General features: G+C 34.9%; 3 protein-coding genes and 1 pseudogene across 3 annotated transcripts; 1 reads left to right on the top strand and 3 right to left on the bottom strand.

The window, feature by feature from the left end:
- Nucleotides 1–13,080: 13,080 nt before the first annotated feature.
- Nucleotides 13,081–51,937, bottom strand: LOC149807637 (zinc finger Ran-binding domain-containing protein 2-like). The gene is made up of 7 exons (XM_089943669.1): nucleotides 51,836–51,937; nucleotides 33,755–33,807; nucleotides 23,136–23,220; nucleotides 21,014–21,096; nucleotides 16,247–16,316; nucleotides 14,262–14,409; nucleotides 13,081–13,316 (listed from the first exon to the last, which is right to left on the bottom strand). Exons 1-7 carry the CDS (start codon nucleotides 51,931–51,933, stop codon nucleotides 13,287–13,289), a joined length of 567 nt encoding a protein of 188 aa, XP_089799795.1. The 5' UTR covers nucleotides 51,934–51,937; the 3' UTR covers nucleotides 13,081–13,286.
- Nucleotides 51,938–53,862: 1,925 nt separating this feature from the next.
- LOC149807636 (uncharacterized) lies at nucleotides 53,863–54,570 on the bottom strand. Its single transcript, XM_089958509.1, has 2 exons — nucleotides 54,455–54,570; nucleotides 53,863–54,224 (listed from the first exon to the last, which is right to left on the bottom strand). The coding sequence occupies exons 1-2, from the start codon at nucleotides 54,558–54,560 to the stop codon at nucleotides 53,863–53,865; spliced, it is 468 nt and encodes a 155-aa protein (XP_089814635.1). The 5' UTR covers nucleotides 54,561–54,570.
- Nucleotides 54,571–72,940: 18,370 nt separating this feature from the next.
- LOC149807635 (uncharacterized) lies at nucleotides 72,941–74,693 on the top strand (annotated as a pseudogene).
- Nucleotides 74,694–78,728: 4,035 nt separating this feature from the next.
- Nucleotides 78,729–165,245, bottom strand: LOC149807634 (rho GTPase-activating protein 100F-like). Its single transcript, XM_089969013.1, has 5 exons — nucleotides 163,707–165,245; nucleotides 92,780–93,910; nucleotides 85,457–85,617; nucleotides 84,736–84,940; nucleotides 78,729–84,326 (listed from the first exon to the last, which is right to left on the bottom strand). The coding sequence occupies exons 1-5, from the start codon at nucleotides 165,235–165,237 to the stop codon at nucleotides 84,259–84,261; spliced, it is 3,096 nt and encodes a 1,031-aa protein (XP_089825139.1). The 5' UTR covers nucleotides 165,238–165,245; the 3' UTR covers nucleotides 78,729–84,258.
- Between the last annotated feature and the right edge of the window lie 66,397 nt (nucleotides 165,246–231,642).

The raw sequence follows: 231,642 nt of genomic DNA, 5'->3' as shown, positions 1-231,642 counted from the left end.
AATCACAAGCATATAATTCAACACTAAACATATATGGAAATGTCTTGCCTTTACCCCGAAAGCCACTAACATTATGAAAAGCACTTAGAAATTCATTCTTCGAGTATTGCCTTTAATATCACTACTGTGTCAGGATTGAATATTTCAAGATTTTTCATTACATGTAATATTTATTCTTATAATTCAAATATGCGTTGATTTGTACAAATTGTACAATTAGCTGCCAATGTGACATGCTATGCTGACAAAGAATTACCTTGGTGTACACCTGTGCCTTTAGCTGACAGTCAGGGACAACGGGATGTGTGTGCTGAGCATAGCTTTGAACAAACAAGTTTCCTTGCTGGCATATTGTCACTGGACACTTCAAGCTGACACTTCTAGAAGTGCAACGCCACAAAGTAGAGTTTACGTTATCTCACTGCAATGACAAAAATGCATGCACGTATGTCCTTGAACAGTCTTGTCCAATGAAGAAATGTAATAGAATTAAAGACTTGATATCACACACACACACACACACACACACACACACACACACACACTTGTAAAACCTACCATCAAAATGGGGCCATTTTTATTTTAACAAATTAAGGTCAAGAAAGATGTATTTCATTACGCATTTGATATATACATGTCATTTGTAATTGATTTGTGGTTGATTTCCAAGCAACATGTATCACAATCATTACCATAATCCGAGTCGTCTAAAGCGCTCACCGTTCCGGATCACTGCCATCTCACCTCTGTCTGCATGGGTTCAAGTCCAAGGCTCGGCTAGCGTGGGTACGTGGGAAAGCCTACCAGTAGCTTCTCGTGGGTCGGTGGTTCCTTCCAGGGTTCTTCCTCCACCAGTTATACTGGCTGCCATGTATAACCTATCTTGTGCTGAAAAATGGCATTAAACCCTAGAACAACAACAACCATCAGAACAGGGACACACACATATTCAGTGTTAGAAATTATACAATCAAATATGGAAAATTTAATAAGTATTTTGATTCTAAATAAGGATCAATTCAATCTAAATACTGCAGTAATCTCACCTCATGCACATAGGTCGTATCCATATTAACAAACTAAATTGAAATTATCATGTGGAATGTACGTACATGATTTTGAAGAAATTGAATTGTCAGAAATGTGTGAAAATACAGAAAATGTTTCCCTTTTTCTAAATTGAAATAATCAAAGATCTGCATGCCAATGTTCAGTTAAAATAATTTTATTGGCAAGAATATGGTTTAGAACTTAAAATGTCCCAAAAATTATTGAAAAAAATTTAACTTTGGTGTACTAAAATTTGTGCAATCCCCTTCATTAATAAGCCAGTGCATGGTAAGATCTCATCGACAAGAAACACACCAAAAATGTATTTTTTATGATGGTTTGGTTTAGTTGTAGTGAGTGTCCCTGGAGCCTTATAGTCCCTATTAAAATCTAACTCTGTGGATTGACTCCATGTGCATTATTTAATACCGGCGCAACGTTACGGAAAGGTAATAAGGAGAAACCGTGCAGTTGTGAGGTAGGAAGGCATGCGTGAAGTTGTGAAGTAAATGTAAAGTTGTGATATTGGTGGGCATGCATTAATTAGAGGAAAATTATTAGTTTCTTTCGTTCATTCACTAAAAAGACCCCTTGTACGTAACAGTGTTAATGCTCAGATTTAAAAAGAACATAAAATGTACAAGCACAGATGAACAGCTAGCATCTCTTGCCCATCGTAAAATCCAGGCATAATATCTGCATGAAACCTGTTATTCAGTTTTTTTGTGTTCACGATCTAATTTTGTGAAATGTGTTATGAACATTGGACTACCCATTAATAAACGTGTATATCAATATTGCTCTCTGTGTTAAAAAGAAAATAGATCATATTTATGTGTCTATGTTTACATAAATGATTGAAATACGTTTAGTTCTTCTTGATGCCATCTTTGGTGACTAATTCGGAAGCAAAGTGCGCAAGCCGACAGCAAAACAGGTTCAATTTTTACTGCGTAAACAGGGACACAGGTTTCTGACTGATACACACGAGGTTTTGAGTTGAGTGAGGCATGTGTATTGTTGTATATAGCATGATCTGAACAAATACTGACACAATGGGTGATGTTCAGATACGCTTTTTTAAGGTTTGTATCATTAAGTCTTTGCATTCCATTTAAGCCAACATTGCAAAATGGGGACGTCACAGTTTCGAGGTATGTCCCTAGTCTGTTGGTGTGTATTCACACTGATATCCTGTTTCATGCATTTTACAAAAACACAAACAAACACACGTTTTTGACAAGACATACACAACATTATTATTTATAATTTTGTATTTCTCACACAACTTTACCCCATATGAACAACCAAGACAGGACACCAATAGCCGGGTATGTTTCTGTAAAGATCCATTTAGGATTGTATACGTTACCCCACATAATTTGACCATCATCTCAGTCAAAACACTGTGCACTGACCTGAAGTAAACAATTTTATGCATACAATCATACAAAATTGATGCATTTTTGTTTTAAGGAAGTATAGCGGTTGCACATGTTTCATGTTTGTATATGATTACCAAGGAGTTCAAAATCAATACAAGCCCATTATGGATCCACTTCAATTTCTGTTCACTCAGCCACAGGAATATAATTTGGTAACTCACCAATACTATAGTATGACAATACAAACCCATTTGTTTGTACCCCCCTACCGATTTAAATAATAGAAACCTTTAATCTTTAATGTGATAAAATGTTCAAGGAACTTAGTCAATTCATTCACTGATTTAGTTTCTAATCTGACCATGAGTAGAGTGGCCCTAACACCTTCATCATATGTGCGTTTCATGCTTAGGGGGCATGGGCCAGTTTTTATGTACAAATTTAATGCCACAATCAGCGATCTAGTATAAAAAAATCATAAAAAGGTCCAAATTTTTAGATACCTATATTAAAACAAAGCATAAGAATATTATTCACTTGACCAGAGAAGTCAATGGCAGTTCATAGCAGAAGAAGTTTATCCACCCCATCCCCTATTTTATACATGCATTTTTCACATCTAAAGGCCATTTTTGACAGCATGTGGTGCTAACAGTGCAAACGCAAGCCCTTTCCCTGGATGAAAATTTTGAAAAGCATTGTCTACTAAATAGCTTGATGAAATTCAGAATGTTGTCATCCAAGCCGTTTGTGAAATATTCTACTTGCCTTGAACCCACGTGTCTACTGCTATGGGAGGCTAGCTCTTCCTCCTAGCTGACTATTGGTATGTCACTATCAGCATACTGCAGAGCAACTATGGAAGGTGTAGGACACATGGTACTAATGGTATGGAAAAATGGGAACCAGCCTGGAAGTGGGTGAACCTAAAATAGAGTATATATGGGTTAGGCTGACCAGGATTGGTTAGTAATGTAAGTTATGTTGTAGGAAAAAGAATCTTTTGAGAGCAATTATCCTAGTTGTAAGTGGAAAGAAAATTAGAGACACGGTTTTATTGATGGAATTTCAGTCCTTTAACAGTCTTGAGTTTGGAACACTCATTACTAAAATTAGCACTGACTCTTTGGTGCGGAATTGAAAGCACATGTTTCAAACACATGCTGGTCCAGAAAATGCCACGGCTCATATCCTTTCCTCTACACAGAAGCTGACATCCATGTTTCATCTATACTGATAAATATAGGTTTGATCAAGAGCACTCAAAAATTTAAAGTTATTGAATTTTTAGTATCATGGGGTTTGCATAGGTTTACTATGGGAACTGAATTAGTACCATGAGTCCTATTGACAGCCACAGAAATACACAGTGTCTCCCCATATGAAAGCGCAATTTACTTTACTATATATGCAATCACATGGTTCTATTTGTGGGTAACAAACAAAATTAATTCATTTTGTAAACCAGAGAGTGACTTTAGGTAGGATATTAAATGCGTATTCAGAAAAATCAACTGTTGCCAAGAAGGGGGGAGAGGGAACAGTGTGTAGATCTGACTATGTTAGGTGGAGTGTTTAGCACTTTGGTTTATATCTAAGTGATGCATATATAAAATTTATACAATTTACCATTTATAGAGTAATTACAGTAAGCAATAAGATATTTCCTAGCTGTGTTTTGAAACATAATGATTCAGATATGATCAATGAGCTCTTTTCCACCATGCTTAATGGTGAAAACCTCTCATGACTTTGCATTCCTCTGATTTCTTTCAGTGAATGTTTTGAAAGTTCATATTTTGCATTTTATTGGACTTATGTCTACTTTACTTTAGTTCTAAATTATATGTCTTCTAGGGGGGAATTTTAGTTAATTTTTGTCATTTAAATATTTTTTTCTGTAATAATGTACATATAGATGGTCCCCTTGACCTTTTACTCATCGATTACATAATAGGACAAGGCTGGTAATATATTTCAGCATTAAATTGAAGAGTGATAAATGGTGATATTAAAAAAGATGATCCTTATTAGACAGCTTTATTTGAATATTTTTTCTTACTTTCTTAAATAAAGCTCAAATATTTAAATGTTGCCTGAAATGCACCATTGGTCTTTAGGTGAAGATGAAATTGCAGTATAATATAATATTCACAAATGTAATCTTTGACAAGCAGGACTATGCACATTGCTTACTTATCATTGAACTACTTACTATTCCTAAGGCTGTCAAGAAAATCAAGGGTGAATATATAGGACACGTGGTTCTAATGGTATGGAAAAATGGGAACCAGCCTGGAAATGGGTGAACATAAAATAGATTATATATGGGTTAGGCTGATCAGGATTGGTTAGTAATGTAAGTTATGTTGTAGGAAAAAGAATCTCTTGAGAGCTTATCCTGGTTGTAAGTGAGAGAAAAAATAGAGACATTGTTTTATTGATGGAATTTCAGTCCTTTAACAGTCTTGAGTTTCGAACACTCATTACTAAAATTAGCACCTGACTCTGGTGCGGAATTGAAAGCACATGTTTCAAACACATGCAGGTCCAGAAAATGCCACGGCTCACACCAATTCCTCTACACAGAAGCTGACATCCAGGTTTCATCTGTACTGATAAATATAGGTTTGATCATGAGCACTCAAAAATTGTAAGTTATTGAATTTTTAATATCATGGGATTTGCATAGGTTTACTATGGGAACTGAATTAGTACCACGAGTCCTGTACAGCCTGACATAATTTCAAGAACAACACAAGCCCAAAACACCTTGTTCACAAATATAGCCATATCTTTAAATAGCAAACAATAATAGCTGAAAAAGTCACACCATAGCCGTAAGTTAAGAAATTTGACAGGGGCCAATTTATGAAACTGGACTCTGTCACCTTAACGAAGTTTTCAATGTAATAGACAGACATGCTTGGATCCATTTCCAGTTTCTGGACAAGTCCATTTTTAGCAAAGATGTGTGTCACAACTACAGATGTACATACATAAGTCGTCTGCTTCCGATATTTACAATGTCGAATCAAGCAAAAGAAAATAACAACAGCAAATTTGCTTTTCGTGTGGATTTAACGAGTGGTTTAATTTCTATGTTCATATATGCAAAGGGATATAATAACAAACTCGCAATGTTATGGAATTTATGGAATTATCTGGCAGTTGCCAAACAGGATGATATATGTCATTATGTTGTCTAATGGAAATAAACTAGCCTATAGTGTACGCAATATGGCGCCATGTTAGTATGGAAAGTCTGTTAAGCATGAAAGGGTGCAGGGGATGCCAGCATTAATGCCATTTTGGTCACAGTCAGGTTAGAAATTGTAAATCAATGAGTCAGTTGACTTAGTCCTGTGCACATTTTATCACAACAAACGTTTTCGTTATTGAAATCGGTAGGGGGGTACAAACAAACAGGGATATATAGTCAGACTATAGGGATCTATGAAATAAATCAAACAATAAAAACATACTTTTTTCTTCGCACCAGATAATGATTTTTTTTTATGTTCATCATATCTATAACGACAACTTGTGACATCATATCTATAACGACAACTTGTGACTTACGGTACACAAATATTAAGGCAGTCGATGACTGAGTAGTTTAATTCCTCACCTTAAGAATTCATCTAGCTACGATGTCGTAGCCTCAACTTGATTTGTTGTTTTCCACGAGGTAGGAATAAGGGTTCTAATATTAGTACTAGAATTCATCCAGATAGGTTGAAACTTTGCATGTGAGAAAACTGGCTACTCGCTAAATGTAGGCTGATGGTTGTTGCTGGATGTATCCGTGCTCTTTACCCCCCCCCCCCCAATACTGCCAATAGGCAAATCACGGCACTTTTATATTAAAGATGTCAGCACCATTTCTGGATAACCACCGTGAATTTTATGAGAATTTAATCAATTATATTTTTATTTGTTTATATATACAACATAAATACGCCATGAACATGATTTTATTGATGGTTACCTTATTACAAGTGTCCTTAAAATTCATCGTGTCACCTTATGAAGTTTAAACACTTACACTCCGAAAAAGGCTGGTCTACTGGCTTGTTTTGGTCTTATCTGATACACCTATGGTCACAGGAACCTGTTGTAAACGATTAAGGTATATTTATTAAATGCAAATTTGCCTCGACAAACGCTCATCATGAACAAAATAGTGTTACGACTTGTTAGTAGCACTTCTGGATAACCGCCGTGAATTTTATGAGAAATGAATCAACCATATAGATATAACATCGGAACCACACAAACACCAATTTACTGTTGTTTACCTTATTACAAGTGTCAATAAAATCATCCATTCCTCGTATCGCCTTATGAAGTTTATGAGTATTTTATGAAACATTTGCCTCAGTAAACGCTCATCATTAATAAAAATAGTGTTACGACTTATCAGCAGCCTTTCTGGATAACCGCCGTGAATTATATTTTTACTTGTTTATATATACACCAAAGTTGGGTTCATTTGCTCGTCTTTGTCTTCATCTACCACCGCCATGGTCATACGTGGTAAACATGATTTCTTATATTTTAATTGCTTTATATCATACCTGCTTCAATTCTTTGCATGGCCTGCATGTGAAACTGATTTCCCCTCTATTATTTACAGCCTCCCTGTACGCCAGCAAGGATATACCTAAAATAAATAATTTATTACATATTCTTCTTAGATCATGTATCGGTCCCTAACCCTCCACCTTTATCTGCTACTAAGAGAAACCTCCGTATGATAAATAGAACCAAACTAATGCACGACATCCAAGCTAACCTAACAACTTGCTTACCTCCTACCGCAGAACAACTCGATAACTGTCTGCGTTCATTGCTTGACAAACATGCCCCAGCTACCAAGTGCAGAGTATCAATTCAAAAGTGTTCTCCATGGTATAGCAGTGTTAGGGACCAGCTTCGCACTGCTAAAAGAGACCGCCGTAAGGCTGAGAGGCTCTGGCTTTCCACCAGACCCACTATTCATAAGTAAATCTATGAAGTCGCTAAGAAGAATGTCGCAAATATAGTCCATGCAGCGAAATCAGCCCACTACACTACTAAGATCATGGAAAGTTCCAGCTGCAAAGAGCTCTTCGAGATTACTAACAAGCTAATGTCAAGGAACAAATCAACACCACTTCCGACTACCTTCTCTCCAGTTGACCTTCTGGACATGTTTGCAAATATCTTTCGTGACAAAGTACAAACCATTAGAGATAAGCTTGACACCACAATTTCAATTGACTCGTCGTCACCATACAGTTGGGATACAGGATTTGAGCGGCAACCATTAGCAGCATTTAAACCTGACTCTATGGATTTCGTACGTACAATCGTGATGAAGAGTGCACCAAAGTCATGTGAACTTGATCCAATTCCAACATCACTGCTGCTTGAGTGCTTAGATCCAGTATTGCCTTCACTAACTGATGTTATTAATACCTCTCTCTCATCCGGGGAATTCCCATCATTTTTCAAAAATGCCATTGTAAAGCCTCTGCTGCAGAAACCAACACTAGACCATAACGATTTAAAGAACTACCGCCCAGTTTCTAATCTCCCAATCATATAAAAAATCTTAGAAAAGGTTGTTCTATCCCAGCTTGTACCTCATCTAAATTCAAACGGTCTTTTTAGCAATGTACAATCTGCATATCGCCCTTGCCACAGTACTGAAACTACTCTTCTAAAAGTAGTTAATGACATTCTCTCTGCGTTGGATATTACAGTCCTCACCCTCCTTGATTTGTCTGCAGCATTTGACACAATAGACCATGATATATTACTTCACCGTCTCCAGCATGTATTTGGCATTCATGATACAGCCTTACTGTGGTTCAAATCCTACTTGGTCAACAGGACACAAATTGTATCTGCAAATGGAATACACTCCAGCCCAGTTGATCTATGTTGTGGTGTTCACAGGGGTCTGTTCTTGGACCTGTTCTCTTCATTCTGTACACTCAGTCGCTCTCAAGTGTCATAGATCATCACCCAGTGTCTCACCAATTGTACGCTGATGACACCCAAATATACAAATCTAGCCACCCAACTGAAGTTGATGCTACCATCCAATGTGTAGACAGGTGCATTTCTGATGTGAAATCATGGATGACATGTAACAAGCTGCTGATGAATGATGATAAAATTGAGGCCATTCTGATCACAACACAAAGACTTTCTCATTCACATCCTTTACCTCAAACAATAAATATCAGCAACGCCAACATTAAATTCACACAATAAGTACGAAACCTAGGTGTTACTCTGGACAGTACTCTCATATTGCACCAACATGTCATGAAGATATGCAAGGCTGCATATCTTGAGCTGAGACGCATCAGCTCAGTTCGCAAATATCTTTCAGTTGACGCCACTAAAACACTTGTGTGTTCATTAGTACTTTCAAGACTGGACAATTGTAACTCATTTCTGTCTGGTTCATCTCAATATCTGCTCCAGAAACTTCAGAAAGGTCAAAACACTGCTGCTCAGATCATACTTAGAGTACCACGATCAGAGCACACCTCCCCGCTGCTCTGTACCCTACACTGGCTATCCATTTGATCCAGAATCAAACACAAAATTTGTTCTCTGTGCTACATTTCACAGTCGGACTATAGTCCAACATACCTATCCGACCTCACCCTTGTGTACACACCAGCAAGATACTTACGCTCCTCTTCTGACAATCGTATACTCATTATTCCCACTATGAAAACAAAGTCATATGGACAGTGTTCTTTTGCATACCAGGGCCCAGCAAGGTGGAATGAACAGCCCACTGAACTTAGGCACAAAGACACAGTGATCACGTTCAAGAGGGCTCTCAAAACTCACTTATTTCGACTGCAAGAACAAACTTAAATACCTAATAATGTTTCCTACCTGAAATATTCTCAGCATTTTTTTATTTTTTAATGTTTTTCTAATTTCACGGTGTTTGTTTGTGTAATAATATTATATTTTTTTTTTTTATCTTATAGGTGTTGGCTAATGTTGTAAAGCGGTTAGAGCTTCTAAAGATTAGGCGCTGTACAAAGTCCTCATTATTATTATTATTATTATTATTATAAATGTTTTCAATTGATACTCTGTATGAAGTACAAGTAAAACATGCATGGGCCAAAACATTCATATGAACTTTAATGGAACACATGAAGCTAAATATTGCCATCATTACCAGAGAATTGTCTTGATTGTCTTAAATAAAGAGAATTTACTTAAATAAAGAACAGTTTCTTATTAATTTCTTTTTTCCCTATGTTGTAAAAGTCAGCAATGGGCATAAGTCTCATTTATAATTTTATATGGCCTGCACTGCCATTTTTATATGTTTCATTGTAGTACTTGTGACTTCGAGAATATATCGAGTACGTAAGAATAATAAATGTGTTTGCTCGTGCTCCCCAATTTCCAATTGAATGGTTAAGCCACATAGAAGTGAATGTGAAGATTTCACACATGTAATTTATGTACATATTTTTAAAGCTAGTGCATCAGATTCTGTTTTAAGCATTACGATTGTTTCACATAATATCGCCGACTGTAACCAGTTCTACGGGTAAAATGGATATATATGTTATCAAATATGGTTGATATTGGTGGCAGTATTATATATTACCATTATAGCTTAAGCACAGTCTTATTAATATGAAACTTTATGAATATATTTAAAAGTGTACTTACCAGTGTTGCACGTGCGATGTTGCCGTAACCCACACACGTCACAAGCAATCGCATGCTGTCGTGGCCTAACTTCCCGAACACAATGAATACATTGAACATACGCCATTATAAGGATTGCTTATTTTTTTTTTATAAGTCGTAATAAATTGGCAGACGGGTATGGAAAACAGATTACGGCGAAACAAGATGAAACAATAACTACCAAAGACTTAATAGTGTGTCGTTGACATAAATTGTACACAGCAGGTAATTTGGTAAAACAATGCTGACATTAAAATAAATAGATTGTAATAACATTAACATATAAATAAATCCCTAAACACTAGTAAAGACTTTGCCGTTTAAATAAGTATGACATGTTGTAATTATCTTATTATTTGTTGCTGCTCATGCGCATATACCTTATGGGGGTAGATGTTTTCTCGTCCCATAGGAAGTTTACAGATAATCGCCTGGAGTAGTTCAGTCAGGAGTGTCTCAGTAATCATTATAAAAACTGTTAAAATCATATGACACACCAAGCGTTGTTGAGACTCGAGGCATGGGAAGAGTTGTGACTGTCTAGTCTTTTATTTGCGTCTTAATTGTGTTTATTGAAGTTTCCTAACATGTTAACTAAATCTGAGACAGAAAACAGGTAAAGGAAGTGTGAAAAGTACAATGCGATCTCTGATTTTTTCTTAATATCGGTACCACAATCTGCGTAATCGGTAAAGGTCTGCTGTTTGCTATCCGTGCTTTATTTTTGTCTGGGTGATAATTCTCACTGACCACTGTAACAGATTTTGCAGCTCAGTACTTTAGCAATTTATGTAAAAATGTCATTGACTTAGAAGAGAATAGATATGGGTATTGTAGAAAATCTGTCTTCTCATTCTTCTTCTTCTTCTTCTTCTTCTTATCATTATTATTATTATTATTATTATTAATCAATCTTTTAAACGGCCCTTTGTAACCCGGGCCTTTTCCGTCCAGGTCCTTTCTGACCCGTTACTGGACTTTCTGGACCAGGTATTTTTAACCCGGGCCTTTTCCGTACCGTTCCTTTCTGACCAGTTACGTTCATTTAGAGCGTTGTAAAGAGATTTGTTCATTCAGTACTATGTAAAGAGATTTGTTCATTCAGTGCTGTGTAAAGAGATTGCTTCATTTAGTGCTGTGTAAAGAGATTGTTTAATTTAGTGCTGTATAAAGAGATTGTTTCGTTTAGTTCTGTGTAAAGAGATTTGTTCATCCAATGCTATGTAAAGAGATTGTTTCGTTTAGTGCTGTGTAAAGAGATTGCTTCATTTAGTGCTGTGAAAAGAGATTGTTTCATTTAGTGCTGTGTAAAGAGATTGTTTCGTTTAGTTCTGTGCAAAGAGATTGTTTCATTTAGTGCTGTGTAAAGAGATTGCTTCATTTAGTGCTATGTAAAGAGATTGTTTCATTTAGTGCTATGTAAAGAGATTTGTTCATTCAGTGCTATGTAAAGAGATTGGTTCGTTTAGTGCTGTGTAAAGAGATAGGTTCGTTTAGTGCCGTGTAAAGAGATTGCTTCATTTAGTGCTGTGTAAAGAGATAGGTTCATTTAGTGCTGTGTAAAGAGATTGTTTCGTTTAGTGCTGTGTAAAGAGATTGATTCATTTAATGCTGTGTAAAGATATTCCTTCATTTAGTGCTACGTAAAGAGATTGTTTCATTTAGTGCTATGTAAAGAGATTTGTTCATTCAGTGCTATGTAAAGAGATTTGTTCATTCAGTGCTACGTAAAGAGATTTGTTCATTCAGTGCTATGTAAAGATATTGTTTCGTTTAGTTCTGTGTAAAGAGATTGTTTCGTTATGTGCTGTGTAAAGAGATTTGTTCATTCAGTGCTATGTAAAGAGATTTTTTCATTCAGTGCTATGTAAAGATATTGTTTCGTTTAGTGCTGTATAAAGAGATTGCTTCATTTAGTGCTGTGTAAAGAGATTACTTCATTTAGTGCTGTGTAAAGAGATTGCTTCATTTAGTGCTGTGTAAAGAGATTGCTTCATTTAGTGCTATGTAAAGAGATTGTTTCATTTAGTGCTGTGTAAAGAGATTTGTTCATTCAGTGCTATGTAAAGAGATTTGTTCATTCAGTGCTATGTAAAGATATTGTTTCGTTTAGTGCTGTATAAAGAGATTGCTTCATTTAGTGCTGTGTAAAGAGATTGCTTCCTTTAGCGCTGTTTAAAGAGATAGGTTTGTTTAGTGCTATGTAAAGAGATTGCTTCATTTAGTTCTGTGTAAAAAGATTGTTTCAATTAGTGCTGTATAAAGAGATTGTTTCGTTTAGTTCTGTGTAAAGAGATTTGTTCATTCAGTGCTATGTAAAGAGATTTGTTCATTCAGTGCTATGTAAAGAGATTGTTTCGTTTAGTGCTGTGTAAAGAGATTGCTTCATTTAGTGCTATGTAAAGAGATTGTTTCATTTAGTGTTGTGTAAAGAGATTTGTTCATTCAGTGCTGTGTAACGGTTCATCATCTGCATCTGTCTCATTATTCTTATGGGTGTATGTTTATTATCGATCACTATTTGCCATGTTCATGACTAGTTCATTCAACTAAAGAAAGAAAGAAAGAGGGATATGACTGATTCGGGATGAGGTAGATAATATGTTACAAAACGGGGCGACGGGAATCTTACCAAAGAAAGCTAAAAATTACTTTGGGATTTTATTTCTTTTGAATCAGCTGGAAGTACTACAAAGGGAGGAGGTATGAGGGGATGATTATCATAGACTCTATAATTCGCTTCTCTCTCTCTCCTCTCTCTCTCTCTCTCTCTCTTGGGGTATCTGTAATATTATCATGATTGTATTACATGAGATAATGGTGCCTTATCTCTGCCTCAGGAGTGAAGTAGTGTAACTAAGCACGTTACATATCAATAATCATGCCATCAGGATTCATAAATTACAATGCACAATGTCGTTAGACCATATCATCGAGGTCAAGCTTTTAATAATGAAGCACAAAAAAAGACACAAAACAGAAGAGAATTAAGTGTGAACCCAAAACTTTATATTCAGCAGCTATTCATCACTGGCAGATTTAGCGGGAGGAATTAGGGCACTGATGTCAGTAGCTCCAACCCCCATCTTCTCCCTGGTCATTCCTCCTTGCTACCTTTTTCTACTCGAGCTTCATACCCTGGTAGAATACCTTAAATATTAATGATGTTGGTGATATATTAACAATATTAATAAATTCACCATTTTCTCATGTTTGATATACGACGTACAGTTAATCTTCTGCCAATACTTATACCGAGGAGTACAGAGAAATTAATAAAGTAACATCATCCCTTAAAACTATTTGTTCTTTAAAGGGCGTACGGTGAAAATTTTGCATGCCCGACAATGAAAGTATATTGATAATAATTATCAAACACACTTCCGGGGAACTAGTCTACTGTTCTAATGACAGTCATACCTGGAAATATAGTGAAATGTGAACATGAGAACACAGATACCTCAGTGATTGTTCAAATTATGTCTATCTTAATTTAACTTATTTTGTACTATGCATGGCTGTCACTTGTTACTGAGTCTGATCATATCTTAATAATATAAACACATATTCCAAATTTGACAAAACTGGATAAAACTTTTGACCTCCTGATAAGAAACAAGCTCAGTCAATGAGACGGAAGATGCATGGATCTCTCTCATTATGAAACTTATCTGAGATCTTAATGATGCAAGTGTATATTCCAAGTTTTAGCATAATCAGATCAGAAAGATTGATTCTAGAGTGGTAACAAGATCATATAAACTCATCTTCACATTTTATTCAAAGTGAATCAGAAATATGCACTACAGAATAGCAAGCAACTGTCAATGGATAGATGCACAACGGATGCAGGTCGATACTAAGCTCACTTGGCTTATGGCCAGATAGATAAATAGGAGACATCAAAACCTCTGAAAAGCATTTCTTCTGCTGATGAAATTATTATGATAAGTAAAAACAATTATGTTTGCTAACATATAATAAGCACTACACCACAAGACAAGGAAGGAATGAAATTCCTCCAAATATAATAGGTGGTAAAAGTGATAACAAAATCAAATTTAGAATGAAACTGATTAATGGAGGAATGCTCACCGAATCCAATTTGTATTTTGATACATCCCCATCTTCTGTTTCCTCTTCTTCAACCTTCTCCTCTTCCTCCTTATCCTTTACATCCTTCTGATCTTTATCCTCCACCATTTGATCTTCAGTAGATTTCCCTCTAAACTTTCTCTTCTTTCTCCCAAATTGTCAGAATGAAGTAAATTCAAGATGCTGTATTCATTTGACTTTTAATTACATCAATAATACTATATATAATTGAAGTGTGTAGCTAAGATTTTAGTAGCCTCTTGTTAACAAATGTTATTGTGATTATTAAAATTGTGAATACCACAGCTACAGCTTTTGGTACATGTATTTGTTTTTTATTGTGGGTCAAATAAAGTAGTAAAATTTGTATCAACAGTTCAGTCTAATTAATTTGATTTAAATTGTGCCCATTACAAACTTTTCGTTCAATTTCACTGTTAGATACATGGCTTAAAATTTGCTGGGCATCCTGTAAAATGTTCCCAATCACGACACTGTATCGATGCTGATGTACAGATACATTTTTATCAGCAGGATAAGACTGTGTCAAAGCATGTGATGTCAATTAATATATAAATTATAGGATGTGGAACAGACTCCTGTCATCTGTCTATTACCTACCGATATATATACGTATTGGATTCAAAGGATATCATACATGAAGACTGCAGATCTTTTGCAATTTTAGCCATGTGTTTGTGCAATTCTACGTATGACCATGTTTTCGTTTTGGACCAGTACTTTTCAGTTGGTTGCTATTAAGTGAATTCCCCATTTCATGCCAATTAGCCTAATTATATTTTTTGGTGCAAACCTAAATGGTTTAATTTATGACCCAGAGTCAATTCCCCAGGAGGGTATGTTTAGAGGGTGGGATCTCAACGATTTCCAACTAATGACCCTTGAGTTGGTCCCAAGATGGTATGAACAGGCACAGAGGATTGAGCTAGAGGACATTTTTTATGATAAAGTAGTTTTTGAGAGACTAATATTAATTTTATCCTACTTACCAGCTACTCTTTCATTGCTTTCCTTTTCCCAGACTCCTAGCCAATTTAAAATGAAAACGGATATGGAATTGTTCAGTGAGCAACTCCATTTTACCTCCTTTTTCTTACTGTATGGATATTTTAAAGCTGCATGATCAATTGATCTTGAAGTGGAAATGTAGATAAAGAAACATGACATACTGAAACGTGATTAAATACCTTTCTATTCATGGTAATTTAATTTTTTATTTTCATGTAATTTTGCCCAAAGCCTCTATCTTATTTTAAAACTGTCATTTCCAAAACTCATATCAGCCTATTCATTTATCTATTTCTATACATGTATATCTTTGCTCCTTTAACTACGTCTGCATTCTGAACCTTCCTTTTTTAATCATCTGCATATAAAGATGCAAACAAAGATACAATTTAAATGAAGGCTTCATATTTGTAAAATAATACTGTAATTTCCTGAAAACACTATGTATTTTATTTTACCATATTTTTTCACTTTCGTGGAGATATTCTGATGTTAAATGCTTGGGCAAGTTCAAATCCCACAAATACAAGATTAATTCTCTCATTGGTCTGCCCTAGGGAAGCTAACTTTAACAAAATCTATAACAATCTGAGAGCTAAAAAGATGAGACAATTACTAAAAATGAGTTCAATTCAGTAACAACAAATGTTGTTTGTATAAAAATGTTTCATTTAGCAAATCCGAGTGATTCTAATGTGATATCAAATATTAAAAAACTGAAAGATGCGTCTGTATATAATCTTACTGCTTTAAAAGAAAATCTGTAATAATAGTAAAAATAAATACTGTAAATAAACTGTTATATTCATTTAAAAAATCTCTTGTCACTGATAACAGAAAGTATGATAGAAATAAATGTTTCATTTAACTTGGATCTAGTAGTGTGTCATCACTATTCATAAAACATAGTGTACAAAACTAGTAATTGTCAGCAATAAAAAGTCACCTCATCATACTCATCATCAGAATCTTCTCTCTTGATGTACTCTACAACTTCATCTCTCTCCATGTAGCCACCTATATATCCTGATTGAGAGAAACAGTCAGAAGAGATTTTAATAGTTGTAGAATGCAATTTTTAAAGATAAAGAAAACAAAGAGATTTATGCTATACTTCCCAAAAAGAATTTCCAGAATTTGAAAGACTGAGAAAAATACCAAAAAAGAAATGGTAATATTTTTTTATAAATGAAACATTCTCATAAACATGACAATAATCCTGCCTATACCATTTTCTAGAATTGATCGTAACTTGGTGGTAGATACACAGCAAAAACGCAGCTATTCATGCAAAAAGATGCACATATCGTGTGCAGACATTCATATAAAAGTTCAAGGTTGAAAAACAACGCATCTTGTAGGACAGAATAATGAAACTGCCTCCAGAGAAACAAGTTTGTACCAAGGATTTAGCAAAGCTCCTCTCTGCTACACATTGTATTGTATCTCTTATATTTAGACTGCCCTGCTCATACCATTGCTGGGGAAGATTCTATTAATCTTAACTACACAAATATTCTGACAAAGACTGCAGTCCAATGAAACCAAAAAAGGATTTAACAGATAAAATACTGTATCACCCACACATTTAATCTTACATAGCCAATCTGGTGCTTATTACAGGCAATAAATACAAACATCCACGTTACACAAGCTAAAACTATTTAGACGTTTTGACCAATGTCCGCATATTGACATTATTTGACGCATCAAATCGACCTTTCATAAATTCCAATTTGTTCTGAACTTCGTTCACTTTATTTATCAAATGACATTTGGGAGGCATACAAAAATAGGAGTACATAATAAAGCCAAAACTGTATTCATTTTTCTTCAGAGGTGGGAGAAAGAACTCATTTGATGTGGTACATGTTCATAAAAGTATTTTATACGGTTAAATTTGATGATCATCCACAAAATATAATGAATGTCCACAACTTCACTAATTGGTAATTTGTTTTCAACGATAAATTCAGTGGAAAAAATTACATATTTCTCATTATTGCTTTGTTTAGGTCACAGAAATAGCTGGGTGAGTAACAAAATGATGAAATCTTCCATGACGAATCATTTAAATATGGTCAGTGAACTTGATAGCTGAGTTAAAAAATGAAGAAATCTTCCACGATAATCAAGTATGATGCCAATTAGGTCTGAGAATCACTGGCGCAGTTACATAATGATGAAATATTCTGAGATGAATGTTATGGTGTCAGTTAGGTCAATGAATCATTGGTTGAGTTACAAAATGATTAAATCTTCTGTAATGAATTTTGTAATAATGCGAATCAGTTCGGTGAAATGTATTGCAGCTTCAAATTGAAAAATCTGTCATGAATCATGTATTGCTGCCTAGTATATATTTCTTTCAAGAAATGTGTTCTCAGAGTTATCTTTAGCACCATAATTGATGTTGAAATGCAGATTGCATGTTTGGCAGAATGACCAAGTATTTCCTTTTGTATATCACGGAATTATGGGCCTTGTTTTTAAATAATCTCGAACATCTATGATCACTTCCTTTTCCATTTTCATTTTTGATGTGAGGTCATGGTTTTTCACTTGTCTTGCCTGGCCCAATCTTTTAATGTCAAGATGGTGAATCTAGTGTGCACATATTATTACTAACAAAATGAACTTTAGTATTAAAGATTTATCTGACAGTGGTATCTTCTAATGTAAGCTCTTTAAAATTCATCAAACAATGTCTGAAAATATAGCCTTATATTTAAATACATAGATTATGCTGAAGCCAAAACTGTTCTGATAATTATTTAAAGTATTTGCATTGAAAAGATGTACAAGTTGCTCCTCTTATCCATTTCTTAGCTCATTAAATTAGTTACATTGTAGGTTTTTCAAGTGCTGCTGTAATGTTGTATGGGTAGACAAAACTGCTGCAACCAAAGGTGCATATATTGTTATTACTGATACAAAAATACATGCAACAATATATATATATATATATATATATATATATATATATATATATACACACACATACATATGTACATAAACATGACAAACCCCAATTTCACTCCAGCTGGTTGTGTTTAGATTCTAAAAATCTCATAAAATATTTGTGCTAATGTAAAAGAAAATATTTGTTTGCTTTTGTCAAAGATTCATTTATTTGTTTTATGACTGCAATTTTGCACAGGCTGATATTAACAGTGTCCCTCTAAATGTGAGGTTGTGCAATGGTCTGAAATATGTGTATGATAGTGAATACACAATGCCATCAGGAAGATTTCAGCATATATGCATGTAATCGTTAATACACAACGGAATCAGTGAGATTTCAGTATATGTATGTCACAACAACTAAATACTGATGTTAGGAGATTAATAATTTTTTAAAATAAAAATTGTGTTGAGGCAAAGAATGTATAAAACTGCTGTTCAGTTAAATGACAATGGGGAGAGTTCAGACCCACTGCCAGAAACTGTGATGTGGGAATTTAACAACTTTGTTAACGGATATGGAGAATATTTTGCGGCATTGGGTCATTGAAAAGAGAATGATTATAAATGCCAAGTGATGTTTGTTGAAACATTTAAATGGCATTTATGATTGGTTCGCAATGCACACACCATCAATAAACCACTCACATTTCACGCAAAACAGGAACCATTAATGTATGTTCCATTTAAATAAGTCTGTTTTAAGACAATAATGACCTTTTCATCATAATTAACATTACTTTTACAAGAAGATATTTAATGCTTTGAAGTTACATGTAGCTTCTTACCACACACACACACACACACACACACACACATAATTATCACAAATACATTGTGATCCCCCTATGTCATGCTCCATTATAACACAAATTCGGATGTAACACAATAAGGCGTGGAACCTAAAATGTCATATACACTTATTTTTTGTGACATAATATTTTTTCTTCGTCTTAAAATAGAGAAATATAACATGTTTATTATCATTCTGAGGAAGAGATCATATGAATTCGAATATAAGTCAATCATATACTGACTCCTGAAATTTCAAAAACATATTTTTTCTGGTACACGAAAAAATAATTTTTCTTCTTAAAAGTACAAAAATAACGTGTGAAAGGTGTATTATCATTTTGGGGAAGAGATCACGTATGAACCTAACTATAAAAAGATCATGGCATGCCTCTTAACATTTTAATATTTCACCAATTTCTTGAAGTTTTGTGCCAAAATAAACATAAGAAATACAATTATCTGAACCAATAGCTGGACCTTTTGAGAACTTTGATGTTAGTTTATTGTTGAAAGCTATCAGCTCATGATTGTTAATCTTATTATATATTCCTGATCCATGAACAATAACGCGATTAAATCTTCTTAGTGTTTGTCTTCAATGCATTCTGTATACAATGCTTGCTCAAACAATATCTGATACATATTTTCTTTAAACTGTCTACACAACCAAGCACTAAACAATGCAGTGGTTGATACAAGGATTCCCACCTAAATTTATAAATCAATCATTTTAAGTATATTGCTAATCATCCAAGTCAATTGCAGAGTAAAAACTTGTTCAAATTATGAGGCAATGATTTATAAAACATCATAAAATGAAAGCTGCCGACACGTGCACGTGGCTTGGCAGTGTTGTTCGATGCAGTCAGTTGACCTGTGAATAATCTTGTCCATTCCCTACAAAAAGGACCCAAATTATCCTTGCTGTAGTCTTTCAAAACGAATTGGTGTAAAAGTGTTAATTACTGGACATTAACAATGGATACGGGTACACGGAAATGTAAAGCTTAGAGTATGCTTTAAGGTTGACAGAGACGCAATATATTATGCTCAAATTCTTCAGTTGAGGAATGTGATTGACTTTGCCAAGAGCTAAGATGACAGTAACAGAAAGCATTTGAAAATGATTCAGTTTTTTAAAAAAAAAAACGATAAAGTATTATGATTTGCAGATGCGAAAACTTAGGCAGTATGAAATACAGACTGTTTACTGAACTTGGGACATACTGAACCATAACTGTGCTTCATGTTTCATTATGTAATTTTGTTTTTTCCCCATTGAATTCATACGCATTATGATCTGTGAAAACATTTTTGAATATTTTAAATCTGTGTACATATATATGAAGGTATTACATATATTGTGGATTCACTGTTTTGACGAGATCGGTGGTTGAGTACCCGGTGTTGATATTCTGTTCTTTAGACATGTATACATAAACATATATGTACCAATAGTGGTTTTCTGAATAAGGTAAAATATTAAATATGCAATTTCTGTTTTCATTGCAAATGTATTTCTCATTTAATGTGCATTGTTTTGACTAGTTTGAGTTTCCTCTGTCCCTTGCCACCCCATTTTTGATATTTGGACACTGATGTTGGGGTGTAGGGTCAGAGCCAACTCCCTATCGAAAAGTTGGAATTCGCAAACACCATTTGGTGTCGGCATAGGGTAGCTGCTTAGTAGCTGCCCTAGCAAATTTGAACGACCTTTCATCAAGATATACCTGCGTGAAATTGATAAGTGATCATCAGATGTCGAGCTTCTTTGCCAAAGATGAATTAACCGACTAAATTACAAAATATCTGTACATCAAAGTTACTCAGATCAAGAATAATCTTAGGTATGGATTGTTACCCTTCATGAAATCTTAAGAATATCAATATTTGACTTTAATTGTGTGATTATGGGACAAACCCCCGTTTATTCTAAAGTACAATAGGATGCTTTCTCCATGTACCAGTTCTTTGCTCGTGTCTTCCATACTTGTGAGTGTTACACACGTTACAAGTCATTCTCCGGGCCCAGTTGACATTGCCACAGCTGAAATGTCCAATATTATAAAACTTTAAAGAGCTGAATAACTACACTCTGTGAAGACTGAGACAGGTTATGAAATTATTATCCATTAAATAAGCACTAGAAGTTGAAGGAAGATTATACTGTAGTTCTATTTTATTTACTTACAGATGTGTGTGTGTGTGTGTCTCTCTCTCTCTCTCTCTCTCTCTCTCTCTATATATATATATATATGTGTGTGTGGTTTTTAGAGAGCTTTTTGTTTCTTATCTTTTACTCCTGCAACTAAAATATATTTTGTAATTTTGTCCATAAGTTGTCATGTAAAATGCAACACATCTTGTAATCTAATGTGAAGTCACAAAATATCTACAATTCTTTCCCAAATTTTAATCTAGTAATCGTTCCCCCCCCCCCCCCAAGCTAAGAGCCAACAGCCAATATGAAATTATGCCACTTTCAGAATTGGGATAACAAACAACACAAACGCCGAAATTTCTGTGCAACTAGTTTCGCATTTATGTTTCGTCAGGCACAATATGTTTTGAAAGAAAACGGATGACATCTTTTATTTTAAATATATATATATATATATATATATATATATATATATATATATATATATATATATATATATGACAGGATCTACAAGATAACGAGTCTCTAATGAAACCTGAATCAGTAAAATAATAGAATAAAATAGAGACAAACAATCATACATCTAATTATATTATAAAAGATATACAATATATCGATTTTTTTTAAAAAAACTACATTTTTTAAAAATAATTGTATATAGCGCATTAGCATTAAGGCTGTTAGAATACAAAGTAACTTATGAATCCAATATGTTTCTTTTATGAGTCTATTCATGTCACCATGCACAATATATATTGGCATGAAAGAAAAATCGAGTAGAGAGTGATTACTGGTGTTAAGCTGTGTTGAAATATTATAGGAAAACTGAGGATCTCTATAATATAATCACTTTACAAAGAAACCAATTCTCGCTTATAGAAGACCAAAAAAAATTTGCAAGATTTTCTAAATAGAACTAAACATACAGAAAAAATAAAGACAATTTTCGTCATCTAAATGTAACAGACACCAGTGCTCTCAATGTGCAAACATAAGAGAAACTACTTCTTTCAGTAGCACTGATACAAAAGAGGCATTTTCTCTACTTGATAACACTAACTGCATATCAACTGACGTGATTTATTTAATAACCTGTAAAGAAATGAAGCATGCAATATGTTGGACAAACACTTCAACAAGTTTCTAAGAGAAGTAATAATCATCGTTTTCATATAAATTTTTTTTGAAATCCTCAGTTTTCCTATAATATTTCAACACACTTTAACACCAATAATCACTCTCTATTCGATTTTTCTTTCATGCCAATAGATATTGTGCATGGTGACATGAATAGACTCATAAAAGAAACTTAATGCATTTATAAGTTAGATACTTTGTATCCTAATGGCCTTAATGCCAACGGACTATATAAAATTGTATAATTTTTGTAAACATCGATATATTGTATATCCTTTATAACAATATAATTATATGTATGACTGTTTGTCTCTATTTTATTTTATTATTTTAATGAAAGAACATTATAAATCCTGGACAGCATTTTGCCATTCGTTCTGGGTCGATAGGATTTTAACCTGCCAATATGTGCTTTACAAGTTTGCTGTAAATTTACCCTAACAAAACGTAAGTAACTCATAAAATTCATCACAGATAAAATATTTCTTTTCAAAATATAGCTTTTTATTGAATAATGCAACTGAATAATGAGAAAGGTACTGACTGTTGACAACTTAAAATCCAAATATTATGTTGAATTCACAAGACAAGTGGGTACATTCAAGAGGATTCCAGTTAGATCTGTAATTTAACAACAGTTGTTTTAAGGTAATCTGAAATTTGTATAGTGGGAAGGTTCAAGGCCTATAAACAAGACAAATCCATATTTGTGACATGATAATGAATGCCAGTTCTTGTAATATAATCCAGGCTGCAGTTAAACAAATCAAACTTCAAATTTACTTTACCTTTTACACTGCCAGTCTTCAGGACGCAAACGCCCCGTGCTTTTCTCAGCCATAGCCTCTCCAATTTCAGTCCCATCTTTTCTCTCTTTAAAGTAAACAAACTATATTATAGGACACAATAATAAGAGGTCATCTATTCCGTTGGTAACACATTTCAACTTTTTGTTATAGGACACAATTATGAGAGGTCACTAACAACTGTGATGGTTTGTGTGGTTACTGCAAACAATGAATATAAGTCCACCAACTGACGATTTTTCCATGGAAACGATAGGACACTTCAACGATCCATGACATCCCTGTATAAACAACAGGACACTTACCCAATCCAAGACATTCATGGAAAAAACATGACCTTTTCCCAATTCATGACATCCATGAAAACAACAGGACCCCTTCCTTCCCATATCCATGGCATCCATGGTTTTGTTTGTTTGTATTTTTTTGGCGCACCAGCACTGTTAGGCTATTTAGCACCATCCAAAGGTTATGTATATGATCATTTAAAATGATAAAAGGTTTCATATCGAAAAGCGATATTAGAACCAAAAAGATGAAACTAAAACAATAAGATGGTAACAGTAATATATAAGGCTTCCTAATCAACTGGGAATGTAGATGGTGTATTGTTAATGAAGACAGATGAAAATTTATTTAAAACAAGGGACGGTATATTCATTATATAAAAATGCTTAAGGTGATGGCATAAAAAGTTGTACCTTAAAGAAAGGTTTACTTCTTTCAGGAATTCTATAACACAAGTGACGTTTATTGTATCAAAAAGTTCTTTCGTGTCATGCACATTGCGTTACTGATCGCGCTTAGGTTGTAGGTCAAAACACACTCTATCATAGAGTGCTTAACAGTGAATGGTTTGTTGCAAGAAACGCACTCAGGTGGGTCTTCGCCTTTTATCATGTGGGAGTGGGTTATATAAGTATGACCAATTCTAATTCTTGCATTTACTACATCCTCCCTATGGGTGGTTCTGTTGGAAGGAGTCCATTCTCCTTGGGTTGGCTTGATGGCGTTAAGTTTATTATTCACTGCATCATTCCATGATGCCTGCCACTTCTGACCTAAAGAATCTTTGATACTAGGTATAAAATCAGTATGCGGTATTTTAATATCAGATGTTTTGAGGGAAAGGGCCATTTTAGCAGCACGGTTTGCTTTTTCATTACTTTAATACCAATATGGCTGGGTAACCAACATTATACTATGTTGTGGGATGTGCTCAACTCATTGGTTTTGATGAAAATACTGGTTAATAATGGGTTCTCCAGTTTTATATCGTGTAGTGAATGAAATACTGATAGTGAGTTTGAAAAAATGCTGTTATGATAGGTTTGTTTTCGATATATTGCAAAACAAGGTCTATTGCTCTGATTTCGGCTAAAACAATGTGCCATTAGGTAAGCGAGCTTGTGTTGTGTGTTTTCCACAAACGAAGGCTGCAGCAGCCTTTTCCTCATCCTTTGATCCGTCAGTATAAATTCTTGTGTAGTTTTTAAATTAGGTGATGAGTTCATGAAAAGAATTGTGGAAGATGGAAGGGTTTATCTCCGATTTTTTTCCATTGTGTAGCGTAAAAAGTACTTTTGGTTGTTTAAGTAGCCAGGGAGGAGTTTCGGAGATGGACGTTTTGTGAATTTTAGAAATATCAATTTTGGTACTGTCAAGGCTGGATAATATTCTGATGCCAAAGGAAGGTATGGCATTTGGTTTATTTTAGTGTAAGGTTTTGTATTTGGGTTGAAAACAGCCAAAAAGGCAGGGTTCAGATGGTTTGATCTTAATTTGAGAGCATAAGAATTTCTCTACGAAGTGATAAAGGTGGTTCGTTTGCTTCAGCGAGAAGACTTTCACATGGGGATGTCTTAAATGCTCCCAGAGCGAGTCTTATTCCTTGATGATGAATTGGGTCAAGCATCTTCAAGTATGACTTCCTAGCTGAACCATAAACAACACAACCATAATCCAGTTTGGAGCGAATAAACGTTCTATAAAAAATCGAGGATGACTTTTCTATCAGGACCCAAATCAGTTCTTTAGGTGTGGAATAAAAGTCAGTTTTCTGTTGAAGATAATACCTAAAAACTTTGTTTCCTCAACAACTGGAATAGGTGTTCTGTCCAGCATGAGTTTAGGTTCATCATGATGTCTTTGCAACTGACAGAAATGCATACATACCGTTTTTGATTTCAAGAATTTGAAACCGTTAGTACTGGCCCAATTTTCAATCTTGTTGATATTTTGCTGTATTTTGTTGTATTTCAATTGTATGCATGTGCTTTGATTGATAACATATTAGAAAATCATCAACGTATAAGAAGCAATCCATATCAGGAGCCAAACGCTTGGTGATACTATTGATTTTGATGTTGAAAAGCGTCACAGACAAAATACTGCCCTGCGGCACACCCATCTCTTGCTCGTGCATATCAGAGATGGTGGAGCTCACTTGTACCTTGAATTCTCTGTCTGAGAGAAAGTTTGATATGAAAGAGGGCAGGCGGCCTTTTAGATCCAGATCATGCAGGTCATTTAGTATCCTGTACTTCCATGTCATGTCATAGTCTTTTCTAAAAAAGCTACTAAATGTTCCTTCTTGATAAATGCGTTGCGAATAAATGTTTCCAGTCTAACCAGATGATCATTGGTACTACAGCCAAAACGAAAGCCACTTTGGAAAGGGGATATTAAATTGTTAGTTTCCAAGCACCATACAAACCTAGAATTGATCATTCGTTGCATTGTTTTGCACACACAGCTCGTCAGTGCAATGGGACGATAGTAGGTTCTGTGCTATATTTACCTGGTTTGGGAACTGGTATTACTGTTGCTTCTTTCCAGATCTTAGGTACATTACCAGTAATCCATAAATCATTGAAGATTTTCAAAAGAGATGTTAATGATGATTCTGGAAGGTGTTTCAAAAACTGGTAATGTATTTCGTCAGGCCCAGCGATGTATCATGGGCCTTGTCTAAAGCCTCTATAAGCTCCAATAATGAAAACAGTTGGATATAACTTTCTGAGTTGTTGGATGTGAATTTTAAACGTGAATAATTAAATGATGATGAATTTTCGAGAAACTGTCAGCAAGAATATTTGCTATGTCAGGTTTTGAACTAAAATTGTTATTGTTCAGTTTCAGCTGTTGAAGAGAATTGTGTTTTCTCTTTCTGTTTATTTTGCAGATAGTGTCCAAAACTTTCTTATCAGAGGTACACGAGTTTAACTTATTCGGCCCCGATCCCGTCTGTATGCGTGATCCAGTTTCTGCATTCACTGGCCGATCCAGCCTGTAGTCTTGAATTGTTTACTGCATGCAATGGCAGATCCCATCTCCAGGCGTGATGAATGTGATGAATACCTTATTCTCTGGGCCAAATCTCGCCACACAATAAAAAAGTAAACAAGCATCATGGAAGAAATATATTTCTTCTTTAACTCATTTGGCCCCAGCACTGTTATCAGTATCTCTGCTGCTACCCCCAGAAGCACTAAAAGTTTGTGCCTCAAAGTTTTTAACTGTTTGAAAATTTTTGAAAAACATCGTGCACATGCATTCACTCTTACCCTAATTTCTCTTTTTATATACAATTAAAATCTATGAACTTTTCACCATTTATTCCAAATGAATTTGTCTATACAGTGACGTAATTTTGTCCCTATTTGTCCAAGTCTTTCACAACATATTTATACATCATTTATACATCATTTACAAAAGTATGTGCAACGTTTATCCGCAAGACCTCTATCATCATCTCTGTCAGCATCCTCATCTTCTGACGATTCAATCTCAGAAACATCTATGTCCGAATCTAATTCTCACAAAATATCCAACTGCCGAACATATCTTTCCTCAGCTTGCTCAATATTTTCGAGATCAAACCCGAGAAACTCCTCATTTTTGCTCTCATCAAAAATCACTCTTACGTCCGCCATCATTTACGATTTTTCATGAACAGAACACGTGTAGTGAAACTGCTCTCAAACAGTAACCCTTAGCGTCTGAACAATTCAAATGTACACAAATGAAAGTAAAACCATTTCTGATTGGTTTAATAGTTGTTTATTTCTTGGAAAAAAAAACTTTTCTAACCAATCAGATACGTTGTATCTAACACACATTCATCACGCCTGGAGACGGGATCGGCCAATGCATGCAGTAAACAATCCACGACTACAGGCGGGATTGGCCAATGAATGCAGAAACCGGATCACGCCTACAAACAGGATCGGGGCAGAATGAATTTAGGGGATGACGTTGTGGGGAGCCCTATTGTTCACAACAACAGAAACTCCTCCTGAGGCACTTTCACCATTTTTAAAGTTGTTGTTAAAAAGGGAGTGCGATGTTGTCTGTATCTTTCAAGAATGTTTCCTGCAGGCATAGTACTGCAGGATCATGTTCATTAAGGAGCAGAAGAATATCATTGTAATTGGTTTTAAGTCCTAGACAGTTCCATTGTATGATCTTGTTCTTCATTATAAATTTAAGGTGGAGAGTATGTAGCTATGTTATACCTTTTGCGGAGGCAATCTGCGTGGTTATTTGTCTGGAGGAAGTACAAGGGTGATTTTTGTTGTTGGTAGGTCTGAAGCCACCTTGAGCACATGAAAAAGTTTCTTCTGCATCCATGCTCTCAATGTCTCCAAACCTATCATAGAGTTTAATGGGGTCATCTGACCGCTTTTGCTACCTATTTCCTTGAGATCTGTTTTATTCCTTGGTGATTTCGGTGGTGGGGTATTATTGAAAGTTATTTGTGTAGATGCAGTGTTTTTCTGTTTTTGGTAATGGGGTGTGTTAGAGCTTGGTGGTGAATCGTGAGGATTTGTCTGAATTTGAGCATCCTTCGTTGTTTTGGGATTGTTTTTATTTTACTACAGTGGCGAAGGATGGGCCTGGAAGGGATGTTTTTGCTTGCACAAGCTTTCTGGCCTCTGGATAGGGAATGTTAGATGTGTACTTCATCCTCTTTATTTCCTTCTCCTGTTTCCAGGTATCACAATCCATAGAACTGGCATGGTGATCCTTTCCACAGCTGACACAATGCGGAGTTATTCTACACTCAGATTCCTGATGAGAATGGTCTCCGTATCGGCCAATTATTTCGCTTTTTGAGCATCAGTCTTCATGATGGCCATATTTCTGACACTTATAGCACCGAAGTGGGTTCGGAATGTATATATCTCAACCTTCATTTGCAATAAAGCCAACTTGGACCACTTTTAGTACAATGATGTTGGTGTCCTGCAGATTGTTGTCATGTTTAATATGTATTCTATGGACTGCAGCGACACCTTCGTTTTTCATTCCTTCAATGATATCTGTGTCGCAGACTCCAGCCAATTCACGACAGCAAATCACACATTTGGTCGTATTGAGTGTTGTGTGAGCGAATGAGGTCACTGCAATATCAAAGAAAGTTATCATTTTCCTGATATTTTCTGTTTGACCTCGTCGCTCACACTCAACAAGAAGACATCCCGATTTCAACTTTTTAACACTTTTTGGTGTGCCGATAGATCCCGTTATTATATTTTCAATCACAAAGGTAGAAAGTGTGGCAAGTGGTTTTGAGGCATCTTTAGACTGTATAACTATGAAGCGTGGAAATGACTCCACACTACATGGTTCGTCATCTGACTCAAATCCAGTTTTAGTATGTTTGTTTTGAATTTTCTTTTTTAAATTCCATGTTGGTTTGTTTAAAATTTAGCATAAGTGCTACCTGCCTACCATAAAGTTCAACAAGGGGACACTTTTCAAGTGTCAGGGATACACAGATGTTATACTCAGTATGTAAAATTACCTCCCGATTGACCTGTTAAGCCACCACCTTCTAGGGATAGCAGACCTACCAACCCTGACGAGTCTGTCTTAGCAAGGCAGTTGATTTTTTCCTTAAGTTTGATCAGTTGTCAGTAAGGTGTAACAAAATATCATAAACTGCTATTATAAGCTGGAAAATGTAATTAAAAGTTCGTTATTTGGAACATGCAGCGACGATAAACATTGTTCAACTAAAAAGTCTGTAAAGTACAAGTAGACTTTACCACTAGTACAGTTGCACAAACTTTACTTCCAAATCCTATGCAGCTCAATGGTTTGTTGCTGTCTCTCTACTTGACGTAATTCTTGGATTATTTTTATTTCCATTTCACTTGACGACGGCAACCATATTTCCCGCCACGAGTCATACTCAAATTGGCACATGATATCCAATAAACATAATTATGTTCCTTCCGGGTTTTATTCACAAAAATGTAAAGATTACTTTTTATTTTTCTGTGTTGAATATTAACACATTTCAAGGCTTATTTTCTCTTTCGTCTTAAACATACATCGCTTACTGGATGCCATTTTAAAACAATTCTATGATCAACAATTTGATCATGCAGATGCTTCGCATGAACAAATATGTGCAGTTTAAAGCATATGATGTGCTGCTGTAAAGTTAGTCTGATTCTTTGACCAATTTCACTACTTTTAATATGAAACTCGGATCCAAATCAAACACGGATGAAATAAACTTCCGGATTTTTTTGGGCAATGATCATTTTTCTGTATTTTTTGCTTTTATGCCCTAAGTCCGTATTTTAAGGGTAATTTTCGTAAGAGACTTACGGCAAAATCTTAAGAGTTGGCAGGTCTGGGATAGAGTGTAGGGGCAATGGTGGTATCAAGAGAGATACAAGGAGAAAGATAAAGAAAGTGAGCGAGTAAATAAAGACTTCCTAAGGCTCGGCATAACCAGCTGATTTTGCTGAGACCGGGCCCATTACGACCACCAGTCTAGAAAAAGTATAAACCAAAGTAGTGTATTGCATCGGGAGTCCTCTGCTCAACTACCAGGATCCTTTCCTCCCCTGACACGGGATGCAACCCATGGCAAACAGGCTCCCTCTACTTAGTCGCCTCTTAAGACACATAATAAGGCACGTCGAGCCAGTCCTACAACCCCGGATCGACATCCATGGAATCCACTAGACAATTCCCAAATCCATGACATCCACAGAAACATGACCCATTAATGCCAACCCTGAGAGAGGTATAAGTGTAATTTCCGTTAACATAAGTGGCAAAAAATGTGTAAACTGAGCATAAAAAGTGTAAGCTAGTACTAATATTACTACCCTACTTCACTGAGGCTACAACATCATAGCTATTACACGCCAAATTACAGAACACTATATGAAAAATATACATTTACTACTAACCTGGATCTGCAGGTCAAAATATTTGGCATAAATGAGCAAAATCCACGTAGATTAGAACTAGAATACAAACACATACTGACAAATTATTTATATTCAACACTCACTTTAACTAGTCTACATGTATAACATTTGCCAAATGATTGTAAAGTCCAAAAATTCTGCAATGAATATGACGAGCACTCAAAATGCATTACTCTTATATTCTTCTTTACAAATTTATAAAGCGGTGTTTATCTGTACTTTCTCTGATTAGAGATGTTTTGAAGTTCAAAATCAACCATTTGCTCAAAGAATTTTCATCCATAAGTCAAAATGTAAAAGCCCATTCCACTTGATATCTGTTTTTTTTTTTTTTTTTTTAAAGTACATTTTGGTCCCCTAACCAACTTGATTATCAATATAGTGAATCTGTGAGACAAAGTTTCAAATTAAAGAATCCTGTCTGTTTTCTTGGAAAAGGGACATGAACACTTGATAGAAAATTGAAAAATACATGCAGATCTATGATATTTCTCTTTAGAATATTTTTAATTTTTATGCTGAATGGAATTAAAGAGATGATAATATAAATTACAAAAACAACTTTTCATTGCTATAATTTCATTTTTTACAGTGCCAGAAAAGCATAATCCATACAAAGTTAAGCATCAGACATAATCTGGTGAAAAAATGTATGTGTAAACAACAGGACCCCTTCCCTAATCCATAACATCCATGTAAACAATAGGGCTCCTTCCCCAATCCACGACATCCACGTAAACAATAGGACTCCTTCCCCAATCCGCGACATCCATGGAAACAATAGGACCCCTTCCCCAATCCACGACATCCATGGAAACAAGAGGATCCCTTCCCCAATCAAGAAAGTTGTTGTTGTGGGGTTTAGTGCCATTTTCAGCACAAGATATGCTATACATGGCAGCCAGTATCAAAGGTGGAGGAAGAACCCGGAAAACCCCCCGAAAGAACCACAGTCACACTAGAAGCTACTTGCAAGGTTTCTCACGAACCCACATTGGCAGAGCCAGAGACTTGAACCCATGCAGACAGAGGTGAGACGGCAGTGATTCGTAATGATGAGTGCTTTAGATCACTAGGCCACTTGGAGGCCCCCAATCTAGAAAGTGAATTAATGATGAATGATATAATTTTCTGTAAAAGAAAACATAAAAACTGTCACTCATGCAAAACTAATTCACAGTAAGAAATTTTCTGTCTCAAGTTTCACAAATTGCAACACAGCACACTTAATTTTCAAAACATTAATCATGTTTTTATCTGTAGCTATTGACAACAAAGACTAATATGATTTTACCCCTACAACCCTCAAGCATGATGTCCCACCCAGTCACATTATCCTGACACCAGGCCGACCAGTCCTAACACTAATCTGTTAATTCTGAGCGCCTAGTGAGGCAGCTGTTAGTACCATTTTTTAAATAAATTTTTGGTAATATTTGGCCGGGGTTTGAACCTGCGACCTCTTGAATCTGAGACAGACGCTCTAACCACTAGGCCACCGGAGCAGTCCTATCACAGTATGAAAAAAATAAAATAAATGCAAAGTAATAAAATCTTATCTTGCAACGAAAAAAGTTTAACCCTTAATTTATGTGTGCCAATAAAATCTCAAACAAGATTTTTCAACCAACGTAAACTTCTTAAGACGATTTCGTTAAAAATTCCATCATTTAAAGACATTTACAAAAGGGTTGATTTAAATTTCGACAAAAGACCTTCAAAATTGTATATTGTTGTATAAACAAGGACTGAATTTTCTGTAAAATCAACTTTTTGTAGTTAAATAAACCAGTCCCCAAATCTGTATTGATACATGGGCTCTTATCGTTTCTTAATATATAATAAAAAGGACGACAATTTCCCATTTCTCCTGCATTTCATTTAAGATCTGAAATCAATGCTTCAAGCTACATGTCACTATGTAATAGTTTCGCACCAAAGTTCAGCTCAGAGATTCGAAATTTTTCGAATCCGGGTTTCCTCCGAATATTCCAACCCCATTTTCACATTTGGACATTTAGGATGGAGTGTGGGTTCAGAGCAATTACACATAAAAAAAAATTTGAATCTTCCGCCACCTTAAAATAGCTTACCAGTAGGCCTAGCAAATTTAAACTTTGTTATATATTGATATGAAAATTATTTATTTTCTTACAAATGGCAAGTATTATAATCGTTATGTCTTTAATCCGCTGATAGACTAGATGAAGCTCAGCATATATGAAACCTGACCCAGTACTTGCCATTTGCGTTAATAGTCACATGACTTCACAAATGTCAAACAACATAGGAAGTCCAATAGTCACGTGATATCAACAAAAAACCGCCTTTTCAATGTACAAAATTTCAATTATATTAAATGAAAGTCTGATACCAGTCTCATTCATCAATCAGATTAGTCTGGTTCCATGCTTCATATGCTCCCTGCGTGAGACAGCACACGTTAACGTGGTAGTCATGTGACACAACAAAACTCTGAAAGTTGATCTCGGAATAAATATAGAGAATTTTGTGCTTTTTTTTTTGTATTTTTATTACAACCATTTCACGAATTTCATTTAATATTTTTACTACAATATCTGAAAATGACGGTTGTGAGATTCTGTGTTCTCGTGTGACTAGCAATCAAAATCGATGATACCAGCTCAAATTTCATCAAAGCATTAGTTTTATCATATTTCAGCAGATTAAAGACATGACGATTATTTCAATTCCTGATAAATAAATAATTTTCATATCGATTTCATGCAGGTATAGCGATTTAACGTTTAAGTTTGCTAGCCCAACAGCTAGGGGGCTATGCTTTAACGCCACCATGTTGGCCTCTTCATAAAAATAAAAAAAAAATGTGGATATCGAGCTGTCTGTGAAACAAAAAGTCTACGAGATGAATCTAATCCACTTAGCATTTTGATTGTCTCAACAAATATATTTATGGCAAGCACCCAAATGATTCATACTGCAACCTCCTAATATTCTGGTTAGAACTCGATAAATTTAACTCACGATCAGTTCAGTTACAACTCAATTACGTAACTGTTTCGGGCGTGAAGTTGTCAAGGAAAATTCCCCGTTTTTTTCCAAGACTTTCATAAATATTTGCAAAATTCAAGGACTTTTCACCGTCGGGAAAAAATTATCATTTCTCCCAACTTTTCCCCGATAGCATGGCAACCCTGCACGGCGGAATAAATGGATGCTTATGTGGGGTCACACTGTTTATATACATCTTATTCTGTGGTGGATTTAGTTTCATTGAAAATTGCTACTCATTAAAGAACTCTTCCACAAATACTGCTTTTTATTTTAAAATACATTAGTCACTAAAGTCACATTAATAAATTTGGAAGTGTAAAAACCTACCTCTTCCACACTTCTTGCATTTATCCCATCGAGCAAAGTTCACATTCCCACACCTATAATTAAATAAAAGCAAAGGTATATGAAATATTTAATCTACTGGTACCTAATCCAACTAGAACATATCGGATCAAAATATTCTTTTAGTGTTGATGGTTTTGATGTCCTTCCCCCACCCCACCATTTTGTTACCTGGTTCTGTCCATCATGCTAGCATTAAATACTTACAAAAGAAAACTGACAACAAAATGTGTGAAGATCTGGGCAACCAGCTTAAATGCCTGTAAAAGAATGGTGTAATAATTACAAATATACATACATACATAATTTATGACTCTAATTAACGATAAATATCAGACCGAAGCTGCATATTTGTCTCGTGCATTCAGAATGCACGCAATGAGGCGAAAAATCTTTACCAGTTAAATTATCACATATTTTACAGAAAATCACCTGAAGTAAAGAAACGGTCAAAATAAAACCGTATGGAACTGAACATGTACTTACACTTTAGGCAGGGAAAAAGTAATGTTGTTTTCACCAGCCCTTGTATACAATGAACAGAGACCATAGGTGTCAACTTGTACGGTTTACCCGTAATTTATACTTTTTTTCCTTTTTCGTCAGTGTACGGCATAATTTTTTTTTTAGCACGAGATTTCAGTGAGACAGTTTTCCTTTGATAATAAAACGAACTTCATTCATGGTTCAACTCCACTGTGTGAAGATCTTGTCGTTTATCGCTCGGAGATTAGACGCTCACTCGGATTTCTAATACTGACTAACTACTTGTGCAGTAAGTTTTCTTATTTTATACAGTATTATTTTATTATTTATACTTATTACTATCAATGCATAAAGTTTGCAACAATTTTCATACTTTACATAGTGTGTCAATCATGTTGGTGTAACCGCTTCGGTGGCCTAGTGGTTAGAGCGTCCGCCTCGGATGCGGGAGGTCGTGAGTTCGATCCCCGGCCTAGTCATACCAAAGACTCAGCATTAATTGGTTAGTGTTAGGTCTGGTCGGCCCGGTGTCAGGATAATGTGACTGGGTGGGACATCATGCTACATGTCTGCGGCATCTAGCCCCAGTGCTAGACATAAACTGCCACATTGCAGACATCGTAGCGATATGACTGAAAAATTGTTAAAGCTACGTTAAAAATCCAAATCACATCACATCACATGTTGGTGTAACCGAAATTCGTCCGACTTTTCTGTGTGGAGATAAAGTCGATTTGTTAAAATATATAACAATATATAATGCTTATTAGAAATAAATACTCTACTGATTTTAGCACCGACATTTTATTGTGCTGTTATAGTTTTGAGTCAAGTTTGTCAGATAGGTAATGCAGACAGGAAGATGCATTGCCATAATGACATATACTGAGTGACTAGAAAATGTTGTTGTTGTAGGGTTTAACGCCATTTTTCAGCACACGATAGGCTATACATGGCGGCCAGTATTAATGGTGGAGGAAGAACCCGGAAAAAACCCAGAAAGAACCACCGACCCACAAGACGCTACTGGCAAGCTTTCTCACATACCCACATTGGCTGAATCCGAGACTCGAACCCACGCAGACAGAGGTGAGATGGCAGTGATCTGTAACAGACAGCGCTTTAGACCACTTGGCCACTCGGGGCCCCCTAGAAAATATGTAACACTGCCAATTTATATCAAGTTTGTGACCAAAATCGGCACACCATATGGTAAATTCATAACTTTTCAAACACCAGATACGCAATTTTAATAGAAACGATAAACAGCTTACGAAATATAAACTTCCGGACTGCTACTTTATAACTTTTTTTATTTCTAGAGTTCAATTTTTGGATAGCTCTTGGTGTAATATCTTGGGGTTTATGGGGACAAATATAAATCCGCAACATACTTGTAATCGGGGGATCTTCCTTTATCACATGTCAAATCTAAATTTTTATTTTTTTAAAAATTTATTATTCTCATCTAGCTGAAATATTCCATCCATCAATGGCCGAGCCTAACTCAAAGAAACCGAAGTGTGAAGAAATGACCGAGGTCGTGGCAAGTTTCAGGCTGATTGGATTAAGGTCTTCCCTGGCATTGTAGATGTATCCAAGTTAGGATCTTCGCATGCTTTTTGTAAAATATGCAGTAAAGACATTAAAGTGGTGGTGTCGAGCATATATGGTCTTGAGGAACACTGCAGGAGAAAACTGCATGGAAGAAATTTTGAAATGAAGAAGGGAGAATCCATCAAAAGCTTCTTTGTTTAACCAAAACAGGAAGATGATAGTGTTATGATTAAAACGAATGAAATAAAGTTTCAGAAATGTAAATAATTATGTAAATATTTGCCATAATTGTGTATAGCATTTGTTGTTTTAAAACTGTTGATCTTATATAATGTATGAATACATTTTTTTGTGTAAGGTTTTTATTGGTCTGGCGTACAGGTTTTCATCTCAAAGGGTTGACACCTATGAGACACTGACCCTTACTTTTCATCTTTGGTGCAATAAAGGTTGTTTCTATGTTGATTGCATAAAAAATACTAGAAATATAAAGATAATAGCTGGTTACAGTTAATTTCGGCTAAACAACGTAAAAGCACACCGAGCTGATCTACTAAATATAACGGATTCATTGCAAATGAAGTGCAAGATCAATTTCACTGGCTGACAAAAATGTCTTACCAAGTCTGATTAGCTTAAGCAACAACTGAGAACAATTGGCTGCTGATCAGAGAGAGAAAATGCGGAAGGGACAAAATCTTCAGTAAAATCATTTTGCTGCATTTGTTTCCAAAGCAGTATTATTTATATATATATATATATATATATATATATATATATATATAATTTGCCAGTTTCATCTATTGTACATCATTTCCGTCTCATAGTCAGTACAAAGGTCATCTCATATTTGCTCTCGCAACCATTATAATGTGAATATTTATTTAATTCATTCTGCCCCAATCCCGCCTGTAGGCGTGATGAGGTAACTGGTTATAACCTATTTCCGAGCTCTGCAGCATCTGGGCCATTTAAGATACACCAAAGTGGGTGGTATTACAAAAAAGCAGACAGATACAGTTCTACAATAATACCAAATAACCTGGACGTTCTAGATGCACTACAAAATACAGAGGGAAAAACCTAAGTTTTGTTTTTTCTTTCTCACCCAATATTCGCTCGTGGTCGGAATCCGATTTTGTGTCCGGATTTTAGACCTTTTTGCCTCAGATCTAAGGCAGACTGGTCTGAATTGCACACAGACAGGTGAAACTTTGCAAAAACTAGGAAAAGGTGGGCATTTGAAATAAAGAGTGGTCTCCATACAAAAATGATGGGTCCATTAAAAAAAAATTTATTAAAAAAACCCCAACTTTTAGCCATCTGCTCATGTGCAAATGGTAACCTTTGAGACTAAAAACAATCAGTTTGTCAAAGACTGCCATAATGCATGATGCCAATTGTTTAATTGAGCAGGTGTTAACTGTTAACTTGTGAGAATTTTTCTGTCATGTGTGTATGAAAATAACATGCACTTGTCTCTAATGATTAACTCCTTGAAGGATTTTGTCCAAAGTACGATCAATGTGCTGAAATATAGCACCCACAAGCGGTGGTTATCATCTGTTGTTTGTGATATCACATGCGACTAGTACATACTGTTAAAACTCCATGGTATTAAAGTAAGTAATAAAAGAGCAAAAACTGACAAGTTTTTGTAAAATTCAACAAATAATTTATTTCCCAAGAATACAAAGTAAAACTTTAAAAAGTACAGTATTGTGAATGAAATCCCAATTAGTCCTAAAAGTCTTATCACAAATCCAAATGTAGAGTTCCAAATGAATTCCAGTGGTGTTCTGAATAAATTCCGATACTGAATGTGCTGATGTACCAGTAGCCTTGGCTGTGCTAACATACCAACAGTCTTGATGTATCACCATGATATAATCCAAAATGTCCTTTAATGAACATTCACAATAATTCAGAAATAATGATTTTGTCCATGAAGCATTAATGAGCACTTTGTAATTGCAGTAGTAATTTAAAGAAATAAATAAATCCTCCCAAAATGAAAACTAAACACAATAAATCTGATTCTACTTTGGATGTTAAGGTTTGAATATATAACTCTAATATAATCAACTTTAATATAAAAACCAAAGAAACAAGAACCAGGATGAGGGTCATTTTCCAATCAAATTCATTTCCGGGATATTCCAAGCTGTAAACAAGGTCAGGTTTCTTACCAAATTTTTTTTATAAAGTCCACAGATATTAAACAGCAAGAACACCAGGAATTCCAAAAGAAAACATCAATGTCCTGAATTCAAACTCAAGTAAACATGTTTACCTCCATTAATAATGATCTGTATATTTGGTCTAAAATATTAAATGTGTATTATGGTATGCTTACAAAATAAATGTCTCAAGTCAGGTAGGTCCTTAACTTGATTACTGACCAAGCTGAATCACACAAAAAAAAATATACATAATATATAACCAAAGAATAAGTCCAACATACCACACAAATTAAATATACATAACAATACTTATTGCTTATCAAACAATTAAATGAATAAACATGTTTCTCAACTTTAAGAAATCAGCATGCCAAATATTCTCATGCATATCGCTGATTTCAAGGTGACTAGATGAAAACTGGTAATTCAATAGATTTAACATAAGCATTCACTAATCATTCAGTCGTGAGTATTGTTATGGGTATTTATTATGTGTGCTTGATTGTCCATGATTGTGGCCTACCTGACTTTAATCATTTTTTTATAAAAATGTTTGACTCATTGTCACTATCACTGTCCGCAGTTGGAGAAGTACCAGATTTACCTCTCTGAAGAATATCCGTCTCCCAGTCTGGCCCTGAGAAAACATTAGAAGTTCAATGTCAAGCCATTGAGAAGAGGTTCCATTGATGGATGCATGTCCTGTTCACTCTCCTCACTCTCGGGCTTTATGGCTACAACACTGACAGAAAAGCCACACTTGGCAAAACACCTTTCAATGGTGTATGCAGACAGAGCATCCCACACTGACTTAATCCATAAAATGGCATCCAGATCAGTTAGGGTCTTAGATATTTCAGTTGCTGTAAAGCACTCATCCATTTTTTAAAGAATATGTTACGGCAGTTTCTTTCAATAATTACAGCCTGAATTATCCCTGCATCACAGGGCTGTAGTTTACATGTTGTATTTGGGGCAGAAAGACCGGTTTTACATTGCTAAACTGAAAATCTGGGTGTGCACTGCAGTTGTCTACAATAATTAAAATGTTCTGAATTTTGCTTTTCCTTTCATTGACAGTTACAAGCCAGTTACAAAAGATGTCATCCAAGCCTTTCTGTTGGATTGATAGGCAACTCCCCAAGATCTTAAATTAAATGACCTAAAACATCTTGAGTTGCATGATTTGTCTATAACTACGTGGTCCAGTTTTTCTCCAGTTGCACTACATGCTAACAATAGTGTCAACCTCTGCTTTACTTTTTTCCCTCCTTTGCAAACATCATCTTTCTACACTAGGGACCTGTTAGGTAGTCCTCTGTCAAAGAGGCCTGTTTCATCATCATTTAAAATATCACATAGTTTATACCTTTCAGTGATGGATGGTAGTCTTTCTTTCCATGCCATCAACTGTCTGTAAATTCACATCAGTTGATTCTCCACTGAGCACACTTGCTGTGATATTGTATGTATTTTGGAAGCTCTCCAGCCATCCGTTTGATGCTGTAAAGTCATCATAATTCAGTTCTGCTGAGTCAATAATTGACTTTTCAGTTTTGTGAAATTTACAAGTCCAGCATATGGGTGTCATTTGTAAACTGCAGTAAACCAGACTAAAGTCTTTAGTCTGGTTTACTGCAGTTTACAATTGTAAATTTCACAAAACGGGTAGCTAGCCAAATCAAAAAGTACCTTATTAGAACAATCTTTACTATTTATGTGGTCTTTGTTACAAAGGATTAAATGATGGTTAGTGGTGTTTATCTCTCTATATGGTTGTTCAATTGTATTTAATGTGCACTTTGTTTGCATATGACATGTATCCTGAGCTCTCATGTTTACAAAGGATTAAGTCAAGGTCAGTGGTGTCGATCTGTTTTTTACAATGCGGCCGTTCACAACAGTGTTGAAATGCATATTTTGCCAAGACATCACGGTCGCTGTTCGCGTTCAGCAGGTGGTCGCTCTTAACAGAGCTTTTATATAATAAATCCATCTGTGCATTATAATTGTGGTCAGAAATGACAGGTGTTTATCATAGCAGAGGTTGCTCATAACAGTTTTTCCCGTATAAGGTTGAGGTAAACAAAATTATTTCATTCCTACCTAAAGATCAGCCTCCTGAAATTTTTTTCAGTTGTGTTCAGATATAATTTGAGAAAAATCATTCACCTAAAAATTATTCATTGGAATTGCAAAGTGCTCACTGACATTTTGGACAGCTCACTACTTTGGGCTTTTTAAAATTCATTCAAATATTCTGGTCATATCATTTTGATACATCAAGACTGTTGGTATATCAACCTATTGAAGACACTGGTACATCCACATTCTATATTGGAATTCATTTGGAACACTCTATATTTAGACTTGTAATAGAACTTAAGGATCATTTTGGATTTTATTCACAATACTCTAATTTTCCCTTAAATTTTCGCATTATAACCAAGAGAAATAAAATTATTTGTTGATTTGATTAAACATGTTGGTTTTGCCTACTTCTTTTACTTAGTTTAAGACCACACAGTTGTAACAGTATAAAGTAAATCGTTCATTACAAACAGACTATCTTTCATTGATGTAGTTGATGATACAACTGATATCTGGGCATAAAAAGGAATTTCCTAAAAATATCCAATATTTTACTTAAATATTATCTTATTACTTAATATTTATTTTATCGATGTTACAATATAATATTTCAGACAAGCTCAGTTTTCCCACAGGCAAGTTCTATTTTGTGGAGATCAAGCAGACTTTTGCAGAATTTGTAAATCACTGATACTAAATCATTTTACCACTTGTTAAATGTTCCAAAGCTTTTCATTCTGTAACACTATTTGGATGAGCCAAAAACGAAACATATCAGCAACATGTTACCCACATCAAGATCATTAAAGAAATTATATATAAGTTACTTTATAACAATTTCCTAATTTATGACGAACAAAGCTATTTTTATCCAATCAGATGGTAACATTAGGAGTCTGACTCATCTTCTCCCCAAAATGTGTCATTTCTTTTCTATGGATAAAACATTAAACCAAGAGCATATACTTCAATGATCCATGGCATACTTCATTTTCAAATGTTGATGGATTGAGATTCATAAGATTTCAAATTTCATCATAAAATAGTTCACAAATCCAGATCCAAATCAAGAAGTCCTAAAAGGTATAAAAAAAAATGTCGGCAAATAAAGTCACATTATGTGTCAACTGCATATGTCTAAAACAGTGGAATTAATCATGAGTCAACACAGCATGTACATACAGAATTTGTTCTCTTTTCAAATATCAACAATATAATAAAAGTGATGATAACTACAGGACTATATACACAAAGACTATTTCAATTCTAATGTCATATCGAGAAATGAATTAAGGACCATAATTCTTGGCAGGTTTCTTATTTCCACATGTTCAAAGTATTGAAATAAATGCCATCCAAGTTTCCTGTCTCCAAACAATCGTGACAATATCTATTACACTACTTGCTGCTACCAGTTGTTCTTCACTGAAGGGTCATGGGTTATTACTATCAGTTGTTCCACAATGTTAACTTTGAAAATATTTCAATCAGTAAGGAATAATCTTTATTAATCTTCACACACAAAAACTGAGACAGAGTTTTCTGCAATTGGTAGAACTGATACAACACTAAATATAAGGCCTAAAAGAAAACTAGTTATGGTTTTCCCAACAATATCTTGCCTGAAACCCTGTAAATCCCCCTCGCTCATTTTTTAAATAACAAATCTGGATTTATTGAATGTTGTGACCAGTCTGGATTTAATTTGCTATGTAGGTGAACCAATGTTAGCTGTTTGCAGAGTGTCAAATTTCTAATCCACAGGTCATGGGCTTTTTAACTGCCCAAGTCAACTGCTTGGTAAAGGCAATGATATAGCATTGGGCCATCCAACCATTACTGGCTGGGGGGGCCAAACATAAAATGCTTAAGGTCGTAGGCGGCATAGGCAAGAACAGTTCCTTATCACTAATTATGCATATAATTAAAATGCATATTTTCAAATGGACTGCCTATATGGCCATGGGCTGCACAACTGGAATGACTGAGTCGCATGTGGCCCATGGGTTGGACATACCCGATGAAGCCATGAATGCACTAAAAGTGACATTAAAACCAACAAAAACAAACTGGTTTCAGTATTAGACATCATATTAAGAAGATATTAATGGAAGGATTACCTGGAAAATATCCATTGCAAGAAAATTTCTCTTTTAATATAAGTAAGTCATTATGCAAATCTTTACCAACTATTCTGACAGGGCATCTTCCTGCCAATATAGGCATTCAGTCTACCACTCAATGTGTGTTAGCTACGTGACTCACAGCTGATAACTTCGTTAGTAACAGCCTACAATTATGCACAATGTTTTCAAGTTTTATGTGGATCTATTTCTATGTTCAGAGATGGTTCCTTGTGATTATAATTTGGTAAATTTACATGAAATATACTTTGATGAAAGATTTCATAACTAAATCAGCATCTTCTACAAGTTTGCTTATTTACAAAATTAGGATTTTCTAAATGATAAATTAGCAATACTGACTTTATATAAATTTTCAATCAACCTTCTTGATATTTAACTTATTTTGACCAATTAATTGTTTAAATGTTGTTTTAAAATGGTGAGAATAATGATGAAAATGAAACCTTCTTCTCTAATATTATGTCTCTTGTCTGATTTTCAGCACTTCTAGAAAAATAAGTTATGAAGGATACAGAACAGTTTTAAAGTTCTCAAAAAAAGGACTGATTATCTGCACATACACAATCCCAATTTAGTATCGGAAAGAAGTTGTATGCCAAATCTAATAATTTTTTATTTAATTTATTACAATACCAAGATGATATTTCTGAATTTGATTCTGTCAGCTTTTGAAATAATTTCTGTTCAAAACATAAATTACGGTAAATATAATCAAAGCTTTAGGAATGCCAAGTAATAAATTTGAGTTTTCTAACTGCTATTGATGTTGCTCTGCAATATATTTATTGACTGGAGAAGATGTATCATGGCAGCACAGGAACAAATAGTCTTCTCTTAAATGTGTCAAAACATGAGGTGTATTACATTAACCTGTAAATATGGGGTTGTGTGGAAAGTATGCAAATAGTGACAGAATATATCACTCGTTATCCATTATTTGCTAAAAATGAACAATTATGCGTCTAAAGTTATGTGTGTGTGTGATTTGGATTTGTAACACAGCTTTAAAAAGAATTCAGTCATATCGCTATGATGTCTGTAATGTGGCAGCTTATAGTGATGTCTAGCACTGGGGCATCATGCTGCAGACATGTAGCACGATGTCCCATCCCAGTCACATTATCCTGACACCCAGGCCTAACACTAACCTTTTAATGCTGAGTGCCAAGCAAGGCAGCTGCCAGTACCATTTTTTTAGAAGTCTTTGTTATGACTCTGACTGGGCTTGAACCTGCGACCTCCCTCATCCGAGGCAGATGCTCTAACCACTTAGGCCATTGGAACGGTCTAAAGTAACGAGGGGTGTGACTATGATAGGAGTATTTTCTATAAATAAAAACAAGTAAAAGTGCTTACGTGCTTCAAAACAGAGGAGTCCAAGATATTTCTGAAAAGGTGTTAAATGCTTAAGTTCATCAAAAGCGAACGTACGGGATATCCATTTCATCATTTACCAGAGCTAAAAGTACCTACCAAACCTAAACAGCCATAGTACAAACAACCTGAAACTTAAGTGGTCATATAAAATATTAGGTCGCCAACTAATACCAGGGTCGCCTTGCACACTGCAGTATGTCGCAACGTAGGGATAACAGGCCAAATTTAAAATTTCATCTCAGGCTAATAAATAGGTATTTTTGAGAAGGTCAAGGCATCAGAAATAACAAATTAGCAAATAAAGTGTCTCCTTTTCATGGTTTTTGCTCATAGCCGATGCAGACAACTTATATTATTGCCTGCACACAAAAAAAGAAATCTCCAAAATGTGAGCATTTTTTGTATAGTGTATATATTGAAAACAAATCCAGTAATGTTAAGTTTATTTTGGTTAATTAATGAAGCAGTCACTAAAGAATATAACCAGACTGTTCCCGAGGCATAATTTACAAATGTACGTGGTACATAAAAGGAAATTTTGGGGAAATGTGCCTCAGACAATCCAGACTTTGCAGCTTTATTTACTCAGAATTTACAATTATGAGTGTATGTCCAATCCAAAATCCTTATTATGTGTAAAGCTTGTCTTTATTCATGTGAAAGTGAAAAATAAAAGGGATTAGTAACATCTGCCTTCTTACTTTTCAGAAGAAATCTGTAAGGACAATGTAACAAGAAAATCCAGGTATTTATTCCTTTTAAATGTCTACCTGTATTAGAATCTGTTTAGACTAAATCATCTAAAAATATTGTTTTTATGGTTGAAAGATTACATAAAATATTTATTTTTCTCTAATATTTCCTGTGAATAGTTAAATACAGTACTGTATATACTTATCATTTTATTTAATTTATTTATTTTGCAGCTGCTTTATTGCATAGTTGGATTGTGCTGGCATTTTTTGTCATAATATTAACTTATTTTTTAAACAGTGTAAAATTACAATAAAATCACAGACAAATGAAGATGTTTATGCTGGGGGGGGGGGGGGCGGGGTATGGATGTTACAACAGCCTGAACTGTGAGTAACCTTAAAAACTTCAGAAGTTTCTTTTAAATTATTGGGAGGGGTGTGTGTGTGTCTTATTCTTCAAACTGAAAACAATCACATCTCATCTGTAAAGATACAAGTATAAATTTACATTAATCTTTTTTTACTACTACATTAATTTCATATCCAAAGGTTTGATACTATTTGATATTATTACTGCTACAAAATAGTATAAAACCTATTTGATACAGGTTTTATACTATTTTGTAGCAGTAATAATAAAAACAAACTACTGGTTATAGGCAGCAGAGCAACAATATTTATTTTCATCGAGTATATGGGTTGTTTTCACAGACGTCATGATTGAGTACGCAAATACCCACAATGCAAACCATCTTGAGTCCCTAATTTACCTTTGTCAACATTAGTCATCATGTATACTCAAGATAATAATCTGATTTAACTGTCGATAAGGGCATTTACTTCATTGAAATGATACATAGATTATACTTGCAACTAAGTGCCCTATAGCACGAAAAATAAAACTAAAGCTGGAAGTTCCCTTGCTTATATCGAAAGACAGAATAGTGAAGTTGAACCGTAACAGTGCATATTGCCATCAAATACAAATGCAGTTATTTTTTTTGTAATACAAACAGACAATATTGACATGTTTAAAGTGTTACGTATCAAATCCCTAAGCTTGTCATCTTGAAAGAATATTTCCGGAAAATGATTTTCGGGATACAATATCAGTTGCGAATTACAATTTCATAGCATGTGTTTCACGCCACAGCTTTCATGTATAAATACTTTTCGAGTCAACAGGTGTGTGTGCCAAAGACATTTGACAAACCAGTTTAATTAGCATGGTCAGATATGGTATTTAGGGTGGAGATGATCGACGTAAGATGATACTGAATGAAAGCGATTTCAAAGAAGTTTCATCTTCAGTGTGTTCAAACAAAACACGTGCCTAATGGAACATGGCTTGGTGTCGAATGCCAAAATGAAGTATTCCTAAAATGCTTTTATAAATATGAAATTTTATATTAACAATTTAACTTTAACGATAACCAAATGATTGATTTCAGCCCACAAAAATTGAACAGCATTACATGTTTCTACTTGTTTGTGTATGCATTTGTTCATTGATCGATTCATTTGTTTATGAAAGAATAACAAAGATGGTTGAAATTTAAATGTTTTACTTGAAGAAAACAAGTAGAAAAGTCACGCATTCGGTCTCGTGTGGCTGACAGGCACAACAGAATGTGATGTATTATTATATTCTTATGCACACAATATGACACGTGCCCTTGTAAATATGCAGCAAGAGGAATTGGGTCACAATTAGTACATCCAGTTCAGTACCAGTTTGTCTATTTTTAGAACATTTTTTCCTCTCTCGTTTTGGTGGTGATAGAAGAGTTATATTTATGCATTTTTGGTATGGATTTAAAGGTAATTGTTTATTCTTGAGAATATGAGCTCAGGTTGTGGTTTTCCATGTGCATTTCGGTGACAGTGCACAGTGAGTAATAAGGCTTTGTTGATGATCTGGAAGTGAAATCTATGTTCTGTTTACATGCTGCTCTGTTGACAGTCCAGCCTCTCAAAAAAAATGCAGGCCATCTTTGAAGGTATTTTAGATTAACACGTATTGTATTGATTGTCACATAGTAGAAAGGTCAGTATCGAGAAACAAATGTAGAGAACATATAGTAAAATTAATTGTGTTCTGTGTCGAAGAACAATGTTATTTGGTGCTGATTTGCAGGCCTAAGGACTCAAAATGGCGGATATGGAAGTACACACGTTTTGTGACATCACATGAAAACAAGTTGCTATGTTTTGTCAGTAAAGTACCTTACAATAAATCACCTGATTATACTATAAATATATGTATATTTATTATGCTGATAAGGTGATCTCGTGTTGTCACAGATTTTGTTGTACCTTACTGATAAAAAGTCAGCCTCTGTGGTTGATACCTCTGGTCTCACTGGATAGTTTTGTATTTTGATACCCCCCCTAATTTTTAAGGTAGAAGGCATGAACCTAATTATCAAAAGCCTAGCATTTATAAATTCACACATAAGCTAGATCTGTAATGTGGTTTAGATCTTGGAAATGGGTTGGCTTGTTGGTCACTGCCTGTAACAGTTAGATGAGCATTGGAGATCAAATGCGTAACTTGGGCTGCAAATGAGCAGCCAACTTGGCTTATGTATTTATGTGTGTCTGCTACAGAGGTAAATATCTAAAAATCTAGGCGGTTGAGGGGTGATGAAAAGTATGCTAATTTGTTATAGTACTAGTGAACTTTATTCATGCATAAAGCATCTTTTAGCTGCCTTATCACAGCAAAATATTCAAAAATAGCTATTTCCTGTCAAAAATGAATGTAAAATTTAGGGGTTGGTGGCAGTGTTGGTTCAGTATAAAAACCACCAGTTGCATCAGAAATTAACCTGATTGCTGCAGTCAAAATCTCACATATATGCTTTCTACAAAAATCATTAGTTTGTTTCTATTTGTATCTTCAGTGTAAAATTATTCTCATTTTTCTGCAATAGGTCATTGTTGGATGAAAATTCACCAGAAAAACTGTCCAGTGAGACATTATGAACCGGTGTCATTTTTTCAGCCTTGTCAAATGTGATTCACTGCGCTATAAATCATTTCCTTATTACCTCCATATCTTGAATCTGACATAGTTAGGTATTCCAAATATACACTTCATATAGATTTGATAGCACTTAAGCATAGTAGAAGGGAGTTTACTCAACAGTTTTAATATTACCAGCTATTGCTCCTAATTCATTCTCCTAATGAACAACAAAAGCCTTAAAAGTTTCATGCAAAGTGGTTTAATTGCAGTATTTCACATATTTATTCAGTTTATCAATATTTTCAGTACATACTTAGTATATTTTCCAAATTTTATAATGATTACCATAATTTAATGCCCTTACATCCATATCTACTCATGATGTAATATTTAAATACATAGATTTCATCTTATTTACAGAAATTTAAGTTATAATGACCTATATATAAGAAGTTCAGGGTTTTATTTTCTTGTAGGCCTCAAGGTGTATGGGAGCACACCTGCCGCAGTGATATTGCTAATAGCAGGACATCAAATATTTATTGGAAGTTAGACTCACCAATTGTTGTGGAGCTTTCACAGGAACAAATATATCTGCACCAGGTTCACTTAAGTTTTTGGTGAGTTATGTTAAATGGATGTCCCTTTTTACATTGTTTTTCTCCTCCCCTTTTTTACTTTGCATGATTTTCTATTTGCTTTAGATTATATTCTGTGCAGGTGACAATCACTAGCAAAACAAACTTCTAAATAGCAGAACTTCAACAACATTATGTGCCATCCACTGTGAAAATGATGCAAAGGTGACCTTCTTAGTGTTCTTAAAATACATTATCCATGAATATTGTTTTATCAACAGATCGGATGAATCTGGTTATAAAATTTCATTGTTTAAATTTCCCAACTGATGTGATTTCAGTTTACAAAGAATGGTCCATATATTTGATGTTACTTGACAAGTTGCCTCCCTTACAGCCTACCTTGGATTTTGCTATTCTAGAATCGATTTGACCTTCTTCATGAAATCAGTGAGAGAGTTCTGGTCAGTTTATATATGCAGTGCATCATTATTATTCTTTCAGGTATTTTACAAGAAATTCAGCTTGGCTTCTTTTACATCATTTATTGGGGCCCCGAGTGGTCGAGTGGTCTAAAGCGCTCTCCGTTACGGATCACTGCCATCTCACTTCTGTCTGCGTTTGTTTTGAGTCTCAGATTTGGCTAATGTGGGTATGTGAGAAAGCTTGCCAGTAGCTTCTTGTGGGTCGGCGGTTCTTTCCAGGGTTTTTCCTGGGTTCTTCCTCCACCATTAATACTGGCCGCCATGTATAGCCTACCGTGTGCTGAAAAATGGTGTTAAACCCTACAACAACATCTTTTATTCACTATTTCAGATTGCATGAAGAGTTGTATTATTTGTACTCTCATATATCTCTGATATTACCAGGCACTAACAACACAGGATGTATTAGCTATGAAAAATGATGACACTGACATTATAAGGAAATTGTATGTTTCAGAGGAGAAATTAATACATGAAGTATGAAGCTGTCTCATAGCTGTTGCTGTTTGACAGCTTTTGGTCATCGATAAATTCAATAAATCATAGGAAACAAACAATTCTGAATTTTACACTTCTTAAGGTTGCATTTTATTTAGAACTGGCCAAAGTTTTAAAAATAAGAAGATTTTCCCTTAATCAGACTGCTATTTGAATTCTTAAGGTCTCGCTGGATAGTTTCGTATTTTGACCCCCCCCCCTCCCAATTTTTAAGGTAGAAGGCATGGACCTAATTATCACAATCTTAGCATTTATAAATTCACACACAAGCTAAATCTGTAATGTGGTTTAGATTTACTATGAGTTAGGCTTGAAAATGGGATGGTTTGTTGGTGACTGCCTGTCACAGTTAGATGAGCATTGGAGATCAAATGCGTAACTTGGGCTGCAAATGAGCAGCCAACTTGGCTTACATATTTACGTGTGTCTGCTACAGAGGTAAATATCTAAAAATCTAGATGGTTGAGGGGTGATGAAAAGTATGCTAACTTGTTATAGTACTAGTGAACTTTATTCATGCATGCATAAGGCATCTTTTAGCTGCCTTATCACAGGAAAATATTCAAAATAGCTATTTCCTGTCAAAAATGAATGTAAAATTAGGGGTTGGTGGCAGTGTTGGTTCAGTATAAAAACCACCAGTTGCATCAGGAATTAACCTGATTGCTGCAGTCAAAATCTCACATGTATGCTTTCTACAAAAATCATTAGTTTGTTTTTATTTGTATCGTCAGTGTCAAATTATTCTAATTTTTCTGCAATAGGTCATTGTTGGATGAAAATTCACCAGAAAAAATGTCCAGTGAGACTTCTACCCTGTGCTCAATGGAGAGAACTGACATACATTTCCGGTTAAAGATGAGACGTTATGTTATAGGACACACGGTACTAATGGTATGGCAAAATGGGAACCAGCCTGGAAATAGAGTATATATGGGTTTCGCTGACCAGGATTGGTTAATAATGTAAGTTTGTGTTAGGAAAAAGACTCTTTTCAGAGCTCATCCTAGTTGTAAGTGAAAAAATTCGAGACATTGTTTTACTGAAAGAATTTCAGTCCTTTAACAGTTTTGAGTTTGGAACACTCATTACTAAAATTAACACCTGACTCTTTGGTGCGGAATTGAAAGCACATATTTCAAACACATGCAGGTCCAGAAAATGCCATGGCTCATATCTTTTCCTCTACACATAAGCTGACATCCAGGTTTCATCTATCCTGATAAATATACACTGCTGTCTGGCATTTCTGCGCACCTAAGGTTTTCATTTCCAATATTGAAGCAAAACGCATACCGAATTCGAGCGATTGACAAAACTAAAATACAGCCATGCTTACCATTTGAAAAGATGCAATTGTCAGTAGAATATTCTGTTCAAAATAACATTAATTTTGGACACAGTGGATACCACCCTCCCTGTTTTCCTGACTTGCAATATTTTGGCCTATTCTGCGAATAGCTTTGAAAAAATGTAATGTTTATCCACCAGGCTATAGAAATGAAATATATTACTTTTGGACTGTTTCTGTCAGCAGTTCAGTCAAGTAATTAGGTCAGGTTTATAGCTAGTTTTACAAAATTCAACGTAAAAATGCCAATAAACGACAAGAGATATTAAGCAAACTAATCCGATCTTGTAAAAAAGTTAGTAAAGTTCAACATTTTATGAAAAATAAGCTACTATGTGGAAGAGAAACAACCAAGAATAGGATGTAATGTGTTTACAACAACTTGTTGATGGGGAAAAATTAATACAGAATTTAAAAACAGACTATATGCCGGGGAATTTATTGATAATTTATGTTCTAGCGGCAAGTAGACACATTGGGTAGCATACTATTTTGTACGTGAGAAAACTTCTTGCAAAATTGGAAACTTGGATTAAAATACAGTTTTGTTTTAAGGTACACATTTCCATCTTTTATATAATGTATTTATTTGCATGATTCTATAAGATGCATAGTAAATAGAATTTTCTGGGTTATAGATTCATGAAGGTCATGGATGGGTCTTCACATCACATTTTTATGTGCATTTCGAGTATAAATGTGGGATATTTTTGTACACTTTATGAATATGACTTTTCTTAATTAATGTCTGATTGTTCTTTCTGGATACAAAATGGATTTTTGACCCAAAATAGCACGTGATCAAATGTTTCCAGAAATGACGTATCGTTGCGCAGAATTACCCGACGCGCAGAATAGGCCGACATGGCGGTAGGTTTGATCATAAGCACTAAAAAATTTTAAGTTATTGAATTTTTAATAGCATGGTGTTTGCATAGGTTTACTGTGGGAACTGAATTAGTACCGTGAGTCTTATAATACAACCTTATTCCCACGAAGCGAAGATAAGTACCACCATATTCCTGGCACATTCTATATTTAGATACATAAATAAAACCTCTTCCGCGTGAAACCCTCTACGATCCACACGTTTTGTGGATTTTTCATTAAAATATTCTGACCCGTATAAAATTCTTACCAATAACATTTAGTTTAAAAGAAAAGCCAAATGGTTTCCTTTGCGCAGGTTATCACGTAAAATTTTCCCGCTATTCATGAAATTATCCAATCAAAATTAAAAGAATGGGAGCCCCCCCCCCCCCAAAAGAGGGGTACCCTTTCTGTACAAAAATAGTAAGATGGTGGCACTCGGCCCGACTGAAGCGCCCTCTAGTTACGTTGTTGTCGCTACGTAACGATTCCCATAACGTAGACAAGACAGCGCTTTCCAACTATTAATGAAAACCTTATTATATCTTGTAAGCATTAGTAAGCTAAAAATTAACAATAAAGTAAATACTCAGACACTGTTTACAATTAAAAATTAATTAAAAAAACAACAACAAACGCCAAGAGATACTTTGGCGTCAAAAATATTTTGACATAAAACAAAGTCCGTCTAAATTGCCTCGTTATGCGTTCCAGCTATAATTTAACCTTCATTAAACAGAAAATAACAGTTAATAAATACTGAACATTGTGTACTTTGAGTCGGGGCAAAGCCAATCCTCCTCTTTGGGTTTAAATTTTGATGACATCGTTAGCGTATCTCCACACTCTTCTTTTAACTGGTACCCGGCCATTTCTGTGCTCTTTCACGGGGTGCATAGAAACACCGGAACGCACCGAAACGCCGGAACACACCGAAACGCCGGAACGCAATAGAAACACCGAAACACCGAAGCGAACTTCAATTAAATAATAATAATAATAATAATAATAATAATAATAATAATGACTTTGTATAGCGCCTAATCTTTAGAAGCTCTAAGAGCTTTACAACATTAGACTACATCTATTACATAAAAATACATATATAATGATTATTACAGAAAACAAACACCATGAATTAGAAAACATAAAAACATGCTGTAAATACTTAAAGTAGGGAACATTATTAGGTCTTTACATTTGTTCTTGCAGTCGAAATAAGTGAGTTTTAAGAGCACTATTGAATGGGATCACTGTATCTTTGTGGCTAAGTTCAGTGGGAAATTCATTCCACGTTGCTGGGCCCTGGCATGCAAAAGAACGTTGTCCATCGAATGGATAGCCAGTGTAGGGTACAGATCAGCGGGGAGGTTAGACCAGCAAGTTGTTCTCCACCTTTTTTTTTTTTTTTTTTGACTGGTGGCGGAGACCAACGTTGTTCTGCACCACTCGTGCTGAGACGTCCGCGCTATGTCACCTCGGATGATCGGACCGCGCGCTATTAATTAATAAATTTATTTAGACTAACCTTTGTATCCAGACGGTAAGTATAATCCCTCTTCTAATGATCCACAGCGGTAAATCCTTTAGAACACACACTTTTTTAGTATAAATCCCTGTCAGAACAGAACACCTGTGTATTCATCGGCTGTTGACCTCAGATTTGAATTACCCACGCATGCGTGTAAAGCAGCATCACCACGAGGCAAGAGTAACGCGTGAAAACCGTCCAGCGAGGCATAGATCACTGGGAATTTACTGATGCTTGGGTGGGAACTGTGTCGTTACGGCAGAAATTTAGGAGATAGAGAGAGAGAGAGACGTCATGTCAGAAATGTGAGATAGAGTGAATGATAAATAAATTGTAAAAAGACCACAAACTGTATTCAGGTTTGAAAATATGCTACACAATAATAATAATAATAATAATAATAATTTTTTATTATTATTACTAGTGGTAGTATCTTCAATCATATTTAATAACATTTACAATAGTGTAAATGGATTTTATGAGATACATACATATCTACATATTAATACTTTACATTACTTATAAGAAGAACATGATTATTATGATGAATATTATTAATAACATTTGCAATGGTATTTATGAATGCATACATACATACATACATTACTTATAACATGATTAGCATGATGAACTTTATTAATAACATTTACAATGGTATTTATGAATACAAACATACATGCATACATACATATATACGTCTGTTATAATTTTACACCATAACTTATAACAAATGGATAATGTTATATTTTAATCAAAAACAATAGTTTCTTCTTCCCTTCTGACCACTGGTCTTCAAAATTCCTTGATAATTCTGTCCTATGTCTCTTGATCCGTGGAGGAATGATACATTTCAATCAAACGTGTCTTTGCTGATTTTTCGCCTCTGTATACTTGGTCTCCCATTTCTTCAACCAACCATGACCAAACATTAAATACAGCACTGTATGTTCTGAAATAATAATAATAATAATAATAACGATCCTTTTCATATGAAATATTCCCCCGCACTGCTGGTATCAGACTATGTACATCCGACTCACTTCCCCATTTCCTGTTTTGACTGCACATATAAACTTTCTCCGTCATACTTTAATCCCTCGTGCAACAAATCGTTACTTACAACATGATTAGTATGATGAACTTTATTAATACATACATACATACATACATGTTAACAAATAACATTACTTATAACATGATTAGTATGATGAACTTTATTAATAAAATTTACAATGGTATTTATACATACATACATACATACATACATACATTATAAATTGACATGTGAGTTAGCGATAATTTTGTTTCTTTTGTCAAATTTGCGTGATAATTTGTTTATGTGCGAGATGTATATGTCTGGGTTCTTTATTCTTGCTAATGAGCGGAAATTCTGATAAGCTCTGTGATATCTTCCAGGGATTTCTCTTAAGAGTTCCTCGTCTTTCAGTACTCTGACAAAAATCTCAATATCCTTTCTTCGTGAAAACTTTGATTTTCCTGTCTGGAAACTTTCCAATTCGGAGACCGTTATAGAGTATATTTTATCTAGAGCATGGCCAACCCCACCAGCCAACTTGCTATGCCTGTCCAAAGTGGCGTTACTCAGCTGATGACTGGCCGATCGTAAGCTTTCTATAAAGATAATAAAAAGTCAGCATTAATATTTTAACCTCCAAAATTAACATTATGTGGTAGTTTTCAAATTAATGAACACATAATATATTAGACACCAAGAACATCATGTTAAAGTCGTATTTCAACGAATTACAAAATACTGCATATACTAAGACTTCATATATTTATAAAACAAAATTCTTCCAATTTAAAACGATTAATAATAATTCCGTTATCAAATGATTTACCTTTGAACTCCTTGTTCAAAAATTCATTGACTAGGTCAACCTCATCATTGTTTCTGGCACCTCCTCGAAGATTAACTGTTCTGTTCCACATCAAGTCTTGCTGCATTCTGTCTGATACGCACCCAGATAAGTCTGCAAGAATTTAATTTGCTTTGTTACTTAGGACTGTTTTCTCGTTGTTTAACTGATTCTTATACAAATTTACTGTTACTGACCCACAAATGAAATAAAGATGCTATATACTACCGCAGAATGATCACACTAAATTAAAACTATTTTCTTCAGAATATTTTATATATGCATCTGATGATTCTGATATAGTCCTAATCAGGGTCGGCGCTACCATATAGGCAACTAGGCAGCCGCCTAGGGCGCTGATTTCAGGGGGCGCATTTTTTATTTTTATTTAAGTGTTTATAAATGATGAAATTGATATTTTCGGGGGGGGGGGAGCACCAGAATCTAACCTTGCCTAGGGCGCCAGATAGTCTGGTTGGGTTTGGCGCCGGCGGTGGTCCTAATGGGTATTCAGCTGTCACTTCCTTGATGTTCCAAAATTATATTAATTATAGGTGACTTGTTTTTAAATAAATGAACCGATAGAATCTTTACTGTGGAACTTTTGTAACATCCAATTAAACACTTGTCATAACTTTCATAATTTATTTTCACATGACTTTTTAATATTTTTTGTACAGTAACCCTAAAGCAAACACTAAATACCGCAAAAAAGGACCCCCAAAAATATAATGCAGGAATTTTTTTAAAAATTACTTTATGAACAAATAAGCATTTAGCGGATTTTTCTTGTATGTGTTTTATCATGGATAACCATTTTGTTCTTTATATTCGCTGGGATAATGAACTAATATAGAATAATTACAGTAATAAAAGGCTTCAATATAGGTTGTTCCTTCATAGATGTTAGATAGAGTTAGCTTGATCTAATTAACCTATCAGAGTAAGAAAAGAAAAACAATTGCAAATCTAAAACTAAGTGCACACATGTCTCCTCAGATCGTAAAAGTACATTTGTTTAAACTGCTTCATGTAAACTTTTAATCCTAAACACGGACAAATCGTAGGCACTAGCATAACAATGTTGAACATACATCAATACAAATGAACAGTACATCGTTTGAATGAGATTATTGTTATTATCGTGATAGTAGAATGGCATTTAGTATAAATATCAGGCAAGTACATACTACTTCACTTTTCCGCCTTAATTCGGACCAATGTTTGTGATCAATATGATGACAAACAAGGTCCGCCAGTGGATAGAGGCATGGGACATTTTCAGGGGTCGATTCGAGACACCACAGCTTCCATTCTATCCCTGGTCGCATGTATCTCCTCTAGAGAAGGAAAATAAGTGGACATTGGCAGATCTACAGCTCTTCTCACATCAGAGGCCTCCTTGTACATTATGGTGTTCACTCTGTTCTTTGCTATATATGCTAAGGCCCAAATCATGTACTTGTTGCCATGGTTCCTAGAATGATGCCTTGCCTTTAACTGTCGACCAACATTGTCCCAGCAAATAGTATAGCCTATTTATGGGTGTGAAATTTAGGAAACTAATTAAATGCTGTGTTTAATATATGTCCGTGATTCACTGTACTATGATTTATAGTCAGTATTGAAATGTATCATTCTTCCACGGATAAAGAGACACAGGACAGAATTATCAAGGAATTTCGAAGACCCGAAAGCATAATTGCCTGTCTTGTTGCTACGGTAGCATTCGGAATGGGGATCCAAATCAGCGATGTAGATATCGTTATTCTTTGGGGATGCCCAAAGAGCATTCTGTGCTATTGGCAAGAGATTGGGAGATGTGCCAGAGATGGGAGAAAATTTTATGCTTGTCTCCTACCTTACAGGACAAGCATGATGAAGACAACAACAGATGAAGACATCATAGAAGTTGCGAAAAATCGTCAACTCTGTTTAAGAAGAAAAATTCTTGAGGCATTGTGGATCCCCGAAATGGATAAACTTCCCGCTGGCATAAAAGAATGTTCCGCGGGAAGTTGCAATATATGCTCTTGCGGCAAATGTAATTGTTGTGTAAATTGTTGCAACACTTGTCAATGCAGTGGTCAGAAGGGAAGAAGAAACTATTGTTTTTGATTAAAATATAACATTATCCATTTGTTATAAGTTATGGTGTAAAATTATAACAGACGTATATATGTATGTATGCATGTATGTTTGTATTCATAAATACCATTGTAAATGTTATTAACAAAGTTCATCATGCTAATCATGTTATAAGTAATGTATGTATGTATGTATGTATGTATGTATGTATGTATGTATGTATGTATTCATAAATACCATTGCAAATGTTATTAATAATATTCATCATAATAATCATGTTCTTCTTATAAGTAATGTAAAGTATTAATATGTAGATATGTATGTATCTCATAAAATCCATTTATACTATTGTAAATGTTATTAAATATGATTGAAGATACTACCACTAGTAATAATAATAAAAAATTATTATTATTATTATTATTATTATTATTGTGTAGCATATTTTCAAATCTGAATACAGTTTGTGGTCTTTTTACAATTTATTTATCATTCACTCTATCTCACATTTCTGACATGACGTCTCTCTCTCTCTCTATCTCCTAAATTTCTGCCGTAACGACACAGTTCCCACCCAAGCATCAGTAAATTCCCAGTGATCTATGCCTCGCTGGACGGTTTTCACGCGTTACTCTTGCCTCGTGGTGATGCTGCTTTACACGCATGCGTGGGTAATTCAAATCTGAGGTCAACAGCCGATGAATACACAGGTGTTCTGTTCTGACAGGGATTTATACTAAAAAAGTGTGTGTTCTAAAGGATTTACCGCTGTGGATCATTAGAAGAGGGATTATACTTACCGTCTGGATACAAAGGTTAGTCTAAATAAATTTATTAATTAATAGCGCGCGGTCCGATCATCCGAGGTGACATAGCGCGGACGTCTCAGCACGAGTGGTGCAGAACAACGTTGGTTTCCGCCACCAGTCAAAAAACAAAAAAAAAAAAAGGTGGAGAACAACTTGCTGGTCTACGGGGAGGTGTGCTCTGATCATGGTACTCTAAATATGATCCGAGCAGCTGTGTTTTGAACTTTTTGAAGTTTCTGAAGTAAATATTGAGATGAACCAGACAGAACTGAGTTACAATAGTCCAGTCTTGAAAGTACCAATGAACATACATTTGTTTTAGTGGCATCAACTGAAAGATATTTGCGAATGGAGCTGATGCGTCTCAGCTCAAGATATGCAGCCTTGCATATGTTCATGACATGTTGGTACAACGTGAGAGTACTGTCCAGAGTGACACCTAGGTTTCGTACTGACTGCGTGAATTTAATGTTGGTGTATATACCACAGTGTATATTGGTTGTGTATGTATAATTTTTATCTGTGACATTTAATATTAGTTATATAATAAATTACTATGTAATTTCTTCTCTGCAAGAGATGCAACATCGAACTAAACAGAAGCTGGAAATTGCGCAATTTGGCGACATTTTGAAAAGTAACAAAATTTAATATTAACAGCGTGTATTGCAATTCATACGTGTGTTTAATGCTTCAGCTATTAATAATAAACACATATTAATATTGATTTATTAAGCTGAATATTATATTTTGGTTATTAATAATTACATTTTTCTTATTATCTTAAGTTCTGGGATGTGTAAGATTTGCGCAACTCAGCAGGTGAAACAGCCGTATAGTTTAAGTGTAACTATCATGAATTATGTGCGATAATGGTCTAAATGCAAAGAAACATAGAGAGTGGCGTGTCAAATCATTTCCGTCTTTCTTGATCGTTTTTTAAACCTATTCTGCTATTGGAACAAGAGTATGTGATACTGAAAAGTGGCAGAAATGGGTTTAATACACAAATACAATTTTTAGAACATATTTCAAAACGTATTTGTTTCATACAACACACCAATGTTTCAAAATTAATATACAAATAAAGGAATTCGGACTTGCCCACATGGATATATATATATATATATATATATATATATATATATATATATATATATATATATATATATATATATATATACAGGGCCGGCGCTACCATATAGGCAAACTAGGCAGCCGCCTAGGGCGCTGATTTCAGGGGGGCGGATTTCTCCAAATCAACAACAGTTTTGAAAAATAAATAAATAAATTTCAGTTTTATTGAAGGTCGCTTTTTTGTCCTGGTTTATTTCATACAGGGACAAATAACAGGATAGATTCAGTCTGACCGAAACACCAGGCTGACAGGAACAAGCAAAATGAGTGAGTGAAAATCGCGCGTATACGAAACTTTCAGGACGTAATTACGTTCGCGTGTTTTTATAGGCCACGAGTTTTTCCGTGCAATCACAGGTATACAAAACCTTCAGTTTGCCGCAGGGGGTGGGGGTGGGGGCGCCAGAATCTAACCTTGCCTAGGGCGCCAGATAGTCATGCACCGGCCCTGTATATATATATATATATATATATATATATATATATATATATATATATATATATATATATCGTTCACTAAAATGTACCAAGTAATTAACACGTTGCCATACTATATATTCCAAAGGACAATTTACTGGTTTATACCTGTTTATATACAAAGTATCACTTAACATACCATACAATTATGATATAAGTCCTCTTAATATGAAATTTAAACCTTATAAAAATATGAACAAGAAATGTGCGCATGTAAAGATACTAGTTTCATAGCAATCAATCATTGGATTTACCGCGTATGTGGTTATGAAAATCAGTTTGAAAATAGCGAGCTAAATCAAAACACATCAATAGTACATACAAGTTTTTATATAGGATCAGAGAAATTATCATGTAACAAGAAGTGCGTTGGTTGCAATGTACCATATCTAAAATCATGATATTTGCTTGTCTTAGTCTTTTGTTTCGTCACCGTTCGTTCGTTTATTTTCCGTTTTCTTTGTCTTGGTTTCTTTCCACGTGTCCTCGGAGCCACGATTTCTGAATGTCCGTCTGATGTTGTCACGTATTTACTGTCTGTAAGAATGAATCGTCTGAATTTTGTGTATCATTTTTCTCTTTGTTGGTTGGTTTGTGTCACCCAGTCCGTCTTCGGAATTTTGAAATTGCCTGTGACTCTCAGCGAGTCGGTATTCACCAGTCCCAATTAATGCACTTCTCAAGTCGTGACCTGTCCGTCCACCAAGTCATTTAAATGCGATACAAATTCTGCCAGTGGCTTCGATTTCCATTCTACAATCTGCTTTAACACGTGGTTAACTGACTCGCAGTTGTTGTTAGTCCATTCGTCGTCGATCAAATCCAGTCGTGTTGGACCGATTACCTTGGTCAGCAACTGATTTTTCAGTCTTCACTGACAATAGTCAATACAGTTTGAGGAAACTTCCCAACAGAAAGACTCCAAGTTATCACATTTCTTCAAAACAAATTGTGTCATTAGCGTCCATAATTTCTCCAAACCTACATATTTTGTCCAAAAGAAGATCTCGGTCCTTTTTATCAACAGCGTCGTCTTTAATTTGACGCGTAGTGTTTTCGCGAAGGATTCTGGTACATAAGACATGGGTCGAATCTGGAAATGCGGTCTTTATGGCTTTGACCATTGTCATTTTGTCGTCGGTCCTAATCACAAGTTTAGTCAATTTTGTGTCTACTAATTTCATCTTCAAATGATGGAAAAAGTGGCAGTAACTCTCAAAGTCGCTGTTGTCGTGCACGAAGACCGGTCCTATAAAAACTGGTGGTTGTCCTGTACGCTGTCTAATTAAAGAAAGTTGTTTATAAGAAGACACAGTCACATGCATGTCACAGAGGTTAAATGTTTTGTCCACTCCTAAAACAGTCTGTCCAGTGCAGCACATATTCTTTATATCAGTTAGCTGTTCATCGTCATAAAGTAAAATGCATGGCGATTTTCCATTAGTCCGTATTAGAACTCTTACGAAAGGATGGCTTCGTGTAATCATATTCTCAAGTTGCTGACTATGATCCGCGACAGTTTTTCTGTGCCCGGTGGTATGTCCCTTCGATTTTTCATACTTTTTTTTTAGTAACGTATTTGCTGCATTCCAGTCGGTCGCGTCACCTCGTCATATTTCTTCTTAAGCTTTGCATAGATCAATTGCGGTTTGTCTGTCTGTAACATTTCCTTTATTTCTGTCATTATAGAAGTCTGGTGTGCGTAAATATTCTGATACTCGCTCTTTTGAATTTCCATGCAGGGCTAGACCAGGAAATGCGCCATTGTATTCTATTACAGCAAGTCGACAGTGAACGCGCTACACAAACTGGTATGGGCTAATTGAAGTGGTTACATTCGGTCCACGAGACTTGACGAGAAGTCAAGCGAGAAGTAAAAGCAAGACGCTCAAAGAAATGACACTGTCCCCCTTTTGACTTTGGAGCTTGATGTACAATATCGTGATCTGTGTAACTTAGATATCATTGATTGATTGACTGATTACTTGGATTTACGTCGCATGCGCCAAAAAGGGCATGTGCGACGGGTTTATTCCCGCACAGCGGGATGCTAAATGTTCCTGGGGGAAGGAATTAGTGTCCCATCACCCAAGCGTTTATGTGCTCAAGGAGCACTGCTAATTTAGCCGTCAGGTCGTAGGACTATATGTAGCGATAACAACGTAACTAGAGGGCGCTTCAGTTGGACCGAGTGCCATCATTTTAATATTTTTGTACAGAGAGGGTACCACACTTTGCGGGGCTCCCATTCTTTTAATTTTGATTGGATAATTTCATGAATAGCGGGAAAATTTTATGTGATAACCTGCGCAAAGGAAACCATTTGGCTGTTCTTTTAAACTAAACGTTATTGGTAAGAATTTTATACGGCTCAGAGATTATTTCAATGGAAAATTCACAAAACGTGTGGAGCATGGAGGGTTTCATGCGGGAGAGGTTTTATTTGTGTATCTAAATATAGAATGTGCCAAGAATATGGTAGTACTTGTCTTCGCTTCGTGGGAATAGGGTTGTATTATAACTCCGTCTCATCTTTAACCGGAAATGTGTGTCAGTTCTCTCCCTTGAGCACATGGTAGAGGTATCAACCACAGAGACGTTTTATCAATAAGGTACAACGAAATCTGTGACAACACGAGATCACCTTATAGTATAATAAATATACATATATTTATAGTATATTCAGATGATTTATTATAAGGTACTTTACTGACAAAACGTAGCAACTTGTTTTCATGTGTCGTCACAAAACGTGTGTACTTCCATATCCGCCATTTTGAGTCCTTAGCCCCGCAAATCGGCACCAAATAACATTGTTGTTAGACATAGAACACAATTCGTTTTATTATATGTTCTCTACATTTGTTTCTCAAAACTGACCTTTCAACTATGTGACAATCAATACAAATCATGTGTTAATCTGAAATACCTTCAAAGATGGCCTGTATTTTATTTTGAGAGTCTGGGCTGTAAGAGCAGCATGTAAACAGAACACAGATTTCACTTCCGGATCGTCAATAAGGCCTTATTACTCACTGTGCACTGTCGCCGAAATACACACCCTGAGCGCATATTCTCAAGAATAAACAATTACCTTTAAATCCATACCAAAAATGCATAAATATAACTCTTCTATCACCACCAAAACGAGAGAGGAAAAAATGTTCTAAAAATAGACTAGAACTGGTACTGAACTGGATGTACTAATTGTGACCCGGTTCCTCTTCCCGCATATTTACGAAGGCACGTGTCATTTTGTGTGCGTAAGAATAAAATAATACATCACATTATGTTGTGCCTGTCAAAGGCAGGAAACCTAATACGTGACTTTTCTACTTGTTTTCTTCAAGTAAAACATTTAAATTTCAACCTTCTTTGTTATTCTTTCATAAACAAATAGATCGATCAATAAACAAACGCATACACTGAGGCACACGAGGAAGTGACCAGAAAGGCAGGCGACCATCTGCAGGCAGGAGTCCGCTCATTCCAGGGTAATGATCTAAATGGATGTACTTGCACGAATTTTGAATTTTGGTTCCTGTGTTCGAAATTGTTCTAATGATGAGCTAGGTTGGATTGGATGAAAAACTCTCTGCTGCTTTAGAGTTAGTATGGTCTGTATCACAGAAGTAGGCTGCATTATTACCTTGGCTGTCTTTCGTGTTAGGCTAGGTAGAGAGCAGAGAAGAGGGGTTTTTGGTTAGGTTTTTTTATTACTTAAATTTTGTTTAACTTAGAAAATGTATTTTTTTAATTTAATTTTGTTTTTAAATCTTATTTTGTTGATTTTTACGGATATATTTGGGATTTAAGAAGACGGGAACCTTTGCTGAGAATTCAGGTCTCTAGGGACGTATCAAAAGTGCCCGTCTGCCTGTGTATATTAATCTGGTTTTAGAGAGTATTTGGATGGGTTATTAATATTTTACAGGTTGTTATATTTGAGCTAGAGGGACACCCTTGCTGAGTATTAAGGTCCCCAAGGACATGGCATGGGTGACCATCTGCAAGTGGAAATTTATTTTTAAGTGAGTTTGGGTTGTTTATTTTATGTTTTTAGGGTGTTTTATATTTTTGGTTTTAGCTTGAATGTGTCTAGGAATTTAAGTCTGTTTTGGTAGGTCAGATATTTTTTTTGGATTGTTATATTTAAAGAATCTCAGTAAGTGGTAGGGGATTCAATTGTTTTTTTTTTGGGGGGGGGGGGCTTTTTGAAATTCCATTCTAGCTACCTGATATTTTGAGCAGCTATTGAATATGTGTGGCAGGTCTTTAATGGTTTTGCAGTGATAGCAATTGATATTAGCAGGCTTGGGTTCTAAATGTTTGCCAAAACTTCCTGCAAATTTTGTTTTTCCGGTTACGATGTGATTGGTAATTTTTTGGACCAGGCTGTTCACTTTGGGTGGTTTGATGGACCTATTGGTTTCTTTTATAATGGAGTAGAGTATTCTGACTTTGGTAGTGGAATTCCAGTGCTTCTGCCATTTCTGGTTAATATAGTTAATTGTTATGCTTTGGCCTTCTGTTTTGCTATATCTGAGTGGGGCAGGGTTAGGGTTCCCTAACATGTTTTTTTTGCGACTTTGTCGGCTAGCTCATTACCAAGGATTCCTATATGCGAGGGTATCCACGTGAATTCAACTATCTGATCCTCTGTGGATAATTCCTTAGAAAGCTCTAGCCAGGAATTGCTCTTCTGGTTTGGTGCTGTGAGATTTGATGGATTCTATTATACTAAGTGAGTCGCTGATGATAACTGCTTTTGGAACTTTTTGGTCTTTAATCCATTTTAATGATTCATTTATTGCCTAGAACACTGTGGTGAAAGTAGAGCAGTGGTCTGGTAATCTGGATCTCATTTGTATGTTGAATTCGGGAATAACCACTGCTGCTGCTGTTCTGGGGGAGGGGGAGGGGTTCGGTTGTTTTAGACCCGTCAGTGAAAAATTTTACGAAGCCATGGTAGGTGTCTTGTATTTCCACTGCTACGATGCTTTTTAGTTTAGATTCTTGTTCCAATTTGTTTCCATAATTGGTGACTCTAGTGTTGATCCTTAGAATAGTGTTTGTCTAAGGGGCGGGGTCAGGGGAGTGAGTGTACTCTTCTTGTAGAGCAAGTGTTGGCAGCTTTTCCCTGTGTTCTAGGATTTGTTTGCCACCTGGTGGGTTAGGAACTAGTTTGCGGCTAAACGGTTTGTTGCATTTGCTAATGGTTACTTTTGTAGGATGCGAGTCTGAGTGATTTGTTAATCGATTGGAGTATCGGATGAGCATTTCCTGTCTTCTTATTTTAATGGCAGTTCACCGATGAGGACTTGAAGTTCGTCCAATGATGACGATGGTACAGTGCCAGTGCAAACAGATAATGCTTTCCTTTGGATGGTATCCAGTTTGTTCAGTAATGTTTGCTTTGTTGAGTTGTAAACTTGGCATCTATAATCTAGCTTCTACCTTATAAGTGATCTATAGATAGTTAATAAGGTTTCTTGGTTGGATCCCCAGGTGGTCCCATTAAGTTTTCTTAAGAGATTAATATCTTTATTGCAATTTTGAATTAATTGTTCAGTCTGGTGTTTCCAAGTTAGGTCATTATTGAAGAACATACCTAGGAATTTTACTATCTTAGCATATTTGAATTAATTGGTTTTGAATACAAAAGTTGGGGTAAATTAGCTGGTTATTACGTTTATGGGAGAAGATTATTGCTACTGTTTTCTCATGTGAGATCTTAAAACCCATTGATAATTGTTAACATTGGGTTTGATTACGAATAATGTTTACGTATATAATTCGACTCGTCTGATTGGCTGAGATGCCCACCAATTTAAGATGTCCTTAAATTAGCCAATACCGATCATTTATTGTTTATTGTTGATTTGCGAACTCAGTTACCTGAATTCTCATTGGTTGATTCCTTAGTAAGTCGCTCTGCAGCCCCTCTGGAAAAAGATGACAAATCATATGGTAACATGGTACCTTTTGTTTTACCATATACATCAATGCTAATGATTTGTGAAATAAATATATTTTATATCCTACCTCAGCATGGATGTCACACACTGTCAAAGAGAACAATGTTAGATTGTCATTTTGACAAGGACAAAACCAGGTACTCCTTTGCATTTAAGATAGATAACTCTGCTGGAACTAGACAAGGGTAAGACTTATCTAGCCACAACAGACATATTTTCAGCCATGTGTACCACATTTTAAAAAAATCTTAGAAAATACAAAATATGATCTTGATATGAATTAACATAATCTCACATGTTGCCACGAGGCTCAACATTTTTTTAAAGCCTAAACGAAATTACATGTCTTACATAATGCACCAACACAACTAGTGTTGTTTATTTCTGAATACAATATTCCCTACACCTTAAACTCCGCCCACCTGGGCTTGTACAATTGGTACCGTTATACCTATAGACAACCTTAATTTTTTCAATAATCTGTGATATAGCTCAGGACTGTACAAGTAACAATTGTACTTGGTCTCATTTTTTGTTGTTGCCAAAACAATTTTGTGAGGTACCAAGCTGTGTCTTATATTTATGTGTATGTAATGGTCCTTGAACTATTTCAGCTGCTGATTTCATATTTGTGCTTTTCTACAAACTACATACATGTATTGGGAATAAAATGAATTGTTTTAACGATGAGTTGTGTTTTATTCACATCAGCAATTATTGAACTTCACATGGGTGATATGGGATAAATCACATTATATCATGTTATGTAAAAACTAGGTCAAATGTCAAAGTACCAAATAGTGTGTACCTCTCCTACTTCATAAAGTACAATTCACCTAAAAGAAAGGAATTTATATTTGTTTGGTAGGTGCAGAACTTAACATCAGAGACAGGTGGACATGACCCAGTCTTATTATAAAGTGTAAGCTTTGAACACTTTACACTGTCTGCATATACATGAGGTCACTAACCCCCAGTCATCACACAAATGTCTACCTACCCATCCTCTTTGTAACACAAATAGAAAGCTTCCTTCCTTTGTGTTGTGAATAAAATTGATGCTGTAAGCCAGTCAGTCACCAAATATAGTAGAGTACTGCTTCTAAGTGGTTATGTTGGATTGGGGTTGAAATTTGGAGAATATAATACAAAACATGCAAAATTTACACAACAAGTTTAGTGAGTCAATGGAGTTAAAAACAGGAGGAGTGTATCTCTAAAAGGGAGAAGTAACTTATGATCAAGGAATTAAAGGAGATAAAAGCAGCTATGAGAAAAATGAGAAGTGAAAGTTTGATGACCTTACCTTGGACAAATATATGGGGGCAGGGCCCCATAGGTCCAAGGACAGTCTGAAGGGAACTGTGCTATATAGCATCCCTTATAGGCACCAAACTTTCAGGTGAAGTGGTGTTCATTCCCATCTAATATGAAAGGGTGAATAATTTAGATAAGATAGATACATATCATGTATCTTTCTTCTATATAAGAAATTAACAATAATGGGCTTAAGTAAGGCAGAAAAATACCTAGACCAACCCAAGACATACTTTATCAGTTTTTAAACTTGTAAACTTTACTGTGAGAAATTATTAAATCGATTCTACTTACATTTGCATCAAGACTGAGGGCTAATATAATACTTCACAAATCTCTTCTTTATTTTCATAACCAATTACTGAAAAGGTAAGTTTTTATTTCTTGAAATGTTATGTCTGGTGCAAGGGAGATAACTGAATGATATACATAACGTGTGGTATTTTTATTTCCTCCAATATATTTTCCATGATCTTCTATTAGGCTTACTGTGGTATCAATTTTTGTATTGCTTTTTCATCAGTGCTACAGACATTGCGAGAAACGCACATCAGATTTTTAAATTGGGGAAGAAGTGACTACTAAAGTGTTCATACTCAACGAACGAACTACTATTATAATTATGACACTGTCTTATCCCATGCAAAACTGTTTGTCACCAGATAATTTCTTTATTTCACCTGCTGCCAACTGGACTCTGTTCATAAATATAAGCAAACGGGAACTATCTTTCCGTTTGACCTTTCGTTACCTTCGTCATTAGACCTCGTTGCACCAGAGAACGATAAGATGGTGTGCATGTATTGTCCACTTTGCTTCTTGTAGAAACTGTAAAAAGAGAAACTGAACATACTCATGTAGAATTTGCAAGAACAAAAGAACAATTATTTGATAGATGGTGTTCAGCCAAGAAGGATGGTCAAGGCTAGGATTTTATCAGAAGCTCATATTAATTGAAGAGTTCAAGAACTGCGTCCACAGTGACGTTTGTACATACCTTGATGGGAAAAGGTCGAAACTTTAGAAATGCTGTTCCTACAGCTGACGACTATTCCTCTAATCATAAAGTTTCTTTTGTCGTTTAGTCTTCCACTCTGTAGTTTATTAGTAAAAGGCCATTTCAGTCTCATACAAGCACTTCCAAATCTCAATCTGGCACAACTTTTATGATCAAGTTTCTGATAGGACTGAGCAGAAATCCGTATCTCCCTACGTGCACCTATTTCAAGAAGAAAGGGCACGTTATTTCTGATTGCTCTAGATTAAAAGTAAGCAACAGAATCACGACAAAGCTATTCCAAATTCTCTTATTTTTAAGGGTAAAGAACACGGTCATATATTGAATGCAAGTCATTTATTGGGTCAAACAAACACCAGTCTGATTTTTATTATGGATGTTCTATATAACTTATTAGTGATTCTGATAATACTATCTCTATTAAAATGTTAAAGGGTGCAGAGCTTCTCAGAGTCTTTGTCAGAGAAGTCCTCTAATGAACGTGTTCTTATTCAGGGGTTAGAGTGGGGGTTTATTGTTGCTCTTCCCTATTGTATAAATTTAACATCAGACGTAGATTCAGGACGACCTCTCCGGTGGCTTAGTAGTTAGAGCGTCCGCCTCAAATGCTGGGGGTCGTGGGTTAGATCCCCGGCCGAGTCTTATCAAAGACTTACAAAAATGGTACTACCAGCTGCCTCACTTGTCTTTCAACATCAAGAAGTTAGTGTTAGGACTGGTAGGTCTAGTGTCAAGATAATGTGACTGGGTGGCACATCATGCTACATGTCTGCGGCATGTTGCCCCATTGCTAGACATCGCTATAAACTGTCACACTGCAGACATCGTTGCGATATGACTGAAAAAATGTTAAAGCTACGTTAAAAATCCAAATCACACACACACACACATCCTTGGTTTTCAGGGTCATAGGCAGAATATATAAATTGATGGCTGCCTAGTTCAAACATAACTTGCTGGAAATTCCAAACATGAAATTTGACCCCTGATCAGATTGGACAGATTCGGGAAGGCCAACTTCAGTGTTTACTGGAGAACGATTTCATAAAACCAAGTAAAAGTTGCCGGAGTTCACCAAGTATTATCGTGCCTAAACCAAATAATACCTTCCGCATGTGTTCCGACTATAGAAAAGTGAACGGTGTGATTGAAACAGATTAATTTCCATTGCCAAGAATCGGTGACTGCATTGTCATAATTGAAAATGCAAAATATGTCAACAGTTTTGACCTTTTGGCATGATTCTGGCCAATTCCACCCATAGAAAGGGGAAAATAAATTTCATTATTCGTAATTCCACATGGACTTTATCAACATGAAGTGATGTCTTGTGGGAAGAAAGGTTTGCCTTGTATTTTTCAACGTTTAATAAGCATGATTAAATTTCATCTAGTTAATGGTGACCTTCTATCTGTGACGTTATCATGCACAACGACACCGGAAAGATCACTTGGAAGCCATCGGGAAATTCTATGACAGACTCAGTGACGCAAATTTGACAAGTAACTTATCCAAAGAGAGTTGTGTTGTGTTTTTATTACTTTTCTAGGACATATTCTGGGACACAGATAAGTTATACCAATATAATTTAAAGTTAGGGCTATCTCTGAATCAATGTGCACATCAGTAACATGAAGCTGATGCAATATTTGGGTATGGCTGGATGGTATTGAAAATTTTGCTACAACTGGTCCATAATTGCTGAAACCCTAACCAATTTGTTAAGTATGAAAACCAAGTTTAATTGGTCCGAAAATTGTCAGGAGGCGTTTTATAAACTAAATGTCATGCTTAAGAGAGCATCAATTATTTCGGCTCCAAATTTCAATCAATTATTTAAAATGCATATTGATGCAATGATGTTGGTGTTGGTGAGGTACTGATTCAGGAAGAGAAATATAGATTAGATCATCCAGTGTGCTATTTTGTCTAAGAAATTTAATAAGGACCAGAGAAATTACTCCACAATCGAGAAAGGATGTTGGGTTTTAATATTGGCTTTGTAACACTTTGAAGTTTATATTAGTTCACCTCCTTTCCGATTATTTTATTCAGTGATCACAACCCCCTTACTTTCACTGGCAAGATGAAAAAACAAAAGACTATTCAGGTAGAGTTTTGTGTTCCAGGAACATAATATTGACATCAGGCACATCAAGCGAAAAGATAATCTAATTGCAGATTCACTTTCACGTGTATATAAATGTTATATTGTTTCATGTATATGTCACTCATAAGACTTCATCTTATTTAATCTTTAATCACGCGTGTATTTGGCTAGTAGTTTTAAAGAAGCTTTAGTGTATAAATCTTCCTTTTTCATGAGGGGTGGTGTTATGTAGTTTTAATTTGTATTATTTATTGGCTTTTCTTAATGATTTTGTGTTATATGTATTTATAATTTGTAACTGATCTTCGACCAAAATCACGTTCACTGTGTTCCTGACATGGGGCATTGATTTTGTAAACAACATAATACATAGGTAATATTTCCCTGTGAGTTTATAGTAAATATTAGGATCATTATTAGCGGCTGTAAGCATTATTATCTTACAATGAATCTGGGACAATGGAATTACCCATAGAAAAACATGGGGTACATGATGTTTGCCATTTTCTTTATTATATGTTTGGTAACATACCATATCTTGTTGACAACTTAGAATGTTCTAGATATGAGCTTCTAGATTTGAACCTCATCCTGGTTCTATTTTTGTGTCTTAGTCTTTGATATAATGCTGGCTACTTGAGAAATTACCCAATCTTGCCTTAACGTCTTGAAATAGAATTGTTTTTTTATATATTAAGTTTTTCGTTTGGGTGGACTTATTTATTCAAATATTATTTGCTGTAAACACAAAGTGCTCAGCAATAATATTCTTGCACATAAACGTTAATTGGGAATCAGAGTTAATTCAGACAAGAACATTTGGATTATATTATTGTGATACATCAAAAGACTCCACATCGCCACACTCCAGACTACTGTCACATTACCACGTTCGAGACTAAAGGCACCCTTTCAGTATTGGAATTTATTTTGTATACCACTTGAATTCAGTTATACATGTAGACTTATGATAAAAGGTTTAGGACTATCGTTGATTTAATTCACGATACTGAACGTTTTTATTAAATTTTCACTTTTTGTTCTGGGGAAATACATTATTTGTTAATTTGACAAAACGTGTTGGTTTCCGCTCTTTTATGTTTAAAATTATAGAGTGGTAACAACAGTTAATGTCTTATTCTATGACTGAAATCAAAACTTATACAGTCATGTATTATAGTCTGAAACGAGCTTTCGATTGGAACCCGATTCTGTCCTTCTGATGATAATATCACCGAATTAAATAAGTTCTTCATCTTGAGTTCTAATATATTTCCAATGTGGAGTGTCTCTTCAGGCAGATCAACAACCAAACTATATGACATCGAATAAATAAAAATAGAATAAACTGCGTAGTTGGTATTACGCTGTATCGTGAATGCACTGACTCCTGAAAGTACGCACACACAAAACAGATACCTCTAGTACTGGGTCTCAGCGTAATATATAGCTACTTTTTTTTAGGTATTACTTGTACTATAATTAAATTTATTTATTCATTTCTGCATCTTCCTAATCTTTTGATAACTTGCAAGTTCAGATGCACCAAGACTATCTTGCTTATGTTAAGCTAAAACATGGGCAGAGCCAATAAAAAAAACAGCATAGGCTGTGTTGATTTGTTTTAGGAAATATTTGCATTCGGATGAAATGACTGGAATGTTTAAAGTTAATGAACTTTCAGGAAGCGGGCGGATCACACATTTCATGCTATACGAAAGTCAAACGTTGAACTCATTAGGAACTCAATACACATTTTATTTTCTGTTTAGGCTTTAATACTGCTCTCTGTATAATGCAAATAACATCTTTACTGGTCAGCTTAGTGGCCGAGTGGTCTACAGCGCTCTTCGTTACGGATCACTGCCATCTCACCTCTGTCTGCGGCGGTTCGAGTCTAAGATTCAGCCAATGTGGGTATGTGAAAAAGCTTGCCAGTAGCTTCTCGTGGGTCGGTGGTTCTTTCCGGGGTTTTCTCTGGTTCTTCCTCCACCATTAATACTGGTCGCCATGTATAGCCTATCATGTGCTGCAAAATGGCGTTAAACCCCACAACAACAACTGGTCAGCTTATCTCCAGAAAAGTCAGAGAAAAAATATTGTTGAGTTTATATTCGAATCTGTCTGAAAAAAATTTCTGAATTAAATCAATATTTTGTTTGTTAGAGCCAATTTAATAAACTTTGGCATATATTGTTAAATGTTTATATTTCAAAACATAAAATAATAAAAAATATCAGTTGTTGCTCTGGAAATAAATTGCTCGCAGATAGTTTAGAATGATGTTTCTGATATGTTGGTGAGTTCTTCTGATAAAATTTACTACTTCTGTGCACTTAAGGTGAACTATAAGACATTTTGAGATTCACAGACCATTTCCAGAAATACAAAACTGAATATGTATTATCCACATCAGGATTGCCATGCAGACTTTGAAATGAGAGTGTAGTAAACTAATATGAATGTTGATTTTCATTTTAAATACGGTGAATGTTAGAATTTGAATAGGTAGGACACCGAGATCTAGCACATTCCTTACAACTGGCCGACCAGGAGTACCATCGTATGCTTCATCATTGCTTCTTGTGTCATCTTGAATGGATACATATCAAACACGTTTCTTAAGAAAACTGTCAAGACGTATCTTAATTTACAATTCTTTTCAAGACAGATTGATCATTACTACAGTTGTGGTGTCAGTGCCTACAAATTCAACATGGTCAAACCATCCATATGTGTCCTTATTATAACACAGCACGTTCTCTGGGTATAGAAAACAATATAAAGCAACCACTATGCAATCAATTTTTGTTTGCATCTATCTGAAGTTTTGAATAAATTCAAAAGCTATGCTACCACGCTACAACTTATACTTGTAAGTAATAGGTGTATTCGTAAAAAAAAATATTTGAATCTGATGGTTCTCGCATTTAAGAAAGAAATTTGTTGAAATAAGCATTCCCGAAAAGCGATGTCTTTACTGATTTCCTTTACAGGTATAAACTAATTAGCTGTTAGTGCATAATGCTTAATTAAAATACAATGTTCACGTTATTACAAGGCTAATTAAGTTCTTGATATATTTTCTTCTTTTTCTGCATTTTAATACAATTGATTCAAAACTATTGTATTTCTGTCAGGCTGCAAGATATCCAAAAATCAGAATATGCCATGTTGCATCGTCCGGAAATATTTTATCTGAATCAAATATCCGGAAAGTTTGGCGCAAAATACCTTTCGATAACCGGCCAAATCATGCTTTTTTGCTTTTGTTACCTTCACAAACGTCGGAAGGCTGACTAAATTAAATGTTTCTTTCCTTTTCAGGTCCTAATGATTATTTTTAATGAATGCAGTTAACATTTGCTCAATTCTAGTGATACCTTTTTAGTGTGTTGTTATGATTACCACAGAGAAGGGCCGCTGTCCCCATCATGCCTGCGGCAAAGGAGTGAACTTAAACAACATGCACTTGAAGTGGTTCAAGGCAATACTGGACAAGATGTTTCTAAATTATAGTGAAGTTTTGGCTGAAAATCAGAAAAAGCAACCAGCGTTGACAAGGATGTGATTTGTGTCTCCACCATGAATGGAGATTCCATGTGGGTTGAATTTAAAGATGACATGACTATCCAGGTTTTGAAGGAGGCAGTCCGGAAGCAGTTTTCAGTAGAACCAAAACAACAGACATTGCTTTTTAATGGCTTGAGATTGAAGGTGAAGATTCTAATCAATACATTTAAACGTAATTATTTTCTTTATAAATTTAACTTTACAAGGATGCAAATAAGTCATAAAGTATATAAATTTTCATTACGGGCGTGTTTCTTTCTATTAAATTGAAAACAAATTACTTGAAACGTATTTGTCAAAACATTATGCTTGCAACCATTGTCAAATGTAGAGTGATCAAACAATGCATTCTCATAATGTTCATTCCTAATCTTTTGAATGTCGCATTGACAAGGTCTACCGAATTTTAATATGGTGGTCATTGTTAATTCAAGGGGCGCAATAATGACTTCTATGACGAATTTATTTTTATGTTCTCTTCTCTCGTCAATCTCATTCCTGTGTAAGACAATACAATTTGCCTTTCTAAGTTTAAGAGGGTCTGTTTCACGATAAATGACAACCATCCCGAACATTTTCACGTCTGGACCGTAATATGTATTATCACTGCCATTCCATGTGCATACAATCCTATCTCTTAATTTTCGTATATAAAAGGTCAAGATTTCTCCGTTCATTTTCATGAAATGATATTTTACCGCTAGCTTAATAGCATTGTTATGAAGCACGTGTTTTACAACACTTATACGTTATACAATCATTATTGGTCGTAAATTTTAATTGCCTGCTACTGAGATGAGAAATCATCTCACATTGTCGAACTGAAGCGGGAAAATATAAATTAACTCATCTAATTAGGAGATACTTGGGACAGAAAATATCCGATTAGGCGACTGTCTGTATGATATATGGATAGGATAATATTAATGCAATTTAGATTCAATGGAATGGAATAAAGATTGACATTCTGAAAATAAATTATTGTTGCCTGTGTGCATATGTAGCAAGTTAGCCATATTTTCCTTTAATAAAAAACGTTTATTTGTAAATCACGTATCAGCAAATACCAAAGTAATTTTTTCAACAACATGGCAAAGAACCACGTTTGAAGGATCACTTTGTAACGAAGAATTCAATAATCTATCTCCATACCACTGTATTGTGTGACTGAAGATCTCAACCATGTTGTTTTTTTACCAATCCTGGGACTTTCCAGAGTCCAACCCCGACTTTCTGGATGCTTTTTACTTCATCTTCAACAAGACAGAGTTTGTGCAACTGATTGACTGGAACCATTCGAGTGAAGAATACTATCTGCAAAAAATCTGTCAAGCATTTCGAGAAGAAAGTTATCAGCTCAGGCGGAAGGAAAGGACATCAAACCATAGATGTCTACCTGAAGCAAGTGCCCTCCAACATAATCCACGTATACTTCACACTGAGTTCCTGGAAGTCTCCAAATTTGTCTGCCTTCTTAAACCCCAGTCTTCAGTTCTATGAGGCTTCCATGCAGGATACTGACCTCTGTGAGACAACCTTTGATCATGCCATGCACTCTCAGGATGTCATAATGTGTTACCTTGTCAGACGAGGAGGACTGTGGGAGATACACGAGTGCCTGGAGTCCGAAGCTCTCGTGAATGGAAATGCACAACATTATGAACCAGTCAGAGCAAAGATTTCCAAGCATATCGAGGAAATTGATGATCAATAAATAAGGTAGAATAAACAAATTGTAGAACATATCACAAGATGTTTTTTATATAACCGATTTTTCTCTCTTCAAAGTTTTGCGAATCGAGACTATAACGATTTTTTCACTCTGCAACGTTTTCTGTAAAACAAAGTAGTCCTGCGTCACAACGTTAACAACGGTACATGGTAATGGTCATATACAATATAATTTTAACTACGTTCTTTATGGAAATTACATGCGCATGATCGTTAAGCAGGCTGACACTTGCATGAGTCACTTAATATTTAAAGATTTTTCTGGTGTTTAATTTAATTGATTTTTCTTCATATATGAACATACCAAGGTGGGTCTCACAAAAGGTTTACAGTAAGTATTCAAAACAATTATGTAATATGACTTTTTAAGTGAATTAATTGGATGCAAAACCGCTAAATGAACGTCAGGAAAACTGTAACAAATACTGTTCATTTCTAGCATGATTCTGCGATAGATTGTACATTCTTAATGTGTAACTTATTCCACCATCGCATAAAAAGTAACATCCTAAATGCTACTAGCTCTACACATATTACTCTCGGATTATTTTTGTATTCATTTACATACATTGATGGAATTTATTTTTATTTTCAGTATGAATAATGGAATGAAAGATTCGCTCAGAGTTTTCCCAAGAAAAAAAAACAACGATTTGTGGTTTCGCCGAATGCTATCGTGCTCCAGTCGGATGATGCTAAAAAAATTGTGCTTCATAAAATATTTTTGTCGTGTTGTTTTCTATATTAAAACTCGCTTAGATTCAGAATTATCAAGCAAACCACTTCATGGTATTGTACAATATGGTGTGAGGGTACATCTAATATACTAATGTTGATAGCTTTTGGCTGCTTCATTTTGAAAGTATAGTTTTATTATTTTATATTATTTTAACATTTCAGACTTTCCTGACGTATTGGGTATGGATTTAATATACTACAGAGATAGCAATAATGGACGTTTTTGAATTCATAGCTTTGTCCTATCTTATCAGCTTTTCTTAGATCCACGTTTCCTCATAATTTAAGATACAGATGAGATGAAAGACCATTGGATCATCCAAGCAGAGGCATACTAAAGGTAAATGTCGCCCGGGGCTATGATTGTGCCCAAAAAGGTTTTGCCCCCCCCCCAAAAAAAAAACCCCTCTGGCGACAGCGGCAACCGCGTCGTCCGTCCGCCCCCATCCCTCTGTAGAACACTACTGCATCCAAGCTCAATTAATATGTGTCTGAGAGTTCCTGCTCTAGTGGTAGAGTTTGACTGCCCGTGACATCTCCTGTTACAGTGCGTTAAAGTTACGACACTTGGATCATCCAAGTCATACTGATATAGAGTTAAAGTCACGACCCCATTTTATTGACCGTTTCCTCTAGTTTAGTTTCCAAAGTTTGAAATATGATCGCTCATAACTTAGATAATGGCTAGAAGTTGCTATAAAGAAACTTTAAAACTATTTTGGAACGTAGACTCCAGAACCAGTTTTCGTACCTTATGAAATATGATGCAAAATTTGCATCAGCTGTCATATAAAATGTTTACGTTTGGGAGGGATAAGTGAGTAAGATGCATTTATAGCCGAAATGTAGCCTTCTCAGACAATAGTTTAAGAAGTATACTATTCAGAGCATTAGTGGTATACATCCGTGTGAAGGAGGAGTCAACATGTTACATCGAGAGTTTGCTCCAGGGAATGATGAGTTCTTCCCTAATCTTAAATTATCGGCAGCACACATAAACAATTTATAGCATATATTCCATATTGCAAGCAATGTTTTTAAACTTGCAGTACTATGTTCATAACTTTCCTTCCAAAAATTATTCCATGGAAGTATCGAGGGCACTTTTGTAGGGGTTTTGGCACTACGCCTGAATCTTGATCATGAGGTTGTAATGAGATTTAAGATTAAGTGGCTATATTGAAAATTTTCAGTTTAATATATTTTACTCTTAATTAAACTTACCTCAGTTAGGAGTAAATCAAGCTAAATTTGTATATTTATAACATTGTTTAACATTATCCTGATTGCGGTGTAGGAAACTTCATGAAAGAGTCATATTACTCCTTCCTTTTGCAACGGGGCACCCTGTTGTCTAATTGTCCCGTCTGTATTACACGCGTTATGTAATTATACCAGCGTTAATTTTGTGTGTGGTCTATCTTAAGCATACTATTAATATGTTTGTGTAGCCCAAAGTCTTGATGTAATGCCTCTATCTTCAGACTGCGTGGAACTTCACATTGTTGTCAATGGAGATGGTGTCTTGCAGTTTAGAAACTCAGAAAAAGACGGTGGAGAAAAATATAATTTACTCTCACTTCTGTTTTGTTTTTTGTTCTTGACTTCTCCGATTTCGGCTTTATCTTCTTATTCTGATATACAGATCTTGATAGTGACTCTTGTAGAAAAGTTAAATATTATACACTGAATCCGGTATCGCTTTGCACTGTACATAGCAAATTTCGTAGCTCTTTGTAACTAAAGTTTACTAGGATGTCGCTGAATCTTTGCTGTTCGGAATTCATTTCATTAAGAAATGAGACTTCCGTTTAACCCAGTTCAAAAATATCGCCTACTAGACATACATCTTTTGTTTTGATATGGTTGAAGAATGCTTAAAATGCTTATAAACTGAATGTAATATTACAATTTATTTCTTTTACTTGTCTGAATATTGATGTTTTTGTAAAGGAAAAGTGTCCTTATTCTATAAATGGAAGGTTGTTGACTAAGCTATCAAAATATGTTAGTAAACGAAATTAAGAATAAATTCAGCGATGTTTGTTAACGGGGTAGTTAATTTGCATGGGAGAATATTCCAACATATTTGATTTTAAATATAAACATCATTGCCATTTAATTAGCAAAGTATATTGCAAATTAAACAGATTGAGTTTTTGCTTGTATAATAGTCAACCTTTAGAAATAACTCTTGCAATACCCAAAGACATTATCACGTTAGCAAACAGTCAGGAAAGGTGTAGAAGTCAATTATCAGTTCATGATTTTTACATGTTATAATTTCAATTCATAATCTCTTATTCATCTTATCCTTTCAAACGATTTGCTCATTTATCTTTGATAATGCGAAATCATTGCAGTGTAGTAATTTCTATTGATTTTACGATCAATCCATTTTAATTATTATTACTTTGTTTTTCTGTAACTTAACTTATGAAATAAATTTTGTTTTGAATTTCTCGTATCCCTAGTATTACTGCTCTTGAAAAAGGAAATAAAGGCATACAGCTGATATTATAAATGTGTAGTGTTTTGTCTTATTTGAGGAATATACATTTGATGGAGTTTTTATGCGCTGGTCTTAAGATGTAGCATTTCTGTCGGTCTTTCTGTATTGTTTTCCACATGATAACTTTAATGCTAGTTCACCTGCCCTTAAGCACCACTAGGGTATAGTCTCCGCGTTTTGTGAAAAAAAGCTTTTTATTTAGCATTGATGTGAAAAAATAACGGTCACGACAACGTGATTGTCATGTAACTCCTGAATAAAATGTGTTTACAGGTTAAGGTAAAAGCAATACCAAGAAGGAACGCGTAATTTCTGTATGATAATATTTATCACACACCTTTTGGTTTCAGTGAACTTCGTGAAGATTACCCTTTGGATATGTAAGGAGGCCGGCCTTTTGCTTTTTGACTAATAACGTGATACTCAGTATTACTAAAACAGGAATAAATTTCTTTGTTGAAAGTTGAGATTGAATCTATATCTTTAGTGACTTCAAATATTTTGCACTTAAAGAAAACACTTTATTGGTAAAATGTTAAAAAGGTAAAATGTCAATGTCACTGGCAGCCAAAGTCCTTGGCAACCAGAAGAATGAACGTGTGTGATAGTGCTGCCTGGTGCCTATATGTTGCACTGTCGTATACAGGACGGTTGTATGCTTTACCGTTCAAGGTTGTTTGTATTTGTTTAAAACAAATATGTATAATTCGAACGAATAAAATTAACTCAACTTGGTAAATCACTTAAAGAATAAAAACAACAAGGCAAATGATTTAGACAAATTATAATCTACTATGCACCCATGTGTTTGCCATTCTTCATTGATAATATAAAAACACATTTTGTTGCAAAACCTTTCAATCAACTCTCGGTAGCTGACATAAATATTTGTGGAAATATTAACTAATATCGTCTACCGACAAGTTTACTATATTATCTACTCATTAACATATACTAGCACAATATCCTTTTCACGTTAAACATATGATTTCACAACCCTTCAGATGCCATTGAAACTTGATATATTTATAAATAATCTCATTATAACTGTTAACGTTTCTTTGTAATATAATCTATACAGGCCACATATCACAAATATATACATGTATAAGACAATCTTACTATGGGCATTCATGTTGAACAGTACAGATGCAAATTGATCAAAGTAACATTGGTAAAAACAATTAATCACAAATATAACTCGATTACATTTCTTTGAAAGCTTCATTTGTGTTATAGATAAAACATTCGAGTGACAACTATGTATTAAGCAAATATGTTACCTTGTAATAACACATTACAGTCAACTTTTATCTACTGAGTTCTCTGCATGTACTGCTATTTCATTTCCTGAGCATGTAAATACCCATTACCTTAGTAGTACATATAGTTCTATAATCAAAATACCTCAAAATATCAATATCTGTATACCACCGTGAAGACCCTTTCAAAGCAGGTCGTTCTTGATGCAGAACATTAAGTTTGATATATCCAATTTAGTTTAAAATCAGACTGGGCAGAACACTGTATGGGTAGGACAACGATGAATACTCAGTGCTCAAATTCGTTTCCTTTTTCAATCTAGCATACGCTCAAATGCTTTTGTTTTACGTAATATTCATCGTGCATTTATTTTAGCTGATGTGCGTATTATTGTTGTTGCATTATTGTTGTTGATACTTTCTAAAATTGCACAAAAACCATTAACTCCATAAATTCAGATTTTAAGGGCACTCATTTTTGATAGTAGTAGTCCACCAGAAAAAATAGCTGTATTGATATGAACGCATACACTATGCTTGAGGTGGACAAGGTAAACCGTACACACCGCGTTTGTAACACCCATGCGAAGCAGCACCTATTTGTTGATTGGACATGGTTAAAACACTACGTCCCTTTGAACGGCCAGTACGAGTTACAGCTCTCTGACTGATCCAAAATCATCGAACTTAGTTATGGTTAAAATACAAAATAGTAGGTGAACGCTTCCAATAGTCATTTTTAAATATATAAACAAACTTTACACATTTATGCCAGTGACATTTGTAGCAAAAAGCCATCATTTAGTGTGACCTCAAGTCTTGGAAAACATACGAAATATTGATCAGCGTTTGCGTCTTTAATTTCACTAGCAATATATATATATTCATTTCTTTCAATGGAATCCGGAATGACTGTGTATACAGATGAGAACCAATTATTAGGTCGTCATGCGAGTGTGTCTGCTACACACGAGTGCATCTAACACCGACTCACTTACGTCACTTGGTGTTGTATGCTTAATCGTGTTGGAATATGGACTGGTGGGTGCCGTTTACCCGCGGACCTCGGTTCTAATCTCCATAGCATACGAATTAAAAAATTCCTAACCTGTGTGGTAGTATAATTTGTATTTAATATTAATTCTGCCTACTGTTATCAAGCATTTCTTCTACAATCCAGTCACTTCGACGTTGTCAGATTCGTAACTAAATAAACAAGAACAAATAAAAGAGTAAACATAACATTGGCTCATACTTAGTAATGTTTTAGACACAATTGTGTGAGCATGCGTATCAATAAAATATGCAAATTAGCCATACTAAGTTCAAACAAACAGGATGCTTTTTTTCTGTAAAATCACTTGTTAATCACGAGTTAAATTATATTTAGTTATGAAAGGTTCGTCAATTTACAGATAACGTCACATAGACATTTGACTGGTGTACGATACAAGTACAATAGAGAGCATATCTTTCATTGGATTTAACCTACGGAATGCACAAAAGAAACAGTCTCCGCTTAAGAACATTGTATTCTGCTCTTTACGTTAGACAAGACAATACCGATCGTAATTGTGTAGAAATAATACATAACGTCATGGATACGCACATTTCAAAATTATGAAAAACATATTAATCAACGAACCGTCGTTAAAGGAGACGAAGAAGAGGTACATATTATTGAAATTCAAGTTACACTATTGCGGGAACTATGATGGTTGGATAAATATTGGCAATGCAGTGGTCTTAGAGTGAAATGATGAAAATAAATTAGAATATTATCACCTATCTAGATCAATGCTCGATAAAAGTATAACTAACCAAAATAAAAAAAAATCAATGTTTTGAACAAAGTTAGCAAATTGTATGTATGGTATACGTGTCAGCCGACGAAATGGAACAAATGATAACCGAGAAAAACACAACATATTTTTCTTTAAAAACCCTAGTGTGCTTCATAAATTCTAACATTTAGTCCATCACGCACACGGCAGCCAAGATCTCTCATTATAAACACGCTTTTTAAACAACTACCTCATCAGATATCAAAACGTACCACATATGTTTAGGCAATAGAGAAGATCAAGGATATTCAGCTCGGATGTATTCTAATTGATCCGAATAATGGATATCCGTTGAATTTAGGTGTGTTTGACTACAGTTTTTAACACAGTGGAACTGATCATATCGGATCAGACATATATACACAAAAAACGCACGCGCGTGTTTGGGGGCTTCGTTTTGTGCTTTGCTCAGGATGTAACATTTTCAGAATGATGTTCGGAAGAGTTACCTCTCCTGTTCTACCTTCTCGTCTCCTTGATATAACTGAATGAAATCATTTTGATTAAAATATACAAGAGCAATAACGGCACTTGAAAAAAAATTGATTTGAAATACTTCGTGTTTCCAGTTATTATTGAAGCATTAAAATGTTATCAACTATACAGCCAGAACTAAAAATCTTCAGGAATGTATTGACATGTGCACGACAAATATATCCAACTTAGAAGATCATATATAATTCTCACGCACATAATTACTGAAGGTAGATATTAAATATTTCAAATGGTAATTTTATTGAATTATAAAAGATGAATTTACTAACAGAACTATACTATGATATACTTTGAAATGTCCGAAAACAAGACAGCACATACATAAGATAATGACTCGTTATATAAAACTCAACTCGTTTCGCCCAGAATAAATTCAGATATGGTTAAGAATAGGAGCGAACATTAGGACTGCATCTAATCTGAAACTAGGACTGCATCTAATCTGAAACTAGGACTGGATCTAATTAGAAACTAAAACCAGTATTTGAAGGACTTATGATAAAAAATAGCTTATTAAAAATTGTGTGGTATATTATTGACACATGTGAAAATACATACCATTTTGCCAGCAGAGTGTGTATTTAGAGTGTTATCATGGATCACATATCTTACCATACAACAGAAGTAAAGTTACAGTGATATACAACAGAAGTAAAGTTACAGTGATCAACATAAAACTTTGACAGCTTCAGGTTAATGCCTTAAACTGAATGCATGAATTCGCAGATAATGTAAAACGGACAAACATTGCATCTAATGGATATTAAGAAGCAAACTTTGAGCATGTGCAAAGGTTATGTGCAGGGCCGGCGCTACCATATAGGCAAACTAGGCAGCCGCCTAGGGCGCTGATTTCAGGGGGCGCATTTTTTAATTTTTTTTATTGTTTATAAATGTTGAAATTGATATTTGCGGGGGGGGGGGGGGGGCGCCGGAATCTAACCTTGCCTAGGGCGCCAGATAGTCTGGTTGGGTCTGGCGCCAGCCCTGGTTATGTGCCTTGTTCTAAACAAAGAGAGAATATCATGGGAATTAACAGCTGCAAGTAAATGCACCACAATGTTAATTTATCAAAAGAATTCAGTACTTCTTAACTCTATGCGAAATTTGCGCTGCATCACCAAGTTCTTGATTGCAAAGCAAAAATAAAAACAAACACTTAAAAGCACTCTTTGCAGTAAAAATCAGATTAAATCAAAGTTTTGCTCTCGGGTAACTTATAAAAAGCAAAGGAATCAACATGAAAGCTCCAAGGAAAGTTATGAAGAGATGCATGAGTGGAAAATAAATGCCACAAATGTTGAAATTAATCACAGACATTGATGCAGTGTAACATAATCTACCATTAAAATAGCCTCAAGTCTCAATGAATTAATCTGAATGTGCCAGCCAAATCAAATAAAAATTATAATTGTTTGATTTGTTTAGTCTCTCACACTTCTGCTTTTGACTTTAAACACAAAGCAACCTGATTTCTGGTTTATACGAATTTGAGGCTTTGTACGCTTGAGATTACTTCCCTTGCACTATTTAAACTATTCTGTTGGTTTTTATTTCTTGTTGTTGTTGTAGGGTTAAACGCCATTTTTCAGCACAAGATAGGCTATACATTGCAGCCAGTTTAAAAGGTGGAGGACAAACCCGGGTAAACCCAAGAAAGAAGCACAGACCCACGAGAAGCTACTGGCAAGCTTTCTCACGTACGCACATTGGCCGAGACCGAGACTCGAACTCACGCAGACTGAGGTGAGATGGCAGTGAAAGTAACGGTGAGCGCTTTGGACCACTCGACCTCTCGGGGCCCCCATTTATTTCTTGAAATAATACTTGCACTAACAACTGATAATATGAATGAAGCTTATATTTTGTGATAAAGTACTGTATCGATAGCCAAACCATTGTATTTCAGAAAATCAAAACATCATTCTAAAGAAAAATGACATGCCTCAAAACTTTGCATTAGAGGATATTTCATCATTAACATTAAAATCCAATTTTGAGTCCATTTTTTTTATAAAGATGAGTTCAAGCATTCGAATGCGGACAAAAATATACTTTTTTGAAGTCACGGTATGGTTTCTGAGGTAAGCGTTTATTCGTCTTATTAAACTGAATTTAGAGTATGCGCTTTCCTTCAATAATCTTTGAAAGTGTTAAAAAAGGATCACCTCGTCAAAAATTATGACGTGCATCAAACTGCACCCGAATTTGACAGATTTAAAGAAAACAACATCTATAACAGAAGAAAGCGTTCAACGTACTTTGAAAGAGTTGCATTCTGTAACCATCAGCAACAAATCATGACTTTGCACGGATTCTTCTTTAAGCTGTTGTACTATATTTTTTAATATATTTCCAAAGCAAAACAGTACAGATACATGTCTTGCACCAAACTGATCATGAGTGTTCTAATTTTGTTTGGAAAAAATCTAAGCGCATCTTTTATAACAGAGGATGTTATGTTTATCTAGCCATGCTTCTTTTCTTGTACATCGATTCTTCAAGCATCAAATCATTTGTGCATACCATCCTGTAGCCTGCTGTAACTAAGTAGCCTTCCATGTGGTAGACAATTTCAATGACCTTGAAAATCCATTCCACATAGTCAGTAGCAGTTCTTGTGTAATTCGTCCCTGTCATTATCATGGTTCCTTTATTATATATGCTTTATCCTGTCGTTGAGAAAACCCACAATCTTCAGCACTTATCTCTATTGGAGATGTCTGACTTTGGAGATATAGAGCCGCTTCTAGGTAAAGATGCCTCTGAAATGGGAAAAAACTAAATGCATCACCTCAATAATAATAATAATAATAATAATGGCGAAAGAAGAATTCAAACCACTTGTCAGGACTATGTATAATAATTTGAGATTATGTCTGTAAAAAGTCGAGACAACAAATATGTTTGCTACCAACCTTATCATTGAGAATATGCTTAGGGGGGACTTCGCCAGAATACATTTGTGTTTTTATTTTTAAATTATACTGGAGAACTAGCATTGGGATGGACGTACGTACCTGTCCGCCTAAAACGCGCCATAAGAATGAGAACCAATATGCCCACTTGTTCTTAACAGTTAATGCAGGGCAATACAGATAGTACCGGTTAATTTTATGTTTGACTGTGGAATGTTAATCATGAGTGTGATCTGTTAAGTCAAATGGCAAGTACCGGGTTGTTGCGACCAGATTTCTAATAGATATTTTAGGACTTCTATATGTTTCTTGAACTCTAATGCAGCATTATCGGAGGAGGTAGGTGAGGGACAAAGCAACACAGGACCAAGGCAGACGGCAAGATTATCCAAGGTCATCTTGTTTTTATCACTGTTGGATGCTACCTTGCGAAGATGGTTCAAAATCGTTGCCATAGTTTCCTGAAAATTTAAACAAAAGTTGGAATGAACTAAACGACAACGTTTTTATTTCAGCAGGATACTTAAACGCGAAGAACTAGAGTCACTTTTGAAACAATGTTTAAAATCGGTTAGTATATACACTTTATAGATTGACCTAGATATATAAGTACTTTTGTGCTATTACCGAAACGATTCGAACAATCTACATTAGTCGCATGTGAATCTACTAGAACAATTGTACTCTAAATATTCAGTTTCAAAGTAGCGAAATGTTTGTCTGATATATATTACCAAGAGTCTTTCAAGCAGATTAGTGTGTGATGTAAATAATAAAAAAAACGCCATATGCTATTTTTACCTGATGGTCATATTATCTTCGATTGTAAGGATGTACATGTCGAGTTCAAGCAGAGTACGATATAACATTGTTTGTTGCCACATTTTTTAATGTTGATTCCAAATTTTAGCAAAATACATTGACTTATTGAGCTTCGTAACAAATAATCTTGTCAGAAGAACTGTGCCGCGCCTTACCTGGTTTGCCTTTGGAAGGCACTCTAAAATGCTAAGCATCAGTTTGGCACTTCCATCCGGGTCACTTGGAAGCCTAACGCTCAGGGCGTCCAGCAGCATTTGGTACAGAGCGTTTGTGAAAAGCGGCTCGGGCAATTCTCGAAGGTAGTCTTTGAGGACTCCTGGAATAATGGATGTTTTGGTGTTTAGGTTATCTTCCGTTACACAAGAATTATATTTATGATTAAAGTAGGATTTAGTACTAAACAGGCTCAAAATGATTATGCCTGTTGAACTTCCATCGAGAAAAGGAACAAAGTTCCGTGGCATACTTTGATGTCATCTCGGTTTATAAACCTGACCTACCTTATTATTATTCGCACGGTCTCTTTGTATCTTTGTTTCTCTGACCTTCTCTTCCTTTAGACAGTACTCCTAGATTTTCTTGATACTGGGTCAAAAAAACTAAGCCAATTAAATTTTGTTCTTGTTTTGCAACGATCAATCTACTTTGATTTATTCCAAGTGTCTAATTAAGTAGTAGTGTCTATTCATTAATTTCCTAAGGTTTCTAACCTTTCTGATGTTTTTATTGGCAATTTGGTATTCGATGTTCTTTTGGGAAAATTTATCGATATTGTTCCCTTGTATTTTGTCAAGCATGACCATATAGAAGTATTCTTATGACAGTAGACAATGCCTTGTTTTATTGCTACTTCGGTGACAAATAAGCATGTTCGAAATAATAAAATAATATTCAGCTCCGTCCATAAAGTGATATCTACTTAAATAGGCGTCGTCTATTTCGACACACTTTGCCATACTATTAAAGAATTAGTATCTGCTCTTGCAACTGAAATTCGATCTTCAAGACTAATCCATATTGATTCACAATCCTTCATTCTGAAATTTTCTACACTACATTTAGGGTATCATCATATTTTATGCGTTGCTAATCATCCAACACTTACAATAAAAATATGTACAATCTGTACAAGTATAATTGCCAAAATATTTGTGGTTTCTTGCAGATGTTATTTGATCATAGAAAACATTTTTTTCTTCTTCAAACAACACAATTTCCAATGATGTCATAGTTAAACATATTTACAACACACCTGTCAGACACAAAGCGTTTTGTTCACGACAAAACGAATTTTTTTTTTTAAGACCACGCAATATGATTTAAACAAGCGGATAAAACCAGCTCGCGGACAGTAGGTAACCCATGACTGTTCAGACTAATCTAATGACAATAAACTCTACTCTTTACTCGACATACTGCGGGCTTTACAATAGCAAAGATGACACTAGTGAATGATTAGCCGAGAAAAGAAATATCACCTGCATGCAATTTTAGTGTGCGTTCTGAACATATGGTCAAACTATAGATGTCAAATCGTCGTGAATGATTTTCTGCCTAATTCTGGTAAAGTTGTGTCAAGCGACATATGTAAAATTAATTTTGATAATTGTATCGGATTCCTAAAAGCTCAGAGATTACAGATGGACTAATGTTGCCACCATGGATACATTGTTCCCAAAATTGATTATAATGGACTATCAACGAGGAATTAAAAGTAGATTTGACATTATATGTTGAAAGGTCATGTTCTGTTGACCTCTAGATTCTTCAATGAAAATACAGCTTTAATATTTCTGAAATTTATAAACGTCATTCGAAACACGACCAACGATAATTTTTCACAACACGAAACCAAGCACTTAAAAAAAGGTCACATTGATATTGGTGGCTGTCAGATCTCCCTTATGGTGGAGATATCCATTTTAATAAACTATTTCAGTTTCAGTGATTTAATTCCCGTTATTGATAGAATATAAATAGGGCACAGCCATCAATGTAGTTCAACACAGATTTAGGCAGAAAAAAGCAGTTTCATACAAGGTCGTGATCATTTACAAAGTTTGTCTGATACACACATATCAAAATTACACAGGAGCTGCAAAGTTCTGTTGAAGGAAGAAACTAGAAATGTATTGGCAAGTGGTAATATTGGCGCACGGGTAATTTATTGGAAAAATGTAAGGACAATAAACAAGATCTTCGCGCGGCCTTGCAGCTTTGGAAATATAAATCGATGTTTAACACAACTGTACATTAAATACATGTATTTAATGCTTAATTAGTTTAGTTCAAGGTAAGTAAAGGTGAAGAAATCTTTACAAATTCCCATGCCTTTATTGTCTATTTTGCTATGTATGACGTGTTTTGCGGTCGGAAGCATTCATACACATGTATTTATATTATAACACTTAGTAAACCATTGTTGTTATTTTAACAAAAATAAGGACATCTAAAAATAAAAGTTATAATTTCGTTACATCTTTAAAAAAAAATTGCCGGCCATTAATATACGAGTCATGCAATGCTTATATGAGCAATTGATGGTAATGACGTGTGTACGTGTGTACACAAACAACTGATTTTTTCAATAAATCCCTATATTTATGAAACTGTCCCTGTAAATCATTAACTAAGCCGTGTTTTGTGAAAGTAAACTATTCTATTAAAAAGAAGGATACACGTTCCTAATTACTCACACAACGTATTTATTCATCAATTATGCGATTAATTTCATGCAAAAGCAATAATTATTGAGTTAAGTCAGTCCGAATTATTATTCAAAGACTGAAATCAGATTAAATGGAAGCCTTATAAAGTCACATGTAGCAGAGAAAGTACACAGTTGTGCACGTCTCTGTCTCATTGGAGATTTCCATTTCTTTGTCCATTGATGTGAAAAACTCATTGGAGATTAAAACTATCTGATTAGCAGGATCAGAAACTTATGAAAGTGAGAGAGATGTTTTATTTCATCAGATAGTACTTTAGCAATTTCCCCAATATCTTTCACGATGTCTGTTTTAGTTCGAGGTGCAAACTTTATTTAAGCGCTCGATGAATTGAGTGATTCTAACAGAGCTGCATTCTATGAACGCACACGGTATCCTAGCTTCCATGAAATATTGATACTGTCTAGAGTTTCGGGAAATTGGTACTGGCAGGTATATATTTTATCAACGCTTAACTTCTCCATATGATGTTCAGTAAATCAATCATCAGGATTGATGAACATGTAATCACCCACAGAAAAGATTCTCTAATCTTTTAAAATGCTTCAATGGGTCTGTCTGAAAAGGGTATGATTTAAGTTATTGATATTCCGCAACGTATACAATCATAAAAATATCATGTTCTATGGAAGGTAACAATGTATTGAGGCTTTGATACTTTTGGAAAGAAGAATGAGTTTAATGTAAGAGAAAAAGCACAACAATAACGGACTGCTAGTGCTCTGTTGCTTATTTATTTTTAGAAGTAGATGGTATGATAAAAATAATCTACACTATATTCTTTTGTTATACCGATTTGAAAAATCACATAAATAAAATTGCTTAATATCTGGACAAAAATATGAGCATATTTATATTTCGACCTAAATTTCCTAGCCTTAATTTTGGAGCATTTTTGTTGTTTATTATTGCTAATATATAAATTATCTGACAAGAAAGCTCAAAAGGTCGGAGGAAGAAAAATGAATTAATCGATTATTAGGTATTGTACATTTTGGAAGAGCATGACATTTAGAATGCTTCTTAATATATCGATTTTGTAAATAAAAATCACAAGCTGTCTGAATGACAGTTGAGATTTTAAGATTGAAGCCAACACGTTGTTTCTGTAACATATCCGATATCTCATACTTTTTATCTCAATTTCCGCAAAGGATGTACACGGATTAGGAGGTACAAGGATTAGGAAGTACAAGGATTGTGATGTACAATGATTAAGATGTACAAGGATTAGGATGTACGTGGATTACTTAGGATGTACAAGGATTAGGATGTACAAGGATTAGGATGAACATGGATTAGGATGTACAAGGATTAGGATGTACAAGGACTAGGATAATATAAAACAAGGCATGCCACTAGCATCCAAGTGTTCAAATTCAAAAGTGTTACTCGTCAATATAGGTATCCTGTGGGATAAGTTGATAACATGTATCAAAATTTTCAAAAACAATTTATCTTGAAATAAACTCAGTAAAGGACTGGTTTCAAGAATTGGGAACGTTTCTTTCAAGATATTTTTCTTTCCACCAAATGCATGAAATTTCAACTCTCTGAATTCAAACGATAGGCAAGATGCTGCAATATAGATCAGACGAGTTTTCAAAAGGGAAATTACATCATAGCAATGAAACAGTCGTCTAAAAAGCATAAGTATGCAGCAGGATTCACTGCTAGCTCATTAAAAATGGGGTATGAGTAAAAAATTTAACCTTACATGTTTAATCAATCGTTCGATATAGCTGTTCAATTCGTATTTCCATATAACATCTCCAGGTTATAATTACTTAGGTTTCTTCTTTGACGTCCACTCGTGGATATTTTTAGACGCAGTGAATCAAACTTAATTTAAAAACCGAGTTCATTTAGAATTGCATCCTTACAGTAAAACTAAAAATATTTAGAAAGCACCAAAGAAGGGGTATGTAATAAACACAAAACCGCATTCGTATTTTGTTCTGAGTCGGCGAAAGAACTCGTTTAATAGAATAAGTCTGGGTCTTAAGGACGTACCCCTTTGCCATGTCAAATGTGTTGTTTAACTTAGCTGACTAAGAACAAACATGTACTTTTTAATAAAAGAAAAAATAATTCAACATTACAAATAGTATGACTATTTCATTATCACTTATATTCCGTGAACGTAACAAACTGTATCTATCATAGAACATACATTTCTAATGGACGCATCACGTGCAGAAATTAGTTGCAGCGTGATCTTACACAACGAAAAGTAATTTCTTGCTGTATTTACATCAGTCGTTTTCTGGCACGATGCAAGTGAGAAAGGATGTTCAAGTAATGGTTTCTGATTTTGGACGACACTATATCTTAACAATATGTTCCCCAATTACAAAATTATGTTCATACGCTGTGAAGATTGTTATACCAAATTAGGCTTAACTGTTAACGCACATGTATCTTTTCACATCAAATAAATTTAATGTGATGAGGAGGAATGCGCATTAGTAGGTCCGGTTTAGCGATTTTGGCAGTCTTAAAACAGTAGATCTTAAGTAACACAAAAATTCATCGAAAATTAACTCTCTGAAAGCTTTGGCGTTATGAAATAATTTACGTCTTTGAATCTATCAAATCAGGATCATATGGGGCTATTTTACTGGCTATATTCCAAGGAAAGAATGAAATCCATATCATTCATTCCATTGTTTAAAATATAATTCTGAGGTTATGGAATCCAATTGACAACGACCGTTAATAACTTAACAAGTCAACACACGTAAACTACATATCAATCATTAAGCAAGTCCATTTAATTTTGCGAGCCAAAGAAAACAAACACACTTTTTAAAGCAGACTAAGGGAATCCATCTAGTGATTATGGCCAAAGAGGGGGAATAATCCCTCTTGATTAGCTGAAAACCAGAATCCATATAATGTTCCAGTAAAAGGTAAACACACTTGTTACATCTGATTATCTAAGTCAAACAAATGCAAAGGCAAAAATAGACCACTTGTTACAGCCGAGTATGGGATCACATCTAGGGGGCGCAGAGTAAGCTGGGTGTACTGAAAAATTTAAACTTAAACATATATTTTTGTCGTCGAAGGTAATTTGTTTTCTGATTGGATTGCTGAACCATACATATAGTTTAATTAATGGTACAAAGCATTAGTGTGGTAGTAGAAACATAGCTAATATTTGGGGCTAAATGAAGGAACAATTAAACTTTCCATTGCTCTCCGATAATTGTTTAAGCCTTTATACATTTTTGCAATATACATAATCATTATGTGTATATATTTTTGGATGCGTTTTACACAAACACACACACACACACACGTTATATATAGCTCTTCTTGGACACCAAAAAATAGGAAGTACACAGTAAGTTAATTTTCCTACTTAGCAATAATGCAAAGATGGTCTACAAAACCGTACATTTTCACCCAAAAACCTACCAAATCATGGTAGTATTTGCTTTTTACAAGTCTGAAGTAGCTCATTCTTTAAGAATATAGCGGGGATTTTTATAGTCTAATTGTCTTGAAAACACAAAGAGATGGTCAATATGGGTAGGAGAGTGTTGAAATAAGGTCATGCAATTTTCAAGGAAATTATATGTGTATTCAAGAATCAATCCATCTCTCAAACCATTGGACCATTTAGTCAAACATGCTTGGAAGAATTATGATTAACCAAAGCACTGAAACAAGACATTTGTTATGTATTTTTGATTTAATTATATCTGATTTAATATATACTTATTTTAATTTAATTGTTTGTTTGTCAGTTTCAATGTTTTTATTTTTCATTATAATGCTATAGTAATGCAAATTTATCCACTGGAGATGATACTTTTTCCAAAAAAATAGTTTGACCGTGACTATTCGTTTTAGTAAACACCACGTGTTGACCTAGATCCTGACCTTGATTTGAAATTAGTAGCAACCACGTAATTAAGTTCTATTTTTATTTTAAAATAAATGGTTTTCGTTAGGGTCACACTGGGTGTATTTGCCTTTTAACAATTAATACTTTCGACGAGGTTCTGGAACATGATCACGTGACCCCTTTTGCGCTTTAGAATACGATATAACCTTTGTTTTGGAGAGATATTCTCAGTTTTGGGTTTTTTCTTTACACTGGAAAGTGTCTGCGACCAGTTTTCGAGTTTTCGAATTATATCTTAATTTTTCTCTAGATTATTTCGATTCAAAAGGATTAATCCTTTTCTCCTGAAATACACGTGTACTCATATAGAATTCATGATCAAAGTCAGCTCACATGAAAATTTATTTGGATTTCCAAAACCGATTATTTATTGTGTTTCTACAAGGAAATGCAGACAACAGCATTGAACAGGATACAGCATATGTCATCACTTCCATCTGGAATTCTTCATCGGGACTTGAAATCAGTAGAACATTTTATTATAAGACTCCTAAAATTTATTCGTGGATTATTCTTGGATAATTTTTGGATTTGATTCTTAAAACCGTAAGTTCATTTCTATTCATTTTTATAAAATTTGTCCACGGAAATAAATTATTATATTGTTAAAAGCTTGTTGTTTTCACTCTTTTTGTGTTACTGTTTATTCGAGCCTACATACGTAACATAAACCTTAAAATCGTCAACAAAGTAATCAATATGTTTAAGAAATAGTATTCGCACCTATGTCCAACAAACCTTATGGGGGCATCTATGATGATTTATGTTACGTTTGATTGATACAAATATTACATAGCAAATAACTAAAGTACTAATATTTGCAGTATCCTAACCTGTAATAACATGGATGTCTGACACGTTCTCCGGGGAAAGATCAACCGCCAATGCATTCCTCTCAAATATCTCTCGGAGTTGAGCTTTCCTTCTCGCCGATCCACACAGCCTGTAGATTCCGACTACATCTAGACCCCTGCGTTCCACTTCTGCCACGCATTTCACAACCAATACAGGAACGTTCGTTCCACTGGCCTCTCGTCTGATAACCGTTTCCAGGTCTACACCGAACAGTCCGTTTTTCTTCACGGAGGTAAGTCGTTGTAGAGAAACTTTAGGTTCTTTGTATAATAAAGTTACGTAGAGAAGCCCTTTAGGTTCCATTTTAAGTGCCACGCACTGCTTTTTGCCACACTGTAAATATCCAGGAATTATAATAGAACCATGAAAGCACAACCTATGTTTGAAGTTAGGATCCCAGTTATAAACGAGGAAAGAAACTTCTTTCGCATCTTCCAGTTCTATATCAAATGTTTCATCCCAATCAAAATTAACAGCCCCTGTTCTAATCATAGTCCTTGCCTTATTTAGCGAATCTACTGATACTACGCAATATAGATCCCTTAGGGTCATTTTTGTCGATTTTAATCCTTGCCCACAGAGAATGTGTGCACTCAGCATACCATCTAGTCCACTTATTTTTGAAATTTCTGCACGCTTTCGCAAGTCTGCTTTATAGAATTCAAAATCCCCGTACGCAATCTGCAAAGGGTGTTTTGCTAATTGTAAATCCCTAAATCTTGATGCAGATGTTCTTGTAATAGTTTTTCCATTAGTGTCTATGGACTTTTCTGACTGAGTTGAGGTAGATGTGGTTACCGTGGCCTTTGGCCCTTTCGATGCTGACTGCAAATGAGGCTGTGTTGTGTACCGTGTTTGTTCCTGAGAAATATTCTGGTCCCCCGTCTCATCCATTTGATATGTTTTGTACGCTAAAAGACAGTCTGCACTGTGTTTGCGCATCAGTTTTGACTGATGGGGTGGAGTTTGGGTGGATGCTGCCTTTCGCGTTGGTAAAGGGGACAGGGACTTTCCACTGACCCCTCCTGCAGAATAGGAGTAATAGTGCGAGTAGTCATCTGAATAATAACCCTCAGCAGTTCTCGGAATAGGTACTACCTTTGAAGCTCCTGCTCCTGAAAACAAAACAAAACGTAATCTGATAAGAATAATGAAACAATACCAAAATATCTAACATTCAATATCTTACCAGTAATCATGTGTACACATTCTTAATTTTCAAAATACAATTAAAAAAGACGTCGGGTTCAAATGATTAAAAAAATGTGACAATTGCGAATGCCATGAGACGCGTGAAATTTAAGTTGTGTACTTATATAATCCAGTATATTTTGATAAATTTGGATTCCTCACAGATTATTCATAATGTTTAGAACAAATGTTTCGATACACTATGCTAGTAACTCATTAAGCTGCGATTAATATTTACATGTTCAGAATGCATGATATACATTAGAGTGATATTTGATAAACTATAAAGCAACTATTCTCCTGTCCCAATTCATTTCAAGCATGGTATAGAGAAGAAGCTAGATATCCCAAGCGCTAGCAAGGAGCACAACACAGTAGTATCTCCTCCAACGCATCCACACACGTAACATTTTTTCTTACTTACTCCTGCCTGCCTCCTAAAGGGCGATAGTCAACCAAAATGCATACCATGCCAGGGTCCACTGACAGTTAAGCGCATTCTCGCTGAATGTATCGAATTCCACCCTGTGAGACAGAAGTTGATTTTTTATGTGAGTTCAGTTAAAAATTTAGACAGATATACCACTCGATGTAATGGTCGACCTCCAGAGGTAATGCGGTTATAATATTTTTTACCGCATATTTCTAAGAATGTTATATATTTTCGATGCATTATCCTGGAGTACTTCATATTCATAGTTAGCGTGATGTGCCCTTGGGCAGTACACTTTACTTCCGCTGCCTTGGAACTAGATACTTTTCTTGTGTTTCTGTACTGTAAAACACCAAAGCAAAATCAGACATTTTAGTTGTTTTCTTTTCAAGCGTTGTTATAGTTGCAATGATTCATTTTTACATTTTGGAACATTACTTTTGTCGGTACTATATGGTCATCGTTGTGATGGGATGCCGTTAAGCATCCATAAATACATACAATTATTCATACATGCATGTGTGCGTGCGTACGTTGGTGTGTGCGTACATACATACATGCGTGCGTGCGTACGTACGTACATACATACATACATACATTGTTTTCAATAATCACACCCATGAGTAGCAAATAAAACAGAAACCTGTTGCAAATCAGCACTGCCCTCAAGCGCTTTAAATAAACCAACTTTCATCCTCTGAATCATATTCTAAGGTTTTAAGCCTCTGTCTTATGGGAAATTAGAAGATTCTTGCAGCAAATAATACTCACAACAAACGCAGTTATGCATGGGTTGGAGGGATCGGGAAACATCCAGCTCTAGATGGAATTGAAATGCGATACCAAAACGACATTCTTGTGCCTCGGCAAATATGTGTGCTTATTGTAAAGAAAGACTGCATAAAGGTGCCTGTTTGGCATCCTCAGTACATTCTACGCTGAATATTATATTGTCCATTCGTTCCGTTTCGTCTTTGCTGTTTTATTGTTCCTGGGATTACTACTGTTCTTAAAATCCCGACACCAATACTTGAGATATGTACACTGAGACAAGAGGCAACAAGCAAGAAAGATAATGACAACATAGCCAGTAAAACTTGCCATGTATTCAATGTAGAAAAAGTGATCATTATGGGCTACTGTGTAAGGCATAACATAAACAGCTACATGTTCGATGTCTGATCTTGTAATTAATATGAAAGAACCATACTATTGTTCATTTATCATATCAATCAACTCTAAAATTGCTAAGCCGTTTACGAATAGGCCAGACAGTACAATTTCCCACCGTGCCTGTGTTATCGTTGAAGCCCTTGCATGGTCAATTATACGATGTGTACTCTGTGTCAACATTTGAGGCAAATATTTTAGAATAAGGATTATTTTGATATATGGAAGGGTATTACATATAACTAATGTATTTTTTCCTTTTCGAGTCTTATCAATAAACTGCAGACAAAATGGTATTTTTAGAACCATTCAGATTTCCTTGATTTTCAATTTCAGGTTTTCAGCTTGGATGAAAATCCCAAGAGCCCTAAGCGATGTGTCTGAAGTGATTATATTGATTGCAAAGCCACATCGTAAGCCACATTTGAATATAATTACATGTAATTGACACAGATAGTAATCTTCATTTGGAGCCAAGAAACGAATTCTAACACTGTTAAAGATAAAGCCAGATGTTGTTTTGTGTGTCTTTCTGATCGCACTACTTTCTTACTTTTGAATTGGTATATCGGCAAAACAATGAAAACAAAACGACCAGCAAACGTGTAATGTTAACCATACATTACAGTAATATGCAACGACAAGCAGATGTTTTTTTTTTTTGACAAGAGACGCTTCTTGACTGACACTCAAAGCAGAACACATTCGGACCTTTACCGACATTTTAATCTCGATTTAAACATTTTAGCGTTTGATAAAACCAAGCAAAATCTGAGCATAAATTTAGAGAACTGAATTTCTACGCCTAAATGATGTTTGTGTTACTAGTATACTTACCACGTAACCATAATGATCAGTATATGCAGTATCATAATCAATCCAAGTGAACAGTTTTGTAAAGATTTTAAATTCAAGATTAACATGTTTTGAAAATAACTCTCTAGACTACAAAATACAATAGGAAAACACCTACGTATCGATAATAATGATTGTGTTTCAAGCCTTTAGAAGAAGAAACGAAACAATCCTACTTCATTTATTTTAGACTTTTCTCGGCACTAATACAATGTAAGCATATTTTTCAAATCATGCACAACAACAGTATTGTATCATATTGCACGATAAAGTATCATGCATCAATTTAATGTTTGCATTTTGTAGCGTTCAGTTTTCGTTTATAGCGCAGTACTCACATGGAAGTACTTTTTCTTACCTATTCGATAGAGAAATCTAGCTGTTGTGCTAACCTTTTCTTATCTCATTCTGATTGTCTCTGTCTGGTCGTCTCAGGACCAGGACACCATGTCCTCGCGTGAAACTACTTTTAAAAAGAAAAAAAAACCGTTGTCGTCTTCTGTTGTAACTAACAGAGTTGTAATAAAACCAAACAACAACAACAGACATATAACAAAACAAAATTCATCCATAAAGTAAGTTTAGGTCTGTCCAACTTTGATAACACACCATACAAAACAGGAGACACGCATACACACTAAGTCGAGCTATTTATTATGCTAGAAACTACAGTTCGTTCCACAAAGCACTGCATTTTTAAAAATCCCATCTGTAACTCAGTACATTTCAGGTCAACATCATTAAATGTAGCGAACAGTAGCCAAAACCGTTTAAAATGCTTTGTGTGAAACGAATTAGGTACTTTTAGCTACATGAAATGACGCGGACCTGAACATTTACTCAGCTACAGATAGGATAAAATTTACAATGTCCTGTGGAACGAAGTGTAACAGAAATCACAGTTCCAGACATGCAGGCTATATTAATCACTGGGTACAAAATTCCAAACTCTCTCAAGTGCCACCGCAAAGGCAGCAATAACCAGAATTGTTTTATGTTAAACCTGCGTTCTTCAAACTTTGTCAAACATTCCAACCAGCCCCAGATGAATCAAAGATTGTAATGTAATTGCAAAACGAAAACTTCTGAACTTATCAATCAGAGTGTTTCATTATTCAGTATGTACGCTGTAAATTTTAATGTAGCGTATCATTCCACTAATAATAGAAACACGTGCCAAATTTCCAGGACTGAAAATATATTTTCCAAGACAATAATGAATTCGAAATCTCCTTAGTCGCTACACACTTCCTTTGACCAGTGAAATCAGTAGTGTACTGTATCGTACCATTGCCTACCATAAAGTTTTTTTTTTCCGAATTGGAAATGATGAAAGTTAAACGTTACCCGTATAAAAGATATTAATTACTTATTGTTATTTATATGTGACAGCCATTAATTAGATAATATAGTAATAATATCAAATGTTTTTATGTTTCCGTTTTCTCATGAGTAAAACATGTGTACTTAGGGTCGACAGTTCACTCCATTGTCTTCATTCACATTATTCGTATTAATGCCCGGTCTTTACAAAACAATAGCATGTGACTCGAGTATCCCATTGTGCAATACTTCCAAAACGTAACAATTATAATTTTTTTTCGTGATTTTTCGTTTTCTAAGAGCGGCAATTATAGCTAGATTCTTAATAGATAATTATTCACATTTTCGAAAAAGAGTACTGGACCTAATGATCAAGTGAGAATCAATAATAATAGGTAATTAATTATGTATGCACTTAATCTGCTAACTATATTGCAAAACTTCAGGATTATTTTAATTGCCAAAAACTCGATGAGAAAAATAATCTATGTAGGTTTTTGTACCAAGACAATGAAATCCCAGTCGTGGGGTGACATCATGTATCGCTGGACTCAGCAGGACCTCGTGTGAGACAAATAATGTAACCCCTTGATTGGGATTTCCCTGTCTCGACGCAAGCCCAAACACAGATTCTATTAGTCTCGGGCTAGGCGGAAGAGGTACATACGTTTCACTCAGACCACAGAAAATTTGATGCATGTTTCTTCCTTGGAACAATTTTAGATAAAGAAAGGCGCACCCAAATGTCCGGTAATACTGTTTCGGTCTTTGAAGCGTTGGTCTGTGGAAAGTCAATGTTAAAAGCAAAAGTAGTCTGGTCTTAGTGACCTTTTTATCACCACCTAAAATAATATATTCAAGTTGTTCAACGATGACATTTTAAAAGGCTGTTGTAACATGTTTTACTCAAAACTAGGCTTTAACGTATTGAGAATTGAAGTTCAACCCTAAAATTGGACCAGGCTTGGACAAATCCAATAGTGTTAACGAAGAACAAATATACATCTGAAATTTCGCCTTAAGGCTCAGGCTCTAAAATTATATAACCACTATGATGTGACATAACTGAGCCCATAAATGAGTCAATGGTTGGTTAATATCTTAGGAGGAAGCAGGATCAATACATTTGGCAGCTGTTGTTCACATGAATATAATGCCAGGTTAATAGCCTAGGAGGACATAAGGTCAATACACGGTACATCTGTTATTCACAGGACGATTATAGATATCCTTCTTAAACATATGGTGATACCTTTCATGAAAATGACGAATACAGATCCTGAGGATTAATAAAATGCTCCAATTTAGGTAACTTTTTTATTTCGTTACTGAGATATTTTGACGTTTAATAACTAATGTTTCAATCTGGTATTTTACGTATGCATGGCTATTTAAGCTTTATGAAACGGATCCGTAATATTGCCTTCTTGAGGAAATTCTAAAGTCAGTAATCGCTCAAAACCTCTTAACATACCTTCAGCAATATAAAACAAAACCCCACTTTAAATCAATCATCATGAACATGAAAACAAAAATAAACTTGGGTCCCAATAGTAGGAAAGTGAATGATACTTGTAATGGTAATCAATAATACATCTTTCGGCCCAATATATAGATCTGTTATTGGAGGCAGGTAAAACGTATGGATTTGTAGGATGACTCACTCATCGCGTCAAGCATGCTGCTCCGGCAGCCTCTGTTAGCACGCCAGTGTTAGTTCGATGTTGTAGTCGGTATATGCTGATAGAAAAGAAGTCTTGTTAATCAATGAGGACAGAGAATGACAATGCCCGTCTTGCACCTACAGGAAGGCAAAGAGTATAGTACCATAGAGGCATGGCATGGAATACAGTACCATCTGCAGGCAAGGCTTATATTAATGAGTCACCGCTGTTATGTAAAACATTTGCTTCGATCTAGCCGCCAATGCATGGTATGGTGTATACTCGAATAGTTTAACACTTTGATACTAGTATGAATAATAGAAGTCTAGCGCATTAGAGTGCCGTCAGGAACATGACTATCGATAAACATTATGTTGTTAAGTATTCCCCTAATTATGGTACAAATTTAGGGTGCCATCTAGTGGCATGTTTAAAAAGCAAAAAATATTGCTCAAAGTCAGATAGAAATGGAATGCTGGATGGTTTCCTTAATGCTAAGTACATGTTTGTTTCTTCTTTTGCGAGCACTGTAATGACTTCAGAGACCAGTCGCGGTGGGAGTTATCGTGCACGAGTGTTCCAAAGTGTCTAACCTTAAAGTTAGTTCATGGTATATAATTTTTCATTGCTTTCTCAGTTTTCCTGATAGGTATGTTCAAACGCTTGGCGTAGTGGTATTAAAGAGCTACAAATAGGGTAAATTGGAAAGAAGAAAACGTCAATATAAATAAATGGCGAATTAGCAAGGTGGACATCCAATTATTCAGGATGTGTTTGGCTGTCTAAACACTATCATACCATGTTTATCAAAGCGCACCTCATGTCTTTAGAACTGAAAAGAGGCCTAGGAAAGTGATATTAAACCTAATATTGCTTTTATTTATTTCCTACGTTGAATTGCATTTTATCTCTTTTATAGCTTTCTTCGGTTCAAAAGATATATGGCTTCAGCTCAAGTGAAGACCAGGTAAAGGTCTGGAGTTTCTCCAAGCAAGGTCATTCATATTACGATTCATTCATAGCTTGAAACAGTATTTACTATACAACTACTAACCAAGTTTTATCAAATACAGACCGACACGGATTAATTATCTATTGTCATCTTACCCAAATTATCTCTAGACATCTTTCATTTTCATGTCCAAATATAGATCAGTTTTACAGTTTCGAAATATAAATGTCAGGAGCAGTGATTAAGGGTAATTCAAAAATTGAAACTTTGTCAACATGCAAACAAAGTAACGCATTGTTTGTTTTCTTGAACTCGAGATATCACCGGTCATACATAATACAAAATTGCAAAGCTTGTATACTGTAATGAAATAACAACTATCTTACTACCATAATATACGGTGATAAAGGAAGTTGACACTGATTATACATATATATATATATATATATATATATATATATATATATATATATATATATATATATACATATGCGTGTGTGTGTGTGTGTTGCTCTGCATTGTAGCGATTAACATTGTAATAGTCAACTAGAATGTATAAATAATAATAATAATAATAAGAAGAAGAAGAAGAAGTGTGAGAGTGTACGATAAACATTTCTAAAGTACAAATAATAATATTTGAAATAGAATACGTGCTGTTACTTTGCACAAACTCGTTACAACGCTTGTTTTCCACTCTTATAGAACATTAATACACGAAAGCATATATCCCACGAAAATAGTGTCCGTGCTTTCCGTAGATAAAGTATTTTTGTTACATGATATTCTTTATTTTAACATATGCATCTCTATTCATTCGGACAAGACATTAGCTCATAACAAAATACAGTGAGAGAAACATATGGAATGATATTCATTCGGACATGACATTAGCTCATGACAAAATACAATGATGGCTGCATAACCTTCCATTGCGGGGAAGACGTCATCATTCACGTGACGTTCATGTTTTGATGTCAAAATGGTATTGGCAAGAAATTTAATATATATGACGTCATATTGCACGACTTTGCAACGCGCTTCTGTCAGGGTAACTTTAAAAGTAATTTTACCTCAACTTATGCGTTTTGTGTGCTAGAATGCTACATCATATATCGTCCATGGAACTGACATTTAGGTGATGATTATATCATCAATACTTCCATGCACCGTATAGCAATATGGCTTCCACGAATACCAACTTGCATCAGAAGATTTGTTTTCGATTTTATAATAGATTTGCAGCATGTCTGTTAATATCCGAGATTTTAAATTTAATTCAGGAAAAAATTATTAAGGAGCCTAGAAATGTAGCATGCAGAAGAAATCAAATTTTTATGGATACATTAGCACATGCGACTATGGATGAATTACAGAAACCTACGCCAGGCTTGGGAGACAGCATGGCGTGTTCAATTGCTCCACCTTCTGATATTTATCATGCGGAAGTTGAGATATAATCTTTTATAATGTGACAACAGATTTAGTCTGTAAAACCAGGAATGCAGTTGTATGCAATATCATGTGATAAATGAATTAGGCTGCAATATCATGTGGTAACAACAGTAGACTGAAACATAACGTGATAAAAGAATAAGACTGCAATATCATGTCATAGAATGCAATATCATGTGACAAATAATTAGAGTGCAATTTCATGTGATGAAATACTTAAACTGCAATATCATTTGTTACAAGAATGAGACTGCAGAATCATTTGATGAATGCATTAGAATGCAATATCATGTGATAACACAATTAGACTGTAATAACATGTCAAGAATGAATTAGATTGCCATATCATGTGATAAAGAATTAGACTCAGATCTGAAATATAGTGTGTATAATATCATGTGACGAAAGAAATAAACTCCAATATCATTTGTTAAAATAACGAGAATGCAGTATCAAGATATGAATGACTAAAGCTGTAATATCAAATGCTAAAAGAAGTATAATGTTAGATAATGAATGTAATTTATGTAATACCATGTGATAAATGAACTAGACAGCAAAATCATGTGATGAATAAATTAGAATGCAAAATTATATGATAAAATACTTAGACTGTAAGATCAGGAATGTAGTTTATATAATATAGTTTATATAATATTATGTGATAAAAGAATTAGACCGTAAGATCAGGAATGTACTGCTTGTAATATCATGTGATAAAAGAAATAGACTGTAAGATCAGGAATGTACTGTTTGTAATATCATGTGATAAAAGAACTAGACTGTAAGATCAGGAATGTACTGTATGTAATATCATGTGATAAAAGAACTAAACTGTATGATCAGAAATGTACTGTATGTAATATCATGTGATAAAAGAACTAGACTGTAAGATCAGGAATGTAATGTATATAATATCATGTGATAAAAGAACTAGACTGTAAGGTCAAGAAGATCGTGTATGTAAAATATATAGCAAGTGATAAAAGAATTAGACGCTAAGATCATGAATATAGTGTATGCATCATCACACTCAATTTGCAAAAAAGCGTTAGATATTGAGAAGAAAAAAACAAAACAATGAGAGATGGAAATGAAAGGATCAAAGAGAATATGCAAAGTATAAGAATGAATCAGGCCAAGTCATCAGTTAATAATAACAAAGACTAAATCAGGCCAATTCATTAGTTAATAATAACAAACACTAAATCATGCCAATTCATTAGTTAATAATAACAAACACTAAACCATGCCAATTCATTAGTTAATAATAACAAAGACTAAATCATGCAAAGTCATCAGTTAATAATAACAAAGACTAAATCATGCCAAGTCATCAGTTAATAATAACAAATATTAAATCAGACCAAGTCATCAGTTAATAACAACAAAGACTAAATCAGACCAAGTCATTGGTTAATACTAACGAAGACTAAATCAGGTTAAGACATCAGTTGATAATAACAAAGAAAACAAATCACGGTGAAGGTGGTATGACAAGGAAAACACAATACAGACTATTCAAAAAGAGGAATCAGCCTGGAACAAAACCTGACACAAAAAAGCCGCAATTATACTGCAGTAGTGCACAATCAATATGTCATTAAGATAACGTCACTAACCACACGAGCAGTATATGGCTGTACACACTGTTTTATAACTGAAAAAGGACATTAGTTTCACACATGAGCGAACTGCTTAAATTTGAGGATTATAAGATTTTGAATGTTCGGCCATTGTACTATTTTCTCTTCAATTTCAAACGCCATTATGCATTGAAAATAGTTACTGACACTAACTCCTTCGAAAAAACTCTTTCTGTTCCTGTCTTGTTTCATAAGCATCAGACCGCAATGTCCATCTCTCAGGCATAAAATTATAAAAGACATGATACACAGTTTTCTCAAGAAAGAGTTCAATTCTACGCCTCCGTTTCTTTAAGATCATGCCATTCTTGAACAGCAAACATTGAGATTGATTTATAAGGAAAATGAAAAACAAAACGCGCAGCACATCTAAACACCGTAATTAATGATTAGGAAATTGCATATATTGGGTGAAAGCTTCAATATTTTTCGTGCCAGCATTCCATCATTTCATCGACACCACTGCGCAAGGGTTACAGAAAGATCAATTCCTCTCTCCCATGCACATTGCTGAGATAATGAAGGCTTGACACGATGACATGAAGCGGAATGAAACATTCCAACCCCGTAATGACGAGGAAATTGAATTACGTCAACCTCTATTAAGAGGGGAATAAAGAAAATTCAATCAATTGAAAATAAATAGGCTTGGATCATCACAGCGAGAATATTGCGAGCTAAAAATCCGACAAGTGATTTCTGGTCTAGACCGGTAAATATGTAATGTCGGGGATAAACTCTGATTCAAGAATTTTTTTTTTCTTTTTCCAATTTATGCCTGAAGCTCTGATGTTAATTAAATCCGAAACATTACGATGGGGAAAATATTACCATCCTCAGACTAAAAAAAATGTTGTTTTTTTTTAGCAATATGACTTTTCTAATTGATATATGTATTATTCTGAAACAAGAGACCGATGTTAACAAATAGCATTTCCTAATGAAAAATTATGATCATTTAATACTTTCCAGAGAGATAAAACACGGTTGTATGCAATAAAACGTTCAGCAAGTAACTTGATTATTTGACTGCCTTTTACTTGTCAAAACCAAATAATTAAATTTCCAAACGATTATATTAATGTTGACATTGCTTTAAAAGTATTGCAAAAAGGTCTTGTGTTTCATTGTTGTACTTCACCAAACTGACATAGAAAGGCTTTTAAAATCACTTATTGAAGGCGACAACTGATGTACCTTTAAAACTACGACAGACTTTCACAACGCAAGACCTCGTTTGTTTTGGTTTTTTTTAGTTTTCTTTTTTTGTAGGCCAATAGATGTGTAATTTATAGCAAATGACTGTAAAGGATGAAATTACAGTACAAATCGACCATCTTTTCAGGATTCATTGTGGGTAATTTGCTGCAGAAGACTGTGAATATTAGAGGTGCTTGGTATTACTGGTGAAGCGATTTGAGGTGGTATATTTGTTTCAGTGGTATGTACCACGCTACTTTTTCACTGTAATTTCCATCGGTAAAGAATATATGAAAATTTCAGAGCATTCTTGTTTCGAATTTAATAATATTATCAGCAAGTTTTCATATTTACTAGGAGAAAAAAATAATCTCAAAAACATTTTTACAAACAATTATATTTGTCGCAAGTTAAGTTTTAATATTACATATATAATTATATTTTTGCTCCTTTATTCATATATTTGATACGTGTCACTTATGCAAAACGTCGTAGCAAAATCGTATGTTGTGAAAGATATGCCGTCCAATCCATCTTTTGGAAAGATTTCATATTAAAACAAACAAAACAAAACAAAATCACGTAATTGTTTTGTTATTTACTAGCTTATGTTAATGTATTCTTCTGTAAGACTGGGAATCATCCAAAGATTTTCAGGTGAGCAGTTGTTTTCTGTTTTGAGTTTGTCGTGTCCACTAGCTATTTTCTTGTTTGTTTTCCTGCCAATTACGTTAATATCGTGACTGGCAAATTGTAGACTTCAGTGTCAACACTTTCTGGTTTTATTAACAAGCTCTTTATTTTGAACTGCCTTCACACTGTGTAAGCCATAACGTATGCTTAGTCATCCCACTTTAGTTACATTGGCCGTTTGTAGGGGAATTCGTCTACCATCGTCTGCTATGAATTATACTTTTTTAAAATTTATATTAATTCACCGTCTCAAAACAAATTGGCTTCCTCGCTGCCAATGTTCAAATTTATGATTTCAATTTTGGTGGAGAATATTAATATTTCTTTGAAAACAAATGAAAGGGTATATCTATTAAAACGTGTAGAAACGCACTCATAAAGCCAGTTTAAGGCAGGTTTTACGACATCAGTAACACTGAAGGAAAATGCTTTTTTATGTTAAAGATGTAGACAAGAATAATTATATCAAGAAAATAAAACCGAATAATTTTCATTATTAGATAAGTTTGTAACTTAAGAAAGTCAGTTTACAACTTAGCGAAAAATGGTATATAGTTAATGTGACTCAATAACGGCCTGAAATCAACTCTTTGTTAACATGAGTGTGTATTGGGCCCAGTCCCACTCATGAAAGCCCTTCATTCAGGTCGTTAGAGACATATAGTCATACGACCTGACGGCTAAATTAGCAGTGCTCCTTAAGCACATAAACGCTTGGGGGATGTGGCACTAATTCCTTCCCCCAGGAACATTTAGCATCCCTCTGTGAGGGAATAAACCCGTCGCACGTGCCCTTCTGGGTGCACGCGACGTAAATCCAAGTAACCAATCAATCAGTCAATTAATGTGACTTACAGATTACTGTTCCTTTGACAGAAATGTCTCGATACGCTATCGGAATAATACAATATATACTGTTGTTTCTACAGTTCTTAAATGTTCAACATCAAAAACCAGCCTGGACACGCTGACATGGCGAGTATTGTAATTGCTTTTTCGGCATGTATTTTGATATTTGCGGTAGAGTTGTATAAATGTATGCACATCTTGCATTACAATGCTGCTGTTGATTCTTTTTATGAGGTTGTTATTTAAATTTACTAATAAAGATTTTTTTGGAATGCACTGGCCTGTATGAGCTGTGACGCGTGATGACATTCGTTTCTGCACCACTTTGATATTTTTCAGTGCTTTGAATTTATCTTTTTTAATTTTATATTTTTCGTCAATAATTTCGAGTTTCAAATATTACCTAATATCACTTCTGTGTTTGTGTATGGAAAAACCTAAGCTCTGTACGGTCTCAATTCACGCGTTCAGTTAAGAAAGGAAAATCTTTATTCAGAGTTTTATCCTGGACTTGACACTAGAACATGAATCATTTGTCGGATTTTCAGCTCTCAATATTCTGCAACCAGAACGCCTCTTGGCTTTTCTACAAAAACTACATATCATAGCAATTCTGATTGAGTGATACAGTGTAACATGGGTGAAAATCGCCGAAAACTGCGGATAGCTCAGGCACTCACTTAAGTATGCTTGGCAAAGTAAAACCATATCAAAAGCATTGTAATACCTTCATGAAATTATTTGAAAGAGTTTAGTATGAGAAAGTTGCTGAGGGAATGCATATATGAAGAAAAATAAATTCGGATTGTTTGGCCAAAAATAAGCATTTTCTGTTGATTCGACCGTAGGGAAAGCAATGATAACATGGAATACTCAGATGACGTCATTTGATAAACAAGTAACATGTATATGCATTAGCGGCTGTTGTTGCATTTTCTATGTATTTTCCCAATCATTGGCGGAAAGGCCCTAGAGTATTCCGATTGGAATATTATACGGTGATAATCCCCGTGACGCAAGTAAACAATGCCACTCCATGTACAGACAGTTTGACCCCGGGGTCAGCTTAGTTCTGAGTTGCCATATCAATCAATTTTGCGTTAACAATATCAGTGCTACTATTGACAGCTAAAGTCTTACAATTTCTGTATTTCCCCCTATTGTTTGGAATCCCTTGCAAAATGAAGTAAAATGAATGGCTGACTTATAGGGAAGAAATGGGCTTATTTCAACTTGTGGTGGCAGTGGTGTTTCGATAAAAGCGAGAGCACCATCTGCAGAGATTTTTAAATGATCCAAGTCCAACCAGAACGTCCTCTGCTTCTCTATCGTATGCTATAAAAAAACCTCAGATGTATAAAAATAACACTGCTATTTTGAACTGCCCTCAAACCTGCCGTTGTTATTGCATTATAATAGTTCGTTGACATCGCAATAACTGTAGTGCAAGTCACATGGATCATATATGTGCATTTATTCATTTTAACTTAAATATAAATTATTCTTTTAAAATTTAAAGCTAATTATCTTTAATCAAATTGTCTATTCAGTCCTGATTGTGGAATGACCTGTACCTTAAATGTTACCAAGAAACTTCCAGACGAAAAGAATCTAACGCTATGGACTTTTTAAGAGGTGGCCATAATATACTCGGTCAAATTAAGAGTGCGTCGAGTGGAATCGTCACAATCGAGGGCAGTACGAATCGGTTTATCAATATGTGTAGCTTTCATTGTGACATCACAGCGACATTCAATCCGGATTGTACTGGATCAATATTTCGGTTAATTTCGTTCAAAAATGTCTACGTACTTCAACAATGATTTTGCTGTATGCACTTCTTGGGGCGTCTAAATAATTACCGTCCAAAGGAATATGGATGTATACGAATTCAAATGAAGTGAATACGTGCCACTTATAGGTACGTAGAATCAAATTCTATAAAATGGCACCCAGTTCTGAAATAGTTTGTGTTGAATGCCAATATGACCCGTGTGACTTGTACTATAGATAATGTATCATCACAAATAGCAACGTAAGCAATAGTTTCAAACTTTTGAAACCTAACAATTTCTTAATTCGGTATTACTTAAAGCTTCAGGAAAAAACAAATAAAATATTAAGTGCGAGTTTTTCATTGCAGGGTCTTCAAGAATTTTTTTCAACATCGATCATTCTGAATCTATTGTACTCACATTTAGCCTCACGTACCTCCGCCGAAAACGTAACCATTCTGAAAGTATCGCTACGATTTTATTAATTGAAAGAAGACGAAGGTGTTCCAGGTGGATCCAATTCATGACGTGAGATCGGACGAAAACAACCATTATTATTAGTATTAGTACAAAATGTACAATTAGAGATGTAAAGATGAGTAAAACCGGCAATTTTTTAGAAATATTCGTGGTAGATCAAAACAATGGGTGTCGGAAAGTAAGGATGTATGTTCAGGATAACTTCGTGAGTAATAGAAGGTTTCGCAAATGATAGGTAAAGCTTAAAATAACTGTCATTAAAAGTTGGCTTCTACAATACTTTTCCATGCATGATGTCCATCACCTTTTATCAATGAGTGTGTGTGATTCGGACTTTTTACTGAGATTTAAACAAAAATCAGTCATATCGCTACGATGTCTGCGATGTGGCAGTTTATAGTGATGTCTAGCACTGGGTCATCAAGCCTCAGACATGTAGCATGATGTCCCACCCAGTCACATTATCCTGACACCAGGCCGACCAGTCCTAACGCTAACCTCTTAATGCTGAGCGCCAAGCGAGGTAGCTGTTAGTACCATTTTTGTAAGTCTTTGGTATGACTCGGCCGGGGATCGAACCCACGACCTTCTGTATCCGAGGCGGACGCTCTAACCACTAGGCCACCGGAGCGGTTTTTATCGGTGAAATGAGTGTAATGTCCAGATAATATAAGCTTTTTCCAAGATAGAGGAACGGAAGAAAAAAACTCAGCACAAGAGACAAGAAACAAAAGCACTGTTTTTAACATACATAGTTATTATTAGGTGAAATTTCATTTCCCCCTCAAATCTTTCATGAAATGTACTTTCAAATGAAGGTCTTACCAAAGCGATATTTGCACACAAAGCAGAAAGGATACTGGAACCCGATATTCCTGTAAAAAGAACATGCATTCAAAGCACTGAATCGCAAATTTCGTACCACATATGGCATAGAAGAAGGGTATGTAAATGTTTTTAAATATATTGTAATAAATGTGGAGTATGTGCATTTGGTTATAGCGCCCCGTTTTAAGGAGTTTAGATTTTTGTGATTTCTTGTCTGCTTATTCAAATTCGGTGCCATGGAAGTATTCCTTAGCCCGAAATAATTAGCCTATTGCTAGGAGCAAACCTCAGTGTGTTAGGCGTTTCAATGATGACATGGTTTACTAGTAGTGAATTCATGTCAAAACCGCATGAGAGTGTACCGGGAATATCATAATCCCTATTAAAATCCTGTGGTGTACATTAGTGGTGTGACTGCAGTGGCAGTATTTACGGTAGGAAACTGGTAAATTACACAAAGGAATCAATATGAAGGCACTCGGCAGATACCATTTATGTAGCAATGGTGGCAAATGTTATGCAGTTGTACTTACGAAATGTGTCTGGCAGCCATGGATTGACTGGCCTAAGGTGGCGTAGTTAAAATAATTCCCTGTGTTAGGGGATAGTTGTATAGTTTCTACTACGTGAACTGCTGGCGGTACGGAAACCTAACGGCGAAAAACCATGCAGATGTGTAGTTGATAGCTATTTGGCAGGATGTGCGATCTGTGGTTTTGCATTGATTAGAGCAAAATTTACGTACAGAACGGACACGTCGCACTTTCTAATTTACAACTGAAGTTGTATGGAAGTCTTTAGAATTTTTTGATAAACGTATGACTTCTAGCGGAAATCGCGCCAGGGTGTGACACCGCTGGGTTAAGTAAAGACCCCTGGCTTTCAACAATATTATAATGTAGTTATAGGTTAATTTCCAACACAAATACATCAACTCTTTTGTTATTTACTCATTTGGTTTTCCTACATAATGCTTAATTATAAAGGAATACACTATAAGAAACAAATCACTTGCACTTAACGCTGTATTTCAAAATAAATACACAACCTTAGTTTCATCAATACACAGTAAGAATATTAATGCGCACATAGCACCGTCCAGCGACGTTTGAACTTCGTCGCGCTGTCGACATTAGTTTAAACAATTCTTCTTTCGGCTTGCTTAAAACTGAAATGTAGCCATATTTTGATTGAACGCGCATTGAAGAAACCTTTCCAGCTGGTCTGGAATGGAAAGATTTTGTTTTTTCTGCTGACCCAAATCAATTCTGCTTTTCTGCTTACGAAGGACAGGATTTATTGGGTCATTTCAGTGCAGCAAGGAGAATGTAATATCAGTTGGAAATGTAGTCGATATTACAGTACAATTTCGCTGTGTATTAGGGTTCCCATGATATGGGTCATGCTATTCGGACTTGCCGAACTAATTAAGAAATTACATTTGGAGGAAATTTAAGATGCATAAATGTAAACATATCAATTACCATTCTTATTACCAGCTGAAGAAGTTATGTTTATGTCCTGTCACGTATATGTTTGCTGTTAGAGGGACCCCAGCTATGACCTGTAGCATACAGTGTATGTCTTTTATCGTAGGCCTAACACTGTATCAAAATAGTTAAACGGGGAAAATTGAAAAGCAGCTGTTGTGTGACAGTCCATTAAGCCAGCGCAAATATAACTTTTTCATCATCTTGGCTTATTGACTCTAAGGCTATTGGATTCCTGTTAGAACCTTCTGTTGCATTTTTTCTCAAATTTAACGTCTCTGATAGATATGTGATAGCCCTTGGCCTCAATATGCTTTTCTGTGCTATTTTTACAGATCTTAAAGAGCACTGGTCATAGTCTGAACCATTCTATTTGCGATAAGTTACAAATATTTCTTCTAAATAGCTCTTTAAATGATCGGAATGATATTTTCAATTACTGCGTCTCTCACGGTTGTTGTTGACATTGCGAATATCACGTTTTTGTTTTGCTTGTTTGAACGTTTCACTTGTTACGCAGTGAACTCTTCCACATCATTACTTTTATCACCTCTGCTTTCAAATGGACGAACCATCTTGTTTAATTTATCACTAACAAATTTGATAAACAAAAAGCAAATGTGTGTTTACAAAGTAGTTCCTAATACACTATGCTATTTTTAGACACAGGTGTCGTGCACTCTGAAGCCGTGTAGTATGGAAAAATACTGCACAATTCTGACAATGTAATGTTAACGGAGAAAAGTGTGCGTTTGATTTGGATTTTCAACGTAGTTTTAAAAAAAAATCAGTCATATCGCTACAATGTCTGCAGTGTGGCTGTTTATTGTACACATGGACATCATGCCGCAGACATATAGCGTGATATCCTACCCAGTCACGTTATCATGACACCAGGCCGACCAGTCCTAACACTAACCTCTGAATCCTCAGCGCTTAGCGAGGCAGCTGTTAGTACCATTGTTATAGCTCTTTGGTACGGCTCGCCAGGGTTCGTACGAGCGATCTCTCGCATCAAAGGCGGACGATCTAACGGAGAAAAAAATGAGCATATTATAATTCCATTTACAACACTGTTTCGTCATGTGATATTGCGAAGTTGAACACACTTACAACAGTCTCTGTATATCACTGATTTTATATCAAAGTATCGCGATTTTTCTTACCAATACTGCCAGGAAGACGTCGAATATGTTATTTTCACAGTACAAACTTATCAATGTTGATTATGTCTCCGATATTCTGAAAATAGTACTTGACACAAATAGCTCAATCAAATTCTTGCACAGTTACATGATTTGTTTAGAGATGTTTTACTATATCTGGATTCCATCAGTAAATGGCATTCCCGGGGGGAAATGGGTTGCAAATAAATGACACAGTTCCTGCACAATATAAATTAAACAATCCCATTCTTCGCAGATTCTCAACTAGTGTTTATGATTGGATGTGAGTCATTCCCATTGATCGGTAAATTGCAGACAGTGCATCTATTTCTCCATTAGAAGAATCGGCTTTGACCTCAAACTAGTCCACGCAGTGTCTTAATTCAATCATCTTCCGGAACTCATTACTAAATCAAAGTTATTTTTAAAAAAAATTCACTTCAAAGATGTGTAATGCAATGTTATATAACTTGTTTGACGAAAATTCTTGGGTTTTTTCTTCTTCTTTTTCATCTCTCCCAAACTTGTATTGCTTTTTTATTATACAGAAATCAGTTAGCTTTGGTAAGCAATCGTACAGGTCATTTTCAGAGACTATTTTTAGCTGGCCAAACCTGTCCCATAGCCACATCAGGTACAGTCATGCGCATTTGACGTAGGGCAACTCGAGTGACCTACACTTCTTACATGAATAGAATATTTGTCATTATAGATCGCCGCAGAATGTAGTAAACAATGTGCCAGTACACAAGTATAAAAGAGTTGAACTGCACGTTTTCATTAAGTATTTTTAACAATAAATGAATATATATTCCGTTATGTTACTGCATCGTGATTCTCATCTAAACTCCGCCCCCCACCCCTTATGGCTGCATGGTAATGAATAATCCGAAAATAAACAAGTTAACTTATCTAGTTAGCAGCAAACAATGAACACCAAAGGCGGCACATCACATATTAGGTAGATTCTTCAAAGATTTGTCATTTATTTAATAAATTAAATGGGAATGAATTTTGAATTCCAAAACTACTTATTCGATTGGCTAAGAAATTTATTCTCTCTCTCTCTCTCTCTCTCTCTCCTTAGTTTTCTAACTCCATGAAACAATATGGATAATAATGATGAGTTAACTCATCCTGCGATACCTTTGCAATGGCCAGTTGCTATAGTACTATCGGCTGTGTGTATAACTCTTGTGGCTTCTCAGATTGAGCTTGGGATCTGATTACGTTGGCATTGATGATGCTGTGTTCACATGTATGCATCCGTCCACTATGAAATTAAGTATATGCAACAATTTGTAAGTCCTCATGTTTTCGCGAGTATATATAGTCTTGAAGAGTCATCTAAGTACACGTCGATTTGTACAAATTGTAATTCTGATCACATGCGAAAATCGTCAACCCACCCATTTCCTTTCAGAAATGGATCATACAACTTTGTAAGTCCTATCCAAGACCGCGGACAGAGTAGGACAAATTCCTTGGGACCACGACGGTCAGGGAGTCCACCTCTGCTTCAATTTGTGATTCAATGGGGCCTATTGGATACTTTTTCCTAGGGCCCACAAATCCTTTCCGCTGTCCTGGTCTTCCCTGATGCTTTTAGTGCTCATATCTACTTTTCTATTTTAGGTAGGTTACTTAACTATTTACTCATGATTTTGAAACACACTATTTCTGTGAAGGGTGTACAGATGTCAAATCTTTAAAAAGAATTATTTGAAACTTTCCTCACGAACATACAATATGTTCATGACAATCGGTTAAAAGATTCCCTACGTTGAATGCGCATGTGTTAAATATTGGAGTGGAAAAACCCAGATTCGACTTCCTGAAAAAGGTCTAAACACCAAGTTAACGAGAATTAGCAATATGGGCGTACACTTGTGTAACTTATTTCATTTCAAGATGTAGGTGGATGCACGAGTTTTTAAGTTCTTTTATTTTGAAAATAGCCTGCTTTCTCTTTAGTTTTTAAATTACTGCTTTTTTAAGAAGTCAATCTACTCTGAGTATACATTTTGAAACCTTGTCATACACTTAGACACTTATTCTTCTTTTAAAAAACGAAAAATCCTCTTGTTTGGTTAGATTACCACTTTTATAAGTATATACTTTGACGGAATTCAGCACTTCGAAGTAGAATTCAACCTGATGAGTCATCATCAAATGGTTTTACATGTTTCTTTTGATTCCACTGCCTATTAGTATTACGTTTGTGCAGACTTGACTCTTATTATCAGTCCATATAAGCATTTGTTATTTTCTATTAGTTCTCTTACAGAAACCTCTGGGTTTGACTGTGCATTCCACATTTATCGTCAAAAACAATAAATTATTTTGCATTTTTGATATAGATTTTTGATACAGTTTGTTGTCAAGTGTAATCCACTATTTAACTTTTATAAAGACTATTGTCAAGTGTAATCCACAATTGTACATGTTTAATACAGACTACTGTCAAGTGTAATCCACAATTTTACATGTTTGATACAGACAATTGCATAGGTATCTTAAATCCCCGAATGCCGCCGTTTATCTTAAATGTTGCCATTCTCCGAATCTAATCTAACTAAAGTTTGGGAGGAAGGAAATGATTTGGTATAAAAGCCATCCTAATCTAATAACAACAGCATTCGCACGTGACGCACAAATTGATTCATAAGGGAATGAAGAGAGGCAAGCCCGCTTTTTAAGCCATCTTAGAAGAAAATACAAACATTAGATAAAAAAAGACTGGTGAATATTGGTGATCAGCTGGAGCGCTGGAATACATTTAAGGGCGAAATTGGGCAAAGACAATCCAACAGTGTGGTGTATGCTTATTATATTTACAACGGTGAGGTCATTAAATCTTGTGTTCCAAAATCGGTTGACCCACGGATGTCGCCGATCAACATTTGATTAATTCGTACACGTATGAAAACATGACAGGGTTTCTCATTTCGAGGGAGACGTTACATGGCATATAATGTGATGAAACGTCGATGTTATCTGGTTTTAATCGAACCCAACTATGTTTAGGAGCAATATCGTTCTAGATTCAGTATTATTTGGATGTTATGGCACATACGACTTTTGTTCTAACGGTGGTGTTGGGGCTTTAAAGATATCCATACAGTCATGTTCACGAGTAAGACCTTATACTGTTTGAAGCTTTCCAGGACCAACTCATTACTTTACCAACCATCGTACCGTTTTAACCCGCGAAATTTTATATTTTCCATCAATGTTTGAATTGTTTCAGACAAAAACTGACATAAACTACTTGCATGCATTAATAAACTCGTTAAAAATCGATGGCGCTATACCTATGCTAGACTGGATGCATTACTAAGTTAAAAGAACTCGTCCATGTGCTATTATAATTTACGTTTCCATTTATAGTTTTTGGTATCTTTCGGTAAGTATTTGTTTGAATATAGACCATAGGTGTTAAAAATAGTTCTCAGACAGAGTAATTAGGCAGTTAGGTGCAGACGTCATACTGACCTGAATTGACGGGCTTCTATGTTAGCATGGACTAGATTTGTTAGCTGACTTCAATACAAATTCCAAATAAAAGGATTTCTTGGAACATGCTCACACATATACGTGTTGTAATTAGATATAGACATAATTCTGTGTGTTAAGTGTTTCGGTCCTGTTTAACGATACTTGCAATGAAATACCGATCTACGACTTAGTATTGCGTACTGATAAAGCATACTAATATGAAGTAGGAGAAGAAGAAAAAAACGTACCATTGTGAAATCCATGTCTCGTGAATGAGCAGTACTAAGTTTTTTTCTTTTCAGAACCCTTTATTGATGATGGTTGTTGTCTTGCAGTCTTTGGAAATATATGGGAAATATAATCTGAGCGTTATTTTGTTTTGCATGTTTATTATGCTCGGTGTTCATGTGAACCATTCGAATGTTGGTGAGCTGGTACGCGAGGAAGGGATGGTTTTCTATCCTGCCAGAATAATGTTGTACACACGATACATTTTCTCCATTAAAATGATGATAAGAACAAGATTCTTTTTCTACAAATCAGAACAAGAGATTTTTTCCAGTTTCGTGGCGGCAGGACATTTAAAAATCACCCCCCCCCCCGCATAAAATATCGGTCCTTTAGGAACTTTCTGAGTTCAGACACCTATCTTGTTACGATATTATGCTAATATCATCTCTGGTTAATCATCAGAATTATAGATGTACTTCCTGGGTCATTTACAGCCGTAGTATAAACATCTACTCCTATAAATTAAGTTTAGATTGAAATATTTTTGGGGAAAAAAATGTTTTCAAAATGTTTTGGAGGGTATTTAGATAATGTGGGTTACATCGATTTTTACTACTCTTTGATGCATCACACTCATGCTAGATTACCGTCCTACTGTCCTCTCATACCCTCTTTGAACGGAGATGAAAGTTTCGCCCTTTTTCAATCAAGATAATTCTAATGAAACCGCATGCGACCTTGATCAATGAACGTAATTGATGCACATCTGGATGGTTGTTATACTTGACACACACGGGTTTTGCTCAGCTATCTTATTCACTGAAATATCAGTTCCTTTTGAAGAGATACAAATGATCCAATGGCGTGTTCCACTCATAAAAAGCACAATAGAGATTGAAAGTAAGCATAGATGGTCCATATCCACGTAAAACATGGATCCGAAGAATATCATAACTTGAGGGATTCTATTCGGACCTTCATTCTTTAGGTCAAAAGTTGACGTCCTAATAGAAGTGACAAATCCATGCATTTTTTCTAGAGAGGATTTTTGATGATCGATTATTGGGAGATTATTTAAATGTCGAGGCCATCTGTCAAAATATCGATGAAAATATTGTATTCTCACATAATTACAGCTAAAGAAATTTTATTTAGAAAATAAAGTTTTCTCGCACACAGTTATTAGTTTCTTGCAACCGTTTTGCGGCACATATTCATGTGGGCACATATGGTAATGGATGACTATACCTTGAAACTAGAATCTATGTGCGTGGAATGTTTGCAATCAAATCGATATCTGACTATATGCTAATCGATCAGGGAAGCATTGACTACGCTTATTGGGAGGTTGAGATATATTGGAAAGCAAAAGAAACAAAACTTAAAATAAGATGGTTTATGAGTGAAAAACGTTTTTAATTCGTTAAATTATTATTATTTAATTTATTCTCCGAAAACATTGTGTTTTCCTTGAACAACTAGGTTTTTTAATTTATATACAGAATTGTTTTTCAATTAATTTGCATTTGTGAAGAAAATGTGAGACGGAAGGGGGTGTCTCAGTAAACCAGGTTTTCTGAAAAAGGTTCAAGAGAAATACATGAAATTTTTGACACAACGACCCTGGTGTTCTGTTTTAAAAAATGTGCATATCTGATGCACACCAAGTGTCTGTTTTAGTATAACATCGGATTTATCGCGACAAAAGCTAAGTTTAAAGAGGAAAATTTAGCGGTAACTTTAAAACGTTGTTTGTCTCCTCTACTCTACATATCAAAGGTTTAACAAGGAGAACCTAGTTTAATAAATATCAAAAGCACAATTATTAAATTAAAACTTGATCTGACGCGGAAAAGAACTCTTTTTCTTCTTATTTCATTCATCGTTTGACATTAGACATTTCTCATAAATAAAGTTTCACTGATGAATGACATATTTACAAAATTGAAAGAAACCTGGCTTGTAAAAGTAAAACTTTATTATTGTTGTTTTATTCAACTCTGAAATCTAGCACTATGGTGTTGCTGGTTTAAAAAAAAAGGCAACAAACAATTCTTCGCTATTCTATTGATATACGAGGTACATGTTATATAATCACAGTACATTTGGCTTAGGAAAACAAGCATACCTTGTGAGCTCGAAGATACTGAGGTAAAATCCAGGTCTATATCTTCTAAACCTGGTAAAGTTGACTAAATACCAGGATTTACTTCCATATCTTTGATTTCGTCATAAACTGTGGCAATCTAAATACGCAAACATTAGAAACAAGGAAGATTTTCAAAGGTCAATTTTTCTTTCAAGACCCATGATAGCGAGCGAGCGAGCGAGAGAGAGAGAGTGAGAGTGAGAGAGAGATAAGTATTTTATATTAATATTTGAGTAAGAGTTTAAAACTATATATTAAAAAAACAAGCCAGGTATCCTGAATCTGTTCTAATCCTAAGCAACAACCCGTTATCAGAATATTAAAATTAGTTAAAATAAAACTCTTATGACAGAAAAAACAAACCAAGTCATTCCAACATAAATATTGAATGACAGAATGATCAAAACCAGGTCCATTTAGTTCTGAATAAAATACTTTTCTCCCGTTTTTTGTAGATTTCTGAACGAAATGGGAGGTTTTTCATCGAAAAATAACGCTTCCTCGCTTAGTGCATAATTATTACAGAAGTAAAAAGAGTGTTTCGACGGAAAAGAACAAAAAAACTGCATCCGGTTTTCCCAAGAGAAAGGTGGATTTGATCATCGCTTGACGATTACAAACAGGCTTTGTTTTCGATAAAGAACTTTTTTCTCCACATGTTACATCTGTCATGCCATATAATATTGTCCGGCTGACTTTGGATTTTCATCTACCTGAATGTGTTTCAACACTTCGACTTATGAATTAATGAATTAATGATAGTTTAAATGAGATCTCGGTTTTATGTACGTTGGTGTTAATCAATAATAAAGATTCCTAAAAAAAAAAAAAATAATTGAAACTCCAGTGATAGCAATATGATGAAGGTTGTCAATCAATTTCAGAAAATTTCAGAATAATAAATCATTGATTAATATTTGGTTTTTATGGCAAGCGATATTTTAGCATGCAAGTAAACTTACCGTTTAATAATTAATCATCTCACTACATGTGATATTCTGCTGTGCATTGTCCCTTTGACGTTATCCAGTATTCTAGGACAAACTGGAAAATATTCACATATATGGTATCCGTTATGTGTAATCCGAGGGAAGAATGTTTTTGTTTGTTTGTGTGAATATAATTAAAGTACACTTTCGGATGAGTGTCAATAACTAGGTGGATTAAAAGGGAGAGGATGAGCCTTACACTTCCGGCAGCATAGGCCTCTTCACGTCCACACCTCTCGCGGATATTTATCACTAGAAATTATCCAGCGACATGAAGATTTAGTGTACACCTAGTCCTTTGAAATCAGGGACTTCTGATATACACAGAATATATCTTGACAGCAAATTATCTTCCAGGCACTGAAAATGAATTATTTTGGTAACAATCAGCGTCTCTAAGTAAAACTTGGTGACCGTACAGGAGTTCTAAGCTTGGACAGCACTCATTCTGGATGGGCACTCTTCGGCATGATCTATATGAGCTGTCTTAGGGTGAAAGTTATGCTTTATCTTTTATAATATAACAGGTCTATATTGCGTGATTCCACCGCTACCACTAAATGCCATATGAGAATAATATGCCATCCAACCAGAGCTCGAACTTATAATTGCCTACTTTTAAACGGGCGGTCTAACACTTGAGCTATTTGAACCGATGCATTGAACCAGATCATGTGGTATACTCCCCTAATTTTCATAAACAGGCTTTTGTCATTTGTGATAATGCAGATTTACCCACAAAGGTTGAATGTCAAGCCCAACAGATGAGCATATTGATGTGCACTATCTCGCCGCGACAATAAAAATATCACCACCCCCATCACCCCCGTGTTTTGAAACTAAGTACTACTGCTGTCACAAATAGTCACATGGGAACAATTCGCTGCCACATTGGGTCTGGAACCCGGAACCACCAGAACTTCCTAAATGTATCTGGGTCTATGTACCAAAATTGTTTCTGTCATATACTCCCATGATACTCTGAGAAGCGTGCTCGAACTGTTTATATCATGTCTTTATAATCCGTGATTAAGCAGACTGAATGTCAACTTCCTAACGAATATGATAGGTTTCTATGTGCTTGAAGCCACCATTCTGATGAACAAAAGAAATTGCAAATTTATAAATTATTAGATATCACACAATACGCACGTGGTCGTGACGCCATATTTGACTACTAAGAAGCAATCTGTGCAACTGGAACTATTTTAAGAAAGATTCAGATTGTTTACACCCGACAAACAATTTCATATTTTTACAGAATATAAAGGTATGCGTCAATTATATATTACTGGAATAATGATTTGGTTGTCAATTATATATTACTGGAATAATGATTTGGTTGTCAATTATATATTACTGGAATAATGATTTGGTTGTCGCATGTGAACCATGTAATAAACGACCACATTTACGTCCTTTAGCGTTCCATGATATCATACATTTCTATAACGGTCAAGTATTAACTACTTTTGAAATGACGCTTATGCTACAACAAATAGAACCACTGATTTTGGCGTAAAATAGAAACTGTCATGTGAAATGTTTATAGATATAAATGAAGATTTTGTTGCATACTAGAATTTTCCCCCGACATGTTTGAGGATTGCATGGAAACAAATCAGTCGTTATAATGTTATGAATATCATCAAAGCGTAAAAGAAAAGGATACATTTAAGTGATTGTAAGAACGTTGCGCTTTGTAAATAAATTATTTCTGTCTTGAACTTATGTAATCACCCAACTGTTCTTTTGACATAGATGATCGAAGATGCATATATGTTCCGTAAATTATTTTGACTTGTATAATTAAACTCCTGTACTTTATGGACACAGACGAAGGATTGTTTAGGTTGGTTAGTTGTGACACATGTTTATAAACCCAACTAGCTGCAGAAACAAAACTGATTTAATTGATTAGGGGGTACTTCTGACATCTTAACTATATCATATCCATGATTTGCTTCAGCTGCACGTTTAGTTTTTGATGGCTGTTGATATGCATTGCGTAAGGGAGCACCAGCGAGATGACCTTTTACATACCACCACACCAAACGCAAAAAATAATACAAATACAATAAAATAAAATAGGTAGTACGCATGCTATATCTTGACCCAAAGACGAAGCATAATCATTGTTTCCTATTTCTTTGATTTTGAGGTATTAGTGAAGATATTCATAGATCTTAATGGCATATGCAACTTACATAACAGGTTTTATATGTCGTCAGTATATAAACGCCCGCGGACCCTATTCCATCTAAAATAACTAAGCATATCTAATGGCGACCTATCAGTAGTACGCTCAGTGTTTATCGCAATCTTTTCTACAAAATTTGTTTTGGATATAATCATATTGCACAATGACTCGTGGACACTGATTTCCAAGCACATGAAGTCTGCATTTAGAAATGATAACAAAATGCAAAAGGGTCCAACCTTTAGAGCTAACTTAAAGTAACACTGCTTTAATAAAGAGCAGGAGATCTATTTCAACATCCGTTTCAGCGCTGTTTTTGCCCGTCTATAAACTAAATTCCAACCAACAGTGTTTCCATTTGACGATTTTCTCGCGAATTTATGTTCACAAACCCAGTAATTTTGTGTCAAATTGATTTCAAAGACTCATCCGCCAGTAAATTCTTTGCTCGCGTGACTGATGAAATAGAATATATGGCAGATGTTTGAAAGACGTCTACAACGATTTTTTAGATACCACATTAGAAACACATTAGAACAAGTAAAAGCACAGAATTCATTTAGCTGAGACTTTCAATCACTGAAAGGTTTTAGGCTTTACAACCAACATAGTAATTATGACATTTGTAGAAAGGTTTCAGGCTTTAAACCCTACACAGTTATTATGTCACTGCTAGAAAGGTTTCAGGTTTTACACCCTACATAGTTATTATGCCACTACTAGAAAGGTTTCGGCAGGCCCGGCCCTAGGATGCGCGGGGCCCAAGAGAACATGCGGGGCCCCAATGCAGCAAGCGATGAGCGGAGCCCCAAGCAAATAAACTGCAATGTGGAGCTGATTTCTTGAAAGCGCGGAGCCCAATGCGGTTGCCTCGTTCGCCTTGCCCTAGGGCCGGGCCTGGGTTTCAGGCTTTACACCCTACATAGTTAGTATGCCACTGCTAAAATGTTGTTAGGCTTTACATCTTACATAGTTATTATGCCACTGACAGAATGGTTTTAGGCTTTACACCCTATATAGTTAGTATGCCACTGGTAGAAAGGTTGCAGGCTTTACGCCCTACTTAGTTATTATGCCACTGACAGAATGGTTTTAGGCTTTACGCCCTACATAGCTTATATGCCACTGACAGAAAGCTATGGGCTGCAACCTGCAAAGTGTGAAATGTTGTATGAAGGGCGTGACACCCGGTTCTGATATTACTGGGGAATTATTATGTACAGTCTTTTCCTATGTTGACAAAGCAGGTGAATTATGATAGTATGGGCGGTGGGTAGGTGGGAGAGAATATATCACGAATAATGTTGAACAGTGGACAGATCTGCTTTGTTCCTACATCGGAAATAAGTTTACCTACCTAATATAGGACATTCGATGACAAAATTTACCTTTAACAATGTTATAAAAGAAATTTACCTGTATACGTAAGGGGATGAGCATGGAAATAATAATTCAAATGTGACTTTCACTAATATTCTGACATTAAAACATTCCGTATTTAATGTTTCAGTGCAGATGACAAATATAAAGATAGACTGAATAGGAATTCTCCAACGATGTTCCAAAACTCCATTTAATAATGATAAGCAAACAAAACACAAAAAATCAACTACTCTAGGTCTTAAAATATGTGTGTGTGTGTGTGCCATTTGGATTTTTAGCGTAGCTTTAACAACTGTTCAGTCATATGATGTCTGCTGGGTGGCAGTTTATAATGATGTTTAGTACTTAGGTATCATGCCGCAGACATGTAGCATGATGTCCCAACCAGTCACATTATTCTGACACCAGGCCGACCAGTCCTAACACTAACCTCTTAATGCTTAGCGCCAAACGAGGCAGCCGCTAGTACCATTTTTATAAGTCTCTGGTATGACTCGAGCCACATTTATGTCACCGGGGCGGTCCTTAAAATAAGTAATAGAAAGGAGGCCAATAATGTAAGTAAAAATCAACAATCAAATTTTGTCTCTAAGCTACGATGAAAATGTATGAAACACAGCTTTGTGAATTAAACCCCAGATAAACCTAAATGTCCAAAAGTATAGAATGTTCCGAATTCCAATAGTTTTAAATATTCTTGATGTATCACAATGATATAATCGAGAATGTCTTTAAATGAGTCCTCAATAATCCCAAATTAGTGGTTTAGTCCAAAAACGTGAACGAGCGCTTTGTGCTTGCAATGAAAAATTCAAATAAATAATTCCTCAGGTTATATCTGGACACAACTATAAATGATTACACAGACTAATCATAAGACAGAAATGAACAATTGTTTACCAAAAGCTTTATATCGACATTTCATTTGACCTATGTCGCAACAGAGTGTTCTAGAAAATCCAATCATCCTAATGGACCATTCCGTCAAACTGTAAACAAATTCTTAGAGTATTTTCAAGTACAGAAGATTCAGCATGATGGACTATTATAGAAGTTTAGGTATGAACTCAGATTTTAGTAAATATCTTGTTTATTTCTTAGAATCATGACAAAAATCAGGTAGAATCCATTCCACGACCCTCAGTCAGGGACATAAATGAATCACACATACACTATATATACTCATAAAATCTGTGCTCATTTTTCTGTGGGACTTATTGGAGTGACCGAGTACATATACGGAGTACATTAAAAACACATGAAATGGGTTATTGTTTATCTTTATTTCATATAATATTTAAAACAAAACCTTCTCTTTTACAAAATCTCAGTCATTTCGATTATCGTAATAACCATTAATTCGTTTCTTTTAAAAATAGGGTGGCAATTACATCATCGTGTTTCATGAAAAGAAATATAAATATTCTGCTGAATTCACGCTTCACTCTTTTCTCAGAGCTTTGTGGGAAAAAACCTCAGTATAAAGATCAAGCATTTTACCCCACCGTCTGTTTCGATACATATGGGGAAAAAAAGACAGGTAGATAGGACAAAACGCAGTCAGACTGTATCTAAAAACAAGATAAAATCAAAATCATGCACACAGGTTGTCATGGAATTAAGTTTTCATCAATATTATGCACACAGATTGTTATGGAATTAAGTTTACATCGATTATGCACACACGTTGTCATGGAACGCATTTTACACCGATACTATGCACACAGATTGTCATGGGACTCAGTTTATACCGATAGTAAGCACACATATTGTCATGGGACTCAGTTTACATTGATAATATGCGCACAAATTGTCATGGAACTCAGTTTACATCGATAGTATGCACACACAGTGTCATAGAATTCTAGTTACATCGATGATGTGAACCCATATTATCATGGAAATCAGTTTACATCGATATTATGCAGATAGGTTGTCACGGAACTCAATTTACATCAATATTATGCACACATATTGTCCTAAAACTCAGTTTAGATCGATACTTTGCACAAAGATTTTCATGGAACTCAGTTTTAATCGATACTATGCACACAGATTGTCATTGTACTCAGTTTACATCGACGCTATACACAATAAAATACAAATAGTCCATCATGCTGAATCTGCCGTACTTGAAAAGACTAAAGGAAAGCATATTTCATCATTTTAACCACCACATGGCAACCCAATCCAACTTGAACACATACAAAATAATGTAAAACTGACTTAACGGAAATAGACCTTTAATGACTTTCAGTGACAAATATCCATCCAGTCATCAATCGCACGTTTTAAGAGAAAACAAGATAATTATTTGACGCTTGAATTTATCGCTACCCGATTAGCACGCTTTTGTGTATTGAATTAGGAAAGTTAGTATTTGTATAAAAGATAGTCTATATAGTTGGAAGGCACTCATATGCTAAATCGTACACCTCACTAAATAAATGTGTATCAGTAGTGGCATATTAAAGTCAGAATAAGCTTACCGTTTGATTTTTAAGACATACAGCTATTATTGGTGTCTGTACTCAAGGTCTCATGGTGGACTATTTAACTCACTGGTGATCAGATCACGAAAGTATTTTATTATGCCAGTCTGAGAAATGAGCATCCAGTTTTTCAGTCCTTGTTGATATTTGGTCCAATGATTCTTATAATTCAGAATAATGAAAAGCCCGTAAAATGTGAACATAAATATTGGAAAGCACGATTTAAAATAAAAAATTAAGTATATTTGTTAAAGTTTCCACCGCACATACATTTGCAGACATCTGAAATAAAACAACTATAAAGATTAGTACGAAGGTTCCAGACCACTTTCGGACTTGATAATTATATGAGCGGGTATCGGTAGTAGCCTGTCTATGTTCCAGACATTTATTGGACTGGCAGTTCTGTGTTCGCGTGTCAGCTGAAATCAGCTACATGGAAATGGATTAAAAATGATTACAACAAAAAAACTCTGATATCCTATTGAAAGCCCACAAAGCAAGTGTAAGACATGGATTTACTCCGAGAATACATTGCTTCGCTCACATATATGGCGGAAGCTCTAAGATTCTGCATTGCTGTCTGCTGCAACGTGTGAAACGACTAAACCTTATAACGAACAAGACTATGTTCCAACATTATTGTGACATTAATGGCGTAAAACATATTGATGTAGGTTGGAAAAAGGTCCAACAATGTCACAGTAGAAACACAGACAGAACATATTTCAATTAAATTAACAGTTGCACTCTACCATTTCAGCAATCTGAGCCTACGACAGTGAAGTAGTGCTCGGAGAAGTGTGGGACCGAAGCATTTTAACTGAAGAGTATTGCTTGGAAACGCGAATATCGAAACCCAAGATGCTTCAGCTGTGATTAATTTCTTGTTAAAATAACCTAAGTTAGCACAGTCGAAGTCGACTGGAACAGAATGTAAATTAAAGACAACGATTCAGAAACTGTCACTTTTCATTTCTTCTTGCGCAATACTTAATGGCAGATGTGCCTTGTGTTAATTGGTAGTAAGAATTAAAAATATACCAACAGAAAGGTGTTAATTTAGTTGATACATGCCATTTATCAAGTTGTACAGTTTTCTGTGACCAACAATTTATACACCATCAACGGTTGTCTAGGTGCAAAGGTATGCCAGAGCAGGAGGAAGGTTATTGAGCCCGAAATTCCAACGTCCTTTGTGAGACCTAGATGACCATGTGTCATTGTTATTCTTTCACAATAAATTATTGAGTACGTAATGTACATACTATGTACCTAAAAGGTGGGTAGTTTGTTTCCCTTTTAAAGCAATTACATACACAGATGCACATCCTGTAGGAGAGCGCTGCGTGTTATTAACATGTTTTAACAAGCTAACTTAAGAGTTTCCCTCGCGTTATGAGCTACATACCGAATTCGCCTGGAGACCATTTCATTTGTAAGCTTGGCTTAGTGATGATTGTGCTTCCTTCATCGTACTACCTTTCAAAAGTAAAATTTTTTGGTATTGGTCAAACCAAAATCTCAAGCTTAAATTGAAGCTCAAAAGCTTTGTGGTCTCTATGCCATCTGGTGTAAAACTTACTAGTCACTGAACTAAATTAAGAGGTAGATTTTGTGTGGTGCACGGAAAATACAAAGGTACGTTTGAACACATATACAGAAGAAACCAACATCAGAGATGATTGAGATAAATGAGGAGGTCTAGGTTCTAATAAAGTGAATATCTAAATCGAACGGTAACGCATACATACCGTGGCCAACATTGCAGTTTAACATAAGAGCACGATCCTTGTTATAAATGTCTAACAAACATTTTTGTGTTCCTGTTACCTGTTAAATTTTTTAATGAACCACTCCATAACCTTCCTATGTGTCACACCACTTCTACTGTTTTTCTACATCACAGCACTTACACGTGTATAAACGCCTAGGGTCTTCGCTCTTTCTCTTAAATTCACAAGTTGAGCTCTCGGTAATTCCCTAATATGATTGAGAATTTTATGACTTGGATTTATATTGTAATAGTTGTGGCACGTTTCACACAAAACCATACGGTAATTTGTTTGCTTTTAAGTATATTGGCTCTTGTAAAATAAATTCTTGCTTCGTTATGAAGTTATTGATGTAAATATCTCTTGTTGTTACCAAAGTGCATCGTAGCACTGAGAACTAAGGGAAAATCTGGACGTCAAAATGGTCTGTTGCAGAGAATTAAGAGAGAGTTTAGATGTTAAAAGGCTTGTTGCGGAGAATTAAGAGGGAGGTTGGACTTTAAATGGCTTGTTGCGACTTTTGCCTCGTATTAAATAATGAAAATGTAAAATGGTTATAGAGTTTTAATAGTGGCATGAACGGTCTGGCGAAAGAAAGTGATAAGGTCAACGAATAAGTATGTGATACCTTGGAAATCATTAGCAATGTACAAATGTTTGTAAATCGGGTTTTGTAGCGAACAAATGAGGTAGTCTAAAGCATATGTCTAATTACAAAATTTATTCAGCATCGTAAACTTTTCTTTGTGTTTTGGGTATCAGGAAACTATCATGTTCAACTTGCGGAAATTGGATGAAATTGTAAATACTCTTTCAGCTATTATAATCGGTGGCATGGTTACTATGTAGGAGCATATATTTAATTCAGAATTTCACCATAAAATACACACTTTCCTATCAATCTTTAAATGATTTTGAATGTCTTCGACCTTTGCTGAGTAAAAAATAAACAATGTTTAAAAATAAACTACTTTAAACATTTCACAACAGATCATGCCTAGAGCTAAATTTAAGATTATCTACTTGTCTCATCTCCATTAGACAGTATGATATCAGCACATTTAGAGAACATTCGTGAATTAAGAAACTGGTTGAAAATTTGTTTATTTTGTTTCATTCTCACTAACATTATGAGTAGGAGGACTACGGTCAATTAAATTATTGATCTCCCTTATCACAGGCGGTAATTCAACTAATTAGGCTTCGCTTTTTTTTTTAGCAGCTATTAAAAATAACCTTTAATAAGGATGACGTTTGAATCAATAATCGTCATGGACTTTTTGAAATTTATCAGCGTTGTGTAACAGGATATTCCAAATGTGTACATACATACATACATACATACATACATACATACATACATACTCGCTGTCGGGGCCCCGAGTGGCCGAGTGGTCTAAAGCGCTCTCCGTTACGGATCACTGCCATCTCACCTCTGTCTGCGTGGGTTCGAGTCTCCGATTAGGCGAATGTGGGTATGTGAGAAAGCTTGCCAGTAGCTTTTCGTGGGTCGGTGGTTCTTTCTGGGATTTTCCCGGGTTCTTCCTCCACCATTAATACTTCATGTATAGCCTATCGTGTGCTGAAAATGGCGTTAAACCCTACAACAACAACATATTCGTTGTCAACGCTATTGTCATCAAAATTACTACCAGCATCAATATATATGAAAATCCTCTAAAAATTGCCTGCATGTAAAACATTTAAACCGGTACAAGGGTATGTTTGATTATTAATTTTCGATTAGTGAGAAAAATTAAAGAAACACATAAGTTTAAAGAAAGGCAATTAGCATATTTCTAGTTTGCAGTCGTAACCTGGGCAAGAACAATAATAATAATAATAATAATAATAATAATAATAAGTACTGTGACTTCATGTAAAGACTATTTAGATAGTTAATATTTACCACGGGATTAATGTGAATTCATTTAAAGACATTTCAGGATTATATCATAGCAATGTTTTGGTACTGTTGACAAACGAGTACATTGCTGACCATCATTAAAAATACCTTTGGGACGCATTCGAATTACTCGATAGTTTTGGAACTGATATAACATTTAGGACATGGAGATTTCATCATTCACCATACAGTAAGAAACTTTTACTTTTCACTTTTCTTTAGGGACATAAATTATATTTTCAATTGTACAAAACTTGTCGGGTTTGCTGTTTCTTGTTACTTATTTTAGGACCAAAGAGCCGTAACAACCGTATGCTATTAAAATAGAAATATCTAAAGTTTAAAAAAGGCACTGCACCGTCTAGGAGAGGAAATAATAGAAAACAAGCTAGACAGAGGTATCCACTGGGAGTAGATGTACGAGCGTTCAGTTTTGTTAGGACAGCTTTCTTACTGCCATTGGAATATGACAAAAGTATAAAAGAGATACTTCTTCAATTGATGGCGGTAAATTGTGCGTCAAAATTAAATCCGATTCATCAACTGTGCACCAGAATAACCACTGAACTACTGTTGTCCTCTCCAGTTAACCAATATATCCTCCCCATATTCCCATGTGACCATTTCCGACTCGTTGCCTGCGTCAGATAATTCGATTATGTTATAAATTGCATGATATTGGAAAATATCTTTTTTTTCCCCTGTAATAGAGCGCGAATCCCTGCAAAGGCGCTTCGTCATGGCGTTAACATATGGATTCTTTCATGGTATGCTCTGAAGAAATGTTCGTTTTCCAGTCTGTTGATGGATAAACGTGTGGAAAAATAAATTCTGCAGATGTGTACCATCGTAAAGGAAATGTTGGAACAGAAACAAGTGAAATAATCGGTGGTAATAGTTATGAACCGTAATAAACCTGACTACTAAGGCCAAAAAAATGTTGGTTTTTTTCCGGTCGGCCGAACATGCTTTTATCATTGCCGACCCTAGCACTTTTTCCCCATATGGTAAAAAAGAAATCACAAAAATCACATGAAACATATATTATTTTTAAAAACAACATCCCTAGCCTGCTTTTACAACCAATGCAATAGGACACACACATAATACTTTGGCCTTTGGATGAAAAATTTTAAGAGCTTTTAGTCGCGGAAGCTAATGTTTCAAAAGTCTTACGTTGCGAATGTCATTTTACATAATGAATCCATGTCTACGACATAAATATGTGCTTCGGGAAGTGTTATTTTAGCGAATTAGGAGAATATTACAAGTAGAGAAAACCTACTAAACTGGAAACAGCGTAGGTAAAGTTAACAAAGTCTTATTAGCATATACGTGTGATGTATTTTCTGAGGATTTCTTACCTTGAATTCATGAAGCGAAAAACATATAGCGATGTAGTTACGAAACTTGTCGGAAAATACGAGCTTATATTTCCAACTCTTCAAGTCACAAAAGATAGCTTGCATTGTATGAGATGTTGTTGTTGGCGTAGTGGGGTGGTTCTCTAAGCGTATGCACACCTTACAGAACACAGCTATTTTATTTTCTCTGAAATAATGTGCATGTGTGTGAGTTTATTTGTTTTGTGTTTGTGTGTGTGTCTGTGTGTGATTTTGATTTTTAACAACTTTTCAGTCATATCGCCACGATTTCTGCAGTGTGGCAGTTTATAGTGATGCAGTCATATTATCCTGACAACAGGCCAACCAGTCCTAACACCAACTTTTTAATGCTGAGCGCGGAGCGAGGTAGTTTGTAGTGCCATTTTTATAAGTCTTTGTTATGATTCGGCCGGGGTTCGAACTTGCTACCTGCCGAATCCGAGGCTGACGCTCTAACCACTTAGGCCAAAGGAGCGGTGTGAATCAATGTTTATATGACATATAAAAATAAATAGAATAATGCACTGAGTTAACTCATGAGTTTTGTGATCTTAAGCGCTTGTGTATTGTTCAACAGAATCGCGTTGCAAACATTCATTATGCTCTATATATTGGTTTAAACTGATTTAGGCCTCAACTGGTGAACAATATTTACCAAACAAAATCGTTTGACAAACGATTTACTATTGTTTTGGAGTTATTTGAATGCCATAATTCCTTGCTGATAGGGACTTTTGACCTACTCACAACATCTTACTCATTCTTCGTTCTACCGTGCCATCTTCTAGCTATAACAATTCAGAAGACTGATTCACATTACCTTCATAGCTTTGTGTCGGCCTCATTCAGGCTAATTGACGCAGCATGACTCAAACCCGTCGAAGGAAATCGATAAAACTAATTCAGAAAGTGTGGAACTGTCTTAATGTTTATAATTAGAGAAGAAAATAACTTTGCAAATTGAAGTTTTTAAACAGCAGAAACAGACTTAAATATATTTTGAAGAGAAAATAATGTATCGATCTTCAAAAACACTGTGTTGTCTTTGGACGTTGCGAAACGCAATTTGATTTAACAAGAGTTCTTCTAAGGGACTCTACCCGCGGGAAAGAATTTCCATGAATCCATGATGAGTCTATTTTTTCTGTTTTTTTTCTAAATATATTTTGCAGCTGAGTTTTGAAACTGTTTCGGTTATTCTTGAGGAATTCCAGCAGATCAAAGTTGGTGACAAATTATTTTTAGATGTTTAGATGCAAGACAAAATGTTTTCTCATGGCCCATGCCCGTAAATCTGATATCATGGATAGATTTCTCATGGCCATTCCCGTAAATCTGATATCATGTATAGATTTATCATGGCCCATGTCCGTAAATCTGATATCATGTATAGATTTATCATTGCCCATGCCCGTAAATCTGATACCATGGATAGAAGATCATTTAGCTGATCTCGGACACTGTCATGAAAATAGCCAAGTCATAAGTATGGCTAAATTTACAATCAATATTTTTGAAAGAACAACCAGTCAATGAACTAGTGCTACACTGAGAGGATATTTCACCTATGTCCATAACCAGGGTTTGATTAAATATTTTCATTCTTAGGGATAAAATGGGTCCACATCCTCAAATTCCATTGCAATAAAAAAAAAAACTTGAGACGAGATTTATGATCATAAAATCGATGTTAGAATGTTTACTATCAACCTATTTATTAGGATGCAACTAAATATAAAGTCTAGTCTGGTATGCAAGTCACTGTTTTCTACCGCGGTATATTTTTTTCCGGTGATATATTCCGAGGTGCTTTTTCATTGTACCGATACTTCGGTAGTTTCCGTCAGTATGGAATGTACGAAAATTCCAGAGTAATCATTTTACAAATTTAATGATAGTAACATCATACTTTCATTTGCTATGACAAAAAAAATATGTTTGCAAACAATTGTGTTTGTCAAAAATTAATTTGGAGTATGAGAAATAGAATTATAGATATGATCACATATTTGGCAAATGTCACATACGCGCGGGCCAGATCCAACTTTAGAACAATTTAGGATTCAAATGAACAAACCAAAGCTATGTCATTCCTTTTTACTTATTTACTGGCGTATGTTAATGTGTTAAGTACATTATTCCTTTGTATGACTGTGAATCATGCGAAGATATCCTGGAAAGCAGTTGTTTTCTTCTTAAGTTTCGTAATTGGTCATAACCAATAGATATTTTATCGTTTATTGGGTAAATCTGGTTTATGCTTACTGGCTTTCTCTGGTAAATATCTTGCGATGATGTTGGCTTCCACTCTGAAGTGTCCCTGCTTATTACGTTAATAGAGTGGTTAGTACATTGTGGACTTCAGTGTCAAAACTTTCTGTTTTATCAACCTGCTCTCTTTCTCAGCTCAATGTCCTTCGCAGGTGTAAGCCATAGTGTATGCTAAATCATCTAACTTTAGTTAGAGTTTTTCTATAACAACTTATACAGTAATTAATGTGCACATATCAAATTCATTTCACTTTCATGGCGGAAGGAGCTTTGATATCTACATTTTTATCGCGAGAAATTTATTTTCTTTCAAATAATATAATGGATACAATGTGGTTTTATTTTGCTACAAATCAAGGCTTTTCTAAAAATTTCATAATGGTTGTTGTTGCAAATATTTTGGGACGTCATATGTATTACTTTTTTTAGGACCAATTGCATATATATGTTGCTAGAATTGGTTTAGAAAAAACCCATACTGGTATAAACATCCATCTGAGATGAGTGTCGGTAACAACCTTTGTTGTTGATCAGATTGGCACCATTTTCTTTAACAGATATCAAACAACATCTTATGGAACAAACCCCATGTTGATATAACCATTTAATTGGGAGTGGAGTGGAATGGACACCCTATAAACAATCTTTTTCGTCACTATTTTCATTTCGAAGACATTTACATATCAGTAGAGGTCCGTTCAAGATAATTAGCGAAAAGCAAGGTTTTCAAGACGGCCAATAACAGACAGCTTATTCTGTATCAATTTTTGTATCTAATGTTCATCTGTACAAAAGAAGAAAAAAAACTCATTAATAAGTTAGAATAACTTATTCATCAATTACTGATGTTACATATGTTACATTTCTGTGGGTATTAAACAGCATTCATATCATATTATATTATATTATATTATATTATATTATATTATATTATGTTATATTATATTATATTATGTTATGTTGCATTATATTATATTATATTATATTATATTATATTATATTATATTATATTATATTATATTATATTATATTATATTATATTATATTATATTGCAGACCAGATGCAAAGCCGCCTTCTGGAACTAATCAAAATAAATGCACTTAATGAAATCCAGTCTCTGATCCTGCATATGGCTCGGTTACTGTTTCTCCGATTTCCATGACAACCAATATCTCCTCCTCTTCCTCCTCTTCCTCCTTCTTCTTCTTCTTCTTTTTCTACTTCTTCTTCTTCTTCTTCTTCTTCTTCTTCTTCTTCTTATTATTATTATTATTATTATTATTTTGGTAGACGTTACTTGCAATCAGTCATGATCTTTGGAATTCCGTTTCGTTTTCAACATCCTCTGTCACCAAATGAGAACTTGCCTGCAGTTGGGTTGTACATTTCACGTTTGGCAAGTCAAGCAGATGCAGTACTCAGCCTTTTTGATAGCATCCGTCAAATCAAAGCATGTATAAACTCCCCAACCTGAATTTCATTCCTTGGAACAAAATAATGAGTGATTTTTATGTCTTAATTACGTTGCGTGCTCATTGTACATTCATTTTCTGATATTTTGTTCTGATAGTATATATTTTGTTAAAAATAGTCGTGCATTTAAGAGACGTTACAATAAACGAAAACAAAACTGACGCGTGTACAACAGAGTCAAAGGAATTAATGAAACTAAACAGCTGAACATAGGCTTCGTTTTTCATTCACTTGGGCTTTAATTCAGTTTCGACAATAATTGTCCTTTCTGATCTCCAGTTAAACAAATAAATACACTTAAAGGACGTTTTATTCCTCCTACTTTAGCTGGACAATGAACAACTACTGACCAAATAGTCTAGCATTTTTTACACAGAATAAAATGGTTGTCAAAGCGAAGCGCAATAAATGAGTCAGCGAGAATGTATTTTCAGAATGTAACCATTTCGTTAAGTTCTCGTAAAATTATGTTCGATCGTAACTCGTGTAACACAATCAGTATCTCAAATCCAATCGAACTTTACCTTGCATATACTTGTACTGTGTAGGCTAAATCCTAATCCTTTTACAAGATAAAAATGGAAGAGGAATGCTATTGTTAAACTGAATCGTTATCGGTAGTGAAAAAGGAAATCGTCTTTTAATACCACGTTCAATCACATTTTCACACGACTGTAAACGAGCCTGTACAGTATTCGATGAAACAGTAGGACCAACTCCATACATTAGGGTGAACCAGTTGAAGCAAATAAGAAACTGAAACATGTTTGAATAATGTATCGAGCACTAAAGAAATTTTCTCAAGCACAAGTGAAAGTCAGAGGTGTAATTATACAGTTCCACATGGAACATGGAGCGTGGTTCCAGGACAGCTTTATGAGATCAGTTACTAGATCTTATCGCCAGAAAAAGCAAAAGCGTAAGGTTTTCAATCAAATTCATTTGCAAATCGATACTTTCAAAGGAATGGTTAGTACAGATCAACTTACCATAAACGTAAAATTCTTTCTGGTCAGATATAAATTTAGAATAAAAGGACACATATGGTTCGGATCATAAATTCATGGACCCGAAACGCATACTAATAAAGTACTTTGGCAGATGTTTACCGACTGTACTCACATCACATGAAATTGTTTCCGTACTAAGCTCTTCTCAGCTAAAAAAAAAAACCTTTATGCTTTTATACTTTTTTATGCCTAAATAATGTTTGCATAATTGTTAATGTTTTATCAGCTGTTTATTTACTTAGTTGAAGACCTAGAGTTGAAACAATATTAAAATATTAGGCCACCTTCATGTGGCGTAGAGTGCCTTCGTAATCGTTGGGCATACTGCACCACAAGTCCTCGTGCCCAATTTTTTCTCTCAATATTCTGTTAAAGACCTATCCAGACTCTACTGCACACGTCATTATCAACGATCTCAAACAGTATCAATGGTATATCTAGATTGGTTGACGATCAAATTATTGTAATAAACTGCATATTAAACATGTTTATTGTTTTTAGTTTGTTCGTTGTTTGACTGTTTTTATAATGTCCGGTGACTAATAGATATTTGTCCTGTGTCCTTGTCACAACGTATTGTGACCAGGCTGTTTGGCGATGAGATTGATTGCGTTTAGTAAAGCCGCTAGTTTCAAATTAACAACTGATTTAGGTGGGAATAGGCACGGGGTGGGGGTGGAGATGTAAATGCATAATTGTATCTGATATGGTATTATACACGGGAATATCGAAAATATAGAAACCCTTTAACTGCCAACCACGGAGGTTAAACCAGCACCGTAAAAATGACAACGACGGAAGGAAAATAGGTACAGCTTACTACTAAAATTCCATGCTCGAGTTCGAAGTATATCTTGTAACTGGCGGCCATGTCTTTTTCCCGTAACATGATGTTGCGGTCTTCCCCTACCGTTGTTTTACCTATCATTGTCATAATGTTGCCGTCTTCTCCATCGTTGTTTTACCTATCATTGTCATAACGTTGCCGTCTTCTTCTAGCGATGTCTTACCTATCATTGTCATAATGTTGCCGTTTTCTTCTAGCGATGTCTTATCTATCATTGTCATAATGTTGCCGTCTTCTTCTGGCGATGTCTTACATGCCATTGAAAGTTTCAGCAAGTGGTTAAGCAGGCTGTGAGTATAAGAAACACTTGTCAAAAGGTCGGCATGGTTTAAGATTCATTAAATGTCTGAGCTGATTCTCTAAAATTGACGCTAACTTGAAAGAGTTGTTGTTGTTGTGGGGTTTAACGTCATTTTTCAGCACATGATAGGCTATGCATGGAGGCCACTATTAATGGTGGAGGAAGAACCCGGTAAAACCTCGGGAAGAACCACCGACCCACCAGAAGCTACTGGCAAACTTTCTCACATACCCACATTGGCCGAATCCTAGACTCGAACCCACGCAGACGGAGGTTAGATGTCAGTGATCCGTAACGGAGAGCGCTTTAGACCACTCGGCCACTCGGGGCCCACTTGAAAGAGAATAAGTAGAAGAAAAAAAACGGACTAAAAGAGATATCCATCTCACGAATCATTAAAGGTCTAGTAGTCTAGTCAGATACACACGATTACACAAAAAAAATAATGTAAACCATCCACTGGATACCGAGATGGAAAATTTATTATTCAGCAGATAAGGAATTTGTATATTTATTATGGGTTGTCGTTTTGCATTTATTTATTACTGATGAATTAGAAAGTGACACTATGCAAGTATATACGGTATTAAAATCGAGAAAATTGATACAGGCCACTGACACTCTTGTTTAAAATACAGCTGTAAGCGATTAGTTACGTAAACAATGACCGTATGTAGGCCTATATTTATCTCATTCTGATTTGTATATAGCTGTAAGCGATTAGTTACGTAAACAATGACCGTATGTAGGCCTATATTTATCTCATTCTGATTTGTATATAGCTGTAAGGTATTAGTTGCGCAAAGAATGACCGTATGCATATTTATGTCATTTTGATTTGTATATAGCTGTAAGCGATTAGTTACGTAAACAATGACCGTATGTAGGCCTATATTTATCTCATTCTGATTTGTATATAGCTGTAAGCTATTAGTTGCGCAAAGAATGACCGTATGCATATTTATCTCATTCAGATTTGTATATAGCTGTAAGCGATTACTTACGTAAAGAATGACCTATGTAGGCCTATATTTATCTCATTCTGATTTGTATATAGCTGTAAGCGATTAGTTACGTAAAGAATGACTGTATGTAGGCCTATATTTATCTCATTCTGATTTGTATATAGCTGTAAGCTATTAGTTGCGCAAAGAATGACCGTATACATATTTATCTCATTCTGATCTGTATATAGCTGTAAGCGATTAGTTACGTAAAGAATGACCGTATGTAGGCCTATATTTATCTCATTCTGATTTGTATATAGCTGTAAGCTATTAGTTGCGCACAGAATGACCGTATGTAGGCCTATATTTATCTAATTCTGATTTGTGTATAGCTGTAAGCTATTAGTTGCGCAAAGAATGACCGTATGTAGGCCTATATTTATCTCATTCTGATTTGTATATAACTGTAAGCGATTAGTTACGCAAAGACTGACCTTAATGCATATTTATGTCATTCTAAATTGTATATTCATTTCTAAATGTAATCGCCATAAGAAGATTGAGATGTATCTTCAGTTTTTAATTTTTTTGTTTTAAAAGTTACGTATTGTGTAATCGTTACAGATATGTTTATCACTGTCACAAGACCGGAACTTAATATCAAAATATTTAGTACCAAAGAGCCAGTAAAGTTGTCATATTTATATAAAGAGCAAGAAGCGACACCCTTTTCAAAAGATTGCTGAATTTTGCAAATTCGAAATCCGAAATCACAAACAATACTCAATAAAAAAGGTCGTTTTATCTAACCGATTGATCATTAGAGATACCGACTCGTGTTATTAAACAGTCAACCAACCACAGTACCAGGTAGCACACATTATTTTATCTCTTTGGACTGCTTAAAATCGTTCGATCAGTAACAACTGCAATGTATAGAACCGTCGAATAAACTATTTAGAAGAAGGATTTGTAAAGATATGGCACTGAAACAAATACAGAAAATTAGATGAATATTTCATCTTACTTATGTACCAGAAATTACACAGGGTTATTTAGAAGGAAGCAATTAATCTCTCATAAAATGTACAACTCATGTATAAAAGCAGAAAAATAGCTTTGGGAATTATTCAGCCATTTTGACACCAATTCTTCTGAGGTGCAAACGTTTCGATTTGTTTGCGTTAATGAGCAGGGTCCAGCGTTTACACCACTCGTGCAAATATTTATCAACAACTGATTGTGGTCTTCGGCGGAGGCATCAAGGTATAGAACCAGTAATTACTTAAGGTCACCCATTTTCATGATAATATCAAGATAATCGATCTCTAATACAAGGCCATTGCTAAACACAGATGTCAAAGGTTATTACCTTGCTATACACTGGTTTTAACAGTTGAAACATTATGTCATTTTATAATTTATCGGAATTCTTCAAACTGAACTTGAGAATATGGATTTGATCAAGTTGTATAATTTACCCAATGTGGTTAAGAAAGATTTATGGCATCATATCACGGTCTCTAACGTCAAAGGCTCTCTTCAGATCAATGAGTGTTGTGAGCACATAATTATTATTCCTGATTATGTTGGTAAGATACTATATACAGATGAAAATATAAAATATTTAATTGTTCTTCAAAGATGTACGCGAATGAAATTCCGTTTCTCTGATGGTGTATAAGATCGACACCACACTGACTACACAATATCTCCATGAACTTTGAAAAGTCAAACGTAGGTGGCTGTGACTTACTTATGTTTTAATAGTATAGTATTTCTGATAATGTTTCATGTACAAGGTAGAATTAATGTAGAGTTAATATTCGTAAACAACGTCAAACAATCATCCTTGTTAAAGACTGACATCTTGTGTAGCAGCTGCCAATTATGGCCTACCTTATATATACAGGCGGAAAACACTGTTCAAGATTATGTCACACTTTTGACGCTTCTATGGAAAGTAGTGGCGTAAAACTCTTTTTCAAAACACCAAAATAATTAAATATGTAGGTCATGGTGATCTAAATATTATATATTGACCTATAACGACGACGTATATCCTTCTGTGTAGCTGTTGGATTTTTTAAACTATTCAAACCTGTAATTTCGTTTGTTCAAACCGGCTTGAAACTAGCAATGCAGCTACATACTGTTACACGCACACGGGTATTTACTTGACCGAGCGGTTGTCAAACCCTGGCGCGATTCTCGCTAGAAGTCATAAGTTTACCCCGACTTTCCAAAGACTTCCATACAACTTCAGTTGTAAATTAGAAAGCCCGACGTGTCCATTCTATACCTAAATTTTCCTCTAATTAATGCAAGACCACAGATAAACCAAACTGCCAACTACACTGGACAACAAATTTTTACAAAAGTCATGTTACTGAAATAAAATTAGTCAATTCTTATCAATTTTTATGTGCTGAACACGAATATGACAGTCAAATTGCAAAATTGGCTCTAGTTTTTTTGTAATCTGCAAGAAATTAATGTTTACATAACGAAATGCATTCCAATAGTAAAAGGTCAACTGTAATAGCCTACCTATAAAAAATCAAGTCATTGACTACATCTTAGATTTCTTCGCCTGTCTCTTGTACAGCTGTTCGGGAGCATCTCTGAGGAGTGTCCAGCAGTAGTCAGCCAGCATTGTAGTGGACCATTTTCCCTGGTATCTTTGTTCCATTGTTGCGATATCTTGATGAAAACGTTCGCCGTGTTCATCACTAACAATACCACAGTTGTTAGGAAAGAAATCCAAATGGGAATGAAGGAAGTGAATCTTTAGAGACATATTGCAGCTAAGTTTCTTATACTTCATCAACATGTCTTCTACTAGTTCCTTATAGTTTTCTGCCCTAACATTTCCGAGGAAGTTTGTAGAAACTAGGCGAAAAGCATTCCATGCTTGTTTCGCGTCACCTTCCAGCAAGTTGTTGAACCGGTCATCTTTGAAAAGCTCTCGAATCTGAGGACCCACAAAAACTCCCTCTTTAATCTTTGCTTCGCTGAGTCGAGGGAATTTTTCATGCAGGTATCGGAATGCTGGCAAAGTCCGGTCAATGGCTTTCACGAAGTTCTTCATCAAACCTAGTTTGATGTGAAGGGGTGGTAGCAAGATTTTCTGAGCCTCAACCAGAGCTGGGTGTTGGATATTCTTCTCTCCAATGGCTACATTCTGCCTGTGAGTCCATTCCTTCCTCATGTAGTGCATTTCCCTTGCTCGGCTATCCCACTCGCATAAGAAACACATGTATTTTGTATATCCTTGCTGCAGTCCCATTAAAAGGGCAACTACCTTCAAATCACCACAGAGGTGCCAGCTGTACTTGTTATACTCAATGGAATTCAGTAGCTGCCTTAAGTTATCGTATGTCTCTTTCATGTGGACAGCATACGCTACTGGAATAGATGGAAGAATGTTTCCATTGTGCAAAAGCACAGCCTTGAGACTCAGTTTCGAAGAGTCCACAAATAGTCTCCATTCTTGTGTGTCATGAGTGATTTTTAAAGCATTCATGAGGCCCTCAATATCGGAACAGAATATCAGATTACTTTCCTTTCTGAAGAAAGGCTCCAATTGCTGGTGGCGCTTTCGATATGCAGTAATTGTGACATCTTCTTCTAGAAGATTCCATTGTTGGAGTCTTGATCCTAGCAATTCTGCCTTGTTCTTTGATAAGTCCAAATCACGAATCAGGTCGTTTAGTTCTTCCTGTGTTATTCTGTGTGGGGTTGATGATGCACCACAGTGAAAATCTGGATCACTGCATGCTGATGGACCAGGAGAAGAACAGGTCGACTCACCTTTGTCTTCGTCAGATGAATCAAGAGAATATTCTGCTGGAGGTTCTGGAATAGGAAGTCCCTCACCATGTGGAACTGGTCTCAATGCAGACGGAATGTTTGGGTAGACTATTTTCGACTTCTTTTGCTTCGTTATTCCGCCGGAAAGAGGAGGAACCAAGCAGAAGTAACAGTCATTTAGGTGGTTGCTTGGCTCTCTCCACACCATTGGGACTGCAAACGGCATTGATGACCTTTTGCAATTCAACCACTGTGAAAGCTGTGTTGTACATATAGCACAGCATATATGCGGAGCCCAAGGCTTGTCTTGGTCACCAACCTTGCATCCGAAGTAAAGATGATATGCCTTCTTCACTTGAGAATTGATACTTTTCTTCTGGTTGGCAAATGTCACTTCCCCACAAATATAGCAAAAATTGTCCGCGGTATTAACACACTTTCGAGGCATTACTGTTCTTTATTGTACGTAAATGGATAAAATAATAAGTTTTATGTAACAGTAGCTTGAACTGTCTCGCACAACGTCTAAAATATTTTAAATGCTGAACCTATCTGATTGGGCTTTATATAGTACACTGCTTACGTCAGCTTCAGCAGCCGCCTGGCATTAGTATAATAGGCCTACACATGTATAGTACACTGCTGACGTCAACTTACTTCAGCAGCCGCATGGCATTAGTATTGCACTGCATCAGAAAATGATGCAATCAACTGTGGATGATGTGAGCATGATGGTATTATGCAATGTTACATCATTATTCCGGATGTTGCTGCAGTCCTACTGGAGAAATTTACACAGTGAAACATAGAAAATGAGGTATATGAATATCTTCAAAACGAGAGCCAATACAAATTTTTCACGGTTATATTCGTGTTCGGCACACCAAAATACTACAGATTAGGGCCTTTTCAAGTCAGTAATGATTTCACTGTTGACCAGTGCTATCAATCAACCGCACCTCTGCGTGTTTTGGCTTCATCATGTGTCCGTACCACCAACCGTTCACGCCTTAGGACATATATGAGTACTCCCTAACAATGGGAACTATTTTAACTCCGCCACCTTAGGCCAGTCAATTTATGCTTTCCAGGCACTTTTCGCCAATATAACTGCACCATATTCGCCCACATGGCGACATAAACGGTGTCTGCCAAGTCCCTTTTTATTTATTCCGTTGTGTAATTTACCGGTTTAATACCGTAAGTACTGTCCTTGCAGTCAAGCTACCAATGTATACCACTAGATTTTAATATGGACTATTTTACTATCCAGGGACATTCATTCGGTTGTGGTCGGAATTCACTACAGGTGAACTAGGACATCATGGAAACACACTAACACTTCACTCCGTGACGTTTGCTCCTAATAATTAGCTCATTATTTCGGGCTAGGAATATTTCCATGGCGCCGAATTCAAATAATCACACAAGTAATCACACAAATCTAAGAATTGCTTAAAACGGGGCGCTATAACCAAGTGCGCATACTCTAAATTTACTACAATACTCTTGACAGTTTCATAACAACAAAATCGTTCTGATTGATTTACAACAACTATAAACAGTTATAATAAAGCTATCATTCAATTTTGTTGAGTCACAGCTTCATGAAATCGTAACGATCTTTTACAGTTTATTCCTAATTTTGAACACTTCATGGCTTAAGAGCCTTTTAATGATAAATTTATTACAATTTGATCATTAATCGGTTAGGTGCACGATACGAAATAGCAATTTGTCTTGTCTGAAAGCCAGCTTATATATTATAGATCAACCATCTTTTCGTGAACTCAGACTACGTGACGTCAGTAAGTTAGATTAATTTATAGTCTACATTTTAACAAATAACAGACTCATCAATTGTAGTATAAAAATTACCCCAGGTCGAGGTTTTACAACAGTCATCTAGTGAAATATGTTGCATATTTGATGATGACATAAAATAATTGCTTGAAAGGTAAAAAGAAAGTGCATACACACATAAGTCAAACGTACGTGATATTGTTTTTTGAACAATGATGTCCTACATGTTGTTATTGATGCTGCAATCGATGCATCAAAAACACATGCACATCTGAACATGTAAGCCACGCGTTCGAATGTGTGTTTTAACTTCTATGATTATTCAAGGTGAAAGATCAATGCATGAAGTTGTTTCATTGAAGACTCTTGCAATGAAAATGGAAACAAGCCAAACTTGAGAAAGGAAACAAACTTGCGCTTTTTCTACTCATGATAATGATATCATCTACTGACATTTCATATTTTTCACACTTTTATTTAGTGATTGACCAAAACTAATTTTATTTAATATATTTTTAGTTTAATGTTTGGATATATTATACAAAATGCAATATCAGACATTCCGTTAACAGAAGATTTGAAATCCAAATGAAGTGCGATGAAAAGCAACATCCCAATACTGTTCTAATGAAATAGCAATTGGAAACGAAATGTTCTATTTCTTATAACTGTATCACTTGTTTAGTTTGCAACTCAGGAGGAATGCAAGTAAACTAAGTGAAGTTGTAAAATGTTCAGACTGGGTTCGCTTCCTTTTGTTTGTTGATTTTTTTATGGGGGAGTGAGCTCTTGGCTTTTGGCTTTTGTGAATGTGACATCTATTTGAGGTCTGTGCCTAGAAAATAGGAAAAAAGGATACCACTTCTATTGGCCGCAGTTCAGAAATGAGGCCCTATCGGAAGTCCCAGGGGGAAAGCCCATAAAATTCTTAAAAAGTTGCAAAATGTCACTATGAGTTTGTCAGTAAATGAAATGCGTCATCACCCAATGCACCCATTGCTCCCACCCCCTCCCTGGTTCAAACCATGTGTTCATTTCTATGTGACATTGACTGGAGTTCCCTCCCTAATTCTCGGATTTGATTTGGCGATAATTTCCAATATGTGACGAACTTTGAAACTTGATATGTTATGCAACAAGTCATATTCTTTGTAAATTATCTGGACCTGTTCTGCGAGTTGTTAATCTCTTTAATGGTGCAAATGCAAACAGATGGAGCTCTTGACTGTGTGTGATAGAGATTGTTGTAGGAGGTTACATGATTACCGAAGTGTTTGCCATCCTTCAAATCAATAAGGTCACTAAGTGGAGTATTCCATTTCACAGTTGTGCAGCGATAACGTCATGAAGAGAAAAACGAGAGCTAGTGACTCACGTATAAACTGTATCCAGACATCTTGGAATCGATTCACAATCTAAACTAAAATCAAGTTTTATGAAAATTTAGTAGCATAAAGTTTCAGAACACATTTGTAAGTCGAGGAATACAATGTTTAATGATGGTACGAGAAATAAAACATTGAATTGATTGAAACAACTTGTTCAAGGTTCCCGGTTACTTGTGAAGTGTATTAATTCTTAAGGTTAAAACATCCCTTGGGAAAAATTGAGAATTACTATTTTAAAACTAATATAAAATGTAGGTAGGGTAATTTACCCAGAATAACAGTATAATACCATCAATGCTTTCTTAAATATAGCTACAAAAAGAATATTTTATCGATGTTCCAGCAATACTGTAGGTAAGGAAAACTGTTCTCTCAAATTGACATCGCGAATGGGAACTCTCGCATGATCTAAGAATATTATTTTTACAAACGTCCTGGAAAATGATTAAAGGCGTCTCTTCTTACACGGGCTTCATTTTTTTTTGTTCTTCTTTTCTCCTTTAACGTGGTTCGTATGCATTTCCTTCACCCTGGAATGGTCAGTATTTGGTAATGTATATTTTCGGCATCCTGCAAGAGTAGCCAGAAGCTGGTATCACTGTCTTGGAGTGACAGCCCTTGAATAATTACGTGCATTGTATTCTGTGTCCTCACTTGCATTCATAGCTTTTAATTTTTTTAATTTGTTTTTGTAAGAAAAATACAAGATTCTTCATGAAAAAATAAACATTTATGCGTAACTCAAAAAGAAAAATCTTCAATTCACATTTTTGCTGATATAATTATTGATATAAAATTAGCTGGGAGATTGTACCCTGCAGACTCCTACAAGGAAAATCATTCGATAACATGGCAGCAGTTTTAACATTAAGAGGGCCTTGTTCTTTTGCGGGATACGTTGGATGCATACTATCTGCGTTAACGTAAATTTCAATACCTTGTAACGTAAATATTTAGCACCCGAAAAGAGTAGCCAAAAGATGGTATAACTCTCTTGGGGTGATATGCCTTGAATAATCACGTGTTCTATATGCTGTGTCTCAACTAGCATGATGTTTTTTTTAAAACAAATTTGGTTTGTAAGAATAAATAAAAGAATCTTCATGAGAAAAAAAAAATATTTTTATGAAACTAAAAAAGGAAATCTTCAATTCGCACTGAACACCCTTGAAGGAAACCATTTAATAACATGGCAGCAGTTTAAACATTAAGATGCCTTGTCCCTTTACTGGATAATCAGGATGCATACTGTCTGCTTTTATGGGAAAAGACAGGCATAACTTTATTTGAGTCGAGTAAAAGGAACTATCTTTGAACGATAATGAAGCCAACTGAAGGAAGACATTTTTAGATCAGCTCCAGAATACCATTCGCGGTGCCGTTTCAAGCACAGTTTAACATAGCATTATTTCAGATGTATAGCATGTTTCTTACAGGTTTTTTCATGACTGTATGTCAGCACATTTATCTCAGAATACATGTGGAATTTTGCAGAATGCATGTAGATATTCATCGTGTATTGTTGCAGAGAAAACTACATAATATTTGTACTCCGTCGATACGTGAACATTTCAACGCGTTTTATGAATATTACAGTTTGATGGCAAAACATACAAAAAAAATATTTTTCACGCTGTAGCCCAAAGCCCTTCAGACGAATTTACTTAGCTCAACAAGTCTCCTTTATAAAGAGGATACAGTTGATATAATGCGTGAATGTGGTACTGTTATACAGAATAGTTGATGTACAATATCGACCAATATCAACCCTCTTACATGTGATTCATTTCGTTCTTCGAGACTGTATAGGCGCCATATTGATTCTTGATCAGTAAAGATATATGATCGTTCTATGACTTTCGCCTACCTTCCATTTTGCATAAATGCACTCTCTGTATTACTGTCGTAGAAAACTGGATTTCTGTAAATATTGGTTTTCTTTACCAATCTAGTTTTCTGCGGTATGACTGAAACCCACAGACGGAAATCTGTTGCGTTCCTTCGAGCGTTACTAATGATTTAATTCCTATCATCTTCAGTCAAGTAAAATTGTAAAAACTATAAGATAATTTAAATTCCAAACAAGAACATACTAATCGATATCTTAAGTGCTTTAAGTGCGAATCAAATATAAAAGCACGAACTGTAAAAAATAAAACAACTAGCTAACAAACAAAAACGGACAAGACTAACAAGTGCTAAACAGAATAGTTGCCCAGTCATAGGCAAAATTTCGAATGAATCCGCCTAGGATACATTGGGACCGGAGTCATAAGGTTAAAAGGTTGATGTTTGAATCTTTACCATTTATGAAAACTTGACAAATTATAATCTGTCCCGTTCTATATAAGAAACAAACAAATAAAAAATACACTAAGTGTATATATCTCAACTACTCTAACGGCTTTTAGTAAGACAAATATATATTAAGCCAGATGTCAGAAATATACAATGCCATATTGGTTTGTAATATAGCACACACACACTCTCTCTCTCTTTCTCTCTCATAAATAAATGTTCTTACTCATGGAGAGTAAAACAAAACAGAAATTGTCTTATAATTTTTACCATGTTCATAATCCGTGACTTAGTCATTATAAACTTTGGTCCATCTGGCGCGCGCTAAATACTTATTTTATACGATTTCAGGACACAAGAGAGCTTGTTTCAGTCATTAAGGATTTAATGCAACATTTTTATCGGTTACAGAAAAATCGGAGAGCAAGACAAAATTGGATTAATTTATGCTATGAGTTGTTGTCTATTACACTGAAAGTTCCTCTACTTGTGATCGCAAAACTACGATTTTTTACTTCTTTTACAAGTGGTCAGGGCTGAAAGGCAGATAAAATAGGTAAGTAACTTCTTACTGAAGCTTAAATCCATTCATACATCCTAAGCAAAATTTTTAAAAAGTCAGTGCTAATGAGTAAATCCACATCTGCAATGCATACAGACTGACGACGCAACTGCACAGTATATATATATATATATATATATATATATATATATATATATATATATATATATATATATATATATGCGTAGCCCCAGTTGCATACATGGGATTTTCATTGGGGCATACAATATCTTTAACAAAAATCTAAATTAATTGTTTTTAAACGATACAATGAAAAACTGAAAAGAATGTGTGAATAAAAAGGAGATATATAATGAAATGGAAAACCACACAAGCGTTTGGTTCCGAGTCGGGGGAGGGGGGAGAATTAGTTTGATTTGACGACGACCTTGGCATAGTCCAATGCTGTGCAAGAGTGTGCAGTTACACACGGCGCAGGTTGGAAATAGTCGGTGCTATTTAAGTATAGTATGTGCACTTTTATATTTTGCATGTGAGAACATGTTAAAATATCACTTTATGAGATTACGATTAGCTCAGTAAGTCAATGATATTCATGCGCAGTATTTTAACCCGCCTTTGGAACCTTTTGTTTTTTCTATTACTATCAACATTGTGACGGCCAGTTCTCTGATCGATTGCCGAAAGAAAATTGGGGAGAAAAGGTGATGTCTGTCTGAATATGGCCAATTTACCCCAAGGGGATCGTTACGACATATTTAGATTATCTTGCGTTCGAGTCAAACTACGTGACATCGTACGGAACTTGCATATATAATGTGTGCTGACAAATTATGTTGCCTGAGTCAAATGTTCTCGTGATTAGGAAGAACAGTTACTTTTTAAATTATAATTTGTAAAACAAATCTAAACAATTTCATTGGTTGCGGAACTTCGCAAAACATATCCACTAATGCCAGGGACTATTTTTACACTCACCAAATGAAATGTACATTGTCTGAGTCAGAATGAATGAAATTATTTATTCTTTCTTTCCAAACTAATTTCATTAAAATTAAAAGCAATTTATTGAAAAATCTGGAGATTATTCAACTATTGTATGTGTTGAAATTCCACTCTTGTTTTTGTTGAAATTCGATTCATGAATAGTTTCATCGTACTGGAAAAGTTGCGTTTGGGTGTATGAACCATCTTCTTTGAAACAAAACGCTGAGAGCCTTATAGATCCTTCAATGTATTTGTTTACAAATTCAAGTACACCGAATACATGCTTAAATTCAAGCCATTTATTGGTTTGTTGAAGTGAAGCCAGAGTCGAAGGGATGTGATTGAGGTAAATATTCTAATTCATACAAGATTGGTTAGAAACTTACAATATGACAAAACAAATAAAAACATATTTAGTGACATGTATTGCAATACGGATGATCAAAAACATAATCACGTTGTGAAATAAATCATAAACGATTAAGATAACTTCAAATTTGCAATAGTTTGATTCATTGTCTATAATGATTGTAAGCTTTTTCATAGAAGAATTCATAATTTGTTTCCTTCGTTAGAGCTCTGCTTCAGAGAACCAATTTACAGCTTAGATGCAGTTGTGTCTGCAAGTAAAATATTGATTTTTAGTTGATCTTTTTAATAACGTCTGATGACTCACAAAAAGTTATTAAAACTAAGTAGTGATGCCTTAGGGATCTTTTATTCCAATAATGTTTTACGATGCTGCTTTAATATTGTAGTTTTGTAATTAATGCATTGAAATGTGCGACTCAGTGCAAAGCTACGTCTTTGCATTTATTCTTCGCTGAAGAGACGTGCTCCAGGCTTAGTTATATCAATAGAAGATCAGTCGCCAGCAAGATTAAGTCGGATAGGTCTACTTACATCCACTCAATACAATTTGTCTTCTTTCATGGTGCGCAGATGTGCCCTATGTCCACATAGGCTTAACACATATGAGAGAATAGAACAGAAATGTTTTATATAACTTAAGCATGACAGTCAATACAAAGATAATGTATATGCAATAGACTGATACAGACATGGCTGAAATAATTAATGAATAACTAAACATATTTCGAGGAAACTTATCCAGATTTTGTTGCAAGGATGGGCTGCAGAGTCGCCGTCGTAGATACAAATTCCTATCAGATTTAGAAGCAAATCTAGCAAGAGACAATCAATATTTGCCAAGGCAGTTTAACATGCATTAATTATGAGTGTAGCTGTTAATCTTTTGTGAAATTAGGACCAGAAAAAAATATTCATTTGCTACTAACGTGTGCATGCATCTAACAGCTAACTTTTGTTATTTTACTTGCATTCAATTGCTATGGATTTCTCGCATAGCAAGATAATTTTCTTGTACACTAAAAAATGATTGTTAATAGGGCCAGATTATCGTCGAAACAAAGCAAGAGATGTTCCAGTAATACATGACATCCATGCAAACATTATATTACAAGTATCAATCTATATCAAGGGCATACTTTTCAGGTCCATTTTTAAAACTTTGCATATGGTCAATGTTGCATTAAGGTCTTGTAAAACGCTTCTACATACATACATACATACATGCCATCTCTAGCTGCTCTATATAAGTAGCGTTTTGAGTTTTTTATACAAACAATCTCAATTTAAATTAATAAATGCTTTCAAATTACGGAAATAATTTAATATTAAGCATTTAGTCCAAAGTTATCAGCGTACTGCGCCTGCTGTTAAGTCCTTATTGTATTATTTAGTGCTCGATCGATATAAACTATGTTATCTGGTTAAATTCCAATGTTCCGTTCATACTTGAGAATAAAGTATCTGATAGCTTCGAGACACACATTAAAACAGAGCCATAAAATCAAACGCGCTGGGAACTAAGGTGGTACATTGTCAGGCTAGAAATACAAGGATATCTACCCAGGGCAGCCCGGGTTTGTTACTTCGGTATGTCTTTGGCAAAGCACTTAACGCACCCTTCCTCTCCATGATGTAGCCAAAATGTGTCAAAAGTGCCCATGACCCAACAAAAACATAAAACTGAACTAGTCTTGGAAACTCAACCGTTTGAGGCATTCAAAAAGGAACGCATTATGAAGAAAAAAGTCTTTATGATTAGTACAACCACCTCTTACAATTTGAACATATTGGCACCTCAGTCAATTGGAAGACATAATTTCCTGATAAAAGCTATGCTTTCAAAATTCTTGAGTGGCACAAACAAGTCTTAGCGGCAAAAATGTCCACTGCCTTCTCCGAATCACAGAAATTATCTAGGCAACGTAACGATTACTTGTCGGATATGGTATATCAGTCTATGAAATATCAATGCCCAGGTTCATGCTGAGAAGAAGTGTTCGTGGTAATTTTTGTTTGTACCAGTAGGTCGTAGGTATATAAAGTCAAATGGTATTGTCTGATGATAGCAGCAATAAAATTAATGCTTTGCTAATATTCGTTTCTGAAAATATCAGTGAAATGTTTGATGACAAATAACAAAGAAATTCGTCGCAGTTCATTGATTCCAAGGCTTAATGTATTACTTTGATAAACATGAAAATAATGAAAATTTCGTAGCAGATAACCGATTGACATTGAAATAACGACAGCTGAGCTTAATAGTTTCATTATGAACATTGTAGATGGTTACTAACGTAAGACCACTTCGATGTAGACTGCAATGTTTGTTTTTTTCCACCTCTAATTACTATAGTCTATTTGTCCTATTAAGAGGTTCTTGATATATCAATTTAAGTTTTCATTAGGGCGGCACATCAAAAGCAAAATGTTTCACAGTGTGAAGTGGTTTACCTGGCATAAATATACATTCATAAACACAGAGTTCATAGGTGTATAATTAATGCAATCTATTGTATAATTAATGTAATTTGTGTGCGAACAGAAAAGGAAGTACAATTGTTGCAATATGCCGCGCGCAGGAAGTCACATTTACTAATAAAGATTATTCTCCAAACATTACATAGAGAAAAAATCCTACAAATATTCCGCTTGATATAAAATTATACTGCATGTTAAAAATGATCATTCGATAAAACAAGTTATAAAGCACTTTATATCATCACGCTTCAGCTGTTGTTCAAAAATATGTGTATGTTTGGATTTTTAACGTAGCTTTAACACTTTGAGTCAACTTGCTAAGATGTCTGCAGTTTATAGTGACGTCTAGCACTGGGGAATCATGCCGCAGACATGTGGCTTCATGTTTCCCCCAGTCACATTATTTTGACACCAGGCCGTCCAGTCCTAACATTAACCTCTTATGGCTGAGCGCTAAGCAAGGAAGCTGCTAGTTCCATTTTTATAAGTCTTTGCTATGACTCGTTCGGGGTTCGCATTGGAGGCGGACGCTCTAACTACTCAGACCACCTGAGCGGCTTTATTTCCAAAACGGAAGCTGCCCTTACTACCCAAGTGACGAATCACAAGTAAATCAAGCAACATTTTTAACGATTGGGTTCGTGAGAAAATGACATGCTATGCAAATCCATACAAAATCTCGTTTAATCTCTCCATTCACACGGTCTTTTTACTCTTTCACTATACGTTAGAGAAGGTATCTGACTTGCTGCAACCGTCGAAATGGATAATGTATCTAATAGCGCGTCTTTCATCACATATATATCCAATATTATATTAAACATTCTTTATCGTAAAGCCACTTTGGAAATGGAGATTGATTTTATGTAAAGGAGAAGAGGTTCAACATGTGAATGAATTAAAGTCTACAGTTGGATCTCACTGAATGTTACTGTCAGAAGAGGAACATCCGAGCATATAAATACTCATAAATACACATGCAAATTACCAAGCCACACACGATACATGATCTAAGACAATACCATGGCAATCATTACAGCAAAACAAGAGTACATCTGTATGAAAAACGTACGAGATATAAATTTTTGACGACAGGCATGGAACCAAACGTCTGAAGAAATATCAGCTTTGAACTTTGAAAATTTAGGAGAGGGTTTGCTTGATTATTCAAAATCTGAACAAGTAATTGAAAAAATGTTATTGAAATTTCTGCGAATACAATTGTGTTTCTGCAGATACAAATTTTAATGAGCCAAATTGTGTCAATGACAACATCACACTGGGACCCCAAATTCTGGTCTCAAACACAGACCAAACAAACCACAAACCAGCAGACATAATTAACACACCTAAACCCCACCAAAAGAAACTACTAGAAATACAAAACTACACTCCAGGGAACAATATAAATACAATGCCAATACTATCGCCAATCCTCTTCAAGGAAGCGGAAAAACCAAACACAAATGAAGATATAGACACCACTATTCCAAACCTAACAAATGAATTTGACAGTAACCTACATACCTTAAACTCCTCACAATTAGACCACATAACCATAACCAGCACCCCAAAATTCACCAAAAATGAAATAACCATTTCTAGAAGCATGCAAACAAACCAACAACAGGAAATCAAGCAAACAACCATAAATCAAAACATTAGGAAAGAAACTAGACACTCAAGCCAAACTCCTGGACCATCTGGGATAATAACAGCAAGGGAACCACCAACCTATGGGAACAAATCCAATGAATTAAACACTACGAAACGAACCAGCAGCATCACTAATATGGTAACCCAAAGACCACAAACAACCCAAAACACATACCTAGGTAATGGCAAGGGCCCGCTAAAACCCCAAAACAACCAAAAATCCCACAAGTAAGGTTAACTCAAAACAGGAAATAAAACAACAACATAACCCCCAAAACAAAATGTACAGTTATCATTCCATCGAACACACCATATACATAAGCAGCAGGTGCAACATAATTACTAGTCTAAGTACCAATAGTATTATGACAGCACTGGCCAAAATTCACACTGGACAATTCAAAGTGATAAGACCAAGGCGAAACTACCTCATTGTCCAATGCAGCACAATTCAACAAGTGGAAAAATTCATCCAAATTGAAACTATAGGCCCAATAAAAATCAAAGTAGAGAGACACCATAGCTCTCAGAGGAAACCACGAGTCACTTCGAACTCCAAACACAGTGAAACCACAAGTAATCTGGCTGAACCCACTAAAACCACTATCTTTAAAAAAGTAATAGCACTAAACGGATACAACAAGGACATAAGCAATGAACTCCTACTTCATAAACTCACAGCAAATGGAACACAGACCACCAAAGTATATCATCTTAAAAATCACAAGGGACAAGGAACAAACAAAGCAGTTATAGAGGCTACCGAGCCAATACCCTCAATAATAAAACTAGGACAGTCAGGAGTGTACCATAAGCTGGAAAATTACATAAATAGGCCAAGATTTTGCACCAAATGCCTGCACTGGGGACACTATGCCCTCAGATGTAGATTCAAACCAAGATGTAAGTACTGCGGAGGTCAACACAAAAGAGAATGCCACACAATTAAACAAAAATGTGCTAACTGTAAAGAAAACCATTATCCTAGATCGGCAGAATGCAGATTTGCAATAAAAGAGAAACAAATAGTTGACCTAATGAACAAAAAACACCTCACCTACCATTCTGCCAAAAACATTATTTGTAAAAACAACCCCAACACACCAAAATCTACCTCTGAAACAATCAATGAGCACCAAAACTCTCCACGCAGAATCAGAAGGGAAAACATTGCACCACAAAACATACCCTCGAATCAGGAAACAAAAGAACCAAAACTACAACCCACATTGTAACAAACCATGACCACCCTGATAACACTCCAGATACAAACAAAACTGTCACCCAAAACATCCCCAAATCTAACACACACCCCAACACAGAATTAATACAGGAAGTAATGAACCTAACAACACGAACCATAATGCAAGATCTCAGTAGCATAATGAGAACCCTCAAAACCATTTTCACCATACTAGCTGATTGGACCACAAGACTAACAGATAAAGACAACGTCAAAAATGAATGGTACAAAAATAATAAAATCACCATCTGGCAATGGAACTGCAGAGGAATCTTTAAAAACCTATCAGAACTGCAGAACAAACTGAATAATACGACCATAAAACCAGACGTAATCTGCCGACAGGAAACCCTCATAACACAAGAACACAAAGGCCTGCCCAAACTACAAGGCTATACCCAGGGAATCTTTAAAAACAGACCCATGGGGCAGAAAGGGGGCGGACTAGCAATTTTTTAATAGATACACTAATCTACTATGAAGTAATAGAAGTACCCCCTAACCTAAACATCAATAATAGCATCGAAATAATGTCAGTAATGATAAATATAGGAACCACAAACATTCAAATAATAAATGCATACGACCCAGGGGGTACCTTCTGCCCTACCAACCTAATCTCACTAAAGGCAATCACTAATAACAACAACAACAATCTAATGATCTGTCGCGACTTCAACGCACACAGTGAATTATGGGGAGGTAAAAAGAAAGATCAAAGAGGAAAAATGGTTGAAAAATGGATAACTGAGAACAATCTGGTCATCTTAAATGACGGTTCGAACACTAGATTAAACCCTGAGGATGGCACTCTCTCAGCCATAGGCCTAACCATCACTACCCCAAAATTGGCTCAAATCACAAATTGCTGGGTGGATCAGGAAGATACGTTAGGAAGTGACCATTTTCCCATCACAATCAATATTCAAACAAAAACTCAACACATTCCTAACGAAACCCCACCTAAATGGAGGTACCAACAGGCAGACTGGGACCAATTCCAATTATTACTACCTTGAGTAAATCCAGATAACTTAGAAAGCCCAAGTATTGACATGTATTATGATAACATAACAGACACAATTATAGAAGCAGCTAACCGATGCATACCAAAGACAACTAATATCCAAAATAAAAACCATGTACCATGGTGGACTAAACAGTGCACTATAGCACATAAAGACAAAAAAGGGCCTTAAATAAATATAAACGCACCAAAAATTCTATCTACTTCCAGCAATATAAAGGTAAAGAAAAAGCACTAAAACAAACTATAAAAACTGCTACAATTAATCTATGGCAAACCTTTTGCTCTAAGCTGAGTCTAAAATCAAACTCAAAACAAATATGGGACAAGATAAAAGCCATAAAAGGGAAAGCAACTACCTCAGCCCCAAAAATTAAAAATGCCATAACAAATAAAGATAAGGCAGACCTCCTAGCGAAGCATTTTTCGAACATGAGTAGCAACAATAATCACACCAAAAACTTTCAAGAACACAAAAAACTAATGGAGGGAACCCAACCTCAAATGTTTCAAGACCAAGGAACAAAAGAATCTCACATAAATAGTGACATCACAGTACATGAATGGAAGATAGCCCTACGATCCAAAAACGAAACATCCCCTGGTAAGGATCAGTTAGGTTACATTATCTACAAAAAACTACCTATCAATATAACAATAGCCGTAATCAAACTCTTTAATAGGATATGGGATAAAGGCCAACTACCCACCAAATGGAAACAGGCCATAGTAATACCAATCCCCAAGCTAGGTAAAGATCCCAACAACATAAATTCGTACCGACCCATCTCCCTTACAAACAATATTTGCAAAATAATGGAGACAATAATCGCAAATAGGTTAAAACACCACCTAGAAACCAATAACCTACTCTCCATCAATCAATGTGGCTTTCGGAACAAACGGTCCACAACTGACCAACTTCTCAGATTGGAAACAGACATCAAACTCGCTTTTAACGTACATAAGAAAACCGATCGCAACCTCATAGCGGTTTTTTTAGACCTAGAAAAAGCGTTCGACCTAGTATGGACCAATGGACTAATGGCCAAATTAAACCAATTTGGAATAACTGGACGCTTGTTCAACTGGATTGGCGATTTCCTCACAGGCCGGAAAATTACCACAAGAATAGGCAACACCCATTCGGAAGAATTTTCACTTGAAAATGGAACACCGCAAGGCAGTGTAATAAGTCCGTTACTATTTAACCTAATGGTAAACGACCTTGACCTCAATGTAGCCTCTACAAAAATAAACTTGTCACAATTTGCAGATGATAATGGTATATGGAGGAATGGAAATCCTGCCAATAACACAGTAGTTAAAGAAATCCAGCAGAGCCTAGACAACATAGGGAGATGGGCGGACAAATGGGGTTTCAAAATATTTCATGAAAAAACTGTGGCAATCATATTCACCCCCAAACGAATAACAACCTAGTCTATCCAAACTTCTATATACAAAATCAATTAATCAAATACGTAACAGTAGTAAAATTCCTAGGAATGTTCTTTGACAACCACCTCACATGGAAACAGCACATTGAACAACTCACCCAGAATTGTAACAAAGTCCTCAATTTACTCAGGAACATCACATGGACTGACTGGGGATCCAACCAGGAAACCCTCCTCACGATATATAAAAGCCTAATTAGATCAAAACTGGATTACGGTTGCCAAGCATATAACTCGGCTAAGCAGCCTGTACTACAAAAACTTGACACTATCCAGAGAAAAGCCTTGATATTATGCACAGGAACACTCCCCTCAACATCATTAGAAGAACTACAAACACTAACAGGAGAACTACCCTTAAAAATTACGTAGGCAAGAACTGCTCCTCCGATACTCCATTCGATTAGATACCCACCCAGACAACCATCCCACCAAAATAGCTATAAATAAGTGTAAAGTTGTCTTCAAACCCAAAATCATACCTATCACACCAAGTGGCAAAGTAATCCTTGAACTAAGAGAAAAGATACTAAAAAAAAACAGGTAACAAACAATACAGACCAGAAGAAATCACCATGGTTACAAAAACCACCAAGGATTAACATTGAAGCTACCAAATTAGGCAATAAAGAAGGACAAGAAAACTTACTAAAACCTGTACTGGTAAACGAAATCAACCAAAAATACCCGGACTATGTTAAAATATATACCGATGGATCAAAAACAAACAACCCACCAAGAACAGCAGCAGCAATAGTCATCCCTGAATTCAATATACAAACGGGATCCAGATTACCTGACTATTGCTCCATTTACACCACTGAATTCTGGGCTATACTTGAATCACTACAATGGATCAAAGACAACCAAATACCTAAAGCAGTCATTATAAGCGATTCCCTAAGCGTTATCAAATCGATCCAAAATCGCAATACACACTGTAGGGAACAATTCCTCGACAGAGCATGCCAATTAATCGACGATATCACCACAGCACATCAGTTAGTCGAACTCATGTGGATACCGTCGCACATTGGAATCTCTGGCAACGAAACAGCAGACAAAGTTGCAAAAACCAAACTAGGAGATCAAAACTCTATCAAGCTTAACTATAGCTCTACAGAAGCAATAAGCTTCGCACAAACATGTATAGACCAAACATGGCAAGATTTTTGGAACTCCTCCACAAAAGGTAAAAAGCACCATGAAACCCCCAAAAACGTAGATAGGAACATACAGCTACCTAAGGGTACCTATTTAGAACAGAAAACCATAAACAGGATAATAACTGGAAAAAACTAAACTAGCAAGCAGTTTTGGAAGGTTTATAGGACCCAAACCAGCAACCATTAACTGCTTTAACTGCCACACCAGCGAAGATCTACACCACGTATTCAATATATGCCCAAAATATCAACCCGCTCGGAAAATATTTATCAAAAACCAAAAAGAGATTGGATCACCACACACATACCCAGAGTTACTTATGGACTCTAATAAAAATAAACAATCAGCATATAAAAATATAAATCAATTCATAGACTCAGCAGGACTTAGGAACAAAATATAATTACTATCCCCACAAAACCAAAAGACCCAGTAACTAGCTAAAAAAATTTAGAAGCCACCACATAAAAAACCATAACATATCATTCAATTTTATAAAAGTATTAATAAATAATTCACTTACGAAGCACCTATAAAAAACTAAGGAAACCGCAAAATCGGATGTCCTAGATGTCCTTAACGAACCGAGTAATCAGCTAGGATTCCTGTCCTAAATGTCCTTAACGAACCGTGTAATCGGCTAGGACTTCTGTCTCTTGCTAAATAAAGTATAAATAACATTCAATCTCTAGAAACATCAATTAATAAATAACTTAAAGAGGTAATATCTAAAAACTTATAAATAACATAACGTAGGAAACACACCCTAAACACCTCGACTAGAAATCCTATAATAACCTTGAAAATCTCTCTTCATACTTGATATCTACTAAGAACCTCTATAAACAGCATAGAACATCCCCCCTCCTTTTAGAACATTTTGAAGAAGAAAAAAAAAACAAAAAAAAAAAAAACACCAGGCAAATGCAACAAGAAACTAGCGATGTAAAGCAAGCAGGACCGTTCCCGAGCTCTCCTTCCCACTAATGACAGCCAACCATTCAACTGTACGGGTCTTTATGGACCCACAGATTGAGGCCAAACTATCAGGGTTCCTTGAATCCATAAAAGCCTGGGGGAGGTGGCACCATCCCCTTCCCCAGGAACAACTAGCAGGCTGCGGTGCAATCAGAAAAAAGTGGCACATGCACAATTGTGCGAACGCTACTATAATTAAACTCAACAACAACAATGATAATTAAGCACTTAAGTATTTTTTTAAGTCCCTACAATGCCGTCAAATTTGACAGCAGTCTCTTCCCAAATATGGGCTCCCTCCATCTAGAAAAGCACAGTTCCTTACCTGTAATGTGAGATTTTGTGAAAATGATATATTTCACTTATACTCCGGTATAATATATATGTAAGTGCTGATGAGACGTGTGGTACCAAACCTCTGAACTTAATCCAGCGTTTTGTATCGCACGTTAACTCCGTGACCTTTTTACAATTCGATTTCTTCATATTTATTAGGTTAAATCTACAGTGTCTGCACATCAAGCAGCGTAACTCGATATTGTATTAACTTGATGTAAAGACTTTATTCAGTGTTTCCATGTTAATTTACAAATTTGGCCGTGTTAGTTTTATCACAAATGTTTCTTGCCTTTACATTATTCATGCGTCATGTAAAATCTTCAACGATGGAGAAATTGTGGCTTTGTACGGCAGTAGCCCTATTTTTCCATGTGCTAGACCATTTTCCAGCCGTGCCAATTATCTGCAGACTGATGTACTAATAATGTACCTGTTAGCTAGCGTTACCAATTTAGTTTGTGCAGAATGACTCATGTCGTCCTAAGGAAATCAATAGTTTTGTTCACGAATGTGTGATGGTTCCTCACGTTCCAAACAAGAACTCAGCTTCATTATAATAGAATCGAGCAAAAATGTATTAGTATAATGTTTCAAAACATCGAGGACTGATATCTTCATCCTGCTCTAGTCTAGAACGCAATTTCACTAAGAAGTACAACAGCAACAAAAAAAAACCAACCAACCTTCAGTTTTTTCCCCGAATCCCGTATGTCGATCTCTTTTCTCATGATAAACAAAACATAAGAAATAAAGAACTATTTGCACTAAAAATGTAGGAAATAAATAACCATCTGCAATAAATAGATATCTGAATCAATGAGTAATAAAAGTTAAATCATAACATATTTAATATGATAACAATTGACAGCTTTAATAACGTTTCGACTTAGTTCCCAATACGTAAATAAGAATTACATATAGCTGACAACACATAGTTTTTATGCTCCATCTCCAAGAAAACTTTCAGTACTTACAGTTTAGATAGTAAGTAATTCTGAAGAAGTGCTTGATTAATTGGTGCAAAATACGAAGGAACTTCAACAAGCACCAAGCGTTAATCATAAGTTGTGAAAAATGATATGAAATATAAATTCAATCATTTGGAATTATCTCGGCTATTTATGGGAGACAAAAATATGCCTCAGATATATGTCGTCGCATACATCATACATTCTGTTCGTTGGAAACTTCTCTTCAAGAAACAATAACAAAAATAAACCAACTTTATTCGGACCACCTAGTTATTTCTACAATTGGATTGTCTGTAGGATTGACTAAGAGTATACAAATAAAATGATAATAATAGTTTGATAATTCACTCCGTGTTCCGGAAATGACCGATGTGGTCCGAATGGCAGCTATCCATATGACTGACCTCGAAAATGGGAATGAAATTCCATTAATTTCTGGCAGGCGTACTCGAACATTGACAGTTGCAAAACAAAAATAATAACTATTGTATTCAAAAGCTTTAATCACTAAGAAGACATACATTTATATCATAAACAATGGTCCATAATCTTACTTTCAATTAAACAAACAATGAATCGAAAAAAACCTGTTAGTCGGTTTTGAAACAACATAGTTATTGTAGGATTCCTATTTGTTATTTGGTCGAATTGTTCTACGAGAAGCAGCTCCAGCTATGTGGCTGCAATTTTTATTTTAAAGGATAGAAAAATATATATAAATCAAACCTGAGGCCTCCTACTCATAATGATCAACAAACAGCGTTAATTATAAAAGACAACAGAAACCAACAACGTTCACAACAACTAATAAAAATGTTATCGAGATAATAAAAAGACATCATATTCCAATAAATAAACTTGTATGGCTGTATTAAATTCAACCCTCCGTCTAAGAAACTGTTCAATATAGACTACACAAAAGGCTTAAAAGAATGCATTCAGATGAAGCTGATGTGAGCTAAAGTAAATGCAATATTTGTGACGGAGTAAAGGGGAAATCACATAAATGGTAAACGGTAGAACAGCCTCAAAGAGGTGAAAGTACCGTCTTTGCAGAAATATTATCTTTTTTTCTTTCCAGTACACACTGTTTTCTAAATGCTTTGAAACAAAAAGCTTCACTGCAACAAAGTGACATTTAAAAAAAAGAGATTTTAGTGTGCTTGATATCGCTCACCACCTCGTATTGGTGTTCAAATCACAATAAGAGAGTTCGATACTTAACGTCCCCTCGGCTTTTTGGTGACTTTGTAAAATCCAAGTAAAAACTGTGCCTAGGAAAGTCGATATGGTCTACTGCATCAAAGGTAAGCATTAAGTCCTAATACAAAGGTCGTATCAACAGCCTGGCATTTCTGTAGGTTTTTTTACGAGTTGCAATCCCCATATTATCAAATTTTAAGACTCTCTACTTTGAACTGTCTTCATGTCAGGATGATCTCCATTAAATTTAGACAAACTTGGCCATGCAATTGATCAATTCTGAATCTTAAAGTGCAGTTTCACAGATAAATCATGGACCCTGATCACCAGTTTTGGCATCTCTGACCAAATGTCAAGGACGTACAACTTTTTAAATAGCCAGTCTCGACCATGAAGGTATCCTATCACCTAGACTACTTTACGAACAGAACTTGTTCTGAATTGAATTTTATATTCTAGCAATATGACAGTAAGCCTGTCTTTAATTCGACCAATCATAGTCCATGAATTTATACTTAAATCTTACAACATGCTAGAAAACGAATAGGAATATGTAATTGTCAGATTTTGGGGAGAAATCCTTTATAGAAATGAATAATTAGGAATATGAATGTTTATGGATCGATGTTAGAAACTTTCAAAAGATGTAATGCTCCCATATGCAAGATGACGCAGTGATATACAACATACATAGAATGACAAGTATTTCAACATACAATTAATTATTCTGCTATACTTTTCCCGCAAAACGGAATAAGAATGATAACCGACGTAGCAACTAACAATGAATTCCTACAAACGTATCCTAAAATGTATAATATATTTCAATAATTTTATATTTTTGTTTCCCTGTAACAAATACAATGTACATTTTATTAACTCACACAAGTTCAAGGTTTTCGTGATTTAAAGTTCGACATTGAAGAATGTTGGTCAGAGATGGAAAACCCTCGAATGATGACGCGTTACTGTCGTCTTAGTTACAATCCACTATTTTTTCTGTTATAATAAATTAAAGAGACTACATGAGAAAAGAAAACGTTTAATGAAACTAAACCAAATGTTTGATAACAAATTACTAAAATAGTTACTGAACGTAAATCAAATGTGAGGTTGGAGTGTATGGAAAATCATTTAAAAATATGGCAGCAGTTTTAACATTAAGAAAGGCCTTGACCCATTGATGGTGAGTTGAATGCGTATTGCCCGCGCCAACGAGAAATGAAAATTTATTAAAGCTCGTGTGAACAAATCTATGTCAGTTAGTGAAATCATCTAAAATAATACATTTGTGGAATCAAGAACACGTATCATTCACGATGCTGTTTGAAATCAACTTCTAAAACATGGAAGGTCAGAGTTAATGGAAGAAACAGCGGATGGTATCACTCGAAGTCTTGCATTGTAAACAAACATAATTGCTGTAATTTATTTCATGCACGCTGTATTATTCAGAATCGAGCAGTGTCTCGAATCATTACAATAAAAAGTTTGTCCCTATACACGATGGCTCATTCTGCTGACACCGTTGCAGTTCCAGTGTAATTGCACGAAATAGATATAACAGGAAAGGAAATTAACGAAATATCATGTTGATTGATAGAGCACGGTTTATCAAAATCAATCTGAGACTTATAATAGAGTTCATCCGATCTGGAACATACCAGAAATTAAAACTGGAGGGAAAGAATGAGATAAGTAAACGAGCCCTAATTTTTTGGGGGTGGGGTGTTTTGAAATTTTTTAACAAGGGTTCTTTTCTCTTTTCAAATCAAGATAATTTATTTCTTTAAATACATAAAATTTACATAATTAGATCTTTCAACAAGTCAGAGGAAGAATATTTGTTTCAGCTATACAGGAGTGGAAATATTTCCAAACAATTCCAGTCCCCCACCACCACCCCTCCCCTTTTTCCAGAAATTTCAGTGGGATCAAACTCTTCACCTGCGTATATTCTAGGGCGAAGAGTCATTGACCCTATCCTGAGATCAATGTCTACAGAAACGAGTTTTATTGGTGCACATCAACACTTTTACTTTGATACTACAGTTTGTAAGAAATAATTGACCCGAACAAAACAAACAGATTTCGTGTTATGCAATTCATTCAGTCGGTCAAGCAGAGTAGAAAAAGATACGTGTCTGACTAATACATAGCGATCGATGAAACCCGTTTGGTCTAACAAGGTGAATGGCACGGCGGTAATTATTGAGCCCTATTCCCATTATGTGTCGTACTACTGAGGTTGCCTCTTTAATTTCCGTTACTATAAATTAACTATCGTCGACAAAAAGAGAAAGAGTGCCTCTAGCTATAACTACTTTGTTCGGACGATACTTTTCAAAAGAAATAGCAGTAGAGAACCATCAATTGGAGTTCTAAATGGCTACAAACAGAGTTAACAAACGATGCTCTGAACAGAGCAAGGGGATCAACGTATCGACTTGCCTTCAGCCTTGGCAAAAATAAACCTGTAGATGTTACTGTTATGATTAGCAACATTTCTCAGTTAGGCAATCAGAGTAATTTTGGACTGAAACAGCTCTCCTAAAGCAAATGACATTTCTTGAGGATATGCGTCGGTTTAAAAACTATAAACTGGCAATACACTTTTTAATACTAATTAAGTTCATAACAATTGACTGTAATGAAGAAAGGGAATACTGGCTTTTTATTTAATTGCGTACTGCTTCCTGCCCAAAAAGTCTGTTGTGAAAATCGTTCCTTTTTCTCTCAGAATTCCGTGACAGGCTCAAACATCCTCAAATTTGATTTCTTCGACGAAATGTAAACCTATTTCCACATTTTACCTTTGCTTATCACAATAGTACTGTGCGAAAAATATCCGTGTATATTTACATGCCTTTAAATTATTATTTTTATTCTTTTATTCTTATTTTTGTTCTTATTCTTATTCTTCTTCTTATTATTATTATTATTAGTTATGTTATCTGCTGGAATCAATAAAGAACCTACAAATAAGATGTTATACTTCAAAACATCAATCAATATTCAGTCAAAATATAGCGCGAAGAATAAAAAGGCCAAAATATTGCTGACCTAAAAACAAATATTTGCATACGTATTGGAAAGTTATCAAGGCAAAGTTGATATATAAACCAAAGGCACAATACAAATAAAAAGATGTTAACTTACGTGTCCTGGCACGATCCGCAGAGAGTTGTCTTTGTAACTTGTTCTGTTCCTGCTGCAATTCATGAGAGAGGGTAGTAAACTTTTTAAGCAGCATCTGCAGTTCAGTGCTGCTGCTGGACGGGAGCTTGGGTACAGAGTACACGGGCTCGTCGTCACTGAAAGCGCCCGCGTAAGTCTCGTAATCCGATGAAAATCCTCTCGTTTCCACCGGTGTAGCCCCGCGAGGGTGGGTGTAGATCACTTCAGAATCAGAGTTGTAACATTCTGGAGACCTACTTCTTGGAACTTTTCCATATTTAGACTTTGAATACAACATATCCCTTAAACCTCCTTGAAGTTTTTTGGTACCATCATGGAAACTTCTATACGCGGAAAAATCCTGTGTAGTCTGGTAAGGGTCACTGTACGCGCCCCTGTCGCTGTCATAATACATATGTGGTCGTTGAGCACCAGTTTGTGATAAAGCTTTGGATGGAGATCGGGGTGGAAACCTTGAGTACCGATAATAATCCTTATCTAAAGCATCTGGGGTTCCTAAACCATACGCAGACGGTACCAAATACGGATTCTCTTCTCCTAGTACGCGTGGAGTAGAATAGCCCCTGTGACCTACATAATGGTCCCTGCCCGAGTCAATACTTCTTGGAAGAGACCCTTCACTAGAGTTTTCACTCTCGTTACTGTCATCCCCAGAGATTAGTTTCGCTTCTGCTTTGTGAGGAGATATAAAAATGCTGGCATATTGAGAAGAGGTAGTTCTATCTGGCCTTTGGGGCCTTCTGCCTAAGTAATCCACATCGGATCGAGAATACGGGTCAAATATATCTGGAGATTTCTCTGTCATCTCGAGTTGGGTAGCCGAGGAAGCCCTTCCCTTTTTGAGAATAACTACTGGTGGTACCGCTTCTTTTTCTGTCATTGCTAAGGATGGACATGAATTGTTTTTCTTTTTATGACAATTTTTCTTAGTCCTAATTTTTAAAATTAGTTTCCTTGGTATAGACATAAGTATAACAACATCATCCAGAGACATATTGGCCACTTCCACATTATTAACGGAGATGATCTCATCACCAACATGTAAAAGCCCATTGCTCTCCGCCACCGTTCCCATTTGAATTCTAGAAATAAAAACTCCATCAGTTCTGTCGAACCCATCACCTTCACGAATGTAAAATCCCAAGGTTTGGCCAGGACGCTTGAGAATTTCAACAGTCTGTATAATAGATGAGTCATCCATCACTATTCTTTTAATTCCCATCTCCGGTGCGCCATTGCCATTTGGGGGTCTAAATTTAGTATCATTGTAGGCCAGACTCTCTCTTTCTGTGTTACCTTTATCACTCAATAGTCTGTTGCGTTCTAAATACCTTGTTTGTACGTAAGGATGCACATCTTTCAATTGATGCTGCTGCTGAGACGGAGTCAGATGGTGCGCGCTCGTGGCAGCAGACGACACTGAGGTTCTTCTCGGCTCGTGCTGTGGATGTTCTGCTATTCGCCGTTCTCTAGCCTGTTTTAAGCCGGCAGGTCCCTGTGCCATTGACTCTTCCTCCTGCAAAAGGAGAGTCAGAGAATCAGCCGGCGTGTTCAAGCACATAGACTGGATAAAATTAATCACACACACATCGATCGATAGCAAGCAGAAGACAGCTCGACTTTCGATCACAGTTATTAAGAAACTTTACCAGTCGTTTCAATCACATGGATTGGTTTAACTGTATTGATTGGGGTAAATTGAGGCTAAAAGACTAAGGGAAGTAACCTTGACTGAATAACACAATAAGCCGAGAACAGTAGCTTAGAGTACATTTTTTTAATGAAATAGATGTAGTTTCAGCCGCTTGCACGTTAACAATAGTAGTAGACTAATAACTCGTATTGACAATTTACATAATAGTATATCAGATGTAACGTCAGTAAGCATATAACAGTTGAATGTATCTCCTTGTAGTTCTTCTATAAAAAATCCTAGTTACTATAGTATTTGCTTACCCTCCCGTTTGTTTGTACTCCCGTACCCTAACCGATTTTTAAAATAAAACAAAACGAAAAGCATCAAGTATATAAAGAATGCAGAAACTTAACCATTTCTTTGATCGATACATGATCTTCGACACGGTATCTCTAACTGTCATCTTATTCATCTTTATAACCAACCGAGAGTTTCTTTAGTAACACGACTTTTTCATAGAAAAGATGTAATGCAGTTCGTCGTCTTCGATAAACTTTGAATTATTCTTTAATTTAGAAAAACATCCCTTCGAGCACATTTTATAAGAGTTACGTCATTTTATTTTCTTAAATTTGTTCAAAAAATTAAAACTAGATAATGCAAATATTATATGCATAAGATAGCTTTTACTGAAAATTGACTGATCTAGAAATCAGAAAAGGACAGTGAGCAGTATGCCTGGTTGTTTACATCGACAGATTCGTTTGATTTCAAACACGTATAAGATGACTATGTTAAGGGCCACCTTGTGATATCGGGTTAGAAAGTATAAATTGATGAATGAAATGACAACTTTGTGTGCCTCTGTTGTTATATCCTTGATGATTTGTGTCTTAAAAATATGTGATATCGGGTTAGAAATTATAAATTGATGAATGCAATGACTACTTTGTGTGCCTCTGTTATATCCTTGATGATTTTTGTCTTGAAAATATGTTTAGTTTAAAAACAAATAGGAATGCGGTAAGCGAATACTTTAACATTTCTAAAATATTTGCCAAATGTTTACATTGAATTTAGTTTTGACATGCGTCGTGAAAGTTTGTAATATTGTTTAGCATAGATTAGATTCTTCTTTCTCTAAATCAGAAAATACTAGTATACATCAACATTCAGTTGTAACATGATAGACTAGATTTCCCTTTGCTAGAGCGGAAAATACTAGTAAACATCAACATTCAGTTGTAACATGATAGACTAGATTTCTCTTTGCTAGAGCGGAAAATATTAGTAAACATCAACATTTAGTTGTAACATGATAGACTAGATTTCCCTTTGCTAGAGCGGAAAATACTAGTATACATCAACATTCAGTTGTAACATGATAGACTAGATTTCCCTTTGCTAGAGCGGAAAATACTAGTATACATCAACATTCAGTTGTAACATGATAGACTAGATCAGGGGTGGGCAAACTACGGCCAGCAGACCACATGCGGCCCGCCAAGGGTTTTCATGCGGCCTAGGAGCAACTCATCATTCGCACTGACTCTGTTTATGTTACTCTGTTTATCAAATAAATGTGCTTCTTTTGAAATTTAAGTTTAAGTTTTCAAATATTAACAACATATTAACAACTGAAAATTAATTAGATGTTATTTAGAAAAACCTTTTGTTTTTGCTATTTCAAATATTAATTATTTTACTTAATGTACTATGCGGCCTGCGACAAGGTGCAAATTTGTGTATGCGGCACTTGCACTGGAAAGTTTGCCCACCTGTGGACTAGATCTTATTTTCCAAAAGTGGAAAATACTAGTAAGGGGGCGCTCACCAGTTAGTATGTACTTTTGAGAGAGTGACGTACGTAAGATGAAGTTGTTTGCATTTAAAACACGCACATTTGTGAGAAATGTGGCATACCTCTATGCTCTTTTGATGTAATGTGGCTGACATTTCTTTGGATATTGTACTTTTGGAAACTGTACATGATCTAAACACACTGCTAACTAAAATGACTGTTCCCTTGTGCTAAACAAATTAGCCTGCATTAGTCTAAATTACACTATCCTTAGCAGCTACTAAAATAGGGAAAATGAATTTTGCCAGACTAGACAATACCAGCTTCTGAACGTGCAATGAATGCATTACCAAATATATAAAATGTAAAAAGTTATCGGCTCTTTTCTTTTACAATTTACCTCTGAATTTCAGGAAGTGAAAATGACCAAGTGGAGCTAGCACTTTCATGAAAAGTGCACGTCTGGAGTAAGGCCAAGCTGTATCGTTTATAACCAATATTACACCAATCAATCATACACCAAAATAAAGGAAATTACATGTTCTTTGATCAATATCTAAGGTATAAAAGTGCTTTTTTTAAATAGTCAGTATAACCAGTGCGGAAACCCAGGGAAATTCTTTTCCTTTAGAATTCTAACCCACTATACAAAATACGAAACTGTAGAGCGTCACCTAAAAGTCAACATTCATGCTAGAGCGGAAAATACTACTATATATCAAAATACAGTTGTAACATGATAAACAAGATCTTATTTTCCTAAAGTGGAAAATACTACTATACATCAATATTCAGTTGTAGCATGATAAACTAGATCTTATTTTACTAAAGTGGAAGGGGCCCCGAGTGGCCGAGTGGTCTAAAGCGCTCTTCGTTACGGATCGCTGCCATCTCACCTCTTTCTGCGTGGGTTCGAGTCTCGGATTCAGCCAATGTGGGTATGTGAGAAAGCTTGCCAGTAGCTTCTCGTGGGTCGGTGGTTCTTTCTGGGGTTTTCCCGGATTCTTCCTCCACCATTAATACTGGCCGCCATGTATAGCCTATCGTGTGCTGAAAAATGGCGTTAAACCCTATAACAACAACAACAACTAAAGTGGAAAATGCTAGTATACATCAAAATACAGTTGTAACATGATAGACTAGATCTTATTTTCCTAAAGTGGAAAATACTAGTATACATCAACATCCAATTGTAACATGATAGACTATATCTTATTTTCCTAAAGTGGAAAATGCTAGTATACATCAACATTCAGTTGTAGCATGATAAACTAGATCTTATTTTACTAAAGTGGAAAATGCTAGTATACATCAACATACAGTTGTAACATGATAGACTAGATCTTATTTTCCTAAAGTGGAAAATACTAGTATACATCAACATTCAATTGTAACATAATAGACTATATCTTATTTTCCTAAAGTGGAAAATGCTAGTATACATCAACATTCAGTTGTAGCATGATAAACTAGATCTTATTTTCCTAAAGTGGAAAATGCTAGTATACATCAACATTCAGTTGCAACATGATAGACTAGATCTTATTTTCCTAAAGTGAAAAATGCTAGTATACATCAACATTCAGTTGCAACATGATAGACTAGATCTCATTTTCCTAAAGTGGAAAATGCTAGTATACATCAACATTCAGATGCAACATGATAGACTAGATCTTATTTTCCTAAAGTGGAAAATGCTAGTATACATCAACATTCAGTTGTAGCATGATAAACTAGATCTTATTTTCCTAAAGTGGAAAATGCTAGTATACATCAACATTCAGTTGCAACATGATAGACTAGATCTCATTTTCCTAAAGTGGAAAATGCTAGTATACATCAACATTCAGTTGCAACATGATAGACTAGATCTTATTTTCCTAAAGTGGAAAATGCTAGTATACATCAACATTCAGTTGCAACATGATAGACTAGATCTCATTTTCCTAAAGTGGAAAATGCTAGTATACATCAACATTCAGATGCAGCACGATAGACTAAAGAGGAATATTTTTGTATACATCAACATTCAGTCATGAAATACTCCGTAAAATTATGGATGACTATTGAAATCACTATATTGGCGTATGTACATTGTAATTGCTATGAGAGGAAGAAATTAATCTTTATGACTTATAGAACAGAAACACTTTTTTCATCTCGATACTTATTTATTCCCTGCGCATCATATAAATATTGTGGAATACTTTAAATAAGAAAGGTTGTTTAGATTGTGGAATACTTTTAATAGCAACGGTTGTTTGGATTGTGGAATACTTTTGATAGCAAAGGTTGTTTGGATTGTGTAATACCTTTATTAGCAAAGGTTGGTTTGATTGTGGAATAATTTTATTAACAAAGGTTGTTTGGATTGTGGAATACCTTTATTAGCAAATGTTGTTTGGATTGTGGAATACTTTTATTAGCAAATGTTGTTTGGATGACTGTTATATCAGAGTAGTGGTATTTGGAAAAGAAATTCATTTCTTGAACTCAAGTGTCAGGCTGATCGAAAGAAGATATTGAACCTTAATCAGTTTACTTGATGAACTGTAAATAAAACTAAATTCATGGTTCAGTGGCAACTCTATATCCTTAGTGACCAGGCAACTGCAATCAAACAAAAATCCATCTTTATAGCTGTATTCAGCATGTTATTTGCTAACTGTATACTTTCCATCTGTTACATATTTGTATTTTGCAGATAAATAAACGATTAATACATGCGATAAATTAATTCAAGAAGATATTGAGGAAACAGTTCTATTTAATCACAGACCATAATATATATATCGCAATGCTGTTATCATTAAGGAATACTTGAAATAATTAAAATTAATTGTATTTATATTTTTGTCTAGTATGCTATTCGCAGTCGTATGACTCTCGAGTTAGGTCACGAACGAGCTTGTATGTCAATTTAAAAAATTTTACATATAAATTTTGCATCAGATCTTAATTTAGTAATATATTCATACTTAAAACGTAATTAAATGTGAAAACCATCAAAGTTATTATTTAAATTCGTCTAATTACATCACTTAATGCACGTCGTATGACTTCAGTTGCAGTGTTTCAAATTTTTCCTCTGGAGACACATTTTTTTCTCCAATTTATCCTTCATTTGCTTGTATTGTTGTCTTTGAATGTCGAAAAATACATCCTTTGACTAAAGGACACAAGATTTGCAGCTTACAGAGAAAAAAAAGAATAAAGTGAAGTTATGTAAATAGGTCAATGGATATGATTTGCAAAATCCTAGACCAGCAGACACAATATGTGAAGGTGCTCCGGCTATTTCATTTAAAACGTTTTGGGCAGTTTATGCAGTTTTGAGTGGCTAGACTTGATAGTCCATAATTTATTTCCACTACACCCATGATTGTTGACCAGTTTCTGTGTACTGAAGTGACGTTGAGACTTTAAATACGTAGACAAAGAATATATTTACTTACAACAAAGCGAAATTCATATTGATATGATAATGTTCTCAATTTGTTGTTGTTTAAATTTTTCAAGTTTGATCTTGACAAGAATATTAATGTTGCATGGTATTATTTTCCAAACTGTCAACTCAAGTAAGAATTCGATAATAAAGCCTTTAAAATTCGTATTTGCTATGCTATATTTTTATTTCACAGAACTATGATATGATTATAGCCATAAAAGAAAACTTCGGACTCTTTTCGTATTACATAAGATATCTTAATATGCCGTATTGGATTTAAAGAAGCACCCCTGATGGTGGGTGTGTATATGTATTTACCAAACTGATCCCAAATTGACATTCATTTTACAAAACTCAATACATTCGAAAATCAAGGTCATGTAACGATTCTTTGGAAAAGAGAATACACATATAGATATGAGATATGTCACAAATGAATTAATATGAGTTAGAGAGAGAGAGAGAGAGAGAGAAAGAAAGAAAGAAAGAGAAGACAGTGCACTGTTTTTTTTGTCAATGTTGTCCATGTCTTTTCTTTTATAAGTTTCTTGCTTTGAGTATAATTGTAAGTATTTAAATATTCTTGTTTCATGGATGTATATTACACAATTTATTTCTTTAGTTAGTTCCACTTCATAATTTCAGAAGGAGTGAATGGTGGAGCGAAAGAGCTTGGATAATTAAATGTTGAATAATAATAATACACTTTTGACGTTTAGAAGTGTGTGTGTGTGTGTGTGTGTGTGTGTGTGTGTGTGTGTGTTGTATTTTTAACGTAGCTTTAACACTTTTTCAATCTTATTGCTACGATGTCTGCAGTGTGACAGTTTATAGTGATGTAATGCACTGGGGCATCATGCCGCAGACATTTAGCATTATGTTCCACCCAGGCACATTATCCTGACACATGGCCGAGCAGGCCTAACACTAACCGCTTAATGCTGAGCGCCAAGCAAAGCAGCTGCTAGTACCATTTTAATAAGTCTTTGGTCTGACTCGGTCGGGGTTCGAACCATCCGAGGCGGACGCTCTAACCACTAGGCCACCGGAGCAGTACATTTTGCAGTAAGAGGTGCACAAATTTAAACTAAACAAAAAAAAAAGAGCTGTGGTTATTTGATAAATTTTGAACAAAGAATCTACATCGTTACACTACATAAACAGTTATTACTAAACAGATAATGGCAAGCAGTGTTTCAAGGTTTCACATATGGTTTAGTAGAATACCATCTGAATGTAAAACCTTGATGCCTGTCCAAATAGTTATGATGGCTCGTTTGATAGAACATCAGTTTTCATGTATAAATCATATATGCTATATCATCATCAATAGAATATTAGCACTTCACCGGAAATAGCTGTGACGGTACGGACTGAATTCAACACAGAGCTGGTCGATATACTGTAATGGCCAATCTTCACGCGAAGCTTGAAGATGTAGACACTTTAAAATTGCTATGTTGAGACTACTGATTCTACCAATTATTTCCTAATGTATACACGTATAGTATGATAATACCTTGTTTCAATTTTCCAAATGACTACAGCATTATGGCAATCGATATGACAGAGTCAAGGAGGAATAAAGCAAACACACTAGATCGGCAATCGGTGTGACAGAGTTACTGACGAATAAACTAAACATGTCATTTAATGATGAATTAAAAGGGAATATACACTTCATTAAAAGATAAATAAATAATATATTTTAAAGGTATCTTTCACTGTCAGTTTAATTTTTCTAATTCAAGCTCATGTACAAAATTTTAAGATTGAATTTGACTAATCAAATTAATACATTACTGAAAAAATATGTATGTATGTATGTATGTAGGTATGTACGTACGTCTGTGTGTGTATGTATGTATGTATGTATGTATGTATGTATGTATGTATGTAAAAGTGACAAACAATTAAATTGAAATAAATTTATATTAAATCAGATATAATTTAATCAAATATACATTACAGTATGTTTGTATGTATGTATGTATGTATGTGTGTGTGTGTATATGTGTGTGTGTGTGTGCGTGCGTGCGTGCGTGCATGGATGTGTGTGTATGTATGTATGTATGTATGTGTGTGTGCGTGCGTATGTATGTATGTATGTATGCATGTATGTATGTATTTGTTTTTTTTATTTATTGCAATTTTATGTAGCTTTTTTGATTGTTAAGTTGTCAAATGGGCGATATTGCATTAGTACAAGCCACTTCTGAGTTACTGTAACATACATCAGTCGGGAAAACAAAGTGATTCGGAACATCGATCCATGACAGGAAAATCCGCACCATAAAAGGCATGTCAGTAATTACTAGCAGTCTATACGTGGTTTGAATGACATTTGTATGCTGTTAAATGCAAACGTAACAAGGATACACACTTGACAGAGAAAAGTATCCACTCACAAACGAACCCAGCATCGAAATTTGATCTGTAAGTAAAAACCTCTATTTCTAACATAAATTTGACAAAGCACTAAATAATGGTTTTGTCTAAATGTTACCACACCAAAAGAATGGCTATCAATAGAATTTTTCATCAGAAATCGAGCTCAGTTACTTCCCTTGAATCAGACAGGTTTAATCACCAGAAAACCCGGTCCATCAACTTATTGAAAAGAATATCGCGTATTTATTCTAAGTTATATTTCCATTACCGTTTAAATTTTTAGAGTTATGTCACTTTATAAAGACAAAATATATTTTACTGAAAGATGAACTGTTTAAGTATTTATTTATGCATTTAAACTTCATAGTGTACAAATAAAATAGATCGCTCCGGAGACCTAACGGTTTGAGCGTCTGCTTCGGATGCGGGAGGTCGCGGGTTCTAACCCCGGCCGAGTCACACAAACAACTTATAAAAATGGTACTTGCCTCGCTAGACGCTCAGCATTAATTGGTTAGTGTTAGGACTGGTCGGCCTCGTGTCACGTGACTGGATGGGACATCATGCTACATATCTGCGGCATGATGCCACAATGTCAGACATCACTATAAACTGCCACACTGCAGATATCGTAGCAATATGACTGCCACAAATGTAAAAGCTACGTTAAAAATCCAAAATCACACACACACACATGAAAAGATTTCAATCTGCATTGATTCCAGATTAATTCCTAGATTAATACTTAACTAAAAAAGACTTTTCTACGTAAAACTCTTGCATACTTTTATTAATATGTACAAGTGATTTCTTCATTCCTTTATATGTTCATTCCCTCTCAGTTTATTATTCCGTACAATTTATTCTTCTTTGTTCTTTAAGAAACACTTATAATTTGCACTGAATATTTATAGTAATTGTTAGATGTTCTCACATCATGGTACTATTTAATAATAATAATAATAATAATAATAACAACAACAACAACAACAACAACACTAATATTATTATTGCGTATGCTGTTGCTTGTTAGTGTTTAATTTTCTTGCTTTTTATAAACGTGATCATAAAGGAAGATATTGCAATCAAACGCTTTGTTGTAGATATTTTCTTTCACGATCAACACAGGTATTAAAGATTCAATATTTGGTCAAATTATGATAGGATGTATCACTTTCCTAATTCGTACAAAGGGTTATAGTAATCTGTTGAAACAATTCAGTAATCCCGTTGATGTGTCAGCTTTGGAGATTTTTTGTTAACTATATGGGAGTATAATATAAGAATACTTGAAGTCTTGATTTCATATTTCAGAAATCGTTTGCTTGCAAAAAGCAATATTAAGGTCTTAAATTCGGCATGCTGTATGCAAGAAGAAAAATCTTAATGTACAAAAAAAACGATCCTCTCTTTTTCTGTGCATTACATCTTGTAATCTCCAAAATTAATTAAATAAAAATATGTTTAAACTATCAATTAAATCCTTCGATAAGGTTTACAATTAATATATTACCGAAAAAGTATGTTGTATGTATGTATGTATGTATGTATGTATGTATGTATGTATGTATGTATGTATGTATGTATGTATATATGTATGTATGTATGTATGTATGTATGTATGTATGTATGTATGTATGTATGTATGCATGTATGATCACATACATTTCATGATTATGTAACTCGACCAGGGTCATTTTAATATGCAACATAGTAATACATTTGACAGAATAACAGCAAGAAATATGGACTCATTGCTGAATGACAGGATTATCATAAAAATCCCGACCATATTCGGCAGTTAAGGAGAAATATCCGCATTTATAGGTAATCAATAAACAAACATTCCATACTAGCTCAAACTAAAAACAAATGACGGAGTCTACATTAAGATTTTGTTTTTAGCATATCAAGAAATTGGACGAAGAAATGAAGGTGTCCGAAATCGGAAATATGCCTATCATTGCCATTCACCCTTATTGAAGAGCGTTTACATTTTTACCGGATGCGATGTATTCAACTGAAATAATTATCGGCCAATATGCTATCAGGCCTTTGATCTTGTTAAGGAAAAACGATTTTCTTACCTCAGGGCTATGCTGATTTCGATCTCTTCAATCACATTTTTAAAAACAATTACATAATTGCAAGAAACTCCTCAATCTGGTCCATATGTTTTAAAAGGAACAAAAGAAAACATATCATAGCATGTTCCAATGAAACCTCTTCGACAGAGTTAATACGGAAGTAAAGGAAATGGTCCTATCTAAATCTGTACAGTATAGATAAAATCATTAGTGTGTTCTAATTTTTCCAAGGACAAAACCGCAATGGTCCAGCGGTTGGCGTGCCATAAAAGCTACCATGACCCGAATGCTGGATAATGACGCATCAGTAGAGACAAGGGGTTGAAACATCAACGAAAATAGGATTTTCTACAAAAGCATGACATTTTGCACAAACGAAAATAAAGTATGCATTTGGCTTCCTTTAAAGTGATTTACTGTCGTTTAGTCGGATTTAAGATTCTGAACACCAGTGGGTGCACAACCTTTACAAGATTCTGAACACCAGTGGGTGTACAACCATTACAAGATTCTGAACACCAGTGGGTGTACAACCATTACAAGACTCTGAACACCAGTGGGTGTACAACCATTACAAGATTCTGAACACCAATGGGTGTACCACCATTACAAGATTCTGAACACCAATGGGTGTACAACCATTACAAGATTCTGAACACCAGTGGGTGTACAACCTTTACAAGATTCTGAACACCAGTGGGTGCACAACCATTACAAGATTCTGAAGGCCACTGGATGCACAACCGTTACAAGATTCTGAACACCAGTGGGTGTACAACCATTACAAGACTCTGAAGGCCACTGGGTGCACAACCTTAACAAGATACTGAACACCAGACCATCAGCAAAAGAAAAAGAAATGTTATACTGTAATAATCGATTACAATTGTATTACAAGTCATTGGATGAGAGTAAGAATAGAGAAAATTGTTATAAACACCAAATTCAATATATTTTTATATTCAAATACCATGAAGAATGTATCATTTGCAAACACTTCTTGTCAAAAATGTAATTTGATTATCTTAAAGTTAAGGAATGAATTTCATTTACTAAGTTTTTCAGTATTTACTATCTTTGCTTTTCCATGAAACAATTTAAAACAAATCTTATAGCAGAATATTACAGATTAGATTAAACATGCTTAAAGTTGATGCAGTTATGAACTGTAATGACAAATCATTCCCACCTAATTTGGATAAATAGAATTCTTTAAAATTCACATTACATATTCTTTCCCTTTATTTACGCACTTATATTATTATTGAATATGTCCGTCCGTCAGTGACATAATGCGTCCGTCCGTCCGTAAATCAGTTAAGTTCAATACTTGCCAAAATGTTTCATTAAGACATGACACGTAATCGAGTCACTGTCGTTTCAGTTTTTGCATCTTCTCAGACGTTTCAGCCAGCTTTTCAGAAAGTTAAATATTTGATATACGACTGAGGCATTCAGCAAAAGAAAAGGAAGCTTGACAAATCATGGTTAAATGTGGTACAGAGCGTATCTGATTCTCTCATTTGATATCCTTTTCAGCTGAACAGACATGTTAATACATTACGATAACACAAAATTAAATTTTATTGGAATCACTGGTGGCACTTGCAAGTTCCTGGCATGATCCAACGTATATTATTTTCCCGCTTTCTTGCATCAAATGATTTGTACTATTGCGCAGTTGGCGCTGGACACAAGCAGTATCCCATATGACGATAAGTAAGTCTCAAGGGTCATAACTCTATCCCAAATGAAGTTGATGAGACAAAATGCATAAAAGCACCTATATGTCTATGCGATTTGTATTAGAATATTTTCAATGGTTCATATGGCCAAGGGATCTAAGACGCTTGCCTTTACAGATCAGTGACATCTCACGTCTGTCGCGTTGGTTCGAGATTCGGGCTCAGCCAATATGGGTATGCGAGAAAGCTTCCAAATTACTTCCCGTGAGTCGGTGGTTCTTCCTAGGGTATTTCCTGCGTATTCCTCCTCCAGGTATACTGTTCAGCGTGTATAGCCAACATGTGCTGAAAAACGTTTGAAAACCCACGAAAACCACACCATCTGCTTATGCTGGATACACGGACCTGCTGCTACAGTGGAAGTTTAAATTTGAATGAGAAAGGGCAATAACTCTGTCAGAATTGGATCTGGAAAGACGAAATCATTAAAACAGACATCAACATGTACTAGGCAATTCGCGTAACATATGGCATCAAATTATGTTTACTGGTTGCAGAGTGATCTCCATTAAATGAAAGGTGAAAGGAATGATAATGTGCTATAAAAGTATTATATTGCCCAAGGATCTGGATGCGAGTGCCTCATTAAAAATGAATGAAGAGATACATTGTCTCAATCATAAATGTTTAAGCACGCCTAAACTAAAACAATAATGTATGACGTGTTTGTAATTTAAAGAGCCGCTTTCACAGGGAACTTATTATTGTTAATAATGTTTACTTGATCAACCACATTCGTAGAGAATCAGCTTGAAAAAAAGTATGCATACTAGTATGATCTAGTATAGATCACACAAACACGACTGAGTGTTGTGCATAACGAGAAGACAGTTGTTTGTGATTACATTTGTGACATGCATTCTGGTTAATAAACAAATTGCGAAATACTTAGTATTAATAGTGATGTTAGAGAGAGAGAGAGAGAGAGAGAGAGAGAGAGATCTTAGAGTTTTGGAGCTTTTAAACACTTGATGTCATGTTATTTTTCTTCTGTTGTGACCAGTATTGAAGTTTTGAGTTTTTGATTTATATATTAATTTTTCTTCAGATTATTTGGACTCTAAAATATGAATTAGTTTTTCTGGAAATATTGGTGTATTCATACAGAATTCTTGAACAATGACATTTCTTAAAAAATTTATTTGGATTTCCAAAACCGGAGGATTAATTATTGTGTTTCTACAAGGAACTGTACACTTCAACAGAGTACAGGTTACATGATACGTCATCACCTTCCATCCTGGATTCTTTGTCGGGACTCGAACTTAAAATCATTAGAACGTTTTATTATTAGGATTTCCAAAATAGTAATCGTGGATTATTCTTGTATTATTTTTTTGGATTTGATTCTGGAAACCGTAAGTTCATATATTTTCATTTTTGCAATATGTTTTACCTGGGAAATAAATTATTTATTATATTTTTTCAAAGCATCCTGTTTTCATTCTTTCTTGTGTTATTGTTTGTTCGAGCCTAAACACGTAACATAAGAATCCACACTAGGAAAATGAATATATTTGGGCTGTGACTCCTGAGATACAGTCGTGATAGGTGTAACAGGTTTTTGTTGTCATATGATATATAATGTTTCGTTTGCAGTTGGATTGCTTCTCACGCCATTATTATTATTATTGTTATTATTATTATTATTATTATTATTATTATTATTATTATTATTATTATTATTTAAAGCAGCATATTTATACCTGTATTTGTCTTAGCTGTAACCTCAACACCCTTCACCCGATTCAAAAATCTCTTTTCCTTACCCTCACTAATATAAGCAAGCTATAATCTGAAAAAAAATTGCACGTTAGCAGACTATGACGGACTTGACGCATTATAACAAAGTTTCATTTGCACAAATATACACCAGAATGTGCATGCAAGCTAGCTTTCAGAGAAGGACAAATTGGCGTTTTATATCATGAAACTCCTGCGATTGGTATATACACCAGTATATGCATACTATCTTTCAGATAAGGACGGACTTGACGCGTTATATCGAAAGTCTGCGAGTTCAAACACATAAGTGCTTTTATAGATTGTTCTTTCGGGATAATGACGGTGTCTACTTACTGAAGTAACGAACATAAAGCTTATTTTTTTAAATTTATGCAAGTAATGTCCCAGGAACCCGAATGCATTGGAGGGTACGTGGAACGATTACAGGACATTTGCTAATCGTGTGATGCTGCTACGCTGAGACATTAAAATCTCTTTTAATGTGCAAGGGGAAACATATTCACTCTTTATATTGTAATCAAACCTAAAATCTCAAGACAAAAGAAATTAATGTGCAAATGCCTCAATGGTCGAACACTTGTTTTGTGATGCCACATCAATTAGACGTAATGATGTTAATGAACTGATTTTCAGCACATTTTTCACATAAGTCGAAAGTGTGAAAGGATAATTATAGCGATTAGTTTTCCTTAATTTGTAAAACAAACACAGCTGTTACATGTCTTTGTTCTTTTATATTGTTATGTACATTTAATATGTATTGTGTGATTAACCTTTGTCAATAATTGAGGGTAGAAAATTGTGCCTACATGACTACTGTCTTTTATGTTGTATAAATAGCATATTACATAGCTATTTGTTATCTGTGATTGTATACTTTATTTCAAGATTATTAGTTTTGTAGGTACACATGTTTATTTGGATTCGAGTTTGTGACATTGGTTTTTCCCTCGCGAATTACTGGTGTACCTGATGCTTATCATGTTCTTTACTAAACCTTTAGTATTATACGTGATCTCGTTGAAAACCTACAATGTTCTGGAAATGAACGTTTGACCCTCATCCTGGTCCTCTTATTGTTTCATAGGGTTTAAGAAAGGTTGTTTACATTAGAATTACTTTTCATTTATTAACATCTGAAAGGGGAATTAGTATTTTAGCTGTGTTCTGTTTTAACTTGAAAGGAGTTATTTATTGGAATTATTCATTGGAATTACAAAGTGCTCATTAATGGTTTCGGACTAAATCACTCTTTGAGATTTGTGTGAACTCATTTTGAGACATTTTGGATTATATCATTGTAATACATGAAGACTGTTAGCACATTAACATTATTAGACGCTATTGCTAATCAGCACATTCAAGATTGGAATTCGTTTGGAACACCATTGTAATTTATTCGGAATTCTCTCTCCTTTAGATTTATGATTAAACTTTTAGGATTATTTGAGACTTAATTCACAATAGTGTGAGTTCTTTTTAAATTATTTGTTGAATGTCACAAATCTTGTTGGTTTACGCTCTTTTCTGTTTCCTACTTTAGGATCATAGACTCGTAAAGGTATCTGTCCAATATATATACACATTTCTTTATGAAGGTATTTTAATAGGAATATTTAGTTCATGTCATAATTAATGGCTGAACATGTTTAATTTGCAATTTTGTCCTAATCAACAATATATTTGTATACAAATACAATAGGTTGCACCACGGAGATAGGAAAGTATTTCTATTTTATTGAATGCGTTTTTTGGATGAAAAAAGTACGTTGCTACTGAATGAAAGTATGTCTCTTCAGTTCAACAATTGGTCCTTTCACGTCTCGGTAATGTCTTGCACATTATGCCATGCAATTAGTTTCACATTATGGTTTGACTTATTACATAACTAGGCGAGATTCTATTACCGAAGGATTACAAAATACGAACATTTCAGAAAAATTTATGCTTGAAACGGCATGTCGATTATGGCCTGCGTAAGCCAATAAATCGCTAAACAGTAATCAAGATGAGAGTTGTATTCAATTAGCAAGCTTCCATCCGTTCTATTTTGCTTATCAGATTGCCACATTAGTAGGTATCTGGTTTTACCGTTTTGCTATCACCACCGCGGTCACGATGGAATCTGAGAAGAAATTAATCTCCGCTTTGCCTCTGGCATGTCATCTTTGCGGACTTATCCGTCATTTGTTTGAATATATGCGCTAGCGACGGTGAGGACATTTGCTAACTGACCTTGGCTTTTGCCAAGGTTGAAAAAAAAATCCATTATATTGTTGTTTTTCATACTTATTATGGAAAGTTAAGGTGAACCTTGGAAAATGATGTTCGTGGATAAGCGATATGTTCTCATCAATGACAAGAGAGTGAATTGGAACTGAATCAGTCAAGTTATTTTTTCCAAAGCATCAAAATATAAGTTAATGCGTGTAAAAATTAAAGGAATAGTGAATACTTCCAAAATTTATTTTTAAACCGTATATACCGAGAAAGAAAGAAGTAAAAAAAGAAAGAAAGAAAGAATGAAGCTAAAAGAATTAGTCGAAGAGGCTGGATAATAAATGTACTGAGATTAAAAATTGCTGGGTAGATCATTGTCTTTGGGTTATTTTCCTTCTTTTAACTTACCCAAACATCTAACTTGCAGAGAGAACTTATGTCATACGTGACAACATCTTATAAAAAAGACTCAAAATACATGACGATTGGATGTGATATATTCATTTGAATTTAGAGCCGCTTCGTCGTCTAAAACCAGCAGGTAGAAAATGAACTTGCAATAGTTGAAGCCAATGATGAATCGACAGAAGCTTGGTCTTGTTTAATAGGAAAAGTTCAAGTAGTAACAAAAATGGCTATATATGCTGTCGATCATCTTCGAGTTCAAAAATTAAAAGTAATATAGCTTAGCGTTTAGTCCGCCATCTTTCATGGTTTATCTTCAGATACACTTAGGCCAAAACAAAGACGTGATTCCTTGATAACCAAGTCGTAACTATCGCCGAACAGTAACAAAAGGTAAATATTGTTCCTGATCACAGTCCTTTCAACAGGCCTCTGATCGAAATGGGTTTATAGAGAGAAGATAATGTCAGAACCAGAAAGAATGGTATGTGCAGTTGGGTACATAATATTTCTTCGGTGTTCTTACACGGTTGTCATGTTCGTATGTTAATCGTATTTAATGAGAGACTTGCCTCGCTGCTATTTCTGAAACTATGGAGACATGTGGGAAGGCAAATGAAGAAGTTTTGGATCCTATTTGACAGGAAAAAAACATTTTCAAAGAAAGTATGGTCCGTATTTTATTACACACTAGAAAGCATAATTTGTTTTCCTTGGATGTGTTGTATTAAGTGTCAGTTATTAAAAGTGTAATCTAACAGAATTTTCTGTCAGATTTATAATTTGTAACATAAAGTTATAATTTATTGGATTTGTGACGTAAAGTAATTAAGATTGTTCGAAGCATTGTTGTGCAAAACTTATAGATGCCTCGAAAATACTAGATAGCATAACCAAACGCCGTTAGCTTTAAATGATAAAAAATATAATAAGTCATGTTTATTTGTTATGGCATGTATGAACTTGTTGAATAATACAATATGACACTGACTTCAAAAGTTCGTGACATATATTGCAATTTAAACCGTTTCATAAGTTTCAAGTGAAATGGACACTCCTGTTAAGTCCTCTTTTCAAGGGATGAATTAAATGGTGACCCCGCTCGAAGACGCATTGCATTTTCAAACCGTGAAAAACATAACAGACATAATTGTTATAAGATTTAGATAAGCAATAGACAGTTCATTTGAATCAAAGCGCCATATCCATGAGGTTTCCTGTGCAAACTTTTCTTCAATACAGAGCGGAAGACGCATAACCATTAGGAAGGATTAGCAAAAGATATAAAGTAAATGCCACCACATCCTGAGTTATATAACATATAAGACGTTGCCGCAATACTTCTCTCATTTTGTGAGCTTCCATTGTAATGATACGTACCACGTATGTAGACGATTTTACATTAGAGTTGTATGGTTTCCGTAATATCATTCTTCCAAGCAATAAAGTAATATGCAGACCTCTTTTCTGATGCGATATGTTCCTAAACTTATATTGTCTCTTGTATTATTAGGCATAGTTGGAAATTATGCATCTTATTCAGTTTTTTGGTAGCCCGTATACACAGCCTGGCTACATCCTGGCCAATCTTGTGCACTTAGTGAATAGAGAGGGCGCTGGTGCTGTTGAGACAAAACTGCACAAGATGGTAAAACGTACGTGTTTGCTGCATTTCTAGCAATGGTTGAAGTATCTGTGATTTCTATGGAGGATATACAGGCTGCCCTGTCCGTCGTTAAGTTGATTGTCCATCACAAGGGCTAAGGAATCTACTCTATCGAGCACATCAGCGCCCTCTACATAAATTCCCCTACAGGCATACGACGACATCATAGACATAGTAATGCTATGGTGCTATAAAAACCATGCCTAGACAGTGCATGTTGCCAGCAAACACCGCATGCAGGTACAAACAACGCCCCCACTATAATGATATACAACCGGGAGCTCCGCTCCACATTAACCCTGGAAATGGAGCACGAGTATAATGTTGACTGTCAAAGATAAAAGACTAAACTTTGTGCGAAACTGTCTATACAAACATTTTTAAGATTGAAACTGTTTCTTCTACATAATATGTATAAATGCTGTTTATATCCTCAGTAATGTCAAGCCGACAAAATTATTCCTCTTCGTGCTGTAGAATGAATAATTTTCATTTTATCCTTATCTAGCTGAAATATTGTTAAGTTGTATAAAAGTCTCTTATTACATAAAAATCTCATATCGATAGTCAGAGGTATATCGCACCGTTTGGGAGGCTGACCAGTACAAGTCTTTGTCACAATTTGACCATCACCTGCTTGGAGGTTGCAATACCAACAAACCCTCTCCTTCAGCAAGGTCCTTAGACGCGACAGTAATAAGGACGGAATTAATAAGGCATGACCTGGATGCATATACAGTCAATGACCTAAGCACCGGGATGCAAGAACGTCTGGAGCAGATGCATTATTGGTACAATCACAATAGTCAGATGCGAGATGTCCTTCAAAAATCTTAACGGTCCTTGCCGGACACGACCTTGTTTTAGATCTTTCAATTGATTGTGGAACCCTGGGAAGTGGTGCGTTTGTGGCTGCAGATATGCCCTCATCATATTGTCCAGGATGGTAAGTTCTACACAATGCATTGTGTCAGCAAAAATGTCCTGTCCTTGGAGGTAAGGCGGTACTCTACTAGTGGTGTTGTAAAACTTTCTGTCAAAGGTGTGGGTGTGTTACACAGTAGCCGTTGAGCAGGATAATCCGATGCCGAACAGCTGCAACATATGATTTCTACGATACATTTTACATTGCAAAACTATATTACAGTGATCCCTCCCTTACTGGATGTCGGTGAGTTAGGTAACATGGCGCAGTAAATATTCAACATGCAGAAAATAGTTTAGGTTATCAAATTATTCAAGTTTATGTCTGTAAGTTGAAAACAAATATTAATGTTGGGAAGGTCATGAATTCACTTGACGTGACCTTTACACTACCGATGGACCATGATGGGCAAAGAATGCGTTATGCAACGATCTTGCAATTTCTCACAACTCAAGAGCACAAGTCTGGGTCTTTTGCCTTAACCTGGACCCATCTAAGCTGCAAATGTGTGTATTCAGTACTCCATTCGGAAAAGCCATTGTACTGTTCATTCTATAATATCAATTCTGAAGTATGATGTTTTAAGGATTGTTTAAAATTTTGCTAGGAATTTATACGTATTTGTAATAGTAATAATTTACCATTTATTTGAAGCGATTTAGCTACCAAATTCTTGTTCCATAATAACTAAGTTTAGAAATAAAATACCTTTAAAATTACAACACAGAATGTTTCAGTATTTAGGGTCGGGCATTAAATGTTTTTGTATTTGCTCCCAAACAATTTCCACATTAGTTAGAAATATTGGTTTCGTACCAAATTTAAAATGTATATTGGCTATCTTTGGTTCATTCTACTTTTAATTTTTTTCATCATATTTTAAAAGACTGACACTTAGCGGCAGTCATCTGAACGTCCTTACATTTTCCATAACTCGATCGTCATTGATTTTGAAACATGAAACTTTTTTATATTGAGAATTAACTTAATTTCTGTGTGTATTGTTACGTGTTTAGGCTCGAATAAACAACAACACAAGAAAGAGTGAAAACAACACGCTTTAAAAATATAATTAATTATTTCCCTGGTGAAATTCTGCATAAATGAAAAAATATGAACTTACGGTTTTAAGAATCAAATCTAAAAATAATTCTAGAATAATCCACGAACAACATTTTACAAGTTCTTATAATAAAATGTTCTATTCATTTCAAGTTCGAGTCCCGACGAAGAATCCAACATTGAAAACGATGACGTATGCTGTAACCTGTAGTGTGTTGAAGTCTAAATTTCCTTGTAGAAACAAGAAATATCACTCCGGTTTTGGAGATCCGAATAAATTTGTATAAGAGTTGTGTTTGTTCAAGAATTTGGTAATTGAAATAACTCAAAACGACACAACAGTCACTTTCCACTGTAAGAGCCCAACTGATAATATTTCTCCAAAAGTTAAATCGTATTGTAAAACGCAGTTTCGAAAATCTCCAAATTGCGAAATCGAAAGTGGGGTCACGTGATCGTGTTTATATCACATATGCCGAACATGACCCAGACGAAAACCAATCATTTTACTCTAAGAAATAAAATAAAAATATTGTTTACATCCTAAACCACGTACTCCCATCATGACCTCGACAAGAGCCAATAATTTTAAAATAAAAAATAGAACTTATTTACGTGGCTGCTGCTAATTTTGAATCATGGGCTCGATCTAGGTCAACATTTGGTGTTTATTAAAATGAACAGTCAAGGTCAAACTATTTTCTGGAAAAAGGATGAGTTCCTAGCAAACATTAATTTGACATACAATGAAATTTTTAAAAAATAAAAAGATTTTAAAAGTTACAAACAGTTAAATCAGATATACATAACAGTATATTCTTCCGAGATTTACGTTGTATCTGCCCAGCAAGGTATAAGTAACGGCAGATTGAACTCGACAAAAAACATTTTATTATACGCACTTAAACACTGAAAGGGACTTCAATAATGTTTCAATGATAATTATATAGCTCTATATGTATTATATACATACTCTTCCATCTCACCCGTCTGCTTATTGTATACAGTTTATATTTATTAAGTTAAGTCGCAGTGGTCTATATTACGTCGATAAAAAGATTTTTTTAACGTATATTGTTGGGTTTAACGCTATTTCTCAAAGCATGATAGGCTATACATGGCGGCCAGCATAACTGGTGGAGGAAGAAAACGGGAAGGCTTCGGGAAAAGCTATCGACCCATGGGAAGTTGCTGGTAAACTTTCTAACATACCCATACCCATGGTGAAGCCTGAGACTGGAAAACGCGCCGACATATTTGAGATGGCAGTGATTTGTAAAGGCGAGTGCTTTAGATTACTCAGCAACCCGGGGCTCCAATAACAATATGTAAATTGAGCCACAGTGACCTGTATTACCTCAACAAAGACTTCACTTTGTTACAATATCGCTATCAATAATCTAGTGGCGAGTGAGTCTATCGAAACTTAAAGTTCTCAAAACATTTTACAATGCTATTTGAGTTGATTTTGTGTAATGACAACAGTGGAAGGGCATTTCGATAAGCATGAATATCGCATGGCACTGCATGTAAAGCGTTGACAGATTTCACTTCTGTTATTGATTACATTGCTGACTTCGATGGGATCATCCCATATAGACCTGTCTTTATGTTTCAAAGGATATATCGCTCTTGATTTAAAACCGTGATCTATAATAGAACCTTGATATTAAATACATCACGAACCACTTTTGTATCCGGAGTTCAGTGGATGCTGACAGCATGTTTTGATTTAAAGATTTAAAACTATCGTTCATTTTTAATATGTGACAAGAAAATGTAAAATTGGAAACAGAATGTTTTCCTTTTATATCAGGTACGATATATAGATTGCAGCTTATATAAAGGCAGTGAAATCGAGATTTTTATATTATGTTTAACGTATCGTAATACATAAAATGTATAATTTTCATAAACCATTCATATAAAAACTGGATAATAATAATAATAATAATAATAACGTGTATTTAGCGAGGATATAGCAGCTGGACATGAAGACATATCTGTCACGTGTTCCTCAATATCACCAATGGTTTCTTAAAAACTACAATTGTGCTCTACACGGTAAACACATTTTAGAGTGCCATCAGTAGTACAATATATATATATATATATATATATATATATATATATATATATATATATATATATATATATATATATATCTGTGTGTGTGTGTGTGTGTGATTTGGATTTTTACCGTAGCTTTAACAATTGTTCAGTCATATCGCTACGATGTCTTCATTGTGACAGTTTATAGTGATGTCTAGCACTGGGGCATTATACCGCAGACATGTAGCATGATATCCCACCCAGTCACATAATCAGTCACCCATCACATTATCCTGACACCAAGCCGACCAGTCCTAATACTAACTAAGATGTATGTTTTACTGGCACATAGAATTTTAAAAAACTTCTTCATTAAAAACAACAACAACAAATCTGACACAAGTTCAATGGATGCCCATTTGAGATAAATATTTAAGCATGCTGCTCCTTCATATACTGTGCTTGGTTTAAAGAAGCTGTATTCGTTGTAATAACTAATAATGAAAATCGAACAGCCTTTGTTAAAAAGGAATCATAGTCCCTATTTTAAATTGTACCTGTAAAAGACACACCAACGTTTTTCAAAATTAATGAGCTCAAATACTACTTCCTACAAAGGGATAAATATTTGTGTTTTACGTGAAACAAATATAATGGTTGCAATGGATAAAGTTATTGTTACAAAAACCTGCGAATTAATTTTTGGAAACATTGTAGGATGCAAGGCTCCTATATCTTTGTACATGTATAACATATTTTCAAATATAGCACACACAAAGTGCATTGTGAGATACATATGGATTTAAAAAGTAAATACTTACGTTGATGTTGCGATGACATGTAGTACGATAGTACTGTCAATGCATAAACTTTTAATTTTAGTCTATTCTGGCTGTGAAAGTTTCGCTATACATAATTTGTAAGACGTTATGTTGTGACATGAATTCGGGCGGTTCTATCTATCTGAAGAAAAAATCCAATTGGTCAAATACAGAGATGTTGGTATTCAAAGGCAAACTTCATTTCGTTTTAAGCCAGTCTGTTAATGGCCTAAGTTAACCATAAGGTACGTAGCCTCAAGCTGTCACCACCGTAGTGCAGGATCTTACAAAAATCAATATCTGTATAACCATTGATCACGTGGTGTTTCTTACTTAACCACCTTGTTATTGTACATAAGTATTATCCATGGTATGGTCCATTGCTCATTGACCGTGATTTCTTCTTCCAGACTGTAAAATCAATTAATTCGTGTCCTTAAAACGTACAATGAGAAATGATGATGTCAGATTCAGCAATCAATGAACTTAAAAGCGATTTTCACTAAGCATAGGCAAATCAGCATCAACGCAAACCAAGTTTACAGCACAGGACTCTCTGAAAGGTAAACTAATTTAAGGAGCAAAAAATAAAATTACGTACAAAAAGAAATGTTAAGCATTCGGTATCAATTACATACACAGAGTGAAAGAAAAAGTGTAACACAGACTGATCCAACGTATGCATATTATTTATCTTGTTTTATTCAAGTATAATCTGAGATTTTTCAGATCAGATATCCTTAATATTTATATCGTTGGTCATATATATTCATATATATATATATATATATATATATATATATATATATATATATATATATATATATATATATATATATATATTTTTTCCTTCTATCCTTCACCTTCTCCCTCCCTCCAATTCATCCCTCCATTCATTGATAAAATCATCCATTAATAGATTCAGCTATATATCGGTCTGTCTGTCTGTCTGTTAATCCTTCTCTTCCTCCCTCTTTCCCCCACCACCCATCCGGTTATACATCTATATATAGTAAGTTAATCACATCTTCTTCAGATTGACGATCACTTACGCTAGTCGCCTTGGAGAGAGAGAGAGAGAGAGAGAGAGAGAGAGAGAGAGAGAGAGAGAAGTGGTTCCGGGTAAACAGCTCAAAGTTGATAAATTTTCTTTAATATATATAGTTCTTCTTGATAACAAGATCGTGTTTACTAAGGTGTCTGGGTCAAAATTAAATTTGACGGGAAGAGTAAGATTGGCACCTAATTCATGGTATAAAAAGCACGCAAAGTATATACGTTGATAAATCTCTAAACTGGAACTAAAAGTAATGATGATATGCGTCATATCAAGGGACAATGATCATGCTTTAGTGACCTGGCAATCATTATGATATGTGTCATATCAAGGGACATTGATCATGCTTTAGTGGCCTGGCAATAATCATGATATGCGTCATATCAAGGGACACTGATCATGCTTTAGTGGCCTGGCAATAATCATGATATGCGTTGTATCATGGGACATTGATCATACTTTAGTGACCTGGCAATCATCATGATATCATTGATGTTAAGGGACAGTGATCATGCTTTAGTGACCTGGCAATCATCATGATATCATTCATGTTAAGGGACATTGGTCATGCTTTAGTGACCTGGCAATCATCATGATATGCGTCATATCAAGGGACATTGATCATGCTTTAGTGGCCTGGCAATAATCATGATATGCGTCATATCATGGGACCTTGATCATGCTTTAGTGACCTGGCAATCATCATGATATGATTGATGTTAAGGGACATTGATCATGCTTTAGTGACCTGGCAATCATCATGATATCATTGATGTTAAGGGACATTGGTCATGCTTTAGTGACCTGGCAATCATCATGATATGCGTCATATCATGGGACATTGATCATGCTTTAGTGACCTGGCAATCATCATGATATCATTGATGTTAAGGGACATTGATCATGCTTTAGTGACCTGGCAATCATCATGATATCATTGATGTTAAGGGACATTGGTCATGCTTTAGTGACCTGGCAATCATCATGATATGCGTCATATCATGGGACATTGGTCATGCTTTAGTGACCTGGCAATCATAATGATCCCAGCTATACACGAATAACGTGTGCCGTCAATGACACTGAGCATAAGACTTCGGATTTACGGATAACTGAAATACTGATGTTTAAATAATGACTGCAAGAGAAGTCAACAATACTAATATAGCAAGAAAACCAGCACAAAAAGTACAAAGAGAACCCAATAAGAATCACTTCTTAATGAAGTTGTTACTGTCATTATCTGTCTCTAAAATTCGTTTCATCGATGACTAATTTGAACGCCCTCATTGTTACAGTTTTAGATTAATTACAATAAAACGAAACCAAACTCATACATGAACGACGAATCCAAATTATAAATATTAAATTAATTTATTGATTTATGTATTCATTATTCTTAAACTACCAAAATGTGCTAAAATATACTACGAAATTTTTAAACATGAAAATAAAGATTGCGATCCCAGCTAACTTTTCGAACTCAGCCTATGTTATAATGTTGGTTATTTTATAACTATAAATGTTATTATAGATGGAACCGTAATTTGGGTGGTTACATCTGTAAAACATTTTCTTTATGAATACATCTATAGAGCATGCCTCTGAAACACTCCAGTAAATTCGACATCATTATCATAAATTGAAAAGGAATTTATTATGCGATTCGACGCTTGATACTATTAATCATAAGAACATAAAAAGGGTGAGCAAGAGACTTCCATTCACTTTGAACTTTGCCCGAAACGCAGTGTAAGTGATTGATCTTTCAAAATGTCAAATTCGTGGTTTTAGACCGCAGCTTGCGTTTCAGTTTAACTCTGTCGATTAAATAATTGATGAACCTCTGCCATCAATATCCCATTATAAGTCTGTTTTATAAACGTCACTCTGTCTAACCATCCCAATGTTGTGCATATTATTTAGGGAAGATAAGTGCGACACCTCGCCAAATCATAATATTAAGGTAAAATAAATCAGTTACATCACCCAAGATTGCTCTACTTTCAGAATGTAATGCCGTAAACATATAATGTAAGCATAGTCCCGTGACTCAAGCAGTGACATGGCGCAGTGGATATCAAAGTTTTGACATTGCTGCTGCCATGTGTAAAGGTTACTTCTACCGAGTCCATGGGTAATGGTGTGCTACTGTCCAAAGGTTTGCCTTAAACAGATTCATCTTAGGGCTATTGATATTTGCGAACTTTCAAAAATGAATTAATCACAACAATGATTTAGTTTTCCTATAAGATGTAAAGCAAACAAATTTGAAATGTATTGCAGACGTATAGATGATATTCGGAGAAAAACTTCGTCCAAGAGTATAAATTAAAGAAACCTTCAACCATGTGTTATTGTGCTGAACTCCAGAAAAGATAAATATTACAGCATATTTTTTCAGAATATTTCACCATTCTTGAATACGTGTCCCATGTCTGTTATTAGAAGCATCTGGCACGTACACTAGTGTGTGTTAGTATAGCATTCAAGTGGTCGTTGAAGAGAGAAGCACATGAATACAATCATGCTATGAGATGGGCCTTGTTGCAAGCTGGTGTTGAACACAAAGTTCCAAGGTTACACCAGCATGGGATATATATCACGTTCTGCCATTTGTCCTTATCACCTGTACAAACAATACCATGCAAACAGCTTGTTTTAATATTTGTACAATAATCAACACATATATGATATTTTCCCCAGTAAATTCTCTTCTTTTATTACATTTTAAAACTGTATTTACACACTATTGTGAATTCACGTTTATTCTCGTGAAACCAATTTTAATAAATGTCTTAATTGTTAGAAACCTCTCCGTAAATTTACTGAATGTCATCCTATCTGTGGTACAGTAATACAGTTATGTACCAACACATTATTGGTGTAGGAGTAAGGATGAAACTTAATTTCCATGAATTAAATGAATTTACAGTATTCGACCTTTAACATTGCATGAAGCCTACATATCATCGACTCTAATTGTGCTAAACAATAAAAAAAAATTGTTTAGGTTAAGTGAAAAAGAAATTTAAAAAATGTAAGGTTCAACTATGCTTATTACAAAGAGTCCTTAGGCAATTAATTAATTTGTAAATTGAATGTATTTGGGGCAAAATTAAATTACATGTTCAGACCTTTAAATAAAGATGATAGTTGCCTTTAGTTTCAAGTAATTTAACGAAATGTGATTATCGCTAAATTTGGTGACTGTCAGAGGAATAGACTAGCATCTTCCAGCTTTTTTTATAGAACTCTGTGTGCAGTGACGGAAAAGTATCATGATGCTGTAAGTACAATTTAAAATAGTAGTGGGACATATTTCTGGTACAGAGAAAATAAAATCACTGAAACCGTATATCTATAGACGTAGAAGATAGAGAAATATCGAGCAGGCGTTTGACTAGACAAGACTCCTCGACAGAGAGCCTTCCTTAAATATAAAATCAAGAAAACCAGTAAACACGGCCGCCTCGTAGCATTTTCCACCCCTATACCCCAATCTGAGGAGAAATCATTCGGAAGCACTAGGTCCAGATCGAATCCTCCAACGTTTGAAGTACATACTTTTTTAGACGTTCTTATCAGTTCGTACTGCAGACGTAAAGCTGAAGGTGCACGTGTTACCTGCCAAGTTATTTCAAAGAGGAACACCGATTCTGGCGCATATTTCTACAAATATGAGTGTTGCCTAATTTGCAAACATATGTCCGATACCAAATCGTTCTGAAGTTCGACGACGGGAGATAGATTCACCATCAATCAGAAGTGAATACGCCATACCATAAAAAAAAATGTAACCTATCTGCTAACATGCAAGATCGGTGCCCATCAGTGATATGTGGGCAAAACTGTTGAATTAACAAACATATGAATAACCGCAAGAGCCACATTGATAACAAAGTCAACGCAAAACTTCCAACCACTACAGCTAGACCTGGCATTCAACAGAGTCCTTCGATGTGCTAGAGAATACATACCCTTCTCATTGTTGTTTCGTGATGGTCATAACATACCTGCTTTCATTAACAAAATCAAAAAGAATCAGAGAATCTTGAGATCGAGTTTGATATTTCAGGAATGCAATATTAACAATAGGCATATGGACTTTCATGTGTATAAAAGCTATATATTGCGTTATAAATGTATATATTTTTGTGATATTCATATGACATCTTTCTATGTGATTGTATTATTATTGTATTCCGATATAAATGTTTGAATAATATGTTAACAAAAGCTTTATTGCATTAATCCTTCTTTTTATATGTGTGGGGAGGGTGTTATGTATATCTCTTTTTTATATAACCTTTCTGGTGTAAAACTGCGTATTTAAATGAGCTATAAATAGGCAGCTGAAAATTTTTAAGATCAATCTTAATAATAAACATGTTCACAAGTTTGCTATATAACTGGGGATGTATTGTGAAATATGTCACACGGAGGTATTATAACATATATCGAGTGCGAAAAATTTACCACGTAGTGCCGAGAATGTATATGAAGACATAGGAAGTGGATAATTAATTCATTCCTATTTCCTATGTTCTTGTTTTCAAATTAGTCAACAGATGTTGTGTTTATATTTAATTTAGGGGAATGATGTGTTTTTATTATTCATTGGTATTACAAAATACTCGTTGACTATGGACTAAATTATTATTCTGGGTTTCTTGTTAATTTATTCAATGGAGCTCTGGACAATGTCATTGTCATACATCAAAGCTGCTGGCATTTCAGTACATGCAGGACCTGGAATTAATTCAGAACACTCTACTCCTTTGGCCTTGTGATAGATCTTTTATGAATATTTTGGATTTAATTCATGATATTGTAAGTTCATCTAAAAATGTTATTGATAATTAAAACAGTACATTATTTGTTCATTTTACAAAACTTGTTGCTTTTGCTTCTTGCTATTACCTAGTTTAAAATCATATAGTTCTAACAATATGTATGCGTTAACCAATCATGCCCCCAAGTACCAAGTAAGATAATGATTTGGTCAACGCTATTAAGCTTATTACGATCATGATTTTACAAGTGATAGTGTTACTTATTTTTAGCTGGAAAGTTACACATTTTCTATTGTTTGCTTACAAATGCTAGTATTAGAAACTTCGATGACCGAAGTGAAACTAAACATCCTAAATAGAAGAATCTTGGATAATTATCATAAAACATTTAAGTCCAGCAATATTTTGTGTTAGCATTACCCGATGTTCAAGTGAACGATCAACGTATGTTCTAAAAAAAAAAATATGTCGATATTTCTAACGGACAAAGGAGCTCTCGTATCCATGGGTCGCGGTTTCGACAGCTGGCCAGCTTGTCCATTGGAAAGGCACGTAGCTTCCACTTTTTCGGCATGATATAGCCATTATTTTGATAAAACTGCCGTTCAGACCAACCAATCAACCAACCGACTCTTACATAGGACATTTTCTGGTAAAGACACTGATTTTTCCTACCTGCAAAGCGAGTGTCTCGGTGATCTTTTCCTCCGATAAGACATATGTGTCGAGTCATTGCTTGTCGTATTAAAACAAAACATTTTATGTTTAGCATCCCTCAGGATTGTAGTTTTGTGCCAATATAATTCCTTGAGTCAGCTTGTGTATATATATATATATATATATATATATATATATATATATATATATATATATATATATATATATATATATAAGATAATTAAGTCTCAAGGGTTGGGGATTAGGTTGGAGTAATCCAGTGTTTTATAATGTCATCTATTTCATAAATGCCTGTAACAAGCTGTAGCGAATTCAATTTGCGACAGCTAGAGTTAAGGCTATGTTCCCAGACGATCGATATATACAAAGTTTTATTTTGCGTTCATGTGGTATTTAAGTCAAATACAACGTTGCTGGATTTGCGTCGTCTTTGTGCATGTGTGCACTAAAAAGCAAAAAGCATTTTGTTAGGAGAGGTTTGACAAAGCTCGATATTAAATATTGATTATTGGTAGCTCGTCATGCAACTTAAACATGAACACATTTTTTCCTCATTTTATTGATTATTTATTTGTCATCTGCTTCAACACGCAGGTTGTCGCCGTGCTGTGTAAGATTTCAATTTATCCTTATGGATATATCTAAATGCTATATGTCTGAAAGAAAAAGATGACGCTATTTCCATTTATAACGTCTCGTTAATGTTCAATTCCCTCGACATTCTGACCAAAACGTTCCAAGGAAGTGTCATAAAGCATATTACATTTCATGCACAAAATAAATTTTCACATTAAATTCATAAATCCAATACAAGAAGACGAAAATGAAATAAAACAACAGCTCCTAAACTGAAGTTTAAGTTAGATGTTACAGTCTCTACTAAATTGATTTTTCTAAATAAAATTGCAAATCAAAACCAAAACTTAATTTTTTAATGTGATTTCATAATACTTTAATTTGCTTTAATTTATCAGTATAATTTCAAAAGCAATTATCTGAATGTGTTTGATTGCTGTTGGCATTTTAGATTGGTAATATCTTGAAATACTTCAATCTGTATCAGATTCACAACTATATATATATATATATATATATATATATATATATATATATATATATATATATATATATATATATATATATATATATATATATATATATATATATATGTATGAATGTATGTATGTATATACATACATACATACATTCATGCATACATACATACATACATACATACATACATAGACAGATATATACACACACGCATTGCCCTGCATTTCTTACTGTAAAATCAGTAACATTTGACAGCAAAGTCCTTAGCACCCTCACCACGATTTTTTATTTGATTACAATGAACATTTGCATGGCAAATAGCAAATTATTTAGAATGATAGCAAACTAAAAATAGCAAAGTCAAAACGGAATTTGAAAACCAATGGCACATGTGCCAATATATTGTCTTTTAAGTTCGTTGATGAATGAATCAGTGTACGTTGAAAAGCCTCATAAGAACGAATAAATGAATCTCCACAAGTCTGAAACCTAACAGTTCGGAAAATAAATCAGACATTGTGGATCAAGCCACAACATTCTGACACAAGCCCTCATAAAATTTATGTTTTAATTATTTTGAATAGCAGGATTGTTAAGCATCTGTACTTTCCGAAACGTCTTAATGAAATGAAAATCAAGGTGTCGGCAAAATTCGAATAATACCTCGCTACTTAGAAAACACACGCTGTTTCAATGAAACATAAGTGCCACTTAAACAGCTTCCATTTCAATCTTTCTTTCCGATCCATCGTGATACTTTTTTATATTACAATCACAACCTGAATTAATGGCACTGATTTTGCAGTGACAATATTGTTACATATTCGCCAAATATTATGGCGAAATATGCGTTCTAGTCGCCTTGAGATCTTGCTAATTGCTAGCTACAAAATCAGGGCGTCATCGCTTGTATTTGAAAAGAAAATACTGTACATGTCGATACATGAATCAGAAAAAAATCAACATGGCAGGTATTGTGTTACTAAAAAGGCGCTGTTAGCGAACGAGTTCTGTATACCAGGTTTATGTAATTGATTACCGGTGCCAGTTGTCGTTTTTAAAAAACAATCCAAAGATGTGTAAATGTCTCTGGTAGAAAACAAACTACGAAGTCATTGCAATGTGTCGCAATGGTGGCACTGTTCCAGTTCTAGTTTTGGCGTTTACCTGTGCTTTTCCATCTCTCTTCCATGCAGAAATAATCCCTAGGTACTAAATTTCAAGTCCTAGGTTGAGATGTGTTAAAATAGAACCATCTTGTAATTTGAATTAATAATAAATATTGATGTTGTAAGCGTGCCTGGTGTCGTTTCAAGGCAAGATCTTTCAAGGCAAAATAGTCGGAACTAACACTTCTCCCCTTGTTGCCATGGGCAAGTAACAGGAAGTGTCGATTACTCTTAAATTAAGAATTAGCAATGTCTTGTCATATTACGTTGACATAGATAAAGGTACGCGCGTAACAAATTGAACGTAGGTACATTTGTATTTCGAAAACGTGCGCAGGTCGTGATTATGCATTCTGGTACGTGAGCAACAAATAGTCTCTGCGATAAGCATATGGAGCCTGGGTATGTTGTTGTTATGAAAATGTATGCAGTTTGTGACTGTGCATGCCCATCGATATTTCGCGCCAAATGTGGCAGTACGTGACTTTTTGCATAGTGTAATTTATCTATCTTTGCCATAACATCAGTTTCTATTTACATTGCAGTCATCTTTTCATACAATTTATATTGACTGTTAGATACTTCAAATATAATTATTTTTTATGCTCATCCGTGAGTTGGCGGAATTTCGACAATAAATAACTTGGAAATAGAACAATATTTTTCACTCAAGAACTTTGTTCATATGAACATCATGAATATAATGTCCAAATAATTTCACACACCCTGTTGTCATCTGGACGCAGTGGTAGGAAGTGGTAACATGTGAACCTATCATGTAAAAGGACCATGATCGAATCCTACATCGGCCTTTGCAAATTCTGTTTTCAAGTATGTGCTTTCTTACCTTGAATTAAAAAAGGAACTATCTTACTGCTAATATTTTCTGTGCGCGTGTACTCAGAACGCGATAGAATATAAAAAGTAAACTGTAGTCAATGCAGTTAGAAATCTGCGTCTTCAGTGTCATACATTTTAGCTAGCAAACACACTTGAGCATAAATTAAAAGAAAATGTGATAAAAATACTAGAAATTGTTTCCCGTTATGCATTAGATACAAGCATATATTCTCTGTATAGTTCTGACTAAAATTTAACTACAGTTTAAAAAAACGAACTGCTCAATTTTCATTCGTGATATGTTGAATAGTTTACGTGGACTGTAGAATCGCAAAGCAACACTCATTATATGTTTGGCTAATACATCTTCCCGAGTTTTCACGCGGATGATTTGGTGTCAGCAAGATGCATATACTGAATAATATTGTGTAGAAAAGTAATCAAAATTTGGTCCTTGTATCATTTATATTTTGTATATAAGGAAATGGTTCTGAATAAATCTTTTTGAATGAATCGATGTTCATTCACACTCAACAGATTTATATGAACAGTCACTGTTTGTTTGAAATAAAGTGTTCGCTATTTGTTTGAAAAAAGTGTTAACAAAATATTGTTTGGTGGAAAACGAAATGTAATTTAGGTATGAATCCTGGGATCATAGTGCCTACATATATAGTAGGGCACTTAGCCCGAAGTAATCATAGGAACAATATGCAAAGAACTGACATCTGATCAATTCTGGACCAGAGATATGCCAGAAACCCGTATTTAGCCTACATACACAAGGGTCGTCGAGAAAGTGAGATAACGAAAATGGCAGTGTACCTCTGTACCTCACCAAGGAAATAACGTTATCAGTACCAATGTGTATTTTATAGATACCTTAGGGAACAGATCATTAAGCAACACGATTGCCAAGACTAATGCTAATCGTCTCTTGATTAATGAATGACATTTCATGGGAACTGTCCGTTCTGTGTTCTAGATCTTTGGTCAGGCTGCTACTAAATACCTATAGAGGAAAATCCTCAATGGAAAACCTCCTTTAAGTTTTGTCAATATTCAATGGATTTGTATGCCTGTGGGATTTCGGAATGATTCAGCAACTTTCCAACGTTCCATGGAGTTGATCCTAATGACTCTCGTTTTGGAGGAGTTGGTAATGTAACTTGACGACCTGATCATCCTGGATGCAGACTTTGATGGTAGCATTTACTCACTGCGAAATATTTCAAAACGCTTCCGGGATAATATCCTCAAGTTCGACACACATAAGTGTAGCTTCGTCAAAAAGGAAGACGAATTCCTCCGGGAACTAGTCAGTGAGCACCGAATCTATGTTTTATCATTATTTAATGCACATATTTTTCATGGCGTGAGCTGACTGCAATAGTTTGGTGTAGATAGCTTGTTTCAAGCATATCGAATTATATTCTTGTTGGAGGAATTGCAACAATACCAATAAAGATTACACATCGAAAATGAAAAGAGCACGTTTGTGCTGATTCAATGCGTCACACAGGTTTCAAATTCTGTGATTGCTTCTCTGCAGGTGCAAAGGTCAATAATCTCCCACTTCCCGTGGATGCTGTGCAAATTGTAGATATGCACATCTGCAATGGGCTCAGTTCATTGATGACGTAGATGATGTCAGGCCTCTGACGATACATAGAAACACAATATGCATTCTTGACAAAGCGGTGTCAGATGGGATTGATGTTCATTCAGCTATACAGTTGAGAGACATGCATTTGGCTGATCCATATCTGGGAATGGCTATTGCATGGCTAGACCAATAATATGAGCCCTGTGTAAGACATTTATAACTATGTAGTCCTCAATACAGGGCTTTATGGTTAGTGAGGGACCAGTTAGCCTTACAGGTGGGTGTTATGTGTTATGTCTGAACGAAACCTGACTGGATAGAATCAAATGAATGATTAGTTGATTCGATTCAGCTAAGCCAGTTATTGTGCTTCTCTCTCTCTCTCTCTCTCTCTCTCTCTCTCTCTCTCTCTCTCTCTCAACATTCCAACCGACTAATACATAGTTATTTAGAACAATAGAACAAGGGAACAAGCTGACGAAGAAACCATCGAGCTTTAATAATATGACTTGAAAACATGTTATAAAGGAATAAATGATATCAAAATCCTTAATCACCTTCAGTGAATATGATGTCATAATAAATGCCTCTAAAACCTTATTTCTTTCTCTCTTTCTATCTCTCTCTTTCACACACACACACACACACACACACACACACACACACACACACACGTAATATCCATCCGCGCATTTGCCCTAATGAAATTACAGATACCTATTGTAATGAATTTCAGCAAGAAACTAATTCTCTGAATATGGTCACAACCCTCAAGGTATACTAGGTTCAATCCTCGCTAAAAACAGACTAAACTTTGCTGCAACGCGCATATCTTTTCATTCTTATCTGAATCAGCATTTTAGGGCAAGTATTAATGTTGCAATGCAGCAATACTTTTTTCCACAATTCCAGGTCCATTGTGTTGACAATGTGCAGGTTCAATAAATTAGATGTGGTAATTTAGGTACTTGTTCATAAATAACATCCTGAATTTTGACAAGGTAATTGTCCATATAAAATCCTCTAATATCTGAAAGACAGGTATATCGCCCAAATTTATATCAATGAGTCTACTCGTAATGGAGCTGAAGAATTATGGACTCATTACTTTATGTTAACGGTACAAAAGTCATCATCCATTTTCAGTTTCTTTGAAAGCCACTTAACTTTTGATTGGAGATATGCAGATACTGGGTTTGATGGTGCTTCTAGACAAAAATGTGACGAGTTTTGGTTTCAATCCGCTACTATATCTGGCCCAGTTTATGATGACGGAAGACTCGATAATATACAATTACAGAAAATTGTTGAGATGAATATGAATTTGAATTAACACATAAACATCATGCTGACATATGCACAGTGGGGATCGATATAATTAGCTCACTGTTTCATACATCTTCATATCCACTTCCGCAAACGTCTATACTTGTTTTATTACATGATTTAGTGCACGATTTTGGAAGTTTGCCTGTTTCAGTAAAGATTATATGCGATTTTGCCTGCATTATACAGGAAGAGTACTTAAGATGTTAGGACGGTGCAATATCGCAAATAGTCACGTGATGTGTTAACGAATGAAACTGTTTTTCATGGCAATCGTGTAACAAATGCATGCATTTCCTGCTCAGCGTAGACTTCAGAGGATGTGAAAATATAATATTTATGAAAGACTAACCCCTCCAGCGAAAGACATATCTAGTCGCAAACAAGTGAGAAGTTATTTAAAAAACTTTCCTAAATTGTAGAAATTGTAGTAATGTTACAAAAGAAATTATTGCTGTTAATATGTCTCACAAAATGATTGGTCTGCAGCACGATAGTTTATGATATAAAGTGACCACAAACGATTTTCAGAAAAGAACGCCGAATGATCATAAGCCATATGTTTCCGTTATATATATATATATATATATATATATATATATATATATATATATATATATATATATATATATATATATATATATATATATATATATATATATATAATTGAATGAACACCAAGAACAACAGTCGTCGAGACGACAGGTCCACAAATAACATGAACGACTAGATACACACGTTTGTATTGTACTGGTAGCGCGGTTCTCAGCTGCCGTTCCGCATTGATTTGTTTAGCGTCGGTAATAATGTTGGTCTATCTATCACGTTAACAACATTCCCTGGTAGAAAAAGGCAACGTAAAGTTGTAATTGTGTTAAATACCAAGTCAACCACTATTGTACATTTGTACTGTCAGGGTCTCCGCGAAGAGATAAAAATGTACCCGTCCAGTTTACAAAAGTGAAGATGAAGTAGTGTTAACAGGAAAGTGTGACATGGAAGTATACGTAGGCGCCACGGGTGTATTCGATATCCAATCAACCGGTACCATAACTGGTGAAAACTCACACACTATGTAACCTTGATCTGCTACGCTTGATGAAGCTTCCCTTTCATAACTGCCACTGACGGCGTCGCAGGTTAAATTGGTCTGGACCGTTGAGGTAATCCTAACAATGTCTGGCGAAATTTGATATCTTGACTCTGTTGGCCTTGTACGTAAGATTCGTTTCTCCTCTGGAATTATATTAACGTCTTTATGCCAAACAGTAATTGTTCATATTGACAACCGTGCGATTAAACCTGGTACGTCTTGGATTTAATCGAAATGACAAGGGGTTCAATTCAACTTAATGTATTTAGAAAAGAGGGAGAAGACAACATATAAGTAAGCAAGTTGTGCATTCCCATTCAACGTCTGACTCGGTACAAGTTTATTGATTTATAAATGGATTCATAAACTATTTGCGATTTTAGGAAAAATTAAGTTAGTTTGCTAATATGTTCAATAGAGGATCAAAACCTAATGCAATTACTTTCTCATAAATTGAACTATAAAGGAACACTTGTGCCTATCTTTGTATGTGTTATCTGTTTGAGAGAAATATGTTGGACCTAGTCAGCGTATTATCCAAGAAGCCGACATATGTTTCGTTTAACAGTTAGAACATCTGCTATTGGTAATAGCTGATGAGGAAAAATGATGTGTTGGCTAAAGTTGATTGACATGGTAGAACTATTTATTCCTCTCCCATCTTCACTTTCTCCGTGAAATTATATGAGCACTGTATGGTTTTGTAAAAATCTTAGATAGTAAAACCGTAAGACTGCGGCATTTCAAAGCTAGGTCATTGGTCTTTCCCTTGAAAGTGAACATTTTATTTCTAAAACAAGTACTTAAAAAGTGGTGATGTGGCTAACAAATTGGATATGCTTGCTGTTACGAAATGTCCGATATGGCTCATTTAGTCTTCCATACTTTTCATATAATCAGGTTGTCTTGTTTCACGCGCCGTAATATTTCTGTAAATGTAATTTTTCGTCGTATCGCATGACGCTTTTATTGCTCGCGCGGCACGTGCGAAATAATATATTATTGCGCACTACTATATATATAGGGTAGAGATATTGAAGGGCACAGCCAATATAGAGGGAAGCTCTAAACATATTCAGCTGTCGGGCAGGTGCCATTGTAATTTAGTTAGAGCCAAACAGTTGGGTGAGTCGAATGTTTTTTAGTCAACTCTTTTTATTATTTACAATAATTATTCAGTTTCGTAAAAGCAAGTTCATTGTTGTATTATGTGGTCACATCGTTTATCGTATTTGCAATTCAGTTTATTAAGATATAACCTAGGCAAGGTGGTAGCGAGTTAATTTCATCTAGTCGCTATCACGACTAATTTCGAAAACATATTATGTATGTATTAATGTCATAGCATTACGTATATTTATTTTTATTGCATAGCATTCCTATGTCATACTTCGTACCTATCGTATATTCTTAAAGTAGTTGCGACAAAACCCATTCCAATTAAATTATACTATTGGAAAGGTGTTTATTTTCCATATTCAGCTCGCCGGTTATGAGCAGCCGGATGGGCTTGTGGACACCATGACGTCTGGTGTACCATTACTAGTATAACCCACCAATTCAGTGCCAACGTACGGGTACAAGTGCGGAGGGGAAAGTGACCGTGCCAGAGAGAAGGCCGTGTCAACCTGTATTTTCCAATCAAGTAGTGTATTGACTACAAGTAAAGCACAATAACAAGTAGTGTATTGACTACAAGTAAAGCACAATAACAAGTAGTGTATTGACTACAAGTAAAGCACAATAACAAGTAGTGTATTGACTACAAGTAAAGCACAATAACAAGTAGTGTATTGACTACAAGTAAAGCACAATAACAAGTAGTGTACTGACTACAAGTAAAGCATAATAAGTAGTGGTTTGACTACATGTGAATTGTGACAGTAGTGTCTGACTACATAAATGTTTGCAACCAGTAGTTGATTATATAGGTTTGCAACAAGCATTTGTTTATAAGAAAGTTTGCTAGAGATATTTGTATACATGAAGTTTATATGGAGTTGCTAGAACTTTTTGACTACATGAATGTGACATAGTAGTCAAAGTATATTTCATATGTGTTTTATATTCATTTTATATGCTTTTGTTATTTTCATATCATTAGTACCAGTGTTTAATATATTGTCATTTGTCATCCACGAACGTGTTTATTGTTTCTTTAAAACCTTGCCCGGTCTCAAAGGGTGAGCTCGACTACGTTACACTTGCAGTGCATACCATAATTTTAAATAAGATTCAATTTTTATATTAATTGTTATGGGCCATTCTCCGTTGATAAAAAGGCAAATTCTCATTTCCTTTGATGCACAATTTGTTGGAATACATTGAGTAGCTAGTCTGATCCACTTAATGAAATGTTTTGTTTTGCATTATGTGTTAACGATTATCTGAACAAGTTCACGAGGAATGTCGCGGTCAGCTTCTGCGAGAAAACTGACTTTCAGGGATCTTCATGGCATGCTATTTTACGGGCAATTTGACAGAGATGGTAACTTAGCTATATGTTATAGACAATTTGACATAGAAGGCAACTTATCTCTATGGTATATGCAATTTGACAGATGGTAACTTAGCTCTGTTATATGCAATTTGACAGATGGCAACTTAGCTTTGTTATATGCAATTTGACAGAGATGGTAACTTAGCTCTGTTATATGCAATTTGACATAGAAGGCAACTTGGCTCTATTGTATATGCAATTTGACAGAGATGGTAACTTAGCTCTATGTTAAGGTGTATAAAGTTGGATTTTTTTCCTTAACGAAAGCGAAAGGTATATGCAGTCAATATTTTCGGGGTTTAATTTTTTCAGTATAAATTGGACACATCTGATCCCTCTGGTCGACTATTTTGTTCAAACTTGACAATGTGCAACTGGGCTGAATGGCTCGAGTCAAGGGATTAAAATATCAAATTGGTGTAAAGGGACTTGAGATTACATTACTTGAGGTTACAGAGCATGCGAAACCATAATGCGCTTGTATCTCTGTAGAGCAGTTTAAATATGTCACAAAGTTTAATTATTTCTGGAGCTCCTAGCTGTTCGTTTCGACTTATGGGTTCCAATGAATTTTAAACTCAGCTGCGTAGTTCAAGTGATCCATCAATATGTTCCTATAGTCGCTCAAGTGTAACCAAATTCCAGAGATTCAATCCCCTTGGAAACGATAGACCAGGGAGACTTTATGTACATTTGTTAAAGTTTATGATAGCGGTTAAGCGTTTAGTAGTTAGATGTTCATGTAAAGCAGCAGCAGTTCACTCGTGTACTATATACTATTTCTGAACATTGAGACTCTCGTCCCATTGAAGGGAAGAGTCGTGACTGTTCCTGCTTATCGGAGTCACAACTGTAATATAAAGCAAACAATCTGTTCCCATTGAGAGGTCGTTACTCAGCATGACTTGTTGTGTATATTTAATTTGTATTGTATGTTAAGTTTTTCTTCATCATTATGTACAATTTTATTTTATTACACCCCTTGTTCAAAATCAAGTTCATTTTCTACCTGATCAGAATAATTTGTTTCGGTTTTGTAAACAACATATTTAGTTCAGTCTTGAGTCATTCACATCGCAAATCCCCCTTAAAATGCCGCGTATACCTGATGATTACAACATTCTTTATCATAATTTTAGTTGCAGATTGTTCTGGAATGGAAAATTCCATTGAGATATAGTATTTCTAGAAAATGCTAATGTCATGTACGTTTAATTTACATTATTTTGTTAGAGTTTCTTAAATTTTTTATTTCATTATGCACTTGCAATGTATCATTGTATATTTTATTTAACCTTTTAAAAGGTCAACGTCATTTTCTAGGTGACCCGAATCATTTATTTTTTTCCATTCTGTAAACAAATAAGAACTCTTTTGTATGGGCTTAATATTTAGATAATTATTAATAAACGTAAGCCTATTTATTTGGGTATGGGTCTCTGTTATTGGAATTCCCCTATAAATATACCCTGCCTACCTGATATATCCCATCTTACACTATAATTTTAGTAAAACACCTTCTCATTATAACTAAGATTTTATTTTGAAAACATTAATAACTGTCCAGAAGGTTATCTTCTATTATGTAATCTAATTTTTTTTAATAGCAAATGCTAATAGTGACCCGAGGTTAAGTAGAGGACTATATATTCTTGTTACTGGAAAAATTATCCAATGTTTTAAGATTTTAGCGAGAAAAAACTATACTATTGCTGTGTCCGAAAATTCATTTGGGCTAAAAATTTCTTTATTCAAATTATTTAATTCAAGATATTATTCTCTGGAAATACAAAGTGCTCTTGAAAAATATCGTTCCTGGAAATATGATTGAATTTTGTAGTGAAATTTCAATAGGGATTTAATTCTTGGATGGTATTATTGTGATCCAACAGAGGAAGGTTGGCACATCAACAGTATATGGTTCATCACAGGAACATCAAAACCTAATTTTGATCTATAAACTTTTAATCAGAACTTTAATTATTAGAACTTGTATCTATAATTCTGAGATTATTTGGGATTTAATTCGCAATACCGTTAGTTTCTTTTGTACATTTTCACTTTGTATTCAAAGGAAATAAAGTATTTATTGAGTTATACAAGGCTTTATTCAACGAGAGATCTTTATGAACCCGAGATTACGAAATGTCATTTTTGTAGTACCATTAAGGGAATTATACATACATACATACATACATACATATGTGTGTGTGTGTGGTCTTAAAATAAGTCCCATGAAGATTTTTATAATTGAACATATTAACCCATTTCCCTACAATGCAAAGTGAAAGAATTAAAAATAACTACGTTATGGTGAATGCAATCCTAAAACTATGAATACTCTATCAATTTCAATAGTTTCGAGTCATTCGAATAAATACCAAATGTATTCCGATTGATAGTCAGTAATGTGATAATGTGTAAATAGTACAGAAGAAATCACTACGATATAATCCCAAATGTCTTTTAATGTTTCACAGTACAGCTATTATTCCATTTAATCTGAAGTATTTCGAGCACTGTAAGACCAACAAATAATTATATTAAATAAATGAATTTCGCTGAATATAACTTCAAAGAGTGACATAATTATTAAGAATGATTAATTGTATGCAATAATATCATATAGAACAATAATACGCAATAGTGAGAATGCAAAGCAAGACTTTGAATCATCGATGTATTTCGAAATCATTCTGATCAGTAAACAAACCAACTGTTCCAACAACGACCAATACGCCATCACATTTAAAACTCGTGTCCGTGTCGGTTCACGTGATGTTTACTTAAGAGTGCAACTCAACCATGCAACCCGTAAATATAACTATTCCTGCACTATACATGACTCATCTATAAATTGCGAACTATGACCATATAATACTAGCATTAAAAGTGTCATAAATTAAATGATCATTAGAGAAACCAGTAATATGATATTTTTATGAGAGTTTTCATTCAAACAGGAATGCACAAAGTACCTAAAATTCAAAGCTGTTCAAAGAGGTAAATTGGTGCATAAAATGAACTAATTATATAATTGCATTACGTGCAGGGTTGAATGAACGAATTGTACCATCCCTCTGAGACTTGCATGACAATTTCAGGACCAGGTGTCAGAAGCGATATTTCTGCAGGAAACGTACATGAAATCTGCAACGACTCTAACTTTTTTGTGTGTGGGTGTGTTTGTTTTGCAATAATTAGTGTGGTTTTTTAAAATTTCAGATAAAGCTGACTGAAGAAACGACGGCAAATCAAGACATTATTGTAAAATTATTACAATGCGTTACGAATAACATGACATCACAGTATCGATTATGACGTTATATGACTGTCATTACTTTTGGTGTTATCAACCTTGAAAAGTGCATTATTACCTCATATGCATGATGCGTTGGAGAATAAAAGAGTGACTGATTTAATGTATAACGCGATCAAGACTGAGATGGTATTAACATGTGTACACATTTCGCACATTAAATTGACAATTTGACTACAAGATTAGAGCTTAATGCGTTCTATTTGCACTATTCTATCCATGGAAATGTACTCAGTTTTCACACGCCGATAAAAATTAAAACCTCTGACATAATTGGTCAGTACTTTGAAGTTAGCGTTGAACATGAGTTTTAGTGATAGAATGTTGTGAAAGCTCGTTACCAAAGCTACGCCGACTCTATATAAATTGTTTCAAATCTTGTGTCCAGAGTTACGCCGACTTCTAAATAAGTTTTGAATTTTGTGACTTGATCTACTTTGATGCTTCACAATTTAATTAAAATATGTGACCAGACCTACTCCAAACTAAGGTTCAAATTTTGTGACAAGATCTGCAACGAATCTATTCTAAACACGTTTTAAATATTGTTACCAGCGCTACGTCGACTCTGTACTAAATGCATTTTATATCATGAACTAAAGCAACGCCGACTCCACTCCGAGTTTTAAATTTTGTGATCAGAACAATGACGAACCTGTACTAAATGAGTTTCAAATTTGTGACCAGAGATCGACAGTTCTTTTTCAACTGAGTTTTACAAATATCAAAGTCGCATGTTGTCACAAAACGTTACTGATATATTAAATATTTTAAGTCATGTTGTTCATGTAGTGTCGAGATGGGATACAAATAACACCATGGCTGCTGAAACATCGTGTCCAACAAGGCATCGCATTTATTTTAGACTATTTCATAATAACTAGCATGAGATTTTAAAACAACTATATTTGTAATATCATGAGGAATATTAGTTTATATTCGTGTTTTTCTAATGATATTTGTGGCACTTCTTAAATAATATCAATTTTATGTAAGCCAAGGCTCGAAAACGATAGAAATAAGTCAGCTGGTTTGATGAATTGAATTGAAATTGAATATTTTTGTAGATCCTCTATGCACATTCCCCGTTTTATAGTTGAAAGCATCTTTTTCTAAGAAGCCAACATGTGTTACGTGCTACTATATAATCAACCTTGTTAGGTAACAGTTATAAGCTCTGCCATTGGTCATCGCTGATGAGAAAACAGGATGTGTTAGGTAAGGTTGACTGACATAGTATAACTATCCATTGCTTGTTCTTTCTTATCGACGCAAAGATAACTGAACATCGTGTGGCTTTGTAATAACTATGGACCAAACAAATGTCGGTCAAATTCAATAGTCCCATATTTCAATGCAGTCTATTGATCTTTGGTTTGGAAATATATTTTTTTCTAAAATATTTGCTTCAGTTGGGTTGATTTTGTTCATAAATATTTGCATCCGTCATGATTTGAAATAAGATTTAGCTGTTTAATAATTAAAACAGTGTAAATGCGTTAATTTATTTGAACATCGTGATATGAATAATAAACAACTGTGTGCAATTGATTAAATTTTAAAATTGACTTTCTGATAGATACTTGTAACAGTTATATGTAAACAGCTGGATGGATTTTTATATATAGATTGATTTATTCGTTAAGACGAGAATAGTAAGTAGTTAAGGTAACTTGACCACTCTGAATTGTATGTGTTTACATCCCATACATGGATACGAAATTACAAACACAAAATAGCCCTACAACACTCAAGGCTGCTTAAAAATCATTTAAAATTATTTAGCTACTGTGTCATTGAAGGAATGTAAGTGCGGCTATATGTGAATCAGCGTTCAGTATAGACAGCCTATGAGAAGAGCTGTTTGGTCTCCTATGTAATCTTACATCATATGGCTGCTATTTTTGACACGCGTCTTTAAGGCCAGATTGCAATTAGGTTTTGGCTCATCGCCAGTCTGTCAGCTCATGGATCAGTCCCTTGAAGTGAAATAATAATTGTTTTAGCCAGAGGTAATCGTATTATTTCATAAAAATCAATATTGTACGGTCTGTGAAAGTCAGTAGACCAGACTGATCGAAGACCACGTATCAGAAGCCCGGCTATTTTGATATTTAACTGTAGTTGTACCTTCGGAAACTAAAATTTGCGTCCGAGTCCATACTAGTATACAGGTAACATCATAGTCTTAGTAACTGATATCGATATTGGATTTCTGAACCGAACGAAAGGTTCCTGGTACGAGTTTTACCGGAGGTGAGATTCTAATCAGTTCAATTAAATAAACGTGCTCTCTACGGTCGATTAGTTCTATCAGGTGTAGCAATGTAATTTGGTTGAATGGCTCGAGTCAAGGGAGGAAAACATCAAATTGGTGGGCCAGAGTTTGAGATAACATTGCTTCAAAAACTGCGGTGTGCCTTAAATCTCGAGATAATTTGACTATGTATATAAGTTTAAATCCTTCCACATCTCCCATCTTTTGATTCAGTCTATGGCTCCAGTAAAGTTTAAATTCTGCTGCGTAATTTAAGTGACGCTTCTACATGCTGGCCAATTTGATATAATACAACAAGGCGGCGACCCTGTCAATTCAACGTCAGAAGAAGAATGAATGCTGTCCCGGGGGAAAACAGGTGCACCCAAACTCCAATAATGATTTTTCCCAGGGAGTGGCGGACCAGATGGAACAGTACTAAAATGTATTATTAAGGTCAAAGGTTCATCAATATATACATGTGCTAAATAGTTAATAATAATAATAATAATAATAAAAAGAATGACTTTATTTCAGACTTCCGTTTATAGACAATAAAATCAGCAATTTGACACAAGCTATGCCACGCAAATCACACAAAAATTGAATACTACAATTTGCTCCAAAGATCACGATATTCATGAATTACGATAGCAAGCACAGTAAAATACTTTTTTCAAGTTGTTGTTGTTATTACTACTAGCTATTTTGTTCCTACATGAGTAAAATTTATTTCTTAGTAAAACAAAGCAAAGTTAAGTCGACATTAAAATCTTTATAGTATTTATTTGAAACTCAACACCTGTGTTTGATGTGTCAATACCGGCCACGGCGAATAAGTGAAATTCAATCTCTTTACACACAGGTGTTCTCAAACTCCAAAACTGATACAAAGCAGCAACATACTGACTACGCTACGTAGAATAATTTTTAAATATTTAATTTGCAGACACCATTGCAACCTTGCTCGACGATTATCTTTTGAACGATTGTTTTACCATAATAGGTACAGTCTGACGAAATTCATTTCTCTTAAATGTTATTTCTCAACACAGCAAGCTCTTATCATCAGTTTATCCCGTCCAAATGTGTAAATCAATAGGCGCTATTTCTCAACACAGCAAGCTATTATCATCAGTTTATCCAGTCCAAAGGTGTAAACCAATAGGCGTTATTTCTCAACACAGCAAGCTATTATCGTCAGTTTATCCCGTCCAAATGTGTAAACCAATAGGCGTTATTTCTCAACACAGCAAGCTATTATCATCAGTTTATCCCGTCCAAAGGTGTAAACCAATAGGGGTTATTTCTCAACACAGCAAGCTATTATCATCAGTTTATCCCGTCCAAAGGTGTAAACCAATAGGCGTTATTTCTCAACACAGCAAGCTATTATCATCAGTTTATCCCGTCCAAAGGTGTAAACCAATAGGGGTTATTTCTCAACACAGCAAGCTATTATCATCAGTTTATCCCGTCCAAATGCGTAAACATAGGCGTTATTTTTTATACTGCCGTTGTTGCTTTGCTCTTCAAAATATTTCTCATTGACCTCTCGTAAGTCAATACAATCTAACTCCGTGAAAATATTTATGATGCGTAAATGTTTCATATTCGAATTCAAAAATTGTCTTCATTCATTGGCTGGTTGTTATGTATGTTGATATTTTTTTGTAATTTGTTTCTCATGACTGTAAATTGTGAATTGTAGTGAATATCTAAAGGGAAATTATTACATAGTTACGTTTATACATTGGTATAGATTCTGCTATAAGATATTAAGAGTGTCTGTAGATTGTATAAGAACTATAAATAGACGCTGTCTAAAAGTTTATAATATTAGCACGATTTCTAGTTTTGAGTTATGTATGGTTGACTCGTTAAAGTCAATGATTATTAATAATTTTCAAGCACAATCTTGAACTTTGCAAGTCTAGTAATAGTAAATAATTGATTTCGAATATTCTTTTAATCCCTATATTGGATATGTATGCACATACACGATACAATTCTCTATAATCAACAATTATGATACAGTATTACAATCGCAGTGGAATGATTAGTATGGATAATGTTTGTTCTAAATAACACTAACTATTAAAATTAAATAACACTTAAAATTACCTATCTTCAGCGTTAATTACAATAAAGTGGGACCCAGTATGATATTAAACAGAGCACTGAAGGTAAAACGAAACTCGTATCGCACACCTTCCAGTATTACATTTAGAATAAATATCATGTAAATAATCTACGAGCTGTGAAGGACGGAACGGTACAAGCTAGATAAAAGAATTAAAGGTATAATCCAAACATTATATATATATATATATATATATATATATATATATATATATATATATATATATATATATATATATATATATATATATATATATATATATATATATAATTACATATACGCACATACATCCTTTCGTCCAAAATGTACGGTAGTAACATCAAAGGTTTCATGATGAAAAGATGTCTTCGCCTGGTCCAGTTTGTCAAGAAAAAATTATCAGAATTATGTTTACATAATAATTATGTACAAGCGGGAGCAATATATGACTACTATAATTTAAACAGTAGACTAGCTGTTGTTTCTTAAATTGACAGTTGTAGACTACACAGTAGCACAACAGATTAACTGGAATCACATAATTTTAACATTTGTAAAGTATAAGTTAGCAGAGGAGACTAGCAGTTGTCACTGAAATAGACACTTGAAGACTATACTTTAGCCCAATATACCGACTTTTGTCTCTTAAATTGACATTTGTAGACTATACTTTAGCCCAATAGACTAGCTGTTGTCGCGTAATTGACATTTGTAGACTATACGTTAGCAAGAAAGGCCACCTCTTGGCACTTAGATTTACATTTATAGACGTTGCGTTAGCCCTAGAGACTCGATGTTGTCACTGAAACTTACGTTTGTAAACATAACTGTAGCCCAATGGACTGTTATCACATAAAATTATATTTTTAAACTCTACCTTAGCATAATCTCCTAACTGTTGTCGCTTAATTTGACATTTGTAGACCATACGTTAGCAGAAGAGACTAGTTGTTGTCACTTAAATTGACATTTGTAGACTACATTAGCCCAATAGACTAGATGTTGTCGCTAAAATTAACATTTGTAGACTACACTTGCGACCAGTAGATTAAATTCTGTCGCCTAAATTAAGATGTAAATACTCTACATTAGCCAGATAGATTATTTGTTGTCACTTAAAATGACATTTGTTGACTATACGTTAGTCCAAAAGACTAGCTGTTGTCAGTAAAATTCACATTTGTAGGCAATACGTTAGCCCATTAGACTAGCCGATGTCACTGAAATTTGTAGACTATGCTTCAGCAGAGGTGATTAGCTGTTGTCACTCACTACAAATAAGCAGAAAAGACTAGCTCTTGTTACTTGTATTGACATTTGTAGACCATGCATTAGCCGAAGAGGCTTTTACACCTTACTTTAGCCTAATAGACGAACTGTTGTCACTTAAAAGGAAATTTGTAGACTGTACTTTAGCACAATATACCAGCTGTTGTCCAATAACTGACATTTGCAGAATAATTTAGCCCAAATGACAAGCAGTTGTCACTTAAATTGATATTTGTAGACCATACTTTAGGCCAATAGAGAAGCAGCTGTCACTTAAATTGACCTTTGTAGACTATATGTTAGACCAGGGAACTAGCTGTTGTCACTTAAGTTGACATCTGTAAATTATACGTTAGCAGTAGAGATTCTAGCTGTTATCACTTAAATTGCCATTTGTAGACTATACTTATCCCAAGAGATTAGTTTCACCGAAATTGTTATTTGTAGAGCCTACACTAGCCGAACTGCTTATATATTGTCACTGAAATTGCCATTTGTAGACTGTGGCTTGGCCCAAGAGACTAGATGTTGTCACTGAAAATGCCATTTGTAGACTGTGGTTTGGCCCAAGAAACTAGTTGTTGTTACTGAAATTGCCATTTGTCGACTGTGGCTTGGCCCAAGAGACTAGTTGTTGTCACTGAAATTGCCATTTGTAGAATGTGGCTTGGCCCAAGAGACTAGCTGTTGTCACTGAAATTGCCATTTGTAGACTGTGGGTTGGCCCAAGAGACTAGTTGTCACTGAAATTGCCATTTGTAGACTGTGGCTTGGTCCAAAAGACTAGTTGTTGTTACTGCAATTGCCATTTGTAGAATACTTTAGCCTAAAAGATTATCTATTGTCATTTAAATTGCATTTCTAGATTATACTTTAGCCCAAGAGACCAACTCTTGTTATTTAATTTACGTTGACACTTGTTGGCTATGTTTTAGCACAAGAGATTATCTATTGCCACTGAAATTGCAATTTGAGTACTTAAGTGTCCTAGATTGTATATTGTACTACTTCAGGATGGACAATAATGTATTTCAGCAAATGAGGTATGAAACGAAAATGTTGAACAAGTTACCGTAATATCATGATAAGTAAAGGTTACGACCAAAATCTAAGCAAGAGTGTTCAATAGGTTTCATATATTCTTGTTTTCTCATGCCTCTATATTTATATGTGAAAATTATACGCTTATATTTTCGCATGTGAAAATATAAGATTTTCTATCATGCCATGCGATACTTGACTTTGTTTGCATACAAATGTCATACCGGCAAACAACAAAAAACGAGCAATGTGTGAGTTAAAATAAATGAATAGAAACTGAGTTACATTTCAGCTACGGAAATTAATCTTTGACAAAGAAATCTTCACATACGCCGTTCGCATATCTCCGACGTTATTTCCCGTTACTTCCTTGACAACAACGACAAAACCTGCTGTGATGCTTCGCTGAATCGGACGTGTTTTGTTTTGAGATAGAGTCGAATAGTTCACAAAATGACAAACAATTTAGAGTGACAGATTAGGTCAGCAACATCATATCGCTTTCTTAAGTCTCGTATATTTATATGATCTGTTTATGAAAGTGAGATGAATTTACAAAAAAGGGAGTGGGGGTGAGCATTTTTTAACAAAGAGTGATATTAACCTTCTAAACTTCGATTCTGGAGCCAATTAGATATATAATTCAAAAAAAATTTTCTTTTCCTACGTTAATCCAGGATATATTGTATCCTGTGGTACCAACAACTATATATTTTAACTGGTGCTTGGCCAGTTGTTAAAATATATTTTGGAACCACACGATGAAATATATCTGGTATTAACGAACGAAAAGAATTTATACATTATAAATCCCTAAAGTATGCACCTGACCACAATGCATTGCAGTCAATATACTACTGTTGTTTTAGGGTGGTTTAACTCAAACAAAATTATTGGTTGATGTATAATTAGCAAATAGTTCCCTATATATTACGAGAAATCAGCATGCAGATAAAATGACAAATTGACTGACTACTTGTTCCAGCCCATTTAAACATTAACTCAGTTATAATATACACGAAGTGTTCTACTTACGCCATGGTGTTAAACCTTATGAGCACACCTTAAGCGGAACGATTCATGGATCACATCCTTCAAACAATTTTGGTTACTTATAATTGTCCTACCAATTAATGACTGAACTTGAATTTGTATAGCATAAATTATGAATTGATCATTGAAAATAAAACTGAAAAATAATTATACACCTTGAAAGAAACAATACGTGGAGAAAATAAACAATGGAAGGATACGAAAGAATTAGAAGATAGAATTGGGAAATATAGACATTTTAAGTAATAACGTTCGATAGTGTGGGATAAAGAAAAATAGAAGGGTGCGGGAAGAGAGAAATTGGTAATGGAACAATTACAAAACAGTGTCCCAACGATTATGTCTAAACAAGCTCTTTGTCAGGAGAAGAAACAACATAACATGTTAACCAAGAGCAAGCCTGAACTATTGCGTGTGTAAGCGACCTAAGGAAGGAGGCGGGAATCAAACAACAAGAGTTAAATAATGGAAGAAAGAAAAACGAAATCATTATCAAACGATCTTAAAATGATTAAACACCATTTGTTTTTTTATTGATGTCGTATTAACATGGATTTATATTAAAACATATTAAAGGCGGAGCGATAGAGTTTATCAACAGAAAATCAAACTGTTTTGACATGCAACGTCCAGACTGGGAACCAAGGATGGAAACTATGCCTGGCAAAATTCAATGCCATTTTAGGTAAAATATTTCCTTCTGTACTAAATACAATATGCTAGGAAAGTTATGCGTGGTTAAAATACAAAAAAAAACACTATTGAGAATACTGTAACGGGATATTAAATAAATAAATAAATAAATAAATAAATAAATAAATAAATAAATAATAACAATAATAATAATAATAATAATAATAATAATAATAATAAAAGTAATAATAATCTTTATTAGTAACATCGTCCATTGGCCCAAATTACATGCATGTATTAAAAATATAGTATAGATACAAAGCATAATAATTCCCGCATTAACACACTTATAAAGATTTTGTTAGATAAGCAGCAATATTATGTAGGATATCAATGTTGTTATTGATTCTATGGGTAAAGTTGTAAAGCTTGATGTTAATTTGCATTACAGTGAACGCATGAAGGGACAGAGGCCTTTCTCATATTATCATACATGAGGAATTTAACAGCAAAATGAAACTCAACTTCTATATCTAAAAGAATTCAGAGCAGTACCGAGTTGACAATGTTAAAGTATAGTATTAGATATTTTTATTAGTTCAGAGTTGATATTTTGCACAAATATATTTCTTTGTGATTTATTCCACATATACCTCTCTCTTGGAGAAATACTTATCTTATTATCATTTGTAATGGCAATGGGATCCGTTAGATCAAAGTGAAATAGTATTCGTTGATGAATAGATTCAGTTATATTACCAGGCCATAAAGATGGTTATATATGCAAATAATAATGGTATATGAATAATAATAATAATAATAATGATAATAATAATAAAATACCAATTATTATTATTATTATTATTATTATTATTATTATTATCCTCATTATTATTATTAATTAATGTAAAAGGTTAAGGAAAATCTACTTGGGTAAATTTTATGGTAAAAGCTGCGTAGGGTGATTAACTGACGTTTGAAAGAAATTATTGATTCCATCGGGAAGGTAAGCTGCTTTTTCTTAATATAGGCAATTAGTTTTGAGCTGCTGTATCCAGTAATGTTCCTTATGTGTACGTTTAATCGGTCCACATCGGATTAGACTCGTTCATAATGATCACGAGGCACTAATTTCGCGTTGATTATGTTGCAAATAATGATATTGTGATTCATTCATTCGTCTTATGAATTTATCAATTTGGCCAAAAGATTGAGTGAAATAGTTTGTTCATGTCAGGATAAAGATTATATTTTTGCCTTGACATCCTGACTGTTGACTGATACTAAAGCTAACTCCTTTCTCAAAAGTTCGGAATGGCGCGTTTCAGATGGTGTCAGATGGTCCTTGAAATTTTCAGGTCTACAGTACTCAAACACAGTAACTTCCGGTAGGATCAATATTTTGCCGATGATTCCGAAAGATCTCTTCTGGCTTTGAGGTGTTCGAAAGGTAAATGACCACGAAGGTTAGACGCTACTTTATTTTCTTAGTTATATATAACAAGAGGGTTTCATATCAGGAATTCAGCTTTGTTAATAGCATCATGAGTATATTTCCTTTTCTATCTTCTACTGCCAATGTGCTACTTGAGCTCTTCGTGTCTTTTTTCAAAGGATTAATTATTAGCAGGATTAAAGCATGGGCTAGGTTCAAATGCACAATCCGTAAAACCGTAAAGAAAATTGTCTTATTAAAAATATGGAGATTTGATATAAATGGCGATAAGTTGTGAAAAATATCTGTCGAACCCAATGAGAGTCAAAATCCGTAGAAGATCCCATAATGTCTTCCATTATTGTGCATATAGCTGTATTTCAAAACTTGTTTTTCTTAAGTAAATGTTGGATAAAAACTTTGTAGCAGTCTTTGCTTTACATTTGTAGCATTTTCTGTTCACATAAGATAGACAAATTATTTTTTGTCTCATTTGTAATAACATAAATTTACCTTGTAGGAACCTAATTGCCGCATAAGCATTAAAATATATAACATTCGTGGTAAACAATTACAGATGTGACACAATACTTTTCACATACGCATGATTTTACCTTGAAGGAATTGTTTCCACTTAACGGTACTGCACAAAAAAATCAATATTGATAGTACTGCGCACGATGAGATCAAAACTGTTTGTGCTACACAAAACAAGGACACAGTAACAGTAGTGTTGCATAAGACAAGGCCAATAACAGTACAGCTACACAAGACGAGGCCAGTAATGGTTCTGCTAGAGACAAGGCCAGATAGTACCGCTGCACACGACAAAGCCAATCATGATAGTACCGTCCCAGAGACTTGGTTAGGGGTATTCTAAAACATATCAAGCGATTTTGAATACCGTGAATTATATTCAAAGTATATTTTGTATTCGTCAAAATATAGCATGAACGCAAAGAGCAAAAAGGACTTGCATAATATGCTTGTCTCTTTGTTCGTTATAAAAATGACTTGTCAGAAACAATTTCCCCTGGATATTTTCATTGCATCAATCACTCAGTCAATAAACCTATCTATCTATGAATCTATCTATCTATCTACGATTATAATTTAATCCAATCAGTTGAATGTAATCTAGTTTAAAGAGCTGACCCTCTTCGTTCATTATAAAAATCGCTTGTTTAAAACAATTTGCCAGGTACTTTTTACTGCAACTATCTATCTATCTATATAGACGCGCGCGCGCGTGTGTGTGTGTGTGTGTGTGTGTTTTAACCTAATTTATTAAATCCAATCTAATCCAATTTATTTAAAGCCGAGACCTCTTGGTCTTATTATACAAATTTAATTCTAAGCGAATATTTCATATAAGGGGAAAATATCGTTCTGGGCGATTTACGAGATCCAAAGTAAACTATCGTAGTTTTCAATAAGATAGTCAGAGTGAGCAGAGTGGGTGGGTGTTGGTGTATGTGTGTGAGAGAGAGAGAGAGACAGACAGAGACAAAGGCGATTAATGATTTTTGATGTGACATCTCGAAAGCAAAACATTAATGTCGTTTCTTAACTATTTATTCTAATAGTTAGATCTTATGATAGCTGATATTACTTTTATATAGATACATTTTAGCAGAGGCAATATTATCTAGTTATTTTGAGTCACTCAATGAAATGAAATGACCATTAGCTTTCTGACGTAAAATAAATTTACATATCTATTCGTCTTATTCACTTATGTCCAAATCAGTACATCCGGTTGGTTGATGTGGAGATTGGAACGCAAATAACGATGATTTGAATCACTTCGGGCGACAAAACGAGATTCAGCAAACGATAACAGCTTCACCATCAGAAAAGTGCAGAGCCTGCAGTTCGCCTGGAACTTTGTCAGTGGACAGTTGTCCACGATGTGTGATGAAATGATCTGTAGAAATCCACAGCAACAGGAAGAATCAGTGGCCTCAAACCCCATCGACTAAGGTTGACTACACAACCACCCTGTCCTATCCGGAAACGGTTCAGCGTGATCCACAGATGTCGTGGAAGGTAGAACCCAGGAGGGCGGACAGATGGATCAGCTACGAGGGGAGTAGTTTACAACATATCTTGAAGACCTCTCGAAATTCCATGCCGAAATATCTGCCATGTCCTCCGGCAACGAACCTAACCAGATTGGACGTCAGAGGTGATGTTCATGTACAGTGGACGTTTTTCACTGGCTTTTGTGAATGCTTCCTCGCGACGCATATGTGGTGCAGAAATGTTGCTGAGTACCGGCAGCCATGGCTAAGGGGTAGGACATAGTGTTCCAGGGATTATGTGCTTAGTTGTGTTGAGCTGGACGTTAATTAACTTGGTGTGAGATGATCAAGCCAAGACAGGAGAGCAATACTCGCCTGTCGAATAAGAGAGGGCCAGTACTGATGTCTTGAGTATTTGACTGCAGTTGTTTACCTTCAACATGTTTTAAGCATGTTGCACGGCATTAACATCTGTTTAACAAAACAGTTAGACAATTATGTAACAAAGCTTCACGTTTGTCATGGCTTCATTGCTGAGGTAGAAGAGGTTATCATATTCAAAAATAAAATGGTGTACTATAATGTTTGTATATTATTTGTGTTTGTCAACTAACAGTAATAGAAAGAGTGGATAGGTTGTTAGAAGTCATATGCAATTGCCCAATCTATGTTGTTTTTTTTTCCATTATGAACACCAATCTTAATTCGATGCTGGTAACTTGGAACAGTTGCAAGTTGTGAATGAGTTTAATTATAAAGCTAATGTACATAAATATACTCATTACTTTAGGAGGCTTTAGCCGATAATATTCTTAAAGCATTCAATACTTTGATTGTCAAAACTTATTTCTTGTGGCTGTCTTAAGTTATACACGTGAATTTTAGGGATTTTGAAAGTCAATGTACGTGTATATTTAAAACAAAATATTTTGTGTTAAGTATATGGCGTGCATTATTGGAATATATTACAAATTAGGACAATGCCCTCATTATGTACGACGATATGTACGAATATTTAAGTACTGGTGTTCTGTTGCAAATACTAGTAACATTACTGTCAAATATTCATACATCGTACAATTAAAGTAAAATAGTAACTGTCATACATATGTGTAAATATATATACACATATACACACACACACACACACACACACACACATATATATATATATATATATATATATATATATATATATATATATATATATATATATATATATATATATATATATATATATATATATATAGTACTAATGTAATGGAAGATATAGATACCGTAAATTGTCACTTTCCTTACATTCGACGTCAGCCACTGACATTTCTAAAAGACCAATGCAAATAAGTTAATTTTGAACTAAGGCAGACTGATTTTTCTTTTAATCATTTACACCAGTCTCACCAAAAACGTTAGATAGAAGACTTCCATTGAATCTAGCATGGTGGTCAAAGAATAAAACCAAGGAAATTATTAGTTTCAATTGACTCTAACACAATGGTCAACTCATAAACCCTTGGAAAGCATTAGTTCCAAGGATTGCATGGAAACTAATACAATGGTCAAACCATCAACCGATGGAAATGTTTAGTCGCAAGGTTTCCACGGAATATAACTCAATGGCAAATTATAAACCCATTGAAAATATTAGTTAAACGTTTATATGGAATCTAACACAATGGTCGATATATTAACCTATAGAAAGTATTAGTTCGAAAGTTCCCATGGAATTTAACACGATTGTCAAAACCTCAAACCAAGGAAAATGTTAGTTTGAAGGTATCTATGGTATCTAGCATAATGATCAAAGCAATAAATCATAGAAAGTATTTGTTTTAAAGTTTTCATTGAATCTAGTTCGATGATCAAAGCAAAAGGTCTCAAAAAATATTCGTTTCAAGTCCTGAATGTAACATTAAAACCAATTTTCACAGGCATAAACCACTGGATCAGCAAATCAGCATCAAAACAATGTCAAAGAACGTTGTCTCATTTAGACTACAAGATTACAATATCGTCATTAGTGTATTTAATTAAGTATAGTCCCAGTTTATTGCTCACACTTTCATCATAAGCATGACCAATTAGATTTAAAAGAAGAATGTGAGTGTCAAAGATACATTTTAATAGAGGTAGTTTGAATATTTATTTGAATATCTCCTAGAAATTGTGTTTTAATGCTAAATTTATTAATCTCATTAATATGTGATTAGTATGTTGAGACGATATTTATGTTAGAAATGTAACAATCATTGATGATATTATCCCCAATCAATCAGAAACAAAATCTGTTTTGATAAGAAGACAAATTAAATGAACAAAACTGGAGATAGAACCTCTAAAAACATTTACACGCACTAATCTGATGAGTTAATACGCTGTATGGCAGGGTAATAACAAGACAAGCGGAATTACTGTATATATTTGTACATGAGACTACACTTCCGAGATACGTGTTTTCGCTCTATTTCATCCAATGTCCCCAGCATTAAAATTTCATAGTTGATACAACGCCAGAGATAGCTAACTAATGTCCTGGTGAAGAGCTGTATCTGTCAAAGTTACACTTTTTAGCTACGGATAGAATATATGACCGATGGTCAAATTAAAGTTTAGTATATACCATTTCAAACAGTCAGTTCACCAACCCACCCATAAACATGGTCACATTTTAGACTGGATTCTTCATAGACCTGATGATAACATTCTACGGTCCTCCCTGGTATCCCATGACCTTGCATCAGATCACCTCTGCATTATATACCATCTTGACGTATCAGTCCCTAACCCTCCACCTTTATCTGCTACTAAGAGAAACCTCCGTATGATAAATAGAACCAAACTAATGCATGACATCCAAGCTAACCTAACAAATTGCTTACCTCCTACCGCAGAACAACTTGATAACTGTCTGCGTTCATTACTTGACAAATATGCCCCAGCTACCAAGTGCAGAGTATCAATTCAAAAGTGTTCTCCATGGTATAGCAGTGTTAGGGATCAGCTTCGCACTGCTAAAAGAGACCGCAGTAAAGCTGAGAGGCTCTGGCTTTCCACCAGACTCACTATTCATAAGCAAATCTATGAAGTCGCTAAGAAGAATGTCACAGATAGAGTCCATGCAGCGAAATCAGCCCACTACACTACTAAGATCATGGAAAGTTCCAGCTGCAAAGAGCTCTTCGAGATTATTAACAAGCTAATGTCAAGAACAAATCAACACCACTTCCAACTACCTTCTCTCCAGTCGACCTTCCGGACATGTTTGCAAATTTCTTCCATGACAAAGTACAAAATATTAGAGATACGCTTGACACCACAATTTCAACTGACTCGTAGTCACCATACAGTTCGGATACAGAATTTGAGCGGCAACCATTAGCAGCATTTGAACCTGTCTCTATGGATTTCGTACGTACAATCGTGATGAAAAGTGCACCAAAATCATGTGAACTTGATCCAATTCCAACATCACTGCTGCTTGAGTGCTTAGATCCAGTATTGCCTTCACTAACTGATGTTATTAATACCTCTCTCTCATCCGGGGAATTCCCATCATTTTTCAAATCTGCCATTGTAAAGCCTCTGCTGAAGAAACCAACACTAGACCATAACGATTTAAAGAACTACCGCCCAGTTTCTAATCTCCCATTCATATCCAGAATCTTAGAAAAGGTTGTTCTATCCCAGCTTGTATCTCATCTAAATTCAAACAGTCTTTTTAGCAATGTACAATCTGCGTATCGCCCTTGCCACAGGACTAAAACTACTCTTCTAAAAGTAGTTAATGACATTCTCTCTGCGTTGGATAGCGGAAAAATTACAGTTCTCACCCTCCTTAATTTGTCTGCAGCATTTGACACAATAGACCATGATATATTCCTTCACCGTCTCCAGCATGTATTTGGCATTCATGATACAGCCTTACTGTGGTTCAAGTCCTAATTGGTCAACAGGACACAAATTGTATCTGCAAATGGAATACACTCCAGCCCAGTTGATCTATGTTGTGGTGTTCCACAGGGGTCTGTTTTTGGACCTGTTCTCTTCATTCTGTACACTCAATCGCTCTCAAATGTCGTAGATCATCATCCAGTGTCTCACCAATTGTACGCTGATGACACCCAAATATACAAATCTAGCCACCCAACTGAAGTTGATGCTACCATCCAAGGTGTAGACAGGTACATTTCTGATGTGAAATCATGGATGACATGCAACAAGCTGCAGATGAATGATGATAAAACTGAGGCCATTCTGATCACAACAAAAAGACTTTCTCATTCACATCCTTTACCTCAAACAATAAATATCAGCAACGCCAACATTAAATTCACACAATCAGCACGAAACCTAGGTGTTACTCTGAACAGTACTCTCACATTGCACCAACATGTCATGAACATATGCAAGGCTGCATATCTTGAGCTGAGACGCATCAGCTCAGTTCGCAAATATCTTTCATTTGATGCCACTAAAACACTTGTGTGTTCATTAGTACTTTCAAGACTGGACCATTGTAACTCAATTGTGTCTGGTTCATCTCAATATCTACTCCAGAAACTTCAAAAAGTTCAAAACACAGCTGCTCGGATCATACTTAGAGTACCACGATCAGAGCACACCTACCCCCTGCTCTGTACCCTACACTGGCTATCCATTTGATCCAGAATCAAACTCAAAATTTGTTCTCTGTGCTACATTTCACTGCCGGACTCTAGTCCAACATACCTATCCGACCTCACCCATGTGTACACACCAGCAAGATACTTACGATCCTCTTCTGACAATCGTATACTCATTATTCCCACTATGAAAACAAAGTCATATGGACAGTGTTCTTTTGCATACCAGGGCCCAGCAACGTGGAATGAACTGCCAACTGAACTTAGACACAAAGACACAGTGATCACATTCAAGAGGGCTCTCAAAACTCACTTATTTCGACTGCAAGAACAAACTTAAAGACCTAATAATGTTTCCTACCTGAAATAATCTCAGCAAGTTTTTTATTTTTTAATGTTTTTCTAATTTCATGGTGGTTGTTTTTGTAATAATATTATTATATACTTTTTATCTTATATGTGTTGTCTAATGATGTAAAGCACTTAGAGCTTCTAAAGATTAGGCGCTATACAAAGTCCTCATTATTATTATTATTATTATTATTATTATTATTATTTCATTAGATCCTCAAAAGAACATACAGAACATACATCCACAAAGAAACAAAATTTCTACCTTTGTACGTAATCAGATGTTGCTTCCGCGATGCATGGCTGGTAGCTTCATTAATAACCCTTTATATACAACGATCATGCTTTTTTTTATTATAAACATGGCTTGGGAAAAATAAAACAGTTCAAAAAATTTCCTTGTTGGCAACAGTATTATTTGATGATGCAAATGAAATTGCCAAAATTAAATCATCAAAAGAAACATTCACTGACATAATTCATTATTAAATCATGAACGGGAACGTGCGAATAGAAATGCAGCATATTGGCCATTTTGAAGAGGCGGAAGAGATGAAAACAAAACCTTTAATTCACCACTTGATAGAAAAAGATCAATGACTATTTCATTTATTTTCAATTAAAGGCTACTCATTCGTAAAGGATAACATTTTGTTGATTATATCCTAAAGTTAATTATTGTCTGTGTTAGTTCAGTATAAATCAACGTGTTGCTTTAAGTCTGAAATATATTGGATATCAGTTCAAAGCATTTGAAACTAAAGGAATGTTTAAAAAACAATCAATACTAAAATAAGTTATCCTACTAGCTAACGGGAATGAAGGTGATCATGAGAGATGGAGTGAGGGGTAGGATAGGATAGATTAAAAGGTGCCATGATTTCGCACCAGCTCAAATTTGGTAAGGGCGTAATTTTTTCGGTTTTTCTTTCTACAAGAGATGTCATTAAAAGCTTTCTTTTCATGGAAACAATTATATATACATATTCATCGTGGAAGGTTGAATGAACGGGGAAGTGTAAAACTGATTAAAATGCACACAGACATGTTGCAAAAATCTGAAACATGTTTCCTTTTTTCTCATGTAACAGGTTTGCAATGTTTCAGTTCGTTTTGAACGTTTGAATTCAAGAGTCAGCGTGCTATATTTGGAACGTCTCAGCTCGAGATACGGATTTTCTGAATTTTGGAACGTCTGAGCTCTTTGCGTCAGTTTTGTTTTTTATTTGGAAACGTCTGACCACTATATTTTAATTTTGTTCTGTATTCTAAAACGTTTGAGCTCTGTATACATTCAGTCGTGTGTTTTGTATTTTCGAAAATCTGGGCTCTACATTTCACTTCTTAGTTTTTTATGTTCGAACTTTTGAACTCTATATTTATTATTCTATATTTACTAATGTTTGAACATTATCTTTCAGCTTCGTGTTCGTTATTTATAACGCTTTGGCTCTCTATCTCAGTTTTGTTTTGTATCATTTAATGGTTGAGCCTTGTATTTCTATTGTACCCTTCGTACTTAAGAACACTTTAGCTTTGCATTTCAGTTTCACGTTCCATGTGTTTGAACTTTTGAACTCTATATTTCAGTTTTATTCTCTATTTTGGAATATTTGATACCAATGTTTAAGTTTTGTGTTCTTCTTTTTTCTCCAGCTTTGCTCTGTGTGCTTGAACATTTATAATCTATATTTCAGTTTTGTTCTCTATTTTGGAATATCTGAGCAAGATAGATCAGTTTTGTGTTCTGTATGTTAGAACTTTTATTTTCTGTATTCGAACGTTTGAACTCCGTGTTTTTCTTTGTATTCTATACTTTCAAAGGCGTGAGCTCTATATCTCCGTTTTTCTGTATTTTTTAAGCCTGAGCTATATTTCATTTTTGATCTGTATTTTTGAACCTTTGAACTCTGCTTCAGTTTTGTTCTGTATATTAAATATCTTGATCTCTATATTTCAGTATAATCTTCCTGCATTTGTGAATGCTTGAGGTCCATAGTTAAATTTTCTGTTCCGAGTTTGCAATTCTCAGAAGTAAATGCTGCAGAGGTTGGTTTACCATTGATTGCATGTCCACTTACATCTTTAATGATATTGTGATGACTTGTGACCCTTAAAAATGTCCTTCCTGAATATGTTTCAGCTATTTTACCTTATGATAAGTAGACATTAGACTTTTTTAGAATTCATAAACACCGTGAGAATAACCAATGTTGTGTGGTGAGTTCAATCTGCATCATTTCAGCATTAATGCATACTCCTATTTTCTGCTAGTATGGATATTTTTTGAAGGTATTGGTAATAAACTTCTTTTTTGTTGGAATTTGATAGCCAACAGCAAAACCTATATCAAAATATATTATTCCATTTTCCGCTAAGAGGATGAATATGTCTCTTACTTGACGCATTGTCAATAATACTTAATGGTTATAGAAAGCACTCGTGATTGCTACATACGGCTACGGTCATAATGTGGCGATCAATTTATCAAAATGTCTAAGCTAACTTCTGACGATGACGTTCTATGGATTCTATAGTCATCAAACATGATATGTACCTGTTTTATGTTTATGAGAAAGGAAACAATTTTATGGGATGAAATTTTTTTTCTCAGTATTAAGGTGCAGTTAATTAAAAAACTATTATTATCTTTAAAGAGTAACGTCTAGAAAGTGACATTCCTCTATTGGGACTTCGCAGATCACAAGAATTGCAGTGATTTGACGGCTTCTCAGGTATCTCAATCAAATTCGTCTTAGGCCTCTGCGATGGTAAACTTTGGACCATGAAATAAAATTTTATTTTAATCTTCACAAAAATTTTTTCTTTCTGTCCGGTTGCATATTCAATAGACTTTATATTACTTCAAGATCTACATAGGCATCTAACTCATTAAGTAATTTCTCTGTCGCTCTCAATTTTGGTTTTTATTAGGTTTCAAATCACGTTTCTTCAGTATGTATTCCTTGTTTAGAACATGTTCACTTAAGTTTTATTTCCTCTCTAAAGCTATGAAAATACGATAATTTTTTATGTCAAATTACAAAGTCGACAAATAATTGATCAGAATGTTTGTAAAAACATAACCATATATAAACTACTTGAACGACAATTGTCTCATCCCCAAAACAAATTTTCTCTCAGTCCGTCCGAAATTGCCTTTGTTCTTTCTCTTTGAAACAATGAGGATTTTTCATAAATGAAAACCTTCATGGGAAATTCCAAAAATAGTCATACCTGTCTATTGTTGATTGTAAAATCTCACTGATAAAAATATTCACAAAAATTACGTGCCCGAGGATATTCTCACGCTATACAAACGCTCTACGTAATTTGGGCTACGACCGAAGCCTTTAGGGAAGCTGCATTTATTTCACAAACTGGCTTGATAACCAAGTTAACAAACAAAATGCCCACATTATTCTTAAAACTGATGTCACCTACGCATCGTTGGAATTTTTTTTTGTTCATTATGTACATGGTGACCAATAAGTAGCTGTCAATTATTCGTTGCACATTCTCAAACTATCATTGCATGACCGGAACTTACGTTACTCTTCCAGTCAGTGTATCTATCCATATCATTGTCGACCTCCCTATTCTCTTGGAACACTTTTCACACTACAATTAAAGAATCACTTTTTCCTCAAGTTCTTCCTATTACGATTAGTCGATTACCTTCGCCTCAGTTATTGTATACAATCATGTAATGAATCCAGACAAACTCCCCTGATTTTATAAATATGTATACCTAAGACTGTTTTATTCTTGCAATAAACTGTTACAGTTTTGTCTCCAATTGTATTCATGTTAGCGGTAGCGTTTAATCTACATTTAGCATTAATATATTAGGACAGTAAAGTATCCGTTATATGACTGTAAGTGATGTATTTAATCGTAATGAGGATTATTCAGCGAATAATAAATGTCATCCGCAGTAAATCAGTAACAGTAGTACCCTTTTTAAGAGCTGATGCACATAGCATTAACAATAGAAAAATGACGTTGGTTTCATTTTCAATTGCATCGATGACCACTTTTGATTTTTATATACTGCTAACTTAAAGTTCAAGTCAGTCGCATCAGTATGAACATGGCATGGTTTGTATACATCATAACTTCAATAAAGACACTGCCATCAACGTGAGCATAGAATAATACCTATACATTGAACATGGCATGGTTTGTATACATCATAACTTCAATAAAGACACTCCCATCAACGTGAGCATAGAATAATACCTATACATTGAACATGGCATGGTTTGTATACATCATAACTTCAATAAAGACACTCCCATCAACGTGAGCATAGAATAATACCTATACATTGAACATGGCATGGTTTGTATACATCATAACTTCAATAAAGACACTCCCATCAACGTGAGCATAGAATAATACCTATACATTTTACAATCTCTCAAGATACTTCCGTAAATGTGAACATAGCACCTTTATACACTACAGCTTCAATCAAGACACTCCCAAAAATGTGAACATAGCACATTTATACACTATAGCTTCCATCAAGACACTGCCATATATGTGAACATAACATATTAATGCACTTTAACTTCCACGAAGACACTCTCATCGTCGTTAACATAGTAGGATATCTATGCACTGTAAATTTCATCAAGGCACTCCGATCAATATGATCATAGTATAGTATTTACAACGGTTGCCAAACGTTTAGCGTCATGTAGCTGTGCGTGCCTCGTATTTAACATTCAACTTCAAAAGAAGAGACTCGCAAATATCAAAGGAAAAATAATATCGTTTTAATGAGATAGTGACCAGTAAAACTAACAATTTGAAAAAGCATTGCTCCATATCGGTCAATTCATCTTTCAAACAAAATACAATTAATTTCCTCCCATACTGGTTAGAAATCATATCGCTTCTGTACTATGCCATGAATGATAACCATTGTGTACTACAAAGTCAACATTTTTGTGTATCGACTGCTATCCATATGTGTTTCAAATGAATACAAACTGAGTAATAATAATTACATTACTGTACAATCAATTCAATATAAACACTAACCGTAAATACGGCACATTATTTGACATAAAGAGCCAACATCTTTAAAGATATAAAAAAAAATCCCGGACACTGATTCCTATTTGTATCCATACATATACATTGCGCAAGGTAAGAAAGTGGAAAGAAGACTTATTTGCATGACATTTATGGGTGAGCCGATCGATATGACAAATATTAGCAGTTAAGTTACATTTCTTTCACTCTATCCATCATATTGGTTCTTTTGGCCCCATCATATCCGCTATTACAAAATTTTAATGTTATTTTATGTGGGTACGGTCATGTTTGTTTTGCTGCTTGTTGTTGGGCTGGCTTTCTGGCTAAAATTCAGCATGTGACTTCACTACGTTCTCAGTTAATTCTCCCTTTGTATAAGCAACTTTCTTTCTCCTGATAACAGGCTACCTCAAGAGTTATATATATATATATATATATATATATATATATATATATATATATATATATATATATATATATATATATATATATATACTGTGTGCTTAATTTGTGTCAATAATAAAGGGTTGTAGTTTTGCCTATCCGATTTTGTCATGGTTCTAAGAAGTAGACAAGATGTTTGCTTGAATTTGAGTTCAAGTTATGACCTTGTTCACCAGTTAATTGTTGTTTATTTCCGTAGGGAGTCTATAACATCGCAGGTCAAGCAATGACTGTATATAGAGAAATTTGGGAAACAATTGTTCATTCCTGTTTTATGATCAGTCTTTGGAATTATTTATGGTTGTGCTGAAATATAACTTGAGAGGAATTAGATATTTAAATTATTCATTGGAATTAAAACGAGCTCATTGTCCATTTAGACTAAAGCCCCATTTTGGGATTATTGAGAACTCACAGATATTCTAGGTTGTAACGTTATAGTAAATCATGATATACAAGACTAATGGAATTCATTCGGGACATTCCAGACATTAGGACTTGTTACAGGTCATTACAGTTATTTGGAACATAATTCACAATACTGAAATTGTCTTTCAAATATACACTTTGTATTCTACAGAAATAGATTATTTGTTGGATTTTACTCAAATTGCTGGTTTCACTTCCTTTTCTGTTAAACATTTTTAAGACCACAGAGTCGTAACAAGTAAACGTTCCTTCTCAAGATACCTTCCACTGGTACGTGATGGCCAAACCTAAAGTGTCTCTTTTGGCTTGGCTTTGCAATGGCACTTCCATCACAATTGATTTCTGTAGGAATATGGCATAAATGTTACATTATCGCTACGAGCATAATGGGATAATGTTAAATCAAAAGACAAACAAAATTTGCAAGAAAATCTGACTCAAGCTATGAGCATTTCAAGACTTGAACCGAAAGATCTAGTGCTGTAAATTTTAATCTATAAATTGTATTCCTCAAAATACAAGACACCAATTGTACAAAGAAACATTAAATATATACTGACCTTGGATTTACATGGTCTTTGCAGGCATTGGCGTTGATAACCAATATCATCAGGGGAATAGTTTGTTATGGGATTGATCTTTTGTACATGCCATATTCAATCATGCTAACATATATTGACAAAAACTTGCATTTGTGTTTAATGTTACGTCGCAGGTGAGGAAATATATTTTTATAAAATATAATAATAGAAACATTTTCTATTAGGTCTTGTTCCTCCTGCTGCGGAAAGAGATTAATTTTTTCCTTAGGTTCGGTTCTTGCTACTTTTAGTTTACAGTGTATATCAGATTTAATACAAAATTCTAACAGTTGTGTTTGGGCTGTCTTTTCGGACAAAAAGTAGGTGCAGTTTTATTTGAATAGCATGTCATAGCAAATAACAAATATTTTCGGGGAAGTAAATTGTATTGTCTGTACGTATAAATCTGTTACACAATCCTTAACTTCATTTAAAATGTTATATATTGGATTTTTTATTTTTCCATTACTGTTCCACTATCGATTAATTTATTGATCAAGCCGCACTGTTATAAATCGTAACAATGATATATATTAATGATTTGTTTACTCTGTTCCTATATTTTTTATTTCACTGTTATAACTCTGAATTTATTAAGTTCACAAAATCTCTGAATGTTGATGTAGTCATAACTTTATGAGCTATATTGGGCAATGCTTATGTATATCCCAAAACTAAAAATAAGGTATTTTCAATTATGAAATTGTTGCCAAAAATGCCTCACTAAGATATCTTGAGAGAAATACGTTGATTGTTAAACTGGGCTATGGGAGTATAATTGCAGTTCTAAGATACAAACGATCATCATGGTATATCTCTATATAATAAACGCTTCCAATATATGTTGTTATGGTTAGAATAATATATAAATTGCTCTTCGATATTTTGTAACTATTTTGACAGAAATATCCTTTCCGTCACCGTTCTCAAGTACGAAAGGGACAATCTCCTCTCTGTATGACCGTTCATCAGCTAAATGACAATAATGTAATGTGACAGAAACATTAGACGGCTTGTCTGAGATAAGTCCTCTAAGCTTAATACCATAGTCCAGGTTACATTAAGCATTTTAAGCTCATCGGCAAGTGTTGAGACGTAAGATTATTCACTTTCAAAGTTTCTAGACATCTACGATGGGTACCACCTGAAGTAAATAG

Source organism: Sinohyriopsis cumingii, chromosome 1 (assembly GCF_028554795.1).
Source record: "Sinohyriopsis cumingii isolate HCF-2022 chromosome 1, ASM2855479v2, whole genome shotgun sequence".
Classification (NCBI taxonomy): domain Eukaryota; kingdom Metazoa; phylum Mollusca; class Bivalvia; order Unionida; family Unionidae; genus Sinohyriopsis; species Sinohyriopsis cumingii.
The sequence above is the reverse complement of the archived record's forward strand: the minus strand, read 5'-3'. Positions and strand labels throughout refer to the sequence as shown.

Coding starts and splice junctions, on each gene's coding strand:
- LOC149807637 (XM_089943669.1), bottom strand. CDS start 51,933: ATGGCCGGGTACCAGTTAAAAGAAGAGTGTGGAGATACGCTAACGATG. Junction 33,808..51,835: donor TGGCTTTGCCCCGACTCAAA/GTACACAATGTT, acceptor ATTTAATTATAG/GTGTGGGAATGTGAACTTTG. Junction 16,317..21,013: donor AAGACACGAGCAAAGAACTG/GTACATGGAGAA, acceptor TCTCTCAATCAG/GATATATAGGTGGCTACATG.
- LOC149807636 (XM_089958509.1), bottom strand. CDS start 54,560: ATGCAGCAAGACTTGATGTGGAACAGAACAGTTAATCTTCGAGGAGGT. Junction 54,225..54,454: donor TTTGAACAAGGAGTTCAAAG/GTAAATCATTTG, acceptor TTATCTTTATAG/AAAGCTTACGATCGGCCAGT.
- LOC149807634 (XM_089969013.1), bottom strand. CDS start 165,237: ATGGCACAGGGACCTGCCGGCTTAAAACAGGCTAGAGAACGGCGAATA. Junction 93,911..163,706: donor AAGACAACTCTCTGCGGATC/GTGCCAGGACAC, acceptor TTTCAGGAGCAG/GAGCTTCAAAGGTAGTACCT. Junction 84,941..85,456: donor GCCTTCCAAAGGCAAACCAG/GTAAGGCGCGGC, acceptor TTAAATTTTCAG/GAAACTATGGCAACGATTTT.